At 35.0% G+C, this 288,358-nt stretch overlaps 3 protein-coding genes and 1 long non-coding RNA gene across 7 annotated transcripts; 3 read left to right on the forward strand and 1 right to left on the reverse strand.

Moving 5' to 3' along the window:
- Positions 1-10,529: 10,529 nt before the first annotated feature.
- Positions 10,530-13,188, forward strand: LOC129241312 (neprilysin-4-like). Its single transcript, XM_054877568.1, has one exon. It carries the CDS (start codon positions 10,587-10,589, stop codon positions 12,693-12,695), a length of 2,109 nt encoding a protein of 702 aa, XP_054733543.1. The 5' UTR covers positions 10,530-10,586; the 3' UTR covers positions 12,696-13,188.
- A 22,466-nt stretch (positions 13,189-35,654) lies between these two features.
- On the reverse strand, positions 35,655-104,674 carry LOC129241319 (uncharacterized). 2 transcript variants are annotated; one of them, XM_054877580.1, is made up of 7 exons: positions 104,530-104,674; positions 82,851-84,201; positions 58,365-58,580; positions 46,604-46,707; positions 45,333-45,473; positions 36,392-36,532; positions 35,655-36,296 (listed from the first exon to the last, which is right to left on the reverse strand). In XM_054877580.1, the coding sequence occupies exons 2-7, from the start codon at positions 84,001-84,003 to the stop codon at positions 36,189-36,191; spliced, it is 1,863 nt and encodes a 620-aa protein (XP_054733555.1). In that variant the 5' UTR covers positions 84,004-84,201; positions 104,530-104,674; the 3' UTR covers positions 35,655-36,188. The 2 variants fall into 2 exon arrangements, with proteins under 2 accessions (XP_054733555.1, XP_054733563.1); XM_054877588.1 differs by lacking the exon at positions 104,530-104,674 and adding an exon at positions 96,944-97,179.
- Positions 104,675-106,508: 1,834 nt separating this feature from the next.
- Positions 106,509-109,273, forward strand: LOC129241334 (uncharacterized). Its single transcript, XR_008582132.1, has 3 exons — positions 106,509-106,636; positions 106,742-107,515; positions 109,161-109,273. It is a non-coding gene; the product is annotated as an uncharacterized LOC129241334 (long non-coding RNA).
- An 89-nt stretch (positions 109,274-109,362) lies between these two features.
- On the forward strand, positions 109,363-194,179 carry LOC129241342 (probable cyclin-dependent serine/threonine-protein kinase DDB_G0292550). Of its 3 annotated transcripts, none has more exons than XR_008582134.1 (2): positions 109,363-109,440; positions 193,807-194,179. XR_008582134.1 is itself a non-coding variant. In XM_054877603.1 (2 exons), exons 1-2 carry the CDS (start codon positions 181,479-181,481, stop codon positions 193,808-193,810), a joined length of 2,181 nt encoding a protein of 726 aa, XP_054733578.1. In that variant the 5' UTR covers positions 181,034-181,478; the 3' UTR covers positions 193,811-194,179. The 3 variants fall into 3 exon arrangements, 2 of the variants coding, with proteins under 2 accessions (XP_054733578.1, XP_054733586.1); XM_054877603.1 differs by lacking the exon at positions 109,363-109,440 and adding an exon at positions 181,034-183,655; XM_054877611.1 differs by lacking the exons at positions 109,363-109,440; positions 193,807-194,179 and adding an exon at positions 181,034-183,792.
- Positions 194,180-288,358: the final 94,179 nt, after the last annotated feature.

Raw genomic sequence — 288,358 nt, forward strand, 5'->3', positions numbered from 1 at the left:
AAACGATTACACCTCTATGGTTTTAATTCGCATTCAATAAATTCAAAGGGTTTTTAAAATGTGTAAAAATGTTTTCAATCTTAAGAAGAGTTGAGAGAGGGGCATTTAATATTTTTGCATAACCTTAAATGGAGCCAAAAATTAAATTCACACTTTCAAAATATCAAATTTTATAAAAACCAACTAATTTTCATTAGCACTAAAATCTTCTCAGAGTGATCTTTTTTAACTTTTTTTTGTTTAATAATATAGTTTGTTTTTTAACCCAAAGCTTCGGTAGCTTTAAATTAAAAAAAAGAAACAAACACGAAACTTCAAAATTTTCGCATTTTCGGTATAAAAAAGCATTAAATTTATTGCGAAGAGCAAATGGTTGGCAATACTGCACAACTCAGCAAACGTGACGTCACGTACGCTCTGATGGGCGCAATCTTCTTTCTATCATTCTTGAGGTAAACGTTTCTTTCTTCACTCGTTACTTGTGATGCTCGTACTCTCTTAACACGCTTTGTGTTCTCGTTTTTCTCAGTGTAGTTGTTGATTGTAGATCAAAATCTAACAATTGGAAGGTATATGAACATGACGGGTAATACCAAAAGAGAACTCGGAAAGTTGAAACAACAAACTTTGCTCTCTATGAATGCGAGTTAATGAAACTCTCTTTAAAGAGAGTTGGCAGCATTATACCAGTTTTATGAGGTATAACCGAGGTATAACAACTTTGTTGTTGCTTTCTCTTGGGAATTTTTCGTCAAGCGGGCTGAGAAATTGCGAGTCGAAGGCACCTATGCATACATATAGTTACTTCTTCAGTGGTTTTACACCCAGTACCTCATACGTAGTATGCATGTCAACAAAGTGATAATAAATGCTCATCCAATATATGCCTTTATATAGAATACAAAAAAGAAACAGAAACTTGAAGGACCCTGCGCAATGAGCGCTAGAGATACAGTGGGCAAGAGGATGAAGAAAATAGCAAAATATTGTTATGAGCAAAACTTAATTAATATGCGCTTCAGGCATCCAGTACAAAGTTGATAAAAGCGGAAAGCGAAATACTACTTGTTAGAGGCATTCCGACTTGGAAGCTCTAACTTTGTAAATAAATCATTATATTTTAATGCACTACGTCATTGTAAGTATATACAAACATATATGCTAGGTGGTTCAATAAGTTTTGTAGTTCGATAAGTATATAAGTAGATAAGAAATAGACTTCATTATTTAGTATAGTCTACCTGAACATCAACGCTTTTGTTCCAACGCGATTCTAATTTATGTATTCCATCACTGAGGTGAGAATCTGGTAGGGCTGCAAAATATGCGTGCACAGCTATTATGACCTCATCATTTGATGAAAAACGGTTTCCACGCATACATTTTTTTAGGTCTGGAAACAATTGGAAGTCGCTAGAGGCCAAATCTGGTGAACACAGTGGATGATCTAACAATTCGAACTTTAATTCGAAGTTTTCAGCCATTGTCAAAAGGCTCTTGTGACCCGTTGCTTTGTGCTGGTGAAACATTTTTTTTTCTTTTGCAAACTGCTAAAAATACCGCTAAAATATTTTTGCACTGTACGTAGGCGAAATTGGATGATTAAGTTTTACAAGAATATCTGAATACGTTCAGGCGTGAAACACTCACAACCGCAGCGCATTATTTTCAAATTACATGGAAGAATTTTTATCTTAAGGCTCCTAGTCACGGCCAAATCCGCTTAAAGAATTTTGCAATTATTTTTTTATCCATGTTAGGGAAATTTATGGCTATTTGTCCACATATTATTTTTAAAAAATATTATTATAATCAAAAAGCAAAAATCAGTTGACGCCTAATGCCAATAAATACGTTAAGCTTGAGCCCTCAAGGACATTGCCGCATAGGGCGACAGAGTAAAATGTGTCTGACTGTAGAAGTAGACAGCGACAGTGCGACAGCAATTTTCGGGCATAAAATTTTTTGATGTTTTTGGTGGAGCAAGAGCTGGGCTCTGAAAAAACCACCCGTTTAATTCATTTCACTAGTGATGCTGAATTTAAGCTTAGAGGCAGGGTTGAATTCGCTGTTTCTTCGGAGGTCATATTTCCAAATCGCTATCGCTGTCTAACTCCGCCCCTTCGACTACAGCTTTTGACCTCCAACAAATTTTAGCCAACACTGCATCCGGGGCTTTTTCCCTTTGTATATAGTATTATTGCAGTATTACATTTTCTTACTATAGAGAAGTGCACACGGAAAAGAGTTCGCAAAAACTAATAAAAGCTCAGTAAAAACAAAGTTAATTTTTACGAACCATTTTTTGGAGTGTTACAAGGGGTGTACAAGATCAATTTTTCATATTTTCCTATTGTAAACTTTGAACGTTTCTAATTCTCAATCAAGTTGGTGAAGAAAATAAGGCATTTTAAATTTTTTTACGAATTTTGGAAGTACCCATTTGTAAATAAATAAATTTCAAAATTTACATATATAGATGACATATACATACTTACATGCATATAAATATATATTTCTTTGTACACACACAGGTAGTCCTATGTATGGAAGCTTGGTTATAGTTAAATGAATGTATGCAATATTTATATGGATTTGTTTGTTACATTTTTTTCAAGTACGTTTAACCCATAGGTGCTCAATGTCCTTAACAACCCTTCACCTTAGTGAAATTTTTCAAGGAATTTTTTTGTAGAATACATTAACTCTTTAATACCCAGTTTAAGAGGGCTTTTGAACAATTTTTGAAAAAATGGGTTAAATCTTCACATAACGGTAGGATTCAACGGGTTAAAATTTACTACAAAAAAATGTATCATTGAATTTTACTAAAAGTCTTCTAAGACGAAATGTAAGAAAAATAAATATTGGTACTGGATTTACCAGATTATTTAATATGGCATGTGATCAATATTGCGAAACTTTAATACACTGTAAAAAAAAATTGTGACCTGGTATTTGGTTTGGGCCCGAGCTGATGACCTGAAAATTGTAGCACTGTGTAATCAAACGTTGCGTGTTAGTTTTTTTTTAAATATATATTTCAGGTATCATATGTAGTGGCTTCCCTCTTATGGGAAGTGACAACCACAATAACCTAATATAATCTAGGTTAAGCAAAAACTGTGAATTTTGTTTTATTAACTCCGCCCTCAAACAATTGATCAATCAACGTATGTATCTACATACTACTGTGGGCAAAAAGTAAGGTGAATTTATTTGTCAAACTTCGCGGGATTAAAATTTCGCTCTAGTTATTTTTTTCATGAGTTGGCAGCACTGTTAATAACGTCTGGGCCAACTTTCATGTGAATGTCATTATCAGTAATATATTTACGCTTGTATTTACCATACGACCAAGAGTGCATTTTTCGATTTTTACAATGTCTGATTTGATTGAGCAGAGAAGTGCCATCAAAATTTGTTTGCGGAAAGAAATTTCGGCTGCGGAAACGTTTAGCATGTTGCAGAAGGCATTTGGTGATTCGACCATGTCGCAGAAAAATGTTTATAAGTGGTACGAAGACTTCAAAGAGGGTCGAGAACGTGTTGATGACTTGGAGCGCTCCGGACGACCATCGACGTCAACAGATGACCAACACGTCAATAAAGTGAAGGAGTTAGTGCTCAAAAATCGTCAATTGACTGTTAAAGACCTTACTGATATGATCGGAATATCAGAAGGATCTGTGAAAACCATTTTGAAAGACCATTTGGTCCTACGAAAAGTCAAATCTCGTTTGGTACCGAAAACTCTCAATTTCTTGGAAAAAAGTCGTCGCGTTGATGTGTGCGAAACAATGCTTTCATACTATCAGGACAAGCTCAAATGCATCATTACGGGAGATGAGACTTGGATTTATGCTTACGATCCTGAAACAACCGACCAATCAAGCGAATATCGTGCTAAAGGCGAGGCCAGACCGAAAAGAGCACGTCAAAGTCGTTCAAAAATAAAGGTCAAAGGGGATGAAATTGATTTACAAGAATAGATAATAAAGATTTTTCATTTTACAACCAAATTCACCTTACTTTTTGCCCACAGTATGTATTTTCATTTTTAATTTCTCCCCACAGATTTAGTTTATTACATCTCCGTGTAATGAGTCCATCTGATATATTTTTAAGTGCATGCACCGTAAAATAAAAACACACCAAAGGTTCTTATCTTTAAACGGCTATAACCTCTAAAAACGCTAACTTTTCAAAATACTCTGAGGGTTTTATCGTCGTACGAGGTTTTTGATCTGTAATGGTCAGTTTATCGTAAATCCCATAGCCCAAAAATTCTTTCACAAAAATTCTTGCCCAAATGTAATAGAGATGTTTTTGAGTCTTTGAAGTCAATCGGCGACCGTAGTCGAATGTTTGGTGTGTGACTACCATTAGGTAGTGCGAGAGCTCGAAACCACGGGCCTGAAACACCTAATGATAGAACAATTTTTTTCTAATTGCCTCAGTAGGGAATATCAAGCCGCCAAATGTATTGTATTTTTGTCATGGAAAAGATTCTCATAAAAACCATCTGCTGTTCGGAGGCAGCATTAAACTGTAGCTCCCTCCATTTTATAAATCATTTCATATTTATCACTTACACAATTGTACAACAATTTCGGAAATTCCATTGGAGTAGGAGCATTTCTTGATGATGGTTCGTTGGGCTGCAGCCTGTGCCGATTGGCAGCAGGGAAGTCTTCTTCTCGCATACTTGAATCTGAAATCTTGCAGGCTTGCACCCATCCGCCTTTTCTATGAAAATCTCCCTTGGAGACTGCTTATAAAGGAACTTTGTTTCCGCTTGTGGCTTTGCATATTGCGGACGTTGTTCCTGTCATGTTTTTTCTTTATATTTGATTTTAAATGTTTTATTTTTGTTTAAAACTATTTATATTTATATATTCACACCTACTTCTTTTTCGTTTATTTTTTATGGTATATCTACACTTTTGGCTAAGGAATTTCAAAAGATTTTATACCATAACAATGCCGAACTCTTGAGCTTCCCACTTGTTTGAATACACTTTTCGGTTCTTCTATGTTTTCATATCAAATTTCGAAGTAAATTTATATAAAAGACTTAAAAAATAAATAATTGGCGCGTACACTTCTGTTAGATGTTTGGCCGAGCTCTTCATCTTATTGGTGGTGTGCGTCTTTATGTTGTTCTACACAAATGGAAGGACCTACAGCTTTAAGTCATTTTCGAACGCAGAAGGCTTCTTATAACGCAGAAGCTTTTTTCCATGGCAGAAATGGAATTAAATAATTTGATGACGGGCCCAGGTCTCAGAAGTTGATGCATTGTATTTTGAAACAACATTTCTCAAAACAAAACATGAAACCTCTACAGGAAAGCAGAAACGTGTTATTTTAATGTAAAATATAATACCTTTGAGAACAATAATAATTATTGATGGGCATCGTGCAATATGTCCTAAACACACATCAGCCCTTTGTGTCAATTGCACACTATAATTTTAATAGCAAAGGGTCTGTCAAAAGTAGCGCTTAGGTGTCAAAAGTGAGTAATCTTTAGACGGTACCTTATTTATATCTTTTTTGACATTCGTCAAGTAGCCTGATATAAAATTAGAGCAAAGTGTTGCTGAATAACCTACAACTTCAATATCTCGACGTTCTCAATAATTAGGCATTCATAAATCGCCTGTTTGGCGGATTTTACCTGTAGAGGTGCTCAAGGCGGACATTTAAATGATGCCATATTTCACAAACAACATTAATTGTTAAAAGCCTTATTTAGAATAAAAATAATGAAACTTGAAATTCTGCATTTTTACTTTAAACTACATCAAGGCGCGTCTTTTGAGATACCCTATATTTGTATCCTATGACTAATTTTCAAAGAAATTTCCATAAATTACTGACCTGAAGTGGGAAAATTGAAAAGTACCTGACGAATCAATGTGTCAAATGAAAAAAAGGTCTCGCAACTGGTTGTTAGGCCTACCTTTTTTGGCATCATTATTGAGTTGTTTGTCAAAGTGCAGATAAGACAACGAATCGAACGAAAGTATTGATGATTGAGCTGAATATAAAGTCAGTGACAGTGAGTTGGTTTTTATTGAGGAGGAAACATAAGAGAATGTTAGTGCTGAATCAAATATTAGGCACATTTGATTCTACACTCTGCTCGCTATGTTTGGGCACTACTCGCGTGACGAAAAATTTGCATGTGAAAGCAATAACAAAATTATCGAGCAGGATTCGCCGCTAGTGAGTATGTTTATACATTATAAATCTAGTAGAGCTCACCATTTTCAATGCTGCAAGCTCTCTTTCAGGAGAAATTCATTAGTTCGCGTTCATAGAGAGCAAAGTTTGTTGTTTCAACTTTCCGAATTCTCTTTTGGTATTACCCGTCATGTTTATATACCTTGCAATTGTTAGATTTTGATCTACAGTCAGCAACTACATTGAGAAAAACGGGAACACAAAGCGTGTTGAGAGAGTACGAGCACCACAAGTAACGAGTGAAGCAAGAAACGTTTACCTGTATGAACGTGGACTTACTAATACTCATTAAGTGCTCCTAAATATATGTGATTTTTAGCAGCTTTTTTCTAGTGCTACCAACATATTTTTATTTATACCAGTTGCTTCATCTAATACTTGCCACACACTAACGCTTGGCGAATCGAAGGCACCTTATATTCCAGATCTCTCCCCCACGCAAGTTTAAAAATGCGGATTCTTTTGGAGAAATTTCGGATGGTATTGAGGCATAATGGTGCCCTTATCTCTTCAATTTTGTGCCAAGCGTTTTTGTTTTTCTTCAAAAATTCAATTGTTTCTGGTTTAATCGCACAAGCTCTATTTTTGAGATCTTTGTTCACTACGCTTGGGAGCATAGGGCCTCGACAAGACTCTTCCATCGTACTTGGTTCTGGGTTGTTGTTTTTGCGGCGTCCCATCTGATGTCGGTATCTGCTAGTTCGCCCAACATCGACCGTCTCCAAGTAATCTTTGGCCAACCGCGACTTCTGCTCCCTTGCGGGTTTCAGTCCAGTGCCATTCTCATGATGCTATCTGGTGGGTTTTCCAAGTTTGATTTGTGGTAGGATATGCTCCTAATTCGTTGATCTCCCCAGCGTGAGAGACTGTAGCCTCTACGTGGCGGTGCTGGAGACCAGCCCTGCTCCACTTCCTTCACACATGAGCAAAATATTCGCAGTTTAGTGCGCCTGGAGATTTGCGAATTCGCCCACCATGTATGCACTCGACCGAACGCTGCCCTTGCTTGGTATAGCCAGCAGTTGACATCTTCTATGCCTGCGTTGGTGGTAAATAGGTCGGTGACGGCTACGTGAAGCACTACAAATTCGGAGTTCTCGGAAAGGACTCCGATAAGGCGGATTGTATAAGCGCGAACGCCCTTTCTACTCAACGCCAGCCATATTGAGTCTTGTTTGATTGTGTCGAATGCCTTCTTAAAGTCAACGAACAGCATGTAAAGCGGGGAGCACCACTAATTTCTGAGATGAATTCACTGTAAAAACTCCAAAGGCGTTACATCGAGAAATTTTTTTCTCAGGTATTCGGTCTTTTTTCGTTTTTTTTTCCTAGGCTCTGTTTAACGATTAAAAAGATCGAAAATCTTGGCACTTGTGAAAGATTATGAGCCTTTGCGTTTTCTGATCTGATACCATCACTAACACCGACCTCCGGGCATTAACGCAGCACATACCCGTTCATGAAATGGAGCACATACCCCGCACTTGAAATCCGATGGCGAAAGTGGAAATGAATCGGTCACACTATGCGAAAACCACATGAAGATATCTCATCAAAGCAGCCCTAGACTAGAACACGCAAGGCAGTCGGAGATGTGGTAGAGAATCGAAGACGTGGAGGCGGCTGGTGCAAGCAGAAGTGCTATAAGCATAAATAAATATAATTTTAACTTGTTTTTTGAAGCCCTTAGTTCCACCTAGGAACTACGGGAAAATATGTATATATATATGAGCCTTCACAGATCCGCAATTTTCTCAATGCAGTTCTCGTCTGAATGGCTAGAATGCCAAGGGAGTGATCAACGAGAAAGGCACTAGATCTGCGCCCAATTGGAGAAAGAAAAAGGAGACGCCCGAGAAAAAAAGGTGGCTAGAAGATGTGGAAGCTTATCTTAGGAAAATGCGCGTGCAATGTTGGAGGGAACTGGCTCTAAATCGAGATCGATGGCAAGAAGCTGTGAACGAAGCAATGGTTCACCAATGACTGTGACGCTAAGAAGAAGAAGAAGTTCTCGTTTGAAATCGATCTCATTTCACAAGTAGTAAATTGCAGATTTTCTACTTACTTACTTACTTACTTAGGTGGCCATAACAACCCGTTACCGAGTTACGGCCAACCTCATTAGCTCTCTCCAGGCGCCTCTGCTCCGCGCGCGCCTTCTCCAATTCTGTACACCAAGCGAGCATAGGGTTTCCTCCACCTGGTCCTTCCACCGGAGCAATGGTCTTTCTCTGCGTCGGCTCCCTTCGACGCAGGCGTTGGATGGCGATGCGTTGAACTACGTCAATGTCGGCGTAGAGCTCATACAGCTCGTGGTTCATTCTTGAACGGTAGTCTTCGCCAACGCGCACAGGACCGAAGATCTTACGAAGAACTTTTCTCTCGAACACCCCAAGAGCGGCTGCATCGCTTTGAGACCCTAACCATGCCTCTGCGCCATAAAGCAACACGGGTATGATGAGCGTCTTGTAAAGTGTCAGTTTGGTCATGCGAAAGAGGGCTCGACTACTCAATTGCTTACTTAGCCCATAGTAACACCTATTGGCAAGAGTGATTCTCCGTTTGACCTCCAGGCTGATATCGTTGTTGCTGTTAACGGCGGTGCCAAGATAAATAAATTCTGGCACAACTTCGAAGGTATAGTTGTCCTCAATGACGTGCGTTCTTACACGCCGTGTGTTCCGCGTTGTAGACAGCATATACTTCGTTTTACCCTCGTTTACCGCCAGGCTCACTCGTGATGATTCAATGTCATCGGCGTACGCAAGGAGTTGGACACATTTGTAGAAAATAGTGTCATTACGATGAACACCTGCTTTTCGGCGCACCCCTTCCATCACGAAGTTGAAGAGGTTGCATGACAGTGGATCGCCTTGTCTGAAACCTCGAACGGTACTGAATGGCTCGGAGAGGTTATTTCCTACCTTGACGTAGCTGGTTGTGTTGCTCAACGTCATTCTGCAAAGCCGTATGAGCTCCTCTGGTATACCGAATTCAGACATAGTGGCGTGCTGGCAATCATTTATCGGGCTATCGAACGCAGCTTTATAGTCGACAAAGAGACGATGGGTGTCGACTTGTTTTTCATGGGTCTTTTCCAAGATTTGGCGTAATGAAAATCTGGTCGATGGTGGGCGTACCACGTCTGAAGCCGCACTGATAAGACCCGATCAGGTGTTGGCAAACGGCTTAATTCTTCCACATAGGACGCTGGACAGTACCTTGTAAGCGATGGTTAGAAGACTGATGCGCCGGTAGTTGGTGCAGATCGCACGAGATCGCAGAAAGAACACTGAGATTCCAATCGTCGGGTATGCTTTCTGCTAGCCATCTTTTGCAGATGAGCTGATGCATGCTCCCTATCAGCACATCACCGCCAGTTTTGAACAATTCAGCGGGCAAGCCGGTAGCGCCAGCCGCTTTGTTATTCTTGAGCCGCTGAATGGCAACTCTGACTTCGTCATGACTAGGTGGTGGAACGTCCAAATTATCGTCGATTGGTGGTATCGGGTCATCTTCTACTGGGGCGGAATTGTGTGCGTCATCGCCAGCAAGTAAATTGTAGAAGTGTTTCCTCCATATGCCCAGTGTGAAACGTGTATCCATAACCAGATTCCCGTTTTTAACTCTGCAGACTGATGCTCCGGTCTTGAAACCTTGTGTCAGACGATTGACTTGTTGATAGAATTTTCGAGCATCATTCCTGCCCCTGTACTCCTCTAGCAGCTCACGCTCACGCTTCTCTTGTTCTCGTTTCTTGCGTTTGAGAGATTTTCTACTTAACATCTATAGAACGAGATGCCATCGAATTGTGACAGCTGTCAAAACAAAACACTACTCGTATTAAAAGAGAAAATTCGAACTTGTAAATTTGTCACAAAAAAAAAATATATCGGCACTGGAGCCGCGGCCCGAATCATCCGCATTTTGTATTTTGCTTTTACCATCTATTATCTATTCATAATAATATTTTTCAGCACAAATTACTTGTATATTCACATACCATACATACACACATATGTACATATAAATACATGCATCGAAATGAGTATTCAAGTGCTGCTTGTCTTCATTCATTGCTACAATGCCAATCCGATAACCCCAGAGTCATAAATATGTTAGTCACGTCACGACGCATATGAGTTTGTAGGTATGTAAGTATGTATGAACGCTACGCTCATACTCACACTGCAAACGAAGAAGACACAAAAACCGGGATAATTGTGAAGATCTCAAAATTATTTACTGAGTTCTGAGTTGAGCCGAGCAGTTGCAAAACGCCTTTCGACTGTTAAACAACGCGTTCATTAAGCCGTACCGATCGTGACGACGCCATGAATTTGTTAGTACAAAATACGTTGCAACTTATTTGTATGCTTTTGGCATGCGCAAACACCTTAGCTACGCCGCTAAACACAAATCGCGTGCGAAACATACCCGAGAAACTCACGCAATCGAATATAGATATGATACGGCTCGCCAAGCGCGATTCGATCGTTAATACAATGAATCCGAAAATTAAGCCTTGCGATGACTTCTATAAATTCGCGTGTGGCAAGTGGGCACGTGCGAATCCTGCATCTACAATCGAACATTTGACAACCGGCCTGTTTGAAGAGATGAGCCAGCTGCTCGATCGTAAGGTGGAGAAACTACTTACAAACGATCCGGATTTTAACTACACAGCCATCGACAACAAAGTAAAAGACTTTTTTGTTTCGTGCGTGAATTTGGTTAAGCTGAAAGATAAATACAAACAGAAACTAATTGATATGATCGCCGAGTTTGGTGAAATGCCCGCGCTCAGTGGCGACAAATGGAATGCGGAGAAATTCGATTGGCTGGTGACGATTGCACGAATTGCGCACAAGTATGGCAAGGACATACTACTCGGCATGGATATAATGGCCGACTATAAAGACAATAGCGTAAATCGAGTGTACATTGGTCAAGCGGATTTGCCGTTAGAGAGTCGCGCGATGTACTTGGATGACGCTACGGCAGTCTATAGAGAAAGCTATAAGCGCAAGTTACGCAAGGAGCTTATCAAATATTTGGGCATTGACGCACAATTGGCCACAAAGACAGCTAACGAAATTGTGGATTTCGAAGTGAAATTGGCATATGGCCTGGTTGATGATACGCTCGGCCAGAGTTTGGACGATTTGTCAAAGCTGACTACCGTCGAAGTGATGCAAGCCAAATATAGTCCAGTCATAGATATAAAGAAACTGGTTAATATAACACTGGGTGAAGTAATCACCGAGCCGCTGTATGAGTATGCCGAGCAATATCAGCAAAATCTGATGAAAAATATTTTAACAACCCCTAAAGAAGTGGTGGCCAATTACATCTTCTACACTTTAGTCTCCGATTATATGCTGGATATCGATAAGCCAGCGTTAAAGCAGAAAAAGACCTGCATCGACAAGACCAAATCGTATTTCGCTAAAAATGTCGACAACATGGTTTACCGTAAGTATAGCACGCGCAAAACCGAACAGGATGTCGAGTATATGTGGAAGGAGCTTAAGGAGAGCTTCAAAAGCACGTTGCTCTCGGACAAGCTTAGTTGGATTGCAGAACCGACGCGCCAATATGCGTTAGAGAAATTGCAGGCTCTTCGTTTGGAAATCAACTCATACATGGATCACAACTTTACCGAGGAGTTTGGCGCCTTAGTGACGAACAAAGACGATTATCTGGCAAATGTGCTCGCCCTATTGGAATTGGACACCAAGCGCACATTCGCCAAATTGCACGAGCCACCAAAACCAATCGAAGCCGGTGAAATTCTCTCTTACACACCGGCTAATATACTAATTGAAAATGTTATCAAGGTGCCGGTATCGATACTGCAACCCTACTTGCTGTGGAACGAAATCTATCCGACTGCCGTGAAGTTCGGCACTTTGGGCGCGCTGGTCGGCCACGAACTCATACACGCCTTCGACGATACCGGCCGTCGTTTCGACAAGTATGGCAACAGTCGCGACTGGTGGGATGAGAAGTCAACGGAAATATTTCTTAATCGCACCGCTTGCTTCAGCAATCAGTATAGCAAATACAAGTACGGCGATCAATTTCTGCCAAAAAGTGTTTCACAGTCGGAAAATATCGCCGACAACGGTGGCATGCGTCTGGCATATCACGCCTATATGCGTTGGTATGAGGATGCGGTGCGTGCAAATGTTGATGTCAGCACCGAACAGTTGCCCAATTTTCCGTACAACTACAAACAGTTGTTCTTCATTAGTTTCGCACAAATTTGGTGCAACGATGCGCATCCAGAAGTGAAGAAGCTGCAAACCTCCACAGACCAGCACGTGCCGGGAGAGTTCAGAGTGATTGGGCCACTCTCAAACTATGACGAATTCGCGCATGAGTTTCATTGTGCGGTGGGCGCACAAATGAATCGAGAAAACAAATGCGAAATTTATTAGATTAAAATTGCAAATTACTTGTGCATATGTATGTATGTATGTACTCGTATGTGCGAATGTGGTGTAAATTTAATTTGTTTCAAAAATATGCACTTGTACATATTTGCTCGTGCATCAAAACCAAAAGGACTGTGAACTGGCTTTAATTTTTTATTGAAAATTTAAAATGATCATATTTTCATTGAAGTGATTATTGTTTAATAAATGCAATTAAAATTTGTTGAAAAATTAAAAAAAAAAAAAACAAAAACAGTATAAAGAATTATATTAAATATGTATTGGCTGACACGTACGTGTGTTTGTATGTATTTGGATTTATTTATATGTACAAATAAAAGTTATTATTTTGTTTCACATAGCAGCGGCGCTTTTATATTTGTGGTGACAATCGAACTGACTAACTTAAAATTTCGAAGAAAGTTCGCTGATATTCAGCAGCTTATAAAGGGTATTTCAAAAGTGACTCGTAGATGCCAGTAATGAATAATTCCTAGGCGGTAACTTTTCTTATGTCTTCTTTATAATTTTGTCAAGTAAACAGATGTACATTTTTTTTAAATATAAAAAAAAAGTTCAACCTGAAAGTATATAAATTTTTACAAACTAGGTGTGCTTAAAAAATAATGCGAACTTTCATTTTTCTATTCATCAATCATCATCTATCAATTTCTATTTAATCTCCTTTAAAGTAGTTCCCCTCAGTTATAAAGGGGTTTTCAATAACAGGTGTTAACAGTGCACGGATTGCGCTATCGCGAGATGATTAACGATTTTTTATGACCGGAATTGGATGGTATTGATCTTGGACAACACACAAGCAACGAAACCATTGATTTTTTACGGGAAGAGTTTCCGAACAGTGTCTCTCGAAGAGGTGATCACCATTGACCGCCGAGATCTTGTTATTTAACAGCTTGTGACTTTTTTCTTTGGGGCCCAGTGGAAGAGAAGGTCTACGCCAACAGCCCAGGGTCGATTCAAGACCTTAAAGATGGAATTCGTGAGGCTATCGAGGACATAGGGCAGCCAATTTGCAATTCGGTTATGGAAAATTACATGGAAAGGATATTGTCCTGGAAGCGTGGTCGTGGTGGTCATTTGCCTGATGTTATTTTCCACTATTAACGGCATACCTTCCTCTTTATAATGAAATAAACACGCGATCATTTATATTAAAAAATAGCATTTTTCCTTGAATATCAAAATAACACCTCTGTTTCGAAAACCCTTTAATACTCTTGTGCCAGCGTCTTTTCCAATCCTCCAAGCAGTTCTGATATGCACTTTTTGGTATGGCCTTAAGCTCTCTCAGCGATTCGGTTTTTATCTCCTCAATCGTCGCAAAACGCCGTCCTTTCGTGGGTCTCTTCAATCTCGAGAACAAGAAAAAGTTTCAGGGGGCCAAAACTGATGAATACGGTGACTGAGGCATGATAGCGATGTTGTTTTTGGCTGAATAATCTCTCACAAGCAAAGTGAAGTGAGCAAGTGCATTACCATGATGCAAAAGCCATGATTTTTTTTCTACAATCCGAGCGTTTTTTCGTATTGATTCACGCAAGTGGCGCTTAACTTGAAGGTAATACTCCTTATCTATACTAATATTATAAAGAAGAAAACTTTGTTTGTTTGTTTGTTTGTTTGTAACGAATAGGCTCAGAAACTACTGGACCGATTTTAAAAATTCTTTCACCATTCGAAAACTACATTATCCAAGAGTAACATGGATTACATTTTATTTTGGAAAAAAATAAGGTTCCGTAAGATATTTGGATTTTTCGGACACAAACTGAAAAAAATCTTATATATAAAATAAAGTCAATTTTTTGTGTGTGTTCGTTAACCGGCCGTGTCTGCACCGAATTAAACCAAACTTACACACATTGTTAAGAAGGTATTAAAGATGGTTTCCGTATAGTTTGGATACCTATTGGTGGATAGGGCTCGAGATATAGGTCAAAACGTGGACCCGGGTAACCTTCGGATGTGTATGTACAACATGGGTATCAAATGGAAGCTGTTGGTGAATGCTTTAGTTCAGAGTATTTTTCATGCCGCTCCGTGACTAGGGTCTCGAGATAGAGACCAAAACGTGGACCCTAGAATATGTTTGTACAATATGGGTATCAAATGAAAGCTGTTAATAAGTGCTTTAATACGGGGTAATTTTCATACCTATTGATGACTAGGGTCTCGAAATATATGCCAAAACGTGGACCCGCCGTGTCTTTGAACCGAATTAAACCAAACTTACACACATTGTTAAGTAGATATTGAAGATGATTTCCGTATAGTTTGAATACCAATTGGTAGATAGGGTCTCGAAATATAGGTCAACACGTGGACCCGGGTAACCTTCGGACGTGTATGTACAATATGGATATCAAATTGAAGCTGTTGGTGAATGCCTTAGTACAGAGTGTTTTTCATGCCGCTACGTGACTGAGGTCTCGAGATATAGGTCAAAACGTGGACCCGGGTAACCTTTGGTTGTGTATGTACAATATGGGTATCAAATGAAAGTGCTTTAATACGGGGTAATTTTCATACCTATTGATGACTAGGGTCTCGAAATATATGCCAAAACGTGGACCCGCCGTGTCTTTGCACCGAATTAAACCAAACTTATGCACATTGTTAAGTAAGTATTGAAAATGGGTTTCGTAAAGTTTGGTTGTAATTCGGAGCAGTGGCACGGGTACAGCGTTCTTTTGAGCCAGCCATAATGTCGCTTACTTTTTTAACGCTTGGGGCGGAACTGAACTGTCAAATTGACAGTGTGAGTTACAATGTGTCAATATATCTTTCTGATTTGGATGCCATAAGGAAAAAACGTAAGTGCAACATGTAAAAATTGTTTGTGAATTTTTTTGGAGTGGATTTTGGAACAGTGAATAATTTCTTACGAAATTTGAGAATTTAATGTGAAATCCGAATGTGTTCGTGGAAAAAACAATTTTTTTCGTTTTTTTTTTTTGAAAAATATAAATGGATAATGGTTAAAAAAGCTCCAATGCTTAATAAAACATATAAATTGAAACGAAAAATTCATGGATGATCAGGAAAAAAGACGATTGTTTATTCATATGCGTTGATTTGAAATTTAAAAACAATCTTCTTTTTTCCTGATTTTCAATTTATATTTTATATTTACTCAAAAACAAATAGAAAAACAAAAAATATTGTTTATGCCAAAGCGCTTGAATAAAGAATAAAGAAATAAATATATTAATATGAAAACCATATATTTTCTGTTCTAAACCATATCTATTCTATTTTAGTGTGCCCAGCTAGTTTACCGTATAAATTTGTGGTAAAAACTCCTGATGCACTACGCCGAACTACGTAATCGAAGAAAACAGTGAGCAAAACCTTGACATTTGATCGAACTTGGCGTGCTTTTTTTTGGTCTTGGCTCTCCTGGACTCTTCCATTGCAACGATTCGGCTTTGGTTTCGATGTCATAATCATATACCCATGATTCAACACCAGTTATGACCCTCTTAAGTAAATCTGGATCATCGTTGACGTCATTCAACAATTCCTGAGCGATGCTCATGCGACGTTGCTTTTGGTCAAAATTCAGCAATTTTCGAACGAACTTCGAAAAGATTGCAAGGCGTGAGCCAATCGATATGCCGACATCCTCAGCAACTTCTCTAATTTTGATTCGACTATTCTCCATAACAATTTTCTTCAGTTTCTCAACATTTTCATCGGTTGTTGATGAGCTGGGGCCTCCAGAACGTGCGTCCTCATTCACATCTTCTCGACCTTCTGTGAAAAGCTTGTACCACTTGGAAACATTTTTTTGGCTCAGAGTACTCTCACCGTATGCCTTTGTCAATATTTCAAGTGTTTTTGAGCACTTAATTCCATTTTTTAAACAAAATTTGCTGCAACTTCTTTGATCCATTTTTTTCGATAGCAGAAAATCGCCGAATTCGCGAAACACTTGTCTTATTTATGCCTCTCACAAACAAACTAAACATGCAATATATCTTCGAGACGAGTGTACCAACATAAAAAACATAATAATCGAATGTCGAATGTACGTAGCCCGAAAAATGCACCGAGGTTTATTTTAAAACAGCATCTAGGCGCATCTTTTGAAATACCCTTTATTTCTTCTTGATAATGAAATAATTTGAGGGCGCTGGCATAATTCTTCTTAATTCTACACGCATACGAGTATAAATTGAAGATAAAGAATTACTGAAATACAGAGCACAGGAAATACTGGCAAATGTGAAAAGGCATAAAAATGATATTTAGCGTGTTCGCTTGGGCTATCCAGCTCAGTGTACCGATTAATTTCCACCGAAACGATGCGGATCATTTTTGTGGGCATTGCCAGCACTGATGTAAAACCATTTCTTTCGTAGTAACAGGGCCGTTTGAAAAGTCCAAGCAAAAATAAGAACTACTTAATTGTTTGGAGTAGGTAAACCTGTTTTATTTTTCGTCCTAATCTCCTTTTCGGCTTTTACACTTCGTCCAAAGCTGTTCTAGTTTGTTGATCCCTTTCAAATAACAAGATTTGTTTAACTCTGAAAAATAGCCATCCGTTTCTGCAATCATATCCTCGTTGGAAAAAACTCTTTTCACGCCAGCCTTCTTCTTCTTCTTCAAATTGGAGCACAAATAGTAGTCCGAGAGATGTGAGGTAGCCAAGTTCAGAGAATAGGGAGGTTGTGTAACGAGTTGGAACCCTATTCCCATTAATTTTGCGACCACAGCTGCTGAGGCATGAGCTGGTGCGTTGTCGTGATGCAAAAGGAGAATTACTCGACTTCCTCGATTCAAGCGAATGCCAAACATAAAGAAATATACCGAACTGGCTCAAACTTGGGGTGTGCTCTTCCAAGAGATGCTACTAACTAAGCATAACCGCGATACGCGCCAGTAGTGCCATCTCTCTCACTTTTCCTGTACTTTTCAAACGACCCTTGTAATAATAAATATAATTTAATGTTGATGTATTCTGCACAGTATTTGCTGTTTGGCACATTACATCATTGAAGATGAATCATTTATGGAAAATAAAGGGGCTGTAAATAATAAATTTTCAAGAGAACGATATTTCAACTGCAAATTGACGCATTTAGTTTCTAGAGCTAATCACTTCAATTTGCTGTAATAGTGTACGCCTAACAGCGTAGCATTAATGTTTCAACAAAAAACTTCACTCAACATAAAATTTAACTCTGAAAGATTTTTTTTTTTATTTTACCTCATATAGTTTTATTTATACGAGTACATATGTACATATATACAGTATACTATGGCGGGTCGATTTAAAAATCGCTCATTTCTCTGTGAAAATCGTATTCTAGGGATCAAAATAAGAAACTTTGCCGAAGGAACCATACCTCTAAAACGAATTCTGATGTCCCCCAATTTGGGTTGAACGAAAAATCCCACTTTGATCCATTTAGAGTGCTCCAATCGAGTCCAAATGTATGACCGACCCCCCACTAACTTTGGACGGCCGATCCACCCATGCCAGTGGCACTCCCCCTGGAACTCCCCTGAGGGGTTCCCCATACAATCATTTCAAAATATCACCATTTTTGGCCTTTACATGAGAAAAGAAACTAAAAAGTTCAACCCAAATTGGGGGACATCAGAATTCGTTTTAGAGGTATAGTTCCTTCGACAAAGTTTCTTATTTTGATCCCTAGAATATGATTTCCACAGAGCAATGGGCGATTTTTTTGCCTCCCCATAAATTGACCCGGCCTACTGTATACATATGTGTTACCAGTGAAAAACAGCGCGAACAGAACGGATCATAAACTGAATAAGATCTCTAACCAAGGATGATGGATTTGCTAGATTTGGCTATTAACTATGGTTAACTCGTTGAGCCCGGCGTCGGTCCCTAGGGACCGACAGTGAACTTTCCGTTTGGCCGGCGTCGGTCCCTAGGGACCGACAATGAACTAAGACCGATAGTTAAAAAATAAATGTATAGTAATTTTAATGAAGTTTATTGAAACACTCTAAACAGAATATATTTTCAAAGTGTACTTTTGTCTGCTGCAATTCGTTTCTAACTAATCGCTCCAGTCTCCAGTCTGAATATTCCCGATTGCTCGCTCGTTGCCGGCCAAATGGAAAGTACAGTAATATCGATGCCGGGCTCAACGTGTTAAAAGCAAAATTGTGAGAAGACCTTCGGCCAAGGATGAAAAATTTACAAGGTTTGCCCTTTAACTATGGGGAAAAAGAAAATTGTGAGGGGCATTTTGACTGCCACGTCACTTGGGAGATTCGGTAGCCGAATTTTACACAATCATTTCACACACATATTCACACACTCGTCCAATAAATCGTTGTACAGACGGCAACGAAGAGTCATTGGTTGATTTCTTTCGTATATGACCAATACAATCTCAGTTTATTTTGTAAATATGTACATTCCTTGTTACGTCAGCCCCTCGGCTGATTCTGTCGCATTCGCTCAGAGCCGAATAACGATTTGTTATTGAGCACACCTTCTCAATTCTTTTCACCGTGAGGCACGATTGAACCAACACATGGGCAACAATGTAATCGATTAGAGGTGCCATGCCATAACTCTGTAGTCATAACTATAGTTGGCTAGATGGGAAACTCTTTTTCTCGTGAGAGCGCTAAAAATGTGCATTTCTTTATAAAATTCGTCAGTAATACCACACCGGAAGAAACATTGAATGGGTATTTTTTTTAACAAAAATTGGGAATTTTTAGTATATAGTGCGCGGTTGCCCTGTAGCCTTATATCACCCGTATAATATTATATAATAAAAATAAGTACAATCCATATGAAATTTGTACATAAATAAGCAAAAAATTCAAAAATTGATATGTAGAAGAAATTATTTAACATTGAAATACAAAAGTATGGTAATATAATAAAAATTTAGTAATGAACACGAAAAACATAAGTGTGAATAAATACATAAAATATTGCGATTTTTCATTATAAAATAAAAAGTGAATAATAATATCACAAAATTAGAGAATAATGAGATTGTGCCTATCGTAGTCCCGTTACTTTGCTTTTAGCGAATTTGAAAATATCAGCTGAGTTTCGTACAGTCACGCTAGTCCAATTGGTGAGCAGTGCGACTAGATTACCATTTTCGTAATTCAATTTCTAGCCTCGGATTTTTAGTTCAATATTCTTTCTATCAGCTTTGGTATAGACCAAGGGTAAATTGGGTAAAGAAGGCCAGTGTAGCCTTCTACTCTTGCAAATCTATGGGGACTTAAGCCACAGGTTGTGCTGTGGCTGTCCATTGCGTTTGCCAATTTTAACTTATGGATGCCTGACATCACCAGAGCATGTAAAACTTGCCTCAATGCTGCCCTGAATATCTTTTTTCGAATTTTACGTTATTTCCATCGCAGCTCGAAGTGCAACCAGGTTAAAGGAAAATGGCCTCTGGCGGCAATCTCTCAAGGGACATGGTAGCATTTTCGGGTAGTTAACACCGTATTTCTCCGAACTTCGAACATATCTCTCTATCCGCAAACTAGAGTTTGAGGATCGTGCTAGGGCAAATCTTTCCAAGTAGGCAGGATCGGATCAAGGGGAAAATCTGCAACGAAGCTTGCACCTCTGTCTTCACTGACGGCTCCAAGATGGAATCAGGAGTCGGGAGTTTTCTCTTAGTCAGTTTATCTATCTCCTTTAAAGTGCCGAGTACTGCTAGTGTTTTTCAAGCAGAAGTCTTTGCGATCCTGCAGGCATGCAAAATGCTTAGGGAACGCGGGGGCGAGGGAGTTATTAACATTTTCTCCGATAGTCAAGCCACGATCAAGGCTCTGACGACGCCATGGTGCAGAACGAAACTAGTAAACTCCTGTAAGGAGGAGATCAAATCTCTTGGCCGTGCAGGTAACATATCTCTGATCTGGGTTCCGGCACATAGGAACATAGAGGGAAATGAAATTGCTGATGAGCTTGCCAGACAGAATTGGCCTCAGAGACCTCCTACCTAAAGTTGTTAAAGGGGAATTGCACAAATTATTTCTCAGGAAAGCGCAGAAAAGATGGAGCTCTATTTCTTGGGCTATTTTGAAGACCCTTTGGCCCCAGTACAATACACGGAGATATCATTAGTTGAATTTCCAAGCTTATATTGTCGGTGTTAATGATAGTTTCTCCGTAAACGAAGCCACCTATTAGGTGACAAAACGCGAGTGGATTGATTGCTTCTTTGGTGACAAGCGATGACTCGTCTTGTTCTCGTTTACCTCTTGATACATTCGCTTCACTTCTTTATCCATTTCGAAAATTTAACGTTTTGGTTATTGTGACCGAATGCGAATTTAAACCGATGTGTATCGATGGCGGGTGAAGCGTTTAATTTAATTAGCACCCACTCAATACTCCGATCAAGCGAGTGTTAAAATGAAAATGGGTGTGAGTGCAAAAATGTATTATTGACAGAACGATTAATTGAAAGCAATTTTTTTTCCGACGTACATATGATTCTGAACTGTGTGATCTAATTTTGTTGTATATTTTTCATACTCACTATAGCAAATAATGCAGCGTGCAGTGACATCAAACGCGGATAATTTCGTTGCTGCGAGCTACGATTTAGATGATTTTGTTGTCGATGCCATCGCTGTCGAACTTATCTCAAAGAAAGATGCCGTTGTCGATCTGCTTGTCGAATTCGCACAAGGTGACAATGAGCTCACTGATGACGACAACGATAGCAGAGGCAGCACTGGCGCCAGTCAGTGTTATTGGTGTGCTTGGTGCGCTTAGCGGCAAATGCTTATATGAGTTGTGCAATGGAAGCCAATTGGTTACGATTGCATCTTCTCGTTCGGCAAAATTAGCTATCTCAATCTAGTGCATCACTTGCCCTCCTCTCCTCTGGTGTTGCGATCACAGCCAATACTATGGAATTTGAACTCGAAGTGCTGCTAGAAGGTGAACATTGGTTAGGCGCCATCGTAGCAACAACCTTTAGTTTGAATTGAATTTAAATTTATTTTGATAATTCGTTCGCAGTGGGATTTAAAATCCTAGATGTGGCCCACGAAACAATAGAGGTCATCTGAGGGTTTTTAAATATTTTGCATTTGCATATTGGTTTATTCATACATTAAGTGATTGTTTTTAAATAAAATATTTTCCCATTTTTAGCATTCGACAGTAAGTTAGATGTGAAATGTGCCAGAATAAACTATATATATGATTTTTAGTTAACTTGTATCGTTTTGTTCGATTTATTGGGAGTCATATTGGCCTGAAGTCATATTGTCCATGAGTCACGAGCGCCGAACTAAAAAGAAAAATTAAAATGATAAAAAATAAAAAATCCCCTGGTTTCGATATAATCACTGCAGAAATACTCAAGCATCTTCCACCTAAAAGCATCAAAATTCTCACTGGCATATTTTAAGTTTCATTACGTTCCTATTCTCTGGAAAACTGCAGAGGTTATTATGCTCCAAAAACCAGGCAAACCTGCAATCTATGTAGACCAACCTCGTATAGACCTATATCACTCCTACCAGTGATCTCAAAGCTATTTGAAAAGCTGTTTGAAAAGCTGTTGATTAAAAGACTCAATAAAATAATTGAACGAAAAAAAAATAATTCCTACACATAAGTTTGGTTTTCGAAGTAAACATTCTACAATCGACCAGGTACACAGGATCACGCACGAAATAGAAAACGCACTCGAAAATAAAAAAGTATGTTCTGGCGTATTCCTCGATGTGGCAAAGGCATTATATAAAGTTTGTCACACAGGTTTGCTTTTTAAACTAAAATTAATACTTCCTAAGCAATACTACGAAATCTTGGAGTCGTACTTATCAGATCGCTATTTTCGAGTCTAGCAAGATGATGCTTATTCAAGTCTTCGACAGGTAAATGTAGGAGTACCTCAAGGCAGCGTTCTTGGGCCTCTGCTGTACCTTATCTTTACACATGACCTACCGTCTGATCCTAATTACGTCATATCAACGTTTGCAGATGACACCGCCTTGATTGCAGTTGGTAAAACTGAAAACGAATCGACAGCCACATTACAAACCGCGTTAAATAAGATCTGCCAGTGGACTAATGCATGGAAAATTAAACTTAACCAAACAAAATCTGTACTCGTAGTTTTCACAAACACTAAAATACAACATGTACCACTATACATAGATGATCAACAGGTCCCATACTCAAACTATGCGAAGTAACTAGGTATGACACGTGACTGCAAACTTCGATGGAAAGAGCATGTCAAGAAAAAGAGGCAAGATTTGGACATCAAACTCAAAAACATGCAATGGCTCATGGGTAGAAGATCAGCTCTTACGATAGAAAACTGTTAATTTACAAGCAGATACTAAGGCCAGTATGGAGTTATGGTGCGCAGCTATGGGGGTGTGCCAGTCAAAGTACGAAAAACTAAATCCAACACTTCCAAAATAAGGTCCTTAGGTGCATTGTTAAAGCACCATGGTACTGCAGAAGTTCCGATATTGAGCGCGACCTTAAAATAAACTCCGTCAACACTGAAATCGCAAAGATTGCAGTTGCCCATAAAGAAAGACTAATAAACCACCAATGAAGAAGCACTTAATTTAGTTGAAACCATCGGATTAATACGAAGGCTCAGACGCACTAAACCTAGCGATCTCATACCTCCATAGAAATGCTTTATGTCATGTAGAGTGAAAATTGTGTAATGTTATCATAATTAAGTTGCTTGTTAGTCATTTGTAAATATTTGTGAACTAGTTGCAATAAAAAATAAAAATAAAAAAATATTGGCCTGAAGTTAGTTCCGTATAGCACTTACAATTTTAAAATTTAAGTTGAGAAATGATCGAAATCGGCAATGCTAGCAACGAAAACGAGACAATAGACGTATAAACCAGGGTTGCCTTACAACTATGGCTGTCTGACTTACCTTTGAAATTTATTCAACTTGTTTAGAGAACGGAAGAGCTGATAAATGGTAGTTTTGCTTCGAGTGCTCGTTTGCCAAAGTGCTTGCCCATTTGTTAAATTCGATGAATACCCCTATTAAGTGACAGAACTCCGTCGCTAACATCAAAACCGGCATCATTGCTCTCCAAGCCGGTGGTTGTCGACGTTATTTTGATGTTGCTGCAGCGACTACTGTCATTGCAATCGAATAATTTTTCATGGTTTTCTCATCAGAGGAATTAAAAATCGACCTCCAAGAATGAACACGGCTTTTAGCGACTTGATCAGCAACGATATTTATTGATACAATCGGCGATGCGCGTTAATTAACTTACATTTTTTAAGGCTACAAAGCAGCGATGATTAAAAGACAGGCATATTTGAGTTTATTGATGAATTAGTTCATAGTAATTAAGCCGTAAAAAAGAGCTTTTAATTGGCCTGTGAGAACAATATTAGAAATTTAGAAAAATATTTTTATAGCTATGCAAACTTCGTCATTAGAGTACAGTGACAGTGGTCACATTACTGATTTTCATAGAAGCCTTAGAAATCCGAAGAATAATTAAAATGTTGGAATAGATAAAAAGCTTGAGATGTTTGGCCGAACTCCTCCTCCTATTAGTGGCGTGCGCCTTGATGTTGTTCCACAAATGGCCAAACACTTAACAGAAGGGTACGCGCCAATTATTTATTTTATTTTTTTTAAATCTTGAGACTATGATTTTCAAACATGAAATTTTTTTTTGTACTATGACACAACAAGAGACTTTTTCTAAATAATTATATGTTACGTAAAATAAAGTGAGAAACCTATGCAGTTTTTTTATTACTTCATTAAGATTGTAAGGTGAGAAAAAAAATTAGAAAATTAGTAAGATGGTTTTGTAAAATTTTTTTATTTTATTTATTTTTTTTTTAATTTTCTTGAATACTGATTTTCATTAAAATTATATATATATATATTTTTTTTTCAATTTATACATTTTTTTATTTATACATTAAAATAATATATATTTTTTATTTATTTTAATCATTTAAAATGTCGGATGTAAACTCAATTCATCCAGGAAGGTCGCAGCGGGGCTTCTCAATCGGCGGGCATTGTAGCATCGCCGGCAAACACCAAAAATTTTTTTGTTTATTAAATTCATAATTTCTATATAAATTTAAAAAAATGGGGGAAAAAATTCGCGGAAATGCTTAAAAAAAATAATTTTAGAGCGAATTTTCCCATTCTTTTTCTTCGAAAAAAATATTTTTTCGACAAATTTTCGAAAATTTGAAACACATAGAAGTTAACATCAAAAAAAAAGATGTGTGCAAAATTTCAGGAAGATCGGTCAATAACTTTTCGAGTTATCGTGTACGCCAATTCGAAAAATATAGTTTTGAGAAAAACGCGTCTGAAGTCGGCAACGTAACTATACCTCTCCCAGCGCTCGAACGCAAAGAAGAGAGTCGTCACGGTTGACGATCTATAATATAAGAAATACTTAAATTTAGGTTCTAAAATTTTTTTGACACATTCTTAAAGGATTTTATATTAAAATTTTATGAAAAACAAAAAAAAAAAAAAGAAATTTCGAAATTTCACAGGTATTTGTCTTCTTAAAATATATTTGAATTCCAAAAATCTTACCAAAACCATATATACATATTAAAGTGGTGCACAAATGACTTGCTTATTACAAAGCAACAAGTCACACATTGCATGTGACACTGTTTGTGAAGACAAAAAGCAATGTAGGCACACAACTTGAACAGCAACGAAGAAAAACTGTCTTCAACAAGCAATACTACTTCGGCTCTATCGACAGTGCACGAATTGCACGACGCTGCTTATATGCTTGCATGGCAATGGTAGGAAAACATTCTCATACAAGCTTTGCCGAAAGACATCAAGTACAATGTGTGAATTGGTGTCATATGTATGTATGTACGTAGTGTATATTAGCAGGCAAAGTGTAAGTTACATTCAAATATTAATCAGAATTTAATTTTTATTCTACAAAACCATCATACCAAACATTAACTGCCTATTTGATTTTAAAATATCAGGAATTCATGTAAGTAAATAATCCACATTTGACACAATTCACTTGTTTGAATTGAATTGTTTTTCATTGCCTTTCAGTGTCATTGCTTTTCTTGCTATCTTGCCGAAATATGTGTGTTGTGATAATGCTGAGAGAGAAACAAGTCATACAAAAGCATGATTTGGTTTTCTCTCTAGCTGCTATTGCCTGTTACTGTTAGTTGAGAACAAAACACTGCATTGTTGTGTGAATTTAGCAAATGACTTGAAAGCACATATATGTCGACTTGTGCACCACTTTAATACATATGCTATACCCATACTATCCTACTCATTTGGGATCATACGTTGGTCTAACACGGATCTCAACAGCATAGAAATAGTAACTAGAAAAGAGATGACAAAATATAGAAAGCTACATCCAAAATCATGCATACAACGAAATGCAATCCCAAGAGTAGAAGGAGGAAGAGGCTTTATAGACATTCACAATCTGCACAACAATCACATAAATAATCTCAAACAATTTTGCCGAAATCAAAAATCTAATCTACATAGAGCAATAGTTATAGCAGACAGAAACTTTTCCCCACCAAACCTTCACAACAGAGACCATATAATAACATGTACAACAATAGACGAAAAAAAAAAACAATTTGGGCACAGAGAACCTGGCTACAAAAAGGAGAACTTTATCCTGAAACTGAAGGATTTGCGATCGCTATTCAGGATCATGTTATCCTCATAAAAATTTACCAAAAATACATTTTGAAAGATCCCAACGTCTTAGATGATAAATGCCGCAGATGCCGAATGCACGCAGAAACGATAGACCACATAATCACAGGATATCCTGTACTTGCCGGTACCGAATACACAGAAAGGCATAATATAGTCACAAAAATTCTACACCAAGAAATAGCAAAGCAATTACAACTGTTGCAAAACGAGGAAAAAACGAGGAGTGGCGTGGGATAAGAATAATAATAAAAAAAAGCTAATAAAAGTACAAATAATAATAATCATAATTTAGTTCTTGCAGAGTTCCTATTTCACGAAAATCCATTGCAAAAGGGTAAACACTAATTTCTAACACTTAATTGCTGTCCTACGGATAATTAAAACTACACCATTACACAATCGCCCCTAAAGGATTTAAATATAAAATCCGAATAACGCAGGAGGAGCCGCATTAAAAACCTCGCAAAGAGCTACTTAGTATCTGCTCGCAATTAAATGCTGAAGGTAAAACATTTCTGTGACGAAGTTGAATAGAAGAGCGCAAATATATAGAAAATGCATTGGAAAGTAACAGGCAGGTGAGAAGAAATGAATGGAAAAAGGGAAGCGACGCTGTGGTCAAATAACCTCACCGTGAAACACTTTCAATGAATGCGCCAGCTATTGAGCGGATATATGCAAATGCTCAGCATTGAATGAGGGAAGTTCTGATTAAATTGCGCACAATGAATGAAAACGATGAAAGGACTAAGCATTGACAAATTACATTTCTTGCCCTTCTTTATGCATTATTTCATTACGAAATTGCTTTTATTGCTGCTGGCAGGGCTGGGGGCACATTGACAGCTTTCATAAATGCTCGAACCCTATGGCCAACAGCGGAAAGAGAAATATTCCCTCAAGCCACAAGCAAATTTTGAAATTATTCAAATTTGTAAATTCAGAATTTCTGGTTTGAGTGATAAACAAGAATCTGTTTTTATTAGGAATTAAACGTGTTTCTTTGTTTGTAAATAATATTCTGGTTTATTACATTTTTTTGTTTTTTAACTTTTTAAGCAATTCAATAGCATTTTTTATACAGAAAAGTGGTCACTTTAATCCCAGTAGTATATCACAGGTAGACCGCTTTTGTAGAACAAAAGTTTTGTCCAGCAAAGTCAAATCGAGTATGAGCGTTGGCAGACAACGCATTTATAAGTCCGTATTTACACGCGAGGTGTGGCTGTTAAATAACGTGACTGAAGTTTTAAAACATTTACCTTTGATTTAATGGATATTTATTTTGTATGTATTCATATACCTGTTTTTTTAGAGTGGCTCACGGTATATAAATATTGGACGTACAGATCTTTATATTACTTCTAAAAAGTATTGTAAGTCAATTTAGGATATACAGTTTACTCTCAATATTCTAGAAGAATTTTATAAAAAATTTTGTGGAACACATCAACGCCGCAGCTTCCTTTTTTACAAGCCAATTCGTCCACTGTTTTAAGAAAAGATCAAAATATACATTTACATAAGGGAATAAGTTCATAGCGTTTTTTTATATTTTTTTTTATTTTACAACGATTTGTTTGCTGTTTGGCAAAGGGTAATAATTCATTCGATTGAACTCTTTCTGCTCTACAAAACTAAGTTAATTGAATTTTTCAGTTATTTAAATTTTTATAAGTTTTGAGGCTTCGATGGATCACCCAGGAGGCAAAACCCAGCATTTTCGACACCTGCTCTTCTTTGCTTTTCATCGAGGCCAAAAAGCTACCGAAGCAACCCGCGACATTTGCCACGTGTATGGAGAAGGTGGCATAAGCGAGTTTACAGCACGGAAATGGTTTGCAAAGTCGATCACACATCCCGCAGCGGAAGACCTTCCGAATTCCATGAAGAACGTCTCAAATAACTTTTGAAGGAGAACTAAACCAGTCCTGAATTGGCACAAACTAGTCCTGAATTGGCACAAAAAAAACAAACTACGATCATAAAACGATTCTCAATCACCTTTATTTAATGGGATTTACCAAAAAATGGGGAGCCTGGGTTCCTCACGAACTCAACGAAAACAAGAAAAAATCAGCTTCAAATTGCGTCTCATCATCTCGCCCGCCATCGAGCAACACGTAGTCATAAACAGCGCTTTTTGTACCGAATCGTCAGGGGAGATGCGAAAAGGACAGGAGTGGGTGGTTCCAGGAGATGCACCAAAGCCGAGAGTCAAGCCGGCTCTTCATCCAAAGAAGATCAGTATATGTGTTTGGTGGGACTAGGAAGGCATGGTGCACTGGGAAACACTCGAAAAGAATGCCACGGTCGACAAGCTCTACGAGTATATTGCCCAGCTACACCGTGTGAATGAGGCTATTCGACTGAAAAGACATGATCGACCATTACTCCTTCACGACAAGTGGGTTTTTGGTGGAAAAACATCAACAGATTGGTCGAGAGGTGGGAGGAGATTGCAAACAGGAAGTGCGAATATATAATTGACTAGCAAACCCGGCCCCCTTCGCTGGGCACACTAAAATAGAATAGATATGGTTTAGAACAGAAAATATATGGTTTTCGTATTATTTATTTCTTTATTCTTTATTCAAGCGCTTTGGCATAAACAATATTTTTTGTTTTTCTATTTGTTTTTGAGTAAATATAAAATATAAATTGAAAATCAGGAAAAAAGAAGATTGTTTTTAAATTTCAAATCAACGCATATGAATAAACAATCGTCTTTTTTCCTGATCATCCATGAATTTTTCGTTTCAATTTATATATTTAAGCATTGGAGCTTTTTTAACCATTATCCATTTATATTTTTCAAAAAAAAAAAACGAAAAAAAATTGTTTTTCCACGAACACATAATTTCATTCGGATTTCACATTAAATTCTCAAATTTCGTAAGAAATTATTCACTGTTCCAAAATCCACTCCAAAAAAATTCACAAACAATTTTTACATGTTGCACTTACGTTTTTTCCTTATGGCATCCAAATCAGAAAGAAATATTGACACATTGTAACTCACACTGTCAATTTGACAGTTCAGTTCCGCCCCAAGCGTTAAAAAAGTAAGCGACATTATGGCTGGCTCAAAAGAACGCTGTACCCGTTGTCACTGCTCCGAATTACAACCAAACTTTACAAAACCCATTTTCAATACTTACTTAACAATGTGCGTAAGTTTGGTTTAATTCGGTTCAAAGACACGGCGGGTCTACGTTTTGGCATATATTTCGAGACCCTAGACATCAATAGGTATGAAAATTACCCTGTATTAAAGCACTTATCAACAGCTTTCATTTGATACCTATATTGTACATACACAACCAAAGGTTACCCGGGTCCACGTTTTGACCTATATCTCCAGACCCCAGTCACGGAGCGGCATGAAAAATACTCTGTACGAAGGCATTCACCAACAGCTTTCATTTGATACCCATATTGTACATACACAACCAAAGGTTACCCGGGTCCACGTTTTGACCTATATCTCGAGACCCCAGTCACGGAGCGGCATGAAAAATACTCTGTACTAAGGCATTCACCAACAGCTTCAGTTTGATACCCATATTGTACATACACGTCCGAATGTTACCCGGGTCCACGTTTTGACCTATATCTCGAGACCCCAGTCACGTAGCGGCATGAAAAATACTCTGTACTAAGGCATTCACCAACAGCTTTCATTTGATACCCATATTGTACATACACAACCAAAGGTTACCCGGGTCCACGTTTTGACCTATATCTCGAGACCCCAGTCACGGAGCGGCATGAAAAATACTCTGTACTAAAGCATTCACCAACAGCTTCAATTTGATACCCATATTGTACATACACATCCGAAGGTTACCCGGGTCCACGTTTTGACCTATATCTCGAGCCCTATCCACCAATAGGTATCCAAACTATTTGGAAACCATCTTCAATACCTCCTTAACAATGTGTGTAAGTTTGGTTTAATTCGGTGCAAAGACACGGCGGGTCCACGTTTTGGCATATATTTCCAGACCCTAGTCATCAATAGGTATGAAAATTACCCCGTATTAAAGCACTTATCAACAGCTTTCATTTGATACCCATATTGTACATACACAACCAAAGGTTACCCGGCTCCACGTTTTGACCTATATCTCGAGACCCCAGTCACGGAGCGGCATGAAAAATACTCTGTACTAAAGCATTCACCAACAGCTTCCATTTGATACCCATATTGTACATACACATCCGAAGGTTACCCGGATCCACGTTTTGACCTATATCTCGAGCCCTATCCACCAATAGGTATCCAAACTATACGGAAACCATCTTCAATACCTTCTTAACAATGTGTGTAAGTTTGGTTTAATTCGGTGCAGACACGGCCGGTTAGCGAACACATACAAAAAGTTGACTTTATTTTATATATAAGATTTTTTTCAGTTTGTGTCCGAAAAATCCAAATATCTTACGGAACCCTATTTTTTCCAAAATAAAATGTAATCCATGTTACTCCTGGATAATGTAGTTTTCGAATGGTGAAAGAATTTTTAAAATCGGTCCAGTAGTTTTTGAGCCTATTCGTTACAAACAAACAAACAAACAAACAAACAAACAAAGTTTTCCTCTTTATAATATTAGTATAGATTAACTTATTGATATAATTATTGTTTTTTCTTTAAATAAAAGTCTTCTGTAAAAATGCTACGTACTTATTCCCCAAGCTAATATACATTTAATTAGCCTTTACAATCTTTATTAGGTTTTTGGCCAAGCCCCACCATTCATGCGTACTCATTTCTCTTTCTTGATTCTGCGCTAACCGATTACTTGATTTTTGCCGATTTTAACAAAGCGCACCAGTCGTATCTTTCTTGTGCTAACCGGCGCCAGTTGGAAATACCAAGTGAAGTAAAGTTCTTCTCTACCTGATCTTTCCAACGCAGAGGAGGCCTTCCACCAGCTGATACCGCATTGCATGCTTTCAGAGCCTGAGCGTTTGTAAGCATTCGGACGAGATGTTCCAGCCAACGTAGCCGCTGGATCTTTATTCGCTGCGCTATGTCTATGTCGTCGTAAAGCTCATACAGCTGATCGTTCCATCGCCTGCGATATTCGCCGATGCCAACGTGCAAAGGTCAAAAACCCTTCCGCAGAATCTTTCTCTCAAACACTCCAAGCGTCGCTTCATCGGATGCTGTCATCGTCCACGCTTCTGGGCCATACGTTAGAACAGGCATGATGAGAGCCTTACAAAGTGTTAGTTTTGCTCGTCGAGAGAGGACTTTACTACTCACTTACCTACTTACCATTATGCAAAGTAGCTGTTGTTGTCAAGTGCCATCATTCGTTGGCTTTCAGGCTGACATTGTTATTGGTGTTAATGCCGATTCCTAAATATACGAAGTATTTTACAACCTCGAAATCATAACTGTTAACAGTGATGTGGATGCCCATAAGCGAGTGCGCCCTGTGCCTGAGCGATTAAATCTGCGGGTCGCCGATCTTTTCCAACGTCAGGTTAAAGAAGTCACATGACAGAGTGACTCTGTCTAAAACCTGTATCAAACGGCTCGAAAAGGTGCTTATTAATTCTGACTGCGCTGCTGGTATTGAGCAACGTAATTTTCCATCGCCGCATTAGTTTTGCGGGGATATCAAATTCAGACATCTTGACATATAGGCAAATGTTTTTCGTGCTGTCGAATACAGCTTTGAAGCCGACAAAAAGATGGCGTGTGGAGGATGATGGTTCCATATGTAGAAGTTCACGCAAGTGTAGAAAGTCACTGATTGCCATTCACTTGGGAGTGGCCAGGACGATTCTTCTACAATTGGTCCACGCAGCTCACAACTTCCGAGCTTAGCCTAAGTATCCTCTGGGTAGCTGCCGAATACCCGTTCGAGAGCGAGCTAATGTGAGAAGGCGAAGCAACTCAGGATAGCTGGTTGTGCGCTTTGTTTCTGACCCGCAACGTAAGATTAACCCCAATGAAAACACGAACAAAGTCTCGGATGAGAACCGGATTAGATTAGCGAAGTAAATAAGGTGCAATTGTCAATGAAGCCTATCAACAGATAGAACTGATAGAAACATGATGATCTCTGTTGAGTTGAAGAAGATAAAACTTCTCTTAGTTAGCCCAATAAATAAATGAAAATTGGTTACTGTGTTTTAATATTTTCCTGTGAGAGGAATTTCGAGCTTTGCAAATTTTATTTATATATTTTATATATTTATTTATTATACACAATTTTCATAATTTTCCTTTTGAATACAATTTAATTATTGCTGCTTTGGTAAATAGATGCTATTATGTTCATAATTTGTTGTTGTTTGCTTAAAATGTAATACCACAGTTGTAGAGTTAATTTTAGATGTTTGTATCTATGTATGCATCTGTGTGTGTATGTATGTATGCATGTATATAAATGTGTGTGTCTGTGTGTGTATTTGAGTTTTATACGCTTAAGTAATTACTACTATACACTTGACTGGTTTATTTGTTCACTTAACGGTTATTTGCTCACAATGCGCTTTGTTCTTGAATGATTTACATTTGTCTGTTTCTTTGTCATTTATATGTCGATAATATACGAATTAAAATTGGTTTTACATAATATTTAGTATTTAGGTAAGAAGTAGTACTGTAAGTATAAGTAAATTATAATTTATAGCATATTTATAGGAATTGTAAAGTAATATGGCATTCTTACAATGCACAGTGGGTGGAACGGTTAGTAATGGGCTGGAAGTAGTTCATAATTCATATAAATTTAAAGGGAACTTAAGACGTCTATATTAAAGCTATAATAGGCTTGAGTATAATACGAAATACTCTGATTTTTTTAACTTTAATACATTTAAGATTTATTCAATATTCAAAATTGCGGTTTAGATATTTGAAGTGTTAGCTTTTTCTTAAGACTGAATTTTGTTTTTTAATTTTTTCGGAAAAAATATACATATTATTTTTTTGAATTTGCCAAAACTTAAAAAAAAAATTTTTTTTTAATTTTTTGGAGCTGTCAAAAAAAATTTTTTTTTGTTATTTTCGAAATCGTACTTTTCCAAATTTTTTTTAAATTTTTTGGAGCTGTCAAAAAAATTTTTATTTTTGTTATTTTTGAAATCGTACTTTTCCAAATTTATCAACTTTCCCCGTTTCTAAAAAACAAAGAAAAAACCCATTCCTCAACCCCAAAAACTTATCCTTTCCATCCTTACTCCCGCACAATAGTCAGCGCATTATTTGCATTGCGGCTGCTAAAACAAGCAAAAAACAAAGAAAAAACACAGTTACATATTGCATCAGTAGCGACAGCAAGAGGAAGCGGGCTACCGCGGCAATAGCGCAGACACATCAAATTTAGCCAAGTCCTCAACCTTCTGTGCGATCCTTCTGGCCGAAAAATGTGAAACACAGATGGCGCTTTAACCAGTAAGAAGGCGTTGTTCCTAAGAAACGATAGGTGGGCATTCCCACTACTTAGGACTGGTAGCGGCAGGTTAACCTACCAGAAATCAAAAGAGTCTTGTCGAGGCCCTAACACATTTTCAAGGGGTAGGCGTCTGGAGACTGAGAGGGCCAGTTCAATACTGGGACGCCATTTTCTTGCTTTGTTGTTTCTCAATGTTTTTCAGAGAGTAGTTGTTTCGATGATGTGGGACGGTAGGATATGTTCGTCTTCTTTAGTCGACATTCGATGATGTTAATACTCACATCTATTTTCTTTTAAGCAAGCACTGATCGTGCTTGGCGCAGTCACAAATAAGAGTCCCGCTTAAAAGGTTGTACAATAACTTTATCCTGCTTTTTTGTCGTCACTCGCTTCAACTCGCGCTCGAAAAAGTCTTCAACATTTTTGTACATTTTAAACCGCTGATTCCGCATCAGAACAAACTTTTTTGATTTTCTAATGACTTTTTTAGCCGCGGCTTAAGAGATTTTCGGCCCTGTCGAAGGCGTACATAAAAATACCGTCTCAAAACGCTTTGGCGTACTTCTCACTCATTGTTCTTTGATTGCTTTTACGGGAAAGTTTCGAACGACACTAACCTGAGTTAGCACTGGCGTCGTAGCCCTTGAGTGGGACTATTACACAGCAAAAAGCAGAACGAAATATATTGGGTAGTCGAAAAAGTCTTTTCGTATTTCTAATCAAACTTCAACTCATTTTTTTTTATATTTATAATGAACTTTATTAAACCAAATATGTACCATTTTGGTCGACCACCTTTTGCCATTTTTCTTCTAGAGACATTATTCCATCAGTGTAAAACTTTTGTGGTTTCTCGGCGAAAAACTGCGACAAGTAATTTTCACAGGCTTCTCTTGAAGCCAACTTTACTCCATTAAGGGAGTTCTGCATTGACCGAAACAAATGGTAGTCCGATGGTGCGAGGTCAGGGCTATATGGTGGATGCATCAAAACTTCCCAGCCAAGCTCTCCCAGTTTTTGCCGAGTCATCAAAGATGTGTGTGGCCTAGCGTTGTCCTGATGGAAGACGACGCCCTTTCAGCTGATCAGTTCTGGCCGTTTTTTTTCGATTGCTTGCTTCAATCTCATCAGTTGTTGACAGTAAAGTGTAGAATCAATCGTTCGAGCAGGTTGGAGCAGCTCATAGTGGATGATTCCTTTCCGATCCCACCAAACTCACAGCATAACCTTTCGAGGCGTCAATCCTGGCTTTGCGACCACTTGTTGAGCTTCACCACGATGCACCATGATCTTTTTCGCACATTATTGTCGTATTTGATCCACTTTTCGTCTCCTGTAACCTTCAGAAATGGTTCGATTTCATTTCGTTTCAGCAAAGAATCGCAGAAGTTAATTCGGTCTATTAAATTTTTTACAGACAATTCATGTGGTACCCAAACATCGAGCTTCTTTTTGTAACCAGCTTTTTTAAATGGTTCAAAACCGTTTGATGATGAATGTTTAGTGCCTTGGCGATGTCATGGCAGCTTATGTGACAGTCCTGGTCAATCTTTTCCATAATTTCATCGATTTTTTCAACGATAGGTCGACCGGAGCGATGTGCATCTTTCACATCGAAAATTCCAGAACGGAAGCGAGCGAACCATTGTTGTGCTACACGAACTGATACAGCATCGTCTCCGTAAACTTCACAAATTGCATTGATGGCTTGCGTGGCGTTCTTCCCTTTTTTATACAAAAATTTCAAAATATAGCGAATTTCTTTATTATTTTCACTCATTTTTGAGCAGCTATAACTTTTTTTCAACTTCTCCGAAATTAATTTTTGTTTTGGTTAAATGAAGCTTAAAATGTCACCTTTCTAACACCTTATGATATGACACAATGTGATTGGCAGCACTGGAGATAGATGACTCCAACGACATCTATTGACAAAATACGAAAAGACTTTTTCGACTACCCAATATCTTGAAGCTACAAGAAAAAAATCGGTTCTTTTTTTTCTTACATAGACCGTACTTCTGGCTTTTAGAAAAAAAAAATTCTCTCTGGGTTGCTTCGCCCACTGTGCACTGTAGTCATAGTTATGGCTATGCAACAATATTAAGTAAAAATCGCGTCAATATTTTACATACTTCCCACGCTCTACATAAGCACTTTTTAATTTAACTATATATATATTTTTTTAACTAAATGTTACGTATTTTTTATTGCAAAAACATTAAATACTTTTTTTTTTCTTTTAATTTGCTTACTCGAAGGCGTTCTAGATTTAACAATTCAATATAGTTGCACTGAAATAAATAGCTACTGTGTGATAATTCTTTAATTCACGCTTTTGAATGTTAAGAGGTCATAGTTCCACATTTGAGGTAAAAGTAGTATCTATTGTTTCGACGGTGTCACTTGCAGTAGCATTGCAATTCGTTGCCGACATCCACTCAAAGTCTTTTATAGTTGCCTGTTTCAGGAGTAAAATACATACAAACATTATAATTTCTTAAAGCTACATGCATTTTTAAGTACGAATATTGAGTAAGTGCAAAATAAATTGACCTTATGCATGGAGTACACCGCTACCACCACCAACACATGCATAATATTGTGAGAATTCAAATAGAAATCCACAACGCCCGGAAACCACTTTTCTGGTATACGCATTGCACCTATAGCGCCACCCAATATGGAGACGCCATCCTGTTGGAACAGAGGGAAATTTAAGTGTGCATTATATTTTATGGTTATTTTACAACAGATTATAACAACAAACAACCAGTGAATTATTTAGTCGTGAATAACTAATCACCAAAACCATAATTTGGAGTTTTTAATTAATTTTTAAAAGTGCTATCACACACACACAAGCAAGCAAACAGAACCCTATTTTCGATGCATACATAATCAAGCGTGCGTGCGTGCGTGTGTGTAGTTGTCACTGAGAAAAGTTTGCCCAAAAGGGTCGCGTACGCTATGCCTGAGGTTGTAAATGCCGGTATAGCGCCATGAGCACGTCCGGCGGTCACATCAGCACGTCGGCTGGCGTGTGTTGCATTAATTGCGTCTATGACCTGAATTACTACGCAAGCAATTGTTTAGATGCCTGTGCTTTTGCTGCATTGGGTACGCGGCATGCGGGTTCGGATTTGCGCATAGATTTAATCACAGTTTTATTTGTATTGCTGCCTTTGCGCCTTTTGTTGGAAATTCTGAAAGTTTACTCAGCCTCGGACGAGTAGATTGAAGAAAGTTGAAGAGAAGTAAAGTGCGTGCAAAAAGAAAAGTCTGCTGACAGCAATTTGAAGTGATTTAGCGTAAGATTCGTACGTAAGCGGCCAAGTTTTCCAAATGGGCTGCTATTAGTTGTTACTGTTTGCTATCGTTTTCGGCTTACTGCGAGCAGTGATTTTAGCATCAGTTAAGCCACTATGCTTTGATATAAATTTTATTATACAGGGTGGGCCATGTAAAATTTGCTTTTTGAATCGGCTATAAAAAAAAAACTAATGAATATTTTTTCAAACTTTTTTTTTATTTTGAAGATTGAACATTGTCATTTATGAATGAAAAATTATATCATTCAAATGACTGCCATGACTGGCTTTACAGTAGGCCATTCGATCAACCCAATTTTTAAGCACATTTTCGATTGTTTGGGCTCCAATTTCATGAATGGCAACTGCGCATCAATCGTCTCTGGATGGTTCGCATAGCATTTGTCCTTTGTCCCCACAAAAAATAATCCAACGGGCTTAAATCACAGCTCCGAGGCGGCCAATTGATATCGGAATTCAAAAACGGTAGCCAAAAGTTCGAGTGTAACTTTGGCAGTGTGACAAGTTGCACCGTCCTGTTGAAACCAAATGTCGTCCATGTCATCCTTTTCAATTTTTTGAAACAAAAGCTCGTTGAGCATGTCACGGTAACGCTCGCCATTTACTGTAAGCGCGGCTCCTCGCTCATGTTCGAAAAAAAATGGCCCGATGATGCCGCCAGACCAAAAACCGCACCAAACAGTGACTCGTTGTGGATGCATTTGCTTCTCTACAGTAATGTGAGGATTTGATTTGATTAAGAGCCAGACTGGCACTCCCCAAATAGCACATTATGACACCTCCAACGAGCAGATATCTCCAGCCAACCAGAGCTGTTGATGTAAGAGAGAAGATTGATGGGATTTCAGTTGTCCCAGGCTTTCGAAGAAAGCAGCACCCACTGACTGCCAAACCCGGACATTTAAAGAGAAAGTGCTCATCAGTTTACTTCTTTGAAAGGTCCCCACTGCTTCTGCATTTTAGATTAAATGGTAAACTCTGCTTTTCTACGCAAATGCCGATCGTCCGAATGACTGGTAAGCACTGCCACAAATTCGGAAAATTAATAGCGTGAAGCCCATCGGACTATATGGTCCTACGTCTTGTTTACCGGGCTAAACGATTTTCGAAATACCACACGAAGAAAAGGACCTTCATATTTCCTGCGCTTTCCTGAGAAATGAGTTATGCAATTCCCCTTTAACAACAAGGAAGTGCCGACGACTGGGTAGGAGGTTCCCGAGGACAAGCTCATCAGCTATTTCGTTTCCCACTACGTTCCTATGTATCTCCTGGAACCCAGAACAGAGAAGTGTTACCAGCACGGCCAAGAGATTTGATCTCCTCCTTACAGGAGTTTACTAATTTTGTTCTGCTCAATGGCGTCGTCAGAATCCGATCTCCGAAAAAATCTGAGTAGATCTTGTGGTGCCAAGGGGCCAAGATGGTCGCTTCTTAACACATCAGTGCCAAAGACCTCAAACCTGATTCGAGCGAAGGCGGGGCAGACACACAGGAAGTGGCCCGCCGTCTCATCCTACTCTTCACAAGCTGGGCAGAGTACACTGTCTGAGATGCCCAACCTTTCCAAGTGCTGCGCCCACAGAAAGTGGCCCGTCATCAGTCCAACCAGCCGTCTGCACTCTCCTCTGCTTAATGACAGAAGGGTTTGCGACAGTCGATCGGACATGACAGGTAATATCAGTTTAGTCCATCTGCAGCCTCTCTCAGCCTGCCAAGCTCGCTTGTGGGTGGTAGTTACCCATTTGCTAACCGTGGCTGTGATGACCGCAGAAGGGAGTGGCAAAACGGGCTCTGGGCCAAAGAAGTTGGCCTTAGAGCCCATCTTAGCTAAGGAGTCAGAGGTCTCGTTACACGCGATACCCACGTCTCCGGGGACCCATGTTAGCATTAGGCTATTATGTCTACCGACATAGTTCAGCCTGGATTTATAGGACTTGACTACCCCTGATGTGGTTGGAGGGCTGTCTAAGGCCGTCAGAACCTTAATCGCGGCTTGATTATCGGAAAAAATGTTAATATCTCTCTCGCTCCCGCGTTCCCTAAGCATTTTGCATAGCTGCAGGATCCCAAAGACTTCTGCTTGAAAAACACTAGCAGTACCCGTCAATTTTGAAGAAATAGATAAATTGGCTGATTTAGAGACAACCCCTGATCCGCCTCCCGATTCCATCTAGGAAACGTCAGTGAAGACAGAGGTGCAAGCTTCGTTGCAGATTTTCCCCTCGATCTAATCCTGCCTATTTGGCAAAGGTCTGTCTCAATGGAATCAGTGGGGCGCCTCGAACCACTCCTACTCTAGTGCTTAAAGCTATGCTGGTTATAGTACCCGTAGACATCGCAGAGAAAACTGCTGCTGGATGCACCACAATCAGATTGAGGTGCCCCGAACACATAAACTAGACTTAAGCTACGGACACTCTAGTATTCTTAAAAACTTTGAGTTCATCCCCATGCTGCTGAATCATTGTACACCCTCGCTGTGTCCGAGTGGTCCATTTGCATTCGTATTCCCTCAAGAGAGGAGTGGGAAGGTGCAACATTCGGAGACACGGCATGGCAAACATGTTTACGAGAGGCTTGAAGTTGGACGGAAGAGTTGGCAGGGAATTGTTCTGCGAGGAGCTTCTCATCAAGTTCAAATGTAGGCTTCCGGATCACTGTGATGTTTTTCAAGCGGAGGTAGCCGCAATTAAAGAAGCAGTGGATTGGTTGCTTACCTCTTGCCTCTAACCGCGACAGCCAAGCAGCAATTAGGGCCTTGAGCTCGTTGGCGGTGCTTTCGAATTTAGTCGGGGCATACCTGACTTCTCTCTCGAATGCATCCGAATATTTCGATATTAAGCTCATCTGAATTTCCGGGCATAGCAGCATAGAGGGAAACTGCTGGGCTGATGAGCTGGCTAGACAGGGGACCTTGGAAACGGTTCCATCGCAAAACGAGACGATTGAGGTTCATTTGAGAACCTATGGTCTACTCCTAGAAAGATACACTTCACGTCAACTCAGCGAGCGCTGGACTAGTGCGGAAATGTGCAAAGTCGCGAGATCCTGCTAATCACAGCTAGTTCGGGGACACTTGAGGAAACTTCTAAGACTAACAAAGCTGCAGCTCTCGAATTTGGTAGGTATACTTACTGGACATTGCCCATTAGGTGTCCATGCGGTGAGGCTTGGGATTGATTTAAGAACTCTCTGCAGAAGGAAGGTGAGGTGAAACCAAAGATTTAGAAAGCTGGGTTCTCACTTTTTTGCTACACCTGCCGATATTGCGGGTTTAAATACCACACACCTGGTGAAATTTATCAGTAGCTTAAAGCAGTTACGACGAATGTAAGGAGCCACTATTCATATATTATCTTCTAATCTAAAGCCCCTTCTTCCTTTTTCCACCTGTTTGGTTCTTTTACTTTTTTGCAAGAGCAGAATCGCATTACTGTCACTGAAAAGATGCTTTCTTCCGCTGAAGATATTATCAAAGGCATCGCATATGAATATAATATTGAAATTGGCAAACAATTATCGGAATAGTTCTTCTCTTTTCGAAAAACAAAAAACGTCTTTAAAGTCGACAAAAAGTTGGTGCATTTCGTCTAATGAAAGGAAATTAGGACCGCGTCGATTTATCCACTTCACTAAGTTTGGTCAAGAGAACTCTCCAGAGTTAGTATCATTTCAAATAAAAGCAAAAAAAGATAAACAAAGTAGAAATTGTTAATGTTTTATATGTGTGAACACGTGATCTTTTGCGGTACATTTGTTTCGAAGCAGAGTCCAAAAGATCTGACGCTGTTCAGTGATCAGCACAGCCAGAAGACTGGTTATTAGATACAGTTCAATGGTTATTTACATCCATTCCATTATACTCCATTCTTATTAAAGTAGTGTGGCTTAGCGTCTCAAAATGCAATTTTTTTTTTTACATCGCACATTTATTCTGTCTATAGTAAATCCCTTGTCGATTTAGTTGCTTATTTTGCCTATGTGAGAGCACTTTTAAAAATCACAGTTTTAAAAACTCCGATATCAAAAACTAGTTACAAAAAAGAAACAAAAAACAATATCGCATTAACCAAACCCGCACCAATCGAAATGAAAAAACAATTAACAATTTTACAACAATTATCACTCACTGCTTCTAACTGGAATTTTGGTTAGTTTTGGAATATTTTGGTAGCATTTTTGTATAAAGAAGAGTAGAAGCAGAGAAACACAATAGTTCGTATCAGTGATCAAATAGCGCATAAAGTTATTATTGGTATAGGATTATAGAGCTAAATTTTCATAGCATATAAAATTTCTTGAGAGGAAAGTAACGGAAACTTGGGTGAAAGTATTGAACAAAATAAGGACAGAAGAAGTGTGCAAGCGTAAATTTTTCGATAAAAAGCGTAAAGTAGTAGCTGAGTGCAACTGATAACTGGTATTTTTAATTGCATTTCATATTTACAGTTAGGTTAGAAAGCGTGTAACTTTGGAATATTAGAAAGAACAAAAACAAAAAAAAACACAAGTAAAAGCTTTTCATAGCGCAAATCATTGTTAAAAATTCCGGACTTGCTTTACTAAGTAAGAGTAGAAGAAGTTGCTTAAAACAAAATGCGTGAGAAAAAGTGTGGGGTCAAAAATAATAATTAGAATTTAGTTTCTATGGCAGCAACAAAATGTTGACAAAGTAGAAAATATTTATTTGCTAGTCTTTGTTTTTGTGATTTTTTCTGTCTCTAATTCAGTTATTTGTTTAGTAGAGTTATTTCAAAGCATGTTTTTATTAGTATAATTATTTTATATTTATTTTACTTTATTTTAAGATTAAAAAAAAAATAATTTGATTAAATATAAAAAAAATATATGTAATTAAATAATAAAAAAATTACAAAATTGTATTTTACTAAATTTAATTTAGCAAGTTTTAATTTATTCTCATCTCATCTATCTTGTACTATATTACGTTATTTTTATTTTTTGTTTTACTTTTTTTAAATAATTATTTTTAATTACAATATTTTAATCTGTAGAAAAAAAAGAAGAATTTTATTTTATTTTACTAAATTTAATTCAAAAAGTTTAACTGTATTCTCATTTATTTTATCTTGTTCTATATTACGTTATTATTTTTTGTCTTACTTTATTTAATTAATTTAATTTTTTAATTCATTTTTTATTATATTTTATTTTATTTGATGTTCATTTGCTGAATTTAATTAAAAATACTTTTACTTTGTTCTACTTTACTTTATTTTTATTTTAATTTAATTTAATTTTATTTTTTTTGCTTTATTTTATTTCATTTTGTTTTATTTTTTATTTAATTAAATTTTTTCTTGCAATTTATTTTATTATATTTTACTCAATTTATTTAAATAATTTAATTTTATTTAATTTTGTTTTATTTAATTAATTGAATTTAAGGTAATTGTTTTATTTTGTACTTTATTTAAATTTGAAGTTATTCTATTAACTTAATTTTGTATTTAAATAATTTTTTCATTGGATTTTATTTTGCTTAATTTAATTCAAATAAATTAATTTTATTTTATTTTTTATTTTTATTTTAATTTTATTTAACTTATTAACTTATTTAAATTATTTTATTTTGTTTCATTTAATTAACTAAATTTAAAGTTATTTATTTTATTTTTTTTTGTACTTTATTTTAATTTACAGTTATTTTATTAACTTAATTTTTTATTTAAATTTTTTTTATTGTATTTTAGTTTGCTTATTTTAATTTGAATAATTTAACGTAATTTTATTTTACTTTATTTAAATAAATAAATTTAAAGTAATCTTTTTTCTTTTATTTTTTTTCTAATTTTTTATTGTATTGTTTCTCTTTTTATTTCAATTTATTTAATATAGTTTAATTTAATTTTAAATAATTTTAGGTCATTCTATCTTATTAAATTTTATTTTATGCGATTGTATTTGATTCATTCATTCATTGTGATTTGATCAGACGACGGAATCCCAACAGGGATATCTCGACTGAGCCCCCATCTAGCATGGAAATTAAAACCGCAATCCACCAGCTTAAAAATAACAAAGCTGCTAGCTCGGATGGTATACCACCTGAGTTATTAAAATTCGGTGCTGATGAAATAACCCCACTACTCCGTCCCCTCTTACTTCAAATCTGGTCAACAAACACCATCCCGATCGACTAGAAAGAGTGCATAATAATATCATTTCCGAAGAAGGGCGATTTAAGTCGCTGTGCAAATTGGCGTGGCATAACTCTTGTAAATGTCGTAATACAGATTTTGGCATTTGTCATTCTTGAAAGAATCGTTCTCAACCCAGTTCTCAACAACATATTGCGCACTGAACAGAATGGTTTTCGCCCTAAAAGATCGTGTGTAGATCATATTAACACGCTGCGTATAATTATAGAGCAGTCAGTAGAATGGCGGGCGCCACTGTACCTACTCTTTGTGCATTTTGAGCGCGCTTTTGACACCTTGAACAGGCGCGCAATTTGGTCTATCTTGAGGACTAATCGAGTACTGGAAAAAATCGTCACCATCACCATTTAAGAACTTTATGAGGGAGCTGTGTGCAGTGTGCTCTTCAAAGGCAAAAAGAGCGAGTTGTTCAGTATTCACAATGATGTGCGTGAAGGTTGTGCGTTGTCGCCGCTGCTGTTTATCACTGTACTTGATGGCATTATAAGAAAAACAAATATCGATATTCCATTGGGCATTCATGGGCGCCCATATCAGAAGCTCTGCGATTTGGATTATGCCGATGATATATGCTTTTTGACACACAAATTGTCTGAAGCACACACTGAATTTACTGCCTTAATACGATATGCAAGCCAAGTTGAATTGCGAGTCAACTTCGAAAAAACGAAGCTTATACGTATCGAAACTCCAAGACAGGACGCACTGACGCTTGAAGTGGGTGGCACGCTGGTTACAATTGAGGGCATCGAAATCTTCTGCTACCTTGGCAGCATAGTGTCAAAAAATGGTGGAGCGGAAGCTGATGTAAGTTCCCGCGTAAACAAAGCACGCCACGCTTTCCACAGGATGAATCGAATCTGGCCATCAAGACATATCAGCACAAAAACAAAATTGCGAATTTTCAATACAAGCATCAAACCAGTGTTACTTTACGCGTACGAAACGTGGAAAGTCACAGATACCATATGCAATAGCCTACAAACATTTATCAACAGATGTCTGCGCATTATTCACGGCATATTTTGGCCAAGAGTTATCACCAACGAAAATCTTTTAAATATTTCAATGTGCAAGCCTATCGTAGCTGATATCAAAGAAAGGAAATGGCGTTGGATTGGGCACACCTTGTGCAAAGAAGACAATGACATCGCAGAGATGGCCCTAGAATGGAATCCACAAGGCTCCAGAAGAAGAGGACGACCACGAACAACTTGGATGCGATCAACACACGCAGAATACCAATCAAGATGTTCCTGAGTTTACGCCCTATGCTCTGATTAAGAGCGGTATTTCCTCATATAACTATGTATATAAATAATTTTATGTGCAAACTATTTATTGTTAATTTGACAAGAGATATCAAGGAATAAAAAAAGTTACATAAATTGAATTGATTTATTTATGAACTTGTGGATAAATTTAGATTAAGAAAATTTCATGTTAAAATCATTCTATTTGTACGAGAATATACTAATGTTGAAGTATTATTAAAAAGCCTTAGTCTTACTTTGTACTATCGATAAAAATAAATAAATAAAACAACTAAATTTAAAGTTTTCATTTTTGATTGTGTTTTATTTAATTTAATTTGACTTTATTTGATTTAATATTGTATAATTTCACTTTATCTTATTTGCTTGTAATTTATTTAGTATAATTTAATTTAATTCAGTATAATTTGGTTTAATTTACTAAGTTAATTTAGAGTTATTTTATATATACAATTTTTTTTTTAATTTTGTTCAAATGCTTTTTTATTTTATTTTATTATTTTTAGTTCAACTAAATGTATATATTTGTTTTATGTCCCATTTAATTTTTAATTTTTACCCATTTTCAATTATTTTATTTTTTTATTTTATTTATTTTTTGTGTTTTTTTTTGTCATTTCCTATCGTTTTATTTTAATTAAATTTGCTGTTTCTTAAGTTATTTTTATTTTGTTATTTTATTTTATTTTTTACTTCCGGCACTCACCTGCAGATAAACATGCGAAAGCGCGATCCGACTTCCACCGACCCATATACCCAGAGTGCGAAATAATGTCAATATTGAGCGCATGGTGAAGGGAAGAGCGAAGCAGAGGCGCCGTTGCCAAGGTGAACTTGCAGTTAGAGCCTGTGTTGGAAAGAGCGTTAGAATGTTAAATAGTGAATACTATGAAAATTAACAATTATTGAAGAGCTCAATTTTTGAAATATTACAGATTTAAAGGCGAAAATATTATTTGACTACCTCTGACTATTTCAATCAGATAATTACTATGAATTACTAGAAGCATTTTGATATTCTATTTTATGTATTAAGAGTACAAGTAATTGTAAATATTCATTTGAGTAATATTCCACATATGACATGAAAAAAATAAATAAAAAAATTGAAGTAGTTCTTTGCTTGACTAATTTTAAGAAGTATAAATTTCTAAAAGGCTCTTATGCAGACAAAATAAACTTAAAAACTCATATTAAAATTAGCCACTAAGTGTAAATCAGTTCTAAAATAATATAAAAATGCATTTTTAACGGAGACTTGAAAAAAAAATTTCTCCAATAATAATAAAATTTCTAAAAAAAATGCAAATATATTTCCGAAACTCCTCATTACGCAAAAGTTTCTTATTTTCGGTCAAATAGCTGTAATCGTTGGAAGACAACTGAGCAGTAGAAAAATGTCCAAAGTCGTAGTCAGTGAAATCACGCTTATTACATTAGAATTGCAACTATATAAGAGGAGTTAACATCAAACGGCAAACAAAAATACTAAGCGCTAAACTTCACAGCATCACTCATACGCCACGCAATACCAACTGCAAGGGCGTATGAGTAATTTTTAACGACTCACGGCGGCGAGTGCTGAATGCATTAATTTTTGGTGTTATACTAAATAATACATGTAATAGTGTGTCATATTGTAAATAGATGAGATATCTAGGATTATATTTCAACTTAAAAGCTCACTAATTTTAGGAAAATCATTTTTTTTCCATCTCGAATTTCACACTACAACTTCCTGGAGTATCAATTTTCGACCACTTTTGTAATACTATTATAATTGCAATAATGTGAATCGTATGTTGTTCGCAGACTTCAAAATTGTAAACAAACGGGGTCGCTGAAGACAAAATTCTATATAAAAATTTCTTTTATATGCGAATTCCGGTTTCATAGGTATACTATACATTTAGTTGACTTCTATGCTTACTTTTAGTGTAGTTGCATGTACATGTAAGTTTGCACATAAATACTCACCTTATAAAGTCCCCAAAACGATAGTAAACAGTAGGATATTATAATCAACCATTTCCATTTGGGGCTTAAACAGAATGTTGTGGCCGTAACTAGCGGCAATGCACCTAAAAAGGGAGGAAAAATTAATTGAAAATACTTACGATAATAACACTTGAATTTTATGTGTCCCTAAAAATATATACGCTCATATTATGCATACGCATACATACATACATATTATAAATAATTGGAAAAAAATTAATCAACGATAATATCAAAGCCATTCAGTAAATATATAAATATTAGTAAGTTGAGCGCTCGGTACTCCAGATGATATGCACTTAAGTGCAAGTGCATATATGTAGGGGGTGTTTTAATAAGGCGACTTGTTTGAATTTAGCATATTTTTAAATTTTGTTTTTTGAGTCGGTTGTACTGCATTTTCGTTTGAAGGCTGTCATGTGTGAGCAATAATATTTAGGTTAGTTTAGGTTAGCGAGGTTGCTTGTGTAAGACCTGACACTCATTTCCATCCCCTAACAAAGTTAATTAAACCACTTAGATCTTTTTAAGAAGGTAATTAGTCCCTCCAGTGAGATATTTTGCAAACTTCCCAGGTTTTCAAAGAAATAATGGCAAAGATATTTGGCACGGCTTCTTTGAAGCTCAGAACACTCAAAGAGGAGGTGTTGTGCCGACTCAATTTCTTCTTAATCTCCATAACTCGTACAGAAGTCATTGAGAGGTACACCCATTCTACTTGCTGGGGTCCCAATAGCGCAATGACCCGTTATAACACCTTTGAGGACGCTGGTTTTTGATCTGTTGAAACTATGCAAACATTTTGTTGTTTTAAGATTTAGTTTTGGCCAGAGCGCTTTGGAGACCCTAGAGTTAGTAGTCAGAGACCACCTTCTATTGGTTTCCGCGATTAGAGAAATTAGAAATAGAGAAATTCTTATGTCCTCTACCACTCGCTGAAGGTCAAGCTCAGAACCTTTCCTTGCTCACTCATCCATTCCTTCATTTGCTTCCACTTCAGAGTGTCCGAGGACCCAGCGAAGTGTGGTGTTGTGTTGTTGGATAAGCGAGACCGTCCTCCTGCATTCTTTCGCACATCTTGAATTGACGTGCATTGAGGCCAGTGCTTGACTATCAACAAAAATGGCAAGGTTTGCTGGAGGTAAGTCCATTAGTCTTATCGTTGTTGCTGCTTGGTCTATAGCAGGGCTTCTTAAACTGTGGGTCGCAAAGATCTGATACTTTTCAATCATTATAAATAAAATTTTAATATTATATTAGTATACACAATACGTACAAATATAAATACAAATAAAAATCATACAAAATACTATTGTAGTTTTATTATAACTATTTTTTGAAAAAAGTGGCAATGCAAAACTGTTATGTAGGACCTATAAATGAAAATATGGAAGCAGCATTTAAAATAATAAATACAACGCGCTCCTCGATTTTCAATTGAACGTTCGACATTGATGTCTGGCCGCCGGTGTCAGTGTTTGCAAGATACAGTGAGGTGCAAAAATGGAACATAAATAACATAAGTTACGTTTAGTACCATATCTACGCAAACAAGCTTGTTTATTTGAATCCAATTGTACATGTATTATATAATTAGTGTGTAAGCTTTCAAATGAGCCCATAACGGTTAAAATCTAACAACAACAACTACTCATTGGAAATAAAAACACAAATGTTCCAATTATGCACCGCTTATTTATTTATAAAAAAAGTACAAAAAACAAATTATTTTAATATTTCGTCCAAAGCCCCTTCGATTTTTTTAATGCCTTTATACGGTTTGGCATACTTTCTGCATATTTAGCCACAGTTTGTGGCGAAATGGAGTACCACACATCCTGGACTCGCTCCCAGACCTCATTCATCCCTTTTGGCGGGTTTTTATAGTGTACGAGCTTTTGTTTTACGAGAATCCACAAATTCTCAATGGGGTTCATGTGAGGGCTTTGTGCTGGCCACTGCATAACCGAAAATTTTTGGGACTTCAGCCAGTTTATTTTTTCTATTGAATAAATATATATATAGTTTTATGTCATTCTATTTATTGTGTTTTATTACGACCGATATCCCGTCAACGTTTCTAATTATATATATGTGAAATGAATGGGTACGTATTCTTTAATCCTTATTTTATTTACATTGAAAAATAGTGCGATATTACATCTACATCTACGGTTAATATAATATATATTTCATTATATGGAGGAGGGGGTCGTTTAAAATTTCCTAAGCTTGAAGGGGGTCGCTATATAAAAAAGTTTAAGAAGCCCTGGTCTATAGCATAGATCTCAGCTTGGGCTGGTGTAGCGTCGTCTAAAAGCTGAACTTTCCCTTCGAGATGCTGCAAAACAGGTCCAAACGTTACGCTTACGAAGTGTGCTAAAGTAAAGGTTTACGATCATATAAAAATATTGTGGCAACCAATCGAAATAATAAACAAAATAAGAAAGCCATACTCAGTGTATCGCAACCCAATAGGTGGATGGTAAAAACGGATAAATTAGTTTGAGGTCACTCTTCCACAAATCTCTTGGATTCATTGATTAATTTTAAGAGATCCGGAAGAGGAAGAGTATGAATTTTGTCCATACTCAGTGTATCGCAACCCAATATCCTAAGTCTGATTCTGGCAAATGCAGGACAGCTACAGAGAAAATGCTCTGCAGTGTCGTCATTCTCAAGATAGGATAGGCATATCGGACTGTCCACGACCCCCATGGTAGCCATATGCTGACCACAGACGTTGTGTCCTGTGATTACACCCACCAGTACTCTTAGGTCTTTCCTGCTGATTTTTAGGAGGAAGGTCGCTGTTTCCCTGTTTGGTTCTTTCACAAAGCACTTGGCTACTCTGCAGGAGTTCAACTCAGATTGACGACCTCTGTGAGTAGACCTCATGAAGTCGTCAATCCATAGTTGAATCGATGCGGGATTGACACCTAGAAAGGGTTCAGGGCCAGCGGCATACTTTCAGAGCCTTCATTTCCCAATTTATCAGCCAACTCGTTCCCTGCAATACCACAATGTCTAGGCACCCAAGTAAGACTAACTTTGAGGTGTTTTGCAACACTGTTCAGTTTTGTCTTACATTCACCGACCAACTTCGAAGAGCAGCGTGGGTTAGCAAGAGCTTTCAGGGCAGCTTGACTGCCACTATAAATTCCAATACTGTTGCCCCGTTACTTTTTCTCAATTAGTCAGTACGCCACATTCAAGATGGCATAGACTTCCGTAAGGAATACCGTGGTCATCTGTCCTGTGGCATGACAGTACTTAGTGTCTTCGTCCAAGTACCATCCAGATTCGCTTCCATCGCTGGTTTTGGCTCCGTTGGTGTAGAAAGTGTGCTGGCATCCCGTTAATAGGTTCTCTGGACTTAACCATTGATCTCTATCTGGAATCAAAACATCATACTTCCTACCGAAGCTAACGACAGGCACCCGATTGTCCACCAGCATCGAGAACAGTGTGCACCGCTCCGACAACTGGTGGTATATCTGACAGTGGCCAGTGCTTACTTCATTTCCCCAGACTCCGTTCTTGAGCCTGTATCTTATAACATAAGAAAATATTCACTATTTTGCGAAATGCAGTCTTCGCAGATCCACAATTTTAATTATTTTGATACCGTAATACGTCTATCAAACCAGACATCGGCTGTTTATTACTTTAAAGCTATTTATAAAAAAATATACAGAAAATTGCGCCAGCTAAACAGCAATAAGAAGCCACATCAAAATACTTTAAATTACAAATATTTACAAGTAGTGCTGGAATGCTTTGAGGTTGACCTGCAAATTAAAAGTGTTGCAATTTACATGAGTTGCACACCATCCGAGTTTCCCGTCACCCCTGCACTTGCCGAAGGGTATGTCTGCGAGAGGTAGAACCTTCATTCAGCCAGCCATAAAGGAAAGTTCGAAAGTGTGTGTGTGTGTGTGTTTTAGTGTTGGCATATTCGTAAAGCTCTCGCTTACACTTTTAAATGCCCCACTTTTGTCGCGTAACGAGCACCTCCCCTCACTTGTAGTTGGCTTTTGATTATAGCTAAAACGAAAGTGTAAAAACCACACAAAGAACGCCAGTCGCATAAAAAGAAGAGTAAGGAAAAAATGTTAAATGTAGCAAACACGCATACGCGCACAGTCTACCGTTTACACGCATACATACTTACATATGTGCTCACACACAAACACGTGTGTCATGAACCGGAAACAACTACTGGCACCTGCAACAAAAGCATGCAAGTAAAAGGTGCCCCATGACGATGATCTATTTTGAAAGCTAAAAAACAAAAAGGCCGCTATATTGGTTACCGAATATAAGCGTCTAACACGTGCGAGTATATAAGTAAGTATAAATGTGAAAATTTATTTGTTGGTAGTTTATAGTAGACTCCTAAACCGAAAACCTGATAGCGATGAAATATTAGCGAATTGTTGTGGGTACGCTTGGTAAGGGAGAATAGGGGAAGCGTGGATAGCGCGTGTGTTACCTGATTTTCTGGGTGAGCTCGTTTAGGGTTTGATTTATTTGAGCTTGGTAGTGTGTAAGGTTTGTTGGCGGCGCACACCAGTGTGACGCGGATAATCACCTTTTGATAAATTCAGTGAGCCTTGTGGCTTGGCAGACTTTGAAATAGTCACTCTTAGTTGGTGGAGCTTGAAATGCACGAGGGTCGTTTGGTCCGGAAAGTCCGCGAATAGTTAGAAATATGGCTCCAATGCCAAGTATCGATGTTATGTTTAGTTAGTAGCATCTCTTGGGAGATGCACACACACCAAGTTTCAACCAGATTGGTCTACTATTTTTTTTATTTTTTATTATTATTATAATTTTTTTTTTTTTGGCGAGGAAATCGTGCGATTTTCCTTTTCCCTTGTCGCTTACAGCTTACGCCTCAGCAGTTATGGTTATAAAATTCATGGAAATAGGGCTAGAATTCATTTCACATCCCCCTACTCTCCAGACTTGGCTCCCACGAGTTTCGCGAATTACTACACTATTGCTTCTCTAACTTGAAGAAATGGCTGGCGGGAAAAACAAACAAAAAATTAATTGCAGAAACGAATGGCCATTTTCCAGACTTGGACGAATCCTATTATTGGAAGAGATCAACAAACTAGAACAGCGTTGGATCAAGTTTATAAGCCTGAAACGAGCCTATGTCAAAAAATAAAAAAAAGGTTTACACCGAACAATTAAGTAGTTTTTATTTTTGCACGGTCTCTTCAAACGACCCTCGTAAGATTGTAGTATGCACGTTGTGTACATTTTCAATTTATTAACACGTTGAGATGTGCAGAGATCTGCTCGGTGAATGATATGAAAAACAAACGGCGAGAATAAAATTTAGCTTAACTCGCTTAACTTGTTTAAGGGGTTACATGGGTTTCGGGTTTCAAAGGGTCTTATATGCAATGTCCTCTTCTTTACTTCCCTCACCAATGATAGGTAAGGATAAACAGCTTCACACGGGCAGAGATACCACTTTTAATATGATTCGCGTACTAAGTAGGCTAAAGTCTGGACTGAAAATATGTCATCTCAACGCTCAGAGTTTGCCATCTAAAATTGATGAATTTCGATATATCTTTGAGACATCTGATGTAGATGTTGTGTGTGTATCTGAAACATGGTTCTCTACGTGGCATAATGACGATTCGTTTTGTGTTAATGGCTATAAAACTTTCCGTTTAGATAGAGCCAAGCGTGGGGGCGGTGTTGCAGTGTTTGTTAAAAATAGTCTGTCTTGCTCCCTCAAGTGCATCTCGGAAAATACGAACCTAATAGAATATATTTTCCTTGAAATTAAAACTAAGTATGACAAACTCCTCATTGGCTGTGTATATAGACCTAACAAATACATCGCCTACGCATCGTTTGTTGATTTCATCGAAAACTTGTCTCTTAATTATAATAATATCGTTGTAGCAGGAGATTTTAACAGCGACCTGCTATGTGAAAATGAGTTCGTGTTGGCCATGCGGAGCTTGGGTTTGTTCCCCGTTAACGGCTCTATGCCTACACATTTCACGCAAACTAGCAGCTCTTTGCTAGACATATTTTTTGTTAACGATACCGCTAAAATTCTCCTATTTGACCAGCTTTCTGTGCCAGGTTTTTCTAAGCACGATCTTATTTTCATGACATTTAACTTCCAACTGACCCATGACACTAAATACTATTCATACCGTGATTTTCTACGCATAGATTATGAGCTTCTTGAAGGGGCTGTGGAGGAAATTGACTGGGAATGTATTCATAACTTAATATCTAGTAATGAGCAAATTAGCTTCATTGAAGAAAACATTAGCTCGCTCTTTCACCGCTTCGTACCACTTGTACACAAACCAGTAATTGATAAAAACCGGCCATGGTTCAGCAACCATATTAAACACTTGATTTGCAAACGCAACAAAGCGTATCGCAAATGGAAGAGCTTCAGAACCTCGGAAACTTATAACATCTTTAAGGCTTGCAGACGAGATGTTAACAAAGCAATTAGATTGAGTAAACTAAAATACTATGAGCAGCAGTTTAGTACTGCAGTGGGTTCGAAGCAGACGTGGAACAAAATACGTGCGATCGGGATTGGGAACAAAAATCAACCTATGCTAGATCTAGGTGATGTTAATGTAAATGTACTAAATGAGAATTTTGTGCGCTTGCCCGGCTCTGTTAATAATATATGTTACGACAGTTACAATTCTAATCTTAACGTTGTGATGTCCAGTTTTTGTTTTGAATGTGTCGATGATTGTGAGGTAGTACAGTCCATACTTAGTGTCAAGTTGAATGCGGCCGGTCTGGATGGAATTCATCCAAAATTTATAAAATGCCTGTTACCAAAGATTTTAAAATATCTTACTTATGCTCTGAATACCGTCTTAACCACGTCAATCTTTCCCAACTCTTGGAAGAAAGCCAAAATCATACCTATCAAGAAAGCGAATGGAGACTACCGCCCGATTGCAATACTGCCGTTCTTATCCAAAGTTCTTGAGCGTATTATGCATCGCCAAATAAACACGTTTTTGAATAGCAACGCCTTGGTGAACACATTGCAGTCGGGGTTTAGATGTAGTAGAAGCTGCACCACAGCACTCCTAAAAGTGTCTGATGATATAAGGCTCAACATTGACAAAAGGCATGTGACCTTTCTAACTCTACTTGACCATTCAAAGGCATTTGACTCCGTAGACCATAAGCTCTTAATTCTGAAGCTTAAAAACTTATTTAGCTTTTCAACGTCGGCCTTGACTCTTATAGAAACGTATCTTAGTGACCGATTACAAGCCGTATGTAGTGATAATACCATGTCAAACTTTCTCCCTGTAACCAGAGGTGTACCTCAAGGCTCTATCCTTGGCCCTCTTTTATTTGTCTTGTACATTAACGATTTGTTCGGTGTGATTAAATATAGTGATGTCCATGTATATGCTGATGACGTTCAATTATATGTTAGTTGTCCCATTAGCTGCATTGATATTTGCATAAGGAATATGAATTCTGACTTGAGCCTCACAAGCAAGTGGGCTTCTGAAAATGGGTTAATTCTTAATCCTGATAAGTCCCAATGCATCGTTATTTACAAAAAATATATCAAGCTCGATGGCTATACACAAGTCAAACTAAATGGCGCTGAGATTAAATATGTGGACAATGTTAAAAATCTAGGGGTTACATTTAATAGAACTTTGACATGGAGCAACCACATTTTTACTGTCATAGGCAAAGTTTATGGTATGCTCCGAAATTTATGGACAACCCAATATTTTACACCAGTAAACACTCGACTGCTACTAGCTAAAACGTATTTGTTACCAACGTTACTGTATGGTTGCGAGTTATATACTCCTTGTGATAGTGTGTGTCGTAGTAAGCTTAATGTTTTGTATAACAACATTGCTAGATACGTGTACTGTAAAAAACGTTATGACCATATTTCAGTATTTGCGAAAAAAATTGCTTCCGTATCCTTTAACGACTTGCTTAGGTTTAAATGTTTAGTTTTACTCCACAAGATCATAAACACTCAAAAACCCAGATACCTCAAAGATCGACTTATGCCTTCAAAGTCCTGCCGCTCGTTAAACATAGTCCCGATGAAATACAGTTGTTTGGTGACTGAACGTCAATACTTTGTGTTCTCTGTCCGTCTTTGGAATACCTTACCTTACAAAATTAAACGTATAAAAGAAAGCTCGTGCTTCAAAAATAAATTGCTTCGTTATCTTGCCGAAAATTGCTGAATGTATATTACTTTAAATCTCTTCCCATTAATCCCTACTCCTGCTACCACTATTTTTTACCTTACTTTCCTTTTAATACTTTCTCCAACTTATATTTCTTTACTACTATCTGTAATTTTAATTTTAATTTTGATTTTACTGTTAATCCTTTTATGTCAACTATTCTTAAGGTCAATCATTGTAAAAATAACCTATGGTTGTATGTTTTTGACTTTAATAATAAATAAATAATGCAAGCAGTCCTTTGCACCCTCCCCAATTTAATGATATTACAGCCCTTCCGAAGAGCTTCTCACCAAGCCAGGCATCCATATGTTTAAAATTGGCAAAACTACTGCGTTGTACATCTACAGTACGACCTGTGGCTTGAGTCCCCACTTTTTACGAAACATAGATTTGCAGGAGTAGAAAGCTATATTGGACTTCTTAACCCGATTTTCAGAGTTAACTCGGAGGCCGTAAGTAGCAGTCCAGCGACTGAGTACAGCCAGTGACCTTTCCAAAATCTCAGCCATGATTGAGGGACACGGTCTCGATACCATTAGGACCAAGTCATTGGCGTATGCTACTACCTTAACCCCATCCTTATTTAGCATTAGCACGAAAGGAAAGAACACCACCCAGCGGCGTCCCCCTGTGAACGAATCTAGTGACTTTAGCCCCTCTTGCGACCGCATTAACTTCTCTGCAGTCAACCAGGGACGCGATCCAGAGACAGATAGGTCATTCTAACGCAGTCACAATTAACTCCGCCCTGATATTATTTAAAGCACCTTCTATATCTATGAAGGCCACCAAAGTGAACTATTTGCCTTCCAGAGATTTTTCCACAGTCTCTACGACCTCGTGTAAGACTGATTCCGTGGATTTCACTTTCAGATAAGCATGTAAAAAGGACAAATACTAAAAATTATTGAAAAATTTGGGCTTCAGAGACATACGCCGAATGCATGAGGTCGCAAAATAAATCTTTTCGGTTGTTGTGCTAAATTCCCGTCATAATAATAATTCGGACAATATATAATATTTTAAATCTATCGACTAACTTAAATATTACTTTTATCCAAATCAGTGCACGCAGTCATAAATTCACATAAGAGAGCTCATGTATAAGTACATACAGTGGCCGACATAACTATGAATACCCTTTGAAGAAATATTTTGTTATGGAAATAAGTCCGTAAGCTGTTCCTCGAATTTAAGATTGTACACATTATTTTTCTAAGTGTGAGCTAGCAAACCAGCGCCGTTAGAAATGTGCCGTTATCTTTTCACATGGCAGAACAATTTTCACTAATTGCGTCTCAGTTGCTTTTCGGATTCGACAAAAGTGTGCATACCACTAAAATATCCGCATGTGTTGTCCTTCGTTTTAAATATTTCCCAAATTCGGCCAGGTTTATTAAAGAAAGTCTTCAAATTAATGTACTACTGTGGGCAAAAAGTAAGGTGAATTTATTTGTCAAACTTCGCGGGATTAAAATTTCGCTCTAGTTATTTTTTTCATGAGTTGGCAGCACATCTGGGCCAACTTTCATGTGAATGTCATTATCAGTAATATATTTACGCTTATGTTTACCAAACGACCAAGAGTGCATTTTTGATTTTTACAATGTCTGATTTGATTGAGCAGAGAAGTGCCATCAAATTTTGTTTGCGGAATGAAATTTCGGCTGCGGAAACGTTTAGCATGTTGCAGAAGGCATTTGGTGATTCGACCATGTCGCAGAAAAATGTTTATAAGGGGTACAAAGACTTCAAAGAGGGTCGAGAACGTGTTGATGACTTGGAGCGCTCCGGACGACCATCGACGTCAACAGATGACCAACACGTCAATAAAGTGAAGGAGTTAATGCTCAAAAATCGTCGGTTGACTGTTAAAGACCTTACTGATATGATCGGAATATCAGAAGGATCTGTGAAAACCATTTTGAGAGACCATTTGGGCCTACGAAAAGTCAAATCTCGTTTGGTACCGAAAACTCTCAATTTCTTGGAAACTGTTAATAAGGAATATTATTTGAGCGTTATGCGTCTTTTACGTGAAGCAATTCGTCTAAAAAGACCAGAATTATGGGCCAACAACTCTTGGTTTTTGCATCACGATAATGCACCGTCGCGCACTGCACTCGTTCTTCGTGACCATTTCGCCAAAAATTCCACGCATATCGTTCCGCAACCACCGTATTCGCCTGATTTGGCTCCGTATGACTATTCCCAAAACTCAAGAGACCACTTCGGGGAACGCGTTTCGCGTCGATTGAGGAGATAAAAGCTGAATCGAAGAAGGTGCAAATTCACCTTACTTTTTGCCCACATCGAGCGAACAATTCAGTGGAGAATGCGTGAAGGGGGGTTTTCTAGTCATCACAAGATCAGGAAACCTTTCATCAGCAATAAAAAAATGAAAGCGGGACTAGCATTTGCCAAAAAGTACTTCAATATGCCATTGAGTTTCTGGGAGAGGGTTATATGGAGCAATGAGAGTATGTTTGGGTTTAAAAATACAAAATGGCGAAAAAGTAATGAGAGGCTCCAATCAAAGTGCGTGCAAAACACAATTAAGTTTGGCGGGCGAAGTGTGCTTATCTGGGGCTGTTTTTCCTATAGCGGTATATCAGATCTGGTACATATTGAAGGAAAAATGACTGGAGAGTCCTACGCCAATATGCTAAGCACATTCTTAGAGCCCTCGGCACGAAGAATGGGTCTTGGACACAATTTCATCTATCAACAAGACAACGACCCCAAACATACCAGTCGCGTAGCAAAGGAATACTTTAGACAAAACTCAATAGAGCTTTTAGAATGGCCCGCTCAAAGCCCCGAATTAAATGCTATCGAGCACTTATGGCAATATTTAGACGAAAAAATCGATCGATCAAGTTGCCGCTCAAAGACAGCAGAATTTTTCAGAAACTGCAAGAGACCTGCAATAAAATACCTGAAGAGCTTCTTAAGAGATTAGTTCACAGTATGCCACGCCGCCTTTTGGCTGTAATTAACGCAAACGACGGCAACACTAAGTATTTTAGTCATTTGCATAACGTTATTACTTTTACTATTACTGGTAGGGTACAAGGGTACGCAAATTTTGTCGCTACAAGTTTCTGGGCATTTATAAAAAAAATTTGAAAATATATTAATATTTTGTTTTTGGATTTGATATATTTTGATTTGTGTTTTTGTAATGTTACTATATTATAAATAAATTAATAAGTTAATCGAAATTTGAATGATATATTGTAATAGAAAAAAATATTTGTGTTTGAATTTTCCCTTAGGTAGGGTATGCACACTTATGTCGGCCACTGTATATGCAGTATGTAGATATACCCTTATACATTTACATATACATATATACACATCATAATCATCCCTTCACAATACCTCACTTAAAAATTTAAATTTTGTTAATGGCAACACTCACTTTGGGAATTAAAAATATTTACAGGTTTTCACTAATTTGATATTTCTTTACTCACCAAAACTTTGACTGACCCATATGCCAACCATATCCAATTTCAGCAAAGTGTAGTATACGTGTTCGCCCTTTTCAATATTCATGAAGAGATGATAAACAAAGCTGCCACACCATGGCGCCACCGAACCGAAGAGGTGACAGAAGGATAAAAAGCGATATTCCTGCTCCCAAGGCATGAGGCCAGGCACAATTGCCAGAATGTAGAAAATCGGTATGGCTGTGGATAGTAGAAAAGGAAAAGCAAGAATTAGGCGGAGGTGAATAGGCGGGTATTTAAAAGCGAGAAAAATGTTATGAATGGGAAATCTGAAAACAATTCAATTATATTAACATATATGTACAATTATGTTTCTGAATAACTTTTTTATGAAATACAACAAAAATGAGTTCGAGTGATGGAAATCTTTATTTTGGCCTTTACACGCTACTTTGCTTGTCTGTTTGTATGCTGCAGCTGGCTTGTGCACAGATGTGAAATATGATTCATGTACGACGCCATTTGTAAATATTATAAATCTTCCGCTAGAGTGGCTAATTTTGCGCCACCTTGTACATTTTAAACTTTACAGCTGCAGTGATTGGTTAACTTAAATATTTGAGTACTAGGGGTATCAGAGTTACCAAGATGTAAGACTGATAAATCAGCTCGGTATTGCTACGGCGTGCGCCTTTAATGGCCAAATACAATTTTCCGAATAGGTAGAAACCACAGGGTGCTAAATCAGACGAATACGAATATGATTGATGGTTAAAATACGATTTCTAGTTAAAAAATCAATCACAAGAGTGGATCGATGAGATGGTGCGCTATCATGCAATAAGCGCCAGCTTCCTCCTTCGCAGTATTCAGGGCGAATTCGACGAATGCGACGCAACAAATGCTTAAAAACGCCAAGATAGAAGATTGCATTGACGGTTTGGCTCATTTGCACGAACTCCTTGTGGGCAATTCCCTTGAAATCGTAAAACAAATGAGCATCGACTTGATTTTTGACTCCTCCAAACGCGATTTTTTGGGTGGTGGCTCGTCTGGAGCCTTCCTTTCGGCACTTTGACGCTTAGTTTCAGGTGCATGCGGTAAAGGAAGTTCTCATCTTTTCTCGTCTCTTTAATGAGGTTTTTCGAGTGTTGAATTCTGAGCAATTTTTGGTCCTCAGTTAATTTATGCGGAATGAAACGTACACAGTCCTGCCGTAAGCCCAAATTATCAGTTAAAATGCGATAAATCGGTGTTTTGGAGATATTCAACTCCCATTCCATGAATTTCAACAATGATTTCGGTTAATTTTTGATAAATTTACGAACCATTTCGATGGAGTTTTCGGTGGTTACTGATTTTAGGGCGGCCCGTATGTTCATTGTCATTTATGTCCTCTCAACCATCTCTGAAACGTGTACACCACTCATGAACTCTGGCACAAGATAGATAATCATCGCTATCATAAACTTTTTTTTTTAATTATCAAGTCATTCCTAAAGTGCGCCTAAGCTTATGCAACTCTTTAAGAAAAAAATAATCTGAATAGGTGCTTAAATATTTCAAACACTGTAACCACTTCATAAGTAGATTGGGACATAAAAATATAGGGCCAGGACAGGGAATGATATTGCGAAAAAATCATGAAAATTCACGGACCGGCTCACAAAACTTTAAATCATAATATAATCACTAAATATTTACAAACATGTAAGTTGTCTTCCTTTTGTTTGTTTTGTATTATTATTATTAAGGTGCCTGACGTCACACTTGGCAAAATGGCAAAAAATAATCTGACGATGGGGAATGGCGTCTTCCTACTATACATTCAGAAGGTTCGCCTTGCAGGTGCACACCCACAGGGTTATCGGTCTTGAGTTAAGCGTGAAACTTAAACTACTAGGTTGTTCAATAAGTTTTACGGTTCGAAAAGAAAAACACAATTTTATGGTTTGAAATAAACTTTATTATTCAGTATCCTGTTCCTTTGATGTTCAGGTTCTTCCAAGGAGATTCCAGTTTATGAATTCCATACCTGAAGTGAGAAAATGGAAGCTGTTATGACCTCATAATTTGATGAAAAACGCTTTCCTCGCAGGAATTCTTTTAGGTCTGAAAATAGATGGAAGTCCTGGAGGCAAAATCTGGGGAAGAGTGTATGCTCCAATTTCGAAGAAACTTTAATTCATGGGTTTTAGTCATTGTCATTGGCGCATTGCGCTGACGAAATGATTTTTTTCTTTTGCAAACTGGATCTTTTTTCACGAATTTTTTTTTTCAGCTGATCTAAAGGGTTACAATAATATTCAGAATTTATTGTTTTAGCCGTTTACAAGTAAAACATAAAATTTCTTTCGCAAAAAATGTATGCTAACTCCGTCTTGGCCGATTTTTGTACACGCACTCGTTTTGGAGCTGATTAACCAAGTTTAAACCACTCTTTAGCCTCCTGTTTGGATTAAGGATCATGGTGATAGACCGAAGTCTTATTCATAGGGATGAATCGACGCACAAAATCCATTTTATCATTCGAAAATGCTCTAAATGTTGCTGAGAAAGTCGCATTCGAATGTATTTTTGTTCCATTGTTAGCGAATGCGGCACCTATAGGATTTTTGCTAAACCTCTTTCAGTCATTCGATGATTTTTCAATACGACACCCTGTATTTTTTCTATGATTTCTAGTGCTGTTGCTGTTTTTGGTCATCCTTGATGTGGATCATCTTCAAGGCTTAACTGATGGTGAAAAGTCCCTCTACACTTTCAACATTCATTCATAAATTTCCGTTGCTTTTAAACCTTCCAAAAATAAAAATTCGATTACTACACAATACTTAATATAATACTATAGGGTTTTCGAAACAGAGGTGTTATTTTGATATTCAAAGAAAAATACTATTTTTTAATATAAATGATCGCGTGTTTATTTCATTATAAAGAGGAAGGTATGCCGTTAATAGTGGAAAATAATATCAGGCAAATGACCACCACGACCACGCTTCCAGGACAATATCCTTTTCATGAAATTTTCCATAACCGAATTGCAAAGTGGCTGCCCTATGTCCTCGATAGCCTCACGAATTCCATCTTAGAGGTCTTGAATCCAGCCTGGGCTGTTGGCGTAGACCTTCTCTTTCACGTGGCCTCAAAGAAAAAAGGGACAAGGTCTTAAATCACAAGATCTCGGTGGCCAATTGTGATCACCTACGGCAACTTTTCCCGTAAAAGATCAATGGTTTCGTTGCTTGTGTGGCACGTATCCATCCAATTACGGCCATAAAAAATCGTTAATCATCTCTCGATAGCGCAATCTATTACACCAATAACACCTATTATTGGAAAACCCTTTACTAAGTCGATACAATGGCTCCGATTGACGGCTAGCTTATTACACTGCTTATATGTAGTTACTAGATAAAGTACGAGTAACTGAAAAGAGGAGACACCGCAAAGCACCCACCTTTGGAAATAAGGGAGTCGATCAAGCTCAGAACTTGCTCTAAAAGGCCAAAGCTACCAAGGAACCGATAGTGGACGCATGTGAGGTTTGCGCGATGATAAACCCAATTTGTAATACGAATTGACAGCAAAACGTTTTTCACTCCAAAACTAAAACAATTCCAAACGATTTTTGAATATTTCTAAAGAAACTAATAATTTTGTCAAATTTCATCATAATCATCGGTTTCTGTTTCTCCCACTGGAGCATAGGGCCTCGGTAAAACACCTCCATCTGATTATAATTTTTGCAAGAAGCTTGATTTCGCGCCTGATTCTTCAATTTCCTTCTGGACAATTCTCCTCCAAGATATTTTTGGACACCCAACCTTGCGAGCACCTTGTGGATTCCAATCCAATGCTAGACGACAGATTTCATTTGCGTTCTTGCGAAGCGTATGCCCAATCCACCTCCACTTTCGCAGTTTTACCATGTGAGCTACCGGCTGGATTTTGCACCTCTCGTATAGATCGTCGTTACTTATAGTGTTGGGCCACCAGATCTTCAATATTCTGCGTAAACATCAGTTCACACAGCTTTGAATTTTGTTTTCGATCCAATTATTTATGAGCCAGATTTCCGATCCATACAAGAGTACTGCTACTGCATTTGTCTTAAAGATCCGTAATTTTGAATGTACGCTGAGGATGCTCTAAGACCAGATAGCTAGGAGCTGTGCATAAGCGCCATTCGCTTTGTTTATTCTGGCGATAATGTCTAACTTCGCACTACAACGTTGATCACCATTTAAGAGGAACAGGCGGCTGCTAGTTGATAGAATTTTCATGGCATTCATTTTCTCGGGATTTTTTTAGCCCTGCATTCAATTAAGTTGAGAACAGATCGTCAATTTTGTTCTGTATGTAGGTGTGTTTGACGGAGAGAAGGCATACTATATATCATCAGCGTAGGCAAGGTCTTCGAGTTGTTCATAGAAGTTCCAATAAATATCTCCTCCTTACCCCTCAATACAGCTTTTTAGTATATCATCAATAGCAAGTAAAAATAATAAAGGAGACAGCAGGCAACCTTGCCGTACACCAGCAGTGGTAGAAATGCTTTCCGACAGATTACCATTGTGCAAAATCTTGTCAAATTGTCAAATGTAAACTGCTATAAACACATCATTTACGTCATGTCCAACAATTAGGGATGTCGGAAGAATATCGATGCTTCGAAAATATCGAAGTTTTTCTTGGATATATCATAAATATTCCTCTCAATTTTTTTGAAAACTGGCATCTCTTGTACATTGAACCACCATTTCTGTTTTTTAATTGTGCAAAAGGAAAAGTGAATTGGACCAAAAAATTTAAGTAGGTAAAAAAACTGTGATTATGAATTATTTTTAGAAAAACTCTTGATTGCAGATTTATTATCCACCCCATTCAAGCAGATTCAGTTTCAGAAGTGATGAAATATCCGTAAGTAGTTCAGATTTTTTGGAGTCTTTCTTATGATCATCGCTCGATTTTCTCGATTTTTTTTAATTTCGATTTTTTTTCCGATCAGGCCCAGATTACCTATAAATAAAACTAATTTCTCTTGTTCAATTGATTTTAGATGAATCTCCAAGGACTTGTAATGATCCCCGCAAGGGACTTCTGGAGAAACGGGCTCCACACAAGCAGCGATAACTTTTACAATTATTAATTTTTTTTTTGTAATTTTACAAAAAATTTTTTTTTTGTAATGTTGCTAAAGTCAATCGAAATGATGTATTAATGCTATGTTTTCATTTTTATAAAATAAAGCAATTGACTAGCAGAAAAAGTTATTAAAAACCACCAATCAGCCTCTGACTACCCCTAACCCCTTAAATATATGAATGTTAATAATTTCAAAGGTTTTAGGAAAAAGTTATTGACCTGATTCAACAGAAACATAATTAGCTCAGTTATAGCAAGTAATTGTAATAATAGTCTACAATTCTAGTAATGATAAGATTGCAAATTTTATTCTTAGAACAGCATCTAAAAATAAAATAAAATTTAAATTGCTATTCACTTGTCTGAACAATCAGAGTGTTCAACTAAAATAATTCTAAAAAATACTTTTTCCACAGCAAAATCTCACTTCTGGAGTTTCACATACAAACGTTTGGCTATAAAACTCGAAGAAGTATGTTGGCTTTATCGTTGTTGGGTTTTGCAACCATTTTTATGTATGCCTGATTTCTGATATTTTCCTTAATTCGCTTGCTAGCCAAGAACATAAATCCGATATAGTTTCAATCAAGGTCAAGCTTCAGATAACATAAAAACCAATTACTTTTCAGAGGTCACTCGAGCTCTGTTCTTCTGGCGAGACTGCTGCTAAATGTGCACTATTTTTATGTGTGTGGTGCCATTTTATTTTGGTTTACTTATGCATACACATACATATGCACTTACTACTACGACTGTGACCACGCGCGCGTTGTCCTAGTGTGCATCCGAACAAGCAAAGGTCAAGGCTTGGCAGTAAGTTTCCTTTTGCTATTTAGCCATTCACTTTCTACTTCCTTTCCTTTTTGCTGGATGCGGCATTTTTGTGCACTACTGTGTGTTTTTATTGCATTCAACGGGGAGGTAAAAACCATCTAAGCGAGCCAAATGGAAGTTATGAGAGTAAAATGAAATGCGTTTAGCTGGGTGGTTGCAATAAAAATGTCGTGGTTGTGGTCATTAAAGTATGAATGGATGCGTAAACGTAGATTTCATAAACACTTTAAGGGGGTTTTATTTTTTTAAAGATATGAGATGTAACTCTAAAATTATTATTGCCTTTGTTGACAGTTTAAAAGCAAGCCCAAGTACCCATTTAAGGTATTCAGATTGGCCATCGTTTCACAATATTGGGCATAATTAGTTTTTTTGAGAAATCGACTTAGACAGTTTTTTTTACAATACAACGACTTATATTTCTAACAAAACTTTTAATTTCTATTCGTAAAATTAACGAAATACAGCGTTCAAAAAAAATATTCGACATAAGTAATAAAGTTTATTATTGTTAATAAAAAACTGTTAAATGTTTAAATTTAACAAAAAAAAAAGGAAACTTTGTGGTTTTATTAAGGAATCAAAATGTAATATTCAATACAAAAAATGGGGTTTCAAAACAAAAATGTAAAAAAATTCATGACTTAAAAAATAAATAACAAGAAGCAAGCAAAAAAAGTATTCGACATTGGTAATATTTTTAAAATGTATTAATGATACTACAACTTTAGTAGCGAATTGCTTTTCCTTGCCGGTGTATGACCTCTCTCAAACGATCTGGCATAGTTTTGACCAATGTTTGGGTATATTCTGTGTCAATTTGGCTTCATTCCTCCTGCAGCATGACTTTCATGTGGTTCTTGTTAGAGAACTTGCGATTTCGGATTTTTGTTCCAAATGACTCCAAAGGTGTTCAATTGGGTTAAGATCTGGAGACTGTGGCGGCGTTTTTATTATTTTTGGACAATTATAGAGCAGCCAAAGCTTTGTATTAATCGCGCTATGTTTGGTGTCATTGTCCTGATGGTTGGTTTGTTGGTGGTTGGTTAGAGTGATGATTCATCCAGAATCCAACTAGCACTTCCGCACCATTTTGTTGCCACATCCTCGTTACCAACTTGTTTAACAGGTTTAACAGTTACTTACAGCAAGATTATGTCCAGGTTGCCCCTTGCAGTCTGTGATGCAGATTAATTTGGACAACCTTTAAAACCATTTTTATTGATTTGTTTTCCTAGGTTCGGCGTCATTTAACTGGATGCCAGTCTGCAGTTCTCTGGTGCCGTCGACCTCATCCAGCTCCTCCTCCGGATTTGCAGAACGGACTATCTTCTGCTGGGCCTTCCGTATGCCGAACCGAAGATTACTTTCCACTTTTTGCAGTGGTTCTAGGCTTTCTTCAGTGATTTGAAGGAGGAACGGCACGCTGTGGTTTTGCGGAGCCTCCGCTTTGATGATCGATCAATCGGCCATCGGCACTGAGCGGTTGTGAGCCTGGAGATAGGGAATTGACTGATTGGATTCAAACTCCATGTTTGGTATCCAGATGCGAGCCCTCGGCCTTCGTGGTATCTCGCTGGCTGGAATCAGCTTGAGCCTCAAGCCCTCCCAGCTGCTCTGAATTTCGCCAATCGCTTTTGTCAGGAAATGCAATGAGTACTGGTCATGACCCTCCGGGTTCGCCATGACATGGTCGACGATTATGTGAGACAGCCGTTCCTCAATCTCCGACCATTTGTCAAGCACAGGTTTGCCGCGGTTGGAAGTTTCGTCCACCAGTGCCATTTGAAGATGGTCCCGTGCCATCTCGCTGAATTGTTTGGTAGGTTTGGAAACAACCGCACCCTGATCTGAGATCTTGTGCTTCTTAGTAGCCCTCTTGTTTTCGTCTTGCGAACGGTTACGTTTTTTGGCTTCTGTCGTTTTATTTATAGTTGTTGGCGTGCTATGGCCCATAGCTTTACCCTCAACTGTTTCCTGGCTAGAGGCCAGGAGCTCATCCTCCGCATAGATGCGTTCGTCTGCCTTCCCGTCACTTTGTCCGTCTGTTTTTCGCCACTGCCCGATTTTTCTATTTTGTTTGTTTTCATCATCTGGTTCGTACGGTCACCTGCCCCGTCCAGGGAGCTGCGCATGTCGCCATGCGCGGTGACCAAAGAGGAATAAGGGGAAATAACCGGCCAACCATGGCAGCGCCCCATACCATGGCAAGGCTACCGTTACAACCTGAGGCGGTCTGATATCAGGAGGGCTCCGTTCGAAGACAGCCTTATTTAGCCCCCGGCTGCCAAACCCACCCAATAGGCACGGGTCGCATTACACTTTGGGTTGAAGGAGTTTTTTTAACGAAGTTTACGTCTTGTCCTGATAGAATTTAAATCTATTTGACAGAGCCAATTTTTCTGCGCTTGGCTGTATATTTTGCTTTAGCAGATCAATATACTTTCGGTGGTCCATATTCTCATCAATAAATGCTAAACTGCCAACACCTGATGCCGCCATGCACCCCCATACCATAACACCACCTCCACCATGTTTTACCGTTGGTACCATATTTTTTTCTTCCAAGTCACCCATCCAAAACTCAATGGGCTTATTTACGTGTTCCTTCGCAAAGTCTAATCTTATCTTCCTATTTTTCTTCGAAATGTGTGGTTTCTCTCTGGCTGATCGCGCATGGAAGTCATATTTTCTTAGCATATTTCTTATTGTTTGGGAAGTAACAGATACGCCTATGTGCTCCTCAGTGAATTTTGCCAAAACCGTGGCACTACTTTTCGGATCTTTTCTCACTTCCTGCACGATTCACCGTTCATCTATTTCCGTAAGCTTGCGAGGTCGAACAGTCCTTTCCTTGTTTATCAGAGTGTTTTCTGTCTTGAATTTTTTTATGATATAATGAACAGTAGTTCTTGGTTTCTGAACAATTCCTGCTTTGCTTTTTTCGGTCTTTCCTAATTTATAATGATGTATTATTAAATTTCTTACATCTGGAGAAGTTTCTTTGCTTTTACGTCCCATCTTCGTGATCACTTTCACAAAAATAAGTAAACAATGCTTGTAAATAATAAACAAGAATTCTAACGGTATTTTTGCCAACAACAACAGCAAATAATACAAAATACATATTCACTATAAAAGAAAAACAACGGTTGTCGAATAAATTTTTTGCTTTGGAAAATGTGCTATCGTATCCTAAAAGATGACTGAGTGTTAAAATGTGAAATATTGGTTAATTTTATAACGGTATTTTCTGAACTTTCTCAAAATCTCCTTCTAAGCCATCACTATAAGAAATATAAAATTATGAGCCCCAAAGTACTCCTTTGGTTATGCACGACATGAGAAATATGTAAGGACTTTCCTAATAATATATATTATACTTTTAGATAACATTTTTAAGAAGAACGAAAGTAATATTGTAAAAATAAAACATCCTGGTTGGTTGGGTTGGTTGGTTAAAGTGGTGATTCTTCCAGAATCCAACTAGCGCTTTCGCGCCATTTTGTTGCCACATCCTCGTTGCCAACTTGTTTAACGGTTTTTTACAGCATAACTATATCCAGTCTGTGCGGTTAAGGAACCTTATTAGGTTGTTAACGTCGACGCCAGATAGTTGCTCGAGATTCTCGAACAGCGGTTGGCCCAGGGTTAACAGTCTGTCCTTCCATAGAGCAGGGCATTCACAGAGGAAATGGAAGATTGTCTCCTTTTTCTCCGGTTGTTTGCAACTGTGACAGTATGTATTGTGAGGGATACCCATTTTGGCTGCTTGTTCTCCGATAGACCAAAAGCCAGTTATGACCGCCGTTAGTCTCCAGGCATCCCGTCGTTTCATTCTTATTAATGCCGACGATTGCTTGAGGTTGTAGGTGGGCCATAACGTTCTGCTAATATTGCATTTCGTCTGGACTTTCCACCTACAGTCAGCGATTCGGAGGTATTTTTGGGAAATTGTGCTCTTGACTGCACCTAATGGTGGGAGTACCAATTCTGCAAGAGCGTTATTCATGGCAGATCCCCCTCTTGCCAGTTCATCTGCTTTTTCGTTACCTTCAATGTTCCGATGTCCCGGGACCCAGATTAAGGTAACTTTATGGTTTTCACTCAAGATGGTGAGCCCATTTTACTTCCATCCGTATAGACTGTAGTGTCGAAGTTGTTTAGAGAGAATCCCTTCTGCAAATACATATGATCGCTCCTAGTCGGAGTACAGGGCGGCACAAGTGGCATACGACACACGGAATCGTCTTTGCTAAGCGAACTTTTAGTTGTACATATCTTTTTTGGCAAGTCTAACTAAACTAAGTTACCCTTATTGCGTTTTGAACATAGAGTAGTCTCAAGTTTGTTTTGCAAACTGTATGTAGCAACCTATCTTTCGCTGAAAATTTATTTAAAAATAGTGAAAATTTCGCATGAAAAACTTTGACGTATTTTCAACTTACGATCAATATGACTTTCGGTCAACAAAACTTTTACAACTTACAAACGCCAACCAATTCAACTCCCTTAAGTATATTTTTACTGCATTCCCATTTTGGCCACTTGTCACAGTTGGAATCTTAACAGAAAGAAAACCAAAACAAATATAAACTACTGCGATTTGTCAAAGTGACAAATGCGCCATAGTGAACATTAAATTACACTTTATGCATTTACCTATTCCCTTACCTCAATTTGCTTTGACATTTGAAATGCTTCCAACCAAAACTACATTTAAGTTACATACAAACAAGTTGTATATGTATGTGTGGTTGAATGCATGTAGTTATTTATGCACTCACTTTGAATCGAAAGAGAATAAAGTATTAGCAAATTTAACACTTCCACCAAAATTTCGTGTAGCCCCGCTAGCGCGCTGAAGCTCAAGAATTTCGCTACGGAAAACTGATGATTGGATTTGAATTTGTTAATTTTTTGGATTCCAATGACATACCGTAAAAAATAAGTTCTCACAGAAAAAAAAACAAATTTTCTCAACAGATTTCTAACACACGCCAATTCAATAAATTTACACAAAAATAAATGTTAAATAAACGGGGATAAATAAATACATTTGTAAGTGGGGGCGAATCTGAGGCTGAGGAAGATTTATAATTTTTGCAAATGGCGTCAGACGTCTATCATATTTGACACTTGTGAAGTAGACAGCTGCAATATACAGCGCGTAAAGGTCAAAATAAAGACTCAGCAGGGAGCTAGAAATTAAGGATTTAAATTTGTGAAGGACAGTCATTTTAACTGACGAGTAAAAATTCCATCTCTTTGGCTCAGATGGAATGACTTGCGTGTGGCGGAAACCCAATACCGAGCTCTACAAAAGTCACATAAAGCCGATTGTGAAACAAGGTAACGTTGAGGCGTCTCCTGGAGTGGTTGAGAGAAAGATTATCCGGCAGATGTTTGGACCTTTGCACTTTGGTGCGGCGGATATAGCAGGCGATGGAACAATGAGCTGTATGAGAGTTAGCGGCTTCGTTGGCCAGGTCATGTCATTCGAATGAATGCAAACGTTCCGGCTCTGAAAGTATTCGATGCGATCCCAGTTGGTGGGAGCAAAGGAAAAGGAAGGCCTCCTCTACGTTGGAAAGATCAGGTGGAGAAGGGCTTGGCTTCGCTTGGTATTTGCAACTGGCGCCGGTTAGCACGAGAAAGAAACGACTGCTGCGCTTTGTTCAACTCGGCTAAAATCGCGTAAGCGGTTATCGCGCCAAACACGAAGAAGAAGATCAAACAAGGTGGCGGCACAGTGTAATTGTATGGGCGTGTATGTCAGCAGCCGGTGTCTGGAATTTAGTCTTTGTTGAGGCTATTATGACCAAAACAATGTACCACAGTATATCAAAAGATCCCGGGACCCGGGAACATAGAAGGTAAAGAAAAAGCCGATGAACTGGCAAGGGGGGGATCTGCCATGAATAACGTTCTTGCAGAATCGGTATTCACACCAATAGGTGCAGTCAAGAATGCAATTTCCCAAAAATACCTTCGAATCGCAGATTGTAGATGGAGAGACTAGACGAAATGCAAAATCAGCAGGACGTTATGGCCCACCTACAACTTCAAGCAATCGTCGACATGAATTGTCGACATGAAACGACGGGACGCCTGTAGACTAACGGCAGTTATAACTGGCTTCTGGTCTATCGGAGAACCAGCCGCCAAAATGGGCATCCCTCACAACACATACTGTCATAGTTGTAAACAACCGCAGAAAAAGGAAACAATCTCCCACTTTCTCTGTGAATGCCCTGCTCTATGGAAGGACAGAATGTTAACCCTGGGCAAATCGCTGTTCGAGAGTCTCGAGCAACTGTCTGGTATAGGCGTCAACAGCCCAATAAGGTTCCTAAACTGCACAGATTGGATATAGTCTTGCTGTAAGTAACTGCTAAGCAAGTTGGTAACGAGGATGTGGCAACAAAATGGTGCGGAAGCAGTAGTTGGATTCTGGATGAATCACCACTCTAACCAACCAACCAATATCAAAAGATAACCTATTCCAAGATGCCGAGAAACTTGGAATACGTAAGATATCTGTTTCTACCAGGGCATAAATTATAAATTGGCCGTCGTCCGAAACATAAGTCGGCGAACGTACAGACATGGCTCACATGGAACTGTCCGCCAGACATGAACGTTATCGAGAATTTGTGGTCTTTATTGGCAACGAAAGTCCGTACGCACCACACCAGCAACAAAGATCAGCTGTAAAATGCAGTTTTGGAGAAGTGAAACAAAATCGGACCGGAAACTACAAAAAAAAACTAGTGGAATAAATGCCAGGAAGGCTTAAAGCTGTAATTAAGACCAAAGGATACCACACAAAGTACGTAATGCTCGATGTTAACAAGCGTTCATTGTTCAAAGCATCTTCCCCAAGCTGTGGAAAATGCAGAAGCTGACCCTAATTAGCAGGGGTAAAGGCGACCCAGTCTGTTCCCACGACAGTCGATTCTACGTCACCGGAACGACCCGGATTTATATCCGGCCAAGGACTGTCACTACAGCGCCATTTCCCTATATGCATGGGGAAAGTTTATGCTGCTATCATAACAAGAACAACAGCGACCCATCACAAGCGACAGGTTGGCTTGCTGGCAATACGGCCGATCGACCCTCGGTGCAATAGCGGAGGTGGTAAGCAGCGTAGACCGCACCCAATGTTATGCTCCTACCCGAGGCACATCACCGTCCTGCAGAAAGCTTGTTGCACGAAACGCCTTTACAATGGGCAGATATAATAAAAGTACTGCGAGCAAGGTTTTGAACACCTGCAAACCTTCTAAGGATCCTCCAGAGCTACCCCAGCGAGCGTGAACTTCTGTATGACACACCAGATGGTCAGAAAACTAAAGCGGTAACGAAAATGCCAGAAGACGCATACCTCGCGCGAGATGCGGACGATATAGCGGTGAACATATCAACGAGAAATATTGAGCATGACAGGAGGAAGCTGAACCAAATCATGTTAAGGACCCAATTTCGGATTGAAGGCTATGGCCTGGAACTCGCTAAATATAAGGCTAAAGAATTCCTGATGGCACGAGGGCTCATGCACTCGAGGTCGGCATGCAACTAGGCGACACATCTCTAGTGACTCAAAAAGCGGTGAAATACCTAGGCATTCAACTAGATTGCAGGCTTATGTTTTGGGCCCAGATACGGCACGCGGCTACTAAAGCACCGAAGATCACAGGATTGCTGAGCAGACTAATGGCGAACATTGGTGGACCAATCCCGAGTAAAAAAAGATTGATCCTGGCCACCACAAACGCAACACTTCTGTACGGCAGCGAAATATGGGGAGATCCGCTAAACTGCAAAACCATGCGCAAAGAAATGGAGGCTATACAACGAACAGCGGCACCCAGAATTGCTTCAGCGTACTGCACTGTTTCAGGCGCAGCAGTTTTTGTGATCAGCGGGGAGATAACTATCGACCTCATGGCTAGAAAATGATGGTCCCAGGAAAAAACAAGCTTCCCCTAAAGTCGTGGAAGGCAGATGCCAAACGATGTAGTGGTGGCAAAGTCGATGGGACACTGAATCAAGCGACAGATGGACAGCGCAGCTGAATCCTACAATAGCCAAAGGGGTTCAAAGGAACTTCGGTGAAGTAGACTACTTTATGGCTCAGTTCCTCTCGGGCCTCGGGATACGGAAATACGTATACCGCATGGGTAAGGTAAGCGATGACACCGAACACACGACAAATGGCTCGTGGAAATAGATGCTCTGATGGAGCAGATTGGCGACCAATGTGATAGGCAAGATGCTTGAACGCGAGGATAACCGGAGTGCTAGCCGCAAGATTCGTTGAAGACGTATTACGTGGAAAAAAGATAGACCTCGACGCAGTACAACAAAGCGTAGCCAGAGACATAAGACGATGAGACTATAACATGAAGCTGGCTACAACCATGGTGGGCCCAGACGTGGGTGAATGGAATAGAATTGGAAGGGAGTCTCCCCAGAAGAGGAGGGATTATTTTGGAGGCCACACGACGAAGTGGACGACGGTCGCTGTAAGTGCGAAGGCATTTTGAACCTTACCTCACTCACCAAAAAAAAAAAGAACGAAATGCCTTTTTAAATTAACTAATTCAACTTATTTCTAAGGAAAATGTACTCTGCGTGTAATAAATTGTGGATGTAATTTTGGACTGTTTTTGGTTTTTGATTTTTATGTTATTAAATAATAATTTAAAAAAATAAATGAAGTATTTTTTTTTATTTCAATTTTGTAGGAAAAGTTCGACGTTTAAGTTTTCTCAATATGCCCACTAGTTTTCGAAATATAGCATTCGAAGTTTTAGAACACGGTAGGCAGGAAGCATCGATAGGTTGCACAAAAATGTCGACAAAAACTGCAAGCTGGGTTGTATTTGTTGATGATTATAGGTGCAAAATCCGTTGGAATTGAAATCCTACCTGCTCCTTTTCAAAAGTTATTCATATTTTTATATTTCAGGTTGGGACAATTTGGAATAAATATCAAAAGTTATTTTCTAAATAGATATGTAAAAGTGTTGTATACTCAATACATGGTATATAATACGTATATCAATATTATGTAGTTATATTATATATAATAGTTACGATAAATGCCGCTAGGTGGCAGAGGGCACTCGAGTGCTTCCCGCAATAAAAAAGTACAGTTTAAACTATTAATATTCTTAGACTTTTTTTTGTCATTACCCAAGCTCTTGAATTTAAAGTAGTCATCTTTTAAATGCTTGTAGGTCTTTAAATCAAGATTTTTGTCATCACTGCTTATATAATTTTCCTCAATCATTTTATTATAACTTTTTAATTCATTTAATGTGACGAAGCAATAAGGGCAAGGGTAGAAAGCCGTTCCAATTTGCTGCCCATTGACCAATAGAACGAGCTTTAAATCTCCAACAAATTTAAATTTTATCTCATTGAGTTCCGTCAATTCAACCAAAATTTTAAAATTATCATAGGTCTCTTTAATCCGAGGCACTATGCCTAATAAAATCAATTTAAATACACTAGTCAACTTACGTTTATTTGCCATACTTCCACCAGTAAAGTAAGTTGAAACATTTTTACTTTTATCTAAGTCATTTTCTTTCAAGTCGTCTTCTGGAATTGATGGAAGAAATCTTGTCCTCCATCTGCCATTACTTTTATTTTTGATTGTTCAATATATTCAATGTTTCGATTTTCAAAGACAAAGTCTACGAGTTCTGATGCAGTAGCATACACAACTGGTCTCTGGTTAATATTATACCATCTTGGGATGTTTCGAATTCGTAGAAACCTTCTTTATAAATGTGTTCCAGGATATTAGATTTTTCATACAAATGTTGATTGTAATTCTTGGGACCTGAGTTTCTACCAGCAGAACTACGAATGAAGTTAGCCAATTTTTTCATATCATTTGTAGACGATACAGTATTAGCTTGGAAATTGTCTAATCTTTCGGCAGAAAATCTTAATTCTTTTTCTTGTTTTTTATTAACAGTTACCCGAACCTTCGATCCCAGAGTATTTAACACGAGCTCATCTTTATCTTCGTTATCATTGTTGGATATTTTTTTTTTCAAAATTTTAGTTATTATTTGGTTCTGCTATTTCTCGGGTAACTTTTGTACTATATTCAAAACATTCTTACGAGCATTAGAAGTAGAAGGAATGTGATATGCCTTTACCTATTTGTTGAAAACAACTGTTACATAACTCAGTAGAAGTTCTCGGCTTAGTTGCCTTTGCCTCATTTTTAGAAAGTAAATCTTTTTGTTGCGAAGTATCTGTAGAGAAATCCCTAATTTGACCTCTACCTTTTTTTTGTTTTTTGTGACTCGTAACTCGTGCTGTTAGACAGATGTAACAATTACAACTCATCGTTCTTGTTTCTTTTGATAATTGAAGATCCTCGTAATTGGGCATAGTTGGACAAGGTCTTTTGAAAATATCATTTCCATATTCATTTATAGTTAGTCGGCAAGAGCTACATAAACTTTAACTATTATAAATATTAAATTCACCATTAATGTGCTTTTCTATAACTTCAATATGTTTTTCAGATAGCAAGAAATGATGGGAAGGTTTATTTTGGAAAATAATTTTTTTCCCACAAAGAGCGCATACTTTTTGCGATTTTCTTCATGATCGCATTTATAAAGCGGATGCTGACTATTCACCCGACTATTCAGCTGACTATTCATTATTAATTACTCTTCTCATATAAGAATTTCTAAAACTAGAAAATACATTTGCCAGAAAACACTAATATTAATAGTTTAAACTGTACTTTTTTATTGCGGGAAGCACTCGAGTGCCCTCTGCCACCTAGCGGCATTTATCGTAACTATTATATATAATATAACTACATAATATTGATATACGTATTATATACCATGTATTGAGTATACAACACTTTTACATATCTATTTAGAAAATAACTTTTGATATTTATTCCAAATTGTCCCAACCTGAAATATAAAAATATGAATAACTTTTGAAAAGGAGCAGGTAGGATTTCAATTCCAACGGATTTTGCACCTATAATCATCAACAAATACAACCCAGTTTGCAGTTTTTGTCGACATTTTTGTGCAACCTATCGATGCTTCCTGCCTACCGTGAGAAGTAGCCACTGTAACTTTTCTAATGTCCCCTTGGCGTGTTATCCAGTTTAACCTAACATATGGATCTTTATTATTATTATTATTAAATTTATACTTTACAAATTAATTTATAAAATATATTTTGGCGACCCGGTTACTGGACCATTTTGCCTCGCAAGTGTGTTCATATTTCATGCAGCAGGTTGTGTTTTTTGAAGGCGCCGCTGAATACCGTCATCGTACCTTCCTTGCTGCAGTCTAGAATTGTAGTTAGATTGCTGCTGTAGCTCGTGATGGGGCAGTCCTTTAGGCTGTGTTCTATGCTAAGCTATCTCTTAATGGTCTGAGATACGATGTATGGAAGTTTGTCATGACAGTGGTTAAGCAATGAGTCACCGCGGCGAGTGGGATGTTAAAAGTTTGTTTCGCAGGTTTGATCTTTCTTTATTTCATATTCTTTGTACAACTAAAACGATTCAGTCTTGGCTAGGAATTCGTGAAAAAAAGCACCTTGCGCCTTTTCAGTGGAATTCTTAATTCTAACCATTCATTGAAAATCTCTACCATTTCTGACCCAGTCCATAATCATTTTGAATGCGGCCAAATGTCATCAACGAATCGATTTCATTACGCTCCTAGCCGTCTTTCAGACAAGCTCTGCAATCGACCAAAGCTACTCGGCAGTCTTCCCAAACTTTAATTTGTAAATTGCCTACAACCGCCAAAGAAAATATTCACTTTCGCTGTATCGTTCACTATCGTGTAACGCCGCTTCCATTAAAAACTTTCGGCTATTTTTAATTGTGAACGCTGAGCAGGAACGCAAAGTTTATTTCCAACACATTGCGCACATCTGCGGGATTGATTTCTGCTTAATTACGTATTACAAACGCACCTAAAGTGGTAGTTTCAAGCCTCCCATCCATGCATTGGTGAATGTAGTTTCGCCCTTCACTCGATTTTGACTGACGCATGCCATCACGCACATACTCGGCGTTGTTACTTTGCCAGATTTTTTGCTCATAAGTATAATTACACCTGCGGCACTGAGACCGACTGTGACTCATGCATGGGCGACAGCAGCAACAAAAGTAGCCAAAGTGGTAACGTTCTTAATGTAAAGCATAGCGGGTATAATTTTTTTCATTAAAAAATAATAAGAAAAATAAGAAATAGATTAACACTAAAAAATTAAAACAAGAAGAAAAAAAAATGAAAAAAAAGAAAATAAAAAAAAATTGAAAGATAAAAATAAAGTAAAAAATTGGAAAAAATCAAAAAGTATTAAAACATAATTAATAAATATAAAAAAAATTTAAAATAAAAAAGTATTAAAAAAATAATTACTAATCATCACTGAAAAAAAAAATTAATATAAAAACAAAAGAGGGATTAAAAAAAAAATGTAAAAATTGAAAAAAAGAAAATAAAAAAAGAATTCAAAAATAAAAATGAATGAAAAAAACTGAAGAATATAAAAAAGTAATATATTAAAAAAATAATTAATTAATAAAAAAAATATACTAAAAAATTAAAAAAAAAAAATAAAAAAGTGCTAAAAAATAATTAATAAAAATCATTTAAAAAAGTATAATATTAAAAAAAAAAAAAAAAAAATAAGAGATAACAGAAAATTAAAAAAAAAAACTACAAGTATCAAGTTACAATTTCGTGTAATTATAAAAGAGTTTATAAAACAAGTTGATGAGGGCTTTACATTAAGGGAGAAAGGTATTACAAGTTGTTGACTGTTGGAAATGTTATTGTCAAGGACTTATAAATCTTCAGTTTTTTTCTGCATTTCATTTGACATTTTTCTATTTCAGACTAACTCAATTTGAACCATGGAAAGATACACAATCGACTAACGCGTTAAAGTTATTCAGGCTTATTATGAAAACGGGCGTTCAAATCAAAATGCATATGGATTCGTCAATAAGCAGAATTGCCGCATGGGCGAATGATAATCCAAGAGTGATTGCCGAAAAACCAATGCACCCACAAAGAGTGACTGTTTGGTGCGGGTTATGGGCCGGCGGCATCATCGGGCCGTATTTTTTCCAAAATGACGCCGGTCAAGCAGTTACTGTGAATAGTGTTTGCTATCGTGAGATGATAACGAACTTTTTATGGCCCGAATTGGAAGTTATGGATGTGGACGCTATGTGGTTTCAACATCACCGTGCCAGTTGTCACACAGCTAACAATAGCTCTTTTCCACGAAAAATTTGATGGCCGAATAATCTCACGCTGCGGTGATGTCGATTGGCCGTCAAGATCATGTGATTTGACACCGTTGAACTTCATTCTTTGAGGTTATTTGAAAGAAAAAGTGTACGTTGATAAGTCAGCAACAATTCAAGAGGTAAAGGATGAGATAATTCGACACATTAACGGCATAGAACCTCAATTATGCCTCAGCGTCATCGAGAATTTGGACCATCGGATGGAGGTGTGCCGCCGAGGCCGCGGCGGCTAATTGGCCAATATTTTGTTCCATGCGTAATTGAGCCATACCAATATTATCATAATAATGAAAAATTATAATAATTTCCTAAAAAATTGTATTTTATTCAAAATCAACATCAGCCCTTGAAACTTAGCCATCCTTTAGAAGAAATTCACGAAAAAATCGTGAGCTTTTTAACCCATGAATCCCTTTTTGGGGCCAAATTTGACCCGCTATTGAGGAAAAGCCAGAAAACAAGTAGGATATTTAAGGATTAAGGTTCCCTTCATATTCCCTGGAGGGAAGAATGGGTGGGGTGTCACATTTGCAGGCAGGGTATGACAAACACATTTACAGATGGCTCGAAGTTGGACGGCAGAGTTGGTGGGGAAGTATATTCTGAGGACGTCCCCCGCAAGCTCAAAATTAGGCTTCCGGACCACTGTAGTGTTTTCTCAAGTGGAGGTAGTCGCAATTAAGGAAGTTAAAGAAGCAGGGGATTCCTTGCTTGCTTATGTAATTATTGTAAAGGATGTAAATATCTAGTCCGACCGCCAAGCGGCAATTAGGGTCTTGGCCTCCTTGAATGTGCGTTCGAAATTAGTCGGGGTACACCTGAGCACTCTCACGATTGCATCCGAATACTTCGATATTAGACTCATTTGGGTTCCCTGTCACAGCGGCATAGAAGAAAACTGCTGGACTGATGAGCTGGCTAGACAGCGGGCCCTGGAAACGGCTTCATCAACTTGTGGTCTGCTACTGGAAAGATTGGCCTCGCGTAGACACAACGAGCGCTGGGCTAGTGCGCAAACGTGCAAAGTCGCGAAATCTTTCTGGCCACGGCTAGATCGGGGCGCTCGAGGGAACTTTTAAGGCTAACAAGGCCGCCGTTCTCGAATTTGGCAGGCATCCTTGTCGGGCATTGCCCGTTAAGTGCCCGTGCAGTGAAACCTGAGATTGCTCGAAGTCCTTTCTGCAGAAGCTGTCTGAAGGACGGGGTGGAATCATCTCAGCATCTTCTTCTCAGCGCTGTCCTGCCCTCGTCGGGCAAAGGTTTAGATATCTGGAATCTCACTTGTTCGCTGCACCTGCCGATATTGCGGCTTTAAATATTAAACTCCACTGTTGGTCGTCATCCTCTAATACAAAGACCCTGCTTCCTTTTTATCCAACTGTCTGGTTTCTTACCTTCTCCTTTTCCCCTCCCCTCCTCCTGTATGGTATCACAACGGACAAGTTTTGAACTTTTTGTTCAAGTGGGCCCCTCGGCAGAGCAGCCATTTACCCGACCCTACCCTAAGGATTAAAGTTACACGAAAATATTATATATTCGCCGCAAAATCTCTTTTAAATAAAATAATTAATAAAAATGAAAATAAAAAAAATGCTTTAATAGTCTGGCAAACATAAAGGATGCTGAAGGCTAATTGTGTGGGCTGAAGAATTTTTAAATCAGGCTGCAATATAAATTTTTTAAAACAGAATGTCAAAGATTTGGATGTACAATCTTATCATTTTTTCATTTATATGGGTTGTGTCGAAGGCGAATTCATACAAGGTGTTGTTATTAGAACAGCAGGTTTAATTTTTTTTTTTTTTTGTTGCGATTTAGTGTCTGGAACACCTATTCTGCCACTGCCCTGCACTTAACAAAATACGAATAAACTGCTTAGGTTCTGCTTCATTTTCAACCTTAAAAAGTGTGACAGACAAAAAATTAGCAGTCTACTTAAATCAAAATTAACAGCCTACTTAAATCATCTAAGCCGTGTATTAAAGACAAAATATAAAAATTCTAAAACTCTCCATACAAACACTTTGGTATCACTGGTCTGTGTGCGATCTACGGTATCGGCCAAGTCCAAACGAAACGAACCTTTGCAATTTGATAGTTATTTATTCTTCTTAGTTTCACAGTCCGTGTTGGAACCTTAGCTTCATAAGTTTATAAAATGGAAAACATGCAAAAAACATTGTCGTTAGCGAGCGCTTTCCAGCCAATTAAAAAAAAATTTCGACATTTAAAGTGGAAATCTTTGGAAAAGACAGCTATTGGTTCTAATACATCAGTGGAGCATTTCTAACTATTCACATACATATGTTTATGTTCTATTGTCAGCAGCGTTTCCCCCGACCTCACACCTCTTTCGCAAAAGCCTTCAAGGTCATGAACTACACAGAGTCGACGTAAACGAATGCCAAAACAATTCATGTTCATCGATTAGTGGAAAATTGCTAAGGTTGGCAAAACTAAACGCCCACGCAACTAAACAACATTTAGGTAAATAAAAAATGTATGCGAAAGTTTGTATGTGCGATTTGTTAACCCACGGCTAGGTCGATGATTCAGCTTGAACGCGTTGCATAATCTAATTAGCGCGCATAAAGCGCCAAAAGGGGGTGGGTGAATGCTAAGATGAATGCGAATGCATTCACTAAATTTTCAAAAAAAAGGTTTTAAATACTTATACCCAATCTATGATTTGTCTATGATGGTTATTACGAGGGAATTTAGCACTGCGACCTGAAAGATCTATTGTGCAAATCCTGCTGAGGTACCCCTCTGGGGTTTATTGTTCCTCAATTTTTATGAATGCAAGGCAATGCCACCAAGGTAATGCAGCATTTTTCTGCCTAGTGCAGGACACTCACAAAAAAAGTGCTCTGAATTTTCAGTGTACTTTTCACAGAATCGACAGAAGATGCTTCGCAGACAGACCAACAATTTTGTCATTTTGCCAGCCTTTAGATCAAGTAGTGATTCGAAATTACAAAGTTTATTATCGAAAACTTTAAGTTAAGCATAGTTTGATTAGCTTAGAGACTGGCTCGACTAAATAAATTATAAATGGCAATACATCTCATAAAAGAAGCCTGGGCAAAGCACGTTAGGTCAAATGACCGTTTTTGCTGTGCAAAGGTGATAAGAATGAAAGTGCCGTTTTACGTTTGCTGTTGTTGTTTTGTAATTAGAAATACTTCAAAACAAAGGTGCGTGGATTTTATTTTCACTTAATAAAAATCACCGTTACTTAATAAAAATCACCGTTACACAGGCACGCGTCAAAGTCAATCGACGTAATTTTTCGTATACATTTGACCTCTTTCAAATTAGAAAAAAAGTAGATAGAATTTCATTAAATGAGTTATTGACACTTTATATCAAATTGCGATTTTTTGCGTTTTAAGAGTAATTCCACTTTTCTTTAGGCATCCTCGGTGAAAAGAACGTTCTCAAAAAAAAAAAAAACATTGATGACGTTTTTAACAATGTTCTTGGACATTAATATGTCGGATAAAATGAAGAAGGATTTAATACAAAAATAAATACATTTTTTTACTGTAAAATTAACGCGAAAGTGGCAAAAAATGCCACAGAAAGTTAAACGTCTTTAAGGATCAAAATCATGTGTGGCTAAATTCGGAGTTAAAGTTGGTGGTAAATAGCATTCCGAAAAAAGCAACTAATACCATTGTTGGTCGTCCGCGTGTGTCGAAAAATCATCGAAAAATCTGAATTTGGCAAATGAAAAGAATCCGCAGACCTTACAACTGAGGAAGCTGATACTAATCTTCTTGTTCGGACAGCAGCAACATCGGCTCGTAAACAAGGGGATACCGACTTAGCTGCAATCCTGAAAGAACGATGTTTATTCAAGCTACCAAATCGCCAATTCAACATTCTGCAGATAAGACTTTAGCTTTCCTTCTTGAAAATAATTTTTCAAAAGTGCAGTACAAAAATAAATTAAGAAAGCTACGAAAATAAATTAAGAAACTGGGACATTTATCCACACTATTCTAAAACTTCAACCGCTAAATACAAATACCGACCTCAGCGTATAGAAGCAAATGAGACCCGTGTAAACGTTTTGTTGCAATCTATTTTAGAGCATACGGCTGAAAGAATTGTTGAGATGCAAAAATATATTTTTCAAACATGGATGGAAGACGAGGACACGGATTTTTTAAGCTCTGGATTTGATAGTAGTACTGGCCTGCTCAATTTAAACAAACATTTGATGAACCAGGTTCGTTGAAGAGTAGTGATGCCTCTCTTTTCATTGTTTTAAAGGAAGACTTGGCCTTTGCAGCATTTTCCATAGTTTTAGCTAACATTTCGACTGGAATAGCGGCTATTTCCTCACGGATGTTATTCTTGAGCTCTTCTATGGGCCGATGTTGAATGTGAACCACACCTAAACATCAACGACACCGTTGGACTTCTGTCTTTGAGCCAGCAACAATTCCAGAGCTAAAGGATGAGATAATTCGGTACATTAACGGCATAGAACCTCAATTATGCCTCAGCGTCATCGAAAATTTGGACCATCGGATTGAGGTGTGCCGCCGAGAACGCGGCGGTAGTTTGGCCGATATTTTATTCCATACGTAATTGAGCCATACCAATATTATCATAATAAAGAGAAATGACAATAATTTTCTAAAAAAAATTGTATTTTGTTCAAAATCAACACCGGCCCTTGAAACTTAACCACCCTTTAGATAAGGAACTATTTGCATTTGGTGGTCTTTGGAGGTGTGCCGCCGAGGCCGTGGCTGCCATTTGTCCAATATTATCATAATAAAGAGAAATGATAATAATTTCTTAAAAAAATTGAATTTTGTTCAAAATCAACACCGGCCTTTAAAACTTAACCACCCTTTATAAAAAATCGATAGTTTCACGCGCATTTGAAATTTTTTCTGCTCAGCAAAACAAAAAGATATTTATAGCACGGTGTAATGAGATGAAAGCAAATGCAAGGTGGCACAAAATTAATCACCCTACGGAAAGATTTAAAATTTTTGCGAATGGTGTCGTACGTCAATACGATGACACTTGTGAACATTACAGACAAGCAAGCAAAGAAGCACCTAAATGTTAATATGAGATGATTAATTTTGCGCCACCTTGTATGTACATATATTCCTGCATACGTGCTAGCTAGCTTACATGCCTTATTCACTTACCGTGCGTGAGTATATTGACCGTTTCGTTGTGCCAATAGAACAAACTTAGCAGGCAGCCTCTGAATGTTGTCAATGGACGGTAGCCGTTGAGCACATACGGATTAAACTGCAAATACTTCGGCATATCCTGCCAGTGCTGCAGTTGTGCAGTGGGATCGAATGCGGGTGATTTCGTTGTTGTTGTTGTTAGCGCCGATTTCGGTGTATTCGTTGTCGGCGTCACCGCTGTCGAACTTAGCAACGACGAAGATGCAGTCGTCGATGTATTTGTCGAATTCGTACAGGGTGACAATGAGGTGGTTGATGATGACAACGATGGCGCAGTCATCGGTGTCGTTGGTGTGCTTAGTGTCAAATGCTCCTCGTATGCATTATGAAGTGGAAGCCCTCTGGTTGCGAGTGCACCTCGTCGTTCGGCACAATCTTTGCCACTTAAATCTAGTATATCACCCGCTGCTCCTAATGCACCATCAACTTCGTTACTAACGCCGACGCCGACGACGCCTCCTTCTCCAACTAAACCACGTCGTCGCGCTAGATCTCGCTTAAAGCTAACTGGTGATGCGATCACAGACGATGTAATGGAATTTGAACTTGAGCTGCTGCTGCTGCTGCTGGAAGCTGAACATTGGCTAAGCGCCGTCATAGCACCACCACCATCATTTCGTGTAGCGTTCGATGTTGATTTTGGTGGTATGGAGGAAGTGACGTTATTCTTCAGTTGCGATTTCCGTGACGGTGATGCGTGTGGTGATGGTGATGGTGTGACGCACATACGCTCCACATTGCTGCCCATATATTCGGCCATGTTGATGAGATGAGAGGCTGGGCCACTTAATTTCTGTGTACTAGTACCCACAGTTGCCGGACAACCGTAGTTCATGACCGAGGTGCCGATACTATGGCCAACACCGACGCCTACTTGCAAACGATGGCGCAGCACACTGGTTTGCTCTAGCATTGCTACCGGCGTCAGCAGCACAGCTGGCGTGGAGCGCGTCGATGGTGCAGCAGCACACGATGTTACATCGTGTGATAAGAGTTCGCTGCGCGCATCGACGCTGACGTTGTTGCTCTCGACGATGGTGGTGGTCGTTGAGTTGCTTTTGTTGCTGCTGCTGTTGCTGCCATTGCAGTCGACAGCAGTTTGCATGGTTTTTCAATGATTTTAATTGAAGTGTTGACCTCCACGAATGAACACGGCTTTTGTCGACCGAAATGGCGGCGATATTTAATGATATTACCGTCGATGCGCGTTAATTGACTTACAAATTTTAAGGCTATTCTACTAACGATGATTTAAGGGCGAGTATATTAAGGTTTGTTGGTTGTTTAATTAATAGTAATTAAGCTGGAATGAAAAGAGTTTTATTGCCGATTAGTAATTACAGAATATGTTGGAGTATAATTGATTTTATAGAAACAATTTTTTATATTCAAAAAGTTAATGTAGTTCCTTAATGAAAATTTCTTACAGCCTATAAAAAAGTGAATATAATAAATCTACTTAGAGCAATGTATGAAATATTTTCACTTAATGATAATTTCAAATTAGATTATTGCTATAGAAATTGAGCTCAAAATAAGCTCTTTGAGGTACTTCAGAAGCATAATCAGAAGCATATCACGGAGGCGCAAAATTAATCACCCTTTCCGAAGATTCATAATTTTTGCTAATGGCATTGTACATACAAGCAATGGAGCGCGAAAATGTCAAAACCATTTTTTTTTTACAGTCGACTCTCGTTAATTCAAACCTGCGATATTTCGAACCTCTCATGAATGCAAAGTTATCATGAGTCCCCTACAAAATTTCTTTACAGGGTTTGATTGAAAAGTAATGAGCCTTCCCGCGCAGAGCGTCTGCCAAGCGATCAACCGAATCGGCTGGTGGGGGAAAATGATCGTTGGACCTTCCTCTTCCACTAGAAACCGGTCCCAGTTCGCTGGCAACAGCGGCGCAGTCAACAGTGTTCCGCGCGTGAAAGCTGTTTTAAAAGTGTGTTAAGATGTTGTAGTGGCGAAAATGCATCGATCGTTGGAGCAACGTTACTCGATCAAATTTTGCGTAAAGCTAAACAAAACGAGTACCGAAACCATTGGGCTACTCAAGGAGGCTTACGGGGACCAATCTCTGTCCAGTGCTCAGATAAAACGTTGGCACAAGTCGTTCAAAGAAGGCCGGGAGGACGTCGTAGACGAACAGCGATCTGGAAGGTCTTCGACGACGTAAACAGACGAAGATGTGAACCGGGTTCGTGAATTTTTGAACATTGATCGTCGTGCTAGTCTACGTGAGATCAGTGAAGAGTTAAATTTAACTTATCACAATGTGCGGGAATTCGTGACCGGAAAACTTAAAATGCGCAAAGAGGCGTTTCGACTCCATCGAGGCGATCCAAAAACTTTGACAGCCGAACTAAACGCGATTCCGGCGGATGAGTTTAAAAAATGTTTCCTGCAGTGGAAGGACCGCTACCAGCGGTGTATTGACGCTCAAGGGTCCTATTTTGAATAATATTAGTTGTATAAGCCAAAAGGTTTAATAAAACTGCTTTAAAAAAATAAGGCTCATTACTTTTCAATCAAGCCATATTTTTATGCACTCGGTAATTCGAACTAAAAAATCATTGCGACGATGCGATAATTCGAACTCATATGGTCAAACCCTCGTCAATTGAAATTTGCAAGTTTCTTGGTGTTTTAGTAAGAACTTTGAATTTTGGGACTCCCCTGAAAATACCATTACTGTGCGTGAATGCGTGTTACGCATAAAACATAGGCACATTTTGACGCACGCTTCCGCTTCGTTGGTATACAGATTAAAAATTTTGTGTTAAATATGACTCCTTTAAAGTATAAATGTTTGACGATTGCGGAAAAGAAGAAATTAATTGAAAAAGTAGGAGAAGGTGAGATGAAAAGCGATGTTACAAACGAGTTTAAGATTCCTCTCAGTACTCTCTGAACCATAATAAAGAACAAGGAGGAAGTTACTACTGGAGCACAGAAAAAAACATCTAAAGATGAATTTCCTCGTCTGGAAGAAAGCCAGGACCAAAAGTATGACTTTTTCTGACTATGTTCTAGTGAATGAAGATGTTGCTGTCTCAGGATCACTAACCGTTTGCGAAATTTTATTTGCGACAGATATGAATGAAAAGAGCAACGATGGATATGAAGACGATACATTAGAACTTTTGGCAGAGGTGTCAGTTAAGGTAGCAAGAGCCTCATTTGATAACTTACGAAGCTTTTGTCTACAAAAAGGAAACTAATGAAACAGCATATCAGGTACTTTTTCTCCTTAAGGGGTAACACCACTGTAGAAATTTCAAAAAATTGATTTTTTTTATAAGCTTAAAAAATTCTTTGAACCTTTTAAAATACAGAACAAAAAGTTTTATACGTTACCGAAGTTTATTTCATAAATATTTTAAGCTTTTAACCAAGCGTTAGTGACTGCTACCTAACGACTTCTCCAAATTTCCAAACTTTAAACGCGTTTTTCTCAAAACAAGTTTTCTGAAATTGGCACGCAGTATAACTCAAACAATTTTAAATATTTTTAATCAGGTTTTTCACTACGTCTGTATAATAACCTTCTTAAGAGAAGAGCGTAGGGGATTTTCGATAGATTAATTTAAACGATTGTTATAATTATTTAAGTGCCGTTTTTTTAGTCCAAAATAGAGTTTTTTCCTTCAAATGCTTGCTAATTTCACAAAAATAAATATTTTTTAAATCCCCTACGTGTTTCTCTATCTATTCTTATCTAGATTAAGAAAAAAAATGTTTCTTTGTTGCAGATTAAAATTTGCACCCCCTGTGCTGCGTGCCGCGAAGCTCCTTAAGAGAAACCACATTACAAAAATGTCTCCAATGCCGCGATTTTGTAAAATTTTTCGATCAAACTTTGTAGTTTTGTATTTTAGTATATAAGTAATAACTTCCCAAATCAGAGTGATTGTTTCCCCTTTCCTTCTATACAAAAAAATTCTTTAAAAATCGTGTTTATTTTACGCGTGTACAGTGGTTTTACCCCTTAAGGGGGGAGGGAGCCTGCTTTAGGGGCTTCAAAAAATCGATTTTTTTTTGCATAAATGTTTTCCCAAACTATCCAAGAATGCGTCCCCAAAATTTCAGAAGTAAATTCAAAATATTTTCGGAGTTACAGAAGAAATTGCGAGCAAGCATCGAGCAGGTAAACGTGCGGCCTGATCGCTCGAAGTGTGATTTCTCGGTTTTTTATTTTTGCGTCCTATTGAAACGAGATAACATTGATTGTATTCGGAATTAAACTCTCCTTTAGTTGAACCTAAAAAACCTTAAGAAAGTTATGATTACCCACTTTTTAAACAATCTAAAGTGAATTTGTTTTTCCAAAAAACTATTTTTTTTTTAATTAGCGAAAAATTGTTGAATTTCTCATTTTTTGTTTAATTTTCTTGGTTTAACTAGAAGCTATACGGTACTAAAATAAGAATTTTTTTGGGTTTTTGGTTTGAGATGAAAATTGCGACCTGCATCTTTCCCGCCGCACGACACATGCACACTCGAGGCGCCTCGGCAAAATGCTTGTACCAGGCATAATATGACATATATTTTAATGAAAAAATTTGAGAAGACTAATGAAATATATAACAATAAAACCAGAATGTTTCGTTTTAATCGAATATTTCTTTCCTTCCCAAAAAAATCCACGAAAAAATCGATTTTTTGAAGCCTCTAAAGCAGGCTCTCCCCCCTTAAAAAAATTATTGAAAAGTCTGAGCAGCAGCAATGTGCTTCGAAGCAAACCCGCATAAATGAGTTATTTTCAAAGATTAATAAATTCACATTATGAATATGTAAAACATTAGCAGTTAAATAGAAACACTTGATAATTCGAAGTTCTATTTATTATCTCTCAAAAATTTCGAACCATTTAATATTTCAAACACTCCATAATTTGTAATATTTTAAGAGTTCCTTGAATTTCGAATTAATGAGAGTCAACTGTAGTATATTAGGTTAGGTTAGGTTTTGTGGCAGTCGGCTTAGGGTAGCCAACTCACGTAGACCATATAGGTCCGTTGTAGGAAGTGTTTATTATTATTATATTAGCGTTTTTTTATCAGGGAACCACTTAGACGCTCTTATGACGCGTAGGATAGATTTTATCCTAACACTGGATAGTTCCGTAAGATAGTCACAATAGTATTTTTCTAACAGCTTTTCTCTACTTCCAGCTGACGCTGGACAATTACAGTGGAAGTATTCTATTGCTTCTTCTTCCACGTCTCTGCAACTTATGCAGTATTTATGAGAAAATATTGCTAGCCTAGAAGAATGCCTACCTTACAGCCAATGACCGGTGACATAAGCAACAACCTTCGAGATGTTCTCTCTTCAGAGGTTTAGCAATTTTCCAGACCTTTTCTTTTCTTATCTATTTGCGGCCAAATTGGTCTGGTTGTAGGTATTTTCTTCTCTCCATGACTTATTTACCTCTTAGAGAGAATATTATTTTTTATCTTAAATTATACCTAATTAAAGATATTTGCAAGTTGCCATAGGAATTCTAACATTGCCTCTGTTTTCACACAGTGCAACTACCCTTTGGGTAGCGAGTGGGAACTACCCTTTCCGTCCCGGAACCCATAGAAGGCTGAACTTGAAGACGGTGCTAATATCATTTAGAGCTGTGTAGTGTTTGTGACGGCGTGTGTATTAAGGTATACAGTTACCTCATTTATGACTACGACTTTTGCCTGGCAGACGCTACAGCAGTTCGGAAGTCGGACAGAAATTCTAGTCCTAATTCTTTTGAAAAACAAGTGCATGTAGCGTAGTATACATAACAGAAGTGAAACTTTCAAGGCATACAAAGAAAGAGCGAGAGACCCGAGAGAGAATGAGAGAGAGCCAGAGAAAGAATATATATCTAAACAAATTCACAACATTTGCAGAGAATACAAATAGACAAAGTTTACAAAAACGGAGAAGGGTCGACCGGTGTAGGTAAACGCCGGACACAAACCATGGCAACAACGCGCACTACTTCGAGCGTTTATCACCCACATAAACGCAGCGATTCCAGGACCGCAGCAACGGCCAGCAGCAAATTACCACAAGGCAATACCAATAAATCCGACGCCGGAATGAATAGCACTTTATAGTACGCACAAAGACTAGCCAGGAAACGGAAATAAGTGCCCAAAAAAACGCCAAAAAAATTGGGACCAAAAAACGCCCCAAACAGTAGGCACCAAGGAAATATAGCGCCAAAAAGTAGGCACCAAAAATATATTTCCTACAAGTTTGCACCAACAAACAAGCGCCAAAAGGTAGGCAGTGTTATTTCTCACTAGAAATTAGCAACCACAAGGAAAAACTCAGGAAAAATAGCTTAAAGTGTATCTAAGATATGTACATATAAGGTATAGCTCTCTCTCTCCTTTTCCTCTACGTTACATCTTTTTTCTCTCTCGCGGAACGAAAATGACCAAAACGTTGCATGACCTTGAAATTTTACTCTTCATTCTCGCACGTCCTACGACTCGAAGTTTCACTTCAAAAAACTCGATAGCCTACTTTATTTTCTAGCTTAGAGCCATCCGTGTAGAAATTTATTTTCCCTCTTCTCCTTGGCCTTTGAGTTTGTCGCTCTCTTCTTTCTTATTTAGAAAAAAGTTTTTTAAAAGTAAAATCGATGATTAATTCTGCGCATATAAATGCGAGGTCTTTTTTTTTACTTTGCTCCAGAAATATTTATTTAGTCATTAGTATTATAGACTGTCCAGATAAGAACGACAAAAAAGCTGAATTCAAATCAAACAACAACAGTATGAGAATGATTCTTATTTTATTTTAAAGCTACATTCATGACATTATGTATAGACATCCGCATTATTCAAATGATCGCCTCGGCTTTACTGGCAGCGCTTCAAGCGGTCGATCCAATTTCTGATGGCTCAGTGGGGCATTATTGATGTTGCCGGGCTTGTCCAAAATGGTTGGCATTTTGACGTAGTCTAATGACTTGACGTAGTCCCAGGGATACTCCTCGCGGGTTGTCAAGTCGCATGGTGAATACTCGCCTCGAGATGTTCCAGTCGTCAAATTTGTGGAAAATTATAAAGCAGACGGTAACGCCAAAGTATCTAATGAATTCGGATCGGCACTGACAAAAATTACAACCCACAAAGTGACAGACACATCGAAAAAAGTGCAAGTCAATTGGCCCCCAATGGTGCTTTAAAATCCAAGAGCTGTGCATGAGTACTGGACAGGTTTCTGTACAAACTCTCAGCTTCGAGGAGGCTAAAAACATGACTAGCCTGAGTGGCGCAGGCAGCAAACACTGCCTCTACGCTAAATCAAATCCTCTGCCGCGAGAGGATACGACGCAAAAGATGCTGGACCACGCCCAATGTACTTCAGAGCAAAGGAAACATGATGCTGCTGAAATCAGTTCAGCCGACCCTGTAAGCAAGTAAAACCTGTAAAGTACTTGAAGCTTCGAGGTAATAAAATTTGGAATTAGACATTCCACAAACGGCATTACACCGTATTTTGCATAAAAATTTGGGTATTATCTTATTATGTAACTCCATCAAAAATCATCTTGCGTGATGAGGACCATTTGCACCTCGGTGGCTCCGGCAACAAGCAAAATTGACTGGTCTGTGGCTCAGAAAATTTAAGAGTTATTGTTGAAAGCCTCCTCAAAGTGTGACTGTTTGGTGCGGACCTTACTTTTTCGAAAATGAAACTGAAGCAGCAGTTACGGTGAATGGATTGCGCTATCGAGAGTATTGATCTGGTCAACTGTTATTTTCAAGAAGACGGCGCTACGTGCCACACAAGCAACAGAACCATTGATCTTTTACGGCACGGCAAGTCGCTTGCTGGCAGCACTTGGGACAAAGACAAAGAAATGTTGCTGCCGAATTTCAAGGCAATAGGCCGACCGGTTCTTAACTATGCTGCGCCTCTTTAGTCGCCTGGAACCAGTAATATGCAGTGGACGAAGCTCCAGACCTGCCAAAATACTGCAATAAGGACCGCGACAGGATGTCTTCTGATGTCCCCCATACAACATCTGCATGACGCGGCTCATATGTTACCTGTGAAGGAGCATAACAAACTGCTCAGCAAGCAGTTTTTGCTAGGGTGTCACCGTAGGCCACCCATGCAGACACCTGCTTGAGCCTGAGAAACCTCCCAGGCACATCAGGAGGCACTTCCTAAATTACGTGGACGAGATCCTAGACAAAACAGACAGACCACTCCAGGATCGGACAGTGTACAGACAGGCCATAAAAGACATTCATCCGGGGACCCTTACCACCTGCTTAAGCTCCCGACCTCCGAATGCCGTTATCGGAGTCCCACCACCACCAATTGCAGACGAAGAGCTCCAACTTCCCCGCGAGTCCCGCGTAACCTTGGCACATTTACGTTATGGATACTGTAGCAGGTTAAACTCCTACCTATCCAGAATCGACCCCGACATACTAAATATATGTCCAGCATGTGAGGCCACGCCGCACGACACTAACCACCTTTTCACATGCCCCATCAAACCCACTCATCTAACACCTCTCACCCTCTGGACCCAACCCGTCGAAACAGCTAGTTTCCTGGGCCTACCGTTAGATGACTAGACGAACACGACCGGTGATTACACTACACTGACAGGGCAAAAGTACTGCTACAACAACAACAACAACGGGAAAAGACCTTCAATAACACCTCTTATTAGAAAACCCTTTAGTTCCTTTTTTTAATTTTTAAAATTTTTGTTTATATAGTGTTATTCAATACGTGCGCTTCAACTTTTTTCCGATAGGGAGGGCGAACGACGCAATATTTTTTATTTTTCGCTTGTCATTTGTAAACTTCATTAGTATACATTTCATCATGGAACGCTACACACTTGAGCAACGATTGCAAATCGTGCAAATTTTTTATGAAAATAATCGTTCTGTTGTTGCTACTTTAAGAGCATTACGGCCATTTTACGGTCCATTTAACAAGCCGTCCCGTTTTGGGGTTATGTGAAGTCATTGGTCTACAGTAACAAGCCGGCGACGATTTGTGAGCTCAGAGCCAATATTGAACGCGAAATTGCTGGAATTTCGGCCGATTTATGCAAAAGAGTGGTCGAAAATTGGGTTCAACGATTGGACTTCGTAAAACGTGCACGCGGTGGTCATGCAAAAGAAATCGAATTTCATACTTAAATGTATATGTTCAAACTCGATAATATAAAAAAAATTAGTTAAAAAGTCAAATCGTTTGTGTTTTATTCAAAAAAGTTCAAAAGTTGAAGCGCTCTTACTGAAAAACCCTATATTTAAAAATTTTTTTTTTTAATTTGTTTTTTATTTTTTCTACAATAATTTTTATTTTTATTCTTTTTATTGTTTTTTTTTAATTATATTATATATATTTCTTTTATTTTTTTTTTTAATTAAAAAAAAATTTTTTTTTTAATTTTTTTTTTTGTAGTATTTTTTTATTTTTTTTTTTTTAACAAATTGCTTAAAAGGTCACTTTTTTGCGGATAACTCCCTCTGTAAAAAGTTATTCTGCTACAGTTTGGTACATGACTTTGATTAAATATTAGCTCCGTTATTTCTGAAAACCGTCAAAAGCGAATCACTTTATAAATGATGTAAATGGGTTTCAATAAGACCATTTAGTGGATCAAGGACCATTTTTAAATAACGCTTTCTTAAAAACTTCACCATTGAATTTACAAGACGCCAATTAAGGAAGATGAAGTTTCAAAACTTTTGCAAAAACAAAAAAAACATTGATAATTCAAGCACAGTGTAAGAAATTACAAAAAAAAAATTATAATAATTTACTATTTACCAGAATTTATTTCTTGCATTCTTCATTGTGAAAAAATACACAATCACACCAAATGCGTTTAAAAACAAGCGCCAGTCAGGCAGTAGAATTCGCATTAAAATTAAAGCCAACAGCTGTTTAAAATTTACTGTTAAAGGCAAGCATTTCGTCCGATGAGTGTGAAAATAAATGCATTCAAATTATATTCAAAACCAACAGCTGGGCGAGAAGAAAAGAAGCTGAAAACTGTGGTCAAATGGCCTCACTAAGCAAAACACTTTCATAGAAGCGGCCAGCTATTGAACATAAATGCAAATGCTTAGCACTGAATGGCGGAAATTTTGATTAAATTGTGCACAAGGAATAAAGCGCCACGATGATAGGACCGACCGAGAACTGGCAAATTACATTTGTGTGGGTTAAACAATTTTGCGCCGATTGAATTTCTTGCATTTTTCTATGCATCAGCCGATTACGAAATTGCACTCAATGCTGCTGGCAGGATTGTGAACACATGGAACTTTGTGCCTAAATTGTATGACCAGCATAAAATGAAATATTTTATGGAACCAAAACTCAATTTATACATTTTTACGGGCTGTCAGAAACAAATGGAATGATTTCGTATAATAAATGGAACGTTAAGCGAATTTGCTATACAACTATGTATGTGTGTATGTACAGGGTTGGCCATCTTAAACTGACCCATGTGATTATTAAAAAAATATGGAAAAAGAAACATTTTTTTGTGTTTCATTGTGAAAAACATTTAATTTAGTTCAAGGAGATTCGTTTACATCACTTTTTGAATATGATATCGCGCAAGTGGTCGCCCTTAGCTCGTATAGCGTAATGTGCCCGTTTTTCGGCGTTTTCCATAGTTTTGGCCAGCGTCTCGGCCGATATGGCGGCTATTTCCCGTCGGATATTGGCCTTAAGTGCGCCTAGTGTCTTTGGCTTGTTGACGTAAACCTTAGATTTCAAATTACAGTAAAAAGTTATAGGGTTACTCAATGGGTCAGTTTAATATGGCCAACCCTGTACATATGTACTAAATGTGAAATGTTTCGCAGAATTGTAGTTTAGTTCTTAGTACTGAAAATCAAACAAATTTTTTTGGTCTGTGTTATCAATGGGTTTGTTGTCTCAATTAAGTATCGCTCATACGCACCGGTGTACACACACACATTTAAATTCATTTAAAACGCTTAAACAAACTATTATCAGCATGAAAAACTTGAACGCACTATAAAACTTGAACTCGACCGTATTTTAAAAAAAGTTTAAGCAATATTACAATAATATCGGGTGTTTTTTTTAGCTGCATGCGAACTAAGGATATCGATAACTTTGATTTGACAGCTGAGAATGGCAAATTGCGTTGCGATTTCTGTTCAGTAAGATTTAGCAAGTCATCATGAATCACTTAACTTCAGAACGCTTCCAAATTGTGGAAATTTACTTTGAAAAAAAAAAAATCTGTTCGCGAAGTTTATAGAGCGATGAGTTGTAGAATTTGCCGCAATGTTGATTCGACTGCATTCCTAAGGGGACAGATACCTGTAAAATTTCGAAAAAATTTAAATTTTTTTTTTCATAAAATGTTAATATAAACTCCTTTAAGAATGTGTCAAAAAAATTTTAGAACGTAAATTTAAGTATTTCTTATATTATAGATCGTCAACCGTGACGACTCTCTTCTTTGCGTTCGAGCGCTGGGAGAGGTATAGTTACGTTGCCGACTTTAGACGCGTTTTTCTAAAAACTGTATTTTTCGAATTGGCATACACGATAACTCGAAAAGTTATTGACCGATCTCCATGAAATTTTGCACACATTCTTTTTATGATATTACTTTCTATGTGAATACAAGTTTTCGAAAATGTTTCGAAAAAATTATTTTTTCGAAGCAAAAATAATGGGAAAATTCGCCACCAATTCATTTTTTTTAAGCATTTTATTCCGCGAATTTGTTTCCCCCATTTTTTTTTTAATTCATATAGAAATTATGACATTAACAAACAAAAAAGATTTTGGTTTTTTGTATTCAGGTCACTGACGCCGATGCTACAATGCCCGCCGATTGAGAAGCCACGCTGCGACCTTCCTGGAAGAATTGAGTGTACATCCGCCATTTTAAATGATTAAAATAATAAAAAATGTATATTATTTTAATGTATAAATAAATTGTATAGGATGTCAATTTTGAAAAAAATATATTCATTCATTTCAAATAATTTTAATGAAAATCAGGGAAAATATGGCCGCTTACAGGTACCTAATCCCCTTAACTTGTAGGATCTTGGCTTCCGTGCCTATAAAATACAGCTCGTGCAAGAATTGAAGCAAAATGACCATCGCGTTTGCCTCACATTTTTCTGATTGGGCTCATTTAATTTTATTATTCGGATTTATTGAAAAAAATAGCCAAAAACTGGAATAAACGAATGGACCGAGTGATTAATATTAAAAACAAATAAATGCCATGAAATTATCTACCAGATTACAGTAAAAAAAAAATACGTTCCAAAAATATTTTCATTTGTATTATTATTTTAAGCTCTCAAGCTCTTAAAAAATCACCCAATATAAAATAAGTAATATTAAGTTTTTTTTTTATTTTTTATTTTAATATTAAGTACAAGCACATTTTAAAATTGTCTTTATTTATTTATTCTATATTTTTCTAGTATATTTTAAAATAGTCTTTACTTATTTATTCTATATTTTTGAAGTATATTTTAAAATTTTATTTATTTATTTATTCTATATTTTTCAAGTATATTTTAAAATTTCTTTACTTATTTATTTTATATTTTTCAAGTATATTTTAAAATTGTCTTTATTTATTTATTCTATATTTTTCAAGTATATTTTGAAATTCTCTTTGTTTATTTATTCTATATTTTTCAAGTATATTTTGAAATTTTCTTTGCTTATTTATTCTATATTTTTCAAGTATATTTTAAAATTTTCTTGATTTATTTATTCCATAGTTTTCTCTTTCATATTCCTTTCTTATTTTTTTTCTGTTTTTTTTTGTTTTTTTTTTTTACAAGCTAAATCTCTGAGTGGGTTTCATGCTGCACTTTAATAGCCACACTTTAATTTTTTTATTGTTGTCTCAATGAAATTGAACAGATTTTTTGAGGATGCTTAAATAAGGCAGCTGCCTTCTGACAATAAGAGCCACTACACACTATTCAAAACTGCAAAGCTTACATATTTTTTTATCCATTTATTTTCACTCTATGCGAATATCATTACTTCCACAATCACGGCTTTTCGGCAATGGCAAAATATTTATGTAACAATATTTTCGGCAAAACAAACATACACACACGCACACATATATGATATGCAGGACAATGTCGTGCCGTGGCCATAAATTTGATATTTTTCGTATAAATATACAAAAATATACGTGCATGTGAATGCTTCAATGCGTATATATGTGTGTGTGTGTGTAAGTAAGTAAGTCATGCCCACTTGTGCGTTTGTTTATGTGATTCGCTATTGTTTCATTGTCATTGTGGAAAGTGAAATGGAAAGCGGTGCTGATTGTAGGAAATTCAGGAGGGGCCTACTCCACCACAGCAAAGCCAACAAGAAAAGAGGGGAAGTAACCGTGCACGCGTTTCCTACAATTTATGTAAGTATTCGCGTGTGGCTGTTGAATTTGAGCGCATTTTGAAGGGCAGAAATTAATGTGACTGTTTTCGGCTAATAAATCACGCCATTTCCGTTGACTCAGTGTAGAAAAAGAGTAGAGTAAATGCGAGTATTAATGGAATCTCGTGGAGCACTAACTTTTTTTCCTTTTTCCTTTAATTAACACACATATGTAATTTTTTTTTTCTTTTTCTAATATTTTTTTTTTTTTCATTTTCTAATAATTTTTTTTTTTTCATTTTCTAATATTTTTGTTTTCATTTTCCAATATATTTTTTTTCGTTTTCCAATATTATTTTTTTCATTTTCCAATATAATTTTTTTTCATTTTCTCATATTTCTTTCGTTTTTCACTTTCACTTTTCTCTTTTCTTATTTTAGAAGCACAACATGTCGCTACTCTGCTGGTAACAACTTTGCCAAGAAACTGAAATTGATATTTTTCTGCAATTCTGCAAGCGACACACATTTTTAAATCATACCATCACGTGATGTTTGACAAACCAAAAAATATCACCGCTAACACATTTTATAATACACAAATTAAAATATTTATTATAATGTAAATAATTTACTTTTTCCAAACTTTTCTTTCACAATAAGCAGCGTAAGTCTTTTTTTGCTCTTTATTAATTTATGTTTTTTCTTTTTGCCTATTTTTCAGAAATTCCGCTAGTCCACTGCTGCAAATATAACATTCACCACGACGAACAAATTTCGACTGAACTCACTTGCGCCAAATTCACCGTTTCTGAGAGACACATTCGAAAGTAATCGTTCAGCTGAGGTGGCCTCCCATCAACACCTTCGACCTACCTACCAGTCAGTCACCCACTTCGAAAATGAACTTTGACATTTTTCGAAATAAATAAGAAATAAACATAATTTACTTGATGACAATTTTTTTGTTTTATTGTTTGTATGTCTGAGTGGTTTATTCTTTTGCACGTTTATTCTTTTTGTTGCATACATATATTTGTTTATTACAACAATTTTGTTTTTGTAAAATTATTTTCATTCTATTTTTAACTTGCTGCAATCAAATGCTCGCTACACTAACGTAAACACATTGTTGTATATGCATACATACATACATACACACATACGCATGTATGTATGAATGCAAATACATAGCCATATAAATTAGCCACATTGTTTATTAGCAATTATTTATAGAAAATTACATTTTTATTAACTGAAAATATTGGCACGCATATTTGCCTGCTTTAATTACACAGGGCAACAAAAAAAAAAAAATCTGCGGTAATAATTTTGTTAATGGTTTTCATTAGCACTTGTATTATATATATTGAGTATGAAATTACATTTTTTGAATTGACTCTGGTTCTTGAGATAAACGCAAAATTAAAAATTATTAAAAAAATTTAAAGTGCCCTCCTACAGTTGCACTAATTTGATTAAATCTAACTACGGTTTCGTTATCTGTTTGCATATTTAGGTACAACACTTTCACTTATTTGCTGTTAGACTCAGAAGTTATCAGTTAGTGTCATTTTTCAGTTTTAAAGAAATTGTTGTCTCGAAAATATGAGTTCGTCACGAAAACCTTGTGTTAACGATTGCAACATTTTTTGTTATATATGTGGCAAATTTTGTTCGCAAAAGCAAAGAAAACAGATCACAGAGTTTGTGAAAACAACCTACCAAGCATACTTTGGGATAAAGTATGTACAAAAGAATAAATATTGGGTGCCCAATATTGTGTGTAAGTCTTGTGTAGAATCTTTGCGATACTGGAGCCAAGGAGGACGTAAAGGGCTTCAATTCGGAGTACCGATGATGTGGAATGAGCCAACGAATCATTTTAATGACTGTTATTTCTGTGCAGTAAAAGTGAAAGGTACAAACCGTTTTAAGAAATCAGTTAGACCCCCAGTATTGCACAGTGACAATTTACCAATTCCTGTGTTTACAGGACCATCTTCTGCTAACTGTAATGACATTGAAATGTTAGAGAATTCTGACAATCAAGCAAGCAGCAGTGAAAGCGAGTTCGAAGAAAGTAGTTGTATGAAACAAGGATTTTCGCAAGCAGAGCTTAGCGACTTGGTTCGTGATTTAAATTTATCAAAAACATCTGCCGAAATTCTTGCTTCAAGACTAAAAGAAAAACAATGTCTTCAACCTGGCGTTACCATCACATTCTTTAGGACCAGAGAGCAAGAACTTCTTCCTTTCTTTCAAGAAGAATACAAGCTTGTATTTTGTAACAATGTTTCTGGTCTGTTAAATTGAATGGGGCATCCTGAATATAATCCTGAACATTGGAGACTTTTTATAGATAGCTCAAAAAGAAGTCTGAAATGTGTATTGCTGCACAATGGAAATAAATTTGCTTCGGTTCCAATTGGTCATTCAACGAAACTAAAAGAAGAATACCAAAATACAATATTAAAATTGTTTTAGAAAAGATTTCATACGCACAACATCAATGGTCAGTATGTGTGGACTTAAAGATGGTGAATTTTTTATTAGGTCAGCAAGGTGGGTATACTAAATACCCCTGTTTCATATGTTTATGGGATAGTCGCGCAAAAAAAGAACATTGGACTAGAAAGGTTTGGCCTTTGAGAGAAAATATGGAAGTAGGAAAAGCAAATGTAGTTCATGAACCACTGATAAGCCGAGAAAATATTCTTCTTCCACCACTTCACATCAAGCTTGGGCTAATGAAACAGTTTATCAAAGCCCTTGATAAGACCGGTGACTGTTTTAAATATGTGTGTCAAAAATTACCGTCTTTAAGTATGGGCCGCAGATCCGTACTCTTATAAAAGACATTGACTTTATAAACCATGTGTCACAAATTGAATCTAAAGCATGGCTAAGCTTTGTCTTAGTAGTCAAAAATTTTTTGGGGAATCATAAGGCACCAGATTACCAAAAACTAGTTGATGAAATGCTTCGAAATTTCTGCAGTTTAGGAGCTAATATGAGCATTAAATTGCATTTCCTTCATAGCCATTTGGACAAATTCCCGAAAAACTTGGGCGATTATAGTGAGGAACAGGGAGAACGGTTCCACCAGGATATAAAAATAATGGAAGAAAGGTACCAAGGTCGATGGGACTGCCACATGATGGCAGACTACTGCTGGACCTTATTAAGGGATTGTCCTAAGCAAAACCATAACAGAAAAGCCAACAGAAAAACTTTTTTGTAATGTTTTTAAATTATTTAAGTTAACTGCAAATATATATTTTTGTTTTTGTATAATTTTTAATGAAATATATTAATAAAAATATTTTTTTAGTGTATATTGGTATTTTATATTAATACTGTTTTTTTTCAGTGAAATAGATAATAGTCTTTATCTCAAAAACTAGAGTCAATTTGAGAAATCTAAAATTTTTCTAGTATTCAGCACACTAGTCTCACACAGAATTGACTTAAACCAACCCTGCCGCAAAATGACTGTTCCCCAGTGTTATTAAAGAGAGCACAATTTTCATTCGTACTGTACTTAGGCGCCATGGTTAAGGCCGAGCAGCTTATCTAACTATTTACGTTTACGTGGTAAGTGTACAAGCACACGTATATATGTAGGTATAAGAGTATAATGTGTTTAATTATGCCCGCACTTTATTTCTCATTACAGGTACATACATATTTATATGTACTCATACATTTACATTTACTTTACATGCATTGGTTTTTTTTTTGGTCGTGTTTCTCCTCCAGTTTGTGGTGTGCGTTTTGATGCTGAAATGAAGTGACCCACAGTCTCATGCCATCTCCGAACGGCAGATGGTTTCTTATAACAAGCTTTTTTATGACAGGAGCTTGCCATTGACTGCCCCGAGGTGACAGCTGTTAGAGAAAATTCATTTTTATTATTTTATATTTCATATCCACCGACACGCAGTCAAGCACAAACGCATGCGGCTACAGCCGCCGTCTCAATTAAATAACAACAACAACAAAAGCAGTAAAACGGCACTTTGAATTTTTTATGTTGGCACAGAAAGTCAATAATTGGGGGCGCCACAGCGCGTAAAACCAAGACAGAAATATTCAAGCCAATTTAAAAATATAATCAAAAATGCATATAAAAGCAGTAATGCGTTTCGCTAACACATTTTAACGATATTCGCATTGTTATCTATCCTCCCTTAAGCAACATTTTAATGAGTTTGCTATTCGTTGACCCATTTCATAACGGAAATCGATAAGACAAAATCAGCTGTTTTGGTTGACAAGTCGATTATAGCAAACTAAAGGACAACAATTTTTATATTGCTTCGGGATGTGGACAATTCTTTCCCATTTCGCTGGAGGGAAGTTCCAGAATCTATTTATTTCGGTTAACTCTAGACTTGCCTGAGGATTTTTTATATTGCTTCGGGATGTGGACAATCCTTTCCCATTTCGCTGGAGGGAAGTTCCAGAATCTATTTATTTCGGTTAACTCTAGACTTGCCTGAGGACCTTATTTCTCAGCTTGACTGCGATCTTCGAGGTTCCAGAATAACAGCGATTTTGACTGAAGAACAGGTAAATCTTGTAACCTTGAAGCATGGTTGGTTGGTTGGTTAAAGTGGTGATACTTCCAGAATCCAACTATCGCTTCCGCACCATTTTGTTGCCACATCCTCGTTACCAACATGTTTAACGGTTATTTACAGCATTACTTTATCCAGTCTGTGCTGTTTAAGAACCTTATTAGGTCTAAGCCAGACAGTTGTTCGAGATCCTCCAACATAGCGACCAGCTTCATTTAACCTAAATGCACTAATGGTAGCCGTCTTCTTAAGGGGTTATACGCAGTTATGAAGCAAATAAAAGACGGGTTGTCAAGGATTTATCCTGAAGAAACTTCAAAATATTTTAATTTGAAAATTTTTGGCGGTTATAAAAGCATCCTTCAAGAACGTAATAAATTTTTTATTTATGAAAATGTTGATTATAGAGCGCGCTGCAGGCGATTTCTGGAACCTCCTTTAAAAAAAGACGATTTACGGTGTACATCGTAACTCAGGATTGGATTATCTGAAATCAAAAAACCAAACAAATTTTGTTAATATATTAGATTATCTAGTAATTAATCGTTCGGCTAATCAAAATAGTGAATTTTCACAAAATGGCAGCTTTTAAAAGAAATGATTTCGATTTTTACGTTAAAATTTGGCCGTAAATTGATTATAAAATGGAAAATAAGTATCAGATTTACAAAAGGAACGATTAATTACTAGAAAATGTATCTTTAAAGATTCAGTTAAAACGGTTGACCGATCAAACAAGCCGTTTTCGAGATATCGTGTACACCGACTTGAAAAATGCCGTTTTGAAAAAAACACGTTTAAAGTTTCAATACCTACGTTAAAACGTGCCGAGGCATCTCTACATATTTAGGTATAACTCCGAAAGTATTGCTTAGATCTACTTCAAATTTCGTGCGAATACTTTTGAATATATGTACATTACAAAAATGCAATAAAAAAAATCGATTTTTTTGAAAGTCATAACTGCGTATAACCCCTTAATGTGTAGGTCTAGGACGATCAGCACCGTAATAGGAGGAGCAATCAAATCTATTAAAGCCACAAGAGGTTGCCCTCTAGGAGGCGTACTCTCTCCTCTTTTGTGGACTCTAGTCATAGATGAACTTCTCCACAAACTGAATAACCTAGGATTGCACACTCAGGGCTACGCTGATGACCTAGTAGTTTATGTATGCTGGCATGAGGAAACCATTTCGGATCGCATGCAGCAAGCGCTTACAAGGCCTGCACAAGGCTTTTTGGTAAGACATGGCGACTTAACCCTAGAATGACCTTCTGGGCATTCATCCGGATCTTGAGATGAATGAGGAGATACATGATCGGGCTTTACTCTTGATCAAAGACATGTGTTACCTTATGTGCGGTAGTTTATTAGTCAGGTTAGGAATGCCAGCGCCAAATCGTGAAATGAATGACGCATTTAATCGAGAGTTGGAACAGGAAGGTGAATATGATCACCAGGAATTAGATTTAGTAGTTCAAACGAATGTACCACTGTTGAATCGCTAACAAAAAGAAGTTTATGATACGTTAATGAAGGCAATTGATGATGGAAATGGTGGTTTATATTTCCTTGATGCCCCTGGTGGAACTGGTAAGACATTCCTCATGTCAGTAATTTTAGCCACTGTTCGTGCGAAATCCAACTTTGCGCTTGCAGCTGCTTCTTCTGGAATAGCAGCCACATTATTAGAAGATTGCCGTACGGCTCATTCAGCATTAAAATTGCCGTTAAATCTTCAAAAAATTGAAGAACCAACATGTAATATTTCAAAAAACTCAGCAATGGCCAAGTTTTATCAGCATCGAAAATCATCACCTGGGACGAATGCACAATGGCGCATAAACGTGCATTAGAAGCACTTAACTGAACATTGAAAGATATACGCGATGGCTCGAGATGTTTTGGAGGCGCAATGATTTTACTGTCTGGCGACTTCCGCCAAACACTGCCAGTAATTCCAAGATCAGCGGCTGCTGACGAAATAAACGCTTGCTCAAATCATCAAAGAGAAACTTCTGCTGACAACAAACACGAGAGTTGCATTACTTAATAATACATTTACTGAAGATTTCTCTGAGCAATTACTGACTATCGGTAATGGTCGAGTACCTGTCGACGAATAGAGCGGATTGATTTCATTTCCTCAGAATTTCTGTAACTTTGTCTCATCGAAAGACGAACTTATCAATAAAGTATTCCCAAACATCATTAATAACTACAAAAATAATGAATGCTTGAGTGAGCGAGCAATTTTAGCGGCTAAGAATAAAGATGTAGATGACCTAAACTACATACATAATTCAAAATGATATCATTGGAACAATGCATTCATTCAAATCCATTGACTGTGTAACAAATGAAGATGAAGCCACCAACTATCCAATTGAATTTTTAAACTCCTTGGATGTGCCTGGCTTACCACCTTACAATTTACGCCTAAAAGTTGGCTACGTAGTAATCATGCTTCGAAAAATAAGCCCACCAAAACTTTGCAACGGTACGCGCTTGGTGGTAAATAAATTGATGAACAATGTGATTTACGCGACGATACTCAAAGGAGAATTCGAAGGTGAAGAAGTTCTCATTCCGAGGATCCCGATGATCCCAACCGATCTTCCGTTTGATTTTAAAATACTTCAATTTCCGATCCGTCTTGCATTCGACATGACCATTAACAAATCACAAGGCCAATCCTTGAAAGTTTGTGGTCTGAATCTAGAAAATCAATGTTTCTCACATGGTCAAATATACATATGTGGCATGTTCACGGGTTGGAAAACCATCTTCGTTGTTTGTTCTTGCACCTGATAATAAAACAAAAAATGTCGTGTATCACAAGGTGCTTAACTGAGGAGTGCAATCTATTGAAGTTTCATTGAAATACTTGATTATAAAAAAATTAACTTAATAAAATCAAAAATCTGCTTTTTTATTGCCTCTTGGGCGGAACAAAGTTCGCCGGGTCAGCTATTATAGTATTTTCATAAAATTGCTTTCATGAAAAATTTAGCACACGAAAAAATTATACCAAGGGAGTTCTTAAGTTCTGCCAATACTCAATTTATTAACACACTTTTCGTATCTTCTTATTTTTAACTTTCTTTCCTAGTTCTATATGTCTTTTTAAATATACACTTAGTTTCACTTTCAATGTTTATGTAATGCAATGCTAACACGTGCTTCCGCTACTAGCATGCGAATTCAGGACAATGTCGACGGATGGTTTCTTCACGTACTTGCATATATATGCGTGTGTAAACTTCCCCTGTGGTATGGCGTTTGTGTATGTGTGTGTTTGTCTAAGCAAAGTCAAACGGAAAGCAAAAACAATTAATTATGAACGAATTTGCGACGAGTTGTTGAAAAGAGGGTTGGTCAAAAAGAGTTCGCATTAAACTGAGAGAAGTAAGAGAGGGTTGGAGAGATTTACAAAAAATAAAACGAAACACTATTGGTACTACGAAAATGAGAGAAAGTTGGAGAGACTTACATATAAAATAGAAAATAAATTGAAACACTTTTTATACTACGAAACATACACACAAATAAGCGTATATTTATTTGAAACTAATGGCTTTAGGCTATAGGAATTTAATAGAAGAATGTATAAAGAAGTAGAAGTAAAATTACTTACTCGTTCTGGAATCTCCTCCTAAGCTTTGATTATGCAATGATGTTTCCACGTTGTTTGTTATTGATTCAAAAGTTCGCTGTTGTTTTTTTAATGTTTTTGTTAAATATTTGTATTGAGTTCACAACTTTTGTAAAGGTACATAACTATTTAGAACACCAAAATCTATGTTAAACATAAAAATAAATACATGAAAACAAAAATACATATTTTTTCCGTCACGTGACTCCCGTCACAGATTTCCTATGCATAAGGATACACGGCATAAATGTTACTGAATTACAATAAACTACAATATTTTTGTTACGTTTTAATTAAAGCATATTAACTTTAAGCTTTAATTTACTTTTTACTGTACACATGTTTTTAATATTTAAAACAGAAGGGATATTAATTTGATTTCATTTTATTCACTGCCAACTTAAAAACCGCTGTAATCAGCGCACTGTTCAAATACACGAGAGGTACTGTGCTTTGAGCTGTCTATCGCATTTCGCATTGCTGCCCTTCATTTACGTATCCACCTGCGACCAACAAACCGAGCACCCACTTCGAAAATTAACCAGAAGTACATTTCGGGAATTGAGAGTGGCGTAAGGCTGCTTGTCCGCTGTAAGCATTTCTTTGCAGCATACAGCAGTGTACAAATTTACTTTATAGTTCATTTTTTTTATTTCACTCCTTTTCGTAATGTATTTAACCGGTAAATTAAGCGCACAACACCGAGTATTAACAAATAAACCAATGAGCGCCCAATACCTATGTAGCCAGCTTTTATTTTGAAACGATTACTCAAGCATTTTTCAATTGGGAAAATAAACACACCGACATGTGTGCCATATTCACAAATATTTTTTCATGTAATCAACACTAACAATCTTTGTACACTAAAGATTTGTGTGCTATGATGCTGAGAAATTAAAAAATATAATATACCTTTCAAAACTCATTTCCTGCTGCAACGAATATTGAATAATAGTAAGTTTCCACCGCAGCCGCTAGCGTGTTCTCTGCCGCTATCGTGTTCTTAGCGCAAACACGAAACAAAACTCCTGTCAAATCCCATACAAAATTAAAACACAACTCCATACCTAAACTCACTTTCAAAGCGTGTTTTGTGGGTTTGCGTCTAATTTAAAGCGTGTTTTGTTGGGTTTGCGTCTAATTTAATTATTAAGTGGTGGCAATGTTGCTCATTTTCCTCATTTATTATTGCATTCTTATCGAAACATGGCAACCATTCGGAATTCACAGAGAGGTCGTTGGTTCGAATCTCGGTGAAAGCAAAATTAATAAAAACATTTTTCTAATAGCGGTCGCCCCTCGGCAGGCAATGGCAAACCTCCGAGTGTATTTCTGCCATGAAAAAAATCTGCTCATAAACATATCATAAAACAAAATGAAATAAATGTATAAAAAAAAAAAAATTTTTTTGTGATTCGAACCAAGGATTTCGGATCGGAAGCCCACATTGCTAGCCGCTGGGCTATCGCGCTGTGCTGTCGCCGCAAAATAATGTATCATAAATCTGCTTACCATACCAAAGACCATACACTTTGCAAACACATTTCGGTGGAAACAGTTGACAGTTCTCCTAAACACAACTCCTGCAAACACGGTGTTTACTTTTGGTGGAAACGCCGTATAAGGAAGAGAGCGCACAATTCGCTGTCAACTTGCAATAGTTTTGCAACGTACTGTAGCAGGTTCGCAACTTGGATAATTCTATATTACCACTATGTACATATGGTATTATTAGTTATAAGTTTTTATGTGTCTTAAACGCACATTTACTTTTAAATACGCAATTGTAAGGCTTCAAATGCCTGCAGACTTATTTACGCGTATATAAAAGCATTTAATGTAAAAGCTTGTTTCTCTCATTTATACACAGCAACAGTTTTCAAACTACGATTGATATGGCAGTACCTTACAAATTGGAACGTTTTCGGCACCACAGCCAACTTCAACTTGCACAACTGCAAAAGAAAAGAGACAAATAAATTTTGAAAAAGCGCTTTCGTTTTGATTGGTGTCAATCAAAAGTTTTAAATTCCATTCAAACCGTTCATTTGCGTCGCCAAAGTGCATTTAAAAGTGAAAACATAGTGTGGGTATTTTTCAATAATGTAGCGTGCTTTACTATGAGGCAGTTCGCCTTGGGCCACTTTCGTATTTAGTATTTCGCTTAGAATTTCTCTTGTTTCTTTTGCAGGTGCGAACAAATTGCAACAACAAGGTAGGCGCTTTTTGTTCCAACCCCGGCTGCTTGTAAATGCATTGTGCATTGTGCATTCCTACAAAGTTGGCGATAACAACAGCAAAACAATTTGACGCGTTCTTTTCACAAGCGATTCGTTGGGCCATTTATAACAGTCAACCCCCAAGTTTGCATTGGGGCGAGTGCAACAGCAATAAGTTTCTTTGTTGTGATAAGGCAATTATTGGCAATTTAAATTTATTTAACAATAAGGTAACATTGGCCCACAAATTGCCCACTTTTACAGAATTCATAGCAAAAGAGTGATGCTTATCATTAACATTGGCTCTCGCCTTCTAACCAATGCATTTTTGGCGAGTGTATAAGTGGAAATATATTTGTTTCGGTTTTGAATCAGTTGACGTTTGCATGTAGACGCGAACGAGGAGATAAAGTGTATAGAAATCAAAGTTTGCTTGCACAAAAGCAAAAGGAAAAAAAAGTTGAAAAGAAGAGAAAAAGAATTGAAATCAAAATAAAACTTTCGCGCCGCATAAATCGGACGCAATAGATCAGTGACTGTTTAAGTTCATACAAATTGCAGTTGGAGTTGAAGTGTGAGAAAAGTGGAAGAACGCAGAGTCGATGTATATGCGACTACAGCGAACAGCAATTAGAACCTGGAAGCGCCTTACAAATCTGGTGAATACGCTTTGGGACAGATTATATATACCAGCTTCGCCCTTTTTAGCACTTACATACCCATCTTCGCCTATAAACCTACCTGAGGTAAGTGGAATTAATGAAAGGGTGTTTTTTTTTAATATTGTTTAGAAGCGGCGCAAACCTAGCTGCACCTCCCCATTAATGGCAATGTGAACGGGTAGCACGTTGGCACTTAGGTCATGGTCGGCTGATTGTGAATTGCAAATTGGCGCTTTTCTGTAACCAAGGTTCCACCGCCTAGATAACGTAGTCAAGTGGTTAAGTTGCGAAATAGTGTGTAAAAGTTGGTGAGCATATTTACATTTCAAGGAGCGGGCCGTGTAGATTTTAACATGCCTCGGAGGAAGCGTGTGTACATGAGTGAATATGGAAGCTAGTGAAAAATAGTGCTCGGTTCATAGATAAAATGTTTAAGTGGAATCATAACTTGTTTAAATTTTATTAGCTCCATTTCATCTAATTACATTCTTTAAATTGGCAATATTCAAGTCGTGGTGAATAAGCAGTCATAGCGCCCTCTGGCGTCTATTTTCGCAGTGCGCTCGCAGATTGTCAAACACGCGATGGCTTGACGTCAGATATTGACATTTGTCAGGTACTAAAAAATCTCGAATCTGTATGGATTGTGTGTTTGGATTTTTACCATTTGGAGAACACGAGACTTGACAATTTTGTGTAAAGTTTAATAACTTAGTTGCAAAAACTATAGAGCAGTGAATTCCTAAGTAGCTATTCTTCAGCAAAAGTGTAATTGTATAGAACAAACAAAAACTATAAACTTAACTATTTCGCCGTAAAGTTGCCTAAAAGCAGCAGCATTTGACGCCGTGCAGACAGACACTCGTTATACAAAAGAAAAGGGCATACAAAAATCAATCTCTCAAGCGCTGTTTGTTAAAACGAGTTTTAACTTTTGGTGTGATTATAAAAACGTAAAAAAAAAAATCTGCCAAGTGAACCAAACGAAAGAAACCGAAAGCGAAGAGGTAATAGCACGAGCAAGAAAAAAAAATGCAAACAAAAAAGGTATATTGATAGGTAGTTAGTAATCTTTGCCACTGCAGACGTGCCAGCCACTTTTGTTGTTTTTATTAGAAGTGAACTACTACGCTGCAGAATTAACGCTATTAAAGTTCGAAGAAGATCAATAATATTTGTAAAACTTCCTCATATTGCAAGGTGAATCCCGACTGAATAGTTTATGTTTTTCTCTCTCAACACACACACGTATATACATGGTTTATGTGAACGTTATCTGGTTGGTGTTGAGCCACACGCTTTTGCATAAAACAATTCTTTAAATAATAATAAAAAAAAAACATAATTACAAATTGTGAACTTTGTTTACGCACCACTTTTTATCAACCTTCACCAACTCCCCGCCACAATTATTATATTAAGCTAAATTTATACGTAAATTCGTTCATGCATATTATTGTGCACGTCGCAAGGCGCATTCATTGAAGATAGTGGCACTAGACCAACAACAATAACGCGTTATAAAGCCACAGCTGCTAGACAACGTCAAATTGAAATTGTATGAACAACTAAAGTGAATATTTGTACTTATTTTCGTTTATGCAGCTTGAGAATTGATACCTTCCAATAAATCTATTGATTTCTATTTTATTTGTTTTCACTTTCTTGCTGGTGGTGTTTTAAGTTTTTCATTAACATATAATATTTTAACGTCTCTGGGTTTTTGTAGATGCCCAGGACACGTAGACGTCATCATTCCCACGATCGTTCATCCGGTGGTCATAGAGAGAAGCGTAGGCGTGTCGATTCGGAAGAGACATCGCCTGTGCAAGCTGACGCTTCGTCGCCGTAAGTAGCCCATAACAATTTTTCTATAATTTGTCGTAATTTTTTAATAATTTCATTATATGGAATTTCGTTTGCAGACTACGCACAAGATACACACGTTCGGATGCCAAAAAAAGACACCATGAGTCGGATGTTAGTTCACGCGTTTCAAAGGACTCATCGTAAGTTGTATTGAAATATTATAGCAAAATTAAGCTATACACAAATATTCTGGTAGACTAATGACACTATTATTTGAACCTTGCGCAATTGAAGTAAATTAATGCAGGGAATCCTTTAGCAAGTTACAAAGTTCAGGTGTTTTCGTACAATAGTAAGTGCCCAGCTTTATTTATTTCTCTATTTAACAAAATAGAGCAATGCCGGCAGTGCACTTTAAAAATCATCTAAGATAATTGCAAATTCATAATGACTCAATATTCTTCTTCTTCTTGATTGGCTCGATAAAAAACGCGTCAGTCATTTCTTTCTGCTGGCCCCGCATCGAATACTTTCAGTGCCCGAGCGTTTGCTTCCATTCGGACGACATGATGTGTTGTTGTTATAGCAGTAATACAAGCCCTGTCAGTGTAGTGTATATCACCGATCGTCTTCGTCTAATTCGTGAGGCTGCGTTCAGCGGGACAGGGGTGTTAGATGGTGGGTTTTGAGGGGCATGTGAAAAGGTGGTTAGTGTCGTGCGGTGTGCCTTCACATGCCGGACATAAGTTTGGTATGTCGGGGTCAATTCTGATTACGGCATTCAGTGGATGGGAGCTTAAGAAGGTGGTGACGGTCTCCCGATGAATGTTGTTTAATGACTGTCAGAGAGTGTGACCCAGTAGGTTTCTGTCAGTTTTGTCCTGGATCTCGTCGGCGTAGTTTAAAAGGTGCCTCCTAACATGCCTAGGAGGCGTCTTTGGCTCAAGCAGGTGTCTGCAAGGGTGAAACCTGCGGTAGCACTCTAGCAGGAACTGCTTGCTGAGCAGTTTGTTGTGCTCCAACGAGTCACCGAAGCCGCTTGATCTTTATTCGCTTCGTCTAAGTTGTCGCGTCATCACTCAATCACTAAAAAAATATTCGTTAATATGAATATTATCAATAAAACATAAATCGGGTATTTTTTTAGCTGCATAAAAACTATCGATATCAATAAGTAAGATTTTACAGCAGAGAGTGGCAAACTGTGTTGACATTTCTGTTCAGTAAGGGTTGACAAGTCCTTATGAATCGTTTAAAGCCAGAACACCGTTTTAAAGTTTACTTTGAAAAAATAAATCTGTTCGTCAAGTTCATAGAGCGAAGTGTTGAAGATGACATCGAAATGTCTATTCGTCGTCGTTCTCAACTTATTGGCCTTTGTGCCGTGCAAAATTTTGCGTAAGGATCTTGGCTTACCTGTCTAATCAGCCCTTACTGATCTGCAAACTGGGACTGTAGCCCAAAAATCCGGAGATGGGTGTACATCATGATAAAAATACCAATGGTGACATATGGAGCGACCGTTTGGGCATAGAGGGCTACTCTCTCGACGATGCGGGCAGCGCTAACTAAGTTTCAGCGCTTAGCATGCGTGGCACCTCACCGAGAGGCGGACCTGCCCTACAACTGCGACGGAGGTAAAGCTTGAGCTGACACCGCTTCATATAGTTATTCAGCAATCAGCCAAGCGTACGCTGCTGAATATTAAGAGGGAAGGCTTCGGAAGAGGAAAAGTGATGTTACCTAAACAAATGGAATCGCTGCGGCTGAAGCTCCCTCTTACCCTGCTACTCAGAGATGGTATCGCTAAAGTCATCAAATTCGAAAAAAAAGTTCAGAATTGTACTGGACGATAATTTAAACTGGAATAGACCTGCATTTGAAAGGAAACTCCAATAGTGTACCTTGCGCAGATGGCGCGAAGACCCCCAGAATGCATAAGCGTTGGAATATACGGTCCCAAAATCAAGCGTTCTGTGCCGATGGGTAGCTTTCCAAGCAGAGATGTATGCCATCTGTATATGTGCAGAGATAAACTTGGACAGAAATTGCCGAAATGAGCGAACTGCCAATCTCAGCGAAAGTCAGCCGGCACTTACGGCTCTATAATCCTGTGACATTAAGTCCTCACTGGTGCTTGAGTATATCGAGAAACTGAATCTACTAGGAATGCACAATCGCATCCGGCTAATTTGGGTCCCAGGACACAATGGCTTAACTGGGAACGAAATAGCGGACGCATTGTTGAGAGAGGCTGTGGCCTTGCTATTAATAGCATCCGAGCCCTTGCTTCCCATATGACAGCATACCAAGAACGAGAAGTTTAAAAGTGAAGAGCTAGGGCTAAGAGAGGTTTGCTGGCACCAAACTATTGGGCTACCCCGGGCGAAATCTTTATTAGGAGAGTGCAACATAAAGAGGTTTACAAGACTTATAACCCTCCCCAAGGATAAATTAAGAATGCTCACGGCCATTCTCACAGGCCGCTGCAGACTGCGTAGTCGTCTGCCCATGATCTGGATTTGGACTGCGGACTCTTGTCGCTTCTGCGCCCAATCCCAGGAGACTACAATGGGCCTTCTCCTCGAATGCAGCGCTATAGAGCAGTGAAGGTTAAGACATTTCGGCAAATTGCAGCCAGAAGAAAGGCACTTACGCTCAATCCAACACAGCTCTATCCTGTATTTAATAAGGTAACTGGTTCTGGATGAGGTACGGTGATGAGTAGAGTGCACAAAAGACCGTGAGGTCGAAGGGCATACTACGAATCTAATCTAATCTTATTTAAAAGGTTTATTATTGGTATAATATGAATATAACAGTTTTTGTATAATTCGAATAGCTTAACAAATTAGCCACCATTAAAAGTATTCCTGGACAGGACACAAGCAATCGGTTCTACGGTTTAAGATAGGCGCTGCCACTCCTGCTACTTTTCAAATCCTGTTACTTACTTCTTTAGTGAAGCATTTTAAAGCTGCAAAAGTACAGAGTGACGTATCATAAAGACGTATCGCGTCCAACCACTGCTCGACTTCGCAATATTTAAAGGAAAATATATGTTTCAGTTATACGCCAACATCATTTGCCACATTTTACCTCAGAGCGTTGCCTACCTTTAGGCGCTTTTCAATTTTTTAATTGCTTATTTTAATATCATCTCTACTAATTAAATAACTTGCCCACGTCGGTATAAATAATCGTGTGCGCTCAAAGCATTTCATTCTGATACTGTTACATTTCTGTAAACAAAAAATTACTTGTTTCCCCACCATCAAACTGTTTCGATCACACAGCATAAAAAAACTGCCGTTCGAAGTCGTTAACCGCAATTTGCAAGCAAATAAAAAAGAGAAATTTGTATCGATTGCAGCGAAATGCGGGATGACAGCTTGATATATGTATGCTCGTACACTTCCTTGTATCCAAATCTGTGCTGGAAGTTGGTACAGTGTAAATCGCGTGGGTGGACATATTTCGAAATAATTTCTGCAGACGCATATGGATTGCACAATCCTATTTTTGTTTTGTTTGTTTTTTTGTTTTGAGTGATTCAACAGTAACAACCAGTGCTGCCATTTTGAGTTTTTCTTACCGTAGAATGAATATTCGCAGGATATCTAGAAATAAAAATACATGCAACTGTGCGATTTTATCTTTAATTACGAAAGTCTTTATAAACAAAATTTTATTTTTATGTTTGAAAAACGTTGATTAGCCCCACTCACGAAACACCTGTTGATAGAAAAAGTTGTCTAATGGCGGTCGCTCCTTGGCAGAAAACAAAATCTCCAAATGTATTTCTGCCATGAAAAAAGCTCCTCATAAAACCATCTGACATTCGTAGGTGGCGCCCAATGGGAATTTTTCGACAAATTTTCCTCATAAATCCTATAGAAGGCAATTATTGAACGATTTTTATAATTTTTCCTTAAGGAGTTAGGGGTAGTCAGAGGCCCGAAATATGATGATTTTCAATAATTTTTTTTTTGCCAGTCAATTGGTTTATTTTACAAAAATAAAAACAACATTAATACAACAATTTCGGCTTGACTTTAGCAAAATTTGGGGGAAAAATAATAATAATTGTAGTTGTTGTTGTTGTAGCAGCATTAACATTCCCCATACTTACATACGGGGAATGCTGCTGGAGTGACAGTTCTTGACCGGATATAAATCCGGGTCATTTCGGTAACGTAGAACCGACTGTCGGTTACAACATCGAGATGCATACCACAAATAAGAGGATTACCTCAGCCAAACTCCGGAAAAGAGTGTAAGCGCCAATTAAATATACAGGGTGCGTACGGTATTTGAGGACAATTTGAGAGTAAAAGTAATTAGCTTTTATTTTGAACAAAATTTATTGAAACTTCACAAATTTCTGACACAACATTAACTTATTGTAAATCTTTAAAATCATTCAATAAAATTTCCATTAGCTGCAATAAACTCCTCGATCCGAGTACGGAAACGTTTACATGCCCGAAACAAATGTGCCTTATTCATATTGGCCATAACGGTATTAATTGCAGTCTTCAGAGAAGAAATGGTATTCTGAGGTTGTGGCTTATTGGTTTCACGCTCAACTACGACCCATACGTAGTAATCTACTAGATTAGGGTCTGAAAGTTAGGCGGTCAGAAATTCAGTGTTACTTGGTCATGAAAATTTTCAGCCATCCAAACTTGTGTCGCCATGGATGGCTGAGTGAAAGTGCAGAGTCTTGCTGAAAGATTTAGGAGCTGTCACCGAATAATTTTTTGAACCAGCTGGAGTCGTGCATTATAACAAAGTAATTTTTAGCGATAATCTTCATTTCGGTGATCTGTTCCACCGGTCTTGCCAGTGGGCGATCGAACTACGCCTTTCTTCTTATGCAATATTTTTACGACTTGCTATACCGTCGGCTTCGGATAACCTTAAATACACTCTCTACATTTCTTTCGCCAAAATGTCTACGGGAACTAGATCGGCTATAACGAAGAAGCATCGTCCGAATTTTTACGGAAGCCGCAGATCAGCCACAGATCGGTGCGGCATATAAGAGAACCGAGCTGACTACCCTGCTATATTGTATTCTCTTGGTGTGGCCAGGTCCGCTATTGTTTGGCATTATTTGCGACAGACAGGACTGCACACGCGAAGACTTCTTCCCAGCGTATTCCACGTGCGTTTTGAAGTTTAAACGTCTGTCAACCATTACTTCTAGGTATTTAATAGCGGGTTTTGAATTAATAGCTATAGTCCCAACATTTAATTTTATAGTTTCTGCTATCTTTTTGCTGCATATTAGGACTACATCGGTCTTATGCTCAGCTAATTCCAACTTCATAGACTTTGGCCAAGCCTTGACCCTGCTTACTGATTCGCTGGCGATCCTCTCAATTGCGTCGATTTGCTTTGCCACCATTACCACCACCGCGATGTCATTCGCGAATCCAATGACTTTAGTTCTCTGGATGTCAGTCACCAGATCGCCGTCGTTGTTCTTACAAGAAAACGCCCCGGTCTTGAAACCTTCTGTAAGCCGCCGAACTTTCTGGTAGAATTTTCGGGCGTTGTTTCTATTGGTCAGCATCTCAAGCTCCTCGCACTCACGTATTTCGGCCTCTCGTTTCTTCTGTCGGATAATACGTCTCTCTTCCTTTCTTAGCTCTCGGTAGCGATCTCACATGGCTCGCGTTGCGCCCGATCGCAGCGTGGCTGTATAGGCAGCGTGGCTCACTCCCGAACGGGTGTTCAGAAGCTACCCAGAGGATACGTGGGCTAATCCCGAACGTTGTAAGCTCCTTGAACCATATGCAGAAGAATCGTCCTGGCCACTCCCAAGTGAATGGCGATCAGTAACTTTCCCCATTTGCGTGGACTTCTACATATGGAACCATCCTCCCAATAATAGTAGGGGACCCTATTATTGCGATGGTTTGTAGTATACGTTGCCAGCTAGCTGGGTTAAAAGCGTTCCTAACGTCCAGAGTTACAACAGCGCAGTACCCTTTTTTTCCGCCGCGTCATCTCTTGACTTCAGTGGCTTCTCTTGGTAAATCTACCACGCAGATCTGTCTCTCCAGATCTCCCTTTCCTCCTAATAAATTTTGATTCCTCTTCCAAATATTGTATTTTATTCTTTATTATTTTTCCAAACTCCCATAGCTTTAAAGTCTTTATATGTCGCAATTGTTTCATATGCTTTTTTCTACAAAATGCAGAGAACAAGTTTATATATGATTCCAGTGCACACTTTTCCTTAAACGAGTGATGCATTTCTGCAATTGCCATTTTTGGGCACTCATTTACAAGTGACCAAACGGCATTTTGTGTAAACATATGCAAATTGTCAGTGGAACATGACGGCTGCACGCCGACTGTATTCCAGCGAATTTATTGTTTTGTCAATTATTGCCGCCGTGCTTACTCGTATTGTTGTTCGTAGTTTGTTTGTGTTTTAAAGTTTGGGATTTAATTTTTATTTATTTTTTATTTATTTTTTTTTATATTTTTTTAATATTTTTTTTTTACTTATTTTATTGTACTCATGGCTTTTCTTTACCGCAGCGTACAACATTAAATTCAGCAATCGATTGTTGTATTGCAGTCGTGCGCGGCTGTCACTTTGTATGGCATCACAACATAAATAACTAACTGTTCTCTTTGTTTATAATTTAAAAAGGTGACCGTTGTCGTATCCTCAAGCGTTCGTATCTTGATTGCGGTGGTTTTAATTTTATTGCGCTCGAAAGTCACTGCAAGTGTTTATTCATTTACAGTACTATTTTTTACATTATTTGCATTGCGAAGCTTATAAGGAAATATAATTAATGTCCACTTTCCGCTTGAGTAGCGCGCAATTAATTTATAAATCCTGGCTGTGCTTTAGTTTCTGCTGAAATTAATCACAGCTCAAAGCGCACCCACGCGCTCCAGCCACACGAATGAGTAAAAGTCGAACTGTGATTAAGATCGCAGAAAACAAAGAGAATAAAGGATTTCTTTTATTATTCTTATTTTGATTATTTATTGGTTTGATGCGTATTGCGTGCGTTGGATGTGCGGAGAAATGTGCGCAGTGGCCAACTTTACAAATATATGCAAGTGTGAACAAATGCTGCTCTGGTGAACTTCCGGCAGCTGCAAAGTGGTTTTCTAGTTGTTATTGTTGTTGTAGCAGCTTACTAAACCCTGTCAGTGCAGTGTAGATTACCGGGCGTCTTCGTCTAGCTCATCTAACGGTAGGCTCAAGAAACTTGCTGTTTCGACAGGTTGGTTTCAGCGATAGAGGGTTGTAAGATGAGTGGGTTTGATGCGGCATGTGAAAAGGTGGTTAGTATCGTTTTCTAGTCGTACACACTAATGTCAATAAAGGGTGACTAATTTAGAGGCATCATATTTTAAATAGAAATAATACAACGAAAAATCAAAATGTTTGGGCAATCTTTAAAATTTTTTTGTGGCCATTACTTCCTTACTTATGTGGCGCTGCAACCGTGTGTCGGTTTTGGCCGAATCTAAAATGCCGCGCCAGGTGTTTCTGTTCTGTGCTCGTTGAAGACAGTTGGAAATCTCGAGTGAAGGCAGGTCCTGCAGCACTTGGTCTTTCCAACGGAGATGTGGTCTTTCTCTTCCACGCCTTCCTTTTTGGGGTACCGTGTCGAAAATTCGCCTTGCTGGAGTGTCTTCTTTCATACGGGTTGTTGTTGTTGTTGTTGTAGCAGCATAATTATTCCCCATACATATATGGGGAATGCTGCTGAAGTGACAGTCCTTGCCCGGATATAAATCCGGATCGTTCCGGTAACGTAGAACCGACTGTCGTGGGAACGCTTTCATACGGGTGACATGGCCAAGCCAGCGTAGCCGCTGTATTTTTACACGCTTAACTATATCCATGTCCCTAGATAGCTCATACAACTCGCTGTTCCACCGTACGCGCTACTCTTCACTAAAGCGGAGAGGCCAAAGATCTTACGTAGAATTTATCTCTCTAAGGCTCGCCAAACTTTTTCATCCGCTATTGACAACGTCCATGCTTCTGCGCCATATATTAGGACGAGAATGATGAGCGTGTTTTCAGAATGCCAGTTTAGTCCTTCGAGAGAGAGCTCTACTTCTCAGTTGCCTACTGAACCCAAACGAACACCTGTTGGCAAGAGTTATTCTCCGTTTGATCTCCAAGCTGACGTCATCTCTGTTATTAATACTGGTCCCAAGGTAGATAAAGTCCTTCACAACTTCGAATTGTTGGTTGTCAACACTGGCATATTGTCCAATACGCGTAGACTCGCTGTGTATTGACTGCAGGTACTTTGTTTTACCCTCATTCACCGCATGACCCACATTGTTCGCCTCTCTCTTTAAACTGGAGTATGCCGAGCATACAGCACGGTTGGTTTCGCCAATAATGTCGATGTCGTCGTCATATGCTAGTAGTATTGTACTCTTATGAAAGATAGTACCAGGGCGGTTCAGTTCGGCAGCGCGAAAGATTTTTTCTAACAAGAGATTGAAAAAGTCACAAGATAGAGAATTGCCTTCTCTGAAACCTCGTTTGGTATCGAACGGCTCGGAGAGGTTACTTCCAATTCTGACGGCGCTTGTAGTAGCGCGCAGCGTCAGCTTACACAGCCGTATTAGTTTTGCGCTGATACCAAACTCAGATATAGCGGCATTGAGGTGATTTCTATTCGTGCTATCAAAGGTGGCTTTGAAATCGACGGAGAGGTGGTGCGTGCCGAGTGGTTTTTCGTGGGTTTCCTTCAGGATTTGGCGTATTGTGAAGATTTGGTCTATGGTGGACTTACCAGGTCTGAAGTCGCAGTGATAGGGCCCAAATCCAGTTTGTTGACGATGGGCTTCATTCTCTCACACAATACGCTCGACAGGACCTTGTATGCGATGTTAAGCAGGCTTATCCCGCGGTAATTTCCGCAGATTACAGGATCACCCTTCTTATGTATTGGGCACAGCACACTCAGATTCCATTCACTTGACATGACCGACCATATCCTGCAAAGAAGCTGATGCATGCGGTTTGTCATCTCTGCACCGTCAGATTTGTACAGCTCGGCGGGAAGTCCGTCTGCTCCAGCGTCTTTGTTGTAGAACCATTAATGATATTTATTTTTTAAAGATACTTCCTTTCAAATGTTGGTCGCAACCGCGCCGTAATTTGGCCATCCTGACTCGCTGGAGGGCTTCGTTCGGTATCTCGTGAATAACTTGAGAAATGTTGGCTTCCAATGCCTCAATCGAAGTGTTTAGACCTCCACAAATAATAGTACAAAGGTGTGCTATCACACAATCTTGGTAGCCAAGAGACGAGACGAGAAATAAATTGCCCATCGAAACGACGACGCAGTAAATCCATTGTTTCACGGGTTGTATGGCAAGTAGCGATGCCTTGTTGGAACAAAATGTTAAGGAGATCACGGGCTTCAATTTCCGGCATCAAAAAGTCGTATATCATGGCGTGGTAGCGTTTGCCATTCACTATTACATTGGCGCCAACCTCGTCTTTGAAGAAATATGGGCCGATGATCCCTCCAGCCCATAGGCAGCACTGAACGGTTACTTTCAATAGATGTAATGACTTCTTGAATCGCTTCAGCCAAATATGGCAATTTCGATTAATTGGCAATTGAAGTATTAAGATAAAAAAGAGGTCTCATCGCTGAAAAAATTGGTGTTCCAAAATGCGGATCTTTGGAGCCCAACGACTGAAATTATGACGTTTTGAAAGATCCGCAGGCTTCAAATCTTGGACTAGCTGTACTTTATAGGCTTTCAAATCAAGATCTTTGCGTGAAATAGCCCAAGTAGTGCCATAAGATAGTTGCCAAGTTGTTGAGATCGGCACCGAATCAGTTCTTCCCGGTTTTTGGCTATGTAACTCCAATGTTGGGCGTCAGGAACTATTGCGACGCGCAATAATCGAATCGATAAATCTGTCAAAACGTTGTTATTAGAACAGCCGCGTCTTGCCTACTGATGCCGCTCGCATATCATCTCCTCCGTGAGGACTTTATTTCCAGTAAAGTAGCGTACTCAGTTATGCTCAACAAAAAGCTTTTGGCGGTTTGCTCCTAAAGAGACCACACCAACAGCCACATCCTTGAACTAAATTATGAGGTTCCGTAATAAGTAGGCCAATCGCTGGAGCCAACACACTGTCGGCATACAACTAACGCAGTAACGTTTTGAATATTTTTTTTTAACCTAAATAAACTTTAGATTCGTTCCAATACACAGATTTTTCCGTAGATTTCTCTAATACTCTGTGTCATATTTGAGTTGGTTAGTGTGTCACCCCGAATTTGACAAGGTTAATGTCACTTCGACATTCAAAATTACAACATCACGGTTTTTTGCACTTTTGTTTCGACTTACGTTTCACTTGTCTTGCAATACGTTTTTTGTTTTTGGCTATGACAAACATCATCAAAAACAATACAAAAACGTGTCTTATTTCTTTACTATTCTCCACTATTGAATATTTACCGAAATAATTCATGCATTGTTATGCGCATTGTCGCGCACTGAGCTGGGATGGTGTGGGCGCTGCAGTACAACGAAAATTTCGACTAGCAATCAAGGTCAGTTGCAAAAAGAAAATACAAACATTAGACCCTCAACTTCATTGCTACCAAATGCTGTGCTTGGCTGCAATTGAAATTTAACCTTTTGGCAGCCACCTACCAGCTACATTGATCACCAGATTTGTGTGTGTGTGTGTGTACAAATAAGAGTTGCCTCGAAACACAGCAGTGGAGTAGATTTGGTGGTTGAGGCAGAAGCGTGACGCTGCCACATTTCTGTCAATTGTGGGTTTTTTTTTTGTGATTGATATTAGAAAATGTTTGTTCTGTTAAATTGCGCGCATGTACAGTGATGGGAGAAAAAATAGCAGTGATTTAGTATTTTTTTACAAAATAGTAAGGGTGAAAAAATACAATGGTATTTTGACGGTATTTGTGTTAAAATGTTAGAGAATACCGTTAGAAATACCGTTAATATGGGTGCTGTTGCTGATATAATAGCAAGAAAGGGAGGCCCCCACAACCACTTGTGCAAAAGCTGCTATGACGAAGAAGATTCAGAAACTGGCAATCTACTATGCGACTGCCTGCCGTGTCCTACGTACGAGAATACAAGATTTATTTTAGTACCGGAGCTCCAGCGTTCCCACGTCAGTTCGTTCTACCTTACTGGAACGACTCGGATTTACCCTAATGGACAAAATAACAGACTTGTGAAATTTTTACTGTTTTTGACAATTTTTGAAGTGAAACTTCTTAGGCGTCGATGGACGAGCGAGAATGGAGAGTAAAATTTCAAGGCCATGCAACGTTTTGGGCATTTTCGTTCCGCGAGAGAGACAAAAGATATAACGTAGAGGAAAAGGAGAGAGAGAGCTATACCTTATATAAATCTTAGATATACTTTAGACTATTTTTCCTGAGTTTTTCCTTGTGGTTGCCAATTTGTAGTGAGAAATAACACTGCCTACTTTTTGGCGCTTGTTTGTTGGTGCAAACTTGTAGGAAATATATTTTGGTGCCTACTTTTTGGCGTTATATTTCCCTGGTGCCTGGCGTTTTATTTGGTGCCTACTCTTTGGCGCTTATTTCGGTTTCCTGGCTAGTGCTTGTCCGTACTGTAAAGTGCTTTCCATTCCGGCGTCGGACTTATTGGTATTGTCTTGCGATATTTTGTGTCAATTTTATTTTTTCTCCTGATTACTCCTTTGACTAGCATAGAGCCTCAAGGCTTCTCCAACGTACGCGTCGGATTCTATCGTCTTATATTTGTCACAGCTGGTGTTTATGGATTCTAAGTCACGCAAGTTGACTCTTTTCCCAGTGTTCTTTGGCCGGCCGCGGTTTCTGCTTGCCTGAGGATTCCAATCTATAGCGCCATTCTTGTGATGTTGTGCGGCGGTAATTTAAAAGCGTATTCTACCCAACTCCATTTTCTGCGCGTTGGCTGGCGTATGATGTACTCCTCGTTCGTTTGCCTCCAGGGCTCTACGTTACTTATTATGTTACGCAGTTTTATAGTCAAATAAGGGGAAAGAAATTTCGTCCATTTGCTTACATGGATTTTTCTCCAACATCGCCTGACGTCAGGGGGAAAATTATCAAACTTGCAATTTATTTTTACTAAATGTCACTTCAGACATTTATGGGCAATGGGCAATGTTTATACTGTTATAACAGCAATCGCGGGTTTAACTGAGCTGAGGGTAGTGGCACAGTGGCAGAGTCGAAGTAGCTGCAGAAGTTTGTTGACTATACAGACTGATTTAAAGAGCAGTAGAAGCGGTTTTGGATCCACTGCAGGCCTATTTGTGCAAAGAAAAAAGTTATCAGTAGCCATCTCAACCTAACCTCACCTAGGCTGAAACATTGCGTAGCCGTAATAGTCGATACAGAATGCGCCACAAAATATTTATTTGATTTAAAAAGTTATCACATTTACAAAAAACAGGCAGTAAGCCTAGTTTCAGTTCTAACACGGGCAATAATCATCAAAATCACTATTTGAAAGCTTTCATTAATTTTCACTGTTTCAAAAAACGTTATCCCCAACAATGAATAAAATTCGCGAACTCTTTTTTATTATTTGTTTTTATTTTAGTTTTTTTCTTAATTAATTTATTATTTGTTATTAAATTTTTGTTTTTATTTTTTTAATTAATTTATTTTTTTCCTATTTTTTATATTTTTTGTGTTTTATTTAATTAAATTTTTTTTATTTAGTCTAGTTTTTTTATTAAATTTTGTTTTTTATTAAATATTTGTTTTTTATAAGTTTTTTATTAAATGTTTTGGTTTTTTAATATATTTTTTTTATATTTATTTAATTTTTTTATTCAATTTTGGTTTTTTTATTCAATTTTGGTTTTTTATAAAATGTTTTTTTTTGTTGTTTTTATTAAATGTTTTTCATTCTTATTAATATTTTTATTTTGTATTTCGTTTAACTTTGTTTTTTTAGTGTTATTGTGTTAATTTTTGTATAATTAATTTTATATTTTTTGTTTAATTTTAATATTTTTATTTAATCTTGTTTTTGTTATTTTTAATTTTTTATTATTTTCTTTGTTTGGGTTTTTAATTAATTTTATTTTTTATTGTTATTATTTTTTAATTACAATAATTTTTTTTTATATTTTTTTTTTTAAATTAATTTGAGTTTTTATTGTTATTTTTTTTAATTAATTTATTTTTTATTGTTATTTGTTTTAAATTAATTTAATTTTTTATTGTTATTTTTTTAATTAACTTTATTTTTTATTGTTATTTTTTTTAAATTAATTTTATTTTTTATTGTTATTTTTTTCCATTAGTTTTATTTTTTATTGTTATTTTTTAAATAAATTTTATTTCTTCTTCCTAGCATCATCGTCCTCGGTGAACCATTGCTTCCTTCACAGCTTCTTGCCATCGATCTCGATTTACAGCCACTTCCCTCCAACATTCCAACATTGCACGCGCATTTTCCTAAGATCAGCTTCCACATCTCCTAGCCACCTTTTCCCCGGGCGTCTCCTTCGTCTTTCTTCAATTGGGCGAAGATCTAGTGCAGATCGTTAATCGCTCCCTTTGGATTTCTAGCCACATGTCCCAGCCATTCTTTCTTAACTATGTCTTCCAGTTTGGCATTGTGCCTAATGCGATAAGTGCCATCTGCCAGTCTAAGCGGACCATAGATCTTTCGGAGCACTCTTCCTTCAAACCATATCAGCTGTTTTGTCTCGTTAGCTTTCAGCGCCCATAGTTCACAGCCATATGTAAGCACATGTCGTATCAGTGCTTTATACATGTTTAATTTTTGCTCACGCGATAATTTTTTAGATCTGAGCAATTTTAGATTAGCATTATATGCTTTATTGCCTGCCCGTATTCTGTCATTGATTGCTACCAACATCTATTGGTTGGCTGATAATGTAATGCCCAAGTAGGTGAACCCATTTACACATTGGAATGTGTATGCCCCACGCTCCAGATCATTGGATATAAGGTTTGAATTTGATCGGTTAGTTTTTTCTGCATTGATTATCAGTCTAGTTAGATGTATTCTTTCCTCCAGCTTTTTGAACGCAGCCTGCAACTCATTTCTAATATTAGTAGTTATATCATCTGCATAGGCACACATTTGGGATGGCTTGTTGTAGATGCTTCCATTCGGTAGCACCAGGTTAAATATCAGCGTTGAAAGGGCAACCCCTTGTTTAACTCCTGAGGCAATAGAGAACGGCTCCGTACATTCTCCTTGCACTATAACTTTTACTGTCGTATTTGTAAGGGTCATAATATCAAAGTTTAATAAGCTTTGGTGGTGTACCTATAGACTGCAACAAGTATTTTATTTAACTTCGGTCTATGCTATCAAATGCCTGCTTAAAATCGATAGATAGACAGTGAATATCAATGTCGTATTCATATGGTTTTTCAAAGGTTTGCAAGACTATGAAGCCCTGGTCGATTGTCGACCAGTGTGGCTCTAAAGCCTGCTTGGTAATCATCTAGTATCTCTTTAACATATTGACTCAGCCTTAAATATAATATATTTGTGAAGACCTTGTACCCTGAGTTCAGTAGCGATATGCCTCTGCAATTTCGACAGTTTGCTTTATCGCCTTTTTTATGTATCGGAACAATAATGCTTGTCAACCATTCTGTAGGTAAGGTGTTGGTTTCCCATATATTTATTATTAGGTTGTGCAGATGTTTGGCCAACTCTATTCCACCATATTTTAGTAATTCAGCCGGTATCCTATCATCGCCACTACTTTCATAATTTTTCAGTTTGTTTATGGCAGTTTTTATTTCCTCAAAACTGGGGTTGCTTATATTCAGCGGTCTGCAATTCTGGTTTTATTTGGAGTTTGAATTTAATTTTAATTTTGTTTTTTATTATTTTTTTTTTTTTTGGTTTGCTATTTTTTTTGGTGTTATTGTATTTAATTTTGTATTTGTTTGTTTGCTTAATTTTTGTTGTTGTTTTTGTTTACTGTTTTTTTTTGTGCTTTGTTTTTGGTAAAATTGAAATATGTTCCATAACATGCGCAAATCTTACTAAAACTGAACATGGTTGATATTCTTCTTTCTGCTATTATTTTGTACCACAGCTGTACACTCCTTTCTATGTATGCGTGTATGCATGTATGGGTGCTCACCTCCTCACCTGTTGCCTTGCACAATTTAGCGCAACACGCCCACTTGTCAATATCGTAATGTTATTCGGCGGTTCGGCCTCAGTGATTTTTGTGATTGCAGCAACAACCGTCAATTGTTGGTGGGCTGCTTGGTTGGTACATTACTAGTCTGTCTACAATAATGTGCATTTAATGAGATTTTTTGGCTTGTTGTGCCTTTGCCAATTGTTAAGCATACCTCTTTACATATATACATGCGACATATCGCATTCGCTAATAAAATTTATTAAGCAACCCCGTTTTTTTAACTTAGTTTGATTGACTATTCGCGTCATTTTCGATATAGCTCCGTTTTCGCTTTTTAATTACAAACGCGTGTGTTTTTATTTTTTACATTTTTTCGGAAATGTGTGATGTGTGCATAAATACCTACAAATGGTATTTCTGGAAAACGACGTATCATCAATTTGTTCGGGAAGTGTTGCTAATAAAATGATGGTTTCCGCTACCGCGCTTTCGACAATTTGAGTTGATGATAAATGCGCATTCAAGTTGGCTTGACAGTTTTACACACGCCCCTGCGCATAGCTTTCGGCAGTGCGGCATTAGATGAGTCGAAACTTTTGTGCCGTTCATTATGCGATTTTATTTTCTTTTTCTTATTTTGAATGCAATTAAAGTAAATAAAATCCTTTCACTTGCCGCATAACATACTAAGGTCTTATTTCATCACATTTTTATTTAATGAATCTAATTTTTTTATTTATTTTATTTCATTTTTAAAACCTGAGTCTTATAATTTTAAAAGTATTGCCTAGGCAAGTGCTGTTTTTTCGTTTTTTTAGTTATTGTTTTTTTATAAATTTTATTGTTTTATTTGTTTTAATTTTTTTCTTATTTCTGTTTTTTGTTTTTTTCTTTCTATTATTTTTTCTTATTCCTTCTATCTTTTTTTGTTATTTTTCTTTTCATTTTTATAATTTTATTTATTTTAACAATTTAAATTTATTTTTATTAACTTATTTTTTAATTTTAAAATTATATTTATTATTATTTATTTATTTAAATTTTTTTGCCTTTTTTAATTTTTTTTATTTATTTTATTGTTTCCTTATCCTTTCCTTTTTTATTTTTTATTTAATTATTTTTATTTTTTTTTCTATTTTTTATTTAATTCGTTTTATTTTCTTCTATTTTTGATTCCTATTTTTTACTTAATTTTTTATTTTATTGTATTTCTCCCTTCTTATTTATTTTATTATTTTCTTATCCTTTATTTATGTTTTTTTATCCTGGGTCAGATGTGCTTTTTATGTTTTTGGTCATTTTTGTTTATTCGTTTTTCTTCATTTGGTTTTAGTTATTTATTTTTATAACTTTTATGTTTATTTTTTTTTAGTTTTTTATATTTATTAATTTTTTCTTTTTATTTTTCTAATTAGTTTTATAATTTTTTATTTATTTTATTTTAGTTTTTTTATATTTTTCATTTTTCATTTTTATTTTTTATTTGTTTTCATTTTTTATTTTTTTATTTCGCTTTTTATTTTACTATTATTACTATTTGTTTTTTTTATTTCCCCTCTTTTTATAATTTTTTTATTTACTTTATTATTTTATTATTTTCTTTTTTATTTCCTTTTCTTTTTTATTTTTTATTTAATTTTTTCCCTATTTTCTTATTCCTATTTTTTACTTCATATTTATTTATTTTATTTTATTTTTTTTCACTTTTTATTTATTTTATTATTTTCTTATCCTTTCTTTTTTAATTTTTTTTTTACTGGGTCAGCTGCTGTTTCTTTTTTAGTAATTTTTTGTTATTTTTTTATTTTTTCATTTTGTAATATATTTATTAATTTTATTTTTTTTATATATTTTTATATCTATTTTTTTTTTAGTTTCTTTATATTTTTTTAATTTTATTTTCTATTTATTTTTATAATTTTTTATTTAAGTTTTTTTTTTATATTTCATTTTTATTTTTTATTTGTTTTTTTTTTAATTTGTTTTCTTAATTTTTAATTTTTTTTTATTCGCTTTTTTTTTTAATTTCGTTTTTGTTTATTTAAATCGTATTTTTTTTGTTTTTAATTTTCCTCTTATAATTTTTTTATTTATTTTATATTTTTTTTTAATTAAATGAGATTTGCACTTCGACCTAATGGTCTTTTGTGCCCTCTACTCATCACAGTTCCTCATCCAAGCCCAGTTCCCTTATTGAGCTCAGGATAGAGCTGTGTAGGATTGAGCGTGTGTCCCTTTCCTCTGGCTGTAGTTGGCCATGATGTCTCAACCTTGCCTTTTATTTTGTTTTAGTTTTTATTAAATTATTATTTTAATTTTTGCCCCTTTTTTAATTTTTTATATTTTTTTATTTTTAAAATTTATCTTTTATTTTTATTTTTTTTATTAGTTTTTTTATTTTTCTATTTTTCTATTTTTTATTAGTTTTTTTATATTTTTTTATCCTTTCCTTCTTTTATTTTTTATATATTTTTTCATATTTTTTCATTTTTATTTTTTACATATTAAATTGTATTTTAGCTTTTGTTTTATTGTTTATTTTAATTTTTATACCTTGTTTTATTTTCTCCTTTTTTTAATTTTTTATTATTGTAATTTTTCTATTTTTATTTTTGTTAGTATATTTTTATCCTTTTTTTTCTCTATTTCTTATTTCTTTATTTCTAGTATTTAAATTTCTTTCAATTTATTTATACTTTATTTGTATTTCTATTGTTTTTATTTTTATTTTCTCTTTATTCAATTTTTATTATATTTCTTTTATCTTTTATTCAATTTTTTTTATTTTATCTTTATTCTATTTTGTTATGTTTTTATTATTTTTTTATTTTTTTATAAATTTTTTTTATCTTTTTTTTTATTATGTTTTTTTTTTGTTATATTTTTTTAAATTTCTATTGTTTTATTTTTATTTATGGTTATTTTCTTTCATCTTTTTATATTCTGTAATTAATCGTCTTTTTTTTGTAATTTTTTCAATATATTTTTGCTATTTATTATTGCATTTTTCCGCATTGCATCGCTTTTGTTACAGGCCGCGTAGCCTATTGTTAGTCCTTCATCATAATCGGACAGTCACTTTAATTCCGTTCTGTTTTATTGTTTGCCAAAAATGGAAACTTACAGCTCAGTTGCTTTATTACTATACAAATATTCCAAAGCATACCACCACACCCCACGCCACCCTCCTCCACCTTTCGGGTTCATTTATCAAGTTTTATGCCAATACCTGCGCTGTGCTGATTATAAAATGTATTTTCTTGCATTTGTAATTTGTAATCAGTTTTCCAGTTCTTTGATTGCAACTAACAGCATGTTTTGGTTCTTCTGCTTGGCTGCTGCCAGTCGTCTCGCCGTTATCACCATAAATGGCAGCTTGTTCTGTCCATAACAATGCACCATCCATTGGCCCGCTCGTGCTGTTCTTCGCTGTTATTGAAATGAATGCATTTTTTTGTTTTTGTTTTTAAGAATTAACCCACACCACTATGCCCTAGCTTCTTTTCTTCTGGGACGGTTAGCTGGCTGGATGGCAGAGTGGCTGACGGTCTGTCTGGCAGTTCTAATTGTACTAAAAATAAAGTCCTTGCTATGCGCACCGACGGGAATTGTCTCTGTTTTCGGTTAATTTATGTTAAACCAAGATTTATTGTTTGCAGTTTAAATTATTCTTGGCAGCTGCAGAATTCGCTCGCTCGTTGTGGAGCCAGCACTCCCTAAAGGCAGCTAATTTTGCTGTGGGCTTGTCATATGCCACACATTTTTAAATATTATATTTTTTTTTTAATGCGATGAATAGCGCGATATTTTTCCATATTGTTGCAAAAAACCCAATCAACATTCTTTGTATTTTAATTTAATTTTAATGGTAATAAATTTAATGCAACTAATTTTTTTAAATTAAACATTTTTTTATTAAATTCTTACCTAGATTCTCAATGCCTCATTGCTTTTTATTTTATTTTGGTTTATTTTTCGATTTCTCCGAAAATCGCAGTGCGTGTTAACGTCTTTATTAATGTAAACATTACGTCTGTTTTTTTTTTTTTTTTTTCAAAAAAAAAAAAACCAAAAGAAATACAAAAATGTTCGTTGCCAAGTGAGTCTTTTACGAAATTCAGGCCTGCAGCATCTCTACCGTCAATTCGATTGTCTTGTCAATGTCGATTTTTTTCGCTCAACGCTGCTGGAGCCAATTCTTGTCGCTGTCGGCATGTTGCATGCAACATGAATATGCAAAGTACGACAAGCCACGATGTTATTGTTTTTTTCACGCATACAGTGGCTGTCGTGGAAAAGTGTTGATGTCTTAAAAAATGTATTGGTGGTGAAAAGAATTCAGACCGGCTCTGAGCGAATTTGAAAGGATCAGCTGTTGGACTGACTTAACCGTGGCATGACAGCGGTTGGTTTGCATTTTTGTTGGTGATATACGAAAAAAATCAACACAGTCTTCGCTCAGACAGATTGGACGAGTGTGTGAATCCATTTCGAAATGAGCTGGCAGAATTTCGCTACTGAGTATCCGGTGGCGTGGGTTGAAGTTACTGCCTCAATTTCGTTGTTCACCATAGCTGAAGGCCAAACCTGGTAATCTATGCTTGGTTACAAACATCAGTAATCTTAGAGCCGTAAGATTCCGAAAATCAGAACAAATGTCTTTAAAATTTTGCTTATCGGGAGAAATATTTCCAGGTAATGCGACCTCAGTTTTTGATTGATCCGTGGAATCGCTTCATTGTAAAAGTCATTGAAAAAATGCGTCGGTGTAGATTTTCATAAAAATTAAAAAAAAGGGAATTTCGTGTGCTCACTAAACCCCAATTAACCATCGAATAGAACATTCAGCCACTGGTTTATATAATTTGCATGCGTAGCCTCCATTGATACCAGAGACACATCAGAAGTGAGCATTAAAGCTCATGGTATGATAAGGGATTTTCGGCGTATAAGGGTGCGGAGCTTGAAAATACTTGTTGTTGTTAAATTTTTAAATTTTCGGGAAATACTCGTGACAGTCCTTGGCCGGTTATAAATCCGAGACGTTGCGGTTTGTCGGTTGTGGTTTTTTTGTCATGCGTGGTGTCATTCCCATAGATTTAAAGATGGTTGCCACTTGTGAATTGAAATAAATAATTGGCGCGTACATTTCTGTTAGGTGCTTGGTCGAGCTCCTCCTCCTTTTCGTGGCGTGCGTCTTGATGTTGTTCCACAAATAGAGGAACCTGCAGTTTCAAGCGGACTCCGAACGGCAGATATTTTTTTTTTTATTTTTATGAGGAGCTTTTTCATGTCAGAAATGCACTCGGAGATTTGCCATTGCCTGACAAGAGGTGATCGCTATTAGAAAATGACAAATGATAAAAAAAACCAAGCATACAACGATCACCGACGCGTATAATGCAAAGTTTTTGGATCTATTCGGTTCCCATTGGAGGTATCAAGCGAGGAAAATATTATCTTTATCTGTAAAATGCAATCTCCAGAGTTAGCTAATTTTTCTTGTTTCCAAATATAAGAAAATGGATCGGTAATAAGAAATTTCGGTCATTTGAAAAGCTCAACGAGAAAATATGTATCCATCTTGAGCGTCGCGGCTAACTCGTAATTTGGAGGACATCAAAAATTTGTACACATTTTGGATGAAATTTATCGAACCGAAAGGAATTATATTAAAAAATAATACTTCTTTTTATATATATTATTTGCCAAATGGAGTTTTTATTCAAACCCTCACGGGGTAATGGAACTACCCTCGTGCATCGGAAAGACATGGAATGCAGACAGCGATCCTTTCTAATACTTGTTATCTATAATCTGTTCTAAAAAAAATTCTTTATAAAATTAATATGAATTTTCTTGTCCAATGAGCAAAAGATAGTTTTCTAATGCCATTTCGAAGTCTTAAAACAAATTTTATTTTCATACATCCATTGTTTTAATCAGTTCATTCTTATAGCTGTTGGCATTATAACTCTTTAAATGCACGTTTCCTTGCTGTCCGGATTTTTATGCTGACCGCCACTGTACTTTACGTGTGTGTAGTTGATTGGGTGGTTGGATAGACCAGCAAGTCCCTCTTCAGCTCATCATTACCGTTGTTGTTGGAAATTCTGACAAAAAAAAACCATCCTGTCATCTTATGTATGCCGTATGTTGTTTCCTTTTATGGCACATTTACCTTTTTTGCACTGACTTTTGTAATTTGTGGACATTTACAAGTAAATGTGATTGTGGATATGTTTTTCTTTCTATTTTTTTTTTGTGTTCATTTAGTGCATTCAGCATCAATGTGTGAATATATGTATTATGTATGGAAGTGTGTATCTATGTGTGAATGTGTGTATGTATTGTAGTTAAATGCTATAAAAATGAATCACACGTGACAGAGACTAGTTTCGGCAGCCAACTTCCACGTAACTTCATACCCATTACTGTTATTTTTTCTTTCTCATTTTTTTCGGTAAATATTTGTACTATCCATTAGTGCCTATTTGTGGTATTAATTTGCGTTTTACGCATCTTCAATGATCTTATTAACACTGCAAGACACACATAAATAATTTTATTTGTTTAGGTACAAATGTTGCTTTTTGCTATTAATTCTTTTTCAGCTATGCCTAAGTAAACATTTTTTTCTGTTGAATAATATTTCAAACAAATTCAATCGTAATAGGAAAAAATACAATAAAAAAATAATAATTTAAAAAAATTTAAATAAAAATATAATAATAAAAACTTAAATTCAATAAAAAAAAAATAAAAAAATTAAATTCAGTAAAAAAGTTAAATTTAATAAAAAAGTGAAAAAATCAATTAAAAAAAATTTAATTATAAAACAGTATTATAATAACAATGAACACTATAAAAAATGTAATTAAACTATTAAATAAAAGTTTTAGACTCAAAAAAAAAAACATGTAATTTAATAAAAAATTGAATAAAATAAAAAAAAAATAAAAAAGTTCAATAAAAAAAAATTAAAAAATTAAATTAAATTAAAAAAATAGAAAAATTAAATCAAATTAATTAGAAGCGAAATAAATTCAATAACAAAAATTACATTAAGTAAAAAATTAAATCAAACAAAAAAAAACATAAATAAAAAATTAAATCAAACAAAAAAAAACATAAATAAAAATATTAAATAGAATAAATATATTAAAGTTAATAAAAGAAATTAAAAAATTAAATTAAATAATAATAAAATTAAATTTAAAAAAGTTATGAAATAAAAGTTTTAAATTAACAAAATAAAAATAAAACTAAACAAATTAAATGCAAATAAAAAACGTACAAAAATTTAATTATATTAAAAAAATAAAAAAAGTTGTATTTCACTAAATAAATAAAAAAATAAATTCAATAAAAAACAATCAAAAATTACATTATATAAAAAAAAAACAAAATTAAATTAAATAACAAAAATTAAATTATGTGAAAAAAATTAAATTTAATTAAATAAAAGGAATAAAAAATTTTTATTAAATTAAAAAAATTTAATTCAATAAAAAACTTAACTACAAAAAAATCAAAAAATTAAAAAAAAGTTTAAATAAAAAAGTTAAATTAAGGAAAAGATAAAAAAATTTAATTAAAAAATAAATTCATTATATTAAATAAAAAAAGTTAAATTATATTAAATTAAATTAATTCAATAAAAAATTGATTACATCCACTTCAGAAAAAAATTCAAATTTAAATCCATTTGAATAATTTTATTGTTACCCATATCTACTTAAGTATAAGCTACATCTTGATCTGATATAAAATTCAATGTAAATTTATAAAAGTTATTAAACAAATATAATTAAATAAAATAATAAAACTTAAATTCAATAAAAAGATAAAAAAAATTAAATTAAATTTCAAAAAATAAAAAAATTTAATTTAATAAAAAAATAAAAAATTTAAATTCAATAAAAGGATAAAATTCAATGCAAAAAAAAAACATAAAAAATTGAATTATATAAAAAAAAATAAAAAATTGAATTATATAAAAAAAATAAAAAATTGAATAAAATAAGAAAAGAATAAAAAATTAAATTATATAAAAAAAAAATAAAAAATTGAATTAAATAAAAACAAAATAAAAAATTTTATTCAAATAAAACAGAAATAAAAAAATTACATTAAATAAAAAAAAAATAAAAAAATTAAATTCTATAACAAAAAACCATAAAAAACTAAAAAAAAAAAATACAAAATTACTTGCCTGCACATAATATCGCCCGTTTACTGGAAGAGTGGCATATATTTTTTCTTTGTTTAATACGTAGTAATGACCGTACTCTTGATTTGGAGTTTTTGGAGCATGACGTGACGTTCGTATTTTTAATGTCTTCGGTTACTATAAATAAACTTAAGTTTTTGATTTTTGTTATTTATGTGCTGCCTTTAGCTTTCGAAAATAAAGGGGAGAATAAGGTGTGGTGCTACATGCCTCAATTATAAAGGGTGGTTAAATTTCAAGGGCCGATGTTGAATGTGAACCACACCTACATAAACGTCAACGACACTGTTGGTCTTCTTTCTTTGGGGTTATTTGAAAGAAAAGGTGTACGTCGATAAGTCAGCAGCAATTCAAGAGCTAAAAGATGAGATAATTCTCACATTAACGGCATAGAACCTCAATTATGCCTTAGCGTCATCGAAAACTTAGACCATCGGATGGAGGTGTGTCGCCGAGGCCATTTGTAATAGAGTCATACCAATATTATCATAATAAAGAGAAATGACAATAATTTCCTAGAAAAATTGCATTTTATTCAAAATCAACACCGGCCCTTGAAAGTTAACCACCCTTTATTTACATAAATTTCCACTCCCCTTATGTTGGCTGTTTGTTTGCCCTTAATAGAAACCATACATATACATTTGAGCACACATATCTCAGTCGTTTTACCTCTTCGCAATATTCGCAATAAACGACTTCTGAACTTCTGCTTTTTGTGGAAGAAAATTCTTGATCAAGCTCTCGAAACATTTGTGGAACTCTAATTTCGGTTCAGCCATCAGAGCCGTCGCCGATTTTTCCATTACTTCCTTTCGGCTGTTAAAAGGCGACGCGTTCCATGATGTGGGTTTTTGACTCTATCTAACAGAAAACAATCGCAGGAAAACAAAGTTTGGTCTAAAATCCACGCATAATGAAGGCACTGTGCGACGGCGCGTTGCCATGGTGCAAAAATTTACAAGTCGTTTTCCCACAAATCCTGCCTTTTTTGGCGAATTGCTTCACGTAAACGTCTCATAATGCCCAGGTATTTGAGAGCGGCAACAAACGGGTCCTTAAGCAATGTTTTAGTCCTCTGCCAGCTCTCTGATTGGTAATTTGCGCTTATTGATCAGCTTTTCTTTCACTTTAATGATGTTTTCGTCAGTTTGGGATGTCGACGATCCGCCACCACGATCATCATCATCGATGGACGCACTATCACTTGTGAAGCGGCTCTTTTCTTTAGAGTATCATTACCGAATGGGTTCCCAACTTTTCTAAGGTTTTCGCATAAACTCGTTGTTGCAAATTCAAATACATTTTTAAAACTATAAAAAATCGAAATCAAGTGCAGAGGTGGATTGACTCAACTTTTACAAATGTTAAGCAATGGCGCAAACATTTTGGTAGAAATGTTAATTACAGATGTGGCAACGTAACGAAAAATAAAATAAAATTAAATTAAAAAAATTAAAAATTAAATGAAAACAAGTAAAAGTATTAAATTAAAACAAATAAAAAATATTATATTAACAAAATTATAATAAAATAAAAAAAAAATAAAAAATTAAGAAATTAAATTCAATAAAAAAATAAACTAAAACATAAAATTATTATATTAATAAAAATTGAAAAAAAAATAAATAAAAAAAGATTAAATAAAAAAATTAAATTAAATGAAAAAGCAAATTCAATAAATATTTCAAAAAAATTAAATTCAATATAAAAAAATGTTTATAATTCAATAAAAATAAATAAAAAAAAGTTCAATAAAAATTAATTCAATAAATAAACAAAACAAAAATAAATTATATAAAAAATTAAGAAATTAATTTCAATAAAAAAATAAAACATTAATTCAATAAATAAACAAAATAAATTATATAAAAAATAAATTAAAACAAATAAAAATATTATATTAACAAAAACTCATAAAAATTAAAAATAAAATTAATAAAAAAAAGATAAAATAAAATAAAAAAAATAAATAAATTAAATCAAATAAAAATATTATATTATAATAACAAAATTATAATAGAAATTAAAAAAAAAAATTAAATAAAAAAATTAAATTACATGAAAAAAAATTCAATAAAAAAATAAATTCGATAAAAAAATAAAAATAAAATGAAATAAACAATAAAATCACGCGATATCTTCTGTTCCTCAATTTGCTTTGTTGAATACTGAATGTAGGAGTGCACTCTACTTTTCAAATGTGACAATGTTTGCAACTAGTATTATCGTATACATTTTTCTAAATACTATTTTATTATTTGGCATTGATTTATATGCACTTACGTATACACGCAAGGGTCTCGTCTGGTCAAGTCACCATGAAGGTAGCGACGCTATCGACGTTTATTAATCAGCTTTCTTTGCCTCCGTTGTCGCCACTTGTTTTGCATTTCCTGGGGCCATTTTCATGAAGCTGTTTCACAATTGATTTTGAATTTGTGGTTTTGTTTTGTAAAAATGTAGTAGTTGTATGTTTGTGTATGTACATTGTTGCTTATTCCCGCTAACATTTAGATTAAATTAATCGTTAATAATGTAAGCTTCTTAAGTTTCCGCATTTTCAACAAATGTTCACAATTTACTAACCACAAAGTTTCCAATCAATGGTGAAAAAAGTTTTGCGTTTGCCTTTAATTAAAGTGCACACATACATACGCAGGTATATATGTATGTATATCTATAATAGTTAAAAAAATTAAAAGTTAGAACCCATGAATACTGATGAAGTGCTGCAATTGTGTTTATATAATAATTTTGTACTAAAGGAGTATTCCTGAAGCACTGCGAGTATTTGCGCTGCTCCGCTGGAGTGCTGACTTCAATTTGGCCGAAGGCAATGACCCAGTCTTCTTGCCTGCTTATTTTGGTTGCCATGTTCCGCCACTTGGGCAAAACAATTGTGTTATTCTTTCATGCCTTTCACATACATATTTTCGCATTCATATTTAACAGTTATGAAAATAAATGAAATGCTTGCTGACACATTTTCCCCAATATGTAATGGCTCTTCATGCTTATTTCACCCGCAGGAACATTATTGGCAATTTGTCTGTGCTAGATATTGTACTTATATTTGAGTGTTGTAGTTACTAATTTGAGCTGAAGAAGTCTTCAAGTGCTTCCTCCTTCAAATGCTTTAATAATAACATAATTTGTTAGTTTTAGAATTTTTTGTTTTCATTTTTGCATACCACCTTTTCGTTTGAGCGGGCATCATGAATCACATTTTTATGCCAGTGCAGGTGTGTTTTTCTGGTTTTTGAACATCGTAGCGTGTCATTCAAAAAAGTGTTTGTGTAGTAATTAGTAGGGGTGGGACTATTCGAATAAAAATTATTCGAATAATAAAATCTTTTATTCGAGAGGTATTCGTAATTCGAATAATATTTATTCGAATTTTTTATTCGTTTATTCGAATAATGCTATTCGAATACCTCACTATTCGAATACCTTACTATTGCATACCTTACCTTACTATTCGAATACCTTACTATTCGAATACATCACTATTCGAATACTTCACTATTCGAATATTTTTGGTAAATATTTATTTAAATTCGCGGACTACTAATCGGTTTATGTACAAGTGCATGCACCATGAGAAGGGCCAATGTAATTTTTATATTTTTAAAAGCATTTTCTCCCTGATGTTAATGAATATATAGTGAGGTATTCAAATAGTAAGGTATTCGAATAGTAAGGTATTCGAATAGCAAGGTATTCGAATAGTAAACTATTCGAATAGTGAGGTATTCGAATAGTAAGGTATTCAAATAGTGAGGTATTCGAATAGTAAACTATTCGAATAGTGAGGTATTCGAATAGTAAGGTATTCGAATAATGAACTATTCGAATTATTTGAAACGAATAGTATTATTCGTTTTATTCGAATAATGTTTATTCGAATATTATTCGAAAATAATCCCACCCCTAGTAATTAGTTCAGAATATTCGCAATGTCTTTCTTCCAAAATTTTTTTCCCTTAATTTTGTATGAAAACATAGTTTTTAGTGTAATAGGAGCCGTATAAATCGAAGTTTCAAACTTTGTGTAAAATTAATAATAACACAGTCCTGCGAGGGTGAGTTTCTAGAATGGCTGTACTTGTTTCTTGTAGTTTTTTATGCGCTGAAAACGAATCTGACCTTCAAACTGCTCCATCACGTCAGGATTTTTGGTAAATGAAGCCTAAAAGGTCAAAAAATGGCCATTTCAGCCATTTTTGATAATTTTTTTTGGGATAGAAAAATTTTTTTTTCAATTTTCGACGAAAAGGTCGCATAGTACAACTCTTTAGCTTTAAAACCCATTTTTTTAAATTATTGTACGATTTTTAAAAAAAAAGTTATGACATTTTGAAATTAACAGTTTCAGTTACGTATACGTTGGGTATAACGTCTATTGGCGTAACTGAAACTGTTAATTTCAAAATGTCATAACTTTTTTTTAAAAAATCGTACAATAATTTTAAAAAATGGGTTTTAAAGCTAAAGAGTTGTACTATGCGACCTTTTCGTCGAAAATTGAAAAAAAAAAATTTTCTATCCCAAAAAAAATTATCAAAAATGGCTAAAATGGCCATTTTTTGACCTTTTAGGCTTCATTTATCAAAAATCCTGACGTGATGGAGCATTTTGAAGGTCAGATTCGTTTTCAGCGCATAAAAAACTACAAGAAACAAGTACAGCCATTCTAGAAACTGAAAAAAGTTAAATTTCGCAGGCCTGTGTAATTCATGTAATTTTCGCTGAAATTTCGCTCTTTTTACTCACAATTAAAAAAAATTCTTGTAGCAGTTTTTTAGCTTATTTAATTGAAGTGTAACAAAGTGCAAGTTTGAAAGTGCTGAAAAATTTTCGTTAATTTTTTTTAAGATTTTTCTGCTGACGTTCTCTGCATTTTCTTCCCTTTAAGCATTCAAGCATTGTGCGGAAAATTACGTGTAAAACCGTTAGCTATGTTAAAAAAAAGAAAAGTAAAAATTAACCGGAGTTTTCAACAACTAGAATTAAATGAGTTAAACCTATAGTTATAAACTGCATACATAAAATTCTGAGCAAAAAGTTCGAAGTTTGAAGGAAAATTTGATGATTTTTTCGTAATGTTGCATATGGTTTAAAACTTTGAAATATGTTGTTTTTATTTTATATGGACAAAATTTGCCAATGAAAAACGGCATGAAGAACATTGTGAATATTACTCGCGCATATATAAAAAAAATAAAAATAAATAAATAAAATATAAAATAATAAAAAAAAAAATAAAATAAAATAACATTACGAAAAAAATAAAATATAAAAAAATAATAAAATAAAAATATAAATACAAAACAATATAGAAATAAATTAGAAAAAACAAAAATTTAAAATTGTTTAACAAAAACAAAAAAATAATAATCAAAAAAAACCAATTTTAAACAAAAATTAGCAAAAAAATTAAAACAAATTAAAAAAATGTGAGCTTTAAACAAGGTGGCACGAAATTAATCATCCAACTGTGGTTTTGAATAACTGTTTTACTCAAAAATCAGAAAATGTACAAAAAAATATAAAACAAATATAAAAAACAATATAGAAATAAATTAGAAAACAAAATTTTAAAATTGTTTAACAAAAACAAAAAAATAATAATCAAAAAAACCAATTTTAAATAAAAATTAACAAAAAAATTAAAACAAATTAAAAAAATGTGAGCTTTATACAAGGTGGCACGAAATTAATCATCCAACTGTGGTTTTGAATAACTTTTTTTACTCAAAAATCAAAAAATTTCTTATCAAAAACATTAAAAAAAAATAAAAAAAATGTTATCTTTTACAAGGTGGTGCAAAATTAATCATCCAGTTGTGTTTTCGAATAACTTTTGTGCCAAACTATCCACGACGGCCTGCATTTTCTGTTTTATGAAGCCAGTTACATTTCCTCGTTTTTAGTTTTACCAATTACCAATACCTTAGCATAAGCAGTTTCAGAGGTTAAAAATAAGACGCCACATCCTCGCCAAGTACTTTCCAGGCGGAGGTAGCCGCAATCAATGCATGACTTCTTTCTGGATCGCGTGCGAATACTGGGTTCCTGATCACAAGCACATTGCGAGAAACTACTAGGTGAATGAGCTTGATAAATAAGGACCATCGCTGAGTTTTTCCTTAAAAACTTGTAGAGTGATGGGTTTCGCGTCAACTCTGCCAGCGTTGGCTTACTGTACAAATGTTCAAAGTCGTGTGTAGATCGACGGCTCACTAAGCCGCAGCTCATGAGTTTTATGGGTGTCTTTCCGCAAATTTTGCTTTAGGTGTTCACGCGGTGAGATTGAGATTTGTTTATTGTTTCGAGTTCTCTCTGCAGCAGCTGTCTGGAATATGAGGTGGTATCCTCTCAGTATCTTCTCCACAGATGGAAAAGAAAGAAAAAATCGCATAAAAAGGATGAAGTTCAACTAATGTTAACTTTACGTCGCCAAATACTTTTTTGTATTATTGGATTTGTTCGTTTTATATGTACTTTCCACACTAAGCAATATTAGAAAAGGGAAACTACTTTCTGCTGTCACTTTATGTATTTTAATATTAAAATTTCTAACCACAACGTCATTTGTTTGCCATCCTCTCGCAGCCCTGTGCTGCTGGGTGTTTCAATATACAGCCCATGACATTGGACATACATAATAGATATGTTTGTATGTATGTATGTGGTCGCTACTATTCTAATCTTTTAATCAAACAGATTGCATTCAATTGTTTTATCCGGCTTTTTACTAGCGTAGCACATTTTTGTTTTTATTACAAAAACAAATGGTTGAATATTTTATTACCCCGTTGTAATAGGCTTTCCTGTCTACTTGGGGTTAGCGGCATTCTGTGTCATTTGACACTTTACAAAATACAATTCACAGAGACTTAATTGCTATGTTTTTATATATATATTTTTTTTTGACATTTTTTTTTTTAAATTCTTATTAAATAGTTTTTTTTAATAGTTTTTTTTTTAATATTTATTTTTTTTTATATTTTTATTTTTTTTAATATTCTTATTTTTTTTAATAGTTTTTTTTTAATTATTGTTTTTTATTTTTATTTGTTTTTAATATTTTAAATTTTTTTTAATATATTTAATTTTGTTTTAATATTTTATATATTTTTTTATATTTAAATTTTTTTTTATTATTTTAAATTTCTTTTTTTTTTAATATGTTTTTATTTATTTTTCTACTTTAAAGTTGTTAGATTGCGATTTCTCAAGAGTAGTAAAGTACTTCCATATTCGAAGCTCGGCATAAATGTATGGCATCAATGTTGTTGTTGTTTCCTGTAACATAAACATTCGTTTTCGCTTTTTCCGATTAGAGTTCCATTTCTCTCATATTTGATTTAATTAAATTTTGTCTGCAATCGTTACTACATATCACCAAATTTATGTCTTTTCCACCAACCCCACCATCTGCGTCCAATCCGTTTGGTTGTAGGAACTTACTGCAAGACTTTTCAAATCAACGCACTTTGGCGGATACAGGCTCAATGACTGTTTTGCCTGTGCCATTCAACTTATTACAACAGCAACTTCCTTATTGGCAATGCAGTCAGCATCAATGTCAACTTAATGTGCTGCAACATGTCGCTTTGCTTTGCTAATGGTTTGCGCCCGGTCACTCCGCAACGGCTACAAACTATTTACGAATTCAAACGTCAGCGCGTCGCTGTTGCTTTCTTTGCTGAAATTTATCTAGTGAATGTAGTACATAAATATATTTCTCTCTTCCTCTTTTTCTACTCACATTGACTGTCTGTTACTTTCCTCAACTCTTGACCATCACTCGAGTAGCCAGCCAGTCAGTCATAAAATGTGTAGTTTGTAGTTTGCTTTGCACTTGCACTTGCTCTGGTCGTGGAAATTTTTAAATTCAAATGTCGACTCGCCTCGCTGCACTGAGGATGATGACACTGACAATGCGGACGGTTATCGTTACGTCTAACCATATGTTCATGTCATTTCCACAAGTGCAATCGAGATAGGCGAATGGCGTGGCATCCCCTATAGGAAAATTCTATATTCAAATACGCAAATACTCTCAATTAATTGATATGCAGTCAAACCCGCAATGACCTATCAATTTTTGCTTTTACTAGAACGCCTTTTGTGGTCACTACCAAACCGGTTCGCATTTGCTACTTCGAATGCTTCTCAGCTAGAAATGTGTCTCACTAGTTCAGGCTTTGCCTGCAGGGTGCATATGTAGATATATATTTATGTGTTTATATATATATTCCAAGCATTAAAATGCTAACAATTCCATAGTAGATGGTGATAAATAATCACTTCTTCACAGCTGGAATAAAGCGCGATGAGTGACAGCTATTACGCTTTTGTGCATTTTAATGCATTTCTTGAGACAAAGTAACTATGGATGTGTAAATTGTCTTGCTGCTATTATGGAACCACTCACTTGTAATATGGAAAGAATTCTGCATTAAAATTGTTCATACAAACTGATCGCAAATTTTTTATTACTTAATTTAACTGATTATTAAACATTTTTCTTTTACTCAAATCTCCCCCAAGTATTTGTATGCATGCCCAGCAACTTAACTGACAAATGAAAACAAGAAAAAAAAAAACAATTGTATTTATGTGCTGTTGCTTATTGTAAATATTAGGCACACACATACATATATATGTGCCAGGTGCCTTCAAATTTATCCTCGCAAGTTTTTGAATAATTTATTTTTTTTTTTAGTGGATATGCAATTTTTTTTTACCAAGTTTATGCGCTACTTTCAACATAAAAATTGTCAACTTCTTTAATTTAATTTATCCCTTTCCCATATGCATACACACACACTCATGCGCCGCTCATGCATATTAATGCTCTGCTGCAGTTACATACACTGGGACATACATACGTACAAAGGGAAGTGGTGGCGAATATGTTCCACTGCTCTTTTATCGTGGAGCTTAGCAGTTTCGAAATACGCTCGTATGATGATGGAATTGGTGTGTGCAGCAGCTGTCATTGACATAAATACTATACCCTTTTTGAATAGCGAGGAATGCGCGGTATTTAAATTAGGTCTTAAATTTAATAAAGCAAAACTCTGCGGAATTCATTTTATTCTCATATGGGAATTAAGGGGAAGGCTGTTGAGCGTCTTTTTCTTACCATTTCATGTTAATTTAATATGTGACAATTTTTTAACGAATAATGTTGTGCATAAAAATTGGGTTAAGTGTATTTAAAAAATAAAGTTTTAATTAAAAAAAAAAATATTTTTATTAAAAAGAAAATTATTTTTAATAAAAAAAAAAACATAAAAAAATGTTATAAAAAAAAAATTAGTTTTTCTTAAAAAAAAAAAATTAAATAATTAGTTATAATTTCAGAACTTTTAAGAATTTATTATAAGCCGATAAAAACTTGGTGTTTTTAAGAATACTTTTATGGATAGGAAGGAAGTAAGTGATTGTTTTCGAAAACCATGCTTTACTCAAACTATGATTAAGTTCTCCTAAAAGACCGTTCACAATAACACTTCACTGAAAACTGATTAGGCAGCAGGCAATAAAGCCGGTAAGCTCGTTTAAATGCATATAATTTTGAGTAGTCAACCATTATGGGAAAAAATTACATACAACTCTTCGCTGAAAATATTGGCTGAGACAAATTTTTCAATTCATATTCAGTTTTGATATGGCAGGTAAAATTAAAAGTGTTTAATCCCAAAATTCCAATAAATTTTATATTTATCGAAGCATATGATGATTACTATATACGATGGCTGCCTTTTATAATTTACACCCAATAATGAAAAAAACAGAAAAATAGTAATTAAAATGGCTTTAATGTTTTTCAAAATATCTTCCATGAAGATCGATACGCGTTTGCGTGCGTCTGAGAACCAATTTTGGAAGCAATTTTCGGATAATTGTGAATTTATGCGTTATTCAACTCCAACAAATGTATAAATAATATTCAATGTAAATATGCAAGCGGAACTCATGCCCAAATCAGCCTTAATCTCGCGGTATATTACATGAGATCTGGCAGTGTCAGTTCACATAAAGCATAGATTTTTTCTGGCATTCGATAGCGAAGTGGGATCGCGATTGACTTTGGTAAACAAGCGAGCAAAAGTCGAAATGGGTTGATCGGTACGCTGACCATGTTGATTTGATCCACCTTGAAAATCATAGAAAATCATTACATCGAAATGCATTCAATTTTTTTTTTTTATTTTGTATTCTTTAATATTTTTTTTTTATTTTATTTGTAATTTCATTTTTAACAATTTTTTTACGCTGGGCATGTTGATTTCATCCACCTTGAAAACCATCGCAAATCATTACCAAATAAATAATCATTATCAAAATGCATTAAAATTTTTTTTTAATTTTGTATTCTTAAATTTTTTCTAGTTTAAAAAACTTGTTATTCTATAATATTTCTTTTAATTTTTTTTATTAAACAAAAACTTTTTTTTTAATTCTTTATTTATTTTTGTTTGTTTTTTAAAACACATTAGTTTTTATTTAATTTTTTTAAATACATTTTTTTTTTAATTTTTTCTTAAATATTTTTTTTTAATTTAATTAAAAAAAATTTTACGCTGTTCACGTTGATTTTACCCACCTTAAAAATCATAGAAAATCATTACCTCAAAATGAATTAAACATTTTTTTTATTTTATATTCCTTAATTTTTTTTTTATTTTAAAATTTTTTTTTTAATTTTTGTTTTTTAATTTTTGTTTTTTAATTTAATTTAAAAAAATATTTTGTTTTTGAATGTTTATTTATTTATATTTTTTAATTTTTGTTTATTTTTTTGTTTCCCAAAATTTTCTATATTTTTTCAATGTTTTGTATTGTAGTTTTTTAATTTAAAAATTTTTTTTTTGCCAACATTTTATATATATTATATATTTCTTAATTTTTTTTTTAATTTTAAAATTTTTAACGTTTTTTCTTTAATATTTTTTTTTTTAATTTTTCTTCTTTTTTGTTTTGTTTTTTTATTTGATTCTTTATCCTTTGATATTTTGTTTTTAATTTATTTTTAATTACATTTTTAATTTGTTTTTATGTTAGTTTTAATCTAGTTTTTAATTTTTTTTTCTTTTCAATTTTTTTACTCTTTTGCCTTTTTTTAAATTTTTGTTTTAAATTTTTTCTATAGTTTGTTTTTTGTTTTTGATTTTTTTTTTTTTTTAATTTTTTGCTAAATTTCAAATGCACCTGCATACATAAACCACAAATGTCATTCGCGTTTTGTTGTGTTTAGTATGATTGGCTACGACTGTCAAAATATACGATGACAGATTTGACTTAGTCCCCTTATCTCGAAACTTAAGTAGCAAACCACGTAAGGGTGCATACTCGTAGAAGATCTGGAAATTACAGAGCTGATTTTCGACAAATTTGACAAGAGCGAAAATAAAGTTTTCAAAAGCTGCAATGTTAAGGCAACTCAATATAAAAATATATGTCACAATTTTATAATCCATTTTCCTGTACGAGGAGCGACAGTCTTGTTTTGACAAAAGCGGTCATTTTAATCCTTTACATATTTTTTTTTTTTTCAAGTTATATTTCATGGGATTTTGAAACTTTTTTCAAATTATTTTTTAAGTTTCCAACTTTGGTCTATGTGATATGTAGATCATTATAAAAAATTAGAAATTAAGAAAAAAAAATTGTATTTGAAATTTGAAACATTTCAAATAACGCACAAAAAGACAAACTATACAATTTCCATTTAGACTCACTGCCACTCTATGGGCATAAATACTGTTTTCCTCCATATAAAGGTTAGGTTAGGTTAGCCTGGTCGGCAATTAAGACACACATAGACCTTTTGGTCCCTAGCGATACCAGATGGAGGCCGACCTCTATGAATACCTAAAGTAGACATGGAGTAGGATGTCAGCGCTTTTGGCCAATCTAAGCAGAGCTGGGAGATCCCCTTTGAGACGTCTTCTAGACCCTCAAACAATGGGGCTCCCAGGCATCTTCGTCGCGTTTTTAATAATGCCGGACAGACGAACAGAAGGTGTTCTAAAGTTTCCGCAACATCCTCTCTGCATTTCTTGCATTTGTCCGTGTTAGCAACTCCTATCCTGTACGCATGTGCAGCCAATCGATTATGACCTGTTAGCATACCTATGATAGTTTATTGGTAGCGGTATTGGTATTTCCTTGTCTTTTTCAAATGGTAGTCTAACAGCACTTTTTGCTATCTCATCTACTATTTCGTTCCCCATAATGCCTTTGTGACCAGGTACCCAATAGATGTGCGGTCTACTGTTTGCGGATAGCCTTTCTATGGCCTCCCTGCTCCACAGCAAAAACATCCGCTTGGAAAATACTGCTGTGGTCTGGCAGCTTGATAGGCTGCCTTACCCCTAGTTTTGAGCTCCCACTCCGTCTAAAGTTTTAGAGCCGTCAGTGTAGATGTAGAAAAGTCTTATGGCCAGGCTTCATGCCTTTGTGCCATCCCTCCTCTTCAATTGGAGTGCGAAACCTTCTCTCCCAATTATAGTACGGAGTCATGTAGTCCCGGCAACCTGAGCTCCACTTTGCTATTGAGCTGTGTCCGAAGGTTCTACAGGTGTATACTCTAGCAGCCATTAATCTCCTCGCAGATTTCGCTGCCAGGTTTTCCGCCATAAGGACAATAGGTGACATGCTGAGTATTAATTCCAGCGCTGCCGCTGGAGTGGTTTTCATCGCTCCTGTTATGCACAGAGCAGCGAGTCGCTGAATCCTCTCTAGTGGCAATACTCCATATAAAAGAAAAATCCCAACATCGTCCGCAGAAAAAGTTGTCAAAAAACAATGCAATTTTTGAGCCACTTAAAACTTGCACTTTGCTATGACACAATTCTCGAAAATTTTCCAGAAATTCTGATTAAAAAGTTTGAAATTTTAATGAAAATTCGCCGAATTTTTATGAATTTTGTACAAAGTTTGAAACGTTGCGTTTATATGGTTTTTGCTGCATAGTTTTATATAAAACTAATTGAAATTAAAAAATATATAAATAGGGTGTGGTTTACACTTTCATTTGACGCTAACTGTATATATATTTTAGTAGATCGAAAACTATTTTAATACATTCTAACATATTTTTCTCTTTTTTCTCTTTTTAGGTAAGTACTTTCGACATTAATAATACAATATTCAAAAGAAAAAAAACCGTAAGTGCACTGAGTTTGAATTCAATATCGATTTTTAGTCAAAAGTCTTGTTTAAGTGCGTGAAATGAGGACGGGGAGTACATAAGTAGATATTGGAAAATTATTATTATTTTTTTTTTTTTTGCGAAAACTTCACTTAAGGACTGCACCGAAATGAAACTGCACACTGTGAAATTCAAATTTGTAGCAAAGTAAGCGTTTGATCCAGTTCCGGAGAAATCATGAATTAGATCAGTGATTACGTGTGCAATTTACATAAAGAGCGATGGTCCGGTCTAGAACGCTGCAGAACTGCAAAGTGTTTTGTGACAAGTCCGAACAGAAAACTGTTAAACTTTCTACTAAAACTTGGAAGGAATGACGTTCGGTTGATGGTCGGTATTATTACAAGACACAACCCATGGGGTCAGCATATGACCACCATTGGATTCATTGAGGACCCATTGTGCCTGTCTTCCTTGGAGGAGGCGGATAGCACCGAGCACTTTCTCTGTGAGTGTGTCCTGCCTTTGCTAGATCAAGACTACGAGTTTTGGGTGCCGATGTCGTGAAAATGATTAATATTCCTTCTCTAAAACTGGAGGATATTTACAGATTTACCAAAGAATCTAACTCTGACTCTATTCTTTCCTATCTCTTTCTCTGATACTTTTCTCCTTTCCCCCTTGACTATCTATCCAGAGCTCTAAATACAATGGGCTTTTAGCCTGAGTGGTTTAGGAGCCACCAAATCTCTTGGTTAAAATTTCAAGCGTTCGATCGCAGTTTTGGAGGTACCATTTGAAAGTATGAATAATTATTTTTTCATCGTCTAGTTTACTTTCTGCTACTGAAAGTAAAAATTACTCAAATTATCACTAGGAATTATAATTCTGAAGTGTATAAGCCCAAAAGGAGACTATATCGATATAAAAACGTTTTACCCCAAACAATCAAGTAAACATATTTTATTTTTGCACGGATTTTTCAAACGATCCGCGTATATACAAATTTGTATCATAGTATTTAGCTGCGTAAATTTAGTAGAGTGGTTTCATTGTGAATTTAATGTACGTTCACGTACGGTCATATAATGGACCCAACTATTTTAGCCAGAAATTCGAAAAATCACTCAATTCAATTTGTGTCCAACCTCAAGTAAACCCTGCTCTGTATTAGTACCGCTTGCATTGGTGTGTGTGTGCGTACGTGATGAAATATCGTGTGATATTTTTTTTTGCTTGATCGCTGACGTGTATCACCACATTTTCGAAGTTTCACCACTGCCCACACACAATTTCACAACTACTCACTCCTCCTACAGACTAAATAATGCTGGAAATTATTAACTTTTCCTTTTCGTAGAAAGTGCTGTATGTTTGTATGGATGTATGTAAATTGATTTCAACTTCGTACGAATATTATTTGTTGCTTATGAAGTGCTTAACGCCAAACCTTTTTGATTTACTAAAATAGCAGCCTCTTTCATTTTTATTGATGCGCACATTTATTACCCGTTGTGATTGGAAATTTACATACATTCGAAGATTTTTTTTCGGCAAAAGCCTGCAAAGGCCTGCGGTATTGTTAAATGTAAATATGTATGTAAATATTGAAATTTTGCTCATTTTGATTATTAATAACGATTTGTAGTATTTCTGGTTTCCTTTTTTTGCAACATTATGCCTCATTGCACGTTACTCCTTCCCTCCTTTTGGTGCAACAGTTCGCGTCATAGCGTCACAGGTGGTGGGCAGTGTCCAATTACGGATTGTCGCAAATTCGATGGCAGATAATTTCAACTCTTACAATTGCAAATGTGCACAGATGTATGTGTGCGCGTCTGTAAATGCATTAATGAAAGAAAAAGAGTTAACATTTTCTATATTTTCATTGAGGCACAGGAAGTTTAAAAACAATTTTTTTCGTTTGAGTGTTTCTCGACGACAATAAACTACAACAGGCAGGAGTGGTAAAAAAGAAAAAGGCTGGCTGGCGGGCTACTTAGTTCAGTCGACAAAGCGCAATGCTTGTGACTAGCCTGTTTTGCATATAAAAGTCTTTTACTTTCTCAGCTTGCGCAATGGCCGACAAGCGTAAAATTTGCACATTAATGAGGCAAATTAAATTTTAAATTTCAAATTGCTGGTCGCCGTATGTTGATAAGGGTTTGCGCACATTTGGTGGTTGGTGCAGGCTGAAGGCTAGTGAAGTTTTGATACGATATATACATTTCTGGAGTCTTTTTGTTGTAAGGTTATGTTTTTTATGGTATAGTAAAGCGTTGGACTCTAAATGACTATTCGCACCACGGAAAGTAGTAGCCGATTATTAAATGCAATCAACCCGTCAGCGTGTCCTTACGCCAATTGGTGCCCACGTAAGGGAAATTGTAAGGCGTATTTCAAAAGACGCGCCTAGATATTGTTAAAAAAATTAAAAATTCAAATTCTTTCAGTTCCACTATTTCTATTCAAAATACAGCTCTTAGCAATTATATGCGAAAAATTACATCACTAGAATATCCACAATGAGTACGTCTACAGGCTGTCATGCGAGCTTTAAAATTTTCAAGGACTCGTTCATACATCGCATTGAGTTCAGCAATCTTGTTCCGAATGTTGTGCTTCAGCTCTGGAAACGTTGCTGGCGTATTCACAAAGATTTTACTTTTCAGAAAATCCCACAAAAAATACTTAAGTGGAGTCAGATCGCATCATCTAGGTGACTAGTTGATGTCACTATTACGCGCAATTAATCGACCAAGAAGCTTAGATTAGATTCTTATGAGGTTTGCTCTTCGACCTCATGGTCTTTGTGTGCCCCGGCCGGGAAACTTGAGATAATAACTTAGGAATGATGCAATGTTTCCCCGTGACTGCAAAATGACTTCTGGCTGTTGGCTAGCCTGTTGAAAATAAAGATAGTCTAATTCTATGTGAGATCTTTTACTCATTTTTCTAGCATTCATGCAAAATAGTGCAACTCTCAAAACTTAATATTCGGAGTTATAGTGTAAATTCGTTCGTGTATAAGTGGATAACAATAAAAAAACAATAAAATTAATACTAATATTATATTATTACGTCAGCAAATCAGCTGATTCTGCCAATTCAAATTCACTGAAAGCCGGATTGAAAATGTAATACGTTTTATTAAAGCGCAGCGGTTAAGATGGATTGGCCACATCATAGGAATGCAAAACGAAAGAATCCAAAAAGGGTGTTTACTTTGCGTCCAATTGGAGGAAGAAAGAGAGGCCGACCAAGAAAGAGATGGCTTGATGACGTCTAAGCAGACTTAAAAGTGATGAACGCTCGTAATTGGAGAAATGAGGCAAGAGAGAGACTGAATTGGAGGAAGATTGTTGATGAAGCTATGGTCCACCACAGAGTGTGAAGCTAAGAGAGAGAGAGAGAGAGAAAGCAGGATAGCGGTTGGCGGTTGTCGGTGGAAATAATGTAACGAACACATTTATTGCTGAGCAAACAATTTTTGTGTAAATGCCTTTAAGCCCAAAATATCCACAGAACGACATATGGCGAACTTGTGACTCTTGCCAAGAGATATCCTTTTAAGTCATCTAAGGCCATTGCTGCTAAAATCCACAACACCGTCGATTGCGCAACATGAACTTTCCAAGAGATTTGTGGAAGAGAGAGCTCAAACTAATTTTTCCGTCTTACCACCCATATTTTATCTTTCCCATCTCTATTCTTTCTACTGAATTCTATCCGGTTGTAGTACAATGGTCTCCTGACTGAATGCTTGGACCTGTGGTGGATTTGTGGGGACAAATCTAATGTAATCTAATCGTCCAAAGAAGCACTTGTTGAAGAGAGATTCAATGTTGGATTTTAAGGCTGAAAGCTCCTCATGAAAAATACCTGCCATTCGGAGTCGGCTTAAAACTGTAGTTCCCTCTATTTGTGGAGCAACATTAAGACGCATGCTACAAATAGTAGGAGGAGCTCGGCACTATAATGACTGCACATCATCTTTAAGCCATACTTTGTGTTAATTTCTGCGCACGTGGCTGAAGTAATCGTCTCGAAAACAGCCGAATTTGCGATGATAACTGATCGGCCATGTTTTCCTTTGAGTCTTTGCTTGGGCAATAGGCCCAAACATTTTCATTTCAGGATTGGCATCAGGCAACTGTGAAGGCCAGACCAACATATCAATCCCACTTTGCTGTTTCCACTCTATCCACCTTCGGCTTCGATACTTGGGATCGTTATCCTCTTGTAAAATCCAAACCTAGCGATTTTTTTTCTAATATCTACGCAGTTGGCGGTAGTAATGCTTTTTGGTAAATTTTATTCAACAAAACTGCATGCAAATTGGCGGTAAACACGCATGAGCGGCCAAATACTTTTTCAGAGACACAGCACGAAGCATGAACCTTAACTGGACGTTTAACAGTTCGTTGAAGTTGACGATTATCAGCAGGACACCAGGACCGATGTTTGCAACTATTCGCCCAAAAGGAGGATTCACTCGTGAATATTGCGTTTATCCAATTCCGTTCTGATTTTGCCTTAGACCATGCAAGTCCCTTGTCAATGTGTGATATTGAGCGTAAGGGGTTTTTCCAAAGTGTTGTTGTTCTTCTTCTTCTTCTCGTTGTTGAAATTGTTGCTGTAGCAACATAAACATTTCACATACAGATATGGGGAATACTGCTGGCGTGACAGTCCTTCGGCGGATATAAATCCGTGTGGTTCCGGCAACGTACAACCGACTGCCGTGAGTACGAAATATTAGCTTGGGGGAAAAACAAATACTTTTTTTTTTCGTAAAATTTTTGCGCAAAAATTATTTCTGTGATTTTATCGACATTGTCTTCAACATCAAAGGTACCTGAACAAAATTGAAGAAACCAAAATTGCAAGTAGTTAGCCGATACAGTATCGCCACCATAAACACCATGGTTTGATGGATGGACGAGATATCGAGATGTCGGAAAGATGGCTCTAGTGCATCTTTCCGAGAAAATATAGGATTTCTTCTAATATCCCCTGACTAATATCTTATATCGGCAGGCAATGGCAAACCTCCGAGTGTATTTCTGCCATGAAAAAGCTCCTCATAAAAAATATCTGCCGTTCGGAGTCGGCTTGAAACTGTAGGACCCTCCATTTGTGGAACAACATCAAGACGCACACCACAAATAGGAGGAGGAGCTCGGCCAAACACCCAAAAAAGGTGTACGCGCCAATTATATATTGGGTTGGGGAAAAAGAAATGTTGTTTTTTGATCGAAATTTGACGCTTTATTTAACGTACTTAGAATTATCCGATTCAAGTCAAATATGCCCGTTTTGTTTGCAAACTTGTTGCCATTTAGAAGGCAACTTCATTATTCCCCCTTTATAAACCGAATAAACCGAATTAAGTGTGTGGCCATAGTTGAGCAGCTCATAGTGGATAATTCCCTTCCAATCCCACAAAACACACAGCAAAACCTTCCTGGCGGTCAATCCGGGCTTAGTGATGGTTTGGGCCGGCTCACCGCTTCTCGACCACGATATTTTTCGCTTGGCGTTGTCGTACGTGTTCCACTTTTCATCGCCAGTCACCATCCGCTTCAAAAATGGGTCAAGTTCGTTCCGTTTTAGCAGAGCGTCGCAAGCGTTGATTCGGTCCAAGAGATTTTTTTGCGTCAACACGTGTGGCACCCAAAAATCCAGCTTTTTTTCTAATCCAATCTTCTGCAAAGGATTCCCAACGGCTTTGTGTTTTACACCTAGTTCCTGACTAATCGAGCGAATGCTCACATGCCGGTCTCTTTGGATAATTTCAACGATTTTATCAGTCTCTACGACGATTGGCCTACCAGTACGGGGTGCATCTTCGACATCTACTACAACAGAACGAAATCGATCGAACCAACGCTGTGCTGTGCGAATCGTTACAGTATCAGGCCCGTAAACTTCATAACTTTTTGCCGCCGCCTTCGTTGCATTTTTACCTCTAAGGTAGTAAAAACGTAAAATATGACAAATTCCTTGCTTGGTGGACTACACCTTTGACGCGCTATAACTTAAGACTGAAACGTACGATCACAACACTGTCAAAGAGACACTTGTCGAGATAGATTGTCGTCTTCAAATCGCCGTTTAGTGTGACCCGATGCAATAAGTACAACGCAAGATATGTTTAAATGTCGGGCTCAATTGACAAAATACGACATTACTTTTTCCCCAACCCAATATATATATAATATCTTATATTATATAAGAACATATAATCTAATTTACCTAACAACAACAATTGGCCAAAGTTCAAACCAAAAATTGTCAACAATGGCAATGGCCGAATGGATAAACAAAGCACAACAGCAAAATGCGCTTATTTCTTTTTAAATTTGCTTAAGTAAGAGGAAAAAAATGTTTGCTTGCTTTTAAAAAGTGATTTAGAAAAATCGCTAAATTCCATCTTTAGTGCCCAGATTTTTGAACTGTTGAAAGTCAATTTCATTCAGTATCTTTAAGGAGTATTATTTCTTTGTTTACATATATATTTATCCATATTTGCGAATACACGCACCTTTTTGATTTACATTTTTTTTAGTAATATTAATTTACGATGTGAATGAATCGGCCTGCTGTTGGGAGTGCATTGAACGCATACGTCGCTTGACCTTTTTCCACACATCCAACAACAAGTCAGCATGCATTTAATTTTTTGATTGCTTAGTAAAAATCGCAGCTACTTTTGGTGGCGGCACAGTAACTCTTAACCTTACATACTAAAAAAACATTAAACAAGCAACGGCACCGGATGACAGCTGCTATGCGGTGAATAATTAACACTGTCCAGCCATTGTTTAATTGTTTCTGTTTTATTTATTAAATATCTATATTTTTTTATTTATATTTTTTCTTTATACTCATAAATACATAAATTTTGCTATGAAAATAAGTATTAATCCGCGCTGGCTAATCGGGCTGCATGTATGTATGTATGTATGTATAAGGCTCCTATTGTGAAGTCGTCGCGCCCCTATGACTATGCATCGCTATCAGCAATGCGCATTTGCTTTGAACAGCCTCGTCGTTGCTGCTGCCTAGTGCCAAGTGTGGTGTGGTGCGTTTAACGTCCAGTCTATGCGCCTTATTTGTGTAGTACCCCTGCAGGGAAAATCGGAAAACTGAACCACGAAGCTTCTGGAGAATGTTGATTTGCATTTTCCCCCATTTTTCATAACGCCAAATAGTGTCTTTCAATGGCAATGTTCTATGAAATATCATTTTTTCTTCGTCGTAACACTTTTTTGTGGAATCAGAAATAATTTGCTTCGATTCTATTTTTCGTTAGTTTTAGATTAACCCATTAGGGACGGAGTTTCAAAACACGTTATATTTAATAGTATTTTCATGGATATACTAAATGATGTCTAAATAAATATATTATGAAAAAAAAATATAAAATTTTTTTATAATTCTTGAGTTTTAGACTGTTGCCATATGGCAACGCAAGGCACATACGAGTACTTAAATCAAAATTTTTGATGAATTATTTTGAATGAAATAAAACTTAATTTGTGTTAAGAAAACAAGTATTTATTATAGTTTAACTATTCTTATCTTGTAGTAGAGTTATTCATAGTTCATAGAGTTATACATTATTTTTATTATAATTAGTATTTCGTATGAAATTTTTCAAAACACTTGAGACACAATCCTACATTACACTTTGAACATGTGACCCTGCCTATAGTTTGACAATTTTCACCAGCACACCTTCGTTTCTTGTCAACAGACCGGGGATAATGATGTAATCCGTCAAACCTAACTCCTTCCAGTATCCTTCCTCCAAACTGAGAGGTTGATGGTCTGCCGCCCGCTTTTGGAGGATTCGCGTACTTTTTCAAATATGTTTGAGCAATTTCACGACGGAAATCTAACTGAGAAATATTCCTACCGGATTTGCGCATCAAAATCCATGAATTGTTTACTGAAACATCAATAAGCCAAGTAAAGATAGGCCACCACCATTTCTTGCTTCGAATACCAATCCTGTAATTATTTATGTGAGCATCCATGAGATCTGTGCCTCCCATTGATTGATTGTAAGCACCAATAAGATGGGGTCGAGGAATTTTGATTTTCTGTTTACAAGCCTTCGAGTATCGAGATGCTGTACCAAGCGGGTGTACTTTATGATCGGTGGAGGCGACTGTCACAACAGAGTTATCCATCCAGCGGGCTACAACGACGTCGCCTTGACTAGCATATTCATACGAACCTCTTTCTCTCTTCTTCATGGTTTCAACTTTAGCAATCGGACATTCTTTAGGTAATCGGTTTTGGCGAAGAGTACCAGTACCACCATAACCCATCTTTTTCAAGTGCATCAATAGTGGAATACCTGTGAAAAGATTATCAAAATAAAACCGCAGCTTTTGTGTCCGCATAGCTAGAGGTAACTCGTTTATCATAGTTAGCATTGGAGCTGTCGCTTTACCGAATTTCTGCTCATGTTCCAAATTAGAGCCTGGAATCGAACCTTGATACACCTCAAAATTAGCTAAATATCCACTGACAGAATTTAGGCACCAAGCTTTATATCCGAAACGAATAGGCTTATTCCGAATACATTGCTTACATCCATGTCTTCCGTAATATTCAATCATGCTTTCGTCGTAGTTTAGATCTTGTTCGATTGGAATGTGCTCAAGAAACTTATTTTTTAAAACGTTCATCAACGGTCGTAATTTACTCATTCTATCGTTCTTGTTCAATTGAGTATTATCACTCGCATGAACAAATCGCATGATTTGTATAAACTTATCTCGCCGCATAGCATTAGATACCAAAGAATTTCGCATATCATCGCCAGTTTCCCAGTACGATTTTTTACTTGGTAACTTGTTATAACCCGAGACAATCAAAATGGCAAAAAAACATTTAAGTTCCGCTATGTTTATACGGGGATCTGGGCAGTTCAAAAATAATGCGTACTTAGTGGTCTGGTCAATTAGAAACTGACAAACGCCCTCATCAAAAAATAATTCAAACATATCCGTACAAGTCTTGCCTTCGTAGTCCTGAGAAATTGTCGTTTCGAATTCGGTGGAGGGTAAATCTGGCAAGTCAGCTTTCTTCCATTTATAGCTGACTTTACGCTTTTTAGCTGGACCATGAGCTGTAACCTCATCTTCGGTTTCCTCAAAAGACGTTCTCCGCGTGACGATTTCAGCAGTAGCCAAGAGTTGTCTTCCAGTCAAGTTGTCAATGAATCCACCAGAATCCTCATCCGCTGAATCCTCGTCGGTGTATTCTGCAACCTCCGGTGGCTCAATGTAAACATCCTGAGCATCATCCCATTGTTCCAATTCATCTTCTATCTCATGCAATTTCAAGCTAACACAAAAAAGTTATTATTTAGAATAGTTGTACATCATATGGACTAGCGTTGCCATTTGGCAACGCTGAGAAATAACCTCGACAACAGAAAATTAGAAATTAGTTCACAAGAAATTGTTGTTGCTTTAGAATATTTATGCATTCATAATACTAAAATATTTACAACCAAAAAAATATATGTACATTTATGAAAAATATTTCAACTTACCTTTTCCGATGCGACATTTTTTCGCGATTCACAAAATGCACTAGAAAAACCATAGACTTACTCGCCGAATTTAAGGAAAAAATAGAAACAAAATCGCTTCGTCAATGGTGAAAGCTTTCCGTTACACGAATATAATAACTTAAACAATCTAAGGTGGCTGGTTTTTGCTGTTTTGGATAACTGTAAATTCAACCTACAGTGTTGCCATATGGCAACGCTAGTACATAATGGGTTAAGAAAAGGGACCAAGACAGGTAGTTTCGTCATCAGTTCAAGCATGACAATTTCGATTATATGTTTCAACTTTCGAATTGTCTTCTTCGCAGCCTCTAGGCACCAATTGACTTCACCATTACAGCTGATTATTCTATTGGGTTGGCAAATAAGTAATTGCGGATTTTTTTTAGAAAATCGAAGATAATTTTTTGATGGAACTAAATAACTTTATTCTGTAATGTATTGTCCATTTTGATCAATGAGCTTTTGCCATTTTTCAGGCAGCATCATAATCCCACGTTCATAAAACTTCTGGTTTTTATTACCAAAAAACTGAATCAGGTACGATTTGACATCATCATCGTTATTGAAATTTTTACCATCCAAGGAGTTTTGTAAAGACCGAAACAAAAAGTAATCAGATGGTGCAAGGTCTGGACTATATGGTGGATGTCCAATAATTTTTGCCGAGTGGCCAAAGATGTGTGTGGCCTTGCATTGTCATGATGGAATACAATACCTTTTCGATTTGTCAATTCGGGCCGCTTTTCTTCAACTGCATTGTTTAATTTCGTTAGTTGTTCAATGACGACATCAAAGTTGATCGTTCGGTTGGGAGGTAAGAGTTCAAAGTAGACAGAGTAGATTCCTTTGTAATCCCACCAAACTGATAACAAAACATTCTTTTGATGAATATCAACTTTTGATGTTGTTTAAGTTGATTCACCTGGTCTGCTCCATGATCGTTTAGCGCTTGAAACAAAACATTTTTCATCGCCAATTATCAGCTGTTAATTCGTTGCATGAAATGCGTTTCTTTCAGTTCGTGAGGAACCCATGTATGTATCGAGTTTTTGAACATAGCCAAGTTGTTTTGACTTCAGCTGGACGAGCAGAGCGTTTTTCATCTTCGAGTGAAAAATCACCAGAACGAAATTTGGCAAACCAATTTTGTCACTGCCGTTCTTTTAAGGCTTCGCCACCATAAACAGCACATCACTTTTTATGAGCTTGCGATGCAGTTTTCCCTTTACGGAAATAAAACAGCAAAATATGACGAAAATATTCCTTTTGATTTTCCATTATTCAACGAACGCCAAACGAAAACTACGCAACCGGTGAAAAAACTTTTTTTACTGATTGACAGCTGAGTTGCCAACTATCAAATAACAAAATGTGTTTTACATTAGTACTACGTCTGCAAACCTAAAAATTCAACTGAAGTCATCTATGAATAAAATCCGTAATTACTTAGTTGCCAACCCAATATTTTCGTATAAGTCCAGTATTTTCAATGGCTGAAAAGGATTTACTTTTTGTTTTTTTGTTCTTCTGAATATTCTAAGATTTTTCGTGCAGGCTTATGCTGTTGATACTCATATCTCACTTAATAATCGTAAAACGAATTTGTAATTGTTTTTGGGGTGGACATTATTTTTCGCCTGAGATTACTTTGTGAATTGAGGAAAACTTTCCACAACGCACCCGCCCCTCATTCACTTCACCCCACCGCACAACATTTCGCTGCATTAATCAGTTCACTATTGCGCGGTTTATTTGTTTTTCTTTAAATTTGTCAACAAGCGCATTATAAATTTTGCCTAATTTCTTAATTTTTACTGATATATAATTTGCCCTTTTGACTCTGACGCGTTTCATGCAACTATGTTTATTTTTTTTTTTCTCTTGTATATTGTATTTTGGCTGTTAGAATTAATCTCAAAACGTTTTTCATTAAAAATAATTTTTACTAAACATACATTAAGTAGCTTTTTATTATCATACATCTGATTTTTTTTATTACATTTTCACGTGCGTTGGTAGTCAAAATATTTATCAGCAGATACAATGTTCGTCCACCTTTCAGGCTGTTTGGGGATTTCATCATCTCTGAAGAAATACTTACTAGGTTGTTCAATAAGTTGTGCGATTCGATAAGAGAGGGCGTTGCTGCTAGCCTAAATTTTTCTTCATATGAACGTACGTGCAGTTTCGTTTCAATCTGCCAACTCATTCTTTCTTTACAAGCCATTTATTATCGCCGTGTCACCGTATTTTCTAGAATGAAAAAAATCAAGTTTCATCAGTGATTGAATTTTTATTTTTGGAAGGTTTAAAACAATAAATAAAAGGAAATTTGTGAACGAATGTTGAAAATGTATAAGGACTTTTCTTAATAATTTTTTTTTTGTCCTGGTTCACTCCACACGGGAGCATAGGGCCTCGACAAGACTCAGTCTTGCGTTGGTTTCGTTAATCTATTATGCTTTCTGACAGGGTAGGTGATTAGCCTGCCGCTACTAGTCATAAGTAGTAGGAATGCCCACCTGTCATTGCTTAGGAACAACGTCTTCTTACTGCTTGAAGCGCCATCTGTGTTTCACATTTTTCTGGCAGAAGGATCGCACAGATGGGTGAGGACTTCGCTAAATCTGATGCAATGTGTAACTGTGTCTTTTTTGTTTTTGGTTGTTTTAGCAGCCACAATGCAAGTAATCCGCTGACTCTTGTGCGGGAGTAAGGATTGGAAGGTTAAGGTTTTTGGGGTTGCGGAATGATTTTTTTTTGGAAACTAGGAAAGTAGGTAAGTTTGGAAAAGTGCGAGGACCGTGCTTTACGTGGGATTCGAACTCACAACCTCTGGGATAGCAGGCTATTGCACTTACGCGAGGCTGCTTCGTCATCAGTTAGTACTGTCGAAATATGGGTTGCTGAATTTAAACGTAGTCGTATAAGCGTTGAAGACGATTTACGTAAAGGACGCTGAAAAATAGTAATACCACCAGAAATCAAAGAAAAAATACAGGAAGTCGTATTGGAAAATCTTCGAGTGACTGAAAGAGATTTAGTAAAAACCCTAGGCATCTCATTGGGGAGTGCAAGCAATTTTTTGACTGAAGTATTGGGTTTCAGAAAGCTGTGTGCACAATGGGTACCATATTCGCTAACAATGGAACAACAAAGACACATTGGAAAGCGACTTTCTCAGCAACATTTATGGTAGAGCGTTTTCGAAAAGATAAAATGGATTTTATGCGTCGATTCATCACTATGGATGAGACATGGGTCTATCACCATGATCCTGAATCAAAATAGGATACTAAAGAGTGGTGCGAACCCCGTTTTTCGTGGCCGAAAGGAGTTCGTGTTCGTTCTTGAAACCTTCTAGACCATTTGCAGCAAAAAAAAATTTGTGAAAAAAAATCCAGTTTGCAAAAGAAAAAAATTATTTTTCATCGGGATAATGCAGCGTCGTGTCACTAGAGCATTTTGACAATGACTAAAATCCATGAATTAAAGTTCGACTTGTTGGAGCATCCACCATATTCACCAGATTTGACCTCTAGCAATTTTCAACTGTTTCCAGATGTAAAAAAATTCATGCATGGAAGGCAGATGAGGAAGCGTGTTTTGCAGTCCTTACAGATTCTCACTGCAGGGATTGGATTCATAAATTAGAATTAGTGTATTGGTTTGATACTGAATAACAAATTGTGTTTGTCTTATCGCACCGCAAAACGTAGTTTAGCTGAGAGATAGTAGGGGGCCAAGTAAGAGTTAGGATCGATCTACCATACTAAAGGTACAGATTACGTTTTGTCCAGCTCAATGAAACTGCTCTTATTTATTTGGCTCCATTCCTTAAGAGACCCTCACCGAAGCTGTGTTGACCAAACCAACACTTTTCGCATCATAGTTGAGTGGCGCTCCCCAATTTACATGCTGCTCATTAACTTTAAGAAGGCATTCGATACAATTAAACTATACTCAATATGGCCGGCGTTGAGTAGAAAGGGAGTTTCCGCTGAGATAATCCGCCTCATCAGAGACCTTCACGAGAAATTCGCAACGGCTGCGACTCATTCACCACCAACGCAGGCATTAGGCAAGGTTGTCCCCTGTCGCCCCTTCCTATCGCCATTGTCCTAGACGAACAAAAGAGGCATCGTAAGGAGTTTCACCAGACATCTTGAGGATCTAGACATTACCGAAACTGAAACATGTATGGTATCCAACACCATCACACAGAGGCTGCAATCTCTCGTCATCAACTGTTTCGCATCATCTGTAGAATATTCTGGGGAACACCATCAGTAACGACGCGCTGTGGAGATTAACGAATGAAGAGCCCATCCTATGGCAAATAAAACGCAGGAAGTGGCGATGGATATGTCACACGCTTAGAAAACCCACCAGAGAGCATCACGAGAATGGCACTAGATTGGAACCTGCAAGAGAGCAGACCGCGACGGTAGGCCAAAAATTACTTGAAGACGGTCGGTGTCGCGCGAGCTGGCAGATGCTGTCATCATATGGGACGGGGCAAAAATAACAGCCCAGAACCGTGTACGATGGAAGAGTCTTGTCAAGGCCCCATGGTCTCGAGCGGAGTGAGCAAGGATATAAAAAAAATTATTTGACATGAGCCTGAATATGTAAGCTGATATGACAGCTTCATTAAACATCCCGCTTTGGGCACGAGTGTCGGCATATAGCCGCCCAAATTAGTTCGTACCTGCAAGGCTCGCGAGGCTGTCGTTGTGAGGGATATGATACGCATAGATATAGTAAAAGAGTCACGTTTTCATTCAAAGACATTAGGGGACATTAGCGATGAAATATTGTCTTCATTATAATGAAACTTACGATGTGAGACGACGGTAGAGTCAGAACGAATTTCACTGCCAGAGGAACCAGCAGGTTTTATATATATTTTATATTTTATGCTACGCACCATGGCCAAACGATCTAGAGATGATACGTTAGATTGTGACAGTTTTGACGAATATTACTTTGAATCTGATAAGACGGAAGATGACGGCATTACTTGTCAAGTGGAAGTGAAATCCGTGCAATACAATCCAATGCAATCAGTCTACTTATTAAATTGTGTTTATTTGCCTAATACGGTTGCTCTCAAAAGTTGTTTTCAATTTCCCAAATTTGTATTATTTCTAATATTATTTATTTTTTAATAAAGTATAGTACAGCCCAATTTTAAATACGCAAAAGACTTATTGGCTTATCAAAATATGGTGGATGCGTACATACCCATATTTATATATATACATACAGACACATATATGTACTGGTGCTTGTACGTGGGTATAAATTAAAAGTCTGCGTTCAATCTCTATGCCGTTCGTTTCCCATTCGTATTATATTTGTGTGCAATCAAAACAAATGTACAAATCATTGAAACCTTCGCAAGAAATCTATTCAAAAAGTTACAAAAATATGTTTTATATATTTCGCTTTGTTGTTTTATAAAAACGTGCGTGACGTAACTATGGACATACATACATACATATGTACGCATGATCACTTTGCCAATATTTCGATTGTTATTGTTGGCGCTGCTAAGGCTGTGGCTGCGGCTGTGATATTTTTCTCTAACTTGCCAATATAAAAGTAGTTATTTTGCACAAAAAAAAATGGTTTTATTTTTCTTTTCACTTTGATTTTATTGTGGGTGCGCGATATTTTTATAACAGCATCTCTGTATCTCTGGTATCTTGCCCGCTGGGTGTGGCATACCTCTGTGTCTGTTTTTGGTCTGGTGGCTGCCGCGGGCGTGCTGAGGGAGACAGTTCGGCTCATATACGCTAAGATTTTAAGGTGGCAACTCATTAGCGGCCAGTTAGTGTCACGTATTCGGAATTTCCATAGTTGATTTATTGTAACCATAAAACAATTGGTGTTTTCTTGTTACTTCTAATCTTTTTAGGACGTACGAAATCTCAATTACATATGGATTAAGTTGTGCGGCATGCCACCCATTTAATATTACAATTAATCATCTTGCGTTGAATCAAACAGTTTCCTCGACCCAGCGATGTCAATGCATCGTCACAAACTGAGCCGCAGGCCGACACTTAAAATGGGTTTCCAGTTGCTGACATTAGAATCTCAGAATAGGTTTCCATCCCAAAGTTATACTGATAAACTGATGTATATGATGGTGAACTGCCTTGGTAACAGATTCTTCGTTATATTCCAAAGTCAATGTAAAGAATGCCAATCTCAAGACTAGAATCTTAGCAAGACGCAATTTTTATGGTGCAAATTAAAGTTACCGCAAAATTAGTTAGTTAAGAGCTACTTTCAAAGTTCTTATAACCATGAATTGATGATAATCTGTGGCATTTCTACAGGCCCTAGCGAACCTAAGAGGCAGTAGTAAGTAGTCTGCTCCATGGCAGCACTGATTCCACTTCCGCTATAAAGTTCGAACAAATGGACCTGTCGATAACAGAAAAGTAATAACTCGCACACTCATCTCTATTGTCTACTCTGCGCCTCCCACTCTAAGATAACCAACTGAGCTAATCTTTAATCTTGCTTGTAGTTAAAGCTAATAATTTCTGTATGATCTGTAGATGCAACTCTCACAGCTTGGGGTACATAAGCTCATATGGATCTCAGGACACATGGGAATACCTGAAAATTGAGCGACTTCTGCGTTGCTCAGAAAGTCGGTGACCTCGCTATTAACAGGGTCCCAGCCCTTCCTTGCCTGGGACAATATATCATCAAGGAAGAGCTTAGAAGGGAAGAGCTGAGAGAGATATAAGTTGGCACCAAACTACGGAGAAAGTTAAGACATATTGACCAACTGCAGCCAGAAGAAAGGTACCTACGCTCTATCCTGAGTTTAATATGAAAACTTGGTCAGGATGATTTACTGTGATGAGTAGAGGGCACAAAAAACCATGAGTTCCAAACGCAATTCTCATAAATTATCTATCTATGTATCTATCCGCCGTATCCGAATGGGCTGGTGCGTGACCATCATTTGGAATTCAGAGACGTTCGAATTTCGGTGAAAAATTGAAGAAAAAGTTTTTTTCTAATAGCGGTCGCCCCTCGGCAGGCAATGGCAAACCTCCGAGTGTATTTCTGCCATTCTGTATTTCGGCTTGAAACTGTAGGTCCCTCCATTTGTGGAACAACATCAAGACGCACGCCACAAATAGGAGGAGGAGCTCGATCAAATACCCAAAAATGGTGTACGAGCCAATTATATACATATATATATCAATCTATTCGTCATTGGAAGAATACAATCGGAACCCTCTTTATTAACTAATATCGAAGACAAGTTTCTTCTGAAAACATTTAAATCGTGGATACCAAAAACCCAGCGGCACCACGGGATGACCGGTGACTACATCGCACAGACAGGGTTTAGTAAGCTTCTAGAACAATAACGACGTCATGAGTATATTGCTAATTAAAAGGGATCGATGAGTCCCTGAAAATTTAGCTCCATTCATCCGACGTTTCTTCCAACGCATCTTTTGTTGCCCTCCAAATATATAATGGGATTTCTGAAGGTCCTCAACTTAAGCTTTTATTTCTTGGTAGACCTCTTCATTCGCCACAAAAATTCTACCGGCAAGTCATTAGTTCATATTTGAAAACAAAAATACCCACAGGCAATTAAATCTGGAGGAGCTTTCTCGATTTGGAAACAACTCGCAGCTTTATTCAAGCAAATTGGCATTGCGAGCGGACTAGTGTGCCGGTGCAAGTTCTGATCGAGGATAATTATTTCTCCGCTAGTTGCGTTCGTTTTTGTCTCAAGCGGAAGTCGATTAAACAGCTCTGCATGTTAAAGGCTGATGATCGTTTTACGCTTTGCAAGTTAATCGATTTGTGTGATACCATTCCAAAACACTGTCGCCCGTGATCACCTCAAACTCACCTTAACCGGCAAACTCACCTTAGTCTTCAGTTTCTACGGGCTCGATTTACCACGATAAGGCTACTATTTTCACTGACTCTGATCTTTGGTAATAGTACTGAGACACATTTTGCGTCAACATTTAGGGAGCGTCGCAAAAACTCAACCTTTTGTGGTATATTGATTTCAATTTGGCGATCAGAACATTGGTGAGAGAGAGGGAGTCATAATTTAGTATCTGTAGTGGACGACTCTCCTATATAAAAGGTCTTTTGTGGCCAGTTGGAGAGTTACGCTGATTTCGTGAGCTCCAAGGAAGTGTGGGAGTTCCTATTGGGTTATGGGAAGTAGAAGCCGATTGCGAGAGAAGCATATGGTCACTAATCGTGTAAATGTTGTTGTTGTTTTTGTAGCAGGAAAAATATTCTCCATACATTTTTAACCCTTCGTGGAACATGTTTTTTAAAACCTACGGTTGGGCACCCGGATCTGACCCTTTTTCGTCCTGTTCGAGAATCCTTTTTAAAAGGTTATATCCATAAATGGAAAGAAAATTAAATTTTAGGAAGCTAAAGCCGTTAGCTGTAATTGAAGTATGTTAAATATTGTTATGATAAAAAAAATGAAAAAAACCAGTCTGGCCAGACTCGGGTGCCCAACGGAGGGTTAAAAAATGCTGCTGCAGTGCAGTCCTTCACCATATATAAATCCGATCGTTCCGGTAATGTAGATCCCGCTATGTTGGGACCGTATAGGCCACTCCCTTTGAGTCTAAGCGTCTGAGCAAGTCTTAAGGTGTTACCAACCGTTGGACTTATTGCATCTAACCGGAGTTCAGTCCGGGTGGAGTTTTCTTTGGCAAGCGCAGCAGAAATATTTCTATTTCGGATCCCGAGTTCGACTCGATGTCAGCCATGAGCAGAAGTGTTTTAAACAACCCAGTGGCGATTGACGAGGGGTGAGATTCACCCCGTGCTAAATAGTGTTGGTTTACTGAAGCAGCATCCCTTCTACTTCTTGACTGGCGCAATAACCGCTTACGAGATTTGGCCGAGTTTAACATAGCGCGCTTGTCCTTTCTTTCTCGTGCTAATCGGCGCCACTTGGAGATACCAAGTGAATCCAAGTCCTTCTCCGCCAGTTTTTTCCAGCGCAGGGGAGATCTTCCTCTGCTAGCACCTGCTGGTAACGCATCGAATACTTTCCGAGCGGGAGCGTTTCTATCCATTCGGACGACATGATCCAGCCAACGTAGCCGCTGGATCTTTATTCGCTGCTCTATGTCTATGTCGTCGTAAAGCTCATACATCTCATTGCTCCATCGCCTACGATACTCGCCGTCACCAACGTGCAAAGGTCCAAAAATCGTGTCATCGCCCAAGTTTCAGTGCCATATGTTAGGTCGGGCATGATAGAGTGGGCCTTGTAGAGTTTTAGTTTCGTTCGTCGAGAACGGACTTTACTACTCACTTCCCTACTTAGTCCAATTGCCTCCTTAGAGGTATTAAGATGCCCGAAGAAATGATGATTATTAATAACAATTTTTTTTCGCTAGTCAATTCTATATTTTACAAAAATAAAAACGTAGCATTAATATTAATTAATTAAATAATGTTTCGACTTGAATTTACCAAAATTTCAAAAAAAAAAAATCAAAAATTGTAAAAGTTTTCGGTGGAGCACATTTCTCCAGTAGTCCCTTGCGGTGATCATCACAAGTCCTTGGAGATTCATCTAAAATCAATAGGACAAGAGGAATTAGTTTTATTAATAGATAATCTTGTGCCTGATCGAAGCTTTTTTTTTCTCAAAATTAACAATATGGCGGCCTCAGGAAATATTTTACAGATTTTGGAGAAAAAAAACCGACAATTAATTGATCGATTTTAATCAAATTTTTTGAAAAAAAAAAAGAAAAAAAAATCCTCCGATCAGGCATGTGTTCTTTATGTTTTTCAAAGCAGTATAAATTTTATTAAAATCTACCTAGCGGTTTTTAATCTGCAAGGCTTATCTAATCGAATAATGCTGTGGTATTCAAATTCGGCTGAAATGACCGCGCAATCACCACAGAACAGAATTAGCGGGTTAATCAATGAAACAAGCGTCCAATTTACTCACCTTTACTTTTGAGTGCTGCCATAATAACAACAACTAATTTACCAAAACAAATTTATATCGCGGAAAATATAAAGTCATACAATTTTTAATCACTTGCTATAAAACTTAAAACGTCAAATTTGCTCTACCAAAGTCCGCCACACAAAAGATCTACGCCGTGATTTCAAAAGCTGATAAAATATCGAGTGCTTCGGTGCCGAAAATACTTGGTGGCTGGCTGACTTTACGCGAAGTACTACCGTAAAATGCGTACAATTTTAATGTTTTCCCATAAACATCATATCACGTTTTTCATAAAATTTTCGTAGACACAAAATCTCAATTGAAAAATCATTCCAAAAAATACGAATAAAAATCTACTCGATAGCTATTGATTTCTGTCCGAAAAGTGCTTGCGCTTATTGATCGACTAGGCTTGTAACGAACGTGAGTTACATACAAAAACAAAAAAAAACATAGATTTTGAACAGTTCATCGCACGCGATCGACTGAGTGCCGCAGGGCTGGCTCACGCAGCAGGCAATTAACATTTGAACAATCAACACTTGTTCAAAGCTATTCGTACGCGCGCAAACAAGCCATAATAAAAGCGCGTGAGGCACATGGAAAATTATTATTAAAATAAAAAGCAAATTTGTAGATACAGAATTAAATACATAAATATATGGGTAGGTATGTATGTATTTGTGTAAAAGAAATAAATATTATAAATAAATACGCTAATCTCGATATCATCGTCCACATGTGGCCGTGGCTAGCATAAGTCTAATCTAGACGTTTGCTACTATCTTTTGGACAGCAATGCGCGCGTCCATGGGTTTCATTTGAGTAATTTCCGTTTTGCTGCTTCAAGCTATCGGATCTCGATTGTAGTATGTAGCTGGCGAACGTCTCACCACGCGTACTTGCTGACCATATTTTCTACAAGTTTAGTACTCTTTCTCCTTTTAGGATAATTTATGCAGAAATTTGAAGTAAAAACAAAACGCACAATAATTCTACTTGCAAGACAAGACAAAAGTTTATTGTGCGATATTTGTATGTGTGTGCTTTTGTGTGCATGCAATAAAGGAGGAGGAGTGGAGTGGGTGCGTGGGGGCGGGCGGCGATAGCTAAAAACCAAAAACCAACAACCAAGTCGATCGATCATGCAAGTGAGTGCGCGTTCGAACACATGAGAGACTAGTGAGTGAGTGTTGTCTTCGACTAGTGAGTGTTGTTGTGCGCATGGTTTTTCGTTTAACTTTTTTGTTTTGTTGTTTTTTAGTTTAATACTAACGTGAGAGCCATTGCAAGCGAGAGCTACTGCGGTGTGCGTACATGTATGTGTACATGTGTGTCGCCGATCATGACAGCACAGCTGTTTAGCTGTTTCCTCGACTGCAATGATATACAAGAAATACACCAACAAAAATGCACACACTTGGTGGGACATATTGTATTTGGTTTTTTGTTTTGTAGTCATGTATTACATTGTGTGCGGTTGTTTGTGTTGTATCTTGCCATTTCTTTGGCTAGTCTTACAATTCGCCGTAATTTCGATACACTCACACTCGTCGTCATAGGTAGCTTGGTGAGCCTTTGTAATTTCTTAGCTCGCCGCGTGCTGCTGCTCAGACGCTATTTTTACTCATAATCTGGTTTGTAGTCTGCTGGAAAGCGGTGACTTCTCATGCTATGTGCCTCTTTGGAGAGATACATATGTGCGCGTGTGTGTTTCTTTTGTATCTGTGATCTTTAGCATTGCTTGCTGTTGGCGTATTTCGACTTTTTCGCCGTAAGTAGTAGCAGCAACAGCAACAGCAGTTAACGATCCGACACTTGTTTGGAACGGACTGTGGTTGTGAAAATTTAGTCGATGCGATTACTTTAAAGCGGATGGAGGTGCTCACTTGTATGAAACGGAAGAAACGTGCGTGTCTTTTGTGTTTTGTTGATTTTTTTTTTGTTTCTTGCTGCTTTTAAGAAAATGCAAATTTCATATAATATTATTTGGGTGTTTACTTGAGTTTTAATGAATATAGAAATGAAAGAAATGTGAAAGACTTCAAATTCAAATCGTGAAAATGAAATGTGCTTTTCAAGAATTATTAAAATTTCTTTGGTTTTTATTTCCGAAAGCTGTGTGTGACTTTATGCGCAATTTTAATTTACATGTAATTCATATCGTTACATGCTAAAGTGCTATTTAACGCTGCAATATGCGTGCAACTTTCAAGGCAACATTTTGTTCGAAAAAAATTTCTTAGTGTTTTAATTGAAAATATAAATTTTTAAAAACCAACTGTAGACATGCGAAAAAAATCTACTATAAAAAAATACTATTCTTTAAGCACAACTGTCAAAGTGTACCAATTTTTTCGCCCAAGAAATTAATAATGAATTATGCATTTTTGTAGATAAAAATTCACATTTGCCTCAAGTGCCGTCATAGCAAAACTAACAAAAAGAAGAGAAAAAAAAAAACCAGCCATGTTTAATTAAAACTCTTTACGTCGCCAATGTAGCGCAAAGTAAACTGAGCAAATGAAGTTAATAACGCCTTGACGTTCTATGAATAATCACCTGTGTTTATCACTGAAATCACACGAAAAACGAATTAAAAAAAAAATACCCGCAAGCGAAAAAATTATCTGATAATGCCTTGAAATGTGCTCTTATAGTTATTTAGGCATAGCCTGTTTCTATTTTTTCACTCCCTTGGCCAAAATTTAATTGCATATGCATGTATAAGTCTTCTTCTTTCGCTTACATTCCATATGAATCAGTGATGAGGTATCAGCGTAAGCTACTTAGAATTTATCTCTTCGTATTTCCTCTTTATCACACTGTATATTTAGCGCTTTGTTGTTGTTTTTTCTTCTATTAGTGCGATTGCATTACACTTCTTGTTTGTTTGTTTTTGTTGTCGCCTGAGCGCACTGCATAGCAGTTGGCTCCATGTTAATCAGCGCATTTATTTAGGGCAAATAATTGAAAGAGTTGATTGTTGTGGCACATTGGATTACATAAAATTGTAGTAATCTTTGGTTTTGTTGCTTTAAATTGAATTGAATGTAATACTATGGTTTTAATCGTGTGTATGTATGTGTGTATGTGTACATATACTTAATGAAGCACTTGCTGTTCCCAACTCGAGTTGGGTGTGACTCTATCAACAGCGATAAAGCATATCAGCTGCTATTTTCTAAACGTACAAAGTGAAATGTTGAAGTGTTGTTGTTGTTGTTGTTGTTGTGATTGTAATTGTGCATAAGCTCTTAAGTATGTGCTTAAGTACTTAGATATGAAAATGTGTATTTCCTTAATGCATTCCACCATCATCATTATTTACTTGAATCCCTAGCGGGATATGGGGCACCAAAATTCCAAACGCTCTGAAATGAGGGTCCAGATTTTATTGGAAATTCAGAGCTGAAACCCTTTCGACGTTGACCTTCCACACTACCCTTCTTTGTAAACTGATTTACTAGCTGATTGTTTCGGTACTTGAGAGTTTTTCAAGATTTCATTGAAATCGAGTGCGCCCTGTTCTTTCAACACTCGCAGCTATAAGTCCAGCTCTGATAGATTTCCGAGGAAGTTGAATAAAATGTTCTAGAGCACAGCACATTTAAAATATTAGCGAGCGTGTATTATTGTTTGCCCTTTATGTGACAACTGACAGGAGCTACCTGAGGCGAGACCAGTTGTGGTTCTGTCTGGTGGGCTTATTGGTTGCTTAAATCCCTTTTTTCATATTAGACCAACTCAATAAGAATGTAGCCTGGAGTAGATCCACACCTTAGTGGCAGCTTACGAGCTCGTATATCGCATAGCATTAGCTTTTCGCTTCTACGCTCTTCCTCAATGCTATGTTATTCCATGACAAGGAAGAGCTCGAGTTCTAATATATTAGTAATTAGGCCTCAGTCTCTCTAGTTAAAGTATCCACTACTTCGTTTCCGGATACACGCCTGTGCACTCGCACCCATTATGAATGAGCCGGATGCGATTCTGCATGTCTAGTAAATTTAACTTCTCTATGCACTGAAGGACTAAAGAGGATTTAGTCTCAGAGCATGGCAAGGCCTTGTGTGCAGCTTGACTGCATGCCTTCACTCGTTTCACAGGTTTCTTCCTAAATTGATCTCTACACATAGACAAATGACTACACTTTCGCTTGGACTATTCTAGGAAAACTATCAATCGATAAAAGCAGCATTGCTTTGCGGCCATATATCCGAATGCCTCTTTGCTCGCCTTTAAGGGCCTAAACGGTTTGTCTGCTACGTGGGTAGGTTTGGCAGCCGCATTACACAAAGCAGGAAAAGCAATGCTACTTAGGCCACGAAACGGGTCCGTTGTAAGCCGCCGTGGCTGGGCTACACTTCCCCTTCCAAATTAGACCATCCTGGTCTTTAGATAAAGCGTAAAAGGTTGTTGATACCTAAAGTGTATAGATTATCTATATTCATTAAGAAGTAGGATCTTAAATATCGGATTATGTTTCTAGCTAGAGCCGCGCATGTGCGAAAAATGTGTTGAATTGTTACCAACTCCTCCTCAACTCAACTCGGGCAGACCATGTCCAATGAGGGCCCCTACTAAGGTCCCAATTTGAAGTCTACTCAATTTTATGATATTCTTAGACAGGCGTAGATTTAGCCTTGACCATGTTTGCCTCGCAATTTCACAGGTATTGGCACTAATCCACCTTTGATTTTACAGAATGGAGTAGTGCATCCATAACAAGAAGCTTACAAGTTGCCAGGTACCTCCTCTTGCAAGTTGGTCTTCCCTACAGTACCGTATATCTCCGTGGCCTGGAACCCTGCATAAGTTAATAGGCTTGTCTGTTTTTCAGTAATTTCTTTCAATCACTTTTCAGCCTTTCGCTCCTACGAGGCGTAGGAGATGACACAGCCCGTCCAATTGCATTAGTTATCAAATTTGACTCTTTGTCGAAACTCGTGAAAATTGGCGAAATTTTCGTTAGCAGCGAATTATTTGAGGCTTGAACACCAACCAAGAATCACTTCCATCAACATTCCGTGGACTGCGCATTCGATGGAATAACTTTGTTTATGAAAATATGCATCCAATTTATCTTCAGGTAAAAATTGAGACCATTTCCACATTGGAAATTCCCATTGGTGAATGAACATCTGTTACCAACAAGTGGTACTTAGTCCAAAGTAGGGAACTGAGTAGTAAAAAAGTCCTCTCTCGACGTACAAAACTAACACTCTATAAGGCTCGCATCATACCCGTCCTAACGTGTGTGGCAGAAGCTTGGACGATAAGAATGTCCGATGAGGAGTCAATTGGAGTATTTGAGAAAAAGATTCTGCGGAAGATTTTTGGATCTTTGCCCGTTGGTAGCGGCGAGTATCGCAGGTGACCAATTAATGAATTGTATCAGCTTTACGACGGCATAGACATTGTGCACAGCGAATAAAGATCCAGCGGCTACGTTGGCTGAGTCATGTCGTCCGAATGGATACAAACGCTTCGGCTCTGAAAGCATTCGATGTGGTACCAGCTGGTGGTAGCAGAAGTAGAGGAAGTCCTACTCTGTTTTGGAAGCAACAGGTGGAGAAGGATTTGACTTCGTACAGCAATACTACGCTCTGACTTCACTTGGTGTGTTCAACTGGCGCCGGTTAGCACGAGAAAGAAACGACTGTCGCGCTTTGTTGAATTCGGCCCAAAATCGCGTAAGCGGTTATCGCGCCAATCAAAAAGAAGAAGATTCCCTGGTTTACCAAAGTCATTAACGGTCTCACTTCTCTATATAATTTCGGAAAATTGGTTATTGTGCCAGAGAAAGTCCATGCTCTATGAGGAGCCTTCGTAGTTGATTCCACGTAATCGGTACGAACTGGATTTGTGTGCGACCCAGGCATGTTATTTCAGTAGGCTTTCCTAAAACTGTTTGATAAATGTCTGATGCTATTGCAACCAAAACTTAAGGGTACAGAATTAGCATTCACACCAAATTCTCTTTATTCCAAAATTCCTTGATTGATGATCTGTCCTTTGTCTCCATGAGATTCAATTAAAAACTTTCTCATTTCATCGAAAACCACTAACACTACAACTTAATACGAGGACCCTCTGCGGTACATTTCTGCATTGTGCCACTTTGAAGCGAATTCTCGAAAATATTTTCAATTTCTATCAGCTGTGTGTACGTAAGTATGTCTATCCTCGACATGGTACGCACAAAATACAATAACAATGGAAGAGCAAAACAGGAAAATTGCTATTGACCCAAAAAGCAACGTTTGTCAAGAACTTGACAACATGTTGTAATGCCTCGAATGCTTCTCTTCTTAGCCAGCCAACAAGCAAGCCAGCCAGGCCAGGCAGCAGCATGTCCCACTCAGTCACTGTTGGCCAAGAAGCAATCGAGCAGCTGAAAAACAGGTCAGAGGCAGACAGCTAACAGCTAACCAAACGTATTGCTAAAGAAGGAACTTGCAACAGCGCAAATTGTGCTATGCTTCTTAGTTATTAATAAACGTTGAACGACAGGCAATGGGATGTTGCCGTTCTCGCTGCCCTGCTGCCTTGCTGCTGCTCATCGATGTTGTCGATGTCAATGCGCTGGGTAGCAGTCACAAATCAACAAAGTGAGTCAAGCGTACACTGATAGGCACTGATGCGCTTAAGAATTTATAGCATTTCGCTCACTCTTAGCAACTAAAAATAAAAATAAAAATCACAGTATTAAAATAAAAACTTTTTACAACGTCTTCAAGTCTTCACTGCACAGGGCCAATCAACTTTGTTGAGCTTCAGCGATGGCTGCAAACTTATTTTGAGCTACACACACACACTCATACACATACATACATACGAGTATATGGTATGTTGGTCCGGTTGGTGGACAGTCGAACTGCCGTAAACGCAGGAATGCTTTGATTTTCCTTTTCCAGTAAACTCATTAAGCCAAATGCCCATTGGCAGCAATGCAAAGTGAGAAAACTGGCTGAACAAGTGTAGGTAGCTGGGTGATCACTGCTGCGCCTAGTCATTCTGCGTGGTCAACAACATCCTCTCCTCCGTATGGGTGATGTGCAACTGGTTCACGCTGGAGTGCTGAAAAGTAAAACTTCCATCCATGCACGTCAGTCGTATGCCTTAAACCATACGCACTGGCTGTTTTTATGTGTTTTTGTTGTTGTTGCTGCTGCAATTTTTGCGTTTGCATAGGACTAATGAACCTGCTGCAAGAGTCGCACTCATCGGCGTAGACTTTCTTCCGTCGCTCCAAAGATGTTGTCGGTCGATGCCTCACCGACTTTGGGTAGCCAACAAAAAATGTACGGCCGTTTGATTGGTCTGGTCGATCGATCGATCCGACGTTTGGGCGGTTGAATGGTCGTTAGGCGCGTAAACAGGATTTTTGCTCACAAGCAATGAACACCGGAAATTGTTATCGATTTATGATAGCAATGAACTTTAAAAATTTCTGCAAACTGCTTTGCGCTTGCCGCACTAAGATCTCCTTGCGTAAGCCATCAATGATGGCTGCAATGATTATAGATTGGTTGGTTCGTTGCTTGTTGCTCAGCGACGTTTGCGGCAGCACTTTTACTTTTAATTTATGCGCAACATTTTTGCATAATTTTTGCTAAGTAAATGAAAATCTTTTACTTTGTGAGCTAAGAAGTCAGAAATGCGAGGATTTAACGTCATTCCACTAACCGTATTCGATAATCCCTAGACAGACAGCTGCGCAGCTGTGCGATGTGCACATCTATGCAATTTTTATACATAAATTTCTTGCTGCTTGTTTTTGGAACTCTCTTTGGCTGGCTGGAAATGTGCGATTTATTAGCACATTTTTGCGCGATTATGAAATAAAATTTGTTTGTGCGCTAAACTAGTTTTACTCAGAAATGAAAGCCAAATGTTGCTTCTTGTGTGCATTGTTGTTGTTGTTCGAACTGCGAAGATGCAGTGCTCACGTATTTTTTCGATTAATTTGTTTTTTTTTTTGTGTGGCTTTAGAAAAGAAAGACTTCAACTGTTCGTTTGGCCGGCGTGATGCGCCATTTTTCGTTTGAGTGCATAAAATAAACCACTGCAATTTTTTATGTGCCACTTTTTATTAATTATTAGCTAATGAGTTTTTGTTGAAAAAGTAATGGAGTTAAAAGAGAGTGTGCAAAATAATCCTAGGAGTGTGCACGAACATTTTAAATTTTTATTTACAGTCTTTTTTCTAATTGTTTAATTGTTTCTATGTGAATGTCTGTATGTAGATATGTTTTACAAAAAAAAAACAGTATAAAAAGGAAATTCCGTCATTGTTAAGTAAACCTCTGCCCACCTTTCAGCAATTCGACACTTTTTTGATTTTTTGAGGCACGTATCTGTTGGTTCTCAATCGAACGATCGGTCCATTTGTGTTGCCAAGTTTGTTATTCGTGCTAATGCAGTTTTTGTGTGCTAAGCGGATTTAATATTATTTTCGTTCTTTAACCAGCTAATAATTTTTGCTTATTTAATTTTTTTGTGTGTTTTTTTTCTTTATTTTAATTTTTTAATTTTATTTAGTTTTATTTCGGTTTATTTGGTTTGCTTGAAATACAGTTTCGGTCACTAAGATCCGGATATCTAAAAATTTATAATTTGTACATCTTTTTCATCTGAGTGCTTTATCTTTCATTGTCGTACAATAACAAATATGCAGTAACTTTCTGCATTTTGTTCACAATATTTGTGATCACAAATAATAACCCCTTAAGTCGATTTAGGAAGAAATAAATGCCCAACACTTTCTATTCTTATAGTATTTGTTATCACTAGTGATGCCCGCAAAAGTTCACTTAAGTTCTCCCAAGAATGCTTGATTTTAGGTTAATAATAAATCTCCATTCATTTCACTTCATAACTTAAGTAAAACAAAAATATATATAAAAAAACCTTTAATAAAATTTTTTAAATAAAAAACCTAAAATACAAATTTTTAAACTAAACAAACTTCAAAATATTTCAAAAACTAAGAATTAAAAAATGACATATTATCATAAAGAAACATAAAAAAAAATAATAATTAATAAACAAAAAAATAACAATAAAAATATTAAAAATAAAAAAATAAAAAACTAAAAAACAAAAAAATAAATAAAAAAAAATAAAAAAAAAATATTAAATAAAAAAGTAAATAAATACATAAATAAAAAATCATATTAAGAAAGAAAAATAAATAAAAAACAACAACACTTAATAAATGAAAAAATATATGATAAATAAATTTAAAAAAATAAACATTAAGATAAATACAATAAATATTAATAAAATATAAAAATAAAAATATAAAGTAAAAAATGTTAAAAAAAAATTAATAACAAAAAAATTTTAAATAATTATTAAATAAAAGTTAAAAAAATATTAAATAAAAAATAAGAAAAACAACAACTAATTGCAAAATAATAATAAATGCAAAAATGCAAAAATACAAAATAAATAAATGAAAAAAAAAGAAACAATAAGACTAGAAATAAATACAACAAAAATATATAAAAAATAAAATAAAAACACAATTAATAAATCAAAAAATAAAAAAAGTAAGAAAATCAAAAATAAGAAACAAATCAAAAATTAACAACAAATAAAGCAAAATTAAGAGGTAATTAAAAATAAGAAGAAATAAAATAAAAAATAAAAAATCTATAAAAAATTAAATATATAAGAATATAATACATAAAAAAAGATAAATAAAAAAATAATAATAAAATAATAAAAACAAAATAATAAAAAAAACTAATATTAAAGTAATTTAAAAGTAATAAAAAAAATAATAAAAGATAAGAAAAATACATTTAAAAAAAATAACGAAAAAATTAATAAATAATAAAAAAATAATAATAAAAAAAATAGAAATAAAGAAAATATATATAAAAACTAACAATGAAACATTGAAAAATGTAAAAAATTAAATAAAATGAAAATAAGAATTGCAAGAAAAAAAGTAAATAAATAAATAATTAAAAAAGCGTAATTATGAAAATTGGGATACTCAAAATATAGTGGGATACTCAATTGAGTAGGTGTTGCTAACCGCGAGATAAATTCCTCACTGTACAGTGTACTTTGACTCTGCATTCTCTCAGCAATCCATGAACCAAACAGTTTTCAAATACTCAGCTAAGCTAACGCATAAGTAATTTACTTGGAAATTGCCCTTTGAATTAAAACACTTTGAACCTATCCAAAAACGTTTAAAGGGAATATCAACTGGCTTTTAACATATCCGGCCGGTGCACGATAAAGACACCTCTAAAATTAGAGATTAGTTGAGAGATATGAGCCCTTCAAATAGAAGTGCATTACTTACAATTTTGCGAAGCCTCCCCTATTTTCTAAAACGACATGAATTTACAAAATTCTGCAATGTTACTGTTATATGGTACTCACTCGAGAATCTGAAATATCTTAACGAAAATCTTGTCTTGCATTTTTCTTATCTGAATCTTCGTGATAAGCCAAGTTGCCAAGTTTAGCGGGGTGGTAGCTCAATCTCAGGGTGGAACAAACGCTTTGCTGATGTTGAAATTTGGTATGCGCGAGAAAACGACTGCCAATAAAGTTGAGCCCAAATTTTATTTTCTTTTTTCCGTCTTAGGTGATTTCTGCGCGTTCGTTTCGTTTCGTTTTCGTTGTCAAAAGCGGCTTTGTCAAGCATTTCTAACGACACCCTGAAGCCTTCGTATCATGGTGTTCATGGTAATTTCGACACCAAGTGTTTAGTTACCTGGATTTCAATGTCCTCTATTGTATTTCTTACTGCACAGTTGATTTTGGAAAGCAATGCTTCCGTTTAAAAACCCGAGCATTAAAGCTTGGAGAAGTTTTTAAATCCACTTCTGTTTGCGCTTTTACTTCGCTCGAATGCAAGTAACAAACGAGTGGATGGAAAATCCGTTATTGATCAACTAATAATATTTACAATGATTAGCAGCGCATTTTGCCTTTGCTCTAAATGCGATTTCCAGTTTGTAAAATTCTAGTTTTTTTCCATATTTTCTGAAAAATATTTATAATTCAGGTGGCCATATTTTCACTTATCCACTTAGTTTTGCGTATGTAACAATTCAAAAGGCCAAGTTTTACAAGTGCATGCATATGTATGCATGTACGTATGTGTGTGTGTGCGTGCCAAATGGTACATCTTCCTCATCAGTTTATCAAAAATTTACAACAGCCCATCACAATGTTGCCATGCCGCCATTTGTCTTCTTTCAAGGTTGAATTTTTACTGCTTAATCATAAGCCATATACCCGCAATGTACACACACACACACACACACACATACATGCATATGTATTCGTTTAAGTAGATTTCTTTTCATTCAAACGCGCCAACGGTTTTGCACATACAAGGCAATAGTAAACAGATTCTACTACGGCAAATATTCGTAGACAAGTAGGCAATCATGGCCCCCACCGTCGTCTTTCGCAGGTCTTCATTTAGCTCTATTAGTCGTGCTTGTCTGTATGTATTTCTGTGTGTGTGAACCTACATTGCGCGGCCAAGTGTGCATATTAAACTTCAATGTTGTACAAAAATGTAGTTTTCTCTAATTCATTTAATACAAGTTTTCATAATGCGCATGCACACACACATACAAATATATTTGTACACTTGTACATTTGTATGTTTTTGCTGTTAATTGCGCGAATAATTAAAATTTATTATTTTTAATTAATTTTTATGTTCTATCGTTAATGTTTTTTTTTTCTTTGGTTTTTTTTTTGTTTTTTGTTGCAATGATTACTCAACATAATAGAAAAATTCTTTATAGTCGCATATGCCTTTGTTTTGGTGGTTATTGACCGCTTGAGCTTGAGCGAGTGAAAGTTTTTCAAGTCTTCGAAGGTCGCAAGTTAAAAGAACTTTATGAACTTTAATTTAATTTTCTTTATGTTTTTATAAAGGCACAATGGCACTACAACAAAAAACATACCGCTCAAATTTTCAGACTTCGTAAAAAATTTAAAATAACAATTTTTCATAAAAGGGTCAACCTTTTTAGTCAGAATTTTATGAAACATTTCGGGTATGGAGTTTTATATCGCATAAACCGCAAGTTTAAAGAGGCTTGAAAATTGTTTTGATTTGCTTTGAAAATTCTGTTTTTGCTGGCGATGTTGTAGATTTCTCCGTATAAGGAAAATGTCGATCATTCGTCATATGAAGAAAAAATAAAACTTTGAGGTACTTTAAATATACAAAATATAATATTAAACCAAAATTTAATTAATGCGTTACAAAAGCTGCACACCCAGAAGCCTTCTAAAAATTCTGAATAAAAAGCTGTAAACTTTCGTGAACATTTTTTAAACGTTTTAAATTTTTGTGAATTTTGTACAAAGTTTTGAGTCTGAGTTAGATGGTTTTTTTTGCATAAAAATATACTAACATAATTTAGTACAAAACAATAGATCAAACTTGATAATTCGTAGCGCTCCTATGATATAAAAAAATATAACAAATAAAAAAACAAAAACGAAAAAAATTAAAAATAAAAATATAAATATAAAAAAAATAAAAATATAAAAAATAAAAATATAAAAAATAAAAAAATAAAAAATAAAAAAATAAAATAATACAAAAATAAAAAATAATATTAATAAAACATAAATGAAGAAAAATATAACAAAATAATAACAAAAATGAATGAAAAAATTAAAATAATAATAACAAAAATGAATGAAACTAAATAAAAATAATGATAATAAAAAAATTAAAAACTAAATAAAAATAATAATAATAACCAAATTAAAAATAAAAAAAATTGCAAAATAAAAAAATAATATTAATCAAAACTAGATAAAAAAATATGATAAAATTATAATAACAAAAATGAATTAAACATAAATAAAAAATCATAAAAACAATAAAAAAGTAAAAACAAAATAACAAAAAAATAAATTTAAAAAAATGTATAAAAATAAGAAATATAAACGCAAAAAATATAAATAAAAAATTAAAAAATATAAAAATAAAAAAATAATATTAACAAAAAATAAATAAAGACAAAGATAATAAAATAATAACAAAAACGAATGAAACTAAATAAAAATAATAAAATAATAACATCAAAAATTAATGAAAATAAATAAAAAATGATAATAATCAAATTAAACATAAATAAAAATGATATAGTAACAATATTCAAAGTAAAAAAAAAAAATAATAATAATTGTGAAAATAATAACCAAATTAAAAATTTAAAAAAGGCATAAAAAACAATAAAAAATTAAAAAAAAATTACAAAAAAATGAGTAAAAAAATAAGTAAAAAAATATAAAAAAAAAATGTATCAAAACTATATAAAAAAATATAGAAAAACAAAAAGAAATAAAAAATTAAGGAATAGATAAAAAAAATTGCGGTATGTTTTTTTGTTCTGCAAATTCATTACGATTTTTGTGCTTCTTTTAAAATCTCTTTAATTTTAGCCATTTAAAACTTTTTTCGTGAAGTGTTTTGATCATTTTTATTTTATCAGGTAATGACTTCTTCCACAACCTATTTTGGATTAAAAACTAAAAAGGTTTATCACTCGACATTGGAGTAGAATAGAATAGAAAACTTTGAGGTTTCCACTTCGATCTCATGGTCTTTTGTGCCCTCTGCTCATCACAGTAACTCATTCAAACACAGTTCCTTTATTAAACATGCCCGTGATGGGCATGAACGGATACGCCTTCCGTGTGGGTGCAATTGGCCGATGTATCTCAGTCTTCTTCACGCTATAGCGCCACATTCAAAGAGAAAGTGTATTGGAGTCTCCGGAGATTGACCGCGGACACGAAAGAAGTCAGTGGATCATATCCCAATTCTGTGCAGATGGCTGCGAAATATGTAATGACTTGTTATGAGTTTTTTTTCTCTCTCCTTGTTCATTCCTCTTGGGAGGAGCATACTTCGACTCTTCCATTGTACACAGTTCTGTGCTGTTGTGCTTGCACCATCCCATATGATGTCGGCATCTACCAGCTCGCGCAACATCGACTTTCTCCAAGTGTTTTTGGTCGACCTCGACCTCTGCTCCTTTGTGGGTTCCAGTCCAGTGCCATTTTCGTGATGCTATTTGGTGCTTTTCTCAATAAGTTTCTTAAAGCTCTTGTTTTTTTGTATTCCCTCAGTAAATACTTCGCCTGGCGTAGCCCCATAATTTGATGCCAGTTAACATCTCTTAGGCATACATCGACTTTACTGTCAACTTAGAAGTTTTCAACTACTTCCTTCTTTCGTATAGTTCTTTTGTGTTTACAATTTTAATCGTCGACTTTTGATCGCATCGGCGGGTTGGTACGTGACTTCGACTTCGGAAGCGCACAGCTTCGAGTCTCCGGGTATGAAACACCAAGTGAAAGAAACAGTTTTTCCTAATAGCAGTAGCCACTCAGCAGTCAATGGCAAGTCTCCGCGTATATCTGCCATTCAAATGTGGCTTAAAACTTTAAGTCTTTCCAACATCAATACGCACACCACAATTTGAAGGAGGAACTCGGGTAAACAGCCAATAAAGAGTGCTAGAGCCAATTCTTCTGTTCTTTCTTCCGGGCCTCATCGCCTCGTGGGACGTAGGGCATCAAAAGAGCCAATTAGATATGTCTATGCATATATTTTAATCGCTAAACGTGGCTCCTGTTCTTAACTGCTCAATCTACGCAGTTTCCCTCATGCAAAGCTGTCACGCGACTCGTATTGATTTCTACAACTGACAATGCCAGTTAATTCTCTTCACAAGTCGAGGCTGTCCTCAAACAAGTGGATTAAGCTAAGTTTGCCCTCCTAACTACCTACCTTCAGCTGCGTTGTTGAATTGCTGTTTTTCTTTTCGATATTTTTGTTTTCTTTTTTCACCATTTCTCACTGACCTTTTCGCAAAAATGCGGCCAGCATGAAGACTAACAAATGTTGCTCAGTGGTGCTTTGACAGTTGTGACGGATTAAAGAAGACATGTGCACACATGTCAACATGTGCAGCAGGCACGCGGCACTAACGCAGCCTGTGCTGGTAAAACATTTGGAAATATGCAAAAGTTTTCAATTGCAAAAGTGCGGCACTTGAGGCAGCATTGCGTATAAGCGCTGACAAGCGGCGAAATACTTGCAATTTTAAATTCTCTTATCTGTATTTTAATTTAGATTCGGATACAGCAAAAAAGAAGATCCAGCATTAAAAGGATTCATAATTTTTTTTCAAATACAAATACTAGTAAATGTATATGTGCGTGCGCTTTAGCAAATCATGCATCGGCTTGTTTCAGTTAAAATAACAAATAAAGTTTAACTCGAAAGCAAGTTGCAACACATGAAGCTAACAACTAAAAATAGAAGAGAAATAAAAAAACAAATAATAAAAATCACAAGCAAATATTCTAACGACGAAGTCGGCAATTGATGCCACTAAGCGAATGAAGAAAAGTAAGCGAAAAATACAAAAATCTAAAAGTGCTTTAACGGTGCACAGAGGAGATATAAAGCAGGAAATGATATGATGAAATGAAAGTGAAAATACGTGATTAACCAAGTGAAAGAATCCATTCGACACTAAGCAAAAAAAAAAAAAAACAAAAAAAAAAAAAATCCGCGTTGCAGAAGTTGTTTCCATTGAATTCGCTCGCACACAACTGCAAAATATATAAAAAAAAATATAAAAATAAAAATAAAATATAAAGACTCATTTGAGTTTTCGTATGGTGCGAAAAAGAAACGTTAACTCTACAAGAAATCAAAACAACGAATTTATTTATTGATTAGTGATAAATTGAAATGTGATAAGCCATTAACTACGCCGTGGAGCAACCATTTCACAAGTCCATACTAAGAAATTAAAGCCGGCGAAACAAACGAAGTAAAGCGCTTCGCTTTCGTTCGTAAGTGATCGAATCGCTAGTTAAAAGAAACGCGCGTTATTATAACCGCAGGTGCAGAATCTGCTGCCTGCCTGCTTCTCCCACAAGAAGCTACCAGCTGTTGTTGATCTCAAACAGAGGAGCTAAGCGCAACACAAAAAAAAGGAAAAATGCCGGTGGGACATCAATTTGCTTCCAGACCGTACAGCTCGTTTCGGGCGACACGAGGCAGCTGCAATACGCACTATTGCCAAGGGAGCAATAACAGCAGCAGTAACAGCAACAGTAGCTGTAATCAGAATAGTAATAGCAATGTTGGTGCGCTTAATGGCCACAATGGTTCTACGTCATCATATTCAAGTCAAACTAATAATTTTAATAATAACAACCATAACAACAACAACAAGACTAACGACAATCACCTGCATTTAAACTGCAACAATAACAATAATCAAGGCAATAATTTTGGGCGTCAACAAGCCTACCGCAGCAGTTTCTATGGCACGCGCTATCAGAGTAGCAGCAACACAAACGCGAATAATACGCCTCATCAAGTTAATGGTGACGCCAATGGCAACACCAACACCAACAACAATGCCTCAGACAAACGTTTCACCAGCATTGTTGCCACAACCACCATTAAACCGCTCACACCCAAGTTGGTGCGTCGCATAGAGACTACCTGCTCTAGCGGCAACTGTGGTGGCGGTGTGGTCAGTAACGGTGTAACGCACACCAAGCAGCGTGCGCCACTACCACCCGTTTCCAACAGCAATAGCACCGTCAACACCCCGCCCGCTGCTAACAAACAGTACTTGCGTACGCGTAATCAACCGCCACCGCCACCTCCCGTGCGCAATGCGTCCAACTTTGAAAGGTTCCACAATAGCAATCTGAGTTTTCGTCAGAAAAACTCTGTCAATTGCGCTGGTGCAGGCGCAACAGCGGTCAAAGCACCGGACTGCCATGAGTCGCCCAAGTATACAGGCGCTACATTTTACAATAGCAGTACGCGCGCATCGGGCGGTGTAGGATCTCAGAAGCGCACTTATTGTACGGCGCAAAAGGTGCACAAGGAAAATGTGCCCGTACGTTCGGTGAAGAATTATCCAGCGCCACTGCCGCCGAACACACCGAAGCCGGTGACTAAGAAAAAGTATAGAGAAAATCTGAAACTCGCATCGGTTTCGGCTTCGCCAAATTTAAATAATCGTCGTTTCGGTGGTGCGTCAGTCGGTGGCGAACCGAATAAAGGTCTGTCCGCAAGCCAGCGTCGCAAGAATTACGTGCCCTTCAATGGTCAGGCGAATTGTGCGACAGCGGCGGCGTCGAAAAATGGCAGCACCGGCAGCAATGAATCGACTGGTTCGAGCGGTTCAAATGGTTCACCGAAAACGAAAAAGATTTTCTCTACAAAATTCCCACAAGGTTTACCCTTCGAGGATGAATTCTATCGTCAACGCTTTTGTCGTTCCTACTCGCAATCCTCATCGAGCAACTATAGTTTCTACAGTTCGGTTGGTGCGCCAGCAACGCCGCGTTCCAATGATTTTGATGATATCGAACACGGCAACGAGGCACACGAACGTAGCGCCATCGATGAGGATGACGAATTTCAGCGTAAACCAGCAAGTGATGAACCACTCTATGTGGATTTCTCGAAAGTGATGCAGCGTCAAAATGACTGCAACAACGATTACGCCAACCGCGATTATTCGGCTGGTGGCAATACACATTACTGTAGTTCCTCTTCGTCAGGAGCAACGACAACAACGATTGTGCCGACAACGACATGGATCGGCACAACAAGAACTACACATTCCCCGCTGCCCTCAGTGCTGGCAGCTAAACTCGCAGGCGAATCTAGTCGACTGGATGCATATGTGGCAGCTGCAGCCTCGGCAGCGACTGTTTCATCATCGGCCGGCCAACATGGTTCGCCCCATTTACGACGTACAACGAAATCGAAAATTTCGCATTCGATCAACGATTATCTCTATACCAGTTGTGGTGCTGCAACAACAACGACGGCGATGGCGACGTCAGCAACAAAGAAAACAAATGGCAACGTTTTTCTTACAGACGATCCCGAAGATGGTTACTATACACACACCTCAGTTGAACCTCCTCCGCAAACGGATATCTACCTGGCTGTGGCGTCGTGGGCTCCAAAGTGTTCACATCCCACCAAGGTGCATATACCCGCATCCTCGAGCATTGCAGATAGGAATAATAATGCAACGGCGGCGTATGCAATGATGAACTCATACGATCATCGGCAATATTATAGTAAGACGGCGACGTTGACGGCCGGAGACATTTTGGAGCCCACGACAAACGAATGCAAGTAAGTGTTGTTGTTGCACGGGGGGTGGGCACATTATTACTACTATAGTTAGGTCTAACAAATCTGATTGAATCGTGGGTGAGTTGCATGAAAAATTATGTGTTGCAGTTGAGTGCGATAATGCAGTGTGACGTAGTGTGGAGTGGCGTGGTGTGGCATCGCATGGCTTTTTATGAGTTTCGTTTGTTGCGGATACAATAAATTACCTAAAAGTGGAAAGTTTATGCAACACGTGGGGATCAAATTTTCATGGCTGTGCTGCTCTAGTGTATCTATGTATATGTGAGTGGGTGCCTAATCGAAAGCCGCGGCAGCTCATGGCATATCTACTTAAATATTATATTTAAATTTTCTATTTTTTTTTTTTTTCAAAAGCGAGACGGGCACGTTTCAGCGCTCAATTCTTCAGTAAATTATATTGTTTTTGGAAAGTTCGCTATTTATTTATTTTCACGCTGCTCGAAAATGCTTAACCTCTCAATATGTAAAGTAATACACATGAATATTTTTGAAGCGTTGCCAAAATTTGGCTGCTGCCTGTTTTTGTGTTATTTTTCTTAAATATGATTCATTAGTAGCATTAATACAGTGATTTGGACAGTCGATATTTTAGGAAAATGCGATTTTCATTTTACGTTTGCTCACTGTTTGCACACCTTTGGCAGATTAGACAATTTTTTTTTTTTTTTTTTTTTTAGTTATTTTAGCAATGCATTGCATTTAATATTCGGGAAGTGCACACATTACAGTTCTTGTTTTTTAGCTTATTTTTAGCATTCCAAATATTGTACTTATTTTTCTGAATCCTATTCTTAATATAAAGTTGCTGATTAATGCTGCCATTGTCGATTTAAAAATAGTATTTTTTTTTGTTCAGAAAATTTAGATGTTTAACACAAACCAGAAATTATGATTCAGTTTGATTTTAATCCAACGAATAGCTAATACAAATACCAATGTTGGGATGACACTAATTCACCCTACTCAATAGTTTGTTTTCCCCTGGCTCTCAACTGTGGCATTGGGGAACGAATATAAATGCTGAGTGCCTCGTGTCGACACGCTTTTGATGCTCTGTAAATATCCTACGATAGCAGAGTTGATTGAACTTAGTAACATAATTTTTTTGCTCCATCGAACTGCTGCTGTTGAGCTTTACATTGCTTTACAGAGCTTTACAGTGGTAACCGATAAGACTGTAAAGGTATTTGTGCTAGTCAGAGACTTCTTGGTGAGCCATCACGAATATCACCTGGAGTGATTATTATTATTTTAATACCAGTATATATCTGTAGTGGTTCTGACCTGGTGGCCAAAAGTTAATGAGTAGGCAGCAGCGTCACTCTGCGCATGTTTCACATCTCGCCTTGTATAAAGCCCGCAAAAGTGTAGTATCTCAACATTTTCACAAGTTTTCACTATTTATTTTATTTTAAATAAATATTTTTATTTTTTTATAAAAATATAGTTCATGATTATTTTTTAATTTAAATTTTCTTGCAAAAAATTTAGTTCACTCTTGTAATAAATAAAAGATTAATCCTAGATGCAAACTTTGTGCACGATTTATAAAACTCCAACAAATTTGCATCAGCCTTTCAAAATTTTTATTCCGAAAATCAGAATTCGGGCACACGGGCTTATAATCCATAAAATTTTAGTGAAATTAAGAATAGTTTGAAGTAATTCAAAATTCTCTTTATGTTCTGTTCATTTTTTCCCTAAGGGTGTTGCCTATTTTCGCCATTGAAAAAAAAAAAAACATCATCAAAGTTTTTAAATAACTTTTAAATAAGAATTTTGATTTTTTTATAAGAAAATAGTTCATATTTATTTTTTAATTTAAATATTTTTTATAAGTTTCAAACTTTGTGCAAGATTTATTAAAAGTTTTATAGCCCATTAAAGTTTAGTAAAATAAAGAACATGTTTGAAGTGGTTCAAAGTACTCTTTGTGTTTTGATCATCTTTTTCCCTCACGGTGTTGCCTATTTTCTCTATATAAAAACATTTTGTGGGCTTTACAAAAAAATCAAAAATTTTGAAGATAAACAAAAAAAATATAAAAATTGTGAAAAAGTTAAGACGCGTTATTTTTCCCTCTGGTGGTTTGAGCGCCGTCTCTACTGATGAGCTTGGAGTGATTATAGCCGTATATCCTCGGGTATTTCAATTCACAAGTAGGCTTGTTGAGTTGCTTTCCATTTACTCGACATAATCGCCATTAAAAGTGACGCCTTTCGGATACATATGAAGGTCCTTAAACTATTAAATCGCGTCAGATACTCAGGTTCAATGCTATAGGAAATATTCTTGACAAAACTCTGCAACAAATAATTCTGAAACAGACTTGCTGGAATAATAATAGCAATAGTTGGCGAGAGATCTTATTTGGAAATATATGCAACATTCATTGATAATTAAACTCTTTGTGGAGCCACCTTTACCTACATACCAAAAAGTGGAGGAAATGTTCGCCCAGCACCTAATAAATGATGTACGCGGAACGTATGCATATCACAGTGTGCGCTCTCTTACGCGGACACCTAAGGCACTGAAAAATTTGCCCGCTAATGGGAGGTATCTGCTTATGTGAAAAGTGTAAAAAAGTTAATACCATAACATATTAACTTTTTTTGTGTTGTCCGCGCAAGAGAATTTTTTTGTTTTTAATTCTTGTGGCATGCACTGAAGAAAGTATCCGCTTTTGGAAGGTGCCCGCTTAAGAGAAGTGTCCTTTAGGAGAGAGTACACTGGAGTACTGTGAAAGGCGATTTTTTAAACTCAGAAATCTGTCAATGGACACATATCCAATTACAGCTCAGGTGGAAGTTTACGTAATTGATTTTTTTTCCTTATATAACATCACAGAAAAACCGTTAGATAGCGATAGCTTAATACTACGGTATATAGCCTGGCCTTATAAAGCTTAAAAAATGCGTTAAGGCTTTTAAACTGTTGCGCGACCCTGTTTTGTGATTGTGCAATTGTGATCCTATTGTGTTTGTGGTAGATCTCGAGACATCAAAGTTGTAAGTTGACGGCAACAAGAAGCGGGTGGTCGCTTCTCAATGGGGCATTCCATTTTCATAGCCTTTTTGCGGTGCCTGCAAGACATATAAATGACTTCATAACTTTTTAAAAATTGGGAATCTGCTCAGTTTGCCACTACTGGTGTAGATTAGGTTAGATTAGCCAAGTTGCTTGTCTAAGACAAGACACTGGGTGGCCTTAAGGTCAATTTAGATACCTGCATTTAATTTCCATTCACCAACTAAGTTGCTTAAATCACTTTGATCTTTATAAGAAGAACTAATCCCTTCAGTGAGACATTGTACAAATTTCCCAGGTCTTCAAAGAAATAATCGCTAAGATATTTGTGCACGGCTTCCGACTGGTATAAGTCAATGTGGAATAATGATATTCACAAATTTTTTAGCTGCTGCTCTGCATGACATTTGAAGCATAATCGAAAGAGTCTAAGAACACTTATCGTCCAACCGACACTTGCAGTATCCTCTGTGAGAGAGTGTACTGCAAGTTAAATTACCATCTTCGTAAGACGGAACTGATATCAGATTTTGTGCATTGTTTGAGAAAACTATAACTCTTATTCTCCGTCCTTACTCTCGCATTCATCAACTCCATGCAACTTGAAGAGGTGTCTTCTATAATTTGAAGCAAGACACCCTACCATAAATGCCCTCAACAGTCGGTTCTACATAACCGGAACGATCCGGATTTATATCCGGCCAAGCACTGTCACTTCAGCAGAATTTCGCTTATATGTATGAGGAATTTCAGTACGTACTTTACTTGCTTTTTATACAGAATTTCGTTTCAGGACTTTATTTAAAAATGTTTTTGTTTACAGCTCACATTTCTATTTACAAGCTCCAACCATCGCAATTCAATGCCAAACATGATTGTACCTTACCCAATGTGCCTTACTATGTATTTATGTATATAAAAAAGTAATAATAATAATAATTTTTCATTATTTTGTTCTTCACGATTTGCATATTACATTAAAATCAATTTACTCATACATTTATGAAAGCTCACATATTATGATTATATTGTATGTATGTATTTATGTGCACACATTTAATCATTATTGAATGACGCCGATTTTTCGTTTTGTCAACGCTACTATTAAGCGCGACTTGCTAGCTGTGTAAGCCGATTCCAAGCGTGTTGCCTTGCTGCCTACCAAATGCCAGACTTCCCAAATAAGCCGAAGCCAATAAGTTGACTAGCTGTCTATTCGGCTGACTTACTATAGCTTTAGATTGCTCTTTTCATAGCTGCTCGCTCGTCGCTACCTACATTCAAAAAGGTATACATTTATCGGCCGTGCTGTGCTGAGCTGTCTGTGGGCAGCTGTGACATTCGCCCGGCGTATAGTCGTGCTGTGTGGTAGAGGTTGTGGAGAGGGTTTATTCCGGTAGTTGTTGGGTTGCTACTACGTAACTTTGATTATGCGCCACACTTGGCATTGCTGGCTACTCTTAGACAACAATAGGTACGCTGACATAATCTTTATTCTTGTTTGGGGCGCTGTGGAATCACAGCTTCCGTCAGCAGCGCCTGAAACAAAGTACAAATTTGAAAACGAAGAACTCAAGAAGCGAACGTGCGGAAAATGTTTATTTGACTAGTCTTTGCTGTGTGTTTTTTTGCTTATTTTGTTTTTGAAATTCCCTTGTTTATGTTTTTTGTAGAGTTAGCTTTGGTACTTTGACTATTTTCGCTAGTCAACGAACCGAATGAGCGAGCGTGTGTTGGCCGTTTATAAGCACCAGCTGTGTTTGTTGATGGATGCATGTTTACGAGCGTTTAATATTTCTGTTTAGTATGAATACCTATCGTTTTTTTTTCACATACAGTGACTATCAGGGAAAATCGTACAGCTAATGTTTCTTTGTGCTAAATATTTTATTTTTCTTTTATTTAATAAAAAATAGAGCTGATATGTTAACAGAAACTAAAAAATGTCGATAAAATTTCAGAAAAAAATTTAAAACAAAAGTAAAACAATTAATTTCGAAGTTTTTGCTTTTAACATTTTAAAAAAAAAAAAATAAGTATAAAAGTTAGTAACAAAAAAAATTGACAAAATCAAACCATTTTAATGTTTAAAATGCAATGTAAATCCAATCGCCCAACATAAAGCATATCGCCAAATGTTCACAAGAATTAATCAGATTTTGTTTTGCTTATTTTTTTATTTTAATTTTAGTTATGAGCTCTACATATCGCACCCTAAATACAAAAGGGTCACAACTCAAAATTTTCCAAAACTGAGTTTTTTGCATAAATTAATTCAGAGTACACATTTCTAACTGCTGCAAATATTTCGTTCACATAACTATCTTCTTTAACTGGAAAAAACAGTTATGTCTATTTTTATGTCAAGTGTGTTGCTTTTGCACGATGAACTAAAGAGAACTATTTTTAGTTGCGTTAATGGGCTCAAGAACAGCTGATTACTTTTATTACACATAAAGAGTTTTATTTTGAGTTCTGCCTCTATAACTGTAAAAAGTGATAAATTTCGTGGTATATTATTTTGCATTGTGTCTGTTTAGTTGTGAAAAACGAGTTCAATTAGGTTAGGAAAGTTATAAAATTAAAATATTTTATCAGTTAAAAAGGCACAATTTAAGATAATATTACTAGTTAATCGAAAAAATTTCAGTTAAAGAGTCATAAATCAAAATTTTGTTTTATTTTCGCAAGCATAATATAAAATTGAAAATATAGTAGAACCTTCTTCAATGTTGTATATTTTCATGATGGACCAATATTTTCTTTAAATATTACAAATCTTAGTATTATTTTGAGTTGTGACCCTTTTGTATTTAGGGTGCGATATGTTAGCAGAAACTAAAAAAAATTTATAAAATTTCAGCAACCAATTCAAGAAAAAATTTCAGAAAAAAATTAAAATAAAATTTTATTTCGAAGTTTTTTTACAGATTTAAAATTTTTTCTATGTATAAAATTTTGTAACAAATAACCAAAAAAAAAAATTGACAACAGAAAACTTTTTTTTCTTCATTTTATTATACATAAAAATATTTTTGTTTCATAGATTTAAATTTTTTTTGTATATAAAGTTTAGTAACAAAAAGAAAAAAAATTACAACAGAAAACTTTATTTTCTTCATTTTATATAAAAATATTTTTGTTTTATAGATTAAAGTATTTTTTTATATGTATATAAAATTTAGTAACCAAAACACAAAAAGAAAAATAATAATTGACGAAAGCAAACTTTATTTAACGTTAATTTTGTTCATTTTATGTAAAAATTAAAATAAAATTTTATTTCGAAGTTTTTTTTATAGACTTTAAAATTTTTTAAGTATAAAATTTAGTAAGAAAAAACAAAAAATAATAATAATTGACAAAGGATATATTATATAAAAATATTGCACATAATCTAATAAAGCCAGTCTAAATCCAAGTGCCCAACTTCAAGAAATATCGCAGAAATTAATTAGATTTGTTAATAATTTGTTTATTCTTTTTTTTAATTTTTTTTAAATTATTTTTTTTAATTTTTTTTGGGTTTTTTAATTTTTTTGTTTGTTTTTTTTTAATTTTTTTTGTTTTTGTTTTTTAATTAATTTAGTTCATATTTTATTTCTCATACTTCAATTAGAGACATTGAAATTTTTTTTTTAAAAGCTTGTCTTTGAACTAAAACAAACAAAAAAATGGAAACCCGAAAAATTCTAAAAAAGCTGATAACACTAGTCTACAAGGAAAAGTATCCGAAATAATTTAAACTAATATCTGCTTCTCTGTCCATGCAAAATTCGGATTGATAACTAAAATTAATTTATTAGTTTGAGTTTTTACGATAATCGTATCTTTCGTGTTTAATGGAACTAGGCCGACAAAATTTAACCAACATTCAGACCCAGAAACCAGACTATATATTTCCGAAGGTTTATGATGCGCTGAATCCAAATCTGGCCTCAGAATTGCTCTATCAGCTCTGGTTTTCGAGATATCCTAACCTAAAAGTGCAAAAAACACCATTTTTGCCCATATTTGAGGTTATGCGATATCTCTGCGAAAAAAATGATATTTGAGCAAACAAAACGCCATTTGAAAAAAGAAGGATTGTATTTAAAGATGCCATCCTTTAATTTTGGTGAAAGAAAACATCTACAAGGCTACATAACCTCAAATATGGGCAAAAATGGGGTTTTTTGCACTTTTAGGTCAGGATATCTCGAAAACCAGAGCTGATAGAGCAATTCTGAGGCCAGATTTGGATTCAGCGCATCATAAACCTTCGGAAATATATAGTCTGGTTTCTGGGTCTGAATGTTGGTTAAATTTTGTCGGCCTGTGTAATTTATGAAAGTTTGCTATGTTTATTGTTTCAAGGTTTGCAACTCTGATTTAAGAAGAAAGTAAACATCGAAAACATTTCGAACATTGCCAACACAAACCTTTCTGTCTCATTTTCACTGATACTTACTGTATACTTTGTTTCGTTTTTTGGGTTATACATTTTTTTCAAGTCAAGACTTTCCTGAATTTTTTATTCTTAAATTTTTACAAGGAAAATAATTATATAAATATGTGTAAATATGGAAAATAATTAATTAAATAAATTTATAAATATGCAAACAATTTTGATAAAATTTCGTATAGTTTTTTTTAGTTTGAGCCTTTGGTTTATACATTAATAATAAAACAACAAAAGAAAAAGAGTAAACATTGCAAATATTGCTAAAACTCGTTGCTGTGCGATTTTCAGTGACATCCACTGTACATTTTTGTTTGATTTGGTTTTTTGGTCGTAATCAGTCATTGTTGATTTCACAAAAATTTGTCTTTATTTCTACTCTTAAAATAAGCAAGGTTTTGTTTATTTTTTTTTTCACCACGCTTAGGCGACAAAAGTCAATATTGTTTCGCGTTTGGTTGCATCTGCTTTGTCGCGTTTGTCTGTTTTGCTTGGACTTTTTTTGTACATTTCTTTATTTGTATTTTGTTAAGCGTTTGCCTTCAAAGAAAACTTTTTTTAGTGTTTTTTTTTTGTTATCATCGCTGTCAAACAAAAGCTATGCGTATTTGGCAAGCACCAACCCCACAACAAGAAGCCATTGAAAAGTGTCATAATTAGCAACAATTTGCATTTTGCACGACCTTCAAAAGCCGTAAAGTTGTACCGTAACTTGGCTCAATTCCTATTTTTTGCTGTTTAATTTTTTTAGTTTTTGGTTCTGCTTCTAATTTGTGAACTTTCCGCCTCGCTAAACATTGACAGATATTTATGCTTAGAAGCAAAATATTTTATTAGCCAACTTAAAAATGAACTACTTGGAATATTAATTAACAAACTCAGTCAATTAGGGGATTAACATAAATTAAAAATTGTTAAAAAACTATGTTAATAAATTTCCAAATTTTTGCACTAATTCATCAATTTCAATATTTCAAGACAAAACCAGAAGAGTTAACATTGAGCTTAGCATTGATGTAGAAACAAATTCATAGAGAATAAATCATAAATCAAGTATCTAAAGTAAATCAACAAGTGGCTCACTGGCTCGCTAACTCCTCTTCTAATTGGAGCGACCAGTCGAAGCTGGTGGTGGGGCAACCTTGCGCGCGGTCTACGTCTACGCTATAAAGCGCCATAAAAGTAGACGGAAAGCAACGGAAATACCGGCCTACGATGCGAAGAAGTCGAAAGCAAAAATACTTAAGAATTGTGGGGGTCCCTATATGGCTTTAGCGAACCGGTTGAAGTATTTTGGCGTAATTAGCGAGTTAGAGATTTACTGGTGACGAAGCTTATGGTGATTATTACAAATCACGCACACACTTCTAAAAATATGCATACATATCCATACATACATACATTCATCATAGGTATGAGCAAAAAGTAACCACAAATTAAAGCTTAAATATAAAATAAATAAAGCTGCGACGACGCACAGACTTGAAATTAGCGTGAAGCATACAAAGGGTGTCATAAAAAATGCAAAACAAATGAAAACTAAAAATTGTATGAAAATTAAACAAAAAATGAAGAAACCAAAAACAGATTAAAAAAAATAAAGGAAAACCATAAAAAATAATAAAAAAATAAAGAAAACCCACAAAAAAAAATAATAAAAGAAAACCATAAAAAATAGTAAATAAAAAAGTATAAAAAATATTTAAAAAAAAACAGACAATATTAAAAAAAATATTAAAAAAAAAAATTTATAAATAATAAAAAATTAAAAAAATAAATAAAAACAGACAATATTAACAAAAAAATTAATAAAAAATTAAAAAAAAAAATTAATAAAAAAAAAATTAATAAAAAAATTAATAAAAAATTAAAAAAAAATAAATAAAAAATTAAAAACAAAAAAATTAAAAGAAATTAATTATAAAAAAAAACAAAATTATAATAAAATAAAATAAACAACACTTATAATGAAAAAAAAAATTATAATAAAAAACAAAAATTAAAAAAAAAGTATAATGAAAAAGAAAATAATAATAAAAACAAAAAAATAAAAACAAAAATGAAAATAAAAATAAAAAAAACAAATAAGAGTAAAAAAAAAATTTAATAATAATATCAATAAAAAAATAATAACAATAAAAAGAAATAAAAAAAAACCTTTTATTTTATAATTTTTTTTTATTTTTTAATATGTTTTTGGTCTCTTATTTTTTTTGTTCTAATGTTTTTTTTATCAAAACTTTGTATGTTGCGCTATTATTGTAGGCACAGGTGTACAGGGCGTGTGTCTGTACATACATATATGATGGAGCGAATCGTGAGGATGTACCTGTAATTAAAAAAAAAAGCTTCTCATAAAAACCGGCTTACCATTCGGAGTCGGCTTGAAACTGTAGGTCCCTCCATTTGTGGAAAAACATCAGGGCAAGACGCGCACCACAAATAGGAGGAGGAACTCCACCAAACATCCAAAGAAGGGTGTAAGCAATTATATGTTTATATGCATTTGGCTTGGCTGTGATTTTAATAATTTTTGTATTTCCAATTTCAAGATTTTCTTATTCTGCGGAGTGTTTTAATTATTAATAGAAATTTTAATAAATATCTGAACGTTTTTAACAATTCTACTAACCATTTCATTTTTTCTTTCTCTTTTTAGGTAAGTTTTTAAATTGAAAAATATTATCCAATCGACTACCGATGCACAATCCAGCTGTAAGTGATTAAATTTATTAATTTTGAGGCCTTTAGAAATCCCTATTTTTGCTAGTTCCATGTTTTTCTAAACACCTCTGTTCAAAACAATAGGAACGTGACGAATTACCGAAGTTCGAAGAATTTTTTTTTTTTTGTATTTAATTTGCTTTCTTACGTTTTTTATAAAGATGTAGTGCATTCTACAACAAAAACCGTTTAACTCAAAACGTCAAACTTTTCGACAAAATGAAAACAAAAAAATTAAAAGAAAAAACGTATCTAAGTAAATATCAAAATGTTCAACTTTTTATTCAGAATTTTTAGAAAACTGGAAATGTGGGCTACTACATTAATAAAATAAAAAAGTAAAAGAAAAAACAAAACGTACTAAAATAAATATTATAACAATATTAAAAAAACTCAAAATTGTACAAAAGAATTAACTAAAAATGTTCATTAAAAAAAAAAAAACAAATTTAAAAATTTTCATTAAACAAAAAACTTAAAATTACAAATTTTCATTTAACAAAAAAATTAAAAATTGAATTAAAATAAAAAACGGTACTATCAAATAAAAACATAAAATTAATAAATTAAAAAAAAAATATGTTAATGAAAAATATATGAATAAATGAAAAAAATAACTAAAAAGATAAGAAATTTAAAATAGTTAACAATTATAAAAATAAGTTAGAATCTTAGATAAAAAAAATTAATTCAATTCAAATTTTTTTCTTATTTTTAGATTATTAAAAGCTAATCATTAGAAAAGTATTTAGAAACATTAAAAAAAAATAATTAAAACATTAATAATAAAATAGAATAAAATAAATAAAATAACTTAACAAAATAAGAAAAAATAAAAAAACTAAAAATTATAAAAAAATTAAAAATTGTAAAAACTTAATAAATTAAAAGTTATGAAAAAATTCAAATTTTTCCATAAATAAGTAAATAAAAATAAATGAAAATTTTAAATACATAAAAAAATAACTAAAATTTTAAATAAAAAAAAAAATACATTAAAATTACAAAAAGCAAATCCTTAATATTAATGTATTTTTTTTAATATTTTTAAATTATTAAAGAATTACAAAAATAATAATAAAAAAATAAAAAAAAAAATAAATAAATGAATGAAAATGAGCAAAATAAAATAAATAAAAATTATAAAAAAAAAATAAAAATTATAAAAAAAAAAATTATGAAAAGATAAATAAAAATTGTAAAAAAAATATAAATAAAAAAAAAAAAAAAAAAAAATAAAAATTAATTAAAAATTTAAATAACATAAATTTTTTTTAATAAAAACAAAAATACTTAAAATTAGAAAAGATAATAATAAAATACTAAAATTACAAAAAAATATTGAAATTAAAAAAATAAAATGAGCACAAAAATTAAAAAAAAAGAAACTCAAAAATTAAAAATAAATAAATAAACAGATGAACTAAAATAAACATAAAAATTAAAAAATAATAAGATAAAAAAATAAATTAAAAAAAAAAAAATACGCTACTCTTCTGAATAACTTTGCACACATAAAGGTAGCATTTTCACTTTATCAGCTTCACACGTCCTCAGCCTCACACGCTCAGTGTTGTGGACAAAATCCTACCCGTACAAAAGAACACTACAGCCGCGGCTGGCTATAATTCAAATTGAGTGGAGGGTGTCAATAATGATTACGATTAGACGGTAAGCGCTCCACAAGCTGCCCAAAAACTTATACCAGAACACGTACGCAGGCATCACGCGATTTTTCCATACACTTTTACTTGTACATAAATGCATATTTTATTTTTACATACATACCTGCTGTTCAATAGGGGTGTCGGCAATTGGATACTGAAATCGGATTTTTCTTAACACTCTTCAAATCGGTTTAAGTAAATTTGTTTAAGCAAATTAGCAAGTTGCCTTATATGGCAAGAACTAGAAAATATTTCGATCAATCTTATGGCACATATTTGCATGTGGTATTTATTTAACTCATATTTCTTGCGCTTTATTTCTTAACGAAAAAAAAAAAATAAAAAATTAATAAATAAAAATATTTATAAAAAACGCAGAGTGGCGCGAATAAAATAAAATAAGTGATGAAAGAGGGAGAGAGAGACAGAGAAAGAGCGCTGGGGTTTTAGCAGCCAAGTAATGCCAAGAACTCTGCCCTCTTAGTTGGCGCATGTGCCACTGATTGACAAAGTGGCTGTCCCTCACTCGAGCATTAGACAAGAACATTTCAAGTATTTAATTTCATAAATGGTTGGTAATATGTGATTATATGATTGGCTTGAAGCGTTAATAAAATATTTAGCTCTTAAAGTCGTGAAGTGCTGGTGGAGAATTGCGAAAAAAAAACACAAAAAAGAAGTATCAGATTTCTACCATCAAAAAGTAGTAATTTTCCAATATCTTAAATTTAGAGATTTTTTTTTTTTCAATATTTTTTTCAATTCAACTTGGTTAACAAAAACAACAATGAAACTAAAAGTACTTCCAAACTGCTGTATGGAAAAAAGTGTGCGTGCAAACAAGGCTTATACTCGTATAACAAAAGTAACTTTGTTTATATTAATATTAATAACCAGTTGGAGAGCGTTTACTTTGTATAAATGTTGACAAGGAACTCTGGCGTAGATTCCGCTATGGACGAAATTTTGGCTCATTTTTCGATCATAACATTTTCGAATACTGCTTTGATTGTTATTGTACTGATATGCACATGAGAGGACTGTAAGGGGTTAAACCCTTTGAGTTATTCTGATATGAATGAATGAAAATGAGGTTTGCACTTCGACTTCACAGTCTTTGGTGCCCTCTACTTATTACGATACCCCAAAATCTCAGTACCAGCTCTCTCAATAAATCTAAGCGTATGCGCCTTTCTTCCGGCTGCATCCGGCGGAGATGTCTAATTTTTCTTCCCGATTGTGATGATATAGAGAGAAGAAGGATTAGCCATAATTTCAGCGGCTTGGTTTGCATTTTTTCATTTATCAACGAAAAACTGTAAAATGGACCGAATTTTCTCTTAGTGACTTCCACTATTAATATCCTGTAACTCCCAACTGAATGGAACAAACAAAAAACGGCAAAATAATTCTTTTCTTATGGATTTCTTCTTCCTTCAAACTAATATTTTCATCGTAATTTCTTTGTGGATAATAATTTCTGGAGTGACAGTCCTTGGTCGGATATAAATCTGGGTCGTTCCGATTACGCAGAATCGACTACCATGAGCGAAGCACATGGAAAAGGTAGACATTTCAGATAGTAAACCCTGCCTAACATGTGGAGAGGAGGATGAGAAGGCGGACTACTTTCTATCCGTCTGCCCGGCCTTCGGTCGAATCAGGCTTGAGGCGGCAACCACCCTGGCTCCTTGGCACCACAAGATCTACTCAGATTTCTTCGGAATTTGGGCAGATTTAAAGAAAATTAGAAAGCGAACCCGGGTGCGGTGCAATGGACTTGTTTGTCTGCTGAGTGCTGTTCCTGCTAGTTGTCCCGACAAAAAAAAACTGAAATTCCACCCAAGTACTCGGATGTTGTTTTGGTATTTTTTTTTATAATTTTGTTTTAGCTTTGTTTCCAAAAATGTTCGACTGAGCAGGGAGGCCATAGAAAGGCTAGCCGCAAACAGTAGGCTGCATATCCATTGGGGACCTGGTCACAAAGGCATTATGGGCAACGAAATAGTAGATGAGATGGCTAAAAGTGCTGTTGGACTACCATTTGAAGAAGAGAACGACATGCCAAAACCGCTAAACACAATATACAACGAAATGGACGACCACATGAAAAGGCAAGTGGAAGCTAGGTGGACTAACCTGACCACATGCAAAACAGCAAAAGTCATGTGTAGAACTAACGACAAAAAACTTACTCAATTCGTAATTACGCTCTTGCGAAAGGACTGCAGAACTTTCATAGTATGCTAACAAGTCATAATCTATTGGCTGCACATGTGTACAAGAGAGGGATTGTTAACAAGGACAAATGCAGGAAATGCAGAGAGGATGTTGCGGAAGCTTTAGAACACCTTCTGTGCGTCTGTCCGGCATTACTAAAAACTGGACTAAAATGCCTGCGAGCCCCACTGCCTGAGGGTCTGGAGGATGTCTCAAAAGTGAATCTCCCAGCTCTGCTTAGATTCGCCAAAAGCGATGATGTCAACTTTCATTCATAGAGGTCGCTCTCCATCTTGAGGCTAGGGACCAAAAGGTCTATGTGTGGCTTATTGCCAACCAGGCTAACCTAACCTAACCTTTGCTTTGTTTGAGATACATTTTTTTTTGTTGTTTTTTGTATATTTTTGGATTGTTTTTATTTTATATTTTTGTACTTCTTTATTATTTTATTTTTATCTTTTTTTATAATTTTGTATTTGGTTTTCCTTTTGTATTTATTTTTTTGGTTTGTATTTTTTGCCTTGCAATTTGTTATTATTTTTCACATGCTTGTCTTTGCTCTTTTTTTTTGTTTTAATGTAATACTTATTTTTTATTTTAGTTTTCTAATTTTTTTAATTTTTATCAATCTATTTTTATTGTTTTCCTTTTTTTATATATTTGTTTTTTATTATTATTTTTTATTACTTTTTTCCTTTTTTAATTTTGCCCCCTTTTTAAATTTTTTTTGTTTAATTTTTTGAATATTTTCGTTTGCATTTTTTTTATTTATGTTTCCCCCTTTTTTAATTTTTTCTTCTGTAGTTTTTTATTTTTATTATTGTTTTTATTTTTATTATTTTTTTTAATTTTTATTATTATTTTTATTATTATTTTTTTTATTTTTTATAATATTTTTAATTTTTATTAGTATTATTTTTTTTTAATTTTTTTCCCTTTGTTTTTTTTTTATTTTTTTCTTTTGTGCTTTTTTCTGTGTATTTTTATTTAATTTTTTTTTTTTTACTGAAACGCATTTTATTTATGCTATGTTTCTTGTTCAATCTATGACTCTAAGGCGCTTAATAAATTTATATGCGTTTCTGACACACCCGGCCATCAAATAACCGCTAGTTTTGGCAGCGCATATGCATTCGTAACACAAACTGCTATTTGATTGCCTCTTTTGCATGCTTTATGTGCGTATGTAAAATGCGTGGAGCACGTCTACAAAATCAATTTTTTTTTTGCCAAACAAATTTCTATGGTGATTCTATCGCGGAAAACCGCAAACTCTTTAAAACTGTTTTTATATATACATACATGTGTAATAATGTAAATCTTTGTGGGCGGTTTGGTGTGTTATACGAGTCGAGCTCGTCTATTTATTTGCAATATAAATTGTTTGATTTTTTTTTGCTTTGTTTCTACTTATAAACCTAAGCTCGTCGCAGATTATCGCCTATCTGGCATCTTAGCAAGTTTAGAGTTTTTCCGCATTTGGTCATAATACGCGCAGACAATGCAATAAAAGTATAAAATGTTTATAGAAAAATCGATTTCTGTTCAACCAATTTCGATTTGTTCTGTTCATGAGCTGCTGCTTGAATTTGAGGTGTGCGTTTGTGCATTTGGCTATGAACCCCACACACTTGACTGCGGATGTGCGCGGCAAATGATTTTCGTTTACTCCAATAATAAAATTTTATTACTTTGATTTGGTTACTAAAAAATTAACCAACCATTAAAGTGATATGCTTGCAACGCTTATTTGTTATTTTGTTTAAGAAATATTGCCAGAATTGTTTGTTGTGTCAGCGGAAAAGCATTTTATTATAAAATTTATTGTTTCGTCTTGACTTCTAAAGTTCTAATTTGTCGTTGTTTCTTGCTTCTTTATCACATTGGCCTATTCCTATATGCTATGGCCTATATGCACCTATATCAATTTACCGTTATTATTTTGAATTATATTTCCTCAATCACTTTGACCCATATTTTTGCTTTCTTCTGGAGAGCCCTAATTTGCGCAATAATTTTCCATTTTTCATTTTTGTCGTTCAGCAAAGCGCCTCCAAACTTACCTGCTTTCTGCAGTCTCCACCATTGGCGCAATTTTTACGTAATATTGTCGACCTACATTCCAAGAAAATTGCAGCTACTTACAACGTATTTTTCACAATTAATTGCTATCTTTCGTGAAAATTAGTTCAAAAAGATTATTTTACTAGTACAATTTGAGTTATTTAGAGAACGCGCGCGCTCATTTTCCCTTTGCTAAAATTTGATTACATAATTTCACAGTGGCTTCTTACTGTGTCTGTGTGTGTGAGTTTGATTTTATCACAACGTATAACTGTAATAAGTAAATTGACTAATCGTTTGATTGTTCAACCGCCACGTTCATTTTTTTATGTTCTTTTGTTTTATTGTTTTTGTTGTGGCTTCGGATAGTTCAGTCTCGTTCAATGAACTTTTCTGGGTACACATACGCATATATATGTACATATGTAGTAGTTTGACAATTTTTGCTTGACTTTTTAACCGCAGATAAATACATACAAACACAAACACATACACATGCACACATTTTGATGAGCCCTAGAGCCTAACGAGCCAAAAAAGAGAAGAAAATTAGCGAGTCTTGTGACTCAGAAAATATTTTGGTTTTGAAACTTTTGGAGGCAGCGCTTTTTTTTAGTCACATTTCAATAGCAAAATATTTCGAAAGAAAAGTTTAATTTTTATGGGAAATTAAATAAACTTATAACTTCAATCATGTACTGCACCGCGGCACTGAAGTAAGTGTGCGTTCAAGATAAAAATTCAATAATGAAATTTAGTTATTATTTTAAAGGGAGTATTACAAGCTTTTCTTTTTGCTAAAAACAAAAACAAAAACGAAATAAAATTGGGATTTTAAGCAAATTACAAAAAAAAAAAAAAAATCAAATGGGAAAAAACAACAAAAAAAATCAAATGGGAAAAAACAACTGTAAGAATCATAGCAACCCATGATTATAAGAATCATAGCAACCCGTGATTGTAAGAATCACAGCAAACAATGATTGGAAGAATCGTAGCAAGCCATGATTTGTAAGAATCATAGTTGGCTATGTACATTTTGGTTCAGCCGTTATTCTTAGTTTTAATATGTACAGTTAGTTGAAATAAAGCAACCGAGCAGTTTAAACGTGCGTTTCCTTTGTTCCCGGATGTGTTATATAAAGGTAACATAACCTTACAGTGGTTATGGGCCCAGATCCCGTGGGCAATTGATTTTGTTTCGTTTTTGGGTATCGCGTTGATACGGAAAAATGAGTGCAATCGCAAATATTGAAAAACTTTCCCAGGACAATTACGCGACGTGGTCGGTACAGGTAAAAAGCCTGTTAGTAACATTAGATGTGGTTGGCGAAAAGCCGGACGAAGAGATTGCAAGGGCTCTCTGGGTAAAAAGTGACCAGAAAGCATTGGCAACAATTACTTTGTGCGTAAAATCTAGCGAATTAATACACGTAAAAAGTTGTGCAACTTCAAAGGAAGCGTGGCGGGTCCTAAATTCAATTTATTGCACAGATAGTGCCGCGCGTAAGGTTGCTCTATTTAAAAAGTTAATACACTTCAAAATTTCCATGCAAGACAAGTTCGCAGCGCGTGTAAATGCGTTTCGTTCAATTGTTGAGGATCTTAGAGAAATAGGGATTGTGGTGCCAGACGATTTCATCTCAATTTTGCTTCTCTGTAGTCTCCCTGATGAGATGGAAAGTTTTGTAGTGGCTATTGAAAGCCGGGATACCTTGCCGAAATTCGATGCGTTGGTGTCAAAAATTTTGGAAAGCGAAATACGCCAAAATGAAAAATGTTCAACTCCTGATGAAAAGGTATTTTTGGCCAACTCCAAAAGTCGACAAAAAATTGTGTGTTTTAAATGTGGCAAAAAGGGACATATACGTGCCCAGTGTAAAGTGTCAATGCCTAACGAAAAAAAAAAACAAAAACATGAGAAATCAAATAAAAAAAATTTTTTTTGCTTGTTTTTGCATACAATTTTTTTTTGTTTATTTTTATTTTTTATACTAGAAATTTTAAATAAAAATTTTCTGTTTGTGTTTGTATTTGCGGGTTCGGACACTATAGAAATTTAAAAAATCGAAAAAAAAAATATTTTTTATTTTTTTTACATTAGAAATCAAGAAAAAACGCTTTTTAACGGGTTCGGACAAAAAATCTATTTTGTTTTTGCACATACCATTTCTTAAGTGGTTCGGACACTAGAAATTAAAAAAGAAACTGTTTTTTTGTTTCGGCATAAATCGTTTCTCAAAAAACAATTATGAATGTTGTAAAAGTAAAAGAAAAAAATTTAATTGCTTATCAAAAATTTTCGAATTTGTTTTTTAATTTTTCATCGGAAAATCCTATAGAAAACATTTTTTTTATTATTTTCTTTTTACTTAGACCGATAATTATTTGACTTACAAAATTTTCGCTCTTCTTTTCTTTAATTTTTATCCGAAAATCCTATAGAAGAGAACATTTAGTTATTTTTTTTTCTCTTAGAGAGATAATTAGTTATTTTACATTTACAATTCATTAAAAAAAAACAAATAAAAATTACTAAATTTAAAAAAATTGAATGAAAACATTTTGTTTTCGAACTTCTTTACCAAAAATTTAAATTTTTTTTTACCTTTCATCGGATAATTCGGCAAAAATTCTACTGATAGAAAGCATATAAATACAGATTTTGTTTTTCCTTAGATCGACAATTAGTTGACTTTAAGTTCAATAAAAAAAAAAAAAATTACGGAGTTTGGAAAAGTAAGAAAAATGTATGTGTTCCCCAAAAGTTGTCGATTTTTTATATTTTTTTTCTTGGCAAATACGGACAATTATTGGACTTTCCATTTATGATTATTAAGGTTAGGTTAAGAAAGTGTTCTCAAGATTAGAATTAAAGTTGTTTATGCATCAATATTTTTGTTGGCGTTTTTAGCTTTTGGAAATAATTTCCGTTACATTATATGTTCGAGCTTTAATTATTTGCCACAATTGAGGGATGTGACCAACCTTTTCAACTGAGAGATGAGAGATCGCTTACCATTTATGATAAAAAAAATAAAGTTCACCAAGAATTTTGTTCTTTTTCGCTTTAAAAAAAAAAAAAAAATTACGAAACCTACATTTTCTTTCAAATTGTTTACGAAAAATTTTCGATTTTTTACATTTTTCATCCGATAATACGGAAAAATCTTACAGAAAGAAAACATTTACATATTGCGTTTTATCTTAGACCGACAATTATTTGCCTTACAATAAAAAAAATGAATATATTTGGAAAAAAGTAAGAATCCCGAGTACACTTGCATGGTCCATACGCATGCGGTTGGCAACTAAGATAGTTTAAATATAAAATACAAATTTTGTGCTGCTTCAAATCGATGTTGAAATGCAGGCTTTCGGCGCGAGTACTGATTACTTCTTCCCGATTCCCCCAAATGTTCTCCGAACAAAGGCAATAACATTCTAAGCGCTCCTCATATCTTAAGGCAACCACCCGTAGATCCGTTTAATTCGCCGAACAACGCGCACTTTCCTGCAGCTCCAGTTGACTCTCTTGCAAACCACTTACGCCGTTCAAAGTGCACTCAACTTTGTTTGCTGTTTATTCGTTATTATTTTTGTTGCTCCAATTTTAGAGATGCGCAAGTACAACATACTCCAAGAGTGAAGTTCACTTAGGGTTAAATAAACCGCTTTACACGAATTCTTGACGTTTATGAAGAAATATTCGTGCGACAGCCACACAACAGCGGGATACTTCGGTCGGGAGATACTGAGGATGGCCTTAATTGGTTGGAATATATGTACCGCAATTTTTATTGCTATTGCTGTTGTTGTATACAAGTGGCGATCACAGGGCAATGCTAATTCGTCACTTGATCATCATTTGTTCTCAATTTCATGCAATTGTGTTTAAAAGTGGATTGATGCACAGACATGCGCACATACATACATATGTACATGTGTTAGTAAAACTTCGCTAGAGGATCATTTTGTGATCCAAAAAATTGATTTTGGTTTTCTTCAGGAATTCGGACACTGTAGAAAATTAAAAAATCGAAAAAACAAAATAATTTATTTTTATTTAATGATTTTTATTTATTATTTTTAATAACTTTTTTTTATTTTATTTTTTTTGCCCTAGAAATTAAAAAAAAAATTGTGATTTTTTTCACTTTTCCATAAATCATTTTTTAAGGAGTTCCGTCACTAGAAAGCTAATATAAAAGATCTAAAACAAAATTTTTTTGTTTATATCTTATTTTTATTTTTTACACTAGAAATTAAAAGACCAAAATTTGTTTTTATTTTTGCACAAATCGTTTCTTCAGGGTTCGGACACTGTAGAAAATTTATAAATCGAAAAAAAATTTTTCTTTTGTATATTTATACTACAAATGAAAAAAACATGTTTTGTTTTTGTCTTACCAATCGTTTCTTAAGGGTTTCGTACACTGTACAAAATTAAAAAGTTAAAAAAAAAAACAACAACAAAATTTTTTTTTCTTGTATTTTTATTTTTTTCACTAGAAAGTGAAAAAACAAAATTTTTTGTTTGATTTATTTTAATGTTTAATTTATTTTAATGTATTTTTTTATCTTCATTTATTGCATTTTTTTAATATATATGTTTTTTTATTTTAATTTTAATTTGTTTTTTATTTTATCTTTTTATTTATTTTTTGCTTTTATTAATTTTTTATTGGTATTTGTTTTTTTCTCTGAATTTTTACCAAAACTTCATCAGTCACCAAGCTATTAAATTTTGAACGTTTTCTCACAAAGACATTACCCAGAAAGCACTCAAATATACAAGTGTTTAATGACTCGTGCGTATGCTTAATCCATATATGCATATATACATACGCACATCGGCAAAGGCAGGTATTGACCGCCACACCTTTTTCATTCTAACTGCCCATTTAGCTACCGAAACTAATAAAAACTTTAACGTTAAAGAATCAAACTTAATCATCATTGCTAAGGCGGCACAAATGCGCGTCAGCGCATGCGTATTTGACTTGCTCAGGCAAATTAGTTTCACCCATTGATTTTCCAACAAACGATGGGTGATCGAGTTGTTTTTTCTTTTTTTTTTATTCATTATTATTTTAAGCTATTTGCTTTTGGTTTTGTCTAAATTAAAACAAGAAAGACTCTTAGAATTATATCTGCTTCTTTTCTCATTCTTTCATAGCGACAAATCGCTATGCAAGAGAGTAAACGACCTTGCCTTCTATAAAATGCGTTTTTGTTGTTTATTTTTTATTGTTTTTTTTTTTATACTTCAGCTAAGTCGTTCCTTCTTCCAATTCTTAATTCAAATTTTTTTTTTGTTATTCACAGAAATTAAATATTGCCTTTTGATGTTGAACCGAACTTCTCTTAGTCACTAACTGCCTGTCTGTCTCTCCCTGGCTGCTGCCTAGTGGTCCGTGTGTACAATCACCCTTTTCATTTCGTTGCTTGTGCACGTATACGTACATATATATGTTCATATGTATGTTTGTGCCTCAAAGCGTGTCAAGCAGAACGTAGAAGGAAGCGTCTGTTGGGCACTTCTCATTCATTCACAAGTCATTTTGCAGCTGCTTGCATGCATATGTACATACATTCCCACATATACATATGTATGTAGATGTACATACATAAGTATGTATGCTGCGGTTAGCTAAGCTTGCTGGCCGGCGCTGCTCTGTTCTGGAAACGTGCTTTCAATATGCAATTAACGAACACAAACAGCTGAACCCATTTAGAATTTGAAAACAACGGTTTTCGAGATGTCAGTCAGTCGGTGAAGCGTGTCACTCATATGTAGGGACTCAGTTATTCATTTGCTTAGTCATTGCAAACAAATACGGACGTTCATGTGTAGGCCGAGTAAGATTACCACACGAAAAGAAAGCTCACTTTTGTCTTCATTGCGATTCTGTGGGTTTGTAGGAAAATTTGTGAAAAACTGGCGCGCGCAGTCCACACAAAAAATGACTTTATTATTCATTTACGCTGGAATGATTTTATACTTACGGATGTTAGTAGCAGTCGCATGCGTTCCCACGGTCAATGCCCACTCAGCAAAAATTAAATAAATCTTTCGCTTACTTAAATCGCGTGATTTTGGTTGGCACACACTTTGCTACACCCGAAATTTCGCAATCACAAACATCTTCAATACAAATTGCGCCCAATTATCAATAAAGATTACACCCAATTGAAGCTTGATACATGTTTTTATAAATTTTGTTTGTAATAATTTTTTTTTATAATTTTTTCTTATAATTTTTTTTATAAATTTTCTTTTTTTAATCACTAAACATTTGTAGTAGGGGATTACCTCACTATGTGTCATCGACTAAATTGACTCCATTGTTACGTGGCCAATGACCATTTCGCGCTACACAGTTTTGTATACAAAGTCAAGCAACAATTACCTGTGGCTGGCTGGCGTGCTTGTGCCGTCGTATTTCCCAATCTGTGGCCTTTCCTTTGTTTAGCAAGAAAAGTAATTCTTTGCAAAGTTATGAAATCACAAGTAATATGCATAAAACTGTTTTTTTATTTTATTTTTTTATTATTTCGATGTGAGTTGTACCGCATGCGAGGCGCAGTCATTGAACTTGTACACGCTAATGTTACTTTTGTTTTTGTTGTTATCGAGCATTTTGTAATATCATTACAAATTTGTGCCTTATTTCCGAGTTTTGTGACTAACGAGGTGTGAGTGTTTGAAGCGGTGATTGTAGAGTAACAAGAATTGGAAAATGAATGCAATCATTTTGATCAGCTTTAATGTCAAGTAAAACACCACGAAATCGATCGCAAATTTTCGATAAATCGCAACCATTTACTGCAAGAACTATTGTTGTCTATGCAAAGCTCTGGTTGAGAGAGTGTTTTGCCCCACAGGAAGCTAAAAAAGGGTTCAACCACGTGTATATATGTATGTCTGTATATAACGCTTCCGACGCTGTCGGCGAAATTACATTTATACATACATACATTTATATGTAAGAAAATAACCAGCGTAGAAAATTTAGTAAAGCGATCGATTTTCACGAACTAACTAATAGATTTGCGATATTTGGATTAGTTTTGACTACTTTTCGTTTTCGTTTTCGTTTTTGTTTTTTTAATTTTCAAATTTTTTTTTTTTAATTTAAATTTTCTTTTATAATTTAAAAAATTTTTTTTAATTAAAAATTTTTTTTATTTAAATTTTTTTTTTTAATTTTCAAATTATTTTTTTAATTTTCAATTATTTTTTAATTTTTTTTTTTAATTCTTAAATTTTTTTTTTTTTTTCAAAGTTTTTTTTTCAAAAATTTTTTTTTTTTTCAAAATTTTTTTTATAATCAAAAAGTTCCCGGAATATATGTATTCAGAAAATTCGAAATACAAGTTAATCCACAAAAGTGATATTATCGCTTTCTCGGTATTCTCCATCAACTGCAACGCACCAGCCTTTGATCCAGCTCTCGAAACATTTGTGGAACCCTAATTTCGGTGTAGCTATCAGAACCTTCTAATATTTTTCCATTACTTCCTTAACAGCCTTCCAACTGCAACGCACCAGCCTTTGATCCGACTCTCCAAACATTTGTTGAACTCTAATTTCGGTGTAGCTATCGGAACCTTCTTCTATTTTTCCATTACTTCCTTTTCACTGTTAAAATTCCCCGCAGTGGTTTTTTGACTCGATCAAACAGAAAACAATCGCAGGGAGCCATATCAGGTGAATTCGATGGCTGCTGGATGGTATTCGTTTCATTATTGATTAAAAATTAAGGGAAAATGATAACACTGTGCGACGGTGCGTTATCATGGTGTGAAATCCACAACTTGTTTTCCCACAAATCCTTTCTCTTTTTGCCGAATTGTTTCTGGCGAAAATTCGTGATATATAATACCGTTGTAATCCATAAAAACCGTAAGCATCGCTTTCATTTTTTCCGGAAAACGATATAGTTTTTTTGGTCTTGGTTCATTAGGAGCTCTCCACTCACTCACCTGATGTATGGATTGCGTGTCGTACTCATAAAGTCACCTTTCGTCTTCAGTAATGATGCATTTGATGAATGTTGGGCCGGATTCAACCTTGGAAATCATGTATTTGGCGATATCAATGTGGTCCATTTTTGCATGAAATTCAGGTTCTTTGTGACCAACTTTGCTTCAACTCGGCGCAAACCCAAATTATTAACCAAAATGTTTTAAACGGTTCTATAAGCAATGTTCAAACGCTCTGCCAACTCTCTGATGGGTAATTTGCGGTTATTAATGAACTTTTCTTTTACTTTATTGATGTTTGCAAGAGTTTTCGATGGCGACGGCTTGCTGCCACTACTTTCTTCAGCCTCGATGGACTCCCGATTTTTCTGGAGCGTTCAGAGTCGGCTTGAAACTGTAGGTGCCTCAAGGAGGAGCTCGATCAAACACCCAAAAAGGGTGTATGCGAGCGACTCTATATATAGTATACGTAAGCTAACAAAAAACAAAATATCTGCTGACTTAGAGCGTGACGTTGTTCAGACAACTTTTTGATCAAGGTGGTATTAGAAGTCATTCCAAAATCTGGTAGTAGCTACTGAGCGTCCAAGTCCTGAACTACAGTAATATTTATTCTTTTGAATATTACATAATATATACATAAGTACAGTGCTAGTTCGAGCTAAGTTTGGCTAACATTTTCGATGATTTTTGATATTTTCCTTCACGGTGTTGCCTATTTTCAAAATATAAAAAAATATTTTTAGTTTATTATTTGAATTTGTTTTTATAAAAATATAGCTTATTGTACCACAAATGTCATTTAGATCAATGTTTTAATCTTTTACTTTTACTTTTAAATTCGTCAAATTTTCATTAAAATTTTAAACTTTTTAATCAGAACTTAAAAAAGGAAATTGAGTACGCAGTTTTAAATGTCTTTAAATTTAAGTGCTGTTCTATACAGTGCAAGTTTGAGATCCTTGATTTTTTGATAATTTTTTCCTTTATGGTGTTGCCTATTTTCTTTCACCATATAGAGAAATATTTCTAGTTAATTATTTGATTTTATTTTTCTTAAAAATATAGCTCATTGTATAACAGATGTCATATAGATCAATGTTTTAAACTTTGTACAAGATTTGTAAAAATTTGACCAATTTTGATTAATATTTCAAACCTTTTAATGAGAACCAAAAACACAGTATTTGAGTACACGGTTTTATATCTCTTTAAATTTTAGTACTGCACCGTGAAAATTAGAAGTGGTTCAAATTTTTTGTTGATTTTTGATAATTTTTTTGCTTGCGGTGTTGCCCATTTTCTCTATATAAAATAAAATAATATCCATTTGAAAATTGTTTGGCCTGTTCGTAAAATATGTACATGCATTATTATGTCTGGGATAGATAGCTGAGCGAATATAAAAACTTTTCTGGGGCCTATTTTGGATTTTCCCGTATTACTGCTGGAGTCACAGCCCTTGGTTCTCTGGTCCAATATAAAGTCGTGTATTTCCACTAACGTAGAACCGACTAAGCAGCTGATTGTAGATCGATCTATGCAATTATATTGGAATATTAACAATTCTCGTTCAAATGATTATTTTCACGGCATGCTTGTATATTAATTCACTTTCTATTAAGTTAGGGTTATATTGTATATATCTTCTACAAATAATAATAATTCACTTTCTTTCTTGTGTTGAAATTTTGAATTTAAAATCGCTGTTTGGCTCCCATAAATGGTAAGGAATAATAATAATTTCAAGGCTAGTGTGCAGATTTTTCTCTATTTTCTCGCTGAGTTGCGATATATGGATGTACGTATGTATGTATGTAGTATTTACCTCTAATAAATATTTGTATTTATTTTCCTCATTTGCAACTTCCTTTATTGAATTTGTCTAACTACACACGACTCGTACGACACATAACTCAGCTGTCAATGTGTCAAATTGAACAGTGACATTTGTAAGAAATAATGGCGTGCATACTAAATAATTTATTTGAAAAAAACAAAAGCAGTAAGCAATCAAATAAAAAAGTATTTACAGCTACACAGAATTAAAGCGAAACCTAAATGCGACAGAAGCAAAAACAAACTATATTGTAATTATTTTTATTAGCTGCGAAAGCAAATATACATTGGTTTGTATGTGGATACTTAGCATAATAAATAAGCAACTAAAAGTGATTGAAAAACGTATAAAAATTCAAATAAAATTAAAAGTTGGCATAATTTCCACTTTGCATAGAATGTTTCAAACGAGACAGGCAACTCAAGTTTTTCAAAACCTGTTAACAATTTGTCTTTAATTTGAAGTTAAACTCAAACTAAAGTGTTTGGATGAAAATATGTGTTTCACTTGTACAACTTGCTGTTGATATGCTCCACATTTACACATGCACATACACACATACATGCGTGCATAGAGCCAAACTTTAATTTCGTATGAAAATTTTATGCTTATCTCATACGTTTTTGACCCTGAAAATCGATTAACGCCACAACGCCAACTCGGCCAGCGCTAGCGCGGCGCGACTTTGTTTTTTGTTTTTATTGCACTACAATTTTGTTTTAATTTATTAAATTTTGTTGGCGCAAAGGGTTTTTAGCGTCTACAAGCAAAGTTTCAGTGTTTCAAATCGCGTTTAATGGCGTACTGTTATTTTGAACCCAAACAAATATGCCTGTACCTCTGTACTGTACCTGTACTGGCATGTTTGGCGGTTTATATTTTTTGTTGCTTTTTACAACCTTTTTCTGCTTATTTATTTAATCGTTTCATTTTAATTTAAGGTCAAACAAGAGTGTCTGTCTATAGTGGTGTTATTTTGGTTTTTTTTTTTTGTTTTTTTTTGTTAGCAGAAATATTTCTTGAAAATATTTTGACCTGTGTTTGATAAAGCAAGTTATCGATGCGTGAAAAGTGTTGTTATAAAAATATTTATATATTAATAGGACTATGAATAAGTTCGTGCGGTTTTACAACAGATGGCGTAACTTGATTATTATTCCATCGATGCACATTTCCAAACATTCATTGGAGAGCTACTGTCGTAAGGCACAAACGTCAGTATAAGTTTTTTATTTGAAGCGTAAACAACAATATTTTTACCACACTTGAAAATGTCGAATTTCGTGCCAAATAATGTGTTTTTGCGGGGAATTCTTCTTCATTATTTTAATATGAAGAAAAAAGCAGCCGAAAGTCATCGTATCTTGGTGGAAGTTTATGGTGAGCATGCTCTAGCTGAGCGAACGTGCCAGAAGTGGTTTGCACGCTTTAAAAGTGGTGATTTTGGCTTGGAAGACGAAGAACGCGAGGGTGCGCCGCCAAAGTTCATGGATACCGAATTGGAGGAATTGCTCGATCAAGATCCGGCTCAAACGCAAGAAGAGGTTGCAAAAACTTTGGGAGTTGATCAATCAACCATTTCCAAACGTTTAAAAGCCATGGGAATGATCCGAAAGGTAGGCCATTGGGTGCCGTATGAATTGAAGCCAAGAGACGTTGAACGCCGTTTTATGGCATGCGAACAACTGCTTCAACGGCACAAAAGAAAGGGTTTTTTGCATCGAATTGTGACTGGCGATGAAAAGTGGGTCCATTACGACAATCCAAAACGTCGGGCAACGTATGGATACCCTGGCCATGCTTCAACATCGACGTCGGCGCAGAATATTCATGGCCTGAAGGTTATGCTGTGTATCTGGTGGGACCAGCTGGGTGTTGTGTATTATGAGCTACTGAAACCGAATGAAACGATTACGGGGGATGTCTACCGACGACAATTGATGCGTTTGAGCCGAGCACTGCGAGAAAAACAGCCGCAATACGCCGATAGACACGACAAAGTTATTTTGCAACATGACAATGCTCGGCCACATGTTGCACAAGTGGTCAAAACATACTTAGAAACGCTCAAATGGGATGTCCTACCCCACCCGCCGTATAGTCCAGACCTTGCGCCATCCGATTACTATCTCTTCCGATCGATGCAACATGGCCTGGCTGACCAGCACTTCCGTAATTACGATGAAGTCAAAAAATGGATCGATTCGTGGATTGCGGCAAAACCGACCGAATTTTTCACAAAGGGAATCCGTGAATTGCCAGAAAGATGGGAAAAAGTAGTAGTAAGCGATGGACAATACTTTGAATATTAAATTTGTAACCATTTTACGTCAATAAAGTTTCAAATTTCGAAAAAAAACCGCACGAACTTATTCATAGTCCTATTATATTTTTTTATTCTAAATAAAATTAGTTTTGTTTTTATTTTTTACTAACATTCAAATACATTTTTTTAATTTTAATTTTTATTTTTATTTAAGAAAATGCGAAAAGGGCAATGAGATTTCTCATCCAAAATTTCTTAAATGGTTTTTAACCGGTGTAGCGGCATGAGGCCTGCATCAGTCATGAGGCATTGCCATTGTCATGTTGGAAAATGGTACGCTGGTGTCTAGACGCGCATTTTCTAGCTTGTTTCTATGTGAATCTTCTCTTTTATTGAGTCAAGAGTAGTATAGTTTTGTCAGACCTTAACGACGCCTAGTAAAGCATTCACATCCGATTCCATGAACAACAAAATATCAATTTCGCTTATGTATTTACAAATATTCGGCTTCGGTGGTTTGAGTAGTCGGAGTTTCATACTTGATTTTCTGCGGCCCTAACGATAATAAATTAATTTTTTAATCACAGTTAGCACTTAGAGGATGACTTCTTTGTGTCATCCTAAAAACATTGCTGGCATACAAAATCCTCTGCCTTTGTCTGTCGCAAGGCTTCAATTCAAATGGCGCTCAAATTTCGTCCTTGATGATTGGTGAAATAAAGTGCAGTACAGGCAGGTGCTAATAGTAAGCCAGTGCTTTTTTCCACCAGTTCAGGTTGTTTCTACAGAGAATGCTTACAAAAATCAAAACCACAAGTGTTTTCCCCCTCATCGCCTAAACTGGCAACCAAAAATATGATTCATAGCGGCAACAAACAAGCGATGCCTTTTGTTAGAAAATAATAAAATTCGCCTAATACAATTCTTATTTTTGAAATTCTTCGAATGCTTTGCATATTTCAAATGATTGCTTCAGACGGCGCATGATAAGAAATAAACAAATTATTCATAAATAAAACATGCCACTTATGATGTAATTGTCATCACTTCCAAATTCAATCGGAATGCCATTTCAAATGCAAATTTGCAAGCAATTCTGTTGTGTTAAGAAATTATTTTTTCTATTTCTTCTACTTTTACTTTATAGCTTGTGTCCAATTGTGTGGCCAATCGCTGCGTAACGATAACCGCCAGCGAAGAAGAAACTGCAATTATTAAGAGCTCTGTCATGCATTCGAATTTTATTTTAAGTTGAAAAATTAGTTATGTGTGTAATTATCGTTCTTATGTCTGGCTGTATTATGTTGTTTGCGTTATGTTCTTGCCATGTATGTAAGCATTTGGCCAATAACCTGTTTTAGATTTGGGGTAAAAGTAATATTCAAATCACGTTTTACCCGAACATTAAGCGTTGGCCTGATGGCCTGGCCGTCTGTATGGAGTGCCCGACTCGGCTACCTACTTCTTTGTTGATGTCAGAGCCAAATTGCCATTTGAAGTCAATGAGCGGCGAAAAAATTTAAATAAGAAAAATAAAGGTGGTTAATTTTCAAGTGAAGAAAATTTAAAATTTTATATAATTATAAAATATAAATTAACAATAAACTCCATACATACATATATGGGTTTGCATAGGTCAGAATGCTCACATTGAACTTCACGCAGAAATGTGGCTTGCCACACTCATTAGCTAAATTAATTGCCTTAGCGGGCGGTTTATATTTAATTGCTTAACTAGAAAACTAGAAAAATATACAAGGAGTCGTTAAGTCACTGCCAAATTATAAGGAATATTATTGCTTAGTTTGCGCAAGCAGGTTTATATTTAGTCTAATAAATTTAAATTTGTAGCATATTTTAATTTATTATTATAAACTCGCATTAGTTATTGTATCAAATTTAGATAATGCCAAGTGACACCTTTTATATAGAACTAGAATTTAAATGCTACTAACACCTTTGGTTAATTGCGTATATTACAATTGATTATTTAATTTTTGTTGGCTAGTTGGCAACCCTGTCCAAAAAAATTATTGTACTATATAAGATGTCGCTTATAAATGTACCACTCTAAAGTCAAGCGCTTAGTAATATTTCGCGGGCATTGTTTGTATTAAACTTTTTTTTAATAATTTCTATAATTGTATTTAAAGGGAAATCCCGAATAAATATGTAAATAATTTTATTAAAATTATTTAAAAATTAAAAAAAAGTGGCCACCCTGCTAGTTTTTTTCTGTGAATTTAAATACTATTATATTAACACTTTTAATTTGATAAGTATATTAAATATATTATTTACGTTTTGTTGGATAGTTGGCAACCCTATCGAAAAAAAAATCTGTATACGAGTTTGCAATAAATGTGGGACTCTCAGCGCCGAGTGATTAATATTATATTTGGCAAGCATAGAATTTTATTCAACTTCTATAATTTCATTAAAAGCGCTAACCCAATAATTTAAATACTTATAAACTAAATACTATATTATTTAAATAAAAAGGCAACCCTACAAATTTTGGTTTGAATTATAATGCTACTAAGCCGTTTTAATTAGATGTGTGATAGCAAACTGTTTTATTTAATTTGTGTGAGGTATTTGGCAACCCTGTCGAAAAGGGACCCTATATAGGACGTTGCTCAAAAATCTAATCGCTGATTTGTTAATATTGCAAAGGATTGCATTTCATTAAACTTCTATAATTTTATTAAAAGCGCTCACCCAATAATATAAATATTTATGAACTGAATATTATTTATTTGAAAAAGTGGCAACCCTACTACTGTTTATCTGAATTAAAGTGCTACTAATACCTTTAATTAGATGTTGATATTATTTTTATTTATTTGTTCATTTTATTTTTGTTGGAGGGTTGGCAACATTGTCCAAAAAAATTCTATAAATGTGCAACTCTAAAGCGTTGGTTGGTTAATATTTCGCAAACATATTTTTTATAAAACTGTTGTTTAGTAATTTCTATAATTGCATTAGAGGGTCAGCCTGATAATTTAAATATTTAAAGTGGCAACCCTACAATATTTTTCTGCATTAAAATGCTGCTAAATACCTTTAATTTGATGTGCATATTAATATATGTTATTTATTTTTTGTTAGCTATTTGGCAACTCTACCCAAACGCCCACAGTTTTTTCGAACACTTTTCGTTTGACACCACCATTAGTGTAATATTTTTTTGTTAATACCGTATTTAATTTTAATTCCTCGTTACATGGCAACCCTATTTGAAAACGTGTCAATTCAAAAGTTTGCGTACTCAAACTTCTAGCATTTAAGACCAATATTGTAATATCTTTTTTCTTCTACACTTTCCGTGCTCTTTAGCATTCACTAACTAAATGTATCAAAAATTTCATTATAGTGAAATGGGGGGAGGATGGTTCCATGTGTAGAAGTCCACGCAAGTGGGGAAAGTTACTGATCGCCATTCACTTGGGAATGGCCAGGACGATTCTTCTGCATATGGTTCAAGCAGCTCACAACGGCCGGGATTAGCCCACGTATCCTCTGGGTAGCTTCCGAACACCCGTTCGGGAGTGAGCTAAAGTGAGAAGGCGAAACATTCCAGGATAGCTGGTTGTGCGTTGGGTTTGGGACCCGCCACTTAAAAATCCCCCCCAATGAAAACTTTAAAAAAGCCTCGGAAGATGGAAGACACGCTTCTAGTGTATTAGATGTACGTACGCTCCGAGGACCCAACATTGATTCGGATCACTACCTTGTTGCAGCCAAACTGCGCACACGCCTCTGTGCAGCAAAAAACGTACATCTACCTACGCAAAGAATGTTCGACATCGAAAAGCTGCAATCACAACAGACAGCCAGAAGATTCGCGACTCGACTCTCACTCCTGCTCTCGGAGAGCACTGCCCAACAAACCGGCATCCACGAACAATGGAGCAACATTTCTCGTTCTCTACGTACCGCCGCCGAAGAAGAAATCGGATTCCGGCGAGCCCGAAAAAACAATTGGTACGACGAGGAATGTCATGCTGCCGCAGAAAGAAAGGATGCCGCCTATAGAGCCACGCTGCGATCGGGCGCAACGCGAGCCATGTGGGATCGCTACAGAGAGCTGAAAAAGGAAGAGAGACGTATTATCCGAAAGAAGAAACGAGAGGCCGAAATACGTGAGTGCGAAGAGCTTGAGATGCTGGCCAACAGGAACAACGCCCGAAAATTTTACCAGAAAGTTCGGCGGCTTACAGAAGGTTTTAAGACCGGGGCGTTTTCCTGTAAGAACAAAGACGGCGATCTGGTGACTGACGTACAGAGCATTCTTAAATTATGGAGGGAACACTTCTCGAACCTGTTAAACAGTGACAGCTGCGCATGTCATAGAGAATGTGAAGATCCCGATACCCCAATCGATGACGACGGAATTGTAGTTCCGTTACCCGACCATGACGAGGTGAGAATAGCAATAGCACGGCTAAAGAACAACAAAGCCGCGGGCGCCGACGGACTGCCGGCTGAGCTATTCAAACATGGCGGCGAGGAGCTGGTAAGGTGCATGCATCAGCTTCTATGCAAAATATGGTCGGATGAAAGCATGCCTGCCTATTGGAATTTAAGTGTGCTCTGCCCAATCCATAAGAAGGGCGATCCTGCAATTTGTGCCAATTACCGCGGGATTAGTCTTCTAAATATCGCCTATAAGGTTCTAGCGAGCGTATTGTGTGAAAGGCTGAAGCCCACCGTCAACCAACTGATTGGACCTTATCAGTGTGGCTTCAGACCTGGAAAGTCTACCATCGACCAAATATTCTCAATACGCCAAATCTTGGAAAAGACCCATGAAAGGAGAATCGACACACACCACCTTTTCGTCGATTTCAAAGCTGCATTCGACAGTACGGAAAGGAGTTACCTGTATGCCGCGATGTCTGAATTTGGTATCCCCGCAAAACTAATACGGCTATGTAAGATGACGTTGCTCAACACCAGTAGCGCCGTCAGAATTGGGAAGGACCTCTCCGAGCCGTTTGATACCAAACGAGGTTTCAGACAGGGTGACTCGCTGTCGTGTGACTTCTTTAACCTGATGTTGGAGAGCATCGTACGAGCCGCAGAACTTAATCGCTCAGGCACAATTTTTTATAAGAGCGTACAATTGTTGGCGTATGCCGATGATATTGACATCATCGGCCTTAACAACCGCGCTGTTAGTTCTGCCTTCTCCAAACTGGATAAAGAGGCAAAGCGAATGGGTTTGGTGGTGAACGAGGACAAAACGAAGTACCTCCTGTCTTCAAACAAACAGTCGGCGCACTCGCGTATCGGCACCCACGTCACTGTAGACAGTTATAATTTCGAGGTTGTAAAAGACTTCGTCTATTTAGGAACCAGCATTAACACCGATAACAATGTCAGCCTTGAAATCCAACGTAGAATCTCTCTTGCCAACAAGTGCTACTTCGGACTAAGTAGGCAACTGAGCAGTAAAGTCCTCTCTCGACGAACAAAACCAACACTCTACAAGACTCTCATCATGCCCGTCCTAACGTATGGCGCAGAAGCTTGGACGATGACAACATCCGATGAAGCGACGCTTGGAGTGTTCGAGAGAAAGATTCTGCGTAAGATTTTTGGACCTTTGCACGTTGGCAACGGCGAATATCGCAGACGATGGAACGATGAGCTGTATGAGCTTTACGACGACATAGACATAGCGCAGCGAATAAAGATCCAGCGGCTACGTTGGCTGGGTCATGTCGTCCGAATGGATACAAACGCTCCGGCTTGGAAAGTATTCGATTCGGTACCAGCTGGTGGTAGCAGAGGAAGAGGGCGGCCTCCACTGCGTTGGAAAGATCAGGTGGAGAAGGACTTGGCTTCACTTGGTGTGTCCAACTGGCGCCGGTTAGCACGAGAAAGAAACGACTGGCGCGCTTTGTTAAACTCGGCCAAAATCGCGTAAGCGGTTATAGCGCCAATTAAGAAGAAGAAGAAATGGGGATAAGTATTTAGATGCGACGCTTTGCCAAATCATACGACCAACTGCTTTTCAAAGAAGAATATACGCAAGTTGCATCCTCCCTGCTAGGGTATCCTCCAGTATCCAAAGCTTTTTATTCTAGAAAGTGTCTCAAGAGACTACTAGACTACGCACGACGCATCAAACCGACAATTTGACTCTTTTGCGGCCGAACTTGAGTCAATCGTTTCGCTCTGTCTAGTGTGCTGAATCTCTTTTTAAAGCGAAACAGAGCGCCTGTTAAAATTATCACCGCTTTGCATGACAATGTTCGGGGAAACATGAAGACAGTCAATTTCTCGTTATTCCCTATAACTTTGCCTTTACCTGCAACTTCAACTTAGCGAATTTCAGATCGATATTCGATGCTAAAGCCGAAAAGCTGAAAGCTTCAACTGGCATAGACAGCTTCGGGTACTCCTTGGCGAGGCTCTGCAGTAGCGCAAAATGGCCCGAATTTCCAACAAAAAGGGGAAACAAATTTCAGCACCAAATACATTTAAAGGAATTCACTGCTTAGTGTGCACTTTGGTTTTAAGGAGTCGTCTTTTTATTCCTCCAAAAGAAACTTCAATTGCCACACTAAATGTTGAAAAATGTTTTTTCTCATATACAGAAAACAAATTTAATTAGGTGATGTCTCACATATAAAATTGTTTTTATAATGATTTGCAAATTTTCGAAAAATTCGCTTTATGCACTTGATTACTGCGTGCACACATTCGTTAGCGAATATCATAAAAAGTAGACGTCAGAAAATTTCGTGCTCTTTCCAATATTTATTGTGTATGATCTTTTTAATATGCTAAATTTAGATAGGTGTGAAAAAATTAAGAAGTATTTAATTATTTGATAAACTCACTTGAGTGCAACTGAAATTATGGCTAGCAAAAAATTTATAGCATCAAAATAAATAATGGCGAAAGAAAATATGTGGGTTCGGGTTCATCATAATTTTTCAATTCTTCATTTGTTTTTATATTGGAAATATTTTTTTTGTTTCTTTTTTAAGTTTGTGAGTTCATATGAAAAACTAAATGAACTAGAAAATTGAAGCTGTATGAAATTAATTCCATTAAAAGAAAAAGAAAAAAAATATTGGGTAGTCCAAATTTACGAATAACCATACGAAAATGTTGAAAGTCTTCTTAAACTCTCTCTTCTTTGTTCACTGAACTTTACTCAATAATAACATGTTGCCAATTTCCTGGTTGAGCCATGTTTCTATCAGTGCAAAACTTCTAAATCTCAACTGGTTTACAAAAAAAAAAAAAAATTGTCAAAAATCAACGGTATTTTTTATTTATTCTTAAAATGTGTTAAATTTTTAATCAGAGTCATCAGAAAACTTTTGCGTAAGCAGTTTTTATAGCCCACTGAATTTTGGTGCATTTAAGTGTAAGTTCAATTCGATCAGCAATCGTCTTGATTTTCAAATCTTTTTTTTTTTTGCGTGTTTTGCAAATGCTGTTGAGAATTCTCATTCATATTTAGTGGTTTTTGAAACAAACTTTTTAAGACACCCCCCAGCATTTTATGTTAGTTTATTCGTATGCAATAAATTTTCGGTTTAAAATTTGTATTCAAAACTTCTGCTGCTCCTGCCAAACTGGTGCCCATACGCCAGCGTTCATCCGAATCTTTCACAAACCTCATCAATAGATTGGGATTAGCGAACGCTTTTCCGCTGCTTTTTGGGGTTCGTAATGTATTTTCAGCACCTTTGCCAACACTGTTGTCTTTTTTCATGTCCGTAGGTGAAGTTTTGGAGTTGAGCCGTTGCTGCCGGTACTTGTTTTTTAGACAAATTTATGCATAAAAATGCAAAAGCCTGTGAATCAAATAGCTTTTCGAGGCGGCTACTCTGAGATTGTAAATTTTATAAAATGTAACGATTTCAGTTGATGATTTCTGACCTTTGGCGCTTGCGTGCTTCTACTCATATGTATAGCAGCGTTAGTCTCGGTATTCAATACCCACAACTCGTATTTTTTTCTTATTTTTGTATAGAAAAATGTGCCTCAATTCAATAAAATCACAGGGAAATTGTACGAAGTACTCCACCACCAACTCCACACCTTCATTCCTGGTTACAGCTGTTTGAAAATTTGTTTTTTTTTTTCCTTTTAGAATTTAGAAATTTTTATAAAATAATCTTGGCTATGTTTAATGTCTACATCATCAGATAACAGCAAAATATTAAAGCATTTTATTCTCAATGACTAATAACAAGTAAAGTGGAACACTTTCCTAAGAACAGAAGAAATCGCGCTGAAAGCGAAATTACCAACTTTTTACGCTCCAATTTACCTACCGGTTTCGTGACTTTGCAGATCGTCAGTCAGTGTGTCAGTGGTTGTTTGCATTGCTTGGCAATTTGCTGTAGAAATTAGCATGTTGGTGTTATTTTCGGCCAAACTTTTTGCGCCAACAATGGCGACAGTCGACATTCGACAGTAAACCGTCAATTAAAAAGCAATCCTGACATCCGCAAATGCGAATGCGGGCTAACAAACAAACACAGCCCCGCACATTAGCAAAAGTAAAGAAACAATGCACAAATTAATATATAAAATAAATTTCATTAAATGTGTGCGTGTGTGTGTGCGGTAGAAGAAATGTTAAATGCAAAAGCAAATATCAACTACCATAATTTTCACTTTTAATACCGCCCAGCAGAAGAGAAGAAACATAAACATGCAACAACAAGTAAGAGTAGTGATTCAGCGCTGTCAGGAGCCGAAAGAAAAAACGGGTGAGAAAAAGTAACTCCGTTTTGGAAAGTTACATGGAGTATTTAGTGTAAGTACGAGCATTTATTTCCATCTGCACTTAGTTGGAGTGTCGATATGTAGATGATACTTATGTGTGCGTGTATGTACATAGTATGTACGTGTACGCAGAATGTCATGTCGAGTTAAGTGAATAAGTGAATGATGCATAGAAACTTTTTCCACAGTAAGGCTATAATTACAACAAATTGTAGTTGTTGTGCGAATAACGATTTGTGTAGTTAACCTACTTCTGAAAAAAACCAAAGTACTTTGCAATTTTTTTTAAGTGATAGTTATGATTTTGCTATATACGCGTCGCGACAAAACGATAGCACATCTTCTTTTTGACCCGTTTGTACAATTTTGTTTTTCTTTAGGAATGTTCATTTGTTTTAATATTTTTTGTATAAAATTTTGTTTTGAATTTTGTTTTGAATTTTGTTTTTTTTTTTGACAATTTTTTTGTTTCGAAAAATTTTCTTTTGTTTTGAAAATTTGTTTTTTTTTTGTGAATGTTCATTATTTTTTTTTAATAGCATATCAACTTTTTGACCCGTTTTGACAATTCTTTTGTTCTTTGTGAATGTTCATTTGTTTTAATAATTTTTCTATAAAATTTGTTTTTTTTTTTCTTTTTATTTTTAATTTTTTTTTGGGAATATTCATTATTTGGTTTCATAATGTTTTTATAATTCATTTGGTAGATTTCGTTTAAATTATGGAATCTATTTTATGCTGTTTATAATAAAATATATTACTTTACAACAAATTATCCACATTGAATTGACCAATAAATAAAATAATTTCACATTTTTTCTGAAATACTGTTTATCACATTTTGAGCTTGAATTACCTCTTCCGTCTTGTCTTTCAAGGTGTTAGCTTATCAATTTTCATACTCTTCTTAATAAAAAAATAATCTCACCGGTTACATTTTTCTTTGATACAGTACAATAGAATGGAATAGTTGGGGGTTTGCATTTTGAACTAAAAGGTTGTTCTTGTAATTGTTGTTATTGTAGCATCATAAACATTCCTCATACTGTGCGAGGAATTCTGCTGGAGTGACAATTCTTGGCTGGTAATAAATTCGCGACGTTCTGGTAACGTAGAATCGACTGTTGTGGGAACGCGACCGAAAGTTCTTTTCTGCCCTCTTCTCATCACAATACCAAGTTCCCTAAGTAAAGCTAAGATAGAAACGGGTTTGGGCTGAGTGCATTTGCCATTTAATAATCATTTTGGCGGAATTGGGATGAAAAGTCAAATGTTGTTGTTGTTGTTAATGTTGTTGTTGCGGTCGTTGGGGTTTGTTGTTGTTGTCATTTGACTTTGGCATTTTTGTTATTGTTGTTGTTGTAGCAGTTCGGCCCTGCAAGTGCGTGTTAGTCACCTAACATCATCGACTAACTCATCTAATGGTAGGCCCTGGAAGCATCCTCTTTCGACTTTGGGCTCAGAATCAAAGGATTGTTGTGGTGAGTGGGCTTGAGAGGGCACTGACGAAATTCAGGACAAAACATAACTACACTACTTCAGCTGCCTCGCTTAACCCGCGTACCTTTGGCTCAATTATGGTCTGGAAATCGTAATAGGCTAAACTCTTACTTACCCAGAATAGATCCCGAAGTACTCAATATATGTCTGGCATGTGAAGGCACATGGCACGATACCTATTCACATGAAAAGTCGAATCTTGTTGCTTGCGTACTTTTTTTTTTTTAATTTTATGTGCCTCTGTCTCCCTCGCTACACTTCTTATGCGGCATTGTTTTGTCAATTTATTTTATGTGCCGCACAGTTCACTTTATCAGTAGGTCGTAATTAACCTCTGTTGAATTGCAATTCATTTCGAATTTGATTTGAAATTGTAATTAATTGATATGCCAGCGTATTTGAGGCCAATTACAAGTTATACTATTCTGAGTTGTTCATGCATTTTGCTGCAACTCGTTTATTACACTTAAAAGCCACTAATTCCAGCAGCTGGCGACTGCTTTTAAATGCATTAAGCGCAACAAGAACTCAATACTGCCACATTTATTTTTATATTCTTTGCATTTGCTTTTTTTATATATTTATTTTATTTACCTGTGTTTTGTTTTTAATAAACTTGTGGGTGTTGCCCTGACTGCCACTGCTGCAACAAACCTTCCACTCAATTTTCGTAAGCACTTTAATCGTCGTATTTTATTCCTCTTGTATGACAGCAAACAAATGTTTTATTATTTATGCGCTCACACTGCTTGTACATACAACCATTTGCTATTAGATTTAACTAATTTTGTTACTTTGCCAATATAAATTCAATTTAAAAAACTTGTTTCTACAAGTGGTTTCAATATTTTCATCTCATTTTCTTGGCAATCGCTTTGCCACTCAACTTGAGTTTTGTATAGAAGCAAATCAATGAACCCACGCCTCCGCCCGCTCGTACTTTGCAATCAATGTTTGCAACCATTTTTTTCTTCTTCTTAATTTTCAATTGTTTGGTGGGCGTTCAATTATACTATTTTCGGTTTGCTGTTTATTTCCAAAATCACTTTCAATTTCATCTTAACTACTCACAGATGTGCTGTGTAACTGTCGGTGTTTCGTTACCAAGTTTGGTGGCTAATTTGCAGCAGCGTAATCTGTAAATGAGAGAAAAAACAAACCAAATTAAAAAAAAAAAAAAAAAAATATTTGGCGGCCTTTTGAACATCTTTAATGGTGTCTAGGTCAGCGTTAATAATTGTTTTTGTGAATTATTGAGCTTTTTCTGCAACAATACATACATACATTACTCGTACCGTAAAAAAGGAAGGGCGTGGAAGAAATTATGAAAAACTCTTGCTGTTGTTGGAAATTGCCCGACAATCGTGGCCGTCACTGAGTGCTAAACGCACAGCATCTTTGCAAAGCCAAAATAATGGTAAGCATTGCTACGCGTGCAGGCACATAACTTTTGCGGAAGTTGTATAAACGAAGAAGAGGAAGAGACGAAGATTCATCAGTTTAGGTAAACAATTTTTTAATGAGACTGTGGTAAACAGAGATCTTCTAAAAATTTTTGAAAAGTTCATATTACATAGTTTTAGGCGGATAGGAAGAAGTTCCCCTTGCGGTATTACGATGGGTTATGAGCCTCAGTTGTGGTAGTTGTTCATGTTTTTTATTTCATTTGTCAGGATTTTTTGAAAAGTGGTTGATTTTTAATATTTTTTTTTTTGTTGTTGACGGTGTTGGGTTTTTGAAGTGAAACTTCTTAGGCGTCGATGGACAAGCGAGAATGGAGAACAAAATTTCAAGGCCATGCAACGTTTTGGGCATTTTCGTTCCGAGAGAGAGAAAAAGGATATAACGTAGAGGAAAAGGAGAGAGAGAGCTATACCTTATATATGTATATCTAAGATACACTTTAGAATACAGGGTTGCCCATATTCGACGCACCTATGTGTTTTTTGGGCCCATTCCAATCGACGAGGCTTGTCCGCAGGCAACAATCTTTGCGTCAATTGAATCTTATACGGGAATACATGTAAATCAATGTGGATAATTTGTTGTAAAGTGGTCCGAGAAATGCCCAAGTGCTGAGAACGGCGATTTTGGGATGTCCTTGGCGACGTACTGGCCCGTACAAGAGCAATTTGGTCTCTTTGGATTAGAAAGAGCATCACCAGTCGAAAACCTTTCGTACAGACGTTTAATGGTGTTCTTAGAAGGCGCACTTTTCACAGTATATTATTTAATTTTTTATACGCACGTTGAGTTTTCACAATTGACTTCTTTTGTTGAATGTAAATTTCAACAATTTGGGAGCGCTCGCGTGGTGTGTACTGTTCCATGGTAAAAATCTGCTTGGACTGACGCTTCCAACGCGGTATGTCATTAAGCGATCCGACCTCTCTGTCAAAATATATTTACATGGTTGCCAGATGGGTCCGTCGAATATTGGAAACCCTGTATTTTTCCTTTCTCTATTTGTATTCTTTGCAAATGTTGTGAGTTTATTTAAATATATATTCTCTCTCTCTCGGGTCTGTCTCTCTCTTTTCTTTGTCTGTCTTGAAAGTTTCATTTCTGTTATGTGTACGAGTACTACGCTACACGCACTTTTTTCTTTCATGTATTTATTTATTTTTCGAAGTCATCTTTAGGAGCTCTTGGTTGTGCCTGGTTTAGTAAACCAAATATTTGCAGACCATTAAAATAGTGTTTAAAAATATATTAAATATTTTTTTCATGGATTAAAAAAATATATACAATTTTTTATTTTTTTTCTGTTTTGGTTTTCTTATTAAAAATATTAAAATTTTGTTTCCCCCTTTTTCGCTTGAAATCGTATTTCAAGAAAACGTGCGGCGCTTATCGCACGCCATAACTCAATTTCTCGGCATTAAAACATTGAACTCTTAATTCCCGACAGTTAACTAATTAATATCGGCAATAATAATAAAAATACTAAATGCAAAATGTGATTTTAATAACACAACGTAAATGTTATCATTAAAGCTGGAGGTTTCAGAAAGGCGCCTTTGACTTATTAAATATTAAGCAAAATAAAAATTATCGTAGCTACCGTAAAAAGCCGATGCCATGCGAGATGCAATCGGAATGTCGTGATAAGAGGTTGTGAAGCCGCCTAAGCTATAGGTCGTTAGGAGCGCGCGCGGCTGCCGCTAACTCCTCCAGTGACAGCTAAAAACGAGCAAATATGAGGATTTATAAAAAAAATTTAATTAAATACAAAATGCAAGCAAAACAATCGGCGGGAATCCGTCCTAAAATGTGGAATATCGCATACTTTTGCATAAATTAATAAATTTCAGAAAAATTACAAAAGAAAAAAAACTTTTATCTTTTGATTTCTTCGCAATTTTGCGATGAGTCGTTTTACTGCAGTGACGCTATACTTTTATCACCATTTAATGTTTAACATTTCAATATGAATAATTTATTTACGCAGAATTGTGTTGTGAGTAGTGGCGTAAATAAAAATACAAGCGATATCAATTCGCAATTATGCAAATTCTTTTGTTTACTCTGCTTAATATTTCTATATCCGCATTTTAGTGTCCGTTGCAAATGTCGTACGGCTGATAAATAGCGAAGTTGTTTAGGTGATTAAGAGATTATTTTTTTATTTGTGTAGTTGTTGTTGTTGTTGTTGTTATTGTTGTTGTTATTGTTGTTGTTGTAAGTTTGCAAATATACCGTAATCAGGAGAATGCCGTTAAGTCATATCGAAGGGGAGAAGTTTCATGAGCGCGCTTATATTCGCCGATTAGTGGACAAGTAACGGCGAGCTATTTTTATGCAGGTATTGGAACGCTAACTAACTTGACACACCCTGTTTTGTTTGCTTGAATGGGGAATGCCATTTCATGGTAGTTATTTTATAATTAATGATAAGTGAGAGTGAGACCGAGAGAGAGTGAGAGAGAGATAGAGGGAGAGAGAGAGACAAACAGAGAGAGAGTAAGTAAGGAATAAGAAGAATAAGTTAGGTGCATTTTAAGTCCGGTTACGGACAAATCAATAGAATAGCGATATTTTGACCAGTTTTGACTACTTCTCTTCTTTTATTTTCATAAATTTTTTATAATTCTACAACAAACATATCAATCAAAGTTGCAAACTTTGTATAAGATTTATAAAAATTCGACAATCAAATTTTAAACTTTTTATTCAGAATTTTTTTTTAATTTACACTTTTTTAATATCGAAACGAAAATTTTCGAAACGAATTAATATCTTTGACCAAAATCTACAATAAAAATCTCGGTTAGGTGGGGAAATCATTTAAAATAATGAGCTCTAGGGCAACACAACGGACCCAACTTGCGGTCTATGTGGCACTCCGATGCGGGGTCACCCTTAAACCAACCAACCAATATATTTTTAATAATACCACAACAAATATATGAATAAAATTTCATTCATTAATTTTGTTTAATTTTTTCATAACTCTCCAGCAAAAATTTAAATCAAAGTTTCAAACTTTGTACAAGATTTATAAAAATTCGACAAATTTTCGGCAAACTTTCAAAGTTTTTATCATGATTTCTTTTTTTATTAATTTTTTAATTCTACAACAAAAAAAATCGCAAAATTTCATAAAAATTTCAAAGTTTTTACTTACAATTTTTTTTTTCATTAATTTTTATAATTCTACTAAAAATATATATATCAAAGTTTTATCAAAATTCCACAAATTTTCTGCAAAATTTATAATTTTTTGTTGATAATTTTCGTTTTTTTTTTTTTTTGTTGACAATTTTCTTTTTATTTTATTTTTTTTTTTGTTTAGTTGTCATTAATTTTTTATAATTCTATAACAAATATTTAAATGAGTTTTATAAAAATTCCACAAATTTTCATCGAAATTTTTAGCTTTTTATTACAATTTTTCTTTTAATTTTCATTATTACTTTAATTCTACAACAAATATATAAATGAAAGTTTTATAAAAAATCCACAAATTGTCAGCAAAATTTCAAACGTTTTACTAAAATTTTTTTTTGTTTTATTTTTTTTATAATATTCATAATTTTTTTTTAATTCTACAACATATATTTAAATCAAAGTTTTATAAAAATTCGACAAATTTTCGACAAAATTCTTAGGTTTTTATCAGAAATTTTTGTTTTTAATTTTCATTAATTTTTTAATTCTACAACAAATATATAAATCAAAGTTTTATAAAAGTTCGACAAATTTGTTCATTTCGCATTCACTTATTTCATACATTGGAATTATTTTTCTGTGTCTAAATTTCATCTAAAATATTTACACACTGTTTACATTACCACTTACGCATGTATGTGCATGTGTATGTGTGCCGTATATCTTGTAAAACTTCATTAACTCAATTAAATTTGATTAATATTCAATTAAATATTATCATGCATACTCTAGAGTGCTGTGTACGTACGTATTTGCACTTGACCCTTCATCAAGTTGAACAGCTGTCAATTACGTTTTAATTTGAAATGGCGCCAAGGCATAATTATGTTTGTCCTACCGCTATTATCTGTGTGTCAACGCTAGTTAGGGTGATTGTCGACTAAATAAATAGAGCTTTAAACAAATAAAAGCTGCACAAGTGAGTTAAATTATTGGTGCTCAACTGTAATTTTTTATGCAAATGTGAAGCAGTCCGGTATTACCTAGATTTTTACTAGTCGAAAAGAGACCAAAAAAGGACTATATTTAAATATTCATACATATTTCACATTTCGTGCGCAATCTTATTTAATTAAAAATGTACATAGGTATAAGAAAACGTTTACGGATTTTGAACCAAAGTGCCAAATGCAGTGTTTGAAGTCATTTGTGGTGCTGATCTCGGGTCAAGTTGCTTACTGAAACATTCTTTTATTGTTCTATTGAAAATTCTTCTATTCAAATCAAAACTTAAATGCCGTAGCTGGCACTCGGTTTTCAAAATACGTATCATCTTTTGCGGTCTGAGTTATGTTTGAGAGACCTCTCCAACCCAAAAAACATTACTCTCTGTTATGGGGTTTGTCCGCTGTGGAAATTAAAATAAATTTAAGTTTTTACTTAAAAGATCTTATATTTTGAAAATTACATAATGAAGGGAATATAGTATAAAATGCCTAAATTCTCTTATTTTGAATTTTGGCGCAACCCTTAACAGTCCGGAACGTACCGTACCGCCAACTTTAAAGTTAACTTTTCTTGAAAATTCGTTTTTTCAGACTATTGACTAGAAATCTCACATTCACAATTACTTTCCGCTTGGGAAGAAGGATTTGTTCTACCAAATGTAACTCCTATACATTTTTTTTTAATGTTTCAAAATTTTTTTTAAATTTTTTGAAAAAATATTTTTTTCATATCCATTTTTTTATTCTGTTTTACCAATATGTTTTTTGTTTTCTAAAATTAAAATTAAACCCCCTAAACAAATTTTTCTCTAGAGCTTGTTTTAAGCTCTGTTTTTTTCTCAAAAGTTTTTTGCAAAACTACTAAACAATTTGTTTTAATGTGTCTAAATTTGTTTGTTTGTTTTATTCGTAAAAATAAATTAAAAAAAAAAATTTTTTCAATTAATGTTTTTTTCATTTGTTTCTTTTTTAATTCTGTTTTACCAAATTCTTTTTTTTTTTTTCTAAAATTAAAATGAAACTCCGAATGTTTCAAAATTTTTTTTTAATTTTTTGAAAAAATATTTTTTTCAAAACTTTTTTTTTATTCTGTTTTATCAAAATGTTTTTTGTTTTCTAAAATTAAAATGAAACCCCCTAAACAAATTTTTTTCTAGAGCTGGTTTTTTAATTTTTCAAAATTTTTTTTTGTTGTGTTTTTAAACTGTTTTTGCAAAATTAAAATTAAACCTAATTTTTTGCTTATTTTATTTTTTCAAATAACTGTTTTTTTTTCAAAATTTGTTAGTTTTGACTTTAATTCTGTTTTTCAAAATGTTTTTTTTTTTCATAATAAAACATAATCTCTGTTTTTTTCTCAGTGTTTTTTTTTAAATTTATTTTTTAACTTTTGTTTTTTTAGTTTTAGTTTTTTGTTTCTAATTTTAATTTTAAATTTAGTTTTTTTTTAAATTTCTTTTTCTAAAAGTTTTCTTCACAATTTTTGCTTTTTTTTTGTTCAGAAGTTTTTTCAGTTTTATCAAAATGATATTTTCTAAAATTAAAATGAGTTAGGAGCTTGCTGAAAATTTGGTTTTAGTGTTTTAAAGTTTGTTTGTTTGTGTTGTTGTTAATATTTTCTACATTGTTTTTAAAAAATTATTTTTTTTTTCAAATTTGTTTTGTTTTTTTTTAAATATTTTTTTTTTTCAAGTTAATTTTTAATTTTTTTTATATTTTTTTTAAATTGTATTTTTTATTTTTTTTTCAAGTTGGTTTTTTTTTTTTAATTTTACTTTTTTACAATTTTTTTTCAGAAGTTTTTTTTTAATAAAAATAATTTTTTCACTAAATAAACGTTTTAAGTAGCCCGCGCACCCTAGAACAAAAGGACTTCGTCGAGGGGAAACCATATTTTATAATACTTAAAAAACAAATAATAAAATTATGTATAGTTTAGGTTGTGACATTTACAATGAATTTTTTTAAATTTTGATTTATTTGATTGTACCGCTAAATATGTTTGCCTCCGCCTGCTACTTTTGCCTACCGTCTTAAAATTGTGTTATAAATTGTTGAAAGTCATGCAAACGCTCTTTCTTCGTCATAATTCTTCATATTAGTTGACGCACTACCAGCCGGTATACTTCACATCTGCAGACTAGTCTGCAAGCACTTAGCCAGACTGAGTGAATAACTTTGGCATATGAATTATTCTAGCTTAAATTGTGGAAAAAGAACAAAAAAAGGTGAAAAAATTACTCCCTAGGTTTAAAGTCCAAACCTTTGTCATACGGCTATTTTGATACCTAAAATTTATTTATCTATTCACACTCATTCTAGTGATATGCATCACCCTGCTGGCCGCAAATAGTCTCAATTTATTCACACAATGTCTCATTGTCCCCCCAAAAATATTGAAAGAGTTTATTACAACACAAAACATAAAAAAAATGTGGGTGGTATACGTGCAGTGCATATTGAACGCTGGCTGCATTGCTCACATGTAAACCTGCCTACGTACAAACATACGTAAAATACAACGATACGTACACAAGAAGGCAGACACAAATGCAAGCTCTATATTTATGCTGGTGCAATCCAAATCGAGAAGATAATAAGTACCGTGCACTACTTTACGAGATTGTGTAGAGTTCAGTTCAAGTGGCCTTGTCTGCGACGACTATTCAACGGTGCAGAGCCCATCAATGCGATGTGCAATGCAAAGCAATGCAGCCAGTGAATCACTTTAGTAGTCCGTCAGTTGGTCCGCTATTGTTGTTTGTGTGTGTGCCGGCATGCATACATACATACATAATTTGCTGGCATTTATTTTTATTTATTTATATTCTTTTACTTCTCAAATCAACCATCCAACCAACCAGTCAGCCAGCCAGCCAAACAACTCACTGACTGACTGAGTAGAGCTGGTCATAGCCAGCCCCGTCCTCTGTCTAAGCAGCTGAAGTGAAGTGTTTACCGATTTGTTTGTTGATCGGTTCGAGTGTCTGCCAAGTGACGCTCTGCTGCTGCTTAGCCGCATTGTCAATTGACGGCGGCGGTTATATTGTGAAAAGGCGTTAAATGCAACAAGTTTTTAGTGCAGAGGTGCCGCGCAATCGCCACTATCGGCTTCGTGTCGGTTGTTCTTGTGGAGTTTTTGTTTGCGCGCTCAACTAGCAGCTAAAAGTGTAAAGAAGCAATGACGGTGTGTTTGTGCAAAAGTATGTGTGCCTACATATTGTAAATATGTACGTAAGAAATGTAAGAAACACTTGAAAGGCTACAGCTGAGCTTTTTTGGTGGGGCGACGCTTTGTTGTTGCTGCTGCTGCTTGACTTGCATTCTGTTGCGTTGGTCTAGATGAATTGTTTGAAGCTGATTGTTGTATGCGCACGTGGGATGAAAATGAATATATTTCTTTTATTTGAAATTGGAAAAATGAGCAAATAAACCTACAAAGATTACGGTGCTTATTCAATTTGTGTAGCAATAGCCATAACTTTTTTGGCTCTTTAGTGTTGATTTGCTGCTGATTGCAGCAACGGCAACGGTTTACGATGGCGAGTTGGCGAAAAACCAGACATTTTTGCACATTTAAATCGCTCGTAAAAATGTTTATGTATTGAAATGATATTCAATTGGATATCAATTTTCTCAATCTGCACACAAAATAATGGTAAAAAAACGTATCTTAAATACTCACCTTGAATTATGCAAGCCGTTTTTTAAGGCACAAAATATTATGTTTCAATATCTGTAGTTGATTATTGCATGAGTTCAACCAGCCGCAATAGATATCCTATTATATAAAATCAAGTCTATCGAAAGCAGCACTTTTCGAAGCGAATCACTCTATTGCCATTGCAAAGTTACAGCTCCGGTCCGGTTTTAATAATAACTCTAATTTATAGCAGGCAATACTAATCAATTATCTTTTTGAACTATGCATTGGAAATTGTTCATTAAATTCAAAGTGGTTTATGAAGTTATTCGAAATGTGAGATGCATTGAGATGGACATTTAAATTTTTTTTGTTTAATTTCTAAGTTTTAAAAACACTAAAAAAGGCTAAACAGTCATCCAATACTCGATTAGTCATCGAAAAAAGGTATTGGTGCATACTCAGCCACATTCAAAAGAAGAAGACTTGTACTTTTAGATGCTGCGAAACCGCACGCAGAAAGTACAAAATATAATGACAAGTTTTTACGATTTATTTATTTATCTTTTAACTTCAATTATTCTGTTATAAAAACACAGTTCATATTACAACAAAAATCATATAAGGTAAAGTTTCAAACTTTATAAAAATACTAGCAAACCCGGCCCCCTTCGCTGGGCACACTAAAATAGAATAGATATGGTTTAGAACAGAAAATATACGGTTTTCATATTATTTATTTCTTTATTCTTTATTCAAGCGCTTTGGCATAAACAATATTTTTTGTTTTTCTATTTGTTTTTGAGTAAATATAAAATATAAATTGAAAATCAGGAAAAAAGAAGATTGTTTTTAAATTTCAAATCAACGCATATGAATAAACAATCGTCTTTTTTCCTGATCATCCATGAATTTTTCGTTTCAATTTATATGTTTTATTAAGCATTGGAGCTTTTTTAACCATTATCCATTTACTGTTTTCAACAAAAAAAAACGAAAAAAATTGTTTTTTCCACGAACACATAATTTCATTCGGATTTCACATTAAATTCTCAAATTTCGTAAGAAATTATTCACTGTTCCAAAATCCACTCCAAAAAAATTCACAAACAATTTTTACATGTTGCACTTACGTTTTTTCCTTATGGCATCCAAATCAGAAAGAAATATTGACACATTGTAACTCACACTGTCAATTTGACAGTTCAGTTCCGCCCCAAGCGTTAGAAAAGTAAGCGACATTATGGCTGGCTCAAAAGAACGATGTACCCGTTGCCACTGCTCCGAATTACAACCAAACTTTACGAAACCCATTTTCAATACTTACTTAACAATGTGTGTAAGTTTGGTTTAATTCGGTGCAAAGACACGGCGGGTCCACGTTTTGGCATATATTTCGAGACCCTAGTCATCAATAGGTATGAAAATTACCCCGTATTAAAGCACTTATCAACAGCTTTCATTTGATATCCATATTGTACAAACACATTCTAGGGTCCACGTTTTGGTCTCTATCTCGAGACCCTAGTCACGGAGCGGATGGAAATACTCTGAACTAAAGCATTCACCAACAGCTTCCATTTGATACCCATATTGTACATACACATCCAAAGGTTACCCGGGTCCACGTTGTGACCTATATCTCGAGACCCTATCTACCAATAGGTATCCAAACTATACGGAAACCATCTTCATTACCTCCTTAACAATGTGTGTAAATTTGGTTTAATTCGGTGCAAACACACGGCGGGTCCACGTTTTGGCATATATTTCCAGACCCTAGTCATCAATAGGTATGAAAATTACCCCGTATTAAAGCACTTATCAACAGCTTTCATTTGATACCCATATTGTACATACACAACCAAAGGTTACCCGGGTCCACGTTTTGACCTATATCTCGAGACCCTAGTCACGGAGCGGCATGAAAAATACTCTGTACTAAAGCATTCGCCAACAGCTTCAATTTGATATCCATATTGTACAAACACATTCTAGGGTCCACGTTTTGGTCTCTATCTCGAGACCCTAGTCACGGAGCGGATGGAAATACTCTGAACTAAAGCATTCACCAACAGCTTCCATTTGATACCCATATTGTACATACACATCCGAAGGTTACCCGGGTCCACGTTTTGACCTATATCTCGAGACCCTATCTACCAATAGGTATCCAAACTATACGGAAACCATCTTCAATACCTCCTTAACAATGTGTGTAAATTTGGTTTAATTCGGTGCAAAGACACGGCGGGTCCACGTTTTGGCATATATTTCGAGACCCTAGTCATCAATAGGTATGAAAATTACCGCGTAATAAAGCACTTATCAACAGCTTTCATTTGATACCCATATTGTACATACACAACCAAAGGTTACCCGGGTCCACGTTTTGACCTATATCTCGAGACCCTAGTCACGGAGCGGCATGAAAAATACTCTGTACTAAGGCATTCACCAACAGCTTCAATTTGATATCCATATTGTACAAACACATTCTAGGGTCCACGTTTTGGTCTCTATCTCGAGACCCTAGTCACGGAGCGGCATGAAAGATACTCTGGACTAATGCATTCAAAAACAGCTTCCATTTGATACCCATATTGTACATACACATCCGAAGGTTACCCGGGTCCACGTTTTGACCTATATCTCGAGCCCTATTTCCAAAATAAAATATGATCCATGTTACTCGTGGATGATGTAGCTTTCGAATGGTGAAAGAATTTTTAAAATCGGTCCAGTAGTTTTTGAGCCTATTCGTAACAAACAAACAAACAAAGTTTTCCTCTTTATAATATTAGTATAGATGTAAAATTCGGGAATTCTTTTTTTTTATAAAAACACCGTTTATACTACAACAAAAACTACATAAAGAAAAGTTTTGAACTTTTTAAAAAATCGTATATATTAGCATAGATTTTTTATAAAATTTGTAAAATAAAATTTATTTTTTTATAAAAATACAGTTCATACTACAACAAAAACCAAACAGCAAAGTTTCGAACCTGGTATAAAATTTTCAAAAAATCATCCTTTTTACTCAGAATTTTTGAAAACTGTTCAAATATGCAGTTTGATAGCTCATTAAAGTGCATGTTTAATTAGAGTCAAAAATCAATCTGGTTTTTTTCAGAACTTTTTTTCGGTCTTGTGCTTTTTTCCATTCAATGTCTGCTCCACATTTTGTATAGAGGAAAATACCCAACACCGTCAAAAAAAAAAAAAAAAACAAAGTGAAAATTCAATGCGATTTTTTAACCATTAGAAACTTGCACTTTGTTATATTGGAATTTAATGAACTATAAAACTGCGTACCCGAATTTTTTCAAAAAATTCTTAGTAAAATGTTTGAAATTTTTATGAAAATTTGCCGATATTTTTTTTTTTTTTTTAATTTTATACAAAGTTCGAAACAATCCTTTATAAAAAAATATTAGAAACTAAAAAGTATATAAATAAATAGTCAAAACTTCTCAATATTTGGTGCACACTTTCTTTTGACGCATACATTGCTCCTTTAAAACAGTTAAAATAATTTTTTTTTTTTAAATATTCATTGATTGATCACACAAACAAACGCTTAGTTTCGTACGTAAAGGTTTTTGTTTTTTTATTCTCTATGCCGACGTCACTAAAATTTCAAATTCGCCACGAACAAAGTAGCGATTTGCGGATACCGCCACTTTCATATTCATTCACTGCATTTTTTTAGTGGAGAAAATGCGTAACACCGTCAGGGAAAAAATTTATCAAAAATCAATGAAAGTTTTAATCGATTTCATATTAGCACTTTGTTATACTAAAATTTCATGAGCTGTGAAACTGCGTACTCAGATTTTTTTTTTTTTTTAATTCTGATTAAAATTTTTGAAATTTTTATGAAAATCTGTCGTATTTATATAAAAATCGTGTAGAAAGTTTGGAACTTCCATTATGATATAAAAATGTCTTCTTCTTTGTTATAGAATGTACCATATTTTTTATAAAAAAATAATTAAAATTGAAAAAATAAATGAGTAAATAGTGAAAACTTCCAAATATGTGTGGTGCCTTTATTAAAAATTAAGATTTTGTTATAATTAGAGAACGACCGAGCATCGACTTTTAAGGCCCGAACCGAAACGAATTTGAATCGAACCGAATGCTTTGAAGGTGCAAGTAATGAAAAAGCAATGTGGTTTTTTAAATCCAGTGCTTTTTAAAAAGGTTTACAATTTTAAAAGTTTTTACAACTTTTTTTTTTTTAATTTTCTTTTTTAATTTAAAAAAAAATTTTTTTTTTAAATTTGTTTTTTCAAATTTTTTTTTAACATTTTTTTTTATTTAAATTTTTTTTTTTTAATTTAACACCTTTTTTAAAATTTTTTTGGTAATTTTAAAAATATTTTTTTTTAATTTTAAAAATATTGTTTTTTTTTGTTTTAATTTTAAAAATATTGTTTTTTTCTTTTCATTTTAAAAATATGGTTTTTTTTTAATTTTAATTAAAAAATTTTGTTTTTCAATTTTTTTTTAATTAAAAAAAAAATTTTTTTTTTATGTTTTTATAAAACGCATAAAACTCACTCACATTAATTTCAGTTCATTAAATTCACTTATGTTTCTAAAAATTACAAAAAAAAATTTCCTTTTACATTTGTACATGGAATCATTTTATAATACTCATACTTGAAAAAATTTTATATTGTAAAAATATTTGCTAATCGTCATTTTCGCCTTGCTAGCGGTGCCGTCTACCGTCATAGAGCTGGCTTGCAGCACTGAACAATCGCTCAGCAAATTTAATTTCAAAGCAATACAAAAAAAATTTGGTTCTCGATACCAGTATTCAAATGATGTTCCAAAAAACTAAAAGTTGGAAAAATGTTTTATCAAAAAAATTCACAAAAATGTGCGGCCAGAGTTCGGTTCTTTTTTAACCGAAACCTAATTGAAATTTAGTGACCGAAGCCGAAATTCGGTGCTTCTCTAGTTATGGTATTAGGGTGAAGTGTGACATACTCGATCTCGATGTTTAGTTACATTAAAGCAAAATTTAAAAAGTTTTACTTGAAAGGTGAGCAAGCCCTAGGCAGACGAAAGCATACCTGGATGGGTAGAGAAGGTGAAGGTTAGATTTCCTTTTTATTGTTTAAGAATATTTCACAAAACAAAGCCTTATTCAGCTGTTTTATTGCTAAAAATTTGACGGGTGCTGCGGCGCATAACACCTGGTAAACAATATTTGTTATTCGTAATTTAGTAAATCTCAACTTTGGCAATAAAAAACCTCGCCACATTTTGCTATAATGCCAACTGCAACATCTACTAATAAAACAAGTGCTTACTCTGTTTTCGATTTGTATCTTCGTCTACTTCTTCACACTCGCTTTTTGCGCAAAATCAGGCAAGCGCAAGAATTTTCTTTTTCTATTTGTTTTTGTTTTGGCCACATCAATTGGAGTTCGACACTCGGAATCACGTTCCGAGAGAAATGTTGTCACTGATCTGGTTGCAATTACAGTCATTGCACCACGACTGGTGGTGAATAGTTGTCTCTGACCGTGCGGTTAATTGCAATTTATCGAAACGGCACACTGCGCATTGCGCACTGTTGTTGGTTTGCTTGCTTATACAACTTTTTATTTTTTTATAATTTTTTTATTTTTATTTTTTTATTTTTTACTTCATAAATTCATTTCACTTTAAAGTGGAAGGCATTGACTTGTCTGCAATCATTTTGTATTCCAATGCATTTTCGTTTTGTTGTTTTTTCTTTCCGTTATCCCCATCTCATATTTTCTATATATAGAGGTATATTTGCTCATATTTGTGCATATATTCATATGGCAATTGTTCGCAACGCCTTTTCCGCTAACAAATATCCGTAAGTAAGCGCATACTTATGTTATAGTCGCATGCAAATTATTTGCGATATTTTACTGTCAGCCAATGCCAGGCATTTTGTATGCAAAAGCTCAACTAACGCGCGCAAGTCGTTCCAGGCGCCTTACATACCGCATACATACAAACACTCGCCGGGCGCAGTGTATTTTGCACTACATACATATTTAGAGGTTTAAGCAGTGATTTGTTGTCGCTGGCATTGTTTTTTTTTTTGTTCTTTTAATTATTCACTAGCAAGCAAGGCGGTAATTAGTAGCTAATAATGCAGCTCATTTAAGTGCGCGTGTGCGCATGGCTAATGAGAGCAGAGCGCCCATTTAGTCTAATTTTTATTTCTCGTTCCAACATTTTCTGTGCACTGTCTCCTGCTTTGCGCGTGCGCAGCTTTTACAACACACATTCACAAACTGGCACAATTTTCTTTCTTTATCATCACGGCCAGCTGTCGGTTTTTGAAACAGCAGATATTGTCTGCAAGTGGGTTTCTTCAGGTTCTTGAGTGAAAAGTTTTATAATGTTTTTTGGTAGGACTGTTATAAGCTTACATGGCAAATTTCAGCGTGATATGTCACATAGTTTGTTTTCTGTTCTACTGTCAAGTCAAGCTCGAGTGTGGAAAATTTTGAGTTGTGACCCTTTTGTATTTAGGGTGCGATTTGTTTATATGCATTTTTCTGTAATTTTAATAATTTTCATTTTGCCGGTTTTACGATTTTCTTATTCAGCGGAATGTGCTCGTATTAATTATTATTAGAAATTTTATTTAATAAATTTATGAACGTTTTTGACAATTTTACCAACCATTTCTTTTCTTCTTTCTCTTTTTAGGTAAGTTTTTAAAATGAAAAATATTATCCAATCGACTATCGATGCGCAATCCAGCTGTAAGTGATTAAATTTATTAACTTTGAGGCCTTGAAAATTTCCATTTTTGTTAGTTCCGTGTTTTTATATACACCTGTGTACAAAACAATAGGAACGCGACGAATTACCAAGTTTGAAAGTTTTTTGTTTTTTTTTTGTTTGTATTTATTTTGCCGTTTTATGTTTTTTATAAAGATGTAGTGCATTCTACAACAAAAACCGTTTAACTCAAAACTTCAAAATGTGTACAAAATTCACAAAAATTTTAACATTAAATAATTAAAAATCAAAATTGTTAACTTTTTATTCAGATTTTTTGAAAACTTCGTGGTATGCAGTAGTATGGCCCATTCAATATTAGTGCAACAAAGTGCGAGTTTCAAGTAACTCGAAATGCTCTCCAAGGGTATTAAGGTCTGATCAGGTCTTAAGATGGTACCACACATTGCGCTGATTATATCTAGCCAAAATAAACATCAATATTTATTTATTTATTTAAAAAAAGAAGTTTCAATAAACTATAGGGGTTCTCACTGGACTAAAACGCGAGGCGAAGGGGGAGGTTCAGCGTACTAAACCGTAGTAGTTTACTGGGGCACTAGCCCTTGGTCAAGGAAAAACCCGATTCATTCCGGTATGTAGAACGAGCTGAAGTGGGAATGGTGTTTCTTCCCTTTTACCGCAGGGCAATGACTTTCTTGGAAAGAGGCCTGTTTTAAAAATATTTTTCTCAACGTCTCTTCATGGTTAAAGCTACTCGTTTTCCTCCTCGGCGTTATGTTATTGACCAACAGTCAAGATTACTATCAATCAAAATAACTATCGAAATGATGTCTGTGCTTATAGCACCCTGTATACCCTGCAATTGTACTCATTTTTCGCTTTAGCTTTACACCATTTTTGGCCTAAAAGTGATTCAGCACGTCTATGTGCTAGACATGACCCGACCCGACCCGACCCGAAACGTGTTTGCTCGCTCACAAGCGTACAACCTGCAATTGCATTTGCCGCGCTTTACACTGTACAACAGCGATTTTGCAGCAGCTTTGTCTTGATATTATTGAATTTTTGAAATGTTTTTTATTTCATTTTCGCTTTGTATGCTGTACTCCTCATACAAGTCCAAATATGATTTTAATAACTTTGCATTGCTACATAATCTGTAATTATAATTAGGAGTAATATGCCAATCAGTGTAAACTAGACCAAAAACAAACAACAACAAAAAAAAATACCAAGAGGGAAAAACAAGAAAAATATAGAAAACAACAACAAACGAAAAAAATAAATAAAGAAAAAACAAAAAAAGGCGAAAACAACAAATATAAAGGAAACAAATAACTAAAAAGAAGCAAAATAAAAACAAAAACAAAAAAGAAGCAGCCAACAACAATTAATGGTTTAAGATTACAAACTGTCAGTAATGTTTTTTAATTTGTATAATTTTCATATATATTTTTAATTTATTATATATTATTACTATTTTTTTATTATAATTCCTCATTTTTTATAGTTTTTTATTTATTTTATATTAATATTTATTTTTAAATTTTTGTTATGATTTTTTATTTTCATTTCATGTATTAATATTTTTAGTTTTATTGTGTTATTATAGGTGCTTTCCATTTCAATTCAAACGGGCTATTCGGGTCGGGTTCTTCGATTTCGATGTAACTCAAATATGTTGCTCTCTGGTCAAAATAATGACACGTATTTTTTTGTTCGCCCGACAAATTTTTTTTCACGATTTATCGGCAATTTTGTTTTTCGGCTCAAACTCGATTTTTTTTTTAATTATATAAGATTTTTTTTTTTTAATGGTCATAACTTAGTCAAAAATGAACCGATTTTAATGATTCTGGGTTCAAAATGATCGTCATTTTTATATTATTGATTTTAATTTTTAATATTAATTGTATTATTTTTTTATATTATTTTTTTTAATATTATTTCAATTTTTATTGTTTTTTTTTATTTGTTTTATATTAATTTTTTTTCAGTTTTAAGATTTTTTTTACTTAATATTATTTTTTTATAATATATTATTTGTGTTTTATTTTTAATATTATTTTTGAATTTTTATATTATTTTAGTTTTATATTATTTTAATTTTTTTAATTATAAATTTTTATTTTATATTTTTATTTTATATTTTTTTATTTTATATTATTATTTTTTTTTAGTTTTAAATATTATTTTTAAATTTTTATAGTTTTCTTAAGGGGGACCACCACTGCGAACGCGTGAAAATTAAGTGATTTTCATGAATTTTTTTATAAGTAGACATGATTATTTGAGGATAGGACAAATTATTATTTATTTAACATATGTATATTTAACTATACTGACACTAATTTTTATTAAAAAATATTAAAAATTACAATTGTTATTAATGTTAATGCAATGACGTCATAAAAAATTGATGCACCCTGGTGGTCACGATACAGCGGTGAAAAATCATCTGAAAGCAAACAACCAAGCAAATTTTTAATCTATAAATCAATGCCTATCGTCGTGCGTGGCGGGTTTTTTTATTTTATTTTATTTTTTTTTTAGAAAATTGTGCAGGTTTGCAAAATGAGTTTTTGTTTTTATAATTTTGTTTTTGTTTTCGAAAGGCTGGAAAAAATATTAATTTTTGGAATTTTTAAAAACGGCTATGTACGACTGTAGCACAAAAATTACAAAAAAAAAAAATTAAAATCGGTTCATAAGTCTTCGAGAAATCGAGGCGACCGTTTTCAGAAAAGTCGTTTTGAGAAAAACGCGTTTAAAGTTTTCATTGGCCGTTTTTTACATATTTTTGAATATAGCTACTTTAAGAAAATGCAAAAAAAATCGTTTTATATGAAAAATCACAGTGTTATTATGTTTTTTGTTTTCAATGATTATATTTTTTTTCAATTTTTATATTTTTTTTTTATTTTATATCTTTTTTTTTATTTTTATTATTTTTTCCAATTTTTATTATTATTTTTCAATTTTTATAATTTAATTAATAATAATTTTTTAATTTTTTTTAGTTTTGATTTCATTTTCTGCTGTATCTCCTAACAATGCATGAAAATAATTTTATTAGTTTTTTAATAAGTAGTATAATAGCAGAATCATTGACAGACAAGAAATAAACGCAAAAAAAAACAAAACAAGAAACAAAAAAAATAGAATAATCGGCAGTCAAGTAGCCAAATTAAATTAATGGTTTAGGATTGCGAACTGTAGATAATGTTTCGCGATCTGTTTTCTTTTTATGGTATTTAATTTTTTTATTTTATTTTTTTTTTATTATTATTTATTTATTATTATTTATTTATTATTATTTCGTAAATTTATATTATTGTTTTGCTGTTATATTAATTATTATTTTTTTTTTTATAATTTTTATTTGTATTATTTTTATTTATATTATTTTTTTAAATTTTTATAATTATTTTTTTCTCTTTATTATTATTTCATTTTTCATGTTCATTATTATTATTTTTTTTTTTATTTTTTCTTCCTAGTATTGTTTTCATTTGCTGCTGTATTTCTGCACAATTCACAAAAATCATTATTTTATTATTCGCTGAATAAGTATAATAACACAATAAATGACAGCCAATAAAATGAACGCAAAACTTGTTGCTCAACTTAAGTCTATTTATGCAACAAATAAATATTTGCATGTCATCAGGCGACAATTCAATCATTAATTTAGCCACCAAATCAAATGGGGAAACTGAGTTGCTGCCAAACAGTGGCTATTTTGTGTTGTTTATTAGAGCAACAAAAAACTTTGATTAAATAAATCTTGATAGAGTCTTATTACTTGGGCGTTTTTGTATTGTTTCTACATGCACATATACATAAACACACATACATACACAAACGCATATAAACACACACATACACATACACACACAAGCATGCTAGTTTTTATTGCTACACATTTCTTACTTCATTTTGATTTATTTCATTTTAATATTCCGTAGAAATACCAAAAATGTGCAAACGACTAATAGCCAACCAGTCAGTCAATCAGGCAACTCAGTACAGACGTCAGCAGCTTGCAGCAACACATATCCACATAGGTTTGTTACAATTTCTATAAATTTTTGCCTCGCCATTTTTTGCTGCGACAATTCATCATTTAAATTCATTCTTAAGTGACAGTCATTGTTGTTGTTGCAATCGACAGCGCGTTCTGTTTTTTTTTTGTCATTGCATTCGCACTACAAGGCGGCAACAACGTATTTGCTTGGTTATGCCAACAATGCATCTGTGCAATGTGTAAAGGCGCGATCATGCAACACTTGTCAATTTACATTTTTACGATATCTAATCGCCTCGCAATTATGACACCTCTGACACCACCTCAGCAGGCTGTTATGTGCGTGTGTGTGTATACCCACTTACATTGGCCCTTAACTCACAGTGGAGGAGAATTTCTTAATTGCCAGCGCAAAAGGCAAAACTGCATATTAATCAACCGTTACAATGTTATGATTCATAGAGTATTGAAGTCGAGCTGTTTTTTTATTTTTTGTAGTTCATAACTTTTGCAGCTTAGTAGTATTTGAGTTTATTTATATTCGTTCCCAACGGTTTTCTGTTTTCGATGCCTGCTGCGATATCGTGGCAAATTGTAGCAATGTTTTACTAAACGTTTGTTGTTTTCAATGAGTTTTTTTTTTAATTTTTAATTACATTTTTTTTAATTAAAGTTCTTACGCTGCGCTGGCTTACTCTTATTTGTGCTTGCTTGTGTTTACTTTTTACGAGTGGGTTTACTTACTCACCGTTATATTGTATTTATTTATTTCATTACTTATTTGAGGTGCAATCGTTGCTTTCCTTCAACTTGTTGGTTCAAGGCGGGTACGCCCAACGTTTATGCGTATACAATGCGTTGATAAAATACATACATATGTATGTATGTATGTGTGTACTTGCATGTATTTGAGAATTACTAATTAGGCGAAGGATTTCATTTGTACTGGTGATGATAAAGCAATTAGCTTTTTAATAAACTTCATAAACCAGTTTGTTTAATTTTTCCCAAGAAAGTTTTTTATCGGCCGTCGTAGCCGAATGCGTTTTTGCGTTGTGCGACTATAATTCGATAGGGCGCGGGTTCAAAACCCACTGTAGGTATGAAGTAGCAAGTGTTAAAAAAAGTTTTTTCTAATGGCGGTCACACCTCTCGGCAGAAAATGGCAAGCCGCCGAGTGAGTTTTTGTCATGAACAGTTTTCTGATAGGGAAAAAATCTGTCATTCGAAAGCGGGCGTACAACTGTAGGTACGAAACTAAGTTGCACACTACAATTTGCACATGATGCACGGCCAAGCACCTAACAGGGGATCTATGCGGCAATTATACAAGGTGGTGCAAAATTGATCATCCAAATTTGTTTGTAAATAACTTTTTTACGTGATAAAAAAAATCTTTCTCCATAAAAAGTTATGTCTCATTTTGAAAGAAAAATGCCAAGATTTCCTTTGAGCATTATGAAACAAAAATTAATGAAAAATTTCGAAATTAAAAAAAAAATTTAATTAAAAATAATTGAAATAAATTTTTTTTAATAAATTTTTTTAACTTTTTTAATTAATTAATTAATTAATTTTTTGATTTTTTTAAATAATTAATTTTATAATTTTTTTAATTCTTTGCTTTTTTAATTAAAAAATATTTTTTTGATTTTTAATTAAAAACTAATTTTTTGATTTTTTTAATTAAAAATTAATTTTTTTTTTATTTCTTTTTAATTTTTTTTATTCTTTTTAGGGGTTAACCCTTTGCCTTACGATTTAATTTCGAAGAAACATTCGTGCTCAGACTATTTAATTTTAATGCAACTCTGTGCCGGTGTTATCAGAAAATAAAACTAAAATATTATAACGGTTGTTTTTAAGTTTATTAAATTTACTACTACTGCTTTTGAAACATTTAAATATGCAGCATGCATAGCCCGTCAATGTCGAATTTGGCCCAGAAAATGTTTGCGGGCGACACTCGTCATTTCCGCTTAAGGGGTTAATTAAAAATTACTTTTTTTTTAATTTTTTGTATTCTTTTTTTAATTTTTTGTATTCTTTTTTTAATTTTTTGTATTCTTTTTTTAATTTTTTTTTTATTTTTTTTTTTTTAATTTTTTTTTTTTTTAATTTTTTTTTTTTAATTTTTTTCCGGGGCAGCTTTATAAAAGCTATGAACGTTTCTTAGAAAAAAATTACGAAATTTCCTTCAGTATCCATAGTAATGAAAAATGTGAGCGCCTAATAATACGATTCGACGCTGTAGTCGAATGAGTTGGTGCGTAACTTCCATTTGGGAGTGCATAGGCTCGAATCTCCGTGCATGAAACATCAAAATGATAGAAAAAGTTTGTTCTATTAGCGGTCGCTCCTCGGCAGGCAAATATTCGAGTGTATTACTGCCATGAAAAAGCTTCTCATAGAAAACCATTTGCCATTTTGCAGAGTCACTTTAAAACTGTAGGTCCCTTAAGCATTTTCTAATTCGTAACAGAGGTGTACGCGCGTTATAATTTTTAATTAAAGTGTATAAATAAATTTTTTAAAGAATATAAATTTATCAACTCCGGATAGAGTTCAATTTCGCACATCCGCAATTTTTTTTTTTTTCGTTTTTTCTTTCGCTTTAAAGGGCCAAATATGCGAGGAAAAATGTTGAAATATACGTTCAACAGTTAATCAAATGAGCTCATCTTCTTTTGAAGGCACATTGATGCCTTCTTGACACTCGTCAGTTTGCTTAAACTGAAATCCTTCAAAGCGCGCAACCAACCCGTCAGCATCATTTCAATCCTCATCTCAACGTTCCACCTCAATCCGCAAGATTTCATGCTCTACGAAATGACAACGTCGGTGGCACTCACTCCTTTGCTCAACTCTAACAATAATATTTGTTTTGCATTCATGCGAATTAACAGCTTTTTTGTTTCTGTTGATCGCCCGCAAATCGTATCGATGTCCACTTGTCAGGCGGACGGAGATCTACACAAAGCTTGTGATCAGTGCACGAGATGTGCAAATGCAAATAATGTCAAAATGCCAAAAGCAAATATTTGCGCAGCGTGCGTTTGTGTGTTTATTCAATAAGTTGACTGTAGGCAACGTTTTGTTGTCGCTATTGTTTTTATTTTTTTTATATTTTTTTCTTTGCTTTTTTACAATAAGGAAGCAAAGCCACAATTCAAACAAGTTTATTGTTTATTATGAATATTTAAAAAGTCTAAAACCCCAATTGGCTCAATATTATTTAAAGCATTTCATAGCTGCATGAATTATTACAATTTTACATTGAAAATAACAACAAAAATGTATTAAGTTTTTTATTTTGTACCGTGCTGTGTCTGCTGACTGACTGGCTGACTGGCATACCCTTGCACGCATAATGGCTTCATTTTGTGTTTGCTTGCCATGTGAAAATGCTCTACTCACGCACGTACATTCGTCATCTTTGAAAGAGAAAATTTCCGCTTTAAAGAAACGAAAACGCAACAGAAAAACTCCATAAAACAAAAGCGAAAAACTAAAACAAAAACGAAAGTTTTACTATTTTTTTTCCAAATTTTTTTGTGATGTTTTTTCTTTATTTTTTTTTTGCCTTTTTTTGGATTTTTCGTTTCTGTTTTTTTGAATTTTGTTTTTATCTACTTTTCCACTGTAACAGTTTGTGCTCAGTAAGCGCTCATCTTTTCATGTTTTACATGCACACGCCGCTTATGTAGTTATGTGTCGGCTGTGTTTGTTGCAGGTTTACTCGCACGAGTCTGCTATCAGCATAAAACGTGATTTACTTTTTTCTATTTCTTTGTGCACATTCCAAGCCGCAACAAAATTTGTATTGTCTTAAGCTGCGTCTATTTTGCTTTTTTCTTGATTTCATAGTTGGCTGCTTTGAAGCCCTGCTATTAGATTGTACATACATATGTATACGTATGTAGCTGTGTGTATGCATGTATGTGTGTTTGTACGCTGTATGTATGTTGTGTTTCGTGTGCTCACCAAAGCATTAAAGTGTAAACTTAAATCGATTAGTTGAACTTTCCTTTTTATCTGCCTCTTCTATGTCACTTTTAGTCTTGTCTGTTGTAGTTATTTACCTTAATGACTGGGTGTTACAGTTTAAATCGTCATTTGGTTTACTTAAATACTCTGGAAGCGCTTATGACATAAATTTTGTGATTCGATTTTACTTGCTTTCATTTGTTGGCCAAACCAATATTTTATTTTCAGAAAAAAAAATAAACAATAAAAATCATAAAAAAAATAATAATCATAAAAAAATAATAATAAAAATAATCATTAAAAAAAATAATAATAATAATCATAAAAAAGAGAAAAATAAAACCAAAATGAATAAAAAATAAATAAATAAAAAAATGAATAAAAAAAATAAATAGAAAATAATAATAATATATAAAATTAATCAAAACTAAAAAAATAAAATTAAAGTAAAATTAAATTAAACTTAAAAAATTTAAATTAAAATTAAAAACAAAAAAATAATCGAAAAATGACGCCTACTTCTGCTTTTTCCAAACATTAAAAATCAAATATAATAAAAAAAATCACTCGTAAATTATAGCGCGCTCGCTTCTGCTACTCTTCTACTCTTAGCGTTTGAAATTGTGACGTCACGCTCACTTGTTGTGCTTCCACAGGGAACTAAGTTGATTCGATTTACAACTGCTGGCTGTCAGCTGCTCTTGACCATCCCATTTCACTAAGCGCACTATACTCAATGAGCTCCTACTAGCAAATCGACGCGACTATTTTCCCAAGATAGTTGGTTCTCTACGCAGGATTCGGCATTTTCCACTACCACTAAATTGCTTGCAGTGCTAGTTAAAATAAGTGTTTCATTATCACGAAGTCTTCAGTTTTTCAGTGTTTTAACTATTCGCCTATTTGGCCTCGAAACCAGTTTAATATTTTTTTTTTCTAAAAGCGATCGTCTCTCCAAGCAATAGAGAACATCTGAATGTATATCTGTGTCATAAAACTGTACTCATAGATTTATTCACTTGTAGGAGTTGCTCGGCTTGACACCTAACAAGGGATGCACGTGCCAAATAGCTAAAATAAAGGATGGTCAATTTAGAGGCATTGCATTTTAAATTGAAATAAAACAAAGAAAGTTCGAATTGATTGGCCAAGCTTTATTATTTGTGTGTAGAATCATTCATGACTTTTATCTTTTAAAGATAATCTCTTTCAAATATTGGACTTGGACGCAACTGCGCCGTAATTCGGCCATTCGTAAACACCAAATTAGAATGATTCGCTGGAGGACTTCTGTCAGTATCTCGTGAATAACTTGAGTAATGTTGGCTTCCAGTGCCTCAATCGAAGTGGGTTTATCCACAAAGCATTTAGACTTTACATACTCTTACAAATAGAAGGGCAAAGGTGTAATACGATCGTGGTAGCCATTCCACTGGTGCGAGACGAGAGATGAATTGCTCACCGAAACGACGACACAATAAATCCATTTTTTCACGGGCTATATAGCAAGTACTACCGTTTTGTTGGAACTATATTGAAACCAAATGTTATGGAGATCAGGGGTTTCAACTTCCGACATCACAACGTCGTTTATCATGGCGCGTTAGCGTTTCCAATCACTCTTACATTGGCGCCAGCCTTCGTCTTTGAAGAAATATGCGGCGATGATTCCTACAGCCCATAGGCCGCACCAAACAGTTGGCCGTTCTTGTATGATTTCGGATTGCTCGTCAGCCCAAATATGGCGCTTTTGCTTATTGACATAGCCATTAAGCCAAAAATGGTCCCCATCGCTGAACGGTTATGTACACCATTAGTTTGCTTGAGCGCGCGATGAACACTTTTCGCAGAGTGTCGATTTTCGTAACACAATTTTACGATTTGGAAACGTTGTTGAGGCGTTAGTATTTCCTTGATGAAATGTCAATGAATACCAAAAAAAAATTGTGTATTGATTTTGACAGTAGTCACGCGTGATCTGTCAAAAAATCCTTTTGGAAGAAGTACCTTCAATCTGATCACCCTTTATTTATTTTTTTATACTAATTTTGTTGCTTTATTTATTTACTTTTTCCTTAATTTTTTTTATTTATTTCTTTTATTTTTCACTTATTTATCTATTTTGTTTATTTTTTTCATTTATTTCTTTATTGTTTTTTTTAATTTTGTTTTTTTAATTTTTATTTTATTTTTTTTATTTCTCATTATTTTTTTAATTTTTTATTGTTTTTTTTTTTGTTTAATTTCTTTTTTTTTACTTTTGACTGTTTCCTTAATTTTTTATTTATATATATTTTTTTACTTCATTTTGTATTATGCTATTTTTTTATATGCAGTTTTCTTTGAATTTTTTTTGTTCACTTTTTTTTAAATTGACTTTTTCCTTTATTTTTTATTTATATATGTTTTTTATTCATATATACATTTTTTCCTTTTTTTTGTACTTATCTCTTGTTTTTACTTCTTACTTTTTCCCTTATTTTTTGTACTTTTTTTTATTTATTTCATTTATAATATTTATTTATTTGGTTTATTTTTTTAATATTGTTTTTTAATATTTGTTTGTAATTTTTTATTGTTTTTTGTTTTTGTTTAATTTCGTTTTTTTACTTTTGACTGTTTCCTTTATTTTTTTTCTTTATTTTGTTTTATTATTTTTTTATTTATAGTTTTTCTTTTATTTTTTTTTATTTACTTTCGACTTTTTCCTTTATTTTTTATTTATACATTTTTTTTATTCATATATATATTTTTTCCTTTATTGCGAATTTTTTTTTTTTACTTCTTACTTCTCCCCTTATTTTTTATATTATATTTATGTATAGTTGTCTATTCCAATTTGCATTAATTCAACACCTCAAATCCCCTCCAAATGTTACTCATACCACCTGTACACCTTGAAGTGCATTTATTTTGCATTCACATCAATCATCTTAAACACTTTTTGCATTGTTTGCAAAAAACCAGCAGTAAGCAATTGCAAATTACAATGGTATGCAAATACCTTTGCCGAACTGCCTATGCAACAACAAATATTTGCATAATGAATGTCGAGCAAGATGTAAATTATACAAGCAAATACACATGTAAATTTGCACACACAAACATTCGTACCTCCACTCAATGCTCACAAATGCCAATAGTGTGGCAATATTTAACTATAAATAAAAATTCATACAAGTACATACACACATTGCAAGTGTAAATTTGTGTCGACAAGATGCCAACAAGACATGCAGTAATAGCGCTACCGCTGAAAAGCTCACTGGTCTTATTTCCTCACCTCAAAAAAATGGCTTCGAAACTGAAATAAGCGTTAGCGGAAATCAGAAAATCAACCGAATAGAATAGAGTATGTGGGCTGAGAAGGCGAAAGATATGCCAACTCAAGTGGCAAGCTGAGAAAAGAAATAAAAGAAGCAACAGTTATAAAGCCACTTGCCCACAGCGTGCGATCGGATGATGCCAATCGTCGAGCGCCAAATAGGCAAATTCGCGTGGTCTTAAGACTTTGCACAAAGCGTTATGTTGCCGTCATTATTTGCTGACAATTACAACTCGCTGGGATTAAGACACATGGTGTCATTTTTTCTTTTGCAGGTTTTGTGTCTTTGTGTCCATTAGTCAAAAGAATTTCTTCGGCCAAGAATTATATCATAAATGAAAAATGTTAACGCAAAAGAAAATTACAAACCCAAAGAAAATAAAACAATTCACTATCGCTGGCCAACATTTCTAACGCCCATACAAACTACAATCGCTAGCTTTGGCAACGCAGTTAAGTGCAAAAAAAAAACAAAAAAAAAAAGAACGAGAGAATAAATGAAATTAAAGCTGTTAAGGCGGAATTGATTTTGGGTGTTACGGCAAGGTCGGCCGTTTGACTTTGTGCGATTCGCAACATTTTGTGAAATTCACACACACGCATGCCGCTGTACCCAAGTGGAGACCTGCACAAACAATTTCGGCCAACAACGATCGCGAATAACGATAAATCCCACACACATGCGCACGCAGGCGCGCAAGCTTAATTTCAATAAATTTTTTGCTTAATTTTTTTCTTTCTATTTTTAACCACAACTGGCATTGATTGCTCACCGCTGTCTCAAAAAAAGCAGCAACAAAAAACGCTATACCTTCTATCAGAGTTTTTATTTGTAAAGAATGTTGGATTTTATGTGCCGGATTATTGTCAGATTTTTATCGAGCTATCAAGAAGTGTAACAAGCCGAGCGCCCATGCGGCGACCAATGGCTGTGAGACCAATTCATGTGCGCGCAAGTGTGGCTGACATTGAGTGTGAATTCATTTCTTAATTTTATAGCGGCACTTCATGAGTTTAAAGTGAAGTAATGACTTGATATTTTTTTCACTTGAGTTAATGTGGAATGAAGACCTGCGTAGTATTTTTTTCTCCTGCTAAATATTTTTTTGGTTTTTATTTTGATTTTGATGAATTAAGCAGGAATAATGTAATATAAAACTAATTTTAAAGCTTAACTTTTTCACCAGCATATTAGCGTTTCAAGCTTGGATGCGATAGAAAATGTTGACATGTTTTTCCATATATTTTGAATTTTCTCCCTTTTTTATACTCTTCCCGCAGCTTTCCACATACTGCAGTGAGAGTTCTTGGGCGAATATAAATCCGGGTCGCTCCGGTGGTTCCTAGTCAGCTGACCTGTTGCACACTTATTCAGTTTCAAATTTTTCTACTGTCATAGCGTAGTTGAGAAATCCTATTTTATTTCAATTACTTGTTTTTTTATCATAATTTTCAATAGCACTGGGAAAGCAAGCACACAAGCGCCAAAATTAGCTGCGTGAAATTTTCTCAACTGTACACTCCACCCACTGTAGAAGAATGAAAGCAATCACTTAGTGGCCGCTGTTTTACCGCTTTTAGCAGGCTGTTGTAGTGAAAAATATGAACCCAAATTTAAGATTCAAAAAAACAACAGAAAAAAATATATTAAAATTATTTTGCATTGTATTTCGCAGTATTGTTTTGCTAAAAGTAGCGTCCGGTTATGAACGGTGCAGTGGAAGTGAACGCGGATTGCATTCAAATTTGCAGAAAAAGTTGACGAACCGAACGTCTTTATCAATGTTTACAAACGCAATTTGGTTATTAATGTAAAAGTCGTATTTTTATTTATAAACAATACAACTTTTTACTACCTTTCGGACTTCAATTTCTATGGAACAAAAAGTTTTCGGTTGGCGATTGATTGAATTGATATGAATTTCAATTAAAAAATTTTAGTACCTTCGAATATTTTCATTTTCACATTTTTGCGGGCAATGTACGCGCGACGAGTTCGGCCATTGCTGCAACATGCAACAGCGCATTGTTAAAAATCTAATAAAACAGTTAAAAATTGTAACAAATAATATTTGTTTGATATAATGGAGACGCGTATTGCATTTTCATTTTGTGGGGCCGAAAAGGCAAATGAGTACAAACTTTTACTTAAAAGTGTGTGTTTACTTTCTTAATTTTTTTAAAAAAATTTTTCAATGTCGCTCGCATGGGTGCGATTTCAATTATATTCCAATTAAAACTCTACACAAATACATATCACATGGAAGAGATGCAGGATAGGTTTGCTTGTTGCCACATTTTTTTAGAAGTTTTGGTGTTCACATAAAATGCAGTTCCGAGAGGCTGGACTAAAGTTCTAGGAAGAGTTTTTTAATTAAATGCAATTCTTCCTCACTAATTAATTATAAATATATATTGGGTGTTTGGCCGAGCTCCTCCTCCTATTTGTGGTGTGCGTCTTGATGTTGTGCCACAAACAGTTTCACGTCGACTCCGAACGGCAGATATTTTCTTTTTTTATGAGGAGCTTTTTCATGGCAGAAATACACTCGGAGGTTTGCCATTGCCTGCCGAGGGGCGACCGCTATCAGAAAAATGTTTTTCTTAATTTTGGTGTTTCGAACCTATGTTCTCTCTGAATTCCAAATGGTTGTCACGCACCAAGCCATTCGGCTACGGCAGCCGCCATCGCATTACACTTTTTAAACTTCTGAAAATCACCGCCGTATGAAATGTGGGTATTTTCCACGCTAATCCACCAAGGCTAATCTGTAAATCGAGTTTGATAAAAATATCTCAGGCATATAAAAATAAGGCAATTAGCAAAGATATGTGAGAATTTTGGTGATTTTAAAAAATTTGAAGTTGATAAAAAAAATGCAAGAATTTTGGCGATTTTAAAAAATTTGAGGTTGATACAAATTATTACGAAGAGCAGAATAAAGGTGTTGAAGTTTGAGGAAACTAAATAATTTCGGTAATCCTGAAGCATTCTTTCATGCATTCATTGCATTCATTAGAATAAACAGTAAAAGTCTTGCCGACGCAAGGTATTATGGACAGGCGATCAGTTGAGAGCGTCGGATTTTCGAGTAAATCACGCATTTCGGGCGAGAAAATGCGAATGGGTTAAGAAAAAAGTTTTTTTTTAATTTTTTGTGGAGTTTTGTTTTGATTTTTATGAATTTTTATTAAGTTTTTTATTTTTTATGAATTTGTTTATTAAATTTGTATGAAACTATTTTTTTTGTTAAATTTTTTATTAAGTTTGTTTTTATTTTTTGTGAATTTGTTTTTTACATTTGTATGAAGTTATTATTTTATTATATTATTGTATTATAATTGTTTATTAAGTCGTTTTTATGTTTTATGTTTTATGATTTTTTTTATTTTTTATGGAATTTTCCTAATTTGTTATTAAATTTGTATATATTTTTTTATGCAATTTCATTTTATTTTTTAATGAATGTTTTTTTTTTTTGTAATGTTGTGGAAGCTTTTGTTAACTTTTTTATGCATTTTATGATTCTTTTATTTTTAATAATTTTTTTGTAAATTGTTATTCACTTTTTGTTTAATAATTATGCAATTTTTTATGAATTTTGTTTTGTTTTCCATCAAATTTTTTTTACATTTATTGTTTGTTATGCAATTTGTTTTTGTACTTTTTATGGGACTTTGTGTTTTTGTTTTAATGGAATTTTTCATTTTAAATTTTTCTTTTTTAATTTTTTTATAAATTTTTTTTTTTGCAATTTTTTACGAACTTAATTCTTTTAGGGTTTATGCAACTTCTTTTTTAGTTTTTCTGTAATTTTTATTTGTTTATTTTTATGCTTTTTTAATTTTTATGTATTTTTTTTTTTAAGGAATTTTCTGTTTTACGGATTTTTTTTTAATTTTTAAGGATTTTTTTTAATTTTTAAGGATTTTTTTTTAATTTTTTTTAATTTAATTACTTTTATATAATATAATTGTTTTGTTTTTTTTCTAATTTTTTTTTTAATTTTCATTTTAATTTTTTTTTAATTGTTTTATGTATGTATGTTGTTTTTATTTGTATCATGTATTTGATGCAATATCTTAACCATTGGAATGATGTGAAACTGTTTTCCATTTTTAAAAAATAAATTCTCATAGCAAGCACAAATTTTTTAGCTGGAACTTGAACAATCTTAATCTTATATTATTGATAGCAGTTACCACAAAAACAACAAAAAAGCAAAAAGCGCAAACTGAGCTTGATACAATGGAATCCTACTCCATAGCCTGTAGAAATAATAAATATAAATACATTAACATTAAAATAACTTTTTGATTGGAGATCCCTATAAAAAAAATATTATATGTTTGGCCGAGCTCCTCCTGGTATTTATGGTGTGCGTCTTGCTGTTGTTCCACAAATGGAGGGACCTACAGTTTTAAGCCGACTCCGAATGAGGAGATTTTTCGTGACAGAAATACTGCGATTTAACTTACTAATTCTTTTTGAAAATTTAGACATCTACAAAATAGAATAGAAGTCCGGATAATTTCCTGGTCACGCCATATGCGATATTCTAAAATCTGCGAATATTTTCTGCACCTGTAAGAAATAAAATGGCGACAGATGACACTTTTCTTAACACTCATAACGAAACATCGGTCAAAATGACCGATAGTGAATTTCATGCTGGAATAGTGGCTAAACTGCTTGACCTTGACAGCTGCCCCTCCTCCTACCTTCCTCCCTCCCCCTACCATCGCCACTGAACAGGTTTTCATTTAGTTGGCGTGACGCTATTGTCTTGTGCACATCCCAAGTTCGATTTCGGTCGGTCAGATTTACCGTGTGTTTCGCTTACCCGCTGGTGACTATACTTTTTTAGTTATAAACTGTAACATTTCACACTTTTATCATAAAATGGCTAGTCGTGATTTCAGTAGAAGTGTACGGCCTACTGACCCGGACTTTGGTGATCGGATTTAAAGGTTGATGGCTAATGCAGACAGTGATAACGATAGTGATTTCAGCGTGATCGACGATTCAGATGCCGATCCGGACTTTGTCATCTCAGACCACGAGGACCAAGTCATACCAGGAACACCTAGTTCTTCAGAAAGTGAAGAAGATGATATAGTGAATCTACATAATAATGTGGACAACATAATAAATGCAGTTGCTGAAGGAATTGATCATCTTCCTGAGTACTTTTTGGAGCGAATGAAAAAAAATGAAACCGGGCCTCCAAATGCATGGAAAAGTGACCCACCTCCAAGAAATGTACGAACTCCAGCCAGAAATATTATTTTGACTAGACTACCAGCAATGAGACCAACTGCAAGATCTTTAGGCAACAATCCTGAAAAGAAAGAAGTCTGGAAACTATTTTTTGATGACGATATCATTTCGAAAATAGTTACACATACTAACATCAAGTTGGCAAGTGTTCGGTTGAATCTTTCAGCAAATACTAATCAAAGCAACTACCGAGACACATGGAAGAAATTCAAGCTCTCATTGGCTTGTTACTACTGGCATCGGTTCTTAGATCAAATGATGAGAAAATGAAATCCCTTTTCACTAAAGATGAATGCAGTCGCCCAATATTTCGTGCGACGATGTCTGAAAAGCGCTATGAGATACTCATGGGATCGTTGCGATTTGATGATGCACAAACACGTGCCCAAAGAAGAAATGATGATAAAGCTGCTGCTATTTCCGAAATATTTTACAAAATCATTTCAAATAGCCAGGCAGCTTACAGCCCATCTGAGTTTGTAACAGTAGATGAGATGTTGGTTCCCTTCCGAGGGCGTTGTGCATTCCGAGTCTACATGCCTAAAAAACCTAAAAAATATGGCATAAAGGTGATGTGTCTGACAGACGCCAAGACGTCATATCTAGTGAATGCCTACATCTATACTGGTAAAAACAGCGATGGCGAAGGATTGAGTGAAAAGGAACAAGAGATGCCGGTAGCTGTTCAATCTCTTACAAGATTATGTAAAGTTATTGAAGGCAGCAAACGCAATGTTACCGCCGATAATTGGTTTACCTCGTTGGATGGTGTGGAGCAACTTGGAAAAATGAAACTGACATACGTGGGCACTGTCAGAAAGGACAAAAGAACTATCCCTGAAGAGTTTCAAGCCTGTCGAAGACGGCCTGTTGCCTCTACACTGTATGGCTTTCGAGGAGAAATGACACTCTTATCTTTTGTGCCAAAACAGAACAGATCAGTTTGTCTCATATCTACGTTTCACCATTCCATTGAAACAAATCAGAACAAGAAGAAACCTGAGGTGATTAGTTTCTACAATGAAACAAAGTCAGGGGTAGATGTACTGGACATGAAGTGTGCAGTGTTTACTTCCAGCCGAAAAACTAGAAGATGGCCGCTTGCAATGTTTTATCGCCTAGTGAACATTGCCAATGTCAACAGTTTCATTGTGTATATGAGCTACTCCGGCACTCAGATGACAACCAGATTTGAGTTCACAAAGCGTTTAGCCCATGAGCTGATTGTTCCGCATCTTCAGAAGAGGCTTGAAGGTGTGGTATCTCTTCCACGGGACTTGACTGTTGACATCAAGAAGATCCTCGGTGATAATCCAGATCCTCTACCAGCTGCAGGTGCTCTTACCGACCGATTGGAGAAGCGGAAAACCTGTGGGAAATGTCCGCCAAGCAGTGACAGGAAGACACAACACAAGTGCTTCAGATGCAATGTGCCAATCTGCGGTAGCTGTCAAATCCGGTCCTGCTTTGAATATGCCGCTTTGTGAAAGATTTGTTGAAAAGTGAGTAAAGTACAGTAATATGTAAAAATGTTATGTCGTTCACATGATTAGACTGAGTTTCTACAATATGCTTCAATTTATAATTTGTATTCAAGCTTTATAGGTTTCGTTAATTTCAGTTTCATGTGTTTTTTAATGATTGACATGTCAATTATGTAAAATAAAAACTTTTTTTGATTGTAAATGCTTAATAATTATTGTAGTACCTTATTATTTACCTCATTTTAACTGAAAAAAAAAACATAACAATAAAAAAAACATAAAAAGTAACGATTTCGGTCAAAATTACCTTATGTTTCGCTTAGTGTCACAAAAATCATGTTTCGTTATAAGTGTTAACGCCCGTCCCGAAAGATGGTCTTGTTTCGACGGGAACGGTACAAGTGGATACAACTTCTCCCTGTTTTTGGGCGTTCATCATTTCAACGACAAAAAGTAAAGAATTCCCCGTATACATATAGAAAGAAATGTCCAGACCATTTGGCTTTCAGAATGCAGAGCGTTCCCCTGCAAATCGACAGACATACGGTAAATGGTCGCTGCAGTGCAAATTAAATCTTCTTTCACCCGGCCATATTACCATTTTCCACTGCTGCAAGGAAAGGTTACGGTGCGTTTTTGCCCATTCCAACCGAGGGAGATTTATTTTCTTAGACAAAAGTGGCTTTACGCGGCTTTCCTTTTCCGTGCTCCAGCAGCCTCCTGCCTACAGTTCTTGAACTTATGACTACATTATGTTGTTCCTCCGGATTCTTTCTAATTTCTATATAGTTTTTAAAGTGGTCCTTAAAGAAATCCTACGATTAACACAATCTGTCCGGGGATATGCTTGCTCAATTTTTTTTTGTTTTGTTTTTTGAGTAAAGTTATTACTGTTTTCTTGTTATCTCGCGAAAAGGCACTCGTTCTTTTTCTAAAGTAAAAATAATCAATTTTTGATCACGAATTAATTGCTTATATTTAGCGCACATTTTTTAAGTCGTTGTGTTCAACGCACGATTTCTCACAAACTCCTCAAATACATTTGTCAATATTTGCACTTTAATTTTAAATATACTCTTGCGTAGATCAAAAGAAAGAAGGTTTGCGTGGCCACGAATGTATCTACATACATCGATCTATTTTATTACTGCAGCTGTGTACATGTGCAACATTTTTTTAATTTTATTTTTATTTATTTATATATTTATTTTATTGGGTTGTCCGGAAAGAAATTGCCGCTTTTTAAAAGAAAGTAAATACATTTTTATTAAAACTTAGAATGAACTTTAGTCAATTATATATTTTCCATTTTGTTCGATACCTTTTGCCATCTTTCCGGCAAATTCATTATTCCGCGCTCTGGCCTTTATTTGCAAAAAAACTGAACCAAGTGCGATTTTATAGCCTCGTCATTGCCGAAATGGTAAGATTTAAGGAGTTCTGCAAATACCCAAAATAAATGGTAGTCTGACGGTGCAATGACATGGTGGATGCATCAAAAGTTCCCAGCCAAGCTCTCTCAGTTTTTGGCGAGTGACCAAAGATGTATGCGGTCTAGCGTTGTCCTGAAGAAATATGACACCTTTACGATTGATCGATTCTTGTCGCTTCTCATTGATGGCTGCATTCAATTTGTCCAATTGTTGGCAGTAGACATCCGAATTAATCGTTTGGTTACTCTGTAGCAGCTCAAAATATACCAAACCCTTCCAGTCCCACCAAACTGACCGCATAATCTTCTTTTGGTGAATATCAGCCTTTGAAGTGGTTTGTGGCGCTTCATCATGCTTGGACCATGATCGTTTTCGATTGACGTTATTTTAAACAATCCATTTTTCATCGCCAGCGATAATCCGCTTCAAAAACGGATCGACTTCATTGCGTTTAAGATGCATATCACAAGCGTTGATTCGGTTTATTAAACGAATTTCTTTCAATTCATGTGGTACCCACAAACATCAAGCTTTTTTACCAGTCCAAGACTCTTTATATGCTCATGAACGGTTGATTTTGGTATATTTAACTTCTCTCCAATCTCACGCAAAATTACATGACGATCCAATTCGGTTAAGGCCTTGATAACGTCTTCATCGACATCACTTGGCCGACCTGAACGTGGCTCATCTTTAAGTGAAGAATCTCCAGAACGGAATTTGATAAACCAATTTCGACACTGTCTTTCTTTTGAGACTTTATCACCATACAAATCATGAAACTTTTTAGCAACTTTCTCTGCGCTTTTTCCTTTATGGAAATAATAAAGTAAAATATGACGAAAATGCTCATTTTTGGGTTCCATATTAAAATTGGCGCCAAACAAGAAGAAATATAAATAAAATTACGCGCACTTTTAATATTATTTTTCTAAAGCAAGCTAAAGTGGTAGCTAATATTTGTCAAAAGAAAAAATTAAAATAAATAGTCACAAGCTGTTCAAAACAATTATCAACGCCGTCTATATGTAAAATCGGCAATTACTTTCCGCACAACCCAATATTTAATAATTTTTTTTTAGTTTTTTCTTTTATTTTATTTTTTTTATTTATTTATTTACTTATTTATTTATTTATTTTTTTTTATTTTTTTTATTTTTTTTTTATTTATTTTTTTTTATTATTTTTTATTTGTTTTTTTGTTTTTTTATTTTTCTTTTCTAATTCTATTTTTATATATGTTTTTTAAATTTATTTTTATATATTTTTTTCCTAGTTTTATAACCACATACATTTTTTCTTACTCCCATAATGCATTATACAATCAAATTTTATTTTCTACACTTCTTCAAGAATTCACACCCACTTGCGCAGTGAAACCTCTCTAAGTTGTTACACATTCACGTTGCTTAACAAATTAGCATAGCATAAATTTAATATTCAGAAATGAAAAAAGAAAAAAAAAAACTAGAATATGAATAAATTCGCGTACATACATACAAACGCGATGCATGCCAACCTACCGACAAATTGCTCAACTCAGTTGTCACTAGACAGTTGTCACTCACCTTATTTGGTATTTGGACGCAAGACTTCTCAATGTTTTCGCTTTCGATTTTTTTTTATTTAATTTTTTTTATTCTTTTTTTTATGTAATTTTTTTTTGTTTTTTTTTTTGAAGTGTTATTAAGCACAAAATCAACTCAATTGTTCCGTAAACGATGGCAGCGGCGAATCGTAAAAGCAGCAACGCAAGTGTCGCCGTCACCACAGTCATAAACTCGTTGTATGTGTGAATGTGTAAACTAGCTTGAGCAGAGCATTGCATTAAATCGTAACTGCACTGTATATATGTATATGTATGTAGTATAGTATGTATGTGTGTGTGCCTAAATACATTTGAATGCATTTTTTAAAGTTTGCCAGAAACTGAAGCAGCAGACAGTAACTATTGATAAATTAAAAAGAAAATGTTTTCTAAGCTTACTTGGCTGTGTATGTGTGTATACATTCACTCACACACACACATGCATAGTGTTTGTGCGCATTCGTAACGACGATATTCCATTTAACTTTTGATTAATAGACTAAAATTGTTTCGATTCGCTGCCTCAGTAACAGCAGCAGCACCAGGAATCGCTGTTGTTGTTGTTGTTGTCAACAGCTGGCTTTTATTCGTTTGTTTAGTTGTCAATTGTTTGGTTGTTTGGCTGTTTGCCTATCTACTAACTGCCTGTCTGTCTGTCTGTCTGCTCACTTTATTCATTTGCTATTTACTAACTCAATTGTGCTGTTGCATGTCAGCGACGCGTAGGCTTTGCCCCATCACTGTCAGGAAATGACGGAAATATTGGTTTGGGGGCCCATATCATTAATTTTAACGAGTTTGCGACAAACAAAATCAGTTGTATTTGAATTTGTTGTATTGGTTTGCTGTTGTGCTTGCTGGTTTACATGTTTTTTTATCTGCTTGGTTCCGAAATATTTTGCTTATCATTCGCTAGCGTGGGAGTGGGAGGGTTTGTTTTTTGTTGTTTTATGTAACTGGAAGATATTAATTAGCATTTGCTTGCGCTGGGTAATGTGCTGTAATTAATATACATTTCACCGCAGAGACATATGCACAAGTATATATTGGGTTGGGGAATAAGTTCGTAGCGTCTTTACCGAAGACTTTTATTTCAACAAAAAACCAATAATTACACAAATATGGTCATCAAATATAATATATATTCGCCGTTGCTGTTTATAACCTCTTCCCACCAATCTGCTGATGTCGTTCCACCAAAAATCGATCTGGTGTCAGAGAAGTTCTTCAACCAGTTTTGAAGGACCTCTCTGTCATCGAAGGTAAAGAAGGTAACCAGTCGGTGCAAGGTCCGGAGAATGCGGCGGATTCTGAAGGACCTCCCATTCGAGCTCTTGAAGTGCGATTTTGACGACTTGTGTAACATGGGGCCTGGCGTTGTCGTGAGGAAGTATGGTTGGGCCGTGTCGGTCAGATCTTTCCAGTCGAATAGCCTCATTCGCGCGGTGTAGCTGGGCAATGTAGCGCTCCTTGTTGTTCGTGGCATTCTTTTCGAGCATTTCCCAGTGCACTATGACCTCCCAGTCCCACCAAACACATATCACGATCTTCTTTGGTTGAAGATTTGGCTTGACTCTCGGCTTTGGCGTATCTCCTAGAGCCACCCACTGCTTTCTTTGCTTCATTTTGATGTATGGGCACAATTTTTCATCTCCCGTGACAATTCGGTACAAAAAGCGCTGTTTATTATCGCGTGTTGCTCTATGGTGGGCGAGGTCTGAGAAGCAATTTGAAGGTAACTTTCTTTGTGTCTTTCGATGAGCTCGTGAGACACCTAGGCTCCCAATTTCGCGGTGAATTCCTGTGAATGAAGGTGATTGCGAATCGTTTTATAATCGCAGTTCGTTTTTTCCGCCAATTCACGACTGGTTTAGCGACCGTTCGCCTTCAAAAGTGATTTGAGACGTTCTTCATCGAATTCAGAAGGCCTTCCGCTTTCATGTCATTGACGTCAAAGTCGCCATTTTTCAACTTTGCAAACCATTTCCGTGCTTTAGACTCGCCTACGACACCTCGCAAATGTCCCGGGCTGCTTCGGCATCGGCAGTTTTTTGACCTCCATGAAAAGCAAAGAAGAGCAGTTCGAAAATGTTGATTTTTGCCTTCTGGGTATTCCATTTCTAAGCCTCAAAACTGATAAAAAATTAAATAAGACAGAAACACAATTAACATAGTTTTGTAGAGCAGGAAGAGTTCTATTGAATGAATACTTACCCTTTGCCAAACAGCAAACAAATCATTGTAAAGTAAAAGAAAGTATAAAAACGCTATAAACTTATTCCCCAAACCAATTCATACACACATACAAATAATAAATACAGTTTTAGCAAACATTTTTTTTTAATATTTTTTTTTAATTTTTTTTTTTAATTTTTTTTTAATTTTTTTAAATTTTGTTTTTGTTTTGGCAATGTGAGAAAAGTGCAACAAAAGTTAATAATATGTTATGGTAAGAAAAGAAAAACAAAAATTTTAAAATTCTTAAGGATTTGTGGCCGCTTAAGAGAGCCGTCCGTTAGGAGAGAGTATAAAACTGCATGCCCAGAATTTTTCTGAATAAAAATTTTGAAATTTTTTCAATTAAGGTTAAAGTTTATTTTGAAAGTAGCTGCTCTTGCAGTTGTAAAAGAATAAAGTATTCAAAATTGAAAAAAAAAAATTGTCTTATTATTAATGATCACCTAACATTATTAATTATATATACAAGCCAAAATGAAAAAAAGATAAAATTAATTAATAAATACTAAAACTGTCGTTTAGCGCATTTTAAGCGCAATTTATTGCCATAAAAAAATTTTTTTCCAAGCAGTCATTTCCGCAAAAAAACTGAATGAATAAATGCAATAAGCAAATAAAGTAAGCAAATACGCGCAAAAAAGCGCGATTTAGGCATTTTATTAATGGCTCGTGCTTTATAAAAAAATTTTCGTATCTGTACGCTATGCAACTGGGTAGTAAAAAAATAGTAAAAAATAGGATTGGTAATACACATCAATTCGGTGTGCGCGATTCAGCTTATATCAGTTGCGGCCTAACAACAGCAGCAGCGTGTCGTGGTAGCTACAGCAGCTTAGACAAACAGACGTCCTCAGACGATTTTCCATGACAGAATTGTCACTTAGCAAAAACAAAAAAAAAAAAATATATATGTATATACCCACTTACAAATAGCATAAAAAAATGAAATGTGTGTTTACAACTACATGGAGTGGCTTGAGTTTGCGCGACGACAACGACTGACAAACATATCTAAATGCACATACACATAGCGGCAAACAAACGTACTTAACTGTTTTTCTTCAATGCACGCAACAATTTAGCCAAGTTTGATACACAATTTGCGGCTTTTTCAAAATGTGCGCACAGGCACAGGCATACAAGTCACGAAAATATAAATAGATTTTGTTGCAATCTCAGTAAAACACACATACACACGAGCACACGACACATGCGTGTTATTTGGATGCAGACGCACTCGCAAACGCACTCACACACACACACACACGCATGAACGCATGCGCCAAATCGCAGCCTATTGTGCTCGCACAGAGCTAAGCGCGAGCTCGTAGCTTTAAATGTTTCAATGTTACCCCAACCAAATTGCTTGCTTGCTTTACTTTGTCAGTTTTTTATTGCTATATTTTGCTATGATTTAAATTTGTTTTTGTTTTTGTTTTGCTAAATCCATAGCGGGTACACTTATTTGACTTTCAAAAGGTAGATTTTAATACTAGTTTTGTGATTAGCACCAAATTTGGCTTGCTAGACGTGCAAATAACAGTAGCTGCAACTGTAATTTTGTCTGTGTGAGTGTGTGTGTTATTTGCTTGTATGTATATATGAAATGCGCTGTGGAAGTAGCGTGACGTCAGACGAGGTAACGTCTATGGATGAACGATTTTTGCTGTCAAAACAAAATCTCAAACATCTGTTAAGCTATGCACTACTTCAGCGATTGTCAAACTTTTTTGCTTGCGTAAAAGCTGCTTGCATGTAGATTTGCTGCATGGGGCATTTTAGCGCAACTTTTCTGAAGACCTTGGCGTGAATGTCACTTGTGGTCCCCAGAATCGTGTGCAGCGCACAAAAATACAATTGAACCAGTCTCAAAACAAAAAAAAATTATAATAAAAACAAATTGTGTTTGATGCCTTATGTTGCACAAGGGATTGAGCACTAGAAGCAACTGTATACTTGCATAGTTGGAGTTTTTGCATATCGTCATGTACCACAGGTAAGAAAGGATGGCATACTTTCCTTTTCAGATTTATTATCACCCCTTGAGTGCCTTGGTGGGCCCACTCAGGCCCCAAAAAGGTGTTCAAATGTAAATAATACAGAAAATATCTAATAAAAAAGTCGATGTTACTATTCCGATATATGTCCCAATCTTTCTATTTTATGTAAAAAAAATACAATCAATTCGAAGTTTATAAATAGGGTCATTGGTGAGCCCACCTGGGCATATTTGTATCTGATTTCACATGGGTTTCCTTACTTTTAGAAAGAAACCTATAATCTGCTGAGTAAATTTCTCTACCCTTCAGCATAAGCCCTGCCAACTTCGGTTTATCCGTTCCGGAGATCAAAGTGTTCACACAGCCGGGAAAAGTATTTAAAAAGGGTCTTACTATACTTACATGCCTCATCCACATACTTTTTTTTAGTTTTTTGTTGTTTTTTTATTATAATATTTGCAATGCACAAACTTTTGAGTATCCAGTACTTAAGTATTGATTATTTTAAGAGTAGACTATATTTAAAATTATCGCCTACTTCATTTTCAATCTGGAAATACTTAGTTTTTTTTAAAAAGAGCCGATTGTGTTGTATGACTTCAAAGCTTTGCATTTGGAATGAAAAGGGGCTATAAATCCAGAAAAAATCTACAAATTCTGGTGAAAAAGTTGAAAGTGTTGATGGAATTTGGAAAATTTCGATCAATTTTGAAAATAAAAATTTCGAAAAATGTTGAAAAAAAAATAAATTCGAAAAAATTTGAAAATAAAAATTTCAAAAAAAAATTTGAAAACAAAAATTTCGAAAAAATTTGAAAATAAAAATTTTGAAAATAAAAATTTCGAAAAAATTTGAAAATACAAATATCGAAAAAATTTCAAAATATTGGATAGAGTTTGAAACTCTTTTTTTTGTAGCACGTGGCGCAAAATTACATTTTGTTTTTGAATTAATATATCACTACAAAAAAAATAATAATTTTGTGGAAGTCTTTATTCTGACCTTCACGCGCTCTATTGCTTGTCTGTTTGTAAACTGATGTTGTCTAGTGCACGAGTGTCAAATATGATTGACGTACGACGCCATTTGCAAAAATTACAATTTATTAATTTGCGTTTATAATTTTGTAGAATAGAATAGAAAAAAAATTTGAGGCTTCCACTTCGGCCTCACGGTCTTTTGTGCCCTCTATTTATCGCAGTATGGCATCCAAACCCTCTTCCCATATTAAACTTAGATAGAGCTGGATCGGGCTGAGCGTATCTGCCTTTCTTATGGTTGCACGTGGTCGAGTTATTTCAATTTTCTACGCGCCGTAACGACAAGAGCCACTGGGTCACATCCCAATCCTGCGCAGATGACATTTTAGCTTCACTTAGCTCTTAGGCTTAGCTCTGAAAATTTTGCAACCATGAGAAGAAATCGGAAGGGTACGAATTAATAGTGGTTAGGACAAGTATATTTAGGCTCTAAAGTAGAAATGATGAATAGGTAGAGGAGGATTCCCACAGTCTTAAGCATCCTTTCAAGTCACTTATCCATCTTTTACGTGAAAAATTTACGATTAAAAGAAAATAGAGGCACCCTTAATTATGTTCCTTCGAATTATGAGAGTATATACATTTTTAATACCATGCAGCCATCGTTTATTATGTTTACCGTCTTTATCTGTTAATGTACCACTTCTAGATATCCTTTTCATTGCTCAAGGCAAGCATACACTCAGTTTGAGAAACACTGCAATACTGCATTGCGTTCTCGAATAGCCTAAAGTGCTGGGTGATAAATTTCCATTACGAGTGTTTCTGTTACTGAATGGGCTATGAATTTGATTAGTTTGTATGGATGTAGACATATTTATTTTTATTTTTACGAGTTTTTCGATTTGAAAACTAAGAAAACTACATTTATGCATAATATTCATGAGCTGTACTAGGCTATTTCAATGTTCATGTCCAATAAAAATATTAATAGTCGAATGTATGTATGTATGTATGTATGTATGGATGTATGCATGCATGTATACAGGAAGTTGGATGCAAAAACTGGAGTGGTGGTAGGTCACCTTATTTGGTGCATATACGAAATATACCACTTTATTACAAATTAAAAATAGAGTCTACCTTTATACCCTACAAGTCTAAGGTATTCGATTCATCGGCATTCCTAGTAAATCTAAACAGATGTTAGTTCTTACAAAAATTAAAAAAAAAACACAATATCCTGATATCTCAACCTCATAAAATCAGAATTATGTGGGTACCAGGGCATTCATGTATCATCGACAATACCATTGCTAATACTACTGTCAAGGATATGAGCATTCCTTCTAAATACTATCACATCAAATCTTGTATGTAATATAAAAATGATGTTTATCGACTTATGGAGCAGCATAGGCAAACCAAACTAGTTTGCTAACAGGTTTCACTCTAATCCTAATCGTACTAAGCCTGCTTATCTATCATCCCTCCCATCTAACTATACTACGCCATACACTCGCCTACCCATTGGTCACAGTGTAATCATTAATGCTTATCTACTACAAGGGTGGCAACCAAGCCGATGTCCATTTTGTAATGCTACAATCAGTATCCTGCACTTATTAGCCTTTTGCCCTGGACTAGATGGACAAAGACATCAGAATTTTGACAGTCATGATGCACTATCGCTACTAATTAACCCTTCCGATTCCAACATTTTCAAAATCTATAAACTTCTGAAGGACTCTGATCTTCTACGACGTACATATATAAACCAGCAATTCTTCACCAGCGAGCTGAAAGCTTCCGTCGCTAGCGCTGCGTTATCTTTTTGTTTTTTTAACAATTCTATTCTTAATTAAGCGTTGAAAAAATAAAAAAAAATCAATAAATAAAAATAAATTAATAAATAAAAAAAATTAATAAATAAAAAAAAATTAAAAAATCAAAAATAAAAAATAAAAAAAAAATTAAATTTAATATTTTTCATATCTGAAGAAAATACTCAAATATATTATCCATTATTATTGTAAAAAATATCAACTAACTCAGCTTACTCGTCAGGGCCCTTTCGTCAGCCCTTAGATTCAACCCGCCAAATATAGAAAAAGAAGATACGGTGCCAACCACATACATGTACATATATTTTTCTACCATTTACAATCAACTTCTTCTATCGTACATCTGAGAAGGTGAATGGTCTCGCAAAACTTTTTCTAAACAATGAACCGTATTAATGTGCACACGTAAGAGTTTTATGCTTAAAATTTAAGTAGATTTTTATCTGAAGAAAAAACTTGTTCAGCTGTCAAAAAATTTGCATAAACTCAGCTATCATAGTCAAACGCAGCTCTACTGATCAATCGATTAAATAAAAACGACATGTCGTGCGGCGGTTTTTGTGTTTTTTTATATTTTTTTTTAATGAAAAATGAAAGGCAGCCACTAATCTTAACTACTTATAGAATAGTTAGAGGATATGCTTGTGTTTGGATTTTGATGATTTGTATGTAGGAGACATAATTAGCAGTGGATTGTCAGTGGTCCCGAAATGGATCAAATATTTTGTTTTAAATTTTTTTTTTTTTTATTATTTATTTGGTGGTCTTTGCTGGTATGTTAATTTCTGTCAAAATTTATTCTTAACGCGTAAATTGAGCCTTGAGGCGTTTAAATATTTATGATTTTTTTTTTTTTTTTTTTTCAATTTACTGAAAACAAAACGCTAGCATTTAATTATACTGTATTTGATATTAACTAATTTATTTGATTTATGGGCAATGTAAAAGCAAAAAAACTTGTTTAGTATACTGGGTGAGTGATTAATTTTGAAATGAAAGCGATAACCTGCCGTGGGTCGGTTTCTTACAAAGCCTATGGGTGAATTTGTTTATATGGTAGAAAAGGCCTAGCACAGTCAAAGCTGAAAAAAAATTGTCAGAAATCAAGGGTAGTTTGTATTGTAGTCACTTGAGAATTGCACTTTGTTATAGTAAAAATCAGTGCGATATGCAACTGCATGTCCAGAAAAGTTCTAAAAGTTATGGTTAAATGTTGGAAGTTTTGATGAAGTTTGAAAGATTTGTGCAAAGTTTGACAATTTGCAATAGTTGGGTTTTTTTTTTGTGGTTGAACTATATTATACTTTACGCTTTATTGTACTAAAATTTGGCTATAAAACTGCGTGGCCAATTTTTTTTTGCAAAAATTTTGATGAAAATTTGTCGAAGTTTTTTAACTGTTGTACAAAATTTGAAACTAGGATTTATATGATATATGTATAACAGGGATGGCCAACTTGATTAGACCCAAGATCTACTGTTCACTGACGACACCCTGTGGGATCTACCAATTACATACTTCTTGAAAACCTTAATAAAACAGCATAGTTCAGTACACAATTATGTAGTCTTTTTATTTTATTAAGAAGAAAAACATAAAAATTACTCTAAAAAACTACTTATTTAGTTGAGCATTCGTGTGAGCATTGGGTCTGAGCATCTTCTACTAGATTAGCAAAATCAGGTTTGTAGTTGGAAATTGCCAACCTTAAAGAGTCCAATGTATGAGCGTCTGCCAAGCGAGAACGATGTTTATTTTTTGTTTGTTTTAAGTACGAAAATGTTGACTCACATAAATATGTTGAACCAAAACACGAATGCAGTTGTTCAACACATTAAAATTTTTAATTTTACCATTGCATCACAATAAATCACAATAATTAATACAACATTTTTCAAAATTAAATATTATTTATTAAAAATTTAATAAGTATAAATTTAATTTTATATTTTATTTATAATTTGTTCAAAGTATAAGAGCGAGTAAGGGCTCTCAAGAGCTTCCTTTTAACTGGGCGCTTCCAGTCAGTAGCAGAAATATTGTGACAACAATCAAGGATGTAGTCAAGACAACGACAAGGCCTAGAACGCTCAAGGCAACATCAAGGCAGCCGCCTTGAATTCCTTGAAAACAGATAAGCAAGGGGGGTTTTTCTAGATTTTCTAGATAAATTCCCTGAATTCCTTATCTTGAACGGCATCGATAGGTAGGATTTATAAGAGGCTCGTTTGCAATAGTTAAAATATCAAAAATATGATCTTACTTCATTTGATGATCCTTCATGAGCATTTCTTTCTTCATTTGATATTCCTTCAGCTTTTCTTTTCAACCACTTATCCATAGCGTAGGTACCTATGAGGGGCGATGCAGTCTAATCGTGAATTATATCGGTTCGCGCTAGTCTGTCGTCAACCAGGCCTCGTCAACTAAGGGCTTGAAAATGGCGATAACGAGCCGAAAACAAAGAGAGGATAAATAACGTGACGGAAGGGCGATTGAAAAATGATACAAGATGATGTTTTTTTTTTGTTTAATTTTAAGTAAAACAATTCTCACTGCACTCAACAAAATTACTTTCACAAGCCAAGCGACGCTACAAATGAATAAACGCGCAATTTATTTCAGTGATGTGTAAACAAACTGTCGGTGGCACTATCGAACACTATCAGTAGTGCAGAACTATCAATAGTAGGTCGGCTCGATAGTGCTCAACCATCAATAGTGTCGATAGTTTACCACCTTTAATGCGTGCAGCAGTGTTGCGTAGTCTGTTCCACGTATGTATATTGTATTTATAATTTTTTGACTTGCCACGATCGACTGGACTAATAGTCGCGATCGACCGTTTGGCCACCCCTGATATATAACAAATATGAATGAATGAACTATATTTTTATAAAAAGAAGAATTGAAATTAAAAGGTAAAGAATTAAATAATAAAAACTTGTCTATATTTAAAAAACAATTATAAAAAATAAATAAATAAAAAAAGTTAAGTAATAGAAATAAGTAATATAAAAAAAGTAACATAAAAACATTAAAAAAATAATAAAAAAACAATTAAATAAAAACAAAAATAAATAAAACAAGAAATTAAATATATAATTAAATAATAAAAGAAACTTTAAATAAATAATAAAACAAATAATAATAATTGAAAAATAATAATAATTAAAAAATAATAATAATTGAAATAAATAAAGAATTAAAATAATAATAAAAAGAAAATTAATATATAACAAAATAATAATAATAAAATAAATAAATAGTAAGAAGTAAATTAATAAATAATGGAAAACAAAAATTAAAGAAAAATTGAATAAATAATAAAAAAAAATAATAATAACAATATTATGATAAAAAAATAATAATAATAATAAAAATAATAATAATAAAACAAAAATAATAATATAATAAAAAAATAAATCGTAGGGAATAAATTATTAAATAATAGAAAACAATAAATGAAAAAATACCTAAGTAAATAATCATAAAAAATAAGTAATTAATACAAAAATAATAAAAAAAAATTAATAATAAGAAATAAATAAATAATTGAAAAAATACCTTAATAAATAATAATAAAAAACAATAATAATATAAAAGTAAGTAACAACAAAAAATAAATAAATATGAAAAAAAGTAAATAATGCAAAACTTAATAAGAAATAAATAAAAAATAATAAAAATAATTTAAAAAAATTTAAAAATACCTAAATGAATAATAATAAAGAAATAATCAGTACAAAAATAAGTAAATAATTGAAAAAAGTAAAAAAAATACATAAATAAAAAAAACAAAAAAAAACATTAAAAATACCTAAATGAAAAAAGCAAATAAGATCTGAATATATAATGAAAAAAAAGTAATAGAAGTAAATAAAATAATACAATAATATATAATAAAAAAATATAAATAAATAATAAGAAATAAATAATAAAAAAATAATGATATAATAATAAAAAATAAATAAATATATAGTAAAAAAACTTTAAAAAGTATTTAATTAAAAATAAAATTAAATTTTAAAGAAATATTTAGTAAAAAAGAGTAATAACACTGTGCGACAGTGATTTTATACTTTTATAGAGACCTAGTACAACTTGTAGGTATAGTAAAACTAAGAAAAATGGTATAGGAGAAATTTCCAATACACCCCCAAAATCTCGTTTTATGGCCATAAAACCGTTTTTCAGTAGGTTGATGTAAAGAATCACTCCTAACTTCGCCAATTTCCATCCGATTTCGAATTTGTTTTTTTAGTTCGAAAGAACAAAAACAAGCCTTTTTGACAGTGTGTTGACAATTTTTCTGAAATGACAACTGACGAGACTGTATTTGGAAGTATTTGGAATTTTTTTATTTTTTCTCAATTTTTTCAACTTTGACATAATTTTTACGATATTATCCGTAATTGAGGATTTTTTTTAGTACACTACTGTTATAGTAAATTTAATTTTGCGTCGAATGAGCTATATTTGACTGTAATTGAATTAAAATTAAAAGAGTTGTGTGAGTTTTAAGATTTTATTAGGTCTCCATAAAAGTATATTTAATTTTTTTTTGTCACACAGTGTAAAATAATAAAGAAAATAAAAACAAAAATATATATACTATTACTATACGCAACAAAAAAAAATGCAATCTGGCATCACTGCTCAACTTAACCTTAAGCTTGCGGGTTATAAAGGGTTTTTTACAAAATGGAGCCGCGTATCATTCTTTTCATTTAGCCAATAGCAATTCCCTTTATTCTGAGATCAGTTACTATAAAAAACACAAAGCCAACGATCCAGCGATCTGGTTGTAAATATTTATAAGACAAATAGATAACCAGAAAAAAATCAAAAAATTCACCCAAAATATAATATTAAATGAACGTAATCAATCAGATTGAAAAAAAAAAAAAAAAAATAGTGCCTTAAAATTTCTTCGCTTATTAATTTCTAATCTGGTTTATTAAAAACAGATTCCACTCGTAAACACTATCCACGCGTGCCTAATAACATTTGAGATCTCAGTTACCCCACCATGGCGTGCGGCGTACCTGCTGTTTAAGTTATAAATTGTAATTTAGCTATCAGCATATTTCTTTTACTTTTACTTCCGAGAGCAACAATCCAAATTACCCTGTATAGAGTTGTACCGACATCCATACATACATATGTACGTGTTGTTATATGGTCGGCATGGCTTTTTAATATGCGAATAGCATTGACGTCGTTACTTGATCTCCTAAAATTTATGGCTCTCACAGCTGGTGGTGCATACATATGTACATATACATACATGTGTGTGTGTGTGTGTCTCAAAATATTTTGGCAACATTGCCTGGCTGGCTGTAGGATCGTGTTATATAACCACGACGAGGGGCAGGCCAGCACGCGAACAAATGAGCAACTGTTAACTATTTTACCGTTCGCTAATTTGTTGCGATTCAAGCGGCATGCCACAAATGAAGCACGTGCGGCGTGGATGCATAAACACATACATATGCGTATAAACATAGATTTGCTTCAAACATATTTCCGCAGCTTACATGCGCATACATACATACATACATATCACTTTGAAGTGCTTGCTGTGTGTGCTGATCGATTTCCAGTAGAAAGGTAAAAAGGTGAAAGTTTTGTTGCTGATTCTTTTAATTAATTTGAATGCGGTGCGCGTTCGATTGCCCGCTTCCCGCCTTAAGCGTTAATTTAATATATGTGCCTGTATGTATGTATGTTTCTGACAGCAAATAGGCAATTTTCACACTCGTAATTACAATCATTTACACCTTGTATTTATTTGCACATTTCTAATATGCATGCGCACAAACATTCATACACATTTCTGTTGTTTATTCTTACTTTTTGTGTGCGCTAAAAAATTGTGTCAATGTGAAGTGAAGTTGCTGTCAATTAACAGTTTGCTGTTTGCTACAGAATTGCAAATACTCGCACATTCTCAACTGCTTCTATTATATTTATGCAATTTGTTGTTTTATTTCGATTTTATCTTTGTCTTTTTCTCCTGTTTTTGCTGCAATAAAGTTTAATTGTCCCCTACGTCGTCGAACAAGATCTAGCGGCCCACGGCTCGTTCCGACTGAAAATGCAACCCCGCTGGGGCGTCGGTTTTTTTTGCCTGCCATGACGTGTGACTAGCAAGTGACTTGCGTGGGCTTGCCATATCGCCAAGAATTTGATAAATCACTTAAATTTGAAATTTGTGATACAAAGTTGCAAAGTGTGGATGTGAATCGATTTGTGGTTCATTAGGAACAATATTTTTTAGATTGCGCACAGATTTTTCTCAGATTGTGTTTGCCTTCAGGTGCTCCAACTCATATATAAATACTTGCATATTTGAATTTGTTTAACGAACATTTATTTTCTATTTATTGTATATGTAGCGCACATACATATGTATGTATGTATGTAAGTGCCTCCCTTAGAAGACTTGCTAACTATGTTGGATATAACAGGGCAATGATACAGAAGGAGTAAGTTTTGATTGAACCTGGAAAAAATTGAGTGTAGGGTGTTTTCTTTCAATAAATAACTCGACCCTGGGAAACATTAAGTGGGCCAAAAAAAACTCGGCCTCATTTTTTTCACATATTTCCTTTTAAGTAATTTAGGTAGCCATCATGGACTGATGCACGACTACGACTGATGCACGACTACTATTCGGGAGTGCATGTGTTCAAGTCCCTGGACATGAAACACCAAATCAGAGAAAAGGTTTTTTCAATAACGGTCGCTCCTCGGCAGGCAATGGTAAACCTCCAAGTTTATTTCCATGCAAAAGCTTTTCATGGAGAAGAGTTGGAATAAAACTGTAGGTCCCTCCATCTGTGGAAAAATTCAACATGCACACAATAAATATGAGGAGGAGCTTGGCCAAAAATTCACAAAAGGGTATATACATACATATATACTGTTAGAAAATATAATAGGAATGTTTCCATGCAACTTTTGACAATTTTTTTTATTTTTGATATTTTTGATATTTTATGCCTTATAAGTTCTAACAATTTTACATTTGCTTCCTTGAGATTCACCTGTTGGTTTCTGAATAGCATTTAAAACTTTTTTTGTGAACATTTCGTTAATTCTGCTACTGATCCATCGTTTTTCCTTGTTTTCTTCAATTTTCTTAATTTGGCTTCTTCCTACATACAAATTGGAACTCTCACCTCAAAACGGTGATAGAGAAAGTCCTTAGACCCATGTGGGCCTCTATGGCAGAAGATGGAGTCTAGACTCTTAAATGATTCATTGGATGTATATCATCCGATTGGATGTAGACCCATCAACATCTATACCTCCCTTATCAGGTGGCCGAAAGCCAAAGAAATAACTACTAAACTACTATTTGGTAGTTTTGAAAGATCAGCCTGCTTGGCAATAACTAGTGCATTGAACAGCTGCCCCACTGTTGGTATAGAAGCGACAGTAGGATTCAAAAATATGGAGCTAAAAGTACATTAATGTTACCTGGGAAATATCCTTCTCATTTTCAGCGAACAACAAAGATACCGGATCAGAATATAATCGGTTCATTAACAGATTATATGATTCAAAATGTGTTTTTCCCGCGATGAATGGGAACTGAAAAGACCTTGGGTCGATCCCCAAATACTGGAGTCGGTGCGGGAATCTATGGTCTAAACACGAATATCTCCGAACCAATAGGTAAATGGCCTAACTAACGTCTTTCTGGCTAAAATTCAAGCAATTTCAATCTGTGCGAAAATAAATCAAATAAATCATATGAGGGGCAACAAGGGGGCACAAATAGCTATATACTCGGACAGTCAAGCTGCATTAAGAGCACTAGTTTCACATTCTGCGGAATCGAAACTAGTGTACAAATGCCTTACCAACCAAAACCAACTCAGTGCAACAAATAAACTTGTACCGTGCTGGGTTCTGAATTCAGAACATCATTAAGTTTTCGAGATATTTCATCTACAAAGTGCAAAATTCACCATGTTTGGCTATATTTGAGCACAAATTTGCCCAGCATTCCGATACAGAATCTCACATAGCTTTGGAATAGCGCTACCTGGAGATCAATACAGTTTTTTCGGTCTCTTATAATCTTTATAAAAGTTTATAATTTTTTGTTATTTGATTTTTTTCCCCCAAGAATAAATATTAAATTTTTCCATATTATAATAATTTGCCATATTTGGAAAATTGGTCAGCAATATTATTTATTTCCATTAACTGCTTGACTGCCAAATATGAATGGGGTTTTGAAATATTTATTACTTTATTGCATTGTGAATGTTTCGCATTGCTTTAATCTCATCTACGCAGGTGCACACAAATGCATAGGAATAAATTTGATAACAAATTTATTGATTGCTGAAGTCATCAATACCACCCAGATCTAGTCGAATTGCTCACTTAGAACTTCCCATTACCAAACAATAAGAGCATTCACGCAGTGGCGATAAATTATCAAAATTTATTAAAGTAAATAAAATTACATTTTCTATGTATGGATGTGGCTCTCTGTTGTTATTGAAAAAAAAAAATATATATATTATATTTTTTTTTACTTATTTTCAAAGTTTTTTGTTTATTGTGTTTTTTTTAATGTTTGGATGTGATTATATTTTTTTTAAATATTATTATTATTTTTTTTAATGTTTTTTGTTTGTTATTTTAAAGTTTTTTTTTTTAATTATAAAAATGTTATTTTTTATTTTTTTTAATATCAACAATGACAAAAAAAAGTTTTTTTTTTAAATAATTAACTTAAATTTTCAATATACTAAATTTTCTTAGATAGGTGGCAACCGCAACCTTGTGCAATTTTTTTTTTTTTTTTTTTAATTTTAAAAATGAATTATAATATATTAATTGACTTTATTTTGGCAAACTCCGATCATTTTGCGCCTTACAAGTTCTATCAATTAATGCAAATTAAGCAAATAAAAAGCCTCTTTTCTAAATATTCTACAACACAATAAGATGTCAAAAAAGTTACCTGGGAAAAATAGAAACGAAATAATTTTGTCACAAAAATGAGTATTCAAGAAAAAAATATTCCATCATCATTCATAGCTCGGTGTGAGTCTTAGCTTCCTCCACAATTCTCCCCCATGCATCTTGCTCCATAGCCAGACTACGATGGTTGGTCACTACTATGCTTCTTAGGTCGTTCTCAAAATCGCCTTCGCCATCGTTTCCGCGGCCGTCCTCTTCGCTTTTCACCAAGCATGCGTGCGTTTAGAACTTTGCGAGATATTCTTTCAATACAAAGAAATAAAAAAAAATTCACAAGACAAATTAATTTAGTATTTCGTAGCAAATCCTGCTTGCTTTGTGACTTTTTCACATCTTTGAAGCATTAAATTTACTAAATTTGCGCTTTTATCCGCAGAAATAGAGTACCAAGACTTTTGAATTTGGTTCCACATTTCTTCCCTGTTTGTGGTTTTGAAAGGTCCTATTATATTTTTCAGTTCTGCCCAAAGATGCGCATGGAGACTGCGAAGGTCTGTTTAAAATATTAATTTTTTTCTTTTTTAAACAACTCCTTTGCTAATTTTGACGAATACTTAGGATGGTTGCCCTGCATAAACTCGCATTTTAATAGCATTTCTTCTCGTGCATTACCGTATCCAATAATCTCACATATCCCATCGCATACGTTTTAGTTTCTATCCAAAATCTTGGACCTACTCCTTACTCCGAAGAGCATCCTCACATCGGTATTGATTTACCAACGCGCTTTACTATCTTTTTCGTATATCTGGGATCAGATACCGTACTTACTTGTTGGTCGTCGAACATATTTTTCTTGTAGTTTTTTTAGTCAGATCCAAACATTTATTTTTGCTTATTTTCAGTATTCACTTTCGACGGAAGAGGTGTTTTCTTGCAAATTGAAGCTTTTTTGTTTTGTTTTGTAAACTCAAGAACGGCACTTTTCTGGAAGTCTGTCCGACTTGTAACTGGCAAATTTAGCTCAGTTTGATGTCAAAATAGCTTAGTTCTAGTATAACGTAGAAGTTATGAATAGCATTAAATACTTTTTTCTTTGAAAATTTCATTAATTCTGCTGTCTCATCAATCGTTTTTCTTCTGCTTCCTGCGAACAATTCTTGACACGGCCCATTCTGTTTATTTTATTCAATACTACGTAACCTAAACTTAAAAATTCGAAATCTGCAACGTTTAAAAGTTGTTCCTACCACCGAGTAGTTACCGTTTCTATTATTTTTCCCAAGCACAAACCTCATTTGTTAACTCAAGTGTGTCCAAAAAAAGAATAAGACAAAATAGAAGATGAAATGTAATACAGAAGAGAAAATCTTAACAAAAATAATTTGCATTCGAAAAATTCAAGTGGATTGTTTCCATTATATTTTCCAACTGCGTATATTCCGAAATTTCTACATTTCGATGTCATAGCTGCTTTAAATATTTTAAAGTATGAATGCCAATATTTCAACTGCAGCTGCGATTTCCCTTAATATTCACCACAAAAAAAAACTCACACAAAACGCTAATGGCCTTGTTACTACCAACTTGCAAGACTCGTGCCTGTCAAAAGGTCAGCTGCTGTCAAAATTTGCTATAAATAAACAAAGCGATGCCAATTTGTCGATAGCTATTTTTGTGTGCACAAATTGAGCCCTCAGTATGCATTTCTTGTTTGTTTTGTTTTCGCCGGCCACGCCACGCTAACATAAAAGGCAATCTAATAAACAAACGCCGGCGCCAAGTGCCGCATTTCAATGGCAAACATAAATAATTATTTACAAAATCATAATTCATATTTGTCTATCGCAAATTATCAGTGCCCAGCTGTATGTAAATGCCGTGTATGCTGCTGTTTTGTTGTAATGCGCTGCGTTATTGTGATTCAGTGTTGAGAGGAGGCGAGCAAAAACAAAAACAAAAAAAAAAGCAACCATCGATTATTGCGCTCACTCTGTCTCTCAATCGAAATAGCGCCAAGTTTATTAACATTAAAGGAAAATTTGTTTATATTGGTGATGTGCGATGCATTTTTTTCTCTCAAAAATTGATTTTTGTTGTACGCTTTTGCATTATTTGCTTATGGCAAACACACCAACAAAAGTAGACACAAGTTCTGTATTTAATCACCTGTTTTGACATATTGCATGGGCGTTAGAATGACCTGTTAATAAGTGAATCGTTTGTTGACTTTTTGTTTACTATATGAGTATTTGTTTAGTTGCACTTGTTGGGTTGTGTAAATTTACAAGTACGAGTACGCTAATTCCCAATGTTACTCAAAACACTCAAAACCCGTGCGATAACAGTGCAGAATGTTGCCAATTGAGCTTTTGGGAGAAAAGAAATACAACGTAACTAAGTACGTATAAATGTGCAAATACGAGGTGAGGCTTTTGAATAAGTATGCCGACTTTACAAAACATTTTATTTTGACTTCATATACCTACAGTGAATTTCATAACCATGGGACGGGGACTTATTGACAAGTTTTGACATTTTATTCGCGTCTTATTCAATTGTAATATTTTTTTTTTTTTAATACAATTGATTCCACTGCAAAGTCCATATAAATCCAACTTTTAAACTTTTTGTAAAAAAAAAAAAAATAAAAATTCAACAAATTTTCATCAAAACTTGCAAAATTTGACAATTAAAAAAATTTTTTTTTTGTAATTTACATTACCAAATTTACGAAAAAAACTGCAAAACCTGTTCGTCAAAATTTTCAAATTTGATTTTTATATTATATAACGACCAAATTAATGAAAAAAAACAACCAACATAAAACTTCATTCTACTGAAAACTCCGTATAAATCCAAATTTTAAACTTTGTGCAAATAAAACAAAAAATTAAACACATTCTCATCAAAATTTAATTTTTTTAATTTAAAAAAAAAAGAAAGAAAAAATAAATTAACAAACTTTCATCAAAATGTCCAAAATTTAAATTTTTTTTTCATTTTTTTGTATAATTAGCATTACCCAAATTAACGAAAAAATTCCAAGAAATTGTCATCAAAATTTTAATGTTTTTTTATTATATATAAGTTTTAGTGTTTTTTATATATTTTTTAAATGTTTTTTTATATATTTTTAATGTTTTTTATACTTTTTTTTTGTAATTAGCATTACCAAATTAACGAAAAATTCCAAGAAAAGTTCATCGAAACTTAATTTTTTTTTAATGTTCTTTTATAAATTTTTTTTTCTCGTAATTAATATTACCAAAGTAACGAAAAAAACAAGGCAAAAACTCTCCATCAAAATTTTCAAATTTTTGTTTAAATGACCAAATTAATGAAAAACAAGAAAGAAAATAAACAACATGAAAATACGGTTCATTCTACGCGAAAAGCAATTGAATCCATGTTTCAATCTTTGTGCAAATAAAAGAAATTTTCAAATTTTCTTCAAAATTTTTTATTTTTTTTATTTTAAAAATAAAAATAAAACTTTAACAAATTTAATTTTTAATTATTTAATTTTTTTTAATGTTTTTTTAATAATTTTTTTTTTGTACTAAGCATTACCAAATTAACGAAAGAATTGCAAAAAATTTGCATCAAAATTTCCAAAAAAATGTTAAGTAACATCACCAAATTATTAAATTAAATAAAAAAATTTAACAAAATTTCATTGAAATTTGCAAAATTAGAAAATTTTTTTTATAACTTTTTTTAATTTTCTTAAAAATTTTTTTATAACTTTTTTGTAATTAACATTACTAAATTAACAAAAAAAAACTGCCAAAAATTTTCATCAAGAAAAAAAATGTGTAAGAACATTACCAAATTAAAGGAAAAAAGCTTTAAAACCGGACTTTTTATTTGTTTACAGTACAGTACCTCTGCATGAAAAAAGGAAAATTGCACCCAACAACCGTTTAGCGCATGCGTACTTCTTCTTTAGTAGCGTCGGTCGCATTATTTAATAGCCACACTTCGTGCCTATTTGAAAGGTATTGCACACACTGGACACATTCAGAAAATATGATTCTAGTAAAAATAACAAATTTACCTACATATGCATGTGCGTGTATGTGTAAGCAGTTATGACACAATATGTAAATATGTATGTGCTTTGTGTATGTATGCACTTGCAAGAAAAGTCACATTCATAATTAATTATTCTTTAATGTCTCTCACCTTACCAAATTGAGCAGGTTTTGCTGAAATTGTCGCCGGCGGTTAATCTTTGATGATTTACTAAATATAGAGATGTACAATTAAATTTGTTTATATATATGTGTGTGTGTGTGTGTACTTCAATATGAAAAATTACTGCCGATTTCTCTTTTCCCTGCTGTAATTAGGTCATCGTTTACCGCAGTTAAATATTTTCATTTTCTTTACTCATTTGAGCTATAGGGACTCACTCATGCATTCAATGAGTAAATTGAGTTTTATTCACGAATTTCCACTCAATATATATGCACGTATTTATGCCCAGTGTATAAATCGGTAGGAACAACTAGATTTTGTTTTTTTAATTTTAAATAAATTTCTTAATGTAATTTTTAATATTTTTTATTTTTTAGTTTTTTAATTTTATAACATTGTTTTTTTAATATTGTTTTTATTTTTTTAATATATGTATATATATTTTAAATTTTTAATAATTTCTTTTTTAGTCTACGTTTTTGAATTATGTTTTTTTTTCATTTAATTAATTTTTTTAATATTTTTTATTTGTTAAATTTTTTTATTTTTATATTTAATGTTTTAACATTTTTTTTTAATTTTTTCATATTTTTAATTTTTTAATATTTTCATTTTTATTTTTGAATGGTCTTTGTTTTAACTATGATTTTTTTCAGTTTTCAATATGTTTTATGTTTTTAATTTTTTAATATTTTTTTTAATTCTTAAATTTTTTTTTTAATTTTTAATAATTTCTTTTATTGATTTTTTATTATTTCATTTTTTAATATTTTTTATTTTTTTATATGTTTTTTTTCATATTCCAATTTTTTTTTCAATTTTTGTAATTTTTTTTAAATTATTTTTTAAATTTTTCCTTTTTTTTAATTTACCTACCAATTGAGAAGAAATTAACTCAAAAGTGAAGCCCTCACAATTAATTCTTCTCTGATTTTTCTATTAATTTTTCAAGGACCTCGAGACATTTATTTTCACTATTTTTAGTGAAAATTTCACTTTTCTGAGCCGCACAATAGTAGTGCCTTCAGTCATTCACGTGTAGTCCGTACAGTCCGCGTCACTCAATCTAACGCCTCCTCGCTATCCATCTCATTCTAAATAATTTCATTACCCTCAAAGAAGCGAAAACCAACCCACCTACCTTCTTTGTCAACATTTGATCCTCGTCTACTTTTGTCAAGAATTGTACTTTTACAATTATAGCCGCTCATACCCGCATGTGTCATCGGTTAGGCTCTTTCTTATCAATTGATATAAAATAAATTGTTTGAGATGTCTTTTAATTGACTTTACTCAATTGACGTATTTACATTGCTGTTATCAGCACACAGCTCTAGGAAACACAATTAATTTACACGGCGATAGTTCGTTTCACCCTACCTCCTCACAGTCATTCGCTATTGCAGTCTGTTTTTACTACCGGCAAAATGCACTGAAAGTCTCATGGCGTTACACGAGACAGCCCACTACATTTCAAGCGCTTGCATGTAGGGAACATATTTCATGTAAGCATTCCTGCCTCGTGTCATTACACTTGTTTGAGGCACCGAGCCCTACCTGCCACTAGCCACCCGCCATTCTTTTACGTAGGTTTGCATAGTAGGAATGTCAATCCCGCGAAGCCGGTATTTCTTTTACTATGGGATTAATTGGTGTGAATCCTAGGGTAGTTTATTTATTTATTTTTTATTTTTTCAAGTTAAAGTGTAGAAAAGATTGGTATTCAAATTACCAAATATTTTTTTGTTCTGCTGTTGTAAAATAGCGCTGTGAGTGTACCAAAACACAAAACCAAGCAAAAAAAATGGGATTTTGAACTTTTTACTGACTTTTTATAAGACCCTAAACGCATCCCGGTGTTTGTAGACTAAAATTCAAAAATCCCGAAATTTCGTGATTCTCAAATAATTGGCATATTTAACGCATATATTCGGCCAATAAATAAAGTTTTTAAAACCAAAACATGAGCCAAAAACAAAACCAAATCTTTGAAAATTTTGTCTCGAGCTTTTTCGAAAACTCGAAATTCCGGATTCTCAAATAAATGACCATCTCTAACGCAAACTGTTTATTTAACTGTCAGAATCCCTGTCGCTATGCTTATTTTACCGCCTTTGGCATAACAAAAAATTAAAACAAAAAAAAAACAGTTTTGAAAGTTAATTGATTAACTGTTAATAAAGTTAAAAAAAAAATGGAAAATTTAGCCCCTACCTCTCACGAAATTTCGGGATTCTCAATTAAATTACCATCTCTAACGCAAACTGTCTATTTAACTGTCGGAATTGCTTATCGCTTCGTTTATTTTGCCGCGTTTGGCATAACAAAAAATGAAAACAAAAACAACAGCTTTGAAATTTAATTGTTAATTTAACTGTTAATAAAGTTTTCAAAAAAAAAAAATTTTTTTGAAAATTTGGTCGAATTTTCGGGATTCTCAGTTATATTGTCATCTCTAATGCTTATTGTCGGTCAGTATATAAAGTTAAAAAAACAGAAACCGAAAACAGAAACAAAAATAAAAGTTTTCAAAATTTAGTCCCTACCTTTCCCGAAATTTCGGGTTTCTCAATTAAATTACCATCTCTAGCACAAATAATCGGTCACACATATGTGCCGAACTATCCGTATGCACGCCTGTCGCTTTGTTTATTTCACCGCCTTTGGCAAAATAGAATTCTTAAAACAACAAATTAAAACCAAGAAAATTGCAGAACAAGCAAAATTTTTCCCCATAACTGCCCCAAGACACTTGATCCTCTTTGCCATCACCAACGCCAGACTGCCATCCCTTTGCATTGTCTAGTTGGTGCCGGTTTTGCCACCGCTCACTACTTTCGCTTGACCGTTTGACAGTTGTTTGTATGTCATCATGTACATTCGTATGTATGTTGCTATGTATGACTGCCAATAATTTTTCATTATTTCGCATTACAGCAAAATTACGGTTTTTATTATGCGCTCATTAGCATTTCTTATACATACTTAGTTCAGTACAAATAGTGCCTCAATCAGCGACTGTTGCACTTTGCATTCGAGTGCAGGGCCTTGCTTTTTGATGCTACCAAAAACTGTGTTGTCGTGTAGTGAATCTAAAAATCTAAAACTTGATAAGAAAGCTACTAAAAATTTCACATAAAATTGTATTGGTATTGAAAAATAATGAAATTCATAAATAAATCCTAAAGATTTCTTTATAGTTGCAAGTGTAAAAATACTAAAAATAGCTGCGAAATAATTGAAGCAAATATGCATGCAAATGCTTGCAAATGCTTGCTAGGTTGCAAAAATAATTTTATAAACTTCAGTGCTTATACATTTTCTGCTGCTACTTGTGTTTTGTAAATTGGGAAATATATGTATGTAAATAAGTATAACAAAACAAATAGACACTCCTCGCTCTCTCTATACTCTGTGTACACACCACCCAGAGAGTTGAAGTTGGCTGAAATATGTGTTGGAAGTACTCCTATCTGCTGGGGCACCAATCGAATGCTGCTATGAATTTGAAATCTTGCATCGCTAATGTACTCATCTAGTAGGTATTCAGTTCTTTTTTAGTTCTTAGTTGTTGAAATAAGATTTTTCATTCAAAGTTAGTGGAGCGGTATGATGGGACAAATACAAATGTTCGTATAAACAAATGTTGAAGGTGTCATGTTTTTTTTTTGATTGTGGTAAAAATTTCTCATAATGAGTTTGGCTGCAGGTCTATACTGCTGTGCAGGCTACAAATATCGTATTTAAAAAAAATTTTAAAATATTTATTAAGCCTTTACGTGAATTGAAAGCGCTATAAAGTCTAGTTTATGCAATGCTTCAAACCGCAGTTCGATTCGCGTAAATTGCATGCCAAAAGCCTGTTCTTCAGTGCTGGTTAACTCTGCTGCTCAGTTAAACTAAGTTTAAGCACCTAATTTTGTAAGCTAAGTTTGAAAAATTCACTACAGCTAGACTAGTACCGAAAAAATTATCCCGGAATTGGCAACAACGGCCCTTAAAATATGCAATTTCGGCTCCAACTGTCTATTGATACTTAAACGCACATTTTCAGCACAGACTATGCCGTGTTTCACGTTGCTGACAGCATCAAGAGTGCAGTAGAGTTGCGGTTATTAGAATTAGCAACAATTTTCGATGAATTTCAATAATAACAATTTTGTTAACAAAATTTGATGGTTTCAAAACGTCTAGTAATGTGTGGAACACAGGTGTAACGGGTCTATTATGCGGCAGCAAAAAACCTTGCAAATCTTCAAATACTCTTTATACTCGTTAGTATAAATTGTACTCTTAAGGTGTTTAAATTAATATATATTTGGAACCCTCTAAAATGCGCGACATCAGCTTTTTGCCCCAAACGAGCTGCAGATTACGTAATATATAAAGAACGCTCTTAGATCCAGATTTTCAGTGCTAGTATAACAGTGGTGGATTTTTACACAGAGTTACACCACCCTGCAAATTTGAGTGATGATGAGATGCAATGATTAGAAAGTACCGGGAATGTTTAAATAAAACAAAACCGAGTTAAATTGCAGGCAAATTTATTTTATCTCCTTCAAAATATGGCCCGTCTGAAGCAACACACATGTGCCAACGTTTAACCCAGTCCTCCATGCAAGGGGGGCAAAATTAATCATCCAATTTTGTTTTTGGATTTTTTTTTACTAAATCACTAATTTTAAGTGATGAAAATCACTATTTTGACCTCTACGCGCGCCATTACTTGTCTATTGGTGTACTACAGCTGTCTACTTATAGTTCATGCAATACATATTTGCGTTTGACGTACATGATCATTTGCAAAAATCATAAATCTTCCAGAAGAGTGTACTTGTTCAAATGCTCAGACGCATGGGTTTCGTCTAACGCCTTTTTCCCACAGGTCCCAGCCCTGCGAAACAGAATTGTCGACGACGATCGACATTTTTTCAGTGCACTGGGCAGGATTTTGTGAACTGCTACAACAACAACCCACACAACGCTTTTTTGCACGCTGATAAGAGCAGGAAGGATGATAAACGGTATGAAACGGCTCGTTCTAATTAGCATCAATTTGTTGTTGTTGTAGCAACATAAACACTCCCCATACTTGCATACGGGGAATGCTGCTGGAGTGACAGTCCTTGGCTGGATATAAATCCGGGTCGTTTCGGTAACGTAGAACCGATTGTGGTGAAAACGTTAGCATCAGTTTGGATTCCAATTGGTTTTTCGTTGGCGAATTTCCTAGCCGAGTTTTGTTAGCAAATCGGGCCGTAAACTTCACCTTTTTATCTGTATCTGCACTTTTATAAAGTTCCTGTACCTTTTCGCCAAGAGAACTCGCTTGGAAATTTCATCTTCAAAACAAAAAAATCGAATTTAAACTAAATTGATTCCAATTGTTGTTGTTGTAACAGCGTTAAATATTCCAAACATATTCCGCATACATTTTTGGTGAATGCTACTCAAGTGATAGTCCTTCGCCGGATATACATAAATCCGACTGATTTGAAATAGTTCGAATTGGGTTTTTTTGTTTTTTGGCTTTTGTTTTGTTTTCTCTCCTTGTTCACTACTCTCGGAAGCATAGGGCCTCCACAAAACTCTTCCATCGTACACCACTTTGTGCTGTTGTTTTTGCGCCGTCCCATGAGATGTCGGCGTCTGCTAGTTCGCGCAGCATCGACCTTCTCGAAGTGTTTTTTGGTCGTCCGCGATCTCTGCTCCCTTGCGGGTTCCAGCCTAGTGCCATTCTCGTGATGCTATCTGATGGTTTTCTCAATGTGTGACCTATCCGCCACTTTCTGCGTTTGATTTGCTTAAGGATGATGCGGAGGCATTTGTTGATGAAGGATTGTAGCCTCTGTTTGATGGTGTTGGTCTCTAATGGCCATGTTTCGCTTCCGTACAACAATACGGACTTCACGTTATTTAAAACAGTTTTAAACCATTTGCGCAAATATAACGAATTTCTTTCTCGCCAAACTAATAAAATTTGTGCCCGTGTTAGCTACATGAACTGCTATTCTAAAAATTCTAATTTATCGCCATTGTGCACAACAAAACGTTTTCAGCACGATTTAATCTTCTTATCCCACCGTGCAGGCACATGCCTCAGGCTGGCTTACGGACCAAAAACAGCATTAGCGCATTAAAGAGTGCATACGTGCATATGTATGTATGTCTGTGTATCATGCAAATTGCAAATCACTTTTGCCCTTACCACTTTTGCTACGCTTCAAACACTCACGGCTATCATTTCGGGTGTGTTTGTCTGCGTGTGTGTGTGCCTGAATTGTTTTAATTATTTTATACATTTGTTTGGCATATGAATGATTGTATGTTTACTTCAAATGAAAATTTTTTCAATTTGTTTTCAAAACACACAAATCAAATTGAGAAAGAAAACAAAAAAAAAACAAAACAAGGCAGAGAGCGAAAATCAGCAGACAGGCAGTCGAACGAACGCAAGATATATCAAAACAAAAAACTGAACAAAAGCCAGTCAGCAGATTGAGCAGAAGAGCGCATTCAGCAATTCAGCGTTTGCGGTGCGCAACGTCTACAGGAGTCTCTCTGCCAACGGAACCCACTAAGAGTGTAGCACAAAAATAAATGGAAATTTATGCAAACAAATCAATTAAAATAGACGAGAAAAAATAACTTACAATCGCAGGCAGCGCTATTTTCATTGCCATTCAAACCGCCAATTAGCCGTTGTCACGTTTGTTGTTGTCGTTGTCGCCTACATACATATATATAAATATATTTGATGCAAAAGCTTGTCACCATAATAAATTTGAATGATTTTAGGTCACATTGTGCATCGATTGTTGTTCTTCCACAACTACAGTCAAGTTTTACTAATTGCAACACTTTTTATTCAAATCTTCTTCAGCTTTGATCGTTCATCACGTCGCCGCAAGGAACGCTCCAAACGTTCGCACCGTAAGTCACCCACATCGGGTAGGCGTGTTCATAAATATCGTTACAGAGATGAGACCTCCAATTCGAGCTCACGGAGACGCCATCGGGACCGTGCCAAGGTGGCTGATGAGCGGGACTCGGGACGTAACAATCGGCGCTCACATTCTAAGGTAAAAACTTTTCATTTTATATGCAGGGACAAAATAATAAATAGCTTAATAATAATAATAATAATAACTAATAATCGAAAGAAACGAAAAACTAACTTTAATTAACTCAACTTAAATATCTTTTTATATGAATTGTAATTACTTTGGTACTTTGGACAGAACAAAGAAAAAAAAAAAAACAGAAACGTAAATTAAATTTTTCAATTTCAATATCTCAACAAAGTAAAAAGGCACATATTTGCAAATGTGTTAGTATTAAAAAAAAAAAAAAAAAAAAAAAAAAAAAAAAAAAACAGCAAGAAATAATTATAGAAGTATATTTATTATAAAAAAAAAGTAGTAAATTTGCCAAATATTACATGAATTTTATTTATTTTTTATAAGTTTCTTTACAAAAATTATTATATGCATTAAGGTATCTCAATGCTTCGGCTTTACTTAACAAACTTATTTTTTAATATTTATAAAATAAGGATTGCATAGATTTATTTAGGTTTCTGCAGTAATTTTGTGTGTAAAAGCTGTCTTGTTTTACATAAATATACGCCCGAAAAGAGGCTAATCCAATTGCGGATTCCACGCCAAGTTCACAAGTTATTTTGATTAAAACTTTATTTATTTATTTATTTATTACTAAATGAAACTTTATCTCTAAGACTCATTCACTAACACAATTTGTTTTTTTTTATTAATTTCCCAAACATAATACTCAATGTTGCCAACTTTCGAGTTTCATAAAGCACAAAAACTTTACACAAACACAAATTTTTTACTTTAAGTTTAACACTGGAAAGTCGAAATACTATTCTTGCATACTTTTAGGGGGTCATATGTATATATTCATTTGCCTGCCAGAAAGCAAAATAGATTAACGCAATAGATTAACGAGGTCCTATGCTCTCGAGTGGAGTGAACAAGGAAAAAAATAGTAATTTTTAGGGTCTGTGGTAAGGGCAAGTGCTAGATTAACTGTGGTGAATTTTCAAACTGACTTGAATCCTGCAAAATTGAGCGTTTATAACTTAGTTTAGCTGGAAATTTAAGTTAAGTTTGCGTCGAAACACTGGCCCTTAGAGTTTTTTTATTTTTAATTTTATTTTTTTTTTTATTTTTTTTTTATTTTTTTTTTTATTTATTTTTTTTATAAAATTTTTTTTTTAATTTTGTTTTGCCGTTTGTGTTTTGCTGGTACAAACCGTTGTAGCTAAATTTTTTATACATTTTTGTTTTGCGAATAAAACAGTAACTACGTGAGGGTGAAATTACATTCAACCATGTATTTTTTGAATGTTCAATCTCTTTTTCTCAAAATATTCTGCATTACAAAATATTCTTATCCAAAATCATTTCGCGATGTACTAGGTATAGTACAAAAATGATTATGAAGATGGACCCAATAATCCCATACGACCACTTCACCTAGTTTAAGGTAGTATTAGCACTTCACTTCTTGACTGCGAGAACTGAAACCTTTTAGTAGCATCAAGCGCTTGGGGCTTTTGATACTCATTAAATTTTTTTCAATGCTATTTTTTTTTCTTTCCTGTATGAAGTTGCTTCGCTTGTTGTTGGTGTTGTATTTGTTGTTGTTGCTTTACAGCATAAATTTTCCCCTTGCTTGTACGGGGAAAGCTGGTGGAGTGACAATCGTTCGCCGGTTATAAATCCGGGTCGTGCCAAGGATGATAGGTTTGCTCTTTAACTATAATGAAAAAGAAAATTGTGAGGG

This window comes from Anastrepha obliqua, chromosome 1 (assembly GCF_027943255.1).
Source record: "Anastrepha obliqua isolate idAnaObli1 chromosome 1, idAnaObli1_1.0, whole genome shotgun sequence".
In the NCBI taxonomy this organism is placed as follows: domain Eukaryota; kingdom Metazoa; phylum Arthropoda; class Insecta; order Diptera; family Tephritidae; genus Anastrepha; species Anastrepha obliqua.

Coding starts and splice junctions, on each gene's coding strand:
- LOC129241312 (XM_054877568.1), top strand. CDS start 10,587: ATGAATTTGTTAGTACAAAATACGTTGCAACTTATTTGTATGCTTTTG.
- LOC129241319 (XM_054877580.1), bottom strand. CDS start 84,003: ATGCAAACTGCTGTCGACTGCAATGGCAGCAACAGCAGCAGCAACAAA. Junction 36,533..45,332: donor TTTCGCATGTTTATCTGCAG/GTGAGTGCCGGA, acceptor CTGTTCCAACAG/GATGGCGTCTCCATATTGGG. Junction 36,297..36,391: donor CGGTGTACTCCATGCATAAG/GTCAATTTATTT, acceptor CTCCTGAAACAG/GCAACTATAAAAGACTTTGA.
- LOC129241342 (XM_054877603.1), top strand. CDS start 181,479: ATGCCGGTGGGACATCAATTTGCTTCCAGACCGTACAGCTCGTTTCGG.